The 238,880-nt window shown below is 41.5% G+C and overlaps 13 protein-coding genes and 1 long non-coding RNA gene across 30 annotated transcripts; 5 read left to right on the top strand and 9 right to left on the bottom strand.

Moving 5' to 3' along the window:
* Positions 1-2,579: 2,579 nt before the first annotated feature.
* sv2ca (synaptic vesicle glycoprotein 2Ca) lies at positions 2,580-48,632 on the bottom strand. The gene is made up of 13 exons (XM_010876476.4): positions 48,376-48,632; positions 34,695-35,470; positions 24,908-25,088; positions 21,030-21,181; positions 11,800-11,933; positions 11,213-11,302; positions 8,746-8,856; positions 8,539-8,627; positions 7,601-7,765; positions 7,227-7,360; positions 6,893-7,099; positions 6,442-6,601; positions 2,580-6,319 (listed from the first exon to the last, which is right to left on the bottom strand). Exons 2-13 carry the CDS (start codon positions 35,299-35,301, stop codon positions 6,136-6,138), a joined length of 2,214 nt encoding a protein of 737 aa, XP_010874778.1. The 5' UTR covers positions 35,302-35,470; positions 48,376-48,632; the 3' UTR covers positions 2,580-6,135.
* A 7,624-nt stretch (positions 48,633-56,256) lies between these two features.
* poc5 (POC5 centriolar protein homolog (Chlamydomonas)) lies at positions 56,257-71,370 on the top strand. 2 transcript variants are annotated; one of them, XM_010876474.5, is made up of 13 exons: positions 56,257-56,346; positions 58,449-58,529; positions 60,653-60,806; positions 62,058-62,150; positions 62,312-62,490; positions 64,019-64,195; positions 64,341-64,445; positions 64,960-65,139; positions 67,171-67,342; positions 68,188-68,318; positions 69,706-69,807; positions 70,067-70,249; positions 70,723-71,370. In XM_010876474.5, the coding sequence occupies exons 1-13, from the start codon at positions 56,284-56,286 to the stop codon at positions 70,858-70,860; spliced, it is 1,758 nt and encodes a 585-aa protein (XP_010874776.3). In that variant the 5' UTR covers positions 56,257-56,283; the 3' UTR covers positions 70,861-71,370. The 2 variants fall into 2 exon arrangements, with proteins under 2 accessions (XP_010874776.3, XP_010874777.2); XM_010876475.5 differs by lacking the exon at positions 56,257-56,346 and adding an exon at positions 57,045-57,166.
* Positions 65,029-67,108, bottom strand: LOC109616466. Its single transcript, XR_002197605.2, has 3 exons — positions 66,858-67,108; positions 65,200-65,243; positions 65,029-65,117 (listed from the first exon to the last, which is right to left on the bottom strand). It is a non-coding gene; the product is annotated as an uncharacterized LOC109616466 (long non-coding RNA).
* Positions 71,371-71,524: 154 nt separating the features above from the next.
* ankdd1b (ankyrin repeat and death domain containing 1B) lies at positions 71,525-79,370 on the bottom strand. The gene is made up of 15 exons (XM_020052204.2): positions 78,987-79,370; positions 77,162-77,262; positions 76,371-76,469; positions 76,133-76,231; positions 75,743-75,847; positions 75,199-75,303; positions 74,660-74,758; positions 74,467-74,565; positions 74,288-74,386; positions 74,074-74,172; positions 73,793-73,891; positions 73,590-73,685; positions 72,066-72,267; positions 71,695-71,826; positions 71,525-71,609 (listed from the first exon to the last, which is right to left on the bottom strand). The coding sequence occupies exons 1-15, from the start codon at positions 79,219-79,221 to the stop codon at positions 71,554-71,556; spliced, it is 1,725 nt and encodes a 574-aa protein (XP_019907763.2). The 5' UTR covers positions 79,222-79,370; the 3' UTR covers positions 71,525-71,553.
* Positions 79,371-79,717: 347 nt separating this feature from the next.
* On the bottom strand, positions 79,718-88,716 carry polk (polymerase (DNA directed) kappa). The gene is made up of 15 exons (XM_010876547.3): positions 88,630-88,716; positions 88,292-88,439; positions 87,973-88,092; positions 87,673-87,825; positions 87,162-87,293; positions 86,872-87,028; positions 86,299-86,520; positions 85,999-86,123; positions 85,689-85,855; positions 85,562-85,594; positions 85,360-85,456; positions 84,461-84,632; positions 83,156-84,262; positions 81,195-81,243; positions 79,718-80,925 (listed from the first exon to the last, which is right to left on the bottom strand). Exons 2-15 carry the CDS (start codon positions 88,418-88,420, stop codon positions 80,841-80,843), a joined length of 2,748 nt encoding a protein of 915 aa, XP_010874849.2. The 5' UTR covers positions 88,421-88,439; positions 88,630-88,716; the 3' UTR covers positions 79,718-80,840.
* Positions 88,717-88,820: 104 nt separating this feature from the next.
* On the top strand, positions 88,821-114,153 carry cert1 (ceramide transporter 1). 4 transcript variants are annotated; one of them, XM_010876468.4, is made up of 18 exons: positions 88,821-89,363; positions 89,739-89,873; positions 91,991-92,107; positions 98,436-98,543; positions 98,918-99,053; positions 99,159-99,245; positions 99,611-99,768; positions 102,921-103,013; positions 103,280-103,366; positions 104,095-104,187; positions 104,634-104,711; positions 105,796-105,891; positions 107,456-107,588; positions 107,706-107,776; positions 107,882-108,010; positions 108,643-108,772; positions 111,351-111,487; positions 112,809-114,153. In XM_010876468.4, exons 1-17 carry the CDS (start codon positions 89,271-89,273, stop codon positions 111,476-111,478), a joined length of 1,872 nt encoding a protein of 623 aa, XP_010874770.2. In that variant the 5' UTR covers positions 88,821-89,270; the 3' UTR covers positions 111,479-111,487; positions 112,809-114,153. The 4 variants fall into 4 exon arrangements, with proteins under 4 accessions (XP_010874770.2, XP_010874769.2, XP_010874771.2 ...); XM_010876467.4 differs by having other exon boundaries at positions 98,915-99,053; XM_010876469.4 differs by lacking the exon at positions 104,634-104,711 and having other exon boundaries at positions 88,822-89,363; positions 98,915-99,053.
* Positions 114,154-115,128: 975 nt separating this feature from the next.
* pip5k1bb (phosphatidylinositol-4-phosphate 5-kinase, type I, beta b) lies at positions 115,129-162,091 on the bottom strand. Of its 5 annotated transcripts, none has more exons than XM_034296323.1 (16): positions 161,937-162,091; positions 161,729-161,816; positions 143,514-143,603; positions 142,916-142,984; positions 141,888-142,018; positions 138,172-138,289; positions 134,870-135,022; positions 134,350-134,646; positions 123,423-123,625; positions 121,909-121,992; positions 121,368-121,416; positions 121,157-121,241; positions 119,134-119,289; positions 116,969-117,092; positions 115,711-115,828; positions 115,129-115,439 (listed from the first exon to the last, which is right to left on the bottom strand). In XM_034296323.1, exons 4-16 carry the CDS (start codon positions 142,982-142,984, stop codon positions 115,437-115,439), a joined length of 1,590 nt encoding a protein of 529 aa, XP_034152214.1. In that variant the 5' UTR covers positions 143,514-143,603; positions 161,729-161,816; positions 161,937-162,091; the 3' UTR covers positions 115,129-115,436. The 5 variants fall into 5 exon arrangements, with proteins under 5 accessions (XP_034152214.1, XP_019908226.1, XP_010874773.1 ...); XM_020052667.3 differs by lacking the exon at positions 161,937-162,091 and adding an exon at positions 146,105-146,229 and having other exon boundaries at positions 161,729-161,914; XM_010876471.5 differs by lacking the exon at positions 161,937-162,091 and adding an exon at positions 146,141-146,229 and having other exon boundaries at positions 161,729-161,914.
* Positions 162,092-163,912: 1,821 nt separating this feature from the next.
* Positions 163,913-173,003, top strand: unc45b (unc-45 myosin chaperone B). Of its 2 annotated transcripts, none has more exons than XM_010876466.3 (20): positions 163,913-164,032; positions 164,753-164,923; positions 165,036-165,072; positions 165,215-165,390; positions 165,531-165,620; positions 165,767-165,934; positions 166,081-166,246; positions 166,611-166,781; positions 166,966-167,137; positions 167,608-167,908; positions 168,083-168,177; positions 168,930-169,071; positions 169,395-169,535; positions 169,697-169,824; positions 169,937-170,003; positions 170,294-170,407; positions 170,631-170,746; positions 171,231-171,348; positions 171,476-171,631; positions 171,884-173,003. In XM_010876466.3, the coding sequence occupies exons 2-20, from the start codon at positions 164,753-164,755 to the stop codon at positions 172,154-172,156; spliced, it is 2,802 nt and encodes a 933-aa protein (XP_010874768.2). In that variant the 5' UTR covers positions 163,913-164,032; the 3' UTR covers positions 172,157-173,003. The 2 variants fall into 2 exon arrangements, with proteins under 2 accessions (XP_010874768.2, XP_010874767.2); XM_010876465.4 differs by lacking the exon at positions 163,913-164,032 and adding an exon at positions 164,235-164,312.
* Positions 173,004-176,918: 3,915 nt separating this feature from the next.
* kif2a (kinesin family member 2A) lies at positions 176,919-195,457 on the top strand. 2 transcript variants are annotated; one of them, XM_013136826.4, is made up of 21 exons: positions 176,919-177,101; positions 182,747-182,841; positions 183,250-183,369; positions 184,476-184,530; positions 184,685-184,801; positions 186,702-186,802; positions 187,181-187,276; positions 187,360-187,414; positions 187,580-187,742; positions 188,502-188,592; positions 188,805-188,868; positions 188,977-189,068; positions 190,314-190,456; positions 190,834-191,038; positions 191,244-191,354; positions 191,760-191,827; positions 192,289-192,402; positions 193,513-193,645; positions 193,728-193,829; positions 194,057-194,192; positions 194,295-195,457. In XM_013136826.4, exons 1-21 carry the CDS (start codon positions 177,041-177,043, stop codon positions 194,378-194,380), a joined length of 2,208 nt encoding a protein of 735 aa, XP_012992280.2. In that variant the 5' UTR covers positions 176,919-177,040; the 3' UTR covers positions 194,381-195,457. The 2 variants fall into 2 exon arrangements, with proteins under 2 accessions (XP_012992280.2, XP_012992279.2); XM_013136825.4 differs by lacking the exon at positions 192,289-192,402 and having other exon boundaries at positions 176,920-177,101.
* On the bottom strand, positions 195,432-201,059 carry dimt1l (DIM1 dimethyladenosine transferase 1-like (S. cerevisiae)). Its single transcript, NM_001303663.1, is given in 12 exon segments — positions 195,432-195,832; positions 195,924-196,030; positions 196,139-196,202; positions 197,013-197,077; positions 197,171-197,263; positions 197,451-197,574; positions 198,001-198,050; positions 198,921-199,014; positions 199,100-199,161; positions 199,252-199,338; positions 199,959-200,032; positions 200,932-201,059. Coding segments are annotated over 12 exon segments (921 nt in total). The 5' UTR covers positions 200,990-201,059; the 3' UTR covers positions 195,432-195,789.
* Positions 201,060-201,204: 145 nt separating this feature from the next.
* On the bottom strand, positions 201,205-210,864 carry cenph (centromere protein H). Of its 2 annotated transcripts, none has more exon segments than NM_001303659.1 (10): positions 201,205-201,455; positions 201,844-202,004; positions 202,337-202,388; positions 202,488-202,551; positions 202,684-202,740; positions 202,936-203,004; positions 203,095-203,140; positions 204,003-204,058; positions 204,235-204,360; positions 210,742-210,818. In NM_001303659.1, coding segments are annotated over 9 exon segments (714 nt in total). In that variant the 5' UTR covers positions 204,348-204,360; positions 210,742-210,818; the 3' UTR covers positions 201,205-201,359.
* Positions 210,865-211,101: 237 nt separating this feature from the next.
* mrps36 (mitochondrial ribosomal protein S36) lies at positions 211,102-214,664 on the top strand. 2 transcript variants are annotated; one of them, XM_010876461.5, is made up of 6 exons: positions 211,102-211,353; positions 211,539-211,684; positions 211,929-211,992; positions 212,244-212,437; positions 212,630-212,670; positions 214,472-214,664. In XM_010876461.5, exons 2-5 carry the CDS (start codon positions 211,634-211,636, stop codon positions 212,645-212,647), a joined length of 327 nt encoding a protein of 108 aa, XP_010874763.1. In that variant the 5' UTR covers positions 211,102-211,353; positions 211,539-211,633; the 3' UTR covers positions 212,648-212,670; positions 214,472-214,664. The 2 variants fall into 2 exon arrangements, with proteins under 2 accessions (XP_010874763.1, XP_010874762.1); XM_010876460.5 differs by having other exon boundaries at positions 211,539-211,738.
* Positions 214,665-216,104: 1,440 nt separating this feature from the next.
* LOC105014280 (pyridoxal phosphate phosphatase-like) lies at positions 216,105-217,397 on the bottom strand. 2 transcript variants are annotated; one of them, XM_020052408.3, is made up of 3 exons: positions 217,086-217,235; positions 216,632-216,886; positions 216,105-216,539 (listed from the first exon to the last, which is right to left on the bottom strand). In XM_020052408.3, exons 1-3 carry the CDS (start codon positions 217,123-217,125, stop codon positions 216,211-216,213), a joined length of 624 nt encoding a protein of 207 aa, XP_019907967.2. In that variant the 5' UTR covers positions 217,126-217,235; the 3' UTR covers positions 216,105-216,210. The 2 variants fall into 2 exon arrangements, with proteins under 2 accessions (XP_019907967.2, XP_010874761.3); XM_010876459.5 differs by having other exon boundaries at positions 216,632-217,397.
* A 3,382-nt stretch (positions 217,398-220,779) lies between these two features.
* mier3b (mesoderm induction early response 1, family member 3 b) lies at positions 220,780-227,825 on the bottom strand. Of its 4 annotated transcripts, none has more exons than XM_010876457.3 (13): positions 227,746-227,825; positions 226,930-226,954; positions 226,620-226,765; positions 226,204-226,338; positions 225,925-226,048; positions 224,138-224,211; positions 223,248-223,320; positions 222,965-223,113; positions 222,688-222,769; positions 222,449-222,543; positions 222,148-222,275; positions 221,518-221,666; positions 220,780-221,398 (listed from the first exon to the last, which is right to left on the bottom strand). In XM_010876457.3, exons 1-13 carry the CDS (start codon positions 227,752-227,754, stop codon positions 220,926-220,928), a joined length of 1,662 nt encoding a protein of 553 aa, XP_010874759.1. In that variant the 5' UTR covers positions 227,755-227,825; the 3' UTR covers positions 220,780-220,925. The 4 variants fall into 4 exon arrangements, with proteins under 4 accessions (XP_010874759.1, XP_010874760.1, XP_010874758.1 ...); XM_010876458.3 differs by having other exon boundaries at positions 227,763-227,785; XM_010876456.4 differs by lacking the exon at positions 227,746-227,825 and adding an exon at positions 227,434-227,724.
* Between the last annotated feature and the right edge of the window lie 11,055 nt (positions 227,826-238,880).

Below are 238,880 nucleotides of genomic sequence, written 5' to 3'. Positions count from 1 at the left end.
TGATCGCCACTGATCTGATCTGGATTCTACAAAGACTCTGCCAGAAGAGGACTGGCCACCACTCAGAGCCTGGCTCCTCTCTAGGTTTCTTCCTAGGTTAAGAGACTACCAGGAGTTTTTCCTAGCCACTGTTACTTGCTCTTTGGGGTTTTAGGATGGATATCTACATAAGCACTTTGTGACATATACTGGGGCTTCATAAAATAGATTTTAGTAAATTAATCTGAACAAACATCCTTGTCTTCTGTTCTTTATTTACAGTATGACTAGATATAATAATTTATTTTCTTGTTATTAACTAATAAGATGGCAACTTCTCCTATCTGTCAATATGTCCTAGATCAGGACTATTCAACTCTTGTTCTGGAGGACTGCACTCACCTGGTGTCTCAAGTCTGAATCAGTCTCTTATTTAGAAAGAAGATGAAAGTTAAAAGTATTTCAGCCCTCCAGGAACATGGTTGAATATTCCTCTTGTAGATTAGAGACATTCTGGCCCCACATTAAGTATATCAATTATAATATTATTGTGTTTTAGGAATAACTCTGGTCCTTAAACATTGATGTTCATCTGTGGGGTTCCATTGAAGTACCAGTGTATATACATTTCACACCCCAAAAAAACAACATTTCAAAATCTTTTCTAAACTTGATTTGGTCTAGAATTGCTAGACATATACAGTGGGGAGAACAAGTATTTGATACACTGCCAATTTTGCAGGTTTTCCCACTTACAAAGCATGTAGAGGTCTGTCATTTTTAATCATAGGTACACTTCAACTGTGAGTGACAGAATCTAAAACAAAAATCCAGAAAATCACATTGTATGATTTTTAAGTAATTCATTTGCATTTTATTGCATGACATTTGATGGGTGTGCTTGGTCAGCCGGAAAGCAAATCCTTATCTAGCCATATTTTAAATGTTAAGCCTACCTGTCAAACGGCAGGAAGGAACATGTGAAATGTACATGCTACGCTCTGCAGTCCCTTAAAATTGTGTTGCCATTGGTCACCAATATGACCATATATGATGAAAAACATGACAGAAACATTGGTCGATGTTGCTTCTGCTCCGTTTGCATAAAGCACAATCAACTCTCAAAACAAGCAGTCATTTCAAACACATCAGACCAACAAATATTACAAATCTAGTTTTGGTATTGGATCACTGGTTTCTACCAGGGACATGTAGAAATGCTTGTATTGCCTTTAAATGAGGAAATTCCCAATTGCACATATGATTTGTTAATACCATACTAGTGGACATACTGTTGCCTATAGGCTGCTACATAGTCTATGTTGACTTGGAAGAAGCCACATCTGGCTGTAGTTGTTCTGCATGATATTTTAAGGATCTTTGGTTGATGGATTTGCTAATTTAGATGTTTTATGTTCTTGTGTATTCTGTGTTGTATGTATGGTTGTACTGCTGCCTGTCTTGGCCAGGACACTGTTGGAAAAGAGATTTTTAATCTCAACGAGTATTTTCCTGGTTAAATAAAGGTAAAAATAAATAAATAAATAAATGTACGTAGACTAGCGTAATGTAGATTCATTACGCTATGACTAGCATGGTAATATGATATCAGGGGGTGTGGTATGTTGCCATTATACTATGGCTAATGTCCTTTCTTAGACACAACACATGACAAACTGTCTTGACACAGCGCTTAGCTCTAGTATATTGCCAATATACAAACCCAAGTGCCTTATTGCTTATAATAGTAGATATTGTTTAATGACGTAATAAATGCCCACAGGGCTCTGATGAAAGTTGAACATTACCTCGTTTTATATCCTGTCAACTACAGTGATACAGGTCACAGCAAGATCCCTCTCATAGACTGTGGACAACACTGGCTCCAAGGTCCTTAACGTAATGACTAAAAGATCCTCCTTCTGACCTACAAGCCATAACTCTCAGACATTGTTGTCCCCTACCAACCCACATGCTCTCTATGTTCAACCGAAGTGAACCACCCTCATCTCCAGGTCCAAGCTCCATCTTTTGAATTTTGCCTGAAAAACTGTCCCTCTTGCCATCCATGGCTGTGGAGTTTTCTGTGCCTGTCTGCGACAATATACTGTGTTGTTGATGACAGCCGGCAGAGAGCAGGAGTAGCCTCTAATACGTAGACTTACATTGTCTTGTCCTTCCTGTTCTTAAGTTCCAGGGCAATAAACAGGCCTTTGGTTCCATACATTTGTGTGTGTACGGGTGAGACGGCTATTACTCCACATCGCACTTTTCTGTTTGTTTTTTTCAAAGGCATTTCCTTTACTTTGCATGCTTAATGCCCACTAGCTACTAGAATACGGGAATTCATATGAAAATGGAGAATATGTGTATAAGAATTTGGTAGTCTTTTTTGTTGCTTTAAAACTAATACCACAAGCTCAGTTCAACTGTTTGAAAATCTGAAAATCTTCTTACAAAATGTGCTCATTCAGTTCTCACAAAAATTATTATTGTGAGAGTGCAGGGTTAAAATAAAACTCTTATTATTATTAAAGTGTGACAATGACCTGAAGTCTGCAGGCACTCAATCTGATATAATATTGTCCAAACAAATATGCTATATTCAAAGTTATGTTCTCACCCCAGAAGTTTAATGCACACATTATTAGCTAGAGAACATAAAACTTTATTTCATATTATTGACACTCTTAAGCAGCACAGTCTGCAATTTCGTCCATTCCTCTTTAATTAAAACAATATTCACAGGGCATCGTTTGGCAAATGTTCCGCTACACAGCTTCATGTTTTCCACCTCTGTACATACAGTCATCCCACTATTGACAAGAATATACACAACTTTCTGAACCCGAACCCACACCCATGTTCACTTTAACAAAATGGCCAAACAAAAACTGACAAGAGTGATACATTCACTTTTTTCTTAAAATCAAAATATTCTGTTCTTCTGGCAGAAGAATAAAGTAAGAATACAAAGTTGAGCACATAAGAAGTTTTATACCCACATGCAAGTTTGCACACAGTAGCAGAGGGCTTGAAGCTGAGAACATACTGTACAGATTTAGAACTGGGACAGATAATCACTTCAACAAAGCTGAAGACATATCAGTCAATCAAAAAGCATACAGATTTAACTCAGAAGTTCACCAACTACAGCATTGATATGTACAGTTATTTACACATATACGCACACACACACACATCCTTACAAAGAAAAACAAAAGAGACTTATTTATCCTTTAAAATATACCATAGGCAAAGCCGCCAGAAGAAATAGTTTACAACAACTGCTATCATACTGTATGTACAGCATTGCTGAGGTGGTAACTACAGTCTGTCAGTTAGCTCTTTGTTTGTCATTTGCCCGAATAGAATGCCGCTGCTGTTTTATAAATACTAAAATTCTGTTAATGTCATCGCTTAAACATTTCTGAAATCAAAGTGTCTGTTTGTAGTGCACATGAGGAATCAAACAATCAGCAAAAATAATGTATTGTATCCAAGACAGTGTAAACCACCACACACACAATAGACACACACACCACACAAACCTACATTTATAGCCATTATCGGAAGCCTTTCTTTTTCTTTAGATATGGAGGGGCAAGCGGACGGCAGTTTTAATAAAGTGGACTACTATAACCCTACAGTACTCACAGCAACGACACCCACAAGAACAGGACAGCTACATCGGCAGCACACCACATAAAATACCAGAGAACCATGTGAAATTTTAGACCTGTAATTTGTGTCTGGAGCTCATACTGCTTATAGTAACAAACACAGATATCTGCAGGATTGCTTGTAAACATCAGACGCATTTGTTAACTATGAGCAACATTTTAGAGATCGAAACATTATGCATTATACAGCACAAATGAAATTCCCTTACACACTGGTGTAGCGGAGGGCAAACGCATGTAAACCCAGTTTACCACCTTTTGTTTGGCACAACACTTTTCTCATCTTCTGCAAAAAATACATTGAAAATACAGGTAGCATTTATTTGTTGACCATGACCAGCAGTCAGATATTTTTTTTTTACTGTTGCATTACGGAGTATACAGTGAAGGTTAATAATAGTGCTGTTTATTGAATTATGTGTGCAGGCTGTTTCACAAAAACCCTATTGAAAATGTTTTTTCTAAAATGTCATCCAAATGATGACTACAGTGTTTTTTTATTACTGGAATAGTTTACTCAAAATGTAAAACTTTTAAAATATTGCTTAAAGCAGTTTCACTCCCTGTTATGCAAGCAGTAATTAATTATATTATTGCTCTAAATAACATTTTATCTCTCCCAATCCAATTTTAAGAGAATATTATCTTTTAACTTTATCCTTAGAGGCGAAGGCATTTTTTTATGGATAGGATGGATGTTTACACGTATCTGTGACTGTAACAACAATGAAATAAAACACTTGAAAATGTTTAAGGTAGTGAGAAGAAACATTAGTTCATTTCCTGATTACCTCCTGTGCCCTTCACTCTCCAGTTAACTATGAGGAGAACACTCTGGTGAAGAGGCACATTAAAAAAGGCCATTCAGTTTCTTGAAAATGAAGCAGCATGACAAAATATAAATCAATATAAATTCAGAGCAACAGCAAAGCTACAGCAAAAAGAAACATTAAATGAAAAGGCTAAACAAACAAAGCCCTTGTCTGAGAGCCTGCATACATTTGAATACAACAAATAGGACAAGTGGCAAATGAGTTGATACAAAAATCTGATTATTAAATGTTCTATTTTAAGAACAGCTGCAGATACATACCGGCAAATAACATAAATGTTAACATATTGATAGATACATTTAGTATGTACACAACCAGTTATTTAATATGGCCTTTTGATTCTTAGTAGAGTGCTGGTGCAAAGGGCTTAGACAGTGAGGGTCTACATATGAATGTAGTCATTTGCGGCAGAACACAGTGAAAAACAAATATCTTTATGTACGTGTCAGTGTAAACTAATAAGCAAACGGACAAAAAACATGTTACTGGTGTTTCAGATTGCATCTCTGAGCTCCTACCGGTTAAGACTTTCACCATGAGTCCTCTTCGTTGACAGTTCGGGGTGTGTGCGTGTATACAGCAGACATGACAAGTGAAAAATCACATGAAAAGCCCGACAAAGATTCATGGTGGTCCAGAGATGATCCTTTTTCTCTATCAGCCTGTCTGGCTGCCTGCATGGCTGCCTGCCTGGCTGTCTGTATGTCTGGCTGTCTGCCTGTCTGTGTGTGTGTCAGTCTAGGCCAGCTGTGATGCAGCTGTGAGCTCTATCCAGTCTTTCTGATCATATATTCCCCTTTCCCACCCACAGCAGGCTGTTTACACTCATTACAGCTTGTTTTTCCCACTCTGCTCCATCTGTCATGGCCTAATAACACATTCATACAGCACTAACCCTGCCCTGCAATGACTCTAGCCAAACATACCTGTAGGCTACTGCTCATACAGTACAATGTAACCCGCAGTGCAGGGATTTACACTGCAACTCACAGTGCATAGCACACAGCCAGTAATGATCTCACCAGCCACCTCATAGCAGGTAGCCATTAACACTTGTATCTCCTCACACATAAACCACTTCACTTCCATCAATTACTGAGACGACTACAGGATTCATTAAACAAAGGACCTTCAATTCCTCTAAACGTTACTATTAACATAAAAAATTGAAATATTAAGTGATGTGTTTTTTTTTTTTTACCAGGAAGTATGCTAAAAATATTTTATATTTAAAGCAAAGAAAGCAATTAGGGTTAATAGAGAGTATGACAGGATTTTTCACTTTGTTGGGTCATGGATTTCCATCAGAGACGTTTACAGGTGCAACACTCCTGGAAGGGGCATTGTAATACCCCTAAATATTACATTCACTAATAAACAGGAGTTTCCTTTTGACTCAAGGGACTTATCCATTTGGTTCTGGAGGTTGGGTTCAGTACATGAATAGATTACAGTGAAAGTATATTGTTTGACAGCGATACAGGGTGGTGGGAGGGGTTGGCCTATGCAGTTGAATCCCCTATGAGACCACTATGGGCAATAAACAAATAAAATCTCAAACATACATAGCTCGTTTCAAGAAAACCCTTTGCACCAGGTTTGGCCCAGGTGGTCCCTAGGCCTGTTGGTCCTTCTTTTGCCTACATGAGGACGTTGGCCCGGGTATCAGGCAGCCGGAGACCCACCAGACCTCCACAAACCAGCACTGATGATGCCAGGAGGATGGGAATGGCCTTGGTAATGCCAACCAGAGAACCGAAGATCAGGTTCCCCAGCACTGCTGCCAGCTTACAAAGAGCGTTACAGAACCCAAAGCCTGTCCCTCTGAGAAACACAGAGAAATAGAGAAGGGGGGGGGGGTTTAAAGGTTTGTAAGTATGTTCTTGTGGTAGTACATGGATGTTGTATGTGCACAAAGCCATGGAGAATTGTATTTTGTACAATACCTCCTATCTGTAGGGAAGGACTCTGTAGTGACCACGTCCAGTGAGTTCCAGGCTGATATACTCAGGCCATTGTAAAGGCACAGCATGAAGATCATCATCGATTCACTGGTGCCAAACCACAAGAAGAAACAACTGATCCCTGACAGAACCATGGAGCCACCTGTAGCATAAACACACATATGTTTTACAAACCTTGTGAGGACCATAAACTGAGTACTACTAAACCTCTTCACTCTCAAAGGTACCCTAACTTTGACACTTACACTAACCTTAACCCCAAAACCTAACACATAACTAATTATAGCCCTAATTTTGCAAGTGAGGACCGGCTAAATGTCCTAACTTAACCAGATTTTCCTTGTTTGGCAAAACCTGCACACACAGACGCACAGACACATTAGTCTTCATTTAAACATCCTACAGTGATGTTAATTACAAAGGGGATCCTTACCTAGCATGGACAGGCGCCCAATTTTATCCATGAGAAGTGCTGAGACAATGTTGCCAGGCAGAACAGCCAGAGTTCCCAGGAAGTTGATGAAGTAGACCCAGTAGGCACTGTAGTCATCGTCAAACGTCATCTGACAGCCCGTTTTGTTGTGGTGGAACACACAGTTGATCAACTCCGTGCCGTCTATCAGTTTTGAGTCATCAATGTCTGCCATCACAAACAAGGGACAAAGACATGGCTAAAATAGTATAGCACAGAAAATACATTACATAACATACACACTATGTATGTACAAAGATCAAGTACAAGTTTGGATCAGGCCTGTCAGTCTTACCAGTGTTGTAAAAAAATGCCTCAATGAAGGAACAGTTCCTGAAGTAGGATCCCACTGATGTCACATCATCAAAATAGCAGTTTGTGAAGGTGGAGTTAATGAAGGTGACTGATTTCAACTTCATACTAATAAATCTGGAAGAATCAGCAGAGAATATGCATGGTTAGTTACTAACGCATAAACTTCCTTTTCATTTCACATACAAATTATTGGCTATTATGAGTGTTTCCATAGTTGCCAGGGTTCATGCAGATGCGATGCATTACCATGCAAGATTAATATAAACGTGCCATTTGTTTCGAATATTTCATCCATACTGAATGTTAGTTCCACTTTCGTGAGCATGCAGTGATAATCCATATTTCTTTTTTTACCTGTCATTGATAAAGACCCCGTTTGTGTGTATCTGATTCTCTAGGGTGAAGTTAAAGGTGAAGTCCTCAATTAGTTCGTTGCTGTGGGTCTTCACCTTGGAGGCGTAGTCATCTGCCTGGAGGTGCTTAATGACATCAGGGAACCACACAGAGAGGCCATAGTACCTGTACCAGAGCACCATCACAAATACAAAAGGTTAGGTGATGCCGCTCTGGTACAGGTACTATGGCCTAAAGGGAATGGGGTGTACTAGGGAGTCCCCTCAGTGGAAGTAGTAACACTTTCGAGCTCTACATATTCTAGTCTGACTCCTTCTCTTACAGTCGTATAGCTGATGACCAAATGAGGGGTGTTGTACAAAACAATGTCATCAGTGACTGGATCACTTCTAACCAGAGGACCAAAACCAATGGCAACTTTTCCAAATGTTGCTTCACCAGGCAGGCTCTGGCCAAACCCATTGGCTTTGGACCATCCTGATGTCCAGACCAATCAGATGGGTTTGCCGTTTTGGTCACCGGGATGCCCATTCAGATCCAAACTAGCGTTCGTGGACGTGGACGTGGTGTTAGGCCGAAGGAGTTCAGGTAACCAGGTAAGACGAAACGTACTGGCACTATACACTTCTGTTAGGTGTAGAGGAGTTACTTCTACTTAGAATGCTCGAATGCCCATTGTGTCACAATGATAGTGGGCCAGTGAATGTGTATTGATTCAATAGAGCAGAGAGCTACTGCCTCTGCTTCTGTATTGGGACAGCTGACAGAAATGCCGTGTGGCTGCGAGCCAAACAATGTCCTGCATTTCCTAGAGAAAGAAATTAGCTTTTTCCGACGTGTACGTCTCTAAATAGAGAAAAATTACTTTCTATCAGGAGAGATGGAGTTTCAGGGAGGGAGAGCGATTTAGTTTATGACATCATAACAAAAAAGCTTACCCAAATGACAATGTAAACCAGACAACAGCCAGCCTGATGGTGTTATCTTTCAATGGGTAGTCGAAACACTTCATAAAGTTGACCCAGATCTGTGTGGAGAAACAAAAGACACCTCAGTAATGATTTGTGACAGTGCAGTGCAGGATATAACCTCATATATCATGGCCTTCTAGGGAGTCAGCAGAAGGAGAGGATGGGAAAACCAACCCCACGCAGCTCTGTCCGCATCCTGAAGAGGGCCTTAGAGACTGGGTTCCCTGACTCTGACTTCATCTCCACCAGCTCATCCAGATGCTTGGGGATCTTGATTCTGTTCACCTGGGACGGAATTATGGGAAATAGAGTTTTCAATAACAAAAAGCTTCTGTTTAAGGTTCTATTCTTACTATATCTTTCTTGCAGTAGGCTACTGGTGGTGGAGAAATATAAATGTAAACTGGTCTGTCCGTTGTCTTAACTAGGCAAGAAGTAAACTTTTTCTTTCACAACTGGCTAATGCATGATGATCTAGTTGGACATTATTACAGCAGGGTCATCAAGTGGGATAAGCTAATGAATATTTTGGCCAGTAGAGGACTTTATCTATCTCTGTAAACTGGGTTTATTCCAATTTTGCCCAAAGCTGGCACCACCCAAGTACGCTAATCATCAATTTGGAGCACCACACTACCCGTTTCGATGTCTGTGTTAAAATTGGTTTGACTTTAGATATCCCCATGAAGCTAGGTAAGAACCATCTGTCTTTTGAACATTGTGTATGAGACAATATTTTAACATTTCAATAAACCAAGTATACAGTGTAGAAATTCATATACAAATATAGTAGAAAACCTAAAGTCCCATTTCCACTGTCTAATTGATTGATGTCCCCTAACTTGCCCCAGAGACACGCCAGACACCCACATTAAGCTGCATAGCCACTGCATTTCATATTAATGAATATGCTAACACAGAGCCCAAATAAGTTTGTTAAACACCCCTTTAGTGCAAAATGTAAGCCCTTATGAAATTAACAGCCTAAAACTGCTACTAGAAATGTAGGCAACATTTTTTTTAGAATAGCAAAAACTGTAAAATAATGTACATTTAAGAGTTTTAAGGGAACATGTAATAGGTTAACAACTTACATCTGTTCTGCAGCATTGGAAGTATATTAATCCTTGAAAGTTGATGCAAACAATTCCTACAGATGTCCCAACTTGTTGATTTATTACAAACCCTCTGTATAAAAGCAGTGTTGGAACAGACTGTTATTAGACCTTCTTAAGCATTATTTGGAAAGTATTGTACTGCAGGAAGTAGTATTGTCTATAATAATGTTGAGAAAAAGGCAATAAACAAATTAAGACAGACAGACCATAATAACCCTTAAAAGTAAAAGTCCTTTCTTTAGAGAACTTTCTTTAGAGAAGAAAAGGCACTTGGAAAGTGGAGGAAACTCTGACAAGAACAGCTTGTGCGATAGATGGCTCACAGGACAATAACTACAAGCACAGATTAACACTGTGCTTGTAAAAGCAAGTCTCAGTTTCAACTGTGAGAAGACTTCAAACTGCAGGTTTGACACGTCGAGTAGCTGTATTGCTAAGATCACTAAATAAAACAAGGCTTGCCTGAGCCATGAAGCACCGCCAGTGGACTACTGACGACTTGAAGATCTTATGGACTGGTTAATCAAAATGAACTGACATTTTTGTTTCATCAGGCAGGGTTTTTGTATGCCTTCGAGTAGGTGAAAGGATGGTTCTTCAGTGTGTGACACCAACTGTCAAACATGGAGTAGGAGCGTGATGGTCTGGGGCTCTTTTGCTGGATCCAGAGTTGGCGTCTTACACAGAGCGAATGGCACTTAGAAACAAAACATTTTGCAGCGCGATGTTTAGGGGTTCATCCTACAGCAAGACAATGAGCCAAAACATACCTCCAGGCTATGTCAGAACTATCTTAGAAGAAAAGAACAAGACGATAGGCTTCAAATCATGGAATAGCCAGCACAGTCTCCAGAATTAAACACCATCGATCTGGTTTGGGATCAACTGGGCAGGAGGGTGAAAGCAAAGAAACCTACTAGTGCAACACTTTTGTGGGATCTTCTGGAAAAGTGTTAGGAAAAACTTTCTAAACAACATTGGATTTCCTTTGTAGAAAAAATACAAGAAGTATGTTTGGCAGTTATGTCTCTAAAATGTGGCTTCTTTGATGAGCCAAAAATGTAGATGACATTTTGTTAAACAAAATGGTTCCAGGATTGACTTTTTGTCTACAATTGTTTATTTCTTCTATGCTTTAATTTCAGGGTACATTAAGACATTGAACAGTGTGAATTTCAATAAAAACTGCAAAAATTTAGGAGTTCTAAAACCTTGACTGGTATTGTAGGTTTGCAAGTTTGCTTTACATGCATAGGAAATCTGACTCCAAATTCAAAGCTGACTCTATATTCAAAGCTGACTCTATATTCAAAGCTGACTCTATATTCAAAGCTGACTCTATATTCAAAGCACCAAATGTGGATTGACTGGAATGTGTTGGTCCTTGTCTGTTTGACACTCTGAAAACCTTATCACTTATGATCCTTAGCACAGATTTAAATGTGTCACAGTGGCAGCGGTTTAAAGCTGGTAAGCTTTTTACTATTAGGAGCAGGCACGAGCCAAGGCAGGAAAACACTCACAGTGAAGACTTTCTCTGGCTGCCCACGAGCTCGCATATTGGTGTCATGGATCTGTTTGAGGATCATCCAAGCTTCGTCGTGCTTCCCCACCTGACAGGAGGGAGAAAACCAAAGGGGATTAACCGGAGCCTTCTTCCCTGACAGCCACTTTCACACAGGAGGAGATGGGCTGAGATGAGTCACGACAATGATGACTCATTTTACTTCAAAGGGTGATTCTCCTACAGCAACAGACCCGCTGTCACACAACTAGCTTTCTTATTTGCCATCACAGACAAAAAATTGGCATGCAGTGTCTAGGTCAGGTTTCTGCTACTGAAGTTTTTGACTGACTATGTTTACCTGAAGGGGCCTTTCTTTTGAAGGGCAATATGTCTCCAACTCTCACAAACACTTAAACATCATGGAGACCTGGGACACATGCCAGTCTCAGATTTGGATTCAACACATTAGTTACCTTTATTGTTTACAATGGAACTCTGAGAAATATGACCATGTAAGCCAACACTGACAATGCCTGTGGCTGTAAGGGCCAATCCTTCTGCCTAAGACTCTGTAAAGCATTACCGCGTAGTGCTTTACTTTACCTCCAGGTAAAATCTGGGGCTCTCTGGCATGAATGTGAGAGCCACGACAGCACAGACGCATGGCAGGGCACAGACCACCACAAACACCCTCCAACTGTGGAACTGGTAGGCAGAACCCATACTGAAACTCCAGCCTGCAACCACACAAGAGAACATATACACTATCCATTAAAAACAACTGAGCATGACAACCACACACAACAAAAATCACATCTGTGTATTGAAAACATCACTGTCACATTTTCAAGAGTGGTAACCTTGATTTTTCCATTCCTAGTATTTCGTTTGTTGTTGGTCTCAATTAATGACACAGGAGCAGCTTGTTAATGTTACTTCTGCGCAACATTCTTGCCTCCATCAGTGATATGAAATCTGTTCATGTGCAAAATGTTTTATGGGGTTCATTCTGAAAGACCATAAATGTGCCAACCACAAACAAAAAAGGGAATGTTTTAAACCAACTTGCAATTATCCACCCTTTAAATTCAGAACAGCAAGATCACCAGTTATTGATTGTCATGAGGACCCACTGGGGAAACCAGTTCAATCGTATCAGATGTGTTCTTATCAGGCGGAGGACTCTAGGTCCTTTCACTCAGCGACGTTGTTTTTGAATGATTTTGCGGGAGCCTCCTACTGTGAACCCGATTAAACGCTGTTAATAAAAAAATGCCATTTGATGAAAGCTGCCTCCTGCCACCGCAATGAGATGTGTGAGAGGAGAGAGACGGGGCAGATGAATGACCCCATGGAATCCTAGGAGAGTTGTACAGAGACAGGGTAATTGAATGTGTTGGAACATAATTGAGTGTTTTTGTTCAGTTAAATCTTGTTGCACCAGATCTCATCCCACAGGCATACTGTGTCTCATTAATCATCATAGCGTCAACACTCATGCACAGACACATACATACACCCTCATATACACTTGATTTCCCCCTCTCTAAATGACACTTATCTCAGTATATTCAAAGTCATTTTCTGGAGCATTCAAGTGGATAGGAGTGTATTAATGATGTATTTGAGTTGGAAAAGGCCGCTAAATCCTTCAATTAAAACCAGACTTAATTATTGTAAGAAGGAAACAGTGCCGTAAATATTAGTCTGAACACTGAACTGCCCTTGTTTATCTCTGTAATTCCTAGGTGCTTTCCTTTGGGAACCTTTGAAAAAAGAACAACAAAGGAAAGTTCACCAAGAAAATATGTTCGCTGAGCCATTATTTTGTTAATAGAACCTAATTTCTGGGAAAACAGCGTCTCAAGGACAACAGAGTCATCCCGGTAGCCGTTAGGACTGGAACATAGGGCAAAGCGTTAGGGTGGTGTGTCCTCTGCAGTTGGAAAATGGTCACATAAAGGTACCAGGGAAGATCCTATGTCATTTGTATTTGAATAGTGTTTGTCTGAAGGTTATCCAGTTTTAAGTTGCCTTTTAGACAATTGCCAATAGCATGGCTAATGGGCTTTTGTTGCTATTTGAGCATTTTATTAGCTTATCAGAATGCCCTACCCACAAAACCAATGACATCTTCACATAGAATTAGCATTTGATTTCTATTATTTAACCTAATTTAATGAAACTTTTTTTTACAATTTGGTTTGCATCTTTTAATGACCGTAGTATAATAGGCCATACAGGTTATTACAGATTGATCTGTATTGGACTGAATAATGAAAATAAAAAAAACATTTGCTTTTCCTCTGTCAATTGCTATTAACATATAGAGATGCCTGTTACCCACTTCTAGGAAGAATTAAATCCCAAGTACTGGACTAATAACTCACCAACTATGAGAGAATCAATATATGTGTTGCACGGGCAGTTGCACTCTGATCAACTACAGTAACGGATGAAATAATTTAGGACAGGTACCGGGTAGCTCAAATGATGGCGTGGCACTTGCAATGCCAGGTTTGTGCCAGCTTTGCTTCAGGTTTGTGATTAGTCTGAAAAAATGTGTCAAATGTCACTCATAGCAACAATATAAATCTTGTAGCTGAGAACAACGGTAACAAGTTATTGTTTTTCTTTTTGGTGACAATTCCTGTTCTTCAGTGTGTGGGAGTGTACGATCAGTGTAAGTGGGTTAATGCACTGTGAGTCGACGTTCCCATTTCCTATTTAAGGAAAGAGTGGGGGAGTGTGTGGTCGTCGTGTTTGTCGTGACCTCCCACGTCTTCCCCTCTGGATTGAGCTTTTTCCTTCAGTACACAGTGTTAAGGGAACAACAGCATTATCCCTCAACAGGCGTGGGAGGTGAGTAAAAGGGTGGGAGGATGCTAAGGCAAGGAAATGACTGCTATGGATTAATCTAATGGCAGATTGAAACGAACCGCTAATCAACCACGGGAGAAGTCAAGCCAGCAATGTTCAAAGAAGGATGTAAGGCATAAAGGCTGCCACAGAGCTTGTCATACAGTGTTTTACGAGAAAGTTCAGGTACCTTTTCAAACCACTGATTAAACCATCTTGAATCAATCAGAGTATCAAAGCCAATAACACATCTTTGAACGCTGCTTTATCTACGATGGGGTGAAGTGCTTTCTACGGTGGGGTGAAGTGCTGTCAGCATTTCTTTCATTCTAGACGTCATCTTGGAGTTACCCAGACCCAGACTGAATGTGGAGAAGGAACTAATGTCTAATGGCCAGAGCTGGACGTTTCGTAGCCAGGCAATCAACTCCCTCCCCATCCACAAACAAACCAACTCTTGAACTTACAGTGCCGTGTATACATTTTACTGAATTGTACCGCACACTGGGTAACCACTGTATGGTTATTAAGCGTTAATGTGTGGATTAGAACTGCTTGAGTGTTAACATGGTGTTGTGCTGAGTCATGATAACAGTCCTGTATGTGTGTGGGAGGATGTCAAGGATGTGTGTATGTGTGTGCATGTAGGCATGTGCATTTGTGTGTTGGTGCAAATGCATAAACGCTGTGTGTGCATGTGTATTTACATGACGTGTGTGTGTGTGTGTGTGCGATTTGATTGCTGCAGTGATTGCCTTTTCTATAAGGATGTAGGTGTACTGTGAGCCCAGGAGGGTTAGTATTTTGCCCATGCCATTGGAAATCTCATTACTGGGATTATGTACATAATTGACTAAGTGTATGGATGACTGAGTCAGCAGCACTTTGAATCTCTGAGGCCTGAGAGAGACCAGAGAGAAGCAGAGAGAGAGAGGCAGATAGAAAGGGACCTGAGAGAGAAGAAAAAGTGAGACCTGAGAGGGGTTGAGAGATAGAGACGGAGAAGGAGTGTGAGACTGGAGAGTAAATAGTGAAAATGAAATAAGACAGAAGAACAGATGGAGAGGAGTGAAGGACCTGAGAGAAGAAACCACACAAAGAAACCACAGAAACCACACAAAGAGCTAGCTATCGAAAGTTATGAATGGATTCATCACTTCTCCAAGCTATTCAGCCCCAAAAGAATGACAAAAATGTATATATTTAAGTTACAAAACCAAGTAAGCTACTAAATAATATCAGAACCAGGTGTTGAATTGGGATTTGGGAAGTGGGGGAGCCCTACTTTCTACTTCCCAGTTGGCCAGTGGAAGTACAGGAGCTCAGCTCCTCCTAGGACTCATTTGGACCATATGTGCAGAAGCGCCGCTCCTACTGGCTCCCGTCTAATTGAACCCGGCAACGTTATATTCTTTAATCACATAGAACGAACTACAGGACAAAAAACAAACCCTCCAACTCAAAAAAGGCCTGTGGTGTTGATGTTATAACAAATACAATTATAACATTCACAAACCACAAATTCAATGTAGCCATTGTTAAAATGTTCAACATTATCCTCGGCCAAGCCTCTTCCCCAACCATTGGAACCAAGGCTCATCATCCAAATTCACATAAGGGGAAACAGACTCCCAAAATGTCCAGGAAGTTTGACTCACAAAATGACAGCAACCTCTGGTATCATCAGTGGTGAACTCCAACATTTTCTCAGTGAAAACAAAACCCTGAGCAAATGTCAAATTGACTTACCAAATAATTAAAAAACAAACAAAAGAAAAGCCTTCTCGTGCTTTGTTGATATCAAAAAGCTTTTGACTGAAATTGGCTAGAGGGTCTGCTATACAAATTAAAGGAAAGCCTTGTAAATTGGAGTTAAAATTGGCAATTACATCAAAATGTAGGCCCTCAAGGGGTGACAGTGATGCAGCATGAGCCCCACTCTTTTCAACATTCATATATAATTGTAACCTTACTGGACTAAGAAATCAAGTATGGTTTAATTAGCTGATCTGGTTCTTCTTTTTCAAAAGGTAAATACAGCAGCACTTAGATCTTCTGAACAGCATATATTTAAAGGCTGTGGCACACTGCAGTGATTGTAGACCTTGGCGTTCGTCGTACCTTCAATCGCTAACTTTACCTCGAGGTGTATTTTGTTGACCACCCACTGCTAGCGTCTAGCCATTAATGATTCTTCTTGCTATATCTCTAGTGGTTAAAAACAAGTTCTAAGCCAATCAAAAAACTTGGAGAAGAAACCGTTGGTAAAAGACAACGAGAGCAAGAAGAGGAGGGTTATTTCTGGCACACCATATTAAAGGTTATGATTCACTGTAAACCCAACTAACCAATAACGAGTTGTGGGGACATATATCGTCCTGATGTGAAAACTTGTTTTTATTCCAACATTGTAAACTTGAGATAATCTATTATATCTTGCTAAGCTGCACCTGTACCATAGAAACCTGAGCTAGAACACTGACCAGGCTTAAATTCAGGTGAAGACTGGAAACTTGGCAGTGTTCCAAACAAAGGTCAAGATGCCAGGACCAAAAACATAAATTATAACTATATACCACTGACCTACATTGATCAAAGAATTACACAAATTTCAGTGTAGACATCATCAAGACTGTAAACAATCTGATAGACAAGGAAAAAAAACATTAGGGTCTGGTTTCAATGATAGAATACTCTAGGTATTTAGGCTACCCCACTATGTTCTTACTATGCAGACGAGTTGGTCACAACTTAGTAACTTGGAGAATAATTATAGAAAGAATTATAGCAAAAAGATGTTTGAAAGACACAGTTCTTAAAGCCTTAAAGTTTCCAATACATTACTTGTCAGTGGGGGCCAGACCAATTCACTCAAGGCTTGTTCAAAGTAAAAGAACAGCATAAACACAGATCGATTGACCACAGTCATGAGGTAGCTGTTAAAGGATCTAGGAATGAGAGAAAGCGTGAAAGCAGGAAACAACAATAGCCCACTTTTACTCCCACATTCTCTCTTGATAATGGGAAATCAAATAATGCCTTCATGCTATTCCCTCTATCTGTCTCCATTGGGAGACAAAAGTAGATCTGAATTACATGATAAGAATGTGAACCTGTCATAACAACCCATACCATTCTGGAATAAATAAGTATGTGAATTTATCCATACAATCCATAATATTGATGATATCATATGGGAATAGAGGGGCCATTAGAACCACGTCTTCCTCCCACCAGAAGGCTAAGCAAGATGAGGATCTCTGTAAGCCATTTCAGTAAGATGGAGATATCTGGAGTCTGATTCAGAATGATGGAGATATCAGGAGTCTGATTCAGTATGATGGAGATCTGCAGACTGATTTAGTATGGAAATGTGTAGACTGATTTAGCAAGATGGAGATCTCTGCAGGCTGATTCAGTATGATGGAGATCTACAGACTGATTCAGTATGCCTGGAGATCTCTGTAGAGTGATTTGGTATGACTGCAATTTTTGCAGCCTTTTTCAGCATGATGGAGATCTTCAGACTGATTTAGTATGCCTGGAGATATCGGTAGAGTGATTTGGTATGATGGAGTTCTCTGCAGATTAATATAGGATGGGGGAGATCTGAAGACTGATTCAGCATGATGGACATGTTTGCAGGCTGATTTGGTATGATAGAGATCTTTGGGTTGATTTTGTAAGATGGAAATATCAGCAGATGGATTCAGTAGGATGGAGATCATCTGCAGGCAAATATTTGTTATCTCTTCTCACCAGTTGTGTTTCTCATTGGGTTTTAGAACAGCTTATTGAAAGAAATCAGGAGGTGCCTAAAGAGCTTGAATGAGTTAGTAGATGTACAACAATCCATCAATATTTGTTTCTATACTGGACAAAAATACCCCATTGTCTCCTCTGCGACATAGCTGTTGGCGGGTACTGCGGCAGTTTGGGAAAACGTAAAAATGATCCACACATGCGGGAGCATGCAGGCATGCTGAAAGACAGAGAAGGAACGAAAGAGAAAGGCTATAGAAGGAGAGGTTAGAGAGAGAAGAGAGTGTGTTTAACAAGGAATGAAAGCAGAGTGGTCTCCTATAATACAAAGAGATACCTGCTAATCTGACAACAGAGCATTCACAGTGAGACTCGTTCGGTTTCTCCGATTTTGTATGTAGGTGTAAGTACGTGAGTGCATATGTACATTTGTATGTATGTTGTCATTCAACTGGACGTAACTGTGTTTAACTCTGCCTAACTGTGTCTGGTATCATTGTTTTTAATGTCTCCAGTGCAGTCAGTATTAGTAGAAGCAGGCATTTCAGTGGCTAAACGCAGCCAGTGAAATGTCCTCTGTGCTGCCACTTCAGAAACCCCTTACTGACGTCACCCATGGCTCGGCTAAAACCCGACTCGGCCATAAATCATGCCTAGCTGTAGCTTTGTCCTGTTAGGTTAGAGCAAGGAGAAAAACCTAATTAAGCTTGATCAAGAAGACAGACCGAAAGGAGGAGAGGGAGAGAGGCAGGATGAGCAGAGAGAAGGGAGAGGAAGAGAGACAGGAAAGCCTGGTTTTAAACATGTTCCCATCATTTCTTTAGTGATGAGTGCAGCTTATTTCTTGTGTAGCAGCGTCGTAAATCACAGCCTTCTCCCACAGGTACACCTTCAATCTTTAAATATCCCTGTGTGTTTGTGTGTGTGTGTATGTATGTGTTTGTTCGCGCGTGTGTGTGTGTGAGTATCCACATGGTCTCCAGGGCCTATTAATCACTTAAACCGTCACTTTCTCAGTCTGCAGCCACTTCTTAAGATTACAAAACCTCACCTGAAAGCTGGGCAAACTGGCACATACTCCCATGGTCACCAAAACCTTCACCTCACTGATCAGACTGTACCAACCCGGATTTTAGTAAGATTTAAAACTGTGTACCATTTCTTATTTTATTGTCAGAATGTTATAACTGTAAAAATAGTATTGTAAACGTAGTGTGCTGTAAATGTACAGTATCTCATTAAAGTGAGTACACCCCTCACATTTTTGTTAATATTTGATTATATCTTTTCATGCGACAACAGGTACAGTGTACGTTTGCTGCCCCCTTAAAATAACACAACAGACAGTTGGCAACAAAAGTGAGTACACCCCTAAGTGAAAATGTTCAAATTGGGCCCAAAGTGTTAATATTTTGTGTGGCCACCATTATTTTCCAGCACTGCCTTAACCATGCTTGGCCAGTCCATCACCTTTACCCTCAACTTCTTTAGCAAGGCAGTGGTTGTCATAGAGGTGTGTTTGGGATCGTTATCATGTTGGAATACTGCCCTGTGGCCCAGTCTCCGAAGGGAGGGGATCATGCTCTGCTTCAGTATGTCAGTAAATGTTGGCATTCATGGTTCCCTCAATGAACTGTAGCTCCCCAGTGCAGGCAGCACTCATGCAGCCCCAGACCATGACACTCCCACCAACATGCTTGACTGTAGGCAAGACACACTTGTCTTTGTACTCCTCACCTGGTTGGCGCCACACGCATTACACCATCTGAACCAAATACGTTTATTTGGGTCTCATCAGACCATCGGACATGGTTCCAGTAATCCATGTCCTTAGTCTGCGTGGCTTCAGCAAACTATTTGCGGGCTTTCTTGTGCATCATCTTTAGAAGAGGCTTCCTTCTGGGACGACAGCCATGCAGACCAATTTGATGCAGTGTGTGGCGTATGGTCTGAGCACTGACAGGCTGACCCCCCACCCCTTCAACCTCTGCAGAAATGCTGGCAGCACTCATACATCTATTTCCCAAAGACAACCTCTGGATATGACGCTGAGCATGTGCACTCAACTTCTTTGGTTGACCATGGCGAGGCCTGTTCTGAGTGGAACCTGTCCTGTTAAACCGCTGTATGGTCTTGGCCACCGTGCTGCAGCTCAGTTTCAGAGTCTAGGTAATCTTCTTTTAGCCTAGGCCATCCATATGAAGAGCAATAATTCTTTTTTTCAGATCTTCAGAGAGTTCTTTGCCATGAGGTGCCATGTTGAACTTCCAGTGACCAGTATAAGGGAGTGTGAGAGCAATAACACCAAATTTAACACACATGCTCCCCGTTCACACCTGAGATCTTGTAACACTAACAAGTCACATGACATTGGGGAGGGAAAATGGCTAATTGGGCCAAATTTTGACATTTTCACTAAGGGGTGTATTAACTTTTGTTGCCAGCGGTTAGACATAAATGGCTGTGTTGAGTTATTTTGGGGTGACAACAAATGTACACTGTTATACAAGCTGTACACTCACTAATTTACATTGTAGCAAAGTGTCATTTCCTCAGTGTTTTCACATAAAAAGATATAATCAAATATTTGCAAAAATGTGAGAGGTGTACTCACTTTTATGAGATACTGTATAGTGTGGTACAATAGTGTTCTAATGCACTTAATGTGCTATATTTAAGCAAAAAGCATCAAACTCCTGAGATTCCTTGGTGTGATTATAAACCAGTTACCAACACAACTAAAGCAATAAAAATGTTTGTGATATCATACCCATGGTATACAGTGTCACATACCATGCCTTTCAGCCAAACAGGATTCAAACCACGCAGTTTACAATAATGTTAAAATTAACCATAATGTACTATAATATTGTACTACTCACCATAATGTGATATAATAGTGTACTACTCACCATAGTGTGGTATAATATTGTACTACTCACCATAATGTGGTATAATAGTGTACTACTCACCATAGTGTGGTAAAATAGTGTACTACTCAGCATAGTGTGGTATAATATTGTACTACTCACCATAATGTGGTATAATAGTGTACTACTCAGCATAGTGTGGTAAAATAGTGTACTACTCAGCATAGTGTGGTATAATAGTGTACTACTCACAATAGTGTGGTATAATAGTGTACTACTCACCATAGTGTGGTATAATAGTGTACAACTCACCATAGGGTGGTATAATAGTGTACTACTCACCATAGTGTGGTATTATGGCCCAGGCCATGGCTGAAGCATAGATCTCGCCAATCATCCAAAACATGCAGAGCCAGCTCAGGTGCTCCCCCCTCTTCTCTCTGGACAGAACCTCCGCAAAGTAGGAGAAGACTATGGGCACGACTCCCCCTGTCCTGAAAGAGACAGGACAGACAGGACATTGAGCTGCTTACATACTTGGTTATAAGTAGTGCAATGCGCCTGATGGTGATGACATGAGCACAATTAGTACATCAGTAATAACTGACCCATGTAAATGAATTATTACCCAAGTACACTGAATGAAGACAACAGATACAAATCCTGCAACAATGTTCCCATCACTAAGACAACTTTACCAGAAGGGTATTTTCTTGGCTTTCCTGTTTACCATTAGGCTTGAAGCCACTCTTCTGTGACATCAACACCCACTAGCTCCCAGAAGGTAGTTTGTCTGGCAAGCCTTTTCAATTATGCCCAGTCTCTCTGGGGAGAAGGACTGGAAGGCAATTAGTATATGACCTCTTTATAGGGACCGTTACACCCCACCAAGGTTTTTGGACATTCCCAATAATTTGAAGCTATAGGACATACAGACAGTTAATAAAAATACGGAGAATCCAAAATGGTGCTGTTAAGTAGCAACCGTGATCCACCATCCTGAATGTGGCACTTAAAAGAAAAATGTGTACTCTGTTGTAAAACAGAATGTGAGCTTGTAAGATTAGGTCATACAAAACAAGCATAGTACAATAGTTTCCATTGAACATTTATTTTCTTCATCATAAATCAAATAAATATTTGTTACAGAGCTTTTTACTTAAAGTTAACCAAAAACGAATGTGACATGACAATGGTCATAGAACAAATTATTGCAAAATGTCACCTATAACTGAGATTTTAGATGTTCGAGTTTAGATGTTTGAGGTAGTGTGTATACAAACTTTCCTTACCTGTCATTTTAAATGCAGGTTGAGTGTAATTAACTCTTACACTTTTTGGATTTCCTAACTCTAAACCTAGAAAAATCACTGTAGATCTAAGTTGTATATGTTAGTTGTATATGTTACTATACCAACTGGCTTAGGACGTGCAGATTGCTACCACTTTTCTATTGGTGCTGTGATCTTGTCTCCTATCATTTTGGAGAAATCACTTAATAATCCCATTATACAGGGCACACTCCATCTTTGGAAGCAAATTAAAGGTTCTTTAGACCATAGACTACTTGCTCCCAATAGCAAAAAAAAACACCTCAATCGCCCCTTCACACCTTAATATGTTTGTGCAATGGAGATACCTGGGGATTCAAAACATAGATCTACATAGAAGGATTCTTTGCCCTCTTTTTACTTGTTGCATGACACATAAAGTGGATATAAAAAGTCTACAAACCCTTGTTAAAATGCCAGGTTCTTGTGATGTAAAAGAATGAGACAAATACAAATCATGTCAAAACTTTTTCCACCTTTAATGTGACCTATAACGTGAACAATTCAATTGAAAAACAAACTGAAATCTTTCAGGAAAAAAATTAAACTCACAATAACCTGATTCCAAAACGTTAATCTTCTTCTGGTGAAGCCATGCTTTTGTGGATTTGGATGTGTGCTTTGGGTTGTTGTCATGCTGAAAGGTGAACTTCCTCTTCATTTTCATCTTTCTAACGGATGCCTGAAGGTTTTGTGCCAAAATTGCCTGGTATTTGGAACTGTTCATAATTCCCTCCACCCTGACTAAGGCCCCAGTTCCAGCTGAAGAAAAACAACCCCAAAGAATGATGCTGCCACCACCATGCTTCAATGTGGGTATGGTGTTCTTTGGGTGATGTGCAGTGTTGTTTTTGCGCCAAACTCTGTTGTCCCATATTTTCTCCACTTGATGATGACTGTCTTCACTTTGTTCTATGGTATATCTAATGTTTTGGAAATTCTTTTGTACCCTTCTCCTGACTGATATCTTTCAACAATGAGACCCCTCTGATGCTTTTTAAGCTCTCTGCGGACCATGGCTTTTGCTCTCAGATGCAACTAATAAAATGTCAGGAAAATCCTACTAGAACAGCTGAACTTTCTTTGTGATTAATCAGAGTCACTTTAAATGATGGCAGGTGTGTAATGACTTCTCTTTAACGTGAGTTTGAATATGATTGGTGGATTCTGAACACAGCCACATCCCCAGATATAAGGAGGTGTGCACACTTATGCAACCAATTTGTTGTAAGGTTTAATTTTTCATTTTTCTCCCTTGAAGATTTCAGTTTGTTTTTCAATTGAATTGTTCACATTATAGGTCACATTAAAGGTGGAAAAAGTTCTGACATGATGTACCTTTGTCTCATTCTTTTACAGTGTGTATGGCTATGGAAGTCACAATGGGGGACCTTTTCTGTTCTGTCTTTGTTTGCTTTTCGTAGAAATTCCTATACTGGCCGTCTATGTTCAAACCCAATAATAATTATTGTGTACTATGAATTTTAATGAAACAAAGTTTTTATCACTTGTATTAAGTCCCTTGTTATCACTGATATAGCATAGTTTGTGTAAATACGTACATTTGGAATGTGGTTAGGATAAGCCAGGGTGACTGACAGACAGAGGAGTCTAACATTCATGTTACATATTCATACAGTTATTCTGGATAAAGATAAGAGAGATTAAAACTGTAACAAGTTAAGTGGTTAAAATATCACTTAGTCTATCTGTTAACACACATTCATTATGAAGATCTACTGTGAAGGAGTTTTAAGGTAGTGGAACTACAGAGCCCTCTCATGACAGAATTAAAATTATTCATCACCGTTAGAGTTTCTGAGCTTTAGAGGCCATATCGACTTCTCAGAATTGAGGCATTCAGAATAACATTATCCAGCTTTTCAATAATTATTATAATGAAATACTTTGGGCGCTTTGCTAAACAAATATCCAAATTGTATTTCTATTATGCACTATATATATAATATACAAAACATCTAAATAAAATGTGATATTTTTTTTAACTTTATTTTTCTCGCTTCCTCTGTCTGTGTTTACTTTCCAAAACCGATTGAAGTGGAGGGACATATGGCTGACTCCTGTTATGGTAGGTTCTGGTTCTGTGTTTCTAGTTAGTAAATGTATTAGGTGAAAGAAGTGTCTAAACCATAGTACAGATTACAGGGTGGTCAAATAAGACAGTGCTATGCTCTTGTCCCTGCGAGGAAAAACATGAGGTGTTGATGGTGTTGTGAACCATCTGTGGGGGTGGGGGCAAAGACAGATCAATGTGTTTTAGGAGAGGATAGAGCAAGACAACAGGGGATAGTTTCATAAGACGACTATGCAAACGGTTACCCCCACCCATTCTGACAGCATTGAATGTATCTTCAGCTACCTCAGATCTTTTTTACTGGTTACTTTGTTGCTGTGATTTCTCTCTTTAAATAAACTGCTATTGTGTACTAGATATTTGCCTCTGTCTTGCCTACCACTGTTTTACTGGATGGACCTTTGAATTTCCATCACACTCCTCTAAGGTTTTTTGAGAAAGCAAGTAAATGATGTGCTTTCTAGCTGTACATCAGATATTTGGTCATTAAAACTCTACATTTTAGTAATTGCTCAATGTATTTTGGTATTATAACAGTTGGAAAATAGGCTAATGGTATCCTGAGCCACTGAAATACTATAGCAAGTTGGAGCTCGTTATGTTAATGTCTTCAGGTGTAATACATTTTCCTACAAAGTCAATAGATTTTTTAAATTTCTGGTATCATTTTTTATTCACTGTCTTATTCTCTGTTTGTTCTGGATCATTATGATAGCGCATTAACCCCTTTGTTAAGACAAATAAGTTGCATATTGACTTTGCTTACCATTGTAACCCCAATCAGTTAAACTCACCCAAAGCCTGCAATCACGCGGCAGAGCAGGAAGATGCCGTAGCCCTGGACAAAGGAGGACAGGAAGGCGAAGAAGCCGTTCACACACATACAGATGAGGAGACACTGTCTGCGGCCCACCTTGTCCGACATGCCTCCCCAGAAAAAAGCCCCAACCATCATCCCCAGGTACACAATACTGCCTGCAGAGAGGGACAAAGTGAAAGACATTTGATTTAAAAAACTTCTATTTTGACAGCACAAAGCAATTTTCCAAGCAACTGTCTTCGTACCTTAAAAAAGATACTACGACTTTGTGTAAGCAAGTGTTGTTTACTTTTGAAAAGCTATTCGCTTCAGCAGAACACAGTGGATGTTACTGGTCAAGTTAAAAAACTAAAATGTATTTAGTCCCCCTGTCCTAGTATGTAATGTCATAATCATCCCAAGTCCATCTCTACCAGACATTTGGTATGGTATGGTATGGTATCTAAAGGACATCACAGTGTCATTTAAACATCACAGTGGGTTCTAGCTGCTAAAGTGAATAGTATTATTTTGTTGCAGTCACAGAGCAACATTAAGGACTGAGTGCAAATGATTTATCTTCAATAAGAAAACATTTCACCAAATCTATCGAATGAATGGAGCCCTCTGAGTGTGTTGTTTACTAGAATAATAATAACAAATAGACAGACTACATTAACATAAATTGTACCGTAAATCTATTATGATACAATTAGTTCTGGTGCTTTGAACCAATAACGATTTCACAGGGGGTGGCCCGATCTTTTGGATTTTTTATATTTGGTCCATAGAGATATGTGTGACCCTAATCAATCTAACAAATTTATAAACGCAACACTTCTGTTTTTGACCCCATTTATCATGAGCTGAACTCAAAGGAACAGCAACTTCGCACAGCCGTTGAAGAGGAGTGGACCAACATTCCACAGGCCACAATAAACAACCTGATCAACACTATTCGAAGGAGATGTGCTGCACTGCGTGGTCAAACCAGATACTCACTGGTTTTCAGACTCAGACTCCCCCAATACAGTGAAACTGCACATTTTAGAGTTGCCTTTTATTGTGGCCAGCCTACGGCACACGTGTAATAATCATGCTGTCTAATCAGCATCTTGATATGCCACACCAGTGAGGTGGATGGATTTTCTCGGCAAAGGAGAAGTGCTAACTAACACAGATTTAGACAGATTTGTGAACAATATTTGAGAGAAAGTCTTAGATCTTTGAGTTCAGCTCATGATAAATGGGGGCAAAAACAAAAGTGTTGCGTTTATAATTTTGTTCAGTGTAATTAGGCTTAATCAAATTGAAATCAAATTGAAAAATGAAACAATAGGAAAATGTGTCAGAATGATAAGAAGTTATGAGGCACATAGTGATCCAGTGGTACTGCTGCATATGGGTTTGAATGAAGCATTAAATGCCCCAAAATATATATTTTAATAATGATTAGGAGTGATACAATATAAAGATTTATGAAGGATCCCTACTGTAAATCTGAACAGTCACACAGTAAATACAGAATGGAATAGGCCTGTATCCACTAGGGTAACACGAATCAATGGGATGAAGAATGTGGTCAGTAATATGGGGTGACTTTACAAAAGAGCCTCTGCTCCCACTTAATCTCTCCTATCTGGAGAGGAATCAATGCCCCAGACAAAACAGCATCCATTTGACCCAATGATAATCATGATCTTTCACTGCAATACCATAAGACTTTCTTCTCTGTTATCAATGCCAAAGTTCTGTTACAGTAATATACCCTGCTCCTTTCAAATCACAGCAGGACATGACTCTTTGCAAGCCATCACAGAAGCCAACCAATAATCAGCCGTTCTAGGATTAACTATTTGATGAACTGATAGAATGGATGCTTTGAAGTCTTACTTGTCAGGAGATTATTGGAGATGCATTTCACTTAAATGCGCTTCCTCAAAAGGATTAAGATGTATCCAAAAAAATCACATCTTTTACAGAAACCGGCAGATGAACTGACAGCCTTATGAGTCAAATGAATAGTTCTCTCATTACTGTAGTAGTATCATTTGTATACTGAATGTCTGTCACTATGACGATAAACAATAGATTGCAGTTAGACTTGGCTTTTGTGCTTAAGCATAATGTTATATAATTTAGCCTGAGGCGATTATGTTGGTGTACACCTCGTTTGTTTTACGACATTATTCAGGTCTCATATCCCATCTAGGCTAGATGAGCATTTTACTCAATCTGGGGTCATTCACATTCGCACTTGCCTGCAGTAGCTGATATGTGAACTACAACAACATATATATACACACATACATACAGTATCTCACAGGAGTGAGTAAACCCCTCACATTTTTGTAAATATTTTATTATATCTTTTCATGTGACAACAATGAAGAAATTAGACTTTGCTACAATGTAAAGTAGTGTGTGTACAGCTTGTATAACAGTGTAAATTTGCTATCCCCTCAAAATAACTCAACACACAGCCATTAATGTCTAAACCGCTGGCAACAAAAGTAAGTACACCCATAAGTGAAAATGTCCAAATTGGGCCCAATTAGCCATTTTCCCTCCCCTGTGTCATGTGACTTGGTCTCAGGTGTGAATGGGAAGCAGGTGTGTAAAATTTGGTGTAATCACTCTCACACTCCCTTATATTGGTCACTGGAAGTTCAACATGGCATCTCATGGCAAAGAACTCTCTGAAGATCTGAAAAAAAGAATTATTGCTCTTCATATGGATGGCCTAGGCTATAAGAAGATTACCTAGACTCTGAAACTGAGCTGCAGCACGGAGTCCAAGACCATACAGCGGTTTAACAGGACAGGTTCCACTCAGAACAGGCCTCGCAATGGTCAACCAAAGAAGTTGAGTGCACATGCTCAGTGTCATATCCAGAAGTTGTCTTTGGGAAATAGATGTATGAGTGCTGCCAGCATTACTGCAGAGGTTGAAGGGGTGGGGGGTCAGCCTGTCAGTGCTCAGACCATACGCCACACACTGCATCAAATTGGTCTGCATGGCTGTCGTCCCAGAAGGAAGCCTCTTCTAAAGATGATGCACAAGAAAGCCCGCAAATAGTTTGCTGAAGCCACGCAGACTAAGGACATGGATTACTGGAACCATGTCCGATGGTCTGATGAGACCCAAATAAACGTATTTGGTTCAGATGGTGTAATGCGTGTGGCGCCAACCAGGTGAGGAGTACAAAGACAAGTGTGTCTTGCCTACAGTCAAGCATGTTGGTGGGAGTGTCATGGTCTGGGGCTGCATGAGTGCTGCCTGCACTGGGGAGCTACAGTTCATTGAGGGAACCATGAATGCCAACATTTACTGACATACTGAAGCAGAGCATGATCCCCTCCCTTCGGAGACTGGGCCGCAGGGCAGTATTCCAACATGATAACGACCCCGTACACACCTCCAAGACGACCACTGCCTCTCTTAAGAAGCTGAGGGTAAAGGTGATGGACTGGCCAAGCATGTCTCCAGACCTAAACCGTATTGACCATTTGTGGGGCATCCTCAAACGGAAGGTGGAGGAGCGCAAGGTCTCTAACATCCACCAGCTCCGTGATGTCGTCATGGAGGAGTGGAAGAGGAATCCAGTGGCAACCTGTGAAACTCTGGTGAACTCCATGCCCAAGAGGGTTAAGGCAGTGCTGGAAAATAATGGTGGCCACACAAAATATTGACACTTTGGGCCCAATTTGGAAATTTTCACTTAGGGGTGTACTCACTTTTGTTGCCAGCGGTTTAGACACTAACGGCTGTGTGTTGTGTTATTTTGAGGGGACAGCAAATGTACACTGTTATACAAGCTGTACACTCACTACTTTACATTGTAGCAAAGTCTCATTTCTTCAGGGTTGTCACATGAAAAGATATAATCAAATATTTACAAAAATGTGAGGGGTGTACTCACTTTTGTGAGATGCTGTACAAATATATCCCTATTATCAGGTGTAGCAGCACCACATTGATCAAATGGTTGATCTCAGGGCTTGGAATAAGCGTCACACCATTCTAACATCTTGTAACTGACCTGAAGCCAACACACACAGAGTGAATATACATATAAAGGATTAGTAGGACAGCAAACTCCCAGACATCTTCTTGACAAATGGCACCACAAAAAAGGCTGTGTCAAATAATGCCCATACTTTTTATTTTATTTTAAATGTTTACATTTGGACTGAATTTAGCCTAAAAACAGGTCTCCTGTTTCCAAGTCTTTGCAGTAGTCTACAAATGAGAAAGAGAGGAGATTTTTATAGAAGTTGTTTGTGTCTGAAATGGCAACATTTCAGTCCTATATTTGGGTGTTGCCGTGAATTTGGCTATGGCTTAAGCCCTGTGACCAGGGCTATACAAGAGAGTAGATTTAATATATAGTTTAAAAACTGTACATACACAAAAGCAAAATATAATGATAAAGACAAACAAAATGTTTTGCATAAATTCTTTCCATTTGTTCAACCATGTAGCATTATTTACAAAGTGACATTGTTTAGATCCGGCAAGAGTCTTTTAGATCAAGGCCTTTGTCAGGTCAGATCAGGTCAATGCACCAAAATACTGAAGATCAGAGAAGGCCAGGCCACTTTCTGTAGAGGCAAGAGCAAACAGTGTTATCTGCATACAGGATTCTGATCAAACATAGTGGAGTGTAAAAATATTAAGAGGGCCATTTGGGACACAATGCTTCAAAAACAGTAAGATAGATAAACCAGTTGACAAATGGTGATATTGTGTAGTAGCTCCTAGAGGACGTCCAATTACCTCATTCATGTATTGATCGCTGTGTTTTTTTTCACCAGCGTCTGAGGGGGTGATCTCAGCACTGGCGCCAGGTACATGAAAATGATGGGGGCAGACATCTAGAGTATCTCCAATGGGACGTAGGTTGAAATAATCCTACGTCCCACTGGTATAACCATTTTAAAGCATTCCGTCAGCTACATGTGGTTTTGTGCTGATTTTGCTAAACCCATCCCAAAGAGTCCAATGCTATTTAGCCACACAAAAGCCCATAAAAACAGTACTAATTTTGAAACATATTAAACAGATACTAGTCTACAGACTGTAGTCCCCAATCCCCTGAATCTTCTGCTACTCCTGTAGAGCCCAAGCTACCAGCCTGGAGACATTCACCACTCTGTTCTGACCAGCCTGGAGATATTCACCACTCTGTTCTGACCAGCCTGGAGATATTCACCACTCTGTTCTGACCAGCCTGGAGATATTCACCACTCTGTTCTGACCAGCCTGGAGACATTCATCACTCTGTTCTGACCAGCCTGGAGACATTTACCACTCTGTTCTGACCAGCCTGGAGACATTCACCACTCTGTTCTGACCAGCTTGGAGACATTCATCACTCTGTTCTGACCAGCCTGGAGACATTCATCACTCTGTTCTGACCAGCCTGGAGACATTCATCACTCTGTTCTGACCAGCCTGGAGACATTCATCACTCTGTTCTGACCAGCCTGGAGACATTCACCACACTGTTCTGACCAGCCTGGAGACATTCATCACTCTGTTCTGACCAGCCTGGAGACATTTACCACTCTGTTCTGACCAGCCTGGAGACATTCACCACTCTGTTCTGACCAGCTTGGAGACATTCATCACTCTGTTCTGACCAGCCTGGAGACATTCATCACTCTGTTCTGACCAGCCTGGAGACATTCATCACTCTGTTCTGACCAGCCTGGAGACATTCATCACTCTGTTCTGACCAGCCTGGAGACATTCACCAGACTGTTCTGACCAGCCTGGAGACATTGACCACTCTGTTCTGACCAGCCTGGAGACATTCATCACTCTGTTCTGACCAGCCTGGAGACATTGACCACTCTGTTCTGACCAGCCTGGAGACATTCATCACTCTGTTCTGACCAGCCTGGAGACATTCACCACACTGTTCTGACCAGCCTGGAGACATTCATCACTCTGTTCCGACCAGCCTGGAGACATTTACCACTCTGTACTGGCCATTAACATCTAAATTAACTGGAACTCCTACACTCAGTGTCAACCACAGCAGAAGGTGTGATTTTGTGTGGCTGTGTGTTAATGTAGGATAATTTAAACATACAGGCCAACAGATGGTCAGGGCTGTTCACACGTTAGTCTCTGTCAATGGCTTCACCTTCCAAACAATATGAACAAACCCTTAGCATCCACAGCCATTTATAAGTGAACTGATCCAGTTGTTCTGTAGGTAATACACTAACCGGCCACTTAATTTGGTACAACTGCTTGCTAGTGCCAATAGCCAAACAGCGAATGTGGCTGCAACTCAACATAAATAGCATGCAGACACGGTCAAAAGGTCCAGCTGTTGTTAATTATTAGAATGGGGAAGACACTTTCACCATGATATGACTGTTGGTACCACCATCTCAGTGAATAGTGCGATACACAAAAAACATCCAGTAAATGACAAGCAGACGGAGAGGCCACAAATACTCACATTATGTCTCTTCATCACAGTGGTGTGCAGAACATCTCTGAACACACAACACTTAAAGCAGATGGAGGCAAAAGGGGGTCCTATAAAATTCGTCACCTCCGGATTCAACAGGGAGGGGCTACTGGCTGACAGTGTCTTACTATCCACTGGAGAGGGTGAGAGGCTGTGACACAGGAGTTATGATGATGAGGTTGTCACTGGCCAGGAGGTGGTCTCTTTAAAACACCATGACTGTCTGGTGGATTGTGTTTTTTTTAACAGGGTGAAACAAGCCACTAATATGCACTAATATTTGAGTTGGGACAGGCTAACTGCACAGCAAAACTATACGCCAAAGTATTCACATAGATCCCAGATAAGTCAAAACACATCTCCAAAACAGGCACATATTCAGCCAACAGTCAGACACATACCAACACATTTACCTCAGACAAACCCTGGAGGGAGATAAGACACACTGGAGCTGAGCAATGCGTCAAAACAAACACACGCGACCATCAGCAGTATCCTCAGCTCTTGATGTTTGGTAAACCAGAGAAGTGAAGCATGTAAAAAAAAAAAATGACAGAGAAAATTAGGATAGAGTGAGCGGAGAATGAGGGAGAGAAGTTGCAAAAAAGATTAAAGGAGTGAAAAGTATTTAGTAAACGAGCAAGAGCTGAAGATTGAGAAAGAGAGAGAGAGAGAAGTGCCTGGCGTAGTGCCTGGCGTAGTGGTGGTGGTGTTTTTCTGTGCTGTCAGATCCTGAGAAGCCCCCTGAGAGTGGTGTGAGCGCTCAGCTGCATCCTGGTCTCTTTTCTGATTTCACGCTTTGATGCTCTCTGCTCTTAGAGGGGCAAACTGATTGAGCGCCACACAAAACGCTTTGCCCTGTTGTATTCATTCCGATACAGAGGAGTACAGCATGCCTGTCTGGCGCTGCTCTGTCCCTGTTGTTTATCGTCTCTACCTATGCTCTAATCTCCGTACCTATCTCTTCCTCCGCTCTTCTCCATAACCCTTTCCCCTTTTCTCTCCTCCTCCCCTCCTCTGCTCTCCCCTCTACCCCCCCCTTCTCTGCTCTCCTCCACACTCTCCTTTATTCAGCTCCTTCACACTGAGCAGCATGTAATCACATTTGTACTACATCATGTCAGGCTTGATGGGATTCATGCTCCTTCTTTTACTGTAAGGAAACCAACACCTCCAAAGAAGAGATCATTGCAACTTGTAATTTTTTGGGTTGGTGGGTGCAGCAAATATTTCAGTGACATTTTTAAGACAGTCTACTTATCTCAGGACCAGGAGTGTAATCCAGATGGGACGACTCACTCAGCTCACAACCAATTTTAAGATCTCTTGCATTAAGGATAATGAACAGATAGGCGTGAAGTATTTTGATGCCATGAGTGCTGATAAGAAAGCACCCCCCCCCCCACACACGCACACATACACACACACGCGCTCTCCCACACTCACCCACACACACTCTCTGCGGTAGTAGTGAGTAGTGTAATCTCTGCAGAGGCACTGCGATCTCACTGCAGTTTAGCCATGCTCAGCTGCCCCTGGCCTGGACCACGTGATCCACACAGCCTGCCAGCTGGCTACCATAGAGAAAGACAGAGAGAGAGAGAGAGAGAGAGAGAGAGAAAGATGGGGGGGGGGGTTAAAGTGGGAAGGAGGTGATGTAAAGAGAGAATGAGGGAGACTGAAAGAGATGGAGAATGAAGGAGACTGAAAGAGATGGAGAATAAGAAAGGAAACTAAAGGATAAGAGAGTGATAAAATGAGAAAGATAAAGTGCCTGATGATAGGTGGGGTACTTTCTATGTCTGTTGTATCTGAGAAAATAAGGCTTTCCTTCCATCTGTCTCTCTCTACGCTCCCACTTTCTCTCTTTCTTGCTACCTCTCCTCCCCCTTTCCTTCTTTCCTCACCACCTCTCGATCTCTTTATCTCTCTCTTTCTTTTTCTGTTCCTTCGCTCATTTATTTCTCACTCTCAGTCTATCCCTGTCACTCCCCTCTCTCTTCTCTAATCTCACGATTCAACCCTCTCATTCTTCCCTCATACCCATGCAGCAGTTAAGATTCCTATGGGATCCTGTTAGGTCCAAACTTAATTCTGTAATTTAATCAACCTTTTAGCCATCCATCCCATACAGGCCACTTTTTTATATTGCATTATCCAGTTAAAATGGGCTCAGTTTGACAAGCCTGTGATGCAAAGCCTCAGTTTCTGGAATGTGATTAATGTTTCCCTGCAATGCAAAGCCCCCATATCTAGGAAGTGAATGCTGCCCTATGATGTGTTTTCTTGGAAACCAGTAAACCATAGTTGATTTAGCCATTGAAGCAGACCTGTATTAAATTAATACAGAAAACATTAATGATGTTATGCTAACACACCAAAAAAATGGTGGAGGGATTGGCACTTTTAAAATGTATTTAGTATATTTCAATCTTAAGGAAAAATGTTTGGTTTGAAAAGTCAGTGCTAGACAATACAACTATTTCAGGACAACTGAACTCAACTCAATAATAAAACAGAAATGTAGTTACAGAGAGTGTACATTCTTTTATGTATAATGAAGAATATTGCCATGACACCTGTAAAGGACATACTTCACTTTTTGATGGCTTTAATTAAGTATAATTATCCTCGAAAACCTCAGCTGGACTCCAACAAGGTCAAGGCAATCACTGAGTGTATCCACAACACACACAGACACACAATCACATTCAACCGGAGTCATCTTATCAGGGAGGAGACTCAGGGCTATCAGTGAGAAGAGAGAGAGAATAGAGAAAGAGAAGAGTGTGTGAAAGGAGAAAAGAGAGAAGAGAGGGAGAACAAAAGAGCAGTTTGTAGAGAAAGGAGTAGAAATGTCTGAGTATCTAGAGACAGCAGTAGTCATGTCTCAGTGTGTAGTGACAGGAATAGTCATGTCTCAGTGTGTAGTGACAGTAGTAGTATTGTCTCAGTGTGGAGAGACAGTAGTGGTCATGTCTCTGTGTGTAGAGGCAGTAGTAGTCATGTCTCAGTGTGTAGAGACAGTAGTAGTATTGTCTCAGTGTGGAGAGACAGTAGTGGTCATGTCTCTGTGTGTAGAGGCAGTAGTAGTCATGTCTCAGTGTGTAGAGACAGTAGTAGTCACTCAGTGTGTATGAATGCGGATGGCTGACTCATTCTATTTTATTACAGTATGTTTAATGTCAGGTGCAGTGATGGACTATAGCACTGAAGCCATTTGGATTATGGTGACTCCAAGAGAACACAGCACATCCAATATTACATATGCACACACCCACAAATGCTTACCTAGCCACCCAGATCTGGAGCTGGAGCCACCCAGAGCACACATGTCTGTCTCGGCGCTGGGTAGAACAAAGCCCACCACGAACACCTCCACGCCGTCCGACATCAGGGCCAGGCCCAGCACCAGGAACAGCTGCCACTGGAACCTGCCGTGGCCACACTCCTGGATGATCAGCTCATACTGCTGGGCCAGCTCCTCCTCGTCCGCCTGCCTCTCCTGCTCCAGCTCCTTACGCTCCCTCAGGCTGTCTGTGACAGGCTGCCCCAGAGCCACGTGCCCCTCCCTGGCCCGCCCGTCTCCTGCGGCCGGGATGCCCTGGTACTCCCCCTCATAGATCTCATCCTCGTCATCATGGCCCTCCGTGGCATCGCTGGCATCACTGGCCTGGTCGTTGTCGTTGTAGCCTCCGTCCTGCCTGTCGGGGTTATGGAAAAAGTCGTCCCCCTCGTCCAACTCGTTCTGGAAACGGTTGTATTTGCGCTGGGAGTACTCGTCTGTGGCACTGTCCACAACCTTGTTGACCTTTTTCAATGCATGCCGTTTGGCCTCTTTGGCGATGTCCTTGGCCCCCTTCACCAAGGAAGTTCTGTTGTCGTAGCTGTCGTCCATGTTAGCTCGGACGGAGGTTCAGGGGGATTAGAGCAGTGGGATGGCTGTAATACGCAGACAGATTTGAGGAGAGCAGAGCAGTGGCTCTGAAGAAGCAACAGGAAAACCCCCGGAGCCCGCGGTCACCACAGGAAGTTCCCCAAACTGGCTACAGTGTTCATTGGTCAAGCTGTGGGAGAAAGAAAAGGGGGAGGGGTGTGTCAGCAAGACAGGGCGAGAGAAGGGTGAAGGAAAGAAATAGGAGAGAGACAGGGAGTGAGAAGAGGAACAGATCAACAGAGTGAGACAGGGAGTGAAAAAGAGATGTGACACAGAAAAACAAGGGGAGAGAGAAAGACAGGTTCCAGTCAAGTAAGGTAAATAGAGCAGTTCGTTTCCGCAAAAAGATGTAGACAAACAGATCAGACACCAAACGCTCCGCAACATTCCCTCACTGACCTGCCTGCTCCTTGTCATGTTAATCATTTCTTGGACTGATGTGAAGTAAATGGATTTGGCCGTATTACTCTGAGTTTTTATTCACAAAGTACATTCAATTTCCAGGAGAGCTCTACCTGTTCTATATTTCATGAGTCTCCTTCAGCTTGTGGCCTTAAACAGAGACAGGAAATGTGCTGAGTCATGATCATTCTGATAGAGAGGGAGCTGCTAAACAAGGTTCTGGACCAAATCAATTTGTCTTTAAAAATGTGCTGCTATATTACAGTGGGTGTGGTGATCCACACAGAACCCTAATGTCCAGAGGAAACACTGAGTTCTCCACTGAGTTGGATTTTTAAGTCCTAGACCAGGCAAAAAATGGGTGTCCACAAAATCTTCTCTGAGTGTTTGAAGGAAATTGATTTGTTATGGTCACTGATTTCATTCACATGAATGAGGACATACACACACTGTGGGCAGGGGGAACCCTCCCAGTCAGGGTAGGCTTGGTTTGGCGGGAGACCCCAACATAACCCTGCAGTCTAACATCATTTATAGTGGATAATCACATTGTAAACCAAGACCTGTGGGACGTCTACAGTAAATCACACATTTAGCATTTCATAGATCTCCCTTCATTGTTTCATTTTACAGCATGCAATACATTGTCACCCACAGGGGGAAAAAATAACATCAGGATGTACTATAACATTCAATGGACAAAATTGAATTTGGTGGAGACTGAGAGGTGTGTAATATAATGTGAATTCGGAAATAATTCATGTAGTATTTTGGTGTGTGAAAGTGGGAGTGTCCATGCATGTGTGCAATGCATGTGTGTGTTTTTGTGTGTGATAGAGAGACTGTGTGTGTGTGTGTGTGAGAGGGTGTGTGTGACTGTGTGCACGTCTTTGAGGCCGTCCGTCCAGTGTGTCTCCAAGCCTCTCTACAGGGCCTAATGAACACTGAAGCCCTGTCAGGAGGCCACAAATCACCGCCCAGACTCCAGCTTCCATAATGCAATTTTACTGGGCGAAACGACACCGCTGATTCAAGGTGACTCTGCTAATCCCTTCTGGCTCATTGGCTGGCTTCTGCACTTAATACCAATGCTCCTTTTATATGTATTGTTCATTTTTCAGTGCAGTTGATTCCCTTATTTCCTGTCCCATATGACAAAAACACAATACTTACTGTAGTATTATAACTAGTAGTATTATTGCTATTAGAAGTATTCATATGCTAGCATAGTACTCATTGTAGTATTCTGTATTGTTACTGCAGTCTGAACAAATAGTTCAGGTTTTCTGATCTTATAACGTATAGAAAGGCCAATATCTGATCCATAATTGCATGTCGGCTTGTCACTAATGGGCAGCACAAGTTGGGATGTGAGGGATGGATGGAACACAAATGACCAGTGTGAAATGACTAGCTAGTTAGCGGCGCGTGCTAGTATATTTTAATAAGTGATCTCACTCAATCTAAAAACCGAAAATAGTTGTTTCCTTTCCTTCACAAGCTTATTTTAGGGGATGTTAATAATGTTTACATGGGTGACTGTTCTTACGTGTTCTGCCAAATTGACCCCACGGGGGCAAGTAGTGGGACTGAAGCACTGAGGTTACTTTGGTGTCCGGATCACTCAGTTAGGCTATGTCCAGCTGGCGGGTGAGGAGACGGAGGAGGTCAGATGGTGGAGAATGTTACTAGTGTGAACAAGCTGCGATATGGAGGATGGCTGCACCCTTCTTTGTTATGTTTGCAAATATGGTTTATAGCATGTGAAAATGAACGTGTTTGTCCTCAGACTCATGTACTTTTTTGTGGGGCGAGGGTAAAGGTGCCTCGTTGTATTATGGTACACTACAGAACACTGTAACCTTCTGTAGTAAGTACTATAGTATTCCAGTAAAGTGATAAAAAGCATTACTGCTTCGTCTTTCTGGTTATTATCAAAAACAGAGCTGAGCTGTAGACACTAGGAGTAGTTTACCAACTATCTTTATGGTTTTAATATGCAAACCTGTTGTTACTGCACTGCTCTTTCATTAAAGCTCATTCAGCACTTTTTGTTTTATGAATCTGACAGCAAAGCATGCACTTTAAATGCCTTTGAAATGTGAACTCAGAGTCAGGCGCTGCCAGTGGCTTGTCAAGACTCCTGACAGACTCTCAAGACATTGACACTTTTTTCCTAGTGTTGCATGCAGGTCATGAGTTGGGTGATCTCTCTCTCAAACACACACACAGCCACACTGTGTGTGCGTGTGTGTGTGTGTGTGTGTCCAGGATGTCTGTCAGAGAATCTGTGGAGCGGAGCCCAAGCCCCCTGTCAGTGGTGATGAGGATCAGTGAAGACCTGTGTGTATTCTGAGGCCCTCACAGCCCACCTCACCGGATTACCAGTGAAAAGACGGAGACAGAACCGCCCAACAGGGGCAGCCACACTAGCCCCATCCTCCATAGCACTCAAACGGCCTCCTTCAAACACCTGGCTTAACTTCCTTACTCCACTTTAAATCCTTTCTGATGCACCTTGTACCACTTCCATTCATTTACACCCTTCCATTCCACTTTTCCCTCTACCATCCTCCACAAGTGAAATAAACTGCCCCAGAAATCGGTCAGAATAACCCTAACTCATACGGATCTCTCTTTGTAAAACTGTAATAACAGACAAAGATACTTCTGCATTTAGGAAGTCAGAATCTTGTTGATTCAGGAGGGGAGATATGATAATTCCAAAATGTTATGCATGTTTAAAGAATAGGTATCTGCTTTAGATGTGCAGTACACAGAAATTCATAAAACTCACAGAATCTATTATTCATGTCCTTGGGAGATGTGAGCACATCCCTGGAAACATTTTGAGGTTGTTTTTTTTCTTACTTGCAGTGCCATTCTATAGTAATTTCTGCTAGTTTATGCCGGTTCTCCCAAAAGTATTAAAGATTTTTTGGTTTCTATAGAAATGCCACACCTCACTAAACCTTAAATGCTGGTTACAGCTTAGCAACCATTACTGTGATCTGTCTGAAAATGGCTGGGAATAGTCTCTGATCTAGGATATCCTCAGTCTGAGGATGGCTGCCTGGTCTAAGATAGTCTCAATCTGAGGATGGCTGCCTGGTCTAAGATTTCCTCAGTCTGAGGATGGCTGCCTGGTCTAAGATAGCCTCAGTCTGAAAATGGCTGCCTGGTCTAAGATAGCCTCAGTGTGAGAATGGCTGCCTGGTCTGACCTGATTAAAGATGTGATTTTAGGACATCACAATTGACAGTAATACGAAAGTTTTCACAAACTACAAAATACTGATAAACCACATCTTATTACCTATGATGTTAAGGTTTCGAGCCACACATACTGAGGGCAGTAAACACCTCATATGTTTTAATAAGATCATAATAGAAAATCAATACTGATGTAAGAGCAGTCTGAAGCAAGATTAAACCAAACAAACTCACTCAATACAAAGCAGTAATGAAAAACAATCAAGCGACCAATGTCCTTCCACGCAAACTCTGTACTGTACACTACTTGCACTTTGACCTTTTCTTTTATTTCTGTAATTAAATGTGAAGTCCAAAACTCTAATGGTTGAAATCCTAGCAATGACGCAGAAGAAATGTACTTAAACAGAAATGACTCCCTATTTTTAGTCTTAGTCATGTCTGACTTGCGAATGTCCTCCCCTTTGAAAAGACAAGAGCGGTGAACAGTTTGGCGGTTGGCTCCTCCCATCAGTATCACACAGTTCAGGTCCAATCAGTAAATGGGCCGACCTGCAAGTAATCCCATCACAACGCAGAGCGCATGACCTCATCTGCAAGACGGAGCCTGGGCACAGGACATCTTCAGTTAGGAAATTTCATCAGACACTGATGCCATTACTGAGAGTGGAGGGGGGAGGTGGCAGGAGAGGGGAGAGGGAGAAAGAGAGAGGGAGCAGGACGGTGGAATACAGAGAAAATAGATGGATGGATAGAGTATAAAAACTGTCATGAAGACAGGAGTGGAGAGAGATGGGTGAAGATGGGGACAGGGGGAGGTGTGAAAGAGATTGACAGAGAGTAAAGAAAGTGATGGAGGGACACTGGAGAGCTAAAGCCAACTAGTAATGTGGGCACTCAGATTAGCACGGGTAGAAACGTGCTTCAGCAGTGCTTTGGAACGCAGAATCAAGCTTCACCATGATATTTTCAAGCAGACAGCTTAAAGTGAAGTTTTATGGCTTCTCCTATAGAGTTAAAGTACTTCTGTAGAAGGTTGGCAATCCACTTTTATCTCTGTCAGAACCAAAAGTATTCATATTAATATTGACTTCAATCTCCTGCTCGGTGGAGGTAAGACATGGGAATTCCTCCCATGCTTATAATGAGATGTAGCTTCGCTCACCACCGTAGACAATAGAACTAATGGAGTTGAGACATCAGATGAAGGTACTAGTCAAAAGGAATGAGACCATATGCAATCCACTCAATCCACTCCACAAAGCAGCATCTACAAAAACACTACAGGCTGGAATGTTTTAGTCACTAAACAGTTAAAGTCAATGTAGTATAATAATCTGGCAGATATCACAGATGCAGCGTATAATGGCAAACTGCATTACACAATTACTATGAGGTTGAATTACAGATTCTCAGCTTTTATCTGGGTATATGTGTACATATTGGTTTCAATGTTTAATTGGATTTTTAACAGTTTTTATACACATTCTATTTCAACACACCAACATTGTTAGGACTGATCCATATACAGTAATGTCCAGCAGTTTTTTAGTTTGTGGTCACATCCTTAGAATGCACAAATTTGCCTGAAATCTGTGACCCACAGACCCCAGCATATGTTGGGTGTCTTCCCAGGTGATACTCTGCCAGGCATGTATTGCAACCATCTTCAGTTGTTGTTCATCTTGACGTAATATTGCTCATATTCAGCAAATGAAAGGCATGTTTGTTGTCCAGTCAAGAACATTCTAGTTTCTGGGTCTGAAAAACTTGCCACAGTTTCCTTGTCACCACACTGGTACACCCTGGTTAATATTGGTCTAATCTGTCCACAAAAACCTTCCTCCAGGACTCCGCAGGTACTAATTATCAAACTTTAATCTGGCCAGTCTTTTTATTTCAGGCTAACGTTGCACCTTGTAGTGCAGTACTGGTAGAGCTATACTGATCTGTGGTTTAATTTTCTTCATTATGATGAGTATTTTTCAGTTATCCATTGTGCAGATCTCCCATAGTGATTACTGAGCTTTCCTTTTTGAAAAGGAAATAATTTGTTGATTATTGTCTTCCTCAAGCTTTACTGGATTTGACACTATTTCTGTGCTTATGCTGTCACCACTAGCAGACTCCAAAACGAATCAAAAAGACAAGAATTAAGACTACACACTGACTAGGCAAATTATTTCATAGACCACAACCAGATACACCTGTCCCAATACATGAGGTGCCATAAAACAGGAGAACTGTTTATAACACCTGACATTTTGAACTTTTCACAAATATGTCCCTTCATACATATGCAGACAATTCACCTTATAGTAACTTATTTAAAAAACAAAAAAGTTGCTTACTGTCAAATAAATGCTTAATGTCCCAGTAATTAAGAAAACCAGGGTAACTGCACCCTGTTCATATTCTGGATCACCATACAGTATGTCACATTACAGTGAACAGAGCGACACTGGAGTCAAGAGGGAGGATCCACATTGTGTGTTCTGTACGTGTTGTCCCTGGGCTCCCAGTAAACACACACTGGTTCTTGTTTGGTTTGAGAGTTGGGCATATGGTCACCCAGCCGTGCCAGAGCCTGAATGCAGATAGGGAAAACACAGACAGCCCTGGCAAAAAAACATACTGCTAGCTGTTGGGTGCAGCTTTCACACCATATCCCAAGAGGGCATGGACTGAAAATAGTTTTCATACTGTATCCTTTCTGACAATTTTGTGTGCATACATACATCCCTCTTGTATATACACTCACCTAAAGGATTATTAGGAACACTATACTAATACTGTGTTTGACCCCCTTTCGCCTTCAGAACTGCCTTAATTCTACGTGGCATTGATTCAACAAGGTGCTGAAAGCATTCTTTAGATATGTTGGCCCATATTGATAGGATAGCATCTTGCAGTTGATGGAGATTTGTGGGATGCACATCCAGGGCACGAAGCTCCCGTTCCACCACATCCCAAAGATGCTTTATTGGGTTGAGATCTGGTGACTGTGGGGGCCATTTCAGTACAGTGAACTCATTGTCATGTTCAAGAAACCAATTTGAAATGATTCGAGCTTTGTGACAGGGTGCATTATCCTGCTGGAAGTAGCCATCAGAGGATGGGTACATGGTGGTCATAAAGGGATGGACTTGGTCAGAAACAATGCTCAGGTAGGCCGTGGCATTTAAACCATGCCCAATTGGCACTAAGGGGCCTAAAGTGTGCCAAGAAAACATCCCCCACACCATTATACCACCACCACCAGCCTGCAGAGTGGTAACAAGGCATGATGGATTCATGTTCTCATTCTGTTTACGCCAAATTCTGACTCTACCATCTGAATGTCTCAACAGAAATCGAAACTCATCAGACCAGGCAACATTCTTCCAGTCTTCAACTGTCCAATTTTGGTGAGCTTGTGCAAATTGTAGCCTCTTTTTCCTATTTGTAGTGGAGATGAGTGTACCCGGTGAGGTCTTCTGCTGTTGTAGCCCATCCGCCTCAAGGTTGTGTGTGTTGTGGCTTCACAAATGCTTTGCTGCATACCTCGGTTGTAACAAGTGGTTATTTCAGAATAAATCAGTCGGCCCATTCTCCTCTGACCTCTAGCATCAACAAGGCATTTTCGCCCACAGGACTGCCGCATACTGGATGTTTTTCCCTTTTCACACCATTCTTTGTAAACCCTAGAAATGGTTGTGCGTGAAAATCCCAGTAACTGAGCAGATTGTGAAATACTCAGACCGGCCCATTTGGCACCAACAACCATGCCACGCTCAAAATTGCTTAAATCACCTTTCTTTCCCATTCTGACATTCAGTTTGGAGTTCAGGAGATTGTCTTAACCAGGACCACAACCCTAAATGCATTGAAGCAACTGCCATGTGATTGGTTGATTAGATAATTGCATTAATGAGAAATTGAACAGGTGTTCCTAATAATCCTTTAGGTGAGTGTATATCTAAACCCATACATCATTTTTGTTATATTAATCATGTTCTACTAGACTTGTTCCAAAAAATGACAATATGAAAAGGGCCCTATTCAAAAATGTATAAAAATATTAATGTGAACATTTTGAGAATAGGCACAAACCCCACTTACATTACAATAGTATAGACAGTTTAACGCCAATAGTACTATATTGTACTATACTGACTATATGAAGGGTTCAGAGGCTCTTGTGAAACGTTTTTCCTCCCAATAATGATGCTGATTAAGAACTGCCAGAACAATCTGAGGTAACATTTTCTATCCATGCTCACATCTTAAACCTTTACTGTCTTACCAACAGCCTAACACCCATGGAAAGGGGAATCTTCATACCATACCGCAAATATCAAACAGAAATTGAGAAATACTTACGGTGAATATATGCAGAAAAACAAAGACCAATATGAAGGTCCCAAGAAAAACTTCAACAGAAACACAAGGAGGAGATTATGCGGTTCAAATGTTAATTGAACATGACATGCAGAGTTAAGTGTACGTGGCTGAATAACATTATTGTATGATGTAAAGTAATTACATTACTGGGCTGACTCATCCCTGATACACAAATAATATCTCTCTAAATTATCCATTTGCTTAGTGCTACTCCTTAGACAGGTTCACTTGCTGTTTAGGAAGAGGGACTTGCACTGCTGACACTCCCAGCGGGCAACATTTTGACTTTTAGATGTTTCTCCCGAAGAAAACACTATATAACAATATTCATCTTTCAAAACATCTACTATAGGAAGGCGGAGCCAATCGAATATGGTACCATAGAACAGTGGTTCTCAAACGGGAGTCCACAGGATTTACTGCAGGGGGTCCTGGGCCATATTACCAAATACTTGGAATGCATTTTGGAGAAGGTGATCCGAGGAACACATTGGGAGGGTGTGTTACAATACAATGTTATATCATTGACTGACAAAGTAAATATGTACCTAACATTGGGCAACATTGGGCCTTGGATGCTCAAAGAGATATGGTTTCTAAATCAGAACTTATTATAGATGTTTTAGACGTCAGCCAAATATACGCCAGTCAAAAATGCATTTCTGTGTACACTGAAATCAGCCCACATGTTTATCAAACATAGAGACCTATGATTGGTTCACATGCAACAAAGATATATCAAAAATGATACAAGCTCCAACAGGACCAAAATGTGTGTGTCACACCCTTCTTAATAAACTGGGTCTATTTAGAGACCTCCACTTGTATTACATTGTCTTTGGGCCTGTGTCAATGAAGTACCCCTCTTAAGGATGGCAGCTTTAAGATTGCTACAGTGTACTGCATGCTCCAGCTGGGACCAAACCGTTGGTGTTCAGATTTTGGTTAAAAAAAAATTATCCAGGATTAACTGATTAATTTTGACTGATTAATGATATGATTTGAAAAAGAAACCGTTTTCCTCTTTCATAGGTCTTTTTTCAGAATCTTAATGCCCAGCCTAGTGAATTCCATAGCCACATTTTGCTGACAATACTTCTAAAAGTTGAGCGAGGATTGAGTGAGGGGGGGGGGGGATTATTGCGTTTCCCACCAGATGTTCAGAGACAGACAACATCGCCCAGGACGCTGTTTTCAAGCCGTTCTGAAGATAACTTGAACGTTGCCAAGCAAGCCTAATTGGGTTCTCCTACAGAGCAGTGTGACGCAGACCTACGGTTGACTGGCTGTGTTCTTCGGTAGCCTTTCCATTGTTGAAGGTGAGGTGCAGTTCACGGATGACTCAGTACACAGCTCATTACTGTACCCGCAACCTTGCACTGCAGTAATGCAGAGTGCTTACAGCCTGTGGGCAACTGACAGTCATTCACCACAACCAAGAGCTCGTGACTACTGACTTTTATGGATATTTTACATTGGACAAATCGTGAAATGATGACTTTACTGAGGGACGGTCTAAAGGGATACAGTATCAATGTTAGAGTAATACGTTTTTATTTCATATTAATTGTCCTACATCCAGGGGTTAAATTGGGAAGTGGGTGGGGTCCCTACTTTGCAGGTGTATCTAAAATGTTAAACTGCTGGCCAGTGGAAGTACAGGAGCCCAGCTCCCACTGGGTCTCATTTTGACCATTATGTGCAGAAGATTGATAGTGTGAAGATTGGCTCCACACTATCAATCTGGCGTGGAAATTCTTTATATCAACACTAAGCAGTAGAAACAGCGGTAAAACGTACGATCTTCAGATCAGTTTGCTTCATGACTTCTCAGTTCTCAGTCCTTTTCATGATATTACCACTGCAGGTTGTGTGTGTGTGTCTTCACCAGTCAGATTGGCCACAACACATAAAGCTGAAGGTACACTCTCCACTTTACTCCACAAGCCTATTCATTTAGTCAGCATGACATTACCACTCCAAACCAACACAAGCATTTAACAACTCTTAAAAGGCTTTCAAATGGGAAGGATGCACATTGTTTTCAGTGGAACTCCGGTTTGCTGAATGGCTGCCCCCATCTAAGCGGCATACCCTCCCAGAAAATAGTGTACATGTAATAATGTGACCTTTCGTCCCTGACGTTGGTGTCCTCCCAACTGCAACCAAACAGCAGTGGGTGGTCTAATCATTACATGAAGAAAACGAAGAATGCACTGGGTACCATACACGTCACCGATCATGTCAAAGTCCTCTTCACAAAAATGTCTATTCAATCATTTCATATGGTGCTGCAATTCATACCTTAATAAAACACTTCTATATAACACAACCACCAATGTTTTCTTCAATACAAGCAATTTTTACAGTAGTCCCCAAATACTCATTGTCCAATCAATTCACAGTCTACAGACAAGGTCACCAATCAAATTGCACAGGTCATCATAGGTGGAGATCGACTAACGGTGACTCAATGTTGTTGCTTGCAAATCTCCCTCTCATTGATCCCTCCTCAACTCGAGATCAAAAATAAACCGGCACCGTTGAGCACGCAGGTTAACCCATAAATGTGGTCATGACATGCTCCCTGTCAACTGGCCAGGGTAAACAAATGTGTACAGCCAATTTGTTTTTTATGAATGGGTTACAATTTGTTTTAGGCTACATTAAAACGTGGGCTGATCAGTTAACCAACACTTTTTCAATACAAAATGAGGAGTTAATCAATTAATTAAATAGTTGACACAGACTGTACGTGCATTGATTAGGCCTACATTTGACCAGGACCCAACAGTGTAAGCATACAGTTTGCCCAAGATATAAGCACCTTTGCACGTTCTTCAAACAACTCAAATTGTCTCTAAAAATAAGGTGAAATACATCAAAGTACTTTTTTTTTGGTTAATATTAAAGAACCTTTGTTTTTGTTTCAGAACCAAACGGACCATTTTAAATCAGAAAAAACCCAAGAAAAGGCATTTCCAAACAGTATTGAGACCCAAGACTCAATATTTTGTTGCACAGCCTTTGGCTAAAATAACTGCAATTAAGTGCTTCCTATAGTGATGGATGAGCTTCCTGCACCTCTATATTGGTAGTTCGGCCCAGTCTTCTTATGGAAAACTACTACCACTACCAAGATTTGAAGGGTTCCTCCCAACTACTGTTCAGATCTCTCCACAGGTTTTCATTTGGATTTAGATCTGTGCTAACTGGATTTAGATCTAGGCCGCTTCAGAACAATCCGTCATTTTGTCATTCATGGATGCTTTCGTTTGTTTGCGGTGACTGTCCTTCTTGGAGTCCCGTGACCTGTGACTCAGACCCAGCTTTCTGACACCGGCTTTGGAATTCTCCTGATTTCATGATGCCATGCACACGCTCAAGGCACCCAGTGCCAGATGTAGCAGCGCAACCCTGAAACATCGCTGTTTGACTCTGGGGAAGATGTTCTTTATTTTGAAGGCTTTAGTTTTATTCTGTAGACATAATCATGGTATTCTTTCTTTTGGTATCCCAAAAAACAATAATTATGTCCCATCTGTCCACGGGAGAATTGTGTCATGTTCAGTGGCATTTTGGCAAATAAAGTCAGCTTTTCTTACTTCAAACTCTCAGTAGTGCGTTTCATACCATAAAACCCCCTTCCACTGAGTTGACAACATATTATGTGAGTTTAAACTATCATGCCTTGTGTCTGAAGGTCAACTTGAGTCTGTGTTGCAGTGCTTTCTCCACCACTTGAACAATCATTTGCTGGGCTCTTCAATTCAGTTTTAATTTTTAGTTACGTTCAGGTAGGTTGGCTACATCAACTTTCTTGAAAACATTACATTGGAAGCAGGAACGTCAAGGTCTCTGGAGATGGCCTTGTAGCCATGAGGTTGTTCATGACCAGCAATAATCGTGCGTCTGACCTGAGAGAATTATCTGTTGTCCTTCTTTTCTCCATTCTCATTGTAGTAATCACAATAAAACAAAACAAAAATGGAAAATTAAACCTTTTCTCTACTCAAACTGGTTGAATTAGTTTATGTTGTAGACACCTGCAACTCACTGTGATTTCAATTCCAAAGTAAACATGGAGAATCCTGCATCAAAGCATTTCTAGATTTTAGAAATTCACTTTAGTTTTTTTTTCCAACTCCAAACCAAAAATATGTTTTCTAGAAGAAAAACAGTTTTCTAGAACAAATTGTGCATTATTTGAATAAAGTGCAAGGGTGCCAATACCTTTGACCATGATGGTACATTAAGTCACCTCAGAATTTTATTGTCAAATCATGTTGGTCTTCTTGTGCCAATGTATAGGACACCCACATGTTAGTCTTTTTTAAATATAATGAATTGAACTAGTATACCCCCACAAGGCCAAAACTGATTACACGAGTACCAAAAAAACATAACAAATTAAGAACAGTTGGGCCTATCAAAATTAAACCTTGATAAATCATATCCTAATTTAAAGGTCCCGAGTTTTACCTGTTTAAATTACCCGAAAAGGAAAAACTACGGTTCTTATTTTTTCCACCACACCACACTTGGACCCGTATAGGGCCATCTGTTTCACATGCAATACAACGGAAAACGCTGATGAACTTCAGCCATAGGCTGATATGATTAAGCAGCCCTTTGCTATAAGTATTCATCCCTGCAGATGGAAGAGCCTAGCGCTTCCAACACTAATGTCGTTATGTTCGCTTCCCAAGGGTGATCAGTAAGTATTAAGTATAGAAATGAAAATGCACTCACTACTGTAAGTTTCTCTGGATATGAGTGCCGGGTCATCACTAATGTAATTACTAATAAAGTGGTTAACCCTGCCAACGTCCTCCTCACATGCAATCTAGAATTACACAACAGAACTTTGCAATATCAAAAAGTGTATTTTTCTACTACCTAGTTTGCACTTATAACCTATCATTAACATTCTACTGCATTCCCAGAAAGGCTATATGGAACAATATGAAGGATAAACTGTAGACTAAGCTACTTAAAAAAATACCTCAGGTTTCCTTCAAGAAATAAAAGCGCTTACCGTGGTTAAAGGACAAATGAAAAGTGGGTGTCGCGGGTTGTTGGCCATTGCACCAGGCGAATTGCTTGTGTCCTATGAATCTAAATGTCCGAATATCCCACTGTAAAACAGAGGTAGTTGCAGTCTGCCGGTTTGCTTTCTCTGCAGTACTTCAGGAAATAGACGAGAGAGAGGAGGCAGAGGGAGAAGAGATAGTGGAGGTACAGCGGAGCTAGGAGAGAGAGCAATCAATAATTGTATTTCATTGAGTGATGCGGACATTTCCGTCTAATGGAACAATCTAGTTTGGAGAGAATGACGTGAAATACTGCGACGTACCGGAGCCTATATATAGGCAATGGTACTGATAAGAAATCACTATAGCGATGTGATGATACAAGGTTTTGATTTCCAGAGCAGGACTCTTTATTCTTCGACGACTCTAAACATTTTTGTTCCCACAGATATAAAAGCTATTTTTAAAGTTTTATATAGATCAATGTAAAGGTATGTTTTTATGCTTGTCTTTGGGGCAACAACAACACAACATTTCAGATTACATGGAAAAATATGAATGACAGTAATTTAAAAGGCAATTCATTGATGATGTGAAATCGGATTATAGCCTATTTGCTGAAGAAGTGACTGTAACATAGTTATGTTACAGTCACTTTCTCATTGATGTTTTTTGTACCCAGCTTTGTTCTCCACGGCATCTTTTAAAAAATTGATGCGACAACAGCTCGTCTCGACCTGTTGCAAATAGTTATGCCAAAGTCATAGTGCTTGATTCAAAAACAAACTATCTAAGTAAAAGCGGCAGTACGCTTTTTAAATGGTTTGTCAGAAGGCCAACTGCAACAATAGTTGCCGTGCACTCTATGGATCTTGAATTTCAGAATGCTCGGTGACGCTGTTCGTGTTTCTGCAATCATTTTAGGACAGAACATTCGCCTTTGCTAACTAATTGTGTGTGCGTGTGTGTGTGTGGGTGTGTGTGTGTGTGTGTGTGTGTGTGTGTGTGTGTGTGTGTGTGTGCCTGCGTTTGTGTCTGTGTACATGCAAGCGCGGGTTCTCGATGGTTTGCGTTTCTGTCTGTGTACAAGCACGCGCGGGTTCTCGCTGGTTTAAAAGAACGGATTTTTGCTCATTTGGATTGTGGGTGATGAGCAACGTAACTCCAGCGTAATCTTTTTTCCCCCGCTGGCTCAGCGCCTGTCTACTTTAAAACGAAGTCTAACGTACTCCCCCAGTTTTCTTCAGGTCCAAAATAGCACTTCAGTAAGATACGGTTCCCAGAAGGACTGTCAATAAATAACAGGCAAATGTGACATGTGGGAAACACCACTTAACTAAATCAATCATATTGAGATCTTTAAAATGTAGACTTTCACTAATTACATTACATGTAACATTTCTTTTATATTTTTTTTATAATTTATCAAGTATAAAAAAGAACGTTCTGTCTGGCCCATTTCTAGGGTGGCTCCATTCTTTACCACAGATCAGAGTTTTATTCAGAATAATCATGAGAAACACATTTAGAAGAACATTAAAATTCATGAATCAGCATAATGGAACATTTAAATTCTGTGTTGGTGTTTAATGAGAAGCATGAGATCTGCTCTCAAACGCCAACACAGAATTTAAAATGGGATAGTGAGTTTGTCCCTTTGCAAAAGTAGATTGCGCCTTCCTGGATCAGTGGCAGTCAACCTAATGCAGGGCAATCCATGACCCAAGATTGGTATACAAATCACCAGAGGAATACTGACAATCAATAAACCAGATGTCATGTGCATCCAATGCTTTCATGTCTATAATGAACAGTGCCCATCATTACTTTGCAGAACACTGACTTCATTACTCATTTAGTAAACGTGTCACCCCGGTGAATGGCCAATCCCAGGGGTGCTGTAGAACAAAAGTGATTTCAACCAGTTTATAGTCATGAAAATAGACACTCAGTGTGATTGTTTCACCTAGCTCTTTTAAAATGTGTCCATTTATTTGTAAGTCTCTTTGGATAAGACGAAAATATACATGTAAACACTTAATTCTGACACACAACACAACACCACATAGATTCAAATATGTTAAAGGGAATGTCACACAAACTAACTGATGCTACATAAATACATAACCAAACACAGGCTTTGTCAGAGATCAGTAGCTCTTCACATAAAGTGTGAGACAGTGAGCGCTGCGTGTGTTATGTCAAATACTTAAACCCACAAGCTGTGGAGAGAGTGACGATCAGAGAATAAAGTGAGGGACTAATGCAAGCGGTAGCACTCAGCCCCACAGCACTCACACCAATAAAGACCACAGAACGATGCAACAGCACCACATATGAACACGACCCGCTGCAGAGAGATGATTTTCTGCCTTCTGTCTCTGTGGGGTTTACCTCTTGCTGCATGTGATAGACTATAACATTCGATTAAAAAGGGACTGCGTTGAAATGGCATTCCAGCAGTTTGAGAGAAATGCAAAGGTGTAAAGGGATGCACACAAGAGTTGGTGTTTTGTAGATATATTCGGTTTTCTGTTCAATGAATGGTAAGTATGCGGACACAGGCTGTATACGTAGCGTGTATTCAATATTATCACGACATACACGGAAGGGCATTCATACCCAGAAACACGCACACATGCACACATATTGCTACAGATACTTGCTCGTATACACACGCAAAACACCAACACACACACTTACAGAAGAGAGGCATCTATCTTTGTCCTCTGATGTTGATGATTCACAGGAGTGGTGACCTGAGGCTGGGGACACTCTCTGCTTTTCATTCAGAGCTGGAAGATGAAACCTCCTCAGGCCATAAGACTCCATTTACTATTGCTGGACAGCCAAAGAGCACTTAGCTTAATGTATAGTACAGAGTGACAGACACACAGACCCCCCCACCCGACACACACACACACACGCATTGATGCGCATGGCCACACACACATCCACCACCCCCACAAACCATAACTGCTGCTACCCCTCTTATTATTGCTAAACATGGCATAAATTAACATCCACCAATCACCCTTTTCCTTGATACACAGTTAAATATTCTATTGTGCGATTGACTTTATATTTGTGCTTCTTTATATTTGTTATTTTTTCTTATTGTTATAATTTTTGTTGTTATTTTTTTAATTATTGTTACACTGTTGTAAGGGACCTGCAAGGTAGCTTTTCATTGGATGGCATCCGTGTAAATACAACTAATCAAACTTTGAAACAGCACACACAAGAATTTTGATTGGACAACAGGTCAAGGCCGAAAAATGTAAAGCTTTCACCACTTTTAAGGCCTCTGCCTTGAATAAGCAAATTGTACATTGTTCTATGATGATATAATCAAATTTTTCTCATTTGTACAATTGGCTTTGTTGTTTGACATTTTTTTCTTCCCATTCTAAAAAGGAAATGGACACAATTCAGCACATAGCAATAACCAGGCTAGCTGCATAAGACAAAGATATTTGTGTGTGTGTGTTTGTCAGCAAATATACTGACAAGGAGACACACAAGGTTTGTACCAATGGAAAGGGTTTTCCTCATACTGTTTTTAAACCATATGTATCATGCACATTAATTATAATTCTCTAGAACCTTGCAGTGAAAAACTGTAGCCATCTTTCTCCTCCCTCCAATGAAGATCTCAGATGCCTGCAAATTATTGACAAGACAAGTGAATAAATACGTTGTCCAAACAGATTTTTGAAATCCATAGTTACCTAAAAAACAATTGATGAATATTACTAATGAGTGCAATTTTTTTTAATTATATATAACAAATATATATATAACAAATATATACAAATATAACAAATAATTATCTGTAGAATTATAATATTTTTATATTCCAACCATAATCTACCTACACCAAATGAAAATAACTGCAGACATGTTTGATCATGTAACACTAAATCATTCTTAAGGAACCATTAAAATGTTCTTTGGTTCCTCAATAAATGTATATGGGTTATGGGTATGGGTTTCAAATGTGAGGCATTTCAAATGAAATAACCCCTAAAGGATCCATCAGGTAACTGACTCTCCACTCTCACATATTCCCTTTCTTCTTCTCTTTGTTATTGCTTAGCAGACCGTTTTTCAGTCACCAGGGTGCTATACTTACATTATATGGTCGAATATATTAAGGCTGTATTCACAAGCACAAGACCAAGTAGCCGACCAGAGTCATTTCTGAGAAAGGGACATTGTGAAAGCAAAAGGACACTAGTGTTATTGCCGTCGTTATGTGATAGATGACCGTAACCTGATGGCTGTGCAATATCATCAACATGTAATCAAAACTAATCTGAAAACAGCAGGCAGCTAAAAGGTGCTTCCCTGATAATTATCACCATTGTCTTGTGTGAGGGGTTATTAGCTGTCGGATATGAGCAGAAAATAGGTTGACATCATTATGATTGATGACAGCATCCTGTTGTTGTCAGGAGCTGTGGCTCTCTGCTGCACAATATAATTGAAAATCGATAGTAAGCAGCAGAAGCAATTTTGTAGAAAGTTATGTTATTTTATAGTTCATAACACTAGTTTACAAGGTTTAAGTACTTGCCTTTTTTTTGCCTAAAATGTAGATATGGTAATAAGCTATCATAATAAACTGCAAATACCATGGCTCATTTAACAGTTTATATGGAGTTTTCGGACCTCCAGTATGTAAGCATCAGCTGGACGAGGTCTTTACTGACATTTTCAACCTGTCACTGGCTCAGGCTGTTGTCCCAACATGCTCCGAGACCACAACCATTGTGCCAGTGCCAACACAGTCAACTGTGTCTAGCCTGAATGACTTCGCATTCACCCCCGCGATCATGAAGTGCTTCGAAAGACTAGTTCTGGCCCACTTTAAGTCATGCCTCCCCCCAACACTGGATCCCTACCAGTCTGCCTCCGGTCAAACCGGTCTACAGAGGACGGCATCTCCACGGCTCTACACTCTGCCCTGACCCACCTGGACAAGTCACAACCCAGTTCTCATCAATGGCACTGAGGTGGAGCGTGTGTCGAGCTTCAAATTCCTGGGTGTCCACATCTCAGAGGACCTCTCCTGGGCCCTCAACACCTCAACCCTGGTCAAAAGGTGCCAGCAGCACCTGTACTTTTTGCGGTTGCCTAACCATACCCCCCCACCTCTCAGGGACCTTGTCGCACTACTCCCTTTGTACTCCTCTGACACTGCCTAGCAAAGTCTGATAATGGATTCTGTTGTACAGGTACGTGTCTACCTCAGGGACCTCATTGCTGCTATCTCTGCATCCCGGTTGCACATGCTACCTTATTCTTTCACATCTATACATTCCACTTGTAATATACTTCTATTTGCACTTCTGATTAGATGCTAACTGCATTTCGTTGTACTTGTACTTGTTCAATGAAAATAACGTTTAATATAATCTAATCTAAGAATCATTATTTGAGATGACATACAATACCCATTTTCTTGAGACTGTAGTCAGTCAGAATAGTGTATTTGTAATTTTGGTGAAAATACCCTTTTCAGAATTGTCATGCTAAAACATGGAGATGGCAGGAGAAGCCTGATGTGGAGGTCCTGGTCTGCAGTTTTGAAGTCAGTTGGACGTACTGCCAAATTCTCTGAAAGCATGTCTGATGTGGCTCATGGTAGAGAAATGAACTTTCAACCACTCTGGGGTACATTCCTTAGTTTAGTGTGCCAACTGCATGATCCCTCATAACTTGATCTGTGTAATTGTGTTGTGTGACAAAAATGCACATTTTGGTTTGGCCTTTTTCTGTCTCAATCCCAAGGTGCACCTGTGTAATCATAGTGCTGTTTAATAACCTTGATATGTCACACCTGTCAGATGGACAGATCGTCTTGACTAAGAAAACATTCTCACTAACAGGGATGGAAACAATTCTGTTTACAAATTATGAGCAAATTAAGCTTTTTGTGTATTTAGAAGAATTCGGGAACTTTTTATTTCAGGCCATGAAACATGGGACCAACACTTCAGATGTGTTTAGATTTTTGTTCAGTGTACATGCATATGTTACAAATAAAATGACTTACATTACTTTGGCCCATCATTGCCTATAGTTCAGCATTAAACACTGGTTTCATCCAAACTCATCCCCAAACTTAAAGCTTTGAGTCAGTACGCCACTCGATTGCTTAGGCAACTGACAACTCCTCTCCATGGCACTTTGTTCTGAGCAGTAGCCTTCTCCAGCTCATTCCACCCCACCCTGGGAATCTCTGTTTAAGGTATACACAAAGCTCTGTATTTTTGGGCAACATATAGAATTTAAACAATCAACATACTGCCAAAAACCTGAAGACTGTTTTATGTGTTTTTCCAACTTAATCAACTTTAGCCTTGTAAAGGATTCTTACATTTTTGTCTTGCCTACCATTGAAGGACCTAAACAGTTATACCAGAGCTAAAATCATAGGAGGTAGAAAGTCAAATGGTTTGTGTCTGTTGTCCTGGAACAGATGAAACCTCTGACAGGCTAGACGAGAAGATGTGAGCTTCCCATTTCAACAAAGGCCAGGGTCCTCTTTTTGAAATGAAGGTGGTACAGTATTTACCAAGGGGCTGGATCTCAACCATATCAAGTCATTCAAAAACTCTTTCCACTACAACAATATGTTTTCAGGGAGCTACGTGGTAAGCTTTAGGGTCTCAGACTATAGCAGCACCTGCTCTCATCCCTCTTATATTATCTCTCTTCTATGGCTGTATGGACCCAAACACTGCAATTAGGCTTAACATTGATTTGCTGAAGGGAAAATATATCAGCTATTCAATGTTTAGAAATTAGTGTTTAAATTAGCAACAGGGAATAATAGTAACCATTTGAAATGGATATTGTTTGAGTTAAACACACTCACACACTTAGTCTACATGATGATGACTTGTGTGTCTCAGTGTGACTAGAGTCCAATCCCTGAACCACATCATCTGTTAGATATACGGCATAGTCTCAGATTAGCAAGGTACATTTCTGGCTTCACGACTGTTATATCTTTAGTGACATTTTCCTTTCCGTAGTTCACTTCTGCCACACACACACACACACAGGATTATTTTCCATGCCTTATGATATCTTACTACTGCAGAAAAGCATACCAAATGAGCAGTTGCTCACTAATGCTATCATAAAGGGCAGTGAAGCTGACAATATCATCTTCAAAGAGAACTTATGAGAAACATATCCCTTTAAGCTTTATTAACATAGAGCATCTGTAAAATGGAAATGTGTAATTTGTGTGATACTACAAAATTGTGTCAATTATCACAACATATTGCACTTCCCTTTGTGCAACATCAATGATGCTCCCTGTACATCAGGAGACCGTTTCAAAACTAGCTGTTGGCTATTACATTGTAAAGATGGATGATGTTGATGATCAAATGTTATCTAGGTGGTTGCATTGCACACTGCACTGTTTTCTTGAATTAAAATGTCCTTCTCCACCAGAGTAACTTATGGTTTTGTTCCTTATCAGTGGATAAGCTTTCTTTTGGCACCCCTGTGCATTCTTTGCAGAATAGCCCAGCTTCTTTATTTTCAGAGGAAAGCATCACAATGTCTGACACTCAGTGTTTTTGCACATGTCTAATTAAAAAACATGTCTGATATTAATGTTGAAAGCATCATGTCTGACAGTGCATATCAGCCTATTCACTGCACATACAGATGGCAAGGAGGTCTAGTCCAACACAGGCATTTCTGCCATGGCCAAGAGGGACCATATGTCCCTGCTGTCTTTAGTCTGCTAGGCGTTCTCTACATATGGGGCTTAACGCTATTAAGCATGAGGTTCTTGACCTCAAAGGCGTTTCTGTCTACGCGTGCATGAGTAGTGAACCTACTGTAGATATTTGTTAGCAGTTGCCCAACTGACAGCCCCAACAATGTCAACAGGCAGGTTTTCAGGATGGTGGTATTCACCAAAGACGTATACATATTTCAGGCAGGTAAGTGTGATTTTATGTTATGTTTTACTATAATCCATGTATTAAACAAGATCATGTTTAATGTAAAGTTTAATGTTTTAGGTACAAGGTCCCAAGACTGCCATATGCTGTCAAAGAACGGACGCCCACATACTTCCCTTGTTAAAATACTTTATAAGAAACGCATCACTGACAGATCAATTTCAGCAGGCAGTACTAGCTAACGTTTCAGTACAAAACGTTACGTTAAAGTAAACAGATTTTATAGCTGATCAGCAAATACGGCTACATGTAAGTAAGGCTACATGTACAGCATGGCCACTTGGCATTAAATCAGACAGGGGATTAACGTTAGCTGGAGCAAGCTAGTCAGATAATCCGAATATTGAGTTAAATATGGAGTATCCCAGAGCTTGACCTTTTCCTTCCCAGCACGTGTGGGGGAAAACATTTTGTAGGCGCGTAGTCTTCTAAAGCTAGAATCACAACTGTTCCTGTGCCCTGCGGCGTGGCTACATTAAAATTGTCCACAGTACGTGCATTAATGAGGGAAATGGGTGCCTAGAGCCCTGATTGTCGATACAACATAATGACTCAACATCTAACCTGGTGACAGCAGTTTCGCTTTGTTTCCGTTTACTGTTACCAAAGAAACAGCCTGGCCAATCAAAAGTAGTGTAGAAAGGACACCCACCTCAGTAACCAATCTAATCGTATCTTGTTGCAAAGTTAACCCGTTTGAAACAAGCCAAGCTATTTGAAAGTAAGATCAACAAGAGAAGTTGGAAGCGCAAGACAAAGGCAGCTCCAGACATTGTTAAGCACTAGCTAGCTAAACAAGGTAATACTTTTGGAAATGTTTATAAAATAAGATACTTGTTTCAATGCTGCAACGTGTGTGAACGCACAAGGCTGTTAACGCGTTACAGTAGTTCGCTAGCTAGCTAAAGTTGTTAGCTTGCTGACCAATCTGTCATAGAAATGTAGCTACTACTACTGTATATCTTGCTACCTAACTGTATAACGGTAACTAGTTAGTTAAATTAACGCCAGCTAACTATCGACATGTAGCATAAACTGTGTTGATTAAATTGAACATACCCACCAAGTTTACAGTAGTCTGTTAAACAGCTTACGAGAGTCTGAACGTACTCCTGCATTTTCCAGGCTTTACCTTGCTCTCGTTTGAGGAAAGCACTATCGCCCCAGAGAGTCAAGTTTGTCTAATGGATGTGCATCCTTTTGCATTCACCCGTCATCATTTAAGGAAGAGAGGCTTGGCATGGCCCACATCAAAAGGCAGATTGCCAGACTATGATCTCTGGATCTACTCCAATGTACCCATTGCCAGATACAACGAAGATGCCGTTTTCATCATTATTTACACAGCCAGAACACCTGAAAAAATTACCACCTATAGGACAATGCGGTTTATTGCCCTTTAGTTCAGCACAATGTAAATCATAGTTACCTCCTCCACAGCATTATATCCAACACCACACACACCCAAGCCATGTGCTATTCATACACTTTCTGTCCCATACCATACTCTGATTTAGAAGTGGTCTAAATGGGATACCATCAATTTTAGAAACCCTTTCTATTAGAAAGCTATTAGACTTCTCAATACTTGAACTGGAATGACTGCACAAATGCACTCAATTTAAACTTCAAATACTGTCTGTTTTCATCCCTATATTTATTCACACTGCACTCTTTATTAGTATATTGTGTCCTTATTATTATTTTTAAATGTATGTTTTATTTATTTACTTAATTATGTTGTTGCACTGTTGTGCGGAAACCTGCCTGTACTATATATGATTGTTGATTGGTCCACACCTTCACTATTCTTTTCCTAGGGCAATTAAAACTCCAAAGTTGAACTGTTAGTTGATCCCATTTTTTTTTTTTTACATTCAAGTATCTGGTTGTTGAATTCACCAAAACCATCACCAAAACCAACTTTATATTGGTCGTGCTCCCCAAAAATACAATAGTTATCTTGTTGTTTTTAAGTGTATAATCTTTGTCGATGTGCAATCTGTCATCTTGAGTAGAGCAGCTTTTCACTATTGTTCCTGTTTGAACAACTACTTGCATTTTTCTTTGTCTTAATTCAGATGTCTTCGGATGAAGATCTGAGCAGTCCAGTTCTGCCAGGGGACTCAGATCAGGGCAGTTCAGTCTCCTCTGAGCTGCAGGTAAAAGCACATATTTTTAGAAAGCGTAAAGAGATATACTATTTCATGATAAAAAGTACCTAATCACGGACAATTTGTGAGGGATCATTTGGTCAGAGAAGGCATTGTACTCTAAAATGAATGAAAAGGAAATTATGTTTCTCAGTCACACTGTACCATCAATGCCAGGGAGCAGTTCAAATGGTCTCTGCATCGTGTGGTTATCATACAAGATCACCTTGCCTTATTATGCTATCCTTGTGGTAAGTCAAGACACATTTGTGAGCTCAATTGTAGTTATTGGCGGGTCAATGCATTGTCCTTCAAACGTTGGCAAGTACTTCCTGGATAAGCAAGTAGTGTAATAAAAAGCAGAACAGCTTGGCAAGATGTGCTTTAGAGGACATATCTTGAGCTTCTTGAGCCTGCTGGAAGTGGCAGCGATGAGACAAAATCTTAAAGGCAAATTAGACCTAATGATATTGGGAAGGGAGAACAAAAAAAAGGAACCAGGCAAGCCTAGTTCTGCCGGACTGCGATTAGAAGGGATGAATGTTGTTACTCCTGGCTGGATTTGGTCTGCGCTTTCCTATGCGGTAGACTGTCTTTAACCACTACACTATATGTGTGTAGAGATGTGTTGTCTGTTTACTTCTGCATTGTTAAACCAATTAAACTCCACGGATCTTGAAACTAGTTCCTTACATTAGCTAACATCCAAATAGATATAACAGGGTCGCTACACTACATTTAACACGTTAAATTAGAAAGAGATTACTGTAGATGGCTAGTGTGGAATCTGAGCATTAACAATTACAATATGAATGTATCTAACACTAGCTAATAGCTGTACAGTACCTATAATGAAAACAATGACTCCAGTCACTCCATTGTTGGTTCCACTATGCTATGTGAACTATGCTATGTAAATCGAAATCGAGAGGAATGTGTTCCTTGTCGGTGCAGTTCATCCATCGCATTAAAACCATAAACAGTTTTACTTTAGGCTTAGTATAATGTAGCCAGCAAAGTTTTAGTCTGGCTGTACAGTACCTTTAATGAAAACAATTACTTCAATCACTCCATGGCTGGTTCGTAGCCAACCATTACGCTATGTGAACTTCGCTATGCAAATCAAGAGCAATATGTTCGTCCATTGCAATATAACCGTAAACAGTTTTATTTTAGGCTTACTATAACATAGCTACTGAAACTTGTAGCCAGTGAAGTTTTAGTCTATCTGGAACAAATTTGTTTTGTACGTGGCGAGGATCGAATGCCAATTGCCTACGCGACAGTCCGCCTCTCTAACCACTACGCTATTTAACAATGGTCAGGCAGGCAGGAACTCACTCGGTAAGAGACATTTGCTCTTACACGGCCCGGCAAAAACAGGGTATTGGAAAAATATATAATAACGGGAAATTAAGCTGACAGCATCTAAAATATGTCTTCCGTCTCCAGAAATAAAAGTTAAATGACCCCCAGGGTATTTCTTAAGGAAACCACTTCAAGTCACATTTTCCCCACAACACATTCTGTGATTTCCACTCTCTTGCTCAACTAAACATGTAATCTGTCTCTACATATATTTATATATTAGGGTGACATTTTCACATAGGTACATTTTATATAGGGCTGTTTACATTGTAAGTTCAGAAATACATAGAGTAGGAATAGAAATATTTAGAGTTTTAAAATAATTAATGTTTTATGTAATGAAGGTAATTAAAACTGCTATTTTCTCCTCGATTGCAATATAATTTGTTCTGTGTTGAGTGCTTGTTTCCTTCCTGGAGCTCACAACTTGAATGCGCATCATGATGAGAGGGATTTTTCCATCCCATAGAACACATAACATGGCGATGATGTAAATACAATATATTCTATTCTATAATGGGGTTGTTTTGTTTGCAGAAGATAATTAAACAGGGACCTATAGAAGGGTTGGGGTAAATTACATTTTAATTCCAGTCAATTCAGAAGGTAAACCAAATTCCAAATGTTGCGCATGAAAGATAATTGGAATTAAAATGAGATGTATAATATACTTCCTCAATGCATTTAAATTAAATGGGCCCCAGCTTCTGATAAGCAGCAAGATTCTGAGTTCCCTATCGGTCTTGTTCTCTTGTTATGGACAGGATGAGTATGAAGAACTTCTCCGCTATGCAGTGGTCACTCCTAAGTATCAGCCACAGCCTGCTAGTCAACTGCAGCTTCTTAGCGTCTCACAATTGCCTGTGGACGGACGGAGTTCCCGCGGAAACGATGAGGCGGGGTCCCATCACTCAGCAGGTATATTGGGCCCCTGCTCACCCACACCCTCCCCGAAACCGGTTGTATTAAGCTGCTCTGACAGGCACACAGCTTGAGGCCCTCCGCATCACTCTCTTCAAATGATCAACTGTCGTAAAGGATTTGGGTTTTCTGTCTTTTAAGTAATGCTCTTGTCTCTGTCGTGTGTTTGTATTATTATTTTTTTTACCCCGGCCCCGCATGGACTCAAATGCATCAAGGCCCACTGTGTTTCTTCCCAAAGTACCACTAACATTTAAATGAAGTAGTTCAGCAGACACTCTTATCCAGAGATTATGTATATTTCCGTACTTTTTGTCAACAATAAAGTGATGTCAGGGCGTATTATTTTAAGTGTCTTATTGAAGTCTCAACGGCTTCTAATCGGGCAATTTTGCTTGACCACACCTGATTGAAATAATTCAAGTTCATAATGATGTGGAGCACACAGTCACGTGAGCCTGGTGTGCCAGATCTGCCACTGACTGCCGGCCACTTCATTAGGGACACCTGCTTGCTATCGGCAATAGCCAAACACGCTGCAACTCATCATATAAACCCACGATAAAGAGGTTTAGTAGTTGTTCAGCCAAACATTAGAATGGGGCACAATCATCCCACCTTAACCGCGAGGTGATTGTTGCTGCCAGATGTGTTGGTTCCAGTGTCTCAGAAACGGCTGACCTCCTGGGTTCTTCCTGTACCATGGTCTTCTGAGTCTACAAAGAATATTGTGATAATCAAAATAAACGTCAAGCGAGTTGCAGTTCTGTGTGCGTAAACACCTAGTTAATGAGAACGGGTGAGAATCGCCAGACTCATTCAGTCTTACAGAAAGGCCACAAATACTCAAATATCCTCACTTTACAAATGTGGTGTGCAGAACGGCATCTCTGAATGAACAGCGTGTTCTCTCTTCGCTACCACGAGCGTGCTTACGCTCAGTCCATCAGTCTTTTCTCCACACTATGGCATTCCCAATTGTTGCCGAGCTTAAACTGTCATGGAGCGGTGCACTGGGACGTAAAAGCATGCAGGATTCTGTGTGCCTGATTGGTAATGATATGCTGGCATCCTGCCCAAACTGCTCTTTAGAGTGCAAGCTTCTGCTCTCTGCAGGATTTAATTAAGATGTTGACATAAATGCATTCCTGGATGAAGAGTCAGTCTTCTTACTTAGCATTCCTACCATCACACTGACTGTCTGCCTTTCTGTCTCTCTCCCTCTCTCCGGCCCTCCCTCCCGGTCAGTTTCAGAAGCTGAAGATAGAAGCAGGAGGGTGAAGTCAGCACGGACCTCCCCTCTTACAACAGAGCCGAGGGCGCAGTCACACACATTGGAGGGTAAATACAACTCTCCAACACAGAGGGCCATATGACCTAACTTGACTTGGCTCAATAAAAATCATTCTGAAGACCATGAGATAACACAATAATAGGTTGATGTGGTTCTTCATCATGTTTGTGTGACTGAAAATGAGTCACACAAGGCTCTCATCCTCCAGGTAATGAAGGGTTGGCTGGCAGGTTGTCTGTTGTCTCACAACGATTGCAGACGCCTTCTGAGAGGTGTACACACAGCAGCCCAGACCAACTGGTGACCCCGGTGACAGAGATGTTCATCTCTGAGGAGAACATGAACAAGATGGAGAACGTCTTAGACACCTGGAGCGACAACCTCAAGGTTTGCAGCCCTTCGTCCTAATAGAACGTATTGTAGATATTCACTGCCTGCGGGTGTATTTTTAGGTTGGTGATGCACATAACCTACACCCTAAGACGTATGAGACTGTGTTCTAGGCATAGCCTACACCCTAAGACGTATGAGGCTGTGTTCTAGGCATAACCTACACCCTAAGACGTATGAGACTGTGTTCTAGGCATGACCTACACCCTAAGACGTATGAGGCTGTGTTCTAGGCATAACCTACACCCTAAGACGTATGAGGCTGTGTTCTAGGCATAACCTACACCCTAAGACGTATGAGACTGTGTTCTAGGCATGACCTACACCCTAAGACGTATGAGGCTGTGTTCTAGGCATAACCTACACCCTAAGACGTATGAGGCTGTGTTCTAGGCATAACCTACACCCTAAGACGTATGAGGCTGTGTTCTAGGCATAACCTACACCCTAAGACGTATGAGGCTGTGTTCTAGGTATAACCTACACCCTAAGACGTATGAGGCTGTGTTCTAGGCATAACCTACACCCTAAGACGTATGAGGCTGTGTTCTAGGCATAACCTACACCCTAAGACGTATGAGGCTGTGTTCTAGGCATGACCTACACCCTAAGACGTATGAGGCTGTGTTCTAGGCATAACCTACACCCTAAGACGTATGAGGCTGTGTTCTAGGTATAACCTACACCCTAAGACGTATGAGGCTGTGTTCTAGGCATAACCTACACCCTAAGACGTATGAGACTGTGTTCTATGGATTTATCGTGTAATGCCTGATAAGCCTTATCAGATGTCTCTCTTGACTAATCAGGAACTCATCTGATTTTGCTAGTCCCCCACCAATTAAATCAGAAAGGGGACTGTCTAACATGTTGGGTCTGTTCCTTCGATTACGTATCAGGGGATTTCTATTGCCCTACTGTGCTTTTTTTTTTTACATAACTTGGGTGAATGATGTGTCTTGCTATTGAGAACTGGGATTTTCTTGTAGAGACCTAAAAAGTCCATTAACATATTTGCATATAGAAAATTCCCTGACCACACCAAGCTGCTATGTAACTCAGTCAGAGCAGCAGTCTGAGCATCAAAATGCATTTTCCCATGATTGAGATGAAATGGTTATTAGGCTACTGGGGAGAATTATCACCTAAGATCGAATATGGTGATGTTTTCTGTTATATGCCATTAGGTGAATGATGTGACTTCTCTGTTGGGAGCTGACATTTTCAGTTTGCCCGTTGACCGGCACAAGACTTGTCAATACATCTTTGCATGTTTTTTTATGGAGAATTCATTTGCTGCACCAAGCCGCTGTGTTGCCCAGTGGTCAGCGCAGTTTTGTAGAACTATATTTTTCAGTGCCGAAACATCAAGGCTGCCGACTCCTATCAGTAATATTTAACAGAAAAGTGGAGGACAGCGTGTTTGGTATTGGTTGGTATTATCTGTGTTGTGTCATTGCAGAGGGAAGTTGTGTTTCCTGATTCTTGTCAGTGATTGGTCCCTGTCTCCATCGTCTCCGCCCAGGCCAACGTGTTGATGGAGCTGAGGAAATGGAAGCTGGCCTTCACGGAGCAGCACAGGCTGGAGATGAGGAAGGAGAGGGACAAGCATGCTGCCTGTATAGCTGGCCTCAATGCAGAGATGGACACCCTGAAGGAACTGCTCCACACATATGAGACCTCCAACCAGAGGAAGGATGAGGTATGGTGCATATACCTACACACACACACACACACACACTGGTAGGGCCGTTAAAGGCATGTAATAACATTGTCTTCCACAGTGTTGGCGGATCCCTAGTTGAATCGTGTGTGGTGTCCCGCTTATTGTTTTTGCTTTTCCGCAGGTGATCGTGAACCTGAGCCATGTGGTGGACAGACAGAGAGAGAGGCTGGAGCTGATGAAGAACTTCACTCACTGGAGACTGCAACACAGTGAGGCCAGAGAGAAGGTGAGAGAAGGGTACATAGAATGCAGTAGTAGGAACAGGGGGGGAGATATACATGACACTATTGCAACATTTTGACAATATCATATTTATTATACAGGATTGATTCTTTGTTTTAAGTATCATATTTTCTCTCTCTGAGAAATTAATGTTGTCTTAACATCTGTAGTCAATTGTACCTTTTAGCATTAACGGTAATCTGGCGGTGTAATGGTTTATGCAAATCTTGAAACTCTATATGATTGACACTTGCATTACCATGTCATTTCATGTTGAACATGCATATATTACCTTCACTTGAATATATTCATTATTTCATTCAATCTAGTCTTAGCGATCTGGTGCCTGATGTTCATGGGCTAAAATAATGATATTTTCAATCACGTGATAAATAATTCAGAACACAATTTTTCAGTACATATTTGACATTATACGTTTGAATCATGTGCATAGTCGTGCTGTCTCCCATGGCTCCTCCCCCTCTGACTCATGGCCCCTCCTCCTCTCCTCACTCCAGGCCCACAGTGCCCGACTGGCAGAGCAGCACTACCGTCTGCAGCTGAAGAGGAAGGTGTGGACAGGCTGGCATGCCCTGATCCAGGGGAGCTGGAAGGAGCGGGTGGAGAAGGCCTGCCGTGCCCGGGCAGAAGAGGTCTGTGTGCACCTTTCAGCTGACTACGAGGACAAGATCGCTGAGGTGAGAAGGAAGGCCTGTTGCTGATGTAGGCCCATCACACACACACAGTTAGTTACTTACCTCAGGCTTATGCAGTATCAAACAGGATCTTGGGTTCCAACACCCTGAAACATGAATTGAAATATTAGTTTTTTGTGGGGATGCACCGATTTGCATCAAACACCCAAGGTTTTAGAAAATGAGATTGGTTTTGCAGGAACCCTTAGGATCCAAACCTGGCATTAACCAAAAATAGATGCCGTTATTATCCACCATTTCACTGAAGGTTTTTACTTGTGATTATTTCCCTGATGTAAAAGACCTGATATTTTACACGTTTAATTTTTGATATTTGTTTTTGGCATTTTATGGTTATTAATTATAGAGTGGAAGAGGGAAATATGGAGCAGAGTCTGCTGAAATAGCAGTAGGCCAGAATGGAAACCAAGCAGCCAGGATTCATGTTCACCAGGCAGCAGCTTACAGCACTAAACCACCCTGGAACACAAACACTTCTAATCTCCTTACTGAACTGATGCCTTCTCCTCTTCAGTAGCTTATCGAACAAAGTATGTAAAAGTGTATGCTGGTAACTGATCCTAAGTCCAATAACTGTGCTTAGAGATCTGTTTTACCAGCAATGTTTTGTAGGCTACTGGAAGGGACATAACATGCTAGTAACACATATTCAATGTCCAGCTTCACCTTACTAAATAGTGTTGGTGGTTTTCTTTAAAAAATCTAATGCATGCAGCAATTTAAATGAACAGGGTAAAGTTATAATATCAAGTCATATCAATGACAGATCCTCCCTCTGTAAGGTTTTACACGGTCAAAAACATTCGCTTTTAAAACAGGTGAAATCCCAATATGTGCTATAATTAAATTAAAGGACATTGCTCACATAACAAACAAATGTGTCTGCTTAAACTGTTGAGTTAATAAGTAGGTGATTGGTATTTAAGTCAGGAAAAAAAAAATCCTATTCACCCCTTATCATTAGTGGTTGATAGCCTGCTCAGGTCTGGTGCCAACAGACCACAGCCAGTACATCATGATCAGAGAAGTGAATTCACAGAGCCATCTCAGAGTGCAGGTCCTGATGGAGAACTGTCAGTAACATTTTCATTTAGAGTGGGAAATTAATTTCTCATGCAACAAATCTCCTTGATTCGTTTGACTAATCAAACCAAAACAAACCATTGTAATTTTACATTAAAAGGATTTATTCATTTATTTATAATACTTATTTTAGCTGGAGACCATATATGAAATTGCACTTGAGCACAGAACAGTAACTAGTACTTTAGACAGTAACTACACTTTAGACAGTAACTACACTTTAGACAGTAACTACACTTTAGACAGTAACTACACTTTAGACAGGTTAGACAGCTGAGAAACGTAATAAACATTGTCTCATACTTTTGTTTAGCGTCAGGTTTTTAAATGTCAAATACACTTTCTGAAAATTTTCCTGTAAATCTGGCCGTGTGGAGAGGTTAATAAAGTTGCTGAGTAATTGCTGCACTAATCGCTGTCCCAGAGAGTGAGCTTGATGGATGGAGGCTGCAGTGAAAGCCCAGTGAAAGAGAATCATGCTGGGTGATATCAGAGTAAAAGCGTAATCGACAGTTTCGTGGAGAATTAGACACAGTGTAGTGGAGCATTGGCTTAACAAAATGTTGAGAGATGGATATTGCAGCCTAGTGTGAGTTAAAGATGTGAACCAAGCTTACCTTCAGTCTTCGTTCGTCAGAAACATCTAGCCCAGGGGTCCCAGCACTCAGCCTTCAATGACATCCCAGGGGCCTCACTGAAAATGTCTCGGCGTTCAGATTAGCATAAAAAGCTCTTCATCCATACTATCCATACTAAATACACAGTACTCCCTGTCTGATGCCATTTAGGTGATGATAATAAACGCGTTGTGCACTCTAAGAACGATGAGACAGCACTCCCTTTTATTCCCTTCCTCTCCTCATTTCTGTCCCCGTTTCTCCTACACTCCCACCCCTCCTCCTCCTCCTCCCTCCTCCTCTTCTTCCGCAGCATGTGGCGGCGGTGGAGGCAGCTCAGGCTGAGATCAGCAGGCTGCGTGGAGAGAGGGAGCACTACGAGGAGACCATGAAGAAGGCCTTCATGAGGGGTGTCTGTGCCCTCAACATGGAGGCCCTCAGCATGTTCCACCCTGGAGAAGGACGCACGGATCACCACATGCACGGTTAATAGTGCGCACGCACACACACTGGAAGGAGTGCCACACCTAATGAATGGAACAGATTGTTAATGTGTGTGTATGTCCCCCAGGCATATCTGATCCATTCAGTTCAACCCGTTGGCTAGTCTTTGTTAGTCTAACACACAGACACTAGGTATAGTCTGCTTCTGTTGACAGTCATAGATTAGTCAAAGTGCGGAGAGGTTATTATTTTGCTGTCTAGTGTTTTGATGGAATATTTTAATTTGCTGATCATGTGGTGCTCTGTGAAGGTTGTAACCTTCCACTAACACTGACCATGTGGTGCTCTGTGAAGGTTGTAACCTTCCACTAACACTGACCATGTGGTGCTCTGTGAAGGTTGTAACCTTCCACTAACACTGACCGTGTGGTGCTCTGTGAAGGTTGTAACCTTCCACTAACACTGACCATGTGGTGCTCTGTGAAGGTTGTAACCTTCCACTAACACTGACCATGTGGTGCTCTGTGAAGGTTGTAACCTTCCACTAACACTGACCATGTGGTGCTCTGTGAAGGTTGTAACCTTCCACTAACACTGACCATGTGGTGCTCTGTGAAGGTTGTAACCTTCCACTAACACTGAAACCTTCCACTAACAATGACCATGTGGTGCTCTGTGAAGGTTGTAACCTGAAGTAAAATATTTACTTCGTCTTTTGTTCTACAACTAACAGAACCCCTGTCTGCAAATGGCAGATTTTGATTGATGTTGGTCAGATTCAATAGAACTGGGTTTATTACATTATCAGCGTGCCCATTATCTGGCTTCATGACTTAAGCCTATGTACACTATTATATGTCTATTCTTATTGGTCTTCCTTCTGCAGATGCTCCGCCCCCTCAGGATGATCCTGACTCTGGTTCATTTGCCCACCTCCAGGCGAGGCCTGGCTCCTCTGCTCAGTTCAGCCCACTCCCCTTTGAACCTCCTCAACCACAGAGTGATGCAGAAAAGACAGTGAGATGCTGACACACACACACACACACACGGAGCATGCAGGGGATTGTTTACTCCTATAGATTGTGGTCTACAAAACCATTAAACATCAAATCATTGAATGTTTTTATTTGTTTTTTAAGCCTTACCATAGTATTTCATATACACCGGTCAGCCATTACATTTAGACCACTGACAGGTGAAGTGAATCACACTGATCATTTCCTTATCATGGCACCTGTCAGTGGGTGGGATTTATTAGGCAGCCTGTGAACATTCTGCCCTCAAAGTTAATGTGTTAGAAGCAGGAAAAATGGGCAAGTGTAAGGATCTGAGCAACTTTGACATGGGACAAATTGTGATGTTACTTTGACACATACCATTTACCTAAGCATTGTTGCACACCATGTACAACCTTTCATGGCAACAATATTCCCTGATGGCATTGGTCTCTTTCAGCAGGATAATGCGCCCTGCCACAAAGCAAAAATGGTTCAGGAATGGGTTAAAGGTGTTGACTTGGTGTTACGAACCCCATGGCCTCCAAATTCCACAGATCTTAATCCAATTGAGCATCTGTGGGATGTGCTGGACAAACAGGTCCAATCCATGGAGGCCCCACCTTGCCACTTACAGGACTTAAAGGATCTGCTGCTAACGTCTTGGTGACAGATACCACAGCACACCTTCAGAGGTCTAGTGGAGTCCATGCCTCGACGGGTCAGGGCTGTTTTGGCGGCAAAAGGGGGACCCACACAATATTAGGCAGGTTGTCATAATGTTATGGCTGATCGGTGTTGGCCTTACCTTGTTCTCATTAGCGTAGCCAGTTCAGCCAGGAAACCCGAGTGGTAATTGGTCAGCAACGCATCAGCTGATGCAGGATCGGTCTTATCACATGCCAGATTTTATACCTGTCTATATAAACCCCAGGTACTCACTCAGTCAGTGTTGAGCTTCTACTAGCATGCAGGTGCACGCCCACCCACCCCCCCTGCCTTCACCTGTTCGAGTCTGTGTTCCTTGTTGGGGGGGATCAGAACTGCGTACCTTGCTCATTGCCATGGGAATTGCATAAATAATAACAATGGTATGTTATTGTGGTAGTATCATATACACGATCATGTGATGGCGATGAGTTACCCTAAAGGAGCAGAACCTAATGCCAAGACTTGCATGTGCAGGGCTGTACATAAGTTCTCTAATAAATGGTTAAACTCATACGTAGTGTTTTCTGTCTGAAATATATATGAGAACAAGGTAAGGTGTGTGTGTGTATATATACTCACACAATCATAAGGCCGTTAGATTGACATGATTTACATTGGAAATGAGCCTTTTCCCCTGGGATGGGCTTTGTTGCTCTCTTGATCTGTGCCCACTCATTCACTCTCCCTTTCTCCATCAGGCGTGTTCCAGTGTCCCAGTCTCCAGGGCTGAAGCGTTCCCCTCCACCACAGTGGTCCACAGCACACTACCGCCAGGGGGCACTGCAAGCTCCCACAGACAGGTTTGTGGCACTGCAAGCTCCCACAGACAGGTTTGTGGCACTGCAAGCTCCCACAGACAGGTTTGTGGCACTGCAAGCTCCCACAGACAGGTTTGTGGCACTGCAAGCTCCCACAGACAGGTTTGTGGCACTGCAAGCTCCCACAGACAGGTTTGTGGCACTGTCTCTGGGACTGTATCTTTCTCAGTCTTTATCAAAAACCAAGTGGAAGCTCATGGGTGTTTATTGACTCTTTCCTTATGATCATCATGTGAATCAGGTCAGTTCACGGATGATCACGTCTGGCCAACAGAAAGCCTCCAAAACTGTGACTGCTCGCATCACTGCACGTTCTGACCTCCGCACTCCCAGCTCTGTCCGTGTTCCCAGCCACCTCCAGGTCATGGGTGTGGCTCCTCCAATGAGCTCTGTGGTCGTGGAGCGGCATCACCCAGTCACACAGGTAAAACATCATCACAAAACGTGGGTATTTTTCCAAAGTTCATTTTGGATCTGTAGAAACACACGTCGGGGGTTGGGGAATGGACCTCTGCCTTCATCAGTATTTCAAATATGTTTTATTTTGTCTCTTCAGGGAAAACATATTGAGAACGAATTCAAATTTTCACAATTCTCATGTGCCATGACAATATAACTTTAAAGCAAGAATATAACTCACAGAAAATGCAGTATCATTACAATATTTAAAACCTATGAATAAAAACACATTTAATCAACAATCAGCAGTCTTCTAAAAAAAGAAGGTTCTAGACCGTGAGCTCTGCTAGCAGCTCATTCCACTTCTGTGAGGCATAACAACTGAAAGCGGTTTTACCGAGCTCTGAGACCACCCTATGTGTATCCGTCATTAGTTTGTCATTTGTCATACTGTAATTTCTTGTTTTAAACTTGATGAGGTTTCTCTCTCTTCTCTAGCTCACGGTGGGTCAGGCCACTGCAGCCAAGTTCCCCCGCTCCTCCTCTTCTCAGCAAGCCCAAGGCCCCTCCAGCAGCAAGAGTTCCTCCAGAACAAACGCAGCGTACCACATACACTCTATCAAAGTGGTTGACTAAACACACATACGCATACAGAAAACCATATAAAATAGAAACATTTCACTCAGTGTGTGTATACCCTAATACAAAGACCCTTCTGGACTTGGCCATGCCAAGAAAACATGTACATTTGAGTATTCTTAAATATTCTAGACACGCCACACCTCTCTCACTCACACACATCACTATTACATCACTATTACAAAAGGGCTATGAAGGGCTATGAAGGAGACCTTTTGTAACAGCTCTTAGAGCTGTGCTTTGAATCCCAGGAAAAAATATTTTTCAAACACACTGAATAAGTTGGATATAACCCTACAATTGAAATCCGATGGATGTAACTCCCTTTTTATAGAGCATTTAACAATTACATTTTATCTGTAATATAGTGAAGGACTGAAGCCCTTACAAATTTGTTTGAATGTTTTTATTGTTTCTTTTTTAAATCATGACTGTTTTGTATGAAAGGACATTTTAGCATCTGTAGTCAAGTTCAAAACTATTAAAGCCATATTTTAATATCTTTGCCATCGGCTGCCCTAAAAATCTTTACTGTAAATTGATGAAACATCAATGAAACAAACTGCAATTAAATGTGATTCTAGAATAACTTTCACTAAATTGATATAAATGAAATGTGTACCACACATCATCTTATTGAATGCACCATATGACTTTGCAGGTAGGCACGTCCGTGTCACTTTCTCCCCACTATGAAAGGATGCATTTCTTTATGTCTCCTTCGTCTTTGTGAATTCGTATTTTATCTGTGAAACAACAACAAAAATAGTTCTGTTATGGCTTCAAGATCAATGTAATATTGTCCTGTGTGGTTAGGTCACCGTACTGTACCTGCTACAGTCTTTTTGTCTATGGCCAGCAGGCCCTCGTACAGCTCTTTCGCAGGACTTCTCTGGGCCAGCTCCACCCCATGGAGCCAGATTAAAAGCATTCTGTTCCCATGGTCCTGGTAGCTCTGCTGCCCTGAACACACAGCAATCCGATAAGAATCAGTTCATTTACTAACCTGGTAAAATAAGGGATACATTAATACAGTTAATGTAGTTAAAGATTTCCTTGCTTGGTATTCTGACATCACATTACTTTACAGAACCAATATATATGGAAACATCTCCATGTTGTTAAATTTTCTACCTAAAATGAATAAATGTGTTAGCTTTTGTATATTACTGTGAATGAGCCAGTGGTGTTGTGCCTGTCACCTGTCCACTGCTCCTCAATGGCTGCCACCTGCTGCTCAGTGAAGTGCCAGTGCGTCGCCAGACTCTTCCAGTCTCTGGGCTTCAGGAGACGGTAGGCCAGATGCCAGGCTGTGGCGCGGATCTGTTTGCTTTCTGAGCGGTGGTCCAATTTAAACTTCAGTGGAGACTGGCTGTGAAGGTTCTCATTAAACTCTGTGTTGGCCTGGAAGGGTAATCACATCAAGGCACATGAGAAAGGCCACAAGCTTCACACACCGAGCACAGACCAGTGTTCACATGCAGCACCATGTTTATTGAATGCCAGGCCCACTTGTTTTGACTGTCAGGTTGGGTTGGGGATGGAACAAATGCCTAATCAAATTGTCAGTTGAATTGGAAATCAAGCATTTTAGATCCATAAATAATTTTTCCACAGCCAGAGTAATGGTATTACTGGGTGTCATGTTGACTTGTTATATTAGGAAATGGATAATATATAATTCATGTAACCACTGATTTCTAGCTCCACAACAGTAAAGGGATTAGCAGATTATTGTAGCAATTCATTACTTTCGTTGATTGACAAAATGTACCGCATTTAATCATTTTAAAATACACATACAGTAACTGTTCAACATTCACAATGAATGCATAGTATATAAGAATAAACTACATCTACTTTTATTCTGGTTGTCTACCTTACATACTGTGAAATGAAAGTATTTACTGTGCGCTCAAAGTATTTGGACAGGGAAATCTTTTTGATTTTATACAGTATATTTTCTGGCTTTGTATTCAGGCATTTTGGATCTGAAACTGACTGGAATTAAAGGGTAAGCAGTCTTTGGGTATATTTTCATATCGGATGAACCACTGAGAAATTCCAGCACTTTCTATATGGTCCCCCTCATTTTGGGGTACCAAAAGTATTAATACAATTATGTCACACGTGTTTTATTAGTCAGGTGTTTTTGTTAGTGATATTCAAAGAATATTATACACTGATGATTACACCAGCAGATGTTCAAAGTATAAAATGCAAACCACTAGCTGGTCTCAAGTCTTACAGATGAGATCTGGATTAACATGTAACTCAGTGATGAAAAGTGTATAGGAAAATAAAGGAACTTTGCTTGTTGTAAGCATACCACATCTTTTGTGAAACGTTGGTGGTAGTGTTGTGGCTTGTGAATGTATGGCTGCAGCTGTAAGTCTTCATTGATGATGTGTCTAGAGAAACATCTTGTCTGCTGAGATACAACTAAATGACTCTAAATTAATTAGACCAAACTTTATCACGCTGCAGAACAATGACCTGAAACGCTGCCCTAGCTAAGGAGTTTTTCAGTGCCAAAACGGGTAAAGTTCTTGACTGGCCAATTCAATTACGTGATCTGAATCCAATTGAGCATGCTGAAGACATGAAGAATGAAGGAAAATCCCCTCAAATTACGTCCAACATTCTGCACTTTATCCCCAAAGTAATTATATAATTTCAAATTCAAAGCTTTGGCAAAAACCTTTGTAATTGACTGCATATATTACCGTCTTCCATGTGAAATATCTCTCTGCCTTGATGATCATGTCCACGATGATGACTTCGCCTGCACGGGCCGCCACAGCCAACGCCGTCTTACCCTGCTGCTCCAAACAAAGCAGAAACATGTCCAGCTGTGTGCTGACTGGAACCATGCAGTGACAAGTTGTGCCCATTAGTTACATCCTAGTACTGGGCCTCCATGTTTCACCTTGTCCTGGACAGTCAGGTCAATCCCAGCTTTCAGAAGCATCTCCACAATGTCAACTCTGGCCATCTCTGCCACTACATGAAGAACAGTCTGGGACCTCTAGGGAGACAGGAGATCATAAGTTGCACTTAACCACAGGTCTAGGGCCAGACTGCCATACCCATAACCTTAAACAACTCTGGTCCAAATGGCACCCTATTCCCTTCACAGTGCACTACACCTGACCGCTCCATGACAATGCTTGGTAATGTTGGTGTAAACTCTGTGTTTGTGTTGTGTACGTGATCAGTGATGTTGATGTTGCAGCCGGCCTCCAGCAGTGTGTGGATGACAGGGATGTGACAGTTCTTCACTGCCAGATAGAGAGGTGCCTGGTGGTGCTGTCAACAGACACACATTTGTCATTACATAGAAAGGCTTTATGTCAGGACACGTACTACAGAGTAATTGCACGGATAACAGGTGAAGTTGGCCTGACTTTGAATTCCCTCTCACCTGGTTTTGTAAGTCCATCTGCGTTGAATTCTCTATGAGGAGCCTCACCAATGACGTGTGGCCCATCTCTGAGGCAGGGTGTAGAGGATTGCTTTGGTTCTAAGAGAACAGTGCCCATTAAAAGGGGGAGGTGTTGAAAACTGTAGAACAATGAATGGCGGTGTGTTTTGCCGTGTTACCATGGTGACGATGTTCGGGTTGCAGCCTCCCTCCAGCAGAGCCTGGACACAGTCCTCATGGGCAGCTTCTGTAGCCAGGTACAGAGCTGTCTCCCCAGCCTGTTATGGATACACTCACTAATCAGCTGCTGTTCGGCCATTGAGAACATGTTGGTATTGATGTAAGTCCATAGTGTATACAGTGGAATTCTACCGTATTGACTTCATCACGAGTATCGAAATGATTCAGCAGTAGCTGGACCACATCCAAATGGCCATTGCTGGCAGCCAAATGTAGAGGTGTGTTCCCATTCTGGTATTTAGACAGAGAAAAGGTATGAGTAAGGGAGAGAATGGCAAAACAGTGGAACAGTCTCAAACACAAACACACACACACAAATTTGATGAGAGATATTTTTAAGTAGATTTAATAGAATAGTTAACATCTATTGGTCATACAATGCATTCTGGATAAGTCTAGGGGAAGGAATGAACCCTCAATTTCAGTGCTTTCATGACAAGTGGTTACTCAGAAAAAACGAGCTACGACTCAGTTCGTCCAACCTCGGTATTCCAAGTCCTAGGTTCCACAATATATGTATAAACCTGGGATAGATAAATCTTTATTTTATAAGAGATAGTTTGTAGCTTAGCAACCACGTGAGGCAGCATGACTCCGTGAATACGGCTGGTCTATTCTGCTGGACGGAGCTTTACATTCCTCATCTCTTCATTTCTTGAAGTATTTCTGACCTGGTCCTCCTCCATGGTGGCCATATTGTACACCTCCTCCATTAACATCTGCAGCATCTCCAAAGCACCATGCTCAGCTGCCAGAGTGAACGGCCTGTGTCCAGACTGGGGGAGAGGACAATTTGAGGAAAATATGGTCAGCTTATTGAACTAAGGCAGCCTAGCAGTTAAAGGGGCAATATGTACGATTTTTACTGTACTACTAACATTAATAGATGTAACAATGAGCAGTAGACATCTGCGGTTACTGTTTTATTTTTTTACAAAATAGATAATGAGTTCGTGAGATATTCCACATTAAATCTTTCTTGCCAGTCCATCTATCTATTTGTTTTGGCTTATAGTCTCCTCATACTGGACTTACACACTGGCTGTACCATCCTTCCCATCCTAAACCACCCTGGACTAGATAATAGTATTCTGGATTTGTTCAGTAAGGGAAGACGAGGAGGAGACAAGTCATGTTCTTGTTTAGAGGCAGGATTCTACACAGTGCCCCTTTAACATTTCAAACTGATGATGTAGAGTATGTCTATGTGATTACCAGGTCCTCTTTGTCCAGCTGTTTCATGATCAGGTCGTTGATAATGTATGTGACTATGTCAGTGTGGTTGTTGATGGCAGCACAGTGCATGATGTTCATTCCCAGCTGAGAAGAGAGAAGATATCTCACCCTTTCCGAACATTTCAACACACGTTGGAATCTCCCATGGCAATGGAGAAATAAGGTTGATGGTTGTTTATTGTAATTCAGAGGTAGGCAATTCAAGTCCTTTTGGGCACCAACACAGGTTTTCATCCTCTCTTAACCAGGGACTAATTAGGGATTCCAGGGTGAGTATGCTTAAGTAGCAGATTGAAACATAACCTGAAAGTGTTTTGGCCTTTGAGGACCAAATTGGCTTACTCCTGTTGTAAAACAGAGACCCCATACCGCATTTTCAACATTTGGATCAGCACCTCCCAGCACAAGCAACTTCAGGATGGGTAGACTCCCAAACCAGGCCGCCAGGTGTATGGATGTCACTCCATGCTTTGTGTAGATGTACAAAAATATGAGGGAAGAGAGAAATAGGAGTTTCATTTACTAACCTTCTCTCCAGATATCTGACTGTTGAAGAGGACAAGTTATAGATACCATCAGTAACACTGGGAATGTGGTGTCTTCCTACCTTGTCCTTCTGATTGAGATTTGCTCTGCGCTTTAGAAGGATTTGGACGGCCTCTATGTGTTTTCCAGCGACTGCGTAGTGCAGGGCAGTCCGATCATGCTGAGGTGAATGCATGAAAGAGATTATTAAAATGTGACACAGAACACAAAATATGGCTCTAATAAATAAATAACTGCAACATTCAACCACAGTCTCCTGTAGTCCAATTAACGGCCATTTGGACATAGTATTCTTGTGGATGTATTGGACATTCCATAGGGGAGATAGTATTCCTGTGGATGTTTGGGACATTCCATACGGGAGATTGTATTATTGTGGATGTATGGGACATTCCACAGGGGAGATAGTATTCCTGTGGATGTATGGGACATTCCATACGGGAGATTGTATTATTGTGGATGTATGGGACATTCCACAGGGGAGATAGTATTCCTGTGGATGTTTGGGACATTCCATACGGGAGATTGTATTATTGTGGATGTATGGGACATTCCACAGGGGAGATAGTATTCCTGTGGATGTATGGGACATTCCATAGGGAAGATAGTATTCATGTGGATGCAGGGGACATTCCACAGGGGAGATAGTATTCCTGTGGATGTATGGGACATTCCATAGGGAAGATAGTATTCATGTGGATGCAGGGGACATTCCACAGGGGAGATAGTATTTCTATGGATGTATAGGACATTCCACAGGGGAGATAGTATTCCTGTGGATGTATGGGACATTCCATAGGGTAAATAATATTATTGTGGATGTATGTGACATTCCATAGAGGACTGACTCACCAAGTTCTTTGCGTTGACATTGACTGCCCTCCCCAGAAGGTTCATAGTCTGTACATCATTTCTCTTTGCTGCTTCAATGTACTCCTTCTCAATCTCTAACACTTCAAAGACACAGCAGGGACACAAGCTGCTTCATAAGACAGTCATTTTTCAACAGAGAAAATTAGTGTGTGAAATTGGAGTAGTCTAGTATGAGGGAAGTATTAGTCAGTGTGTGTGTATGCATATTTGTGCATACGTGCTTGTGTTTGTGTGTCCTAAACAAACATAGGTGCACACTGGGTGTTCACATCTAATCATACCATGACCGATGACAGGTATAGGGTGGGACAAACACACCATGCAGCGTTTTTCCAACAACGATTCAAACACAGGATTGACCTGGCCATATTCACAAAACATCTTAAGGCTAAAAGTGCGGATTTAGGAGTAACTCTTAAAACAATGGGCATGTCAGTCCTTACATTAGGACTCCTACATTTATGGCCTAAGAATATTTCGCAAAGCGTTTTAGAGCTAAAACAAGCTCCTATATCTATGAAAAGTTATGGGTAGTCACTACTCCGTCATTTTAAGACCAAATCACAAACAATTCTGAAAGGCCTGCTGCCGGCAATTCGCCTCGAAATCAGGTTGACGTTTTAGAAACATTTAATGATACTGAGCTTTAAAAAAGGTATCGCCTGCATCGCGTGGATATTATGATCTTAGTAGAGCTCCGAGCTAGTCATTAATGCAGTCACTTCACCAACAAACAGAAACAACCCAAAAACACCGGAGGTTGTCGCAACTCCACGCTACTTGGCCACAGGGAAAATGCAGCTATGCAGCGCAGGTGAACTACGTATATCTCAGTCATCTGATAGTAGAATATTACATCAACCAATAAATGCCCTCTCCAGACCCCATATCGTGCGACAAATCATTCGGTTTTCTCATTCGCCAACTACAAATGAACAAAGCCGACTTCATGTCCATAGCTCAACCACCCGGTGTAGTTGGTGGTGCGACACAACTGCATGAATGATTGCACCATCAAAACATTAATGCGCATTTCTTTACGAGATGCATGTAGAGACCGACAATTAGCTGAAAATATCTTTACTAGTCAATATCTTTACTAGTCAGTTTTTCGTTTCATGTTTAATCAGTGACACTTAGTCTACATTTTAATTGTAATAACTTTATTTCAATATAGCAACATGAGACATCATTCTACAGTATTGCTATGATGAATTAACTGAGAGAGACCCCTCCCCTATAAGCCAATCACTATGGGCATAGTAAGTGCTTGTTCGTGAAACACGACATCATCCATAGCAACGGGGTCAATTAGACCCTTTCTTTTATCTTAAGAATTCTCCCGGTTCCTTAGTAAAAGATGGTCTTAGCAGCTTTGTGAATAGGTTTTAAGAAGAAACATTTAGCAGGGAAGTTTTAGTGTTGTTTATGAGCCCTCCTAGTGGTAAGATAATTTTTTTTGTGAATACTGCCCCAGGTTTGGGGGGGAGGGGGGGGTGTTCACATATCCTAAACAAATGGGTATTTTACTGTTTTAATTTTAATTACTTTTCAGAGTTATCTTAGATATTGTGGGTTACTGTGTATACATGAAGCTAGAAATGTCAGATTTTGTGTTTTCTTTTCAGACTGTATGGCAACAAAAGGTGAACATTTTGAAAGGAGGTGATGACTTTCTATACCTGCTGTATATTGACATTGACAAACACCTAAGGACCATCACAAAACTAAAAACAAAATCGATGAATGGCAAAATAGGGCCTTAAATCACTCTTCCATGTATATGCATTCAGTTGGTACTCACACATCTCTTTGCTATTGTAGCTGTTAATATCGTTCCTGTCTGTCTCCTCCGTCTCTTTGTTTTTTAGAAAGTCTGTGAATCCCTTAACAGCTTTTCTGTTTTTTAGTGTATTAGGGTTCAACTCCTTCAGCTGTGCCCCCATCCTCTCCATCAGAGACCTCTCCATGTCCAATATCTGGTAAGTCTCCCTGTCTGTCTGCTTCTTTCTTTTATCCTTGTCTGACCAAACAACCATGTAGCCTTATCCAACAAATGCAGTTGGATCTGGAAGTAAACCAATTCGGAACAGATACTGAGGAAGCTTTAGAGAAGTTTCCACGCTGCGACAAACAACATTCTAGTAACGTTTCCTTTGACAAAGTGCATAGCATACCCCACACCACAGTTTTCTGGCATGTAGCACGGCAGTAGAGAGGTGTATGTACATTATGGAGGGCTGGAGAGTTGACCTCTGTTTACTCTGTGAGCTCACACCCTCCAGACACACAGAATGTGCCTAACACATATTGAGTAATGCACTACCCACTCATACACTCCAAGACTGGAATGAGATGCACAATTACATCTTGTCATTTATTTATTTTCTTAGTGACTCAACTCTCCTTATGCAATTAGAGGTATTATGCATCTACGCTCAGATCAATAATAAAGCAGGTGCTCAGGCCATATGTGTGGGGATTTGTACTGCACACATGAAATAAAAATTAGGACACAAGAATAGTTTATTGCATATTTGTTCATTCAGACACATTTACAATGTAAAAATGTTTCTAGATGAATATTGCTTCATCTTAAATACACATATGAATCCATTATAATAAAACACAACTGTGTTATTAATTAAGCAACACAATAATCCTTAAAAAATATAATCACATACTGTTATTGTATTCACACTTTTTCTTCACATCATTCTGGACATTGTGTTTGAAAGGCTATTGAGGATTGACTGAATTAATTGTGCTTTACATTTAAAATGGTGCAAAATACCAGATGCAAACACAGAGTTCTCTCATTTAGCAGCAGGTAGTAGTCTCTCTAGACACCAGGGTTTCCTCTCACAAAGTTTTAATGTCGCAGTTTAACATAACAGAACGTCAGTTTGGCAGGGAAGAACTATGTCTTTGCATACACCACTATTTTATCCGCTTGAATAAAACACAAAATAACAGCTAGCAAGATGGAGGTCACATAGGTTATATTGAATAAGCCTTTCACAAGTATCTAGTTTACATTAACTACCCACTTAAACCACTACAAAGACTTGCTGGCAAACCTTTGACTTAAAACAATTAAACTGCACAATATGTATTAAAAGTAACATTATTGATATTGATTGAAGAAAGTGCATTTTCTGAGTTGCAGTACAGCTGCAGCCAGGAGACCAAACAGCGGCGTCAACTAGCTCAGTCTTTACACACTAGAGACCCCTTGTGGTAGTTTGAGCAAATGCAAGCTCAATAATGGTTGTTGGCTGGGGAATGCGCTCTCCTTCATTTCATCCTCCTTCAAGTATGTATCAGCGAATACTTTGTGGGTTAGCAAGCCGTGTGATAAGAAGCAAAACCCCTTGGTGAGAGGTGCGTCAGAGGACAGGTCTCCCAGATTCCAAACCCAGAGTTGATGGAATTAAGCAAGGACACAATCATGAATTGGACATCACAAAATGGGAATGGGAGAACTCTTGAGGAAAAGTCTAAATCCCCAGCATCCAAGTACTAGGTTGGTTGGTAGTTAGGGGTAGGGATGGTTGCTAGTGAGATCACCAGCACTTCCTTAACCTGAGAGCCAGTTTACATCATTCATCATTATCTTATGCAGGATCTTTTTTTAAGTGTTATCAACTCAGGTGTGTCACCTGAAGAACTTGTCAATGGTATTCCGGGCTGCGCCCTGGACTCTGGACTTCTTAGAGGGGTGGGGGGGAGACGAGCCTCTCCTGGAAGGGTAGGTAGAACCAAACAACATATTTTACTGTCGGCTTCTCAACCTGTCTGCACCAGACATATCTAAAACCATCTAGTTTGACCTACCACACAACTTGGTATTTCTGAAAGTCCTTAGAGAATGTGCAAAAATGTCTTTCAAGTCATTACACAATGTTAGGGTGACCCTAGGCCTAGGACCAAATGTCTGTAACCATGGAATACGTACCATAACCACCCAACCAACATTAAAATACAAAGTATGAGTATAATGTATTCTTACCTTCTACTCTTTCCCTTCTGTGGCACTGTCTGCAGGGGATGCTTTCTCTCTATGGAGGGAAAAGGGAACACCAATAAGATCTACATCCGACAAGCCATTTTGTCATTCGGATGTTCTTTTTTTGTTGCTATAAATACTGCAATCTCCTGGGCTGGATAGTTAAGGACAAACTGGGATCTTTCCATTGTTACGATTCAGTGTGTGAAGAAGTGATTTGCCAGTGGCTGAGAGAAGGGCAGGGAGGCCCCATGGGGTGAAATGAGATGTATTTAACTATTTTAAATAAGGGAATCAATACACAGACACAGCACAATGGCACATGGCACCAAGACAAACATGGCCACTGGCCCCATATTGAGCAAACAAATCCTTCCAGTTTAATCCACATAACTAACCTATAGTTGTTCATTTCTTGGGATAAAATACACGTAAAAACAGTCCGACTAAAATTAAACCCGCTAAAATTAAACGGTACATTTTAGTAAGTTTTACATGACATCTAGTGGACACTCATCTAGAATGACTTCAGGAGAAATTGGTGTTAAGTGCCTTGATCAAGGACACCATGAAAGATATTTTCCCTTGTTCCTCATGTTTAAAACCGTGACCTCTGTTACTGACCAAATCCTTTAATCACTGGGCTATAAATGAGGGAAACCAGGCAGAAAGTATGTGAATAAAAGACATTTTTAAAACGAACTGTTTCCTCCACTGCTTCCAGATAGCCGTGCTACAGACTCGGCCACCACCAAACTAAACATTAATACCACTATATCTACTGCATTATAACCAACACCCTCCAGGACGATTGGCCATCCAGGTAAATAGGAGAAAAAGGCTGTGAAAAAATATTGTTATTTATCACCTTGACACTGGAAATGATAGGAATTTAACCTTTGAGTGAAAAGTTTAATCATCATCCTGAAATAATAATTTTCTTCTAAAAACGTGTCACAGTTATGGCCACCCCTGTATTTAGTTCTTTGTGCACCCTCTCTTTGCCAAGAAAACCTCTCTGATTTGTCTCCAATTCTGTTTGATGAGATAGAAGAAGACATAAAAAGGGATTTGAGACCAATCCTCTATACATACTGTAAACTCTCCTTGGGTCTTATTTTATGCCAGAAAGTTTTCGTTTTAGTTTCAGACCATTGAACCTGGTTCCGGTGATATTTACGTATAAGTTTACATTTACATTTAAATGTATGGTTTGGTGACAGCAGAGGCTTTCTTCTGGCAACCCTTTTAGAAAAACATTTTGGCATGGAACTGACATATAATCATAGGTTGTGAAACTCCAAGTTACAATCAACATCAACTCTCCAACTGTGATCCTTTGAGATTTTCTTTTCAACTTTAACCCCCTCCACCTCAATGTGTTTTCTATTTGTTTTTGATTATAGCCCTTGCTTGATTTTTGTTCCGCGACCTTTTGTGTCATTCCCTTTCAGTGTTCTCTGGCCTTTCCCATGTCGACAGATGTTTAAGTGAATTCAGCCTCTGGGTCACCTCATATTTATACACCCACTTCTGTTGAAGACCAGTGGGTGATTTCCTGTCATGGAATGTAATGGATGACCATTTAAGAGTTTCCAAAAACTTTGAAAAAGTTAACTCTTCATTGGAATATACATCAATTAAATGTTGTTCATAACATTTTCTAGGGGTGCAAATATTGGTGACTTGCATGTACTGGAATAAAATATGTATCTATTGATGACAACCACTTAAAAAAAAAGAAAATGTACTCAGTTAAAGGTTAGATTTATATGATCAAGCTGTTTTTCTGAGCGTTTTTTTGTTGTTATTCATCTATGGTGCCAATAATTCAAGGACACTGTATTAACTAACAGAGGCAAAAACAGGACCCATTCAAACCCATGGGCATATGCAACCATGAGGCTGGCAGGGCAATTAAAAAACAGGATGCAAAAATCCATAATCAAACATGAAATAATGACCTTTCTGGGCAGCTGGTGGTGCATTGATGGTGGTGGTGTGGTCCACAGATCCTGGTCCCCGAAGCTCATGCAGGACTTCCTGGTTCAGACAAAGGTCAACATGTCTGTTGAAGAGGGTGAGGTCATTGGTGTCCTGGGTCACCTGACAAACTGGACAAGTGAGGGTGGGGCCTTCCCAGTTGTGTGACTCTGGTCTGGGTAAAGAAAATGGTTGAGGACCTTCGGGGGAGACCAGACAAGCCTGTAGACCTGTGTCACGGTGAGCTGAACCATTCAGGGGGTTAGGGTCTGGACCTCTGGGTATAGAAACGCCTCCACTGTTAAGGCAGACAGGGTTTAGGTCCAGAGCGTTCAGTGAAATATTAGCTGTACCAGTCTCATACAGCAGTCCTGTAGTGGACTCAGTGTGATCCCCTGTACTACAGTCTAATCGAAGGCCCACTGTGTCCAACATGGATCTGTTAAGTCGGTTCCTATTATTCTCAGCCTCCTGCTCCCTCTCATTCTGCACCTTCTCCTTCCTCTCATTCTCCACCTCCTCTGCCAAAATACTGGAGTCTCTCTCTAGCTCCATGTCTGGGTGGTTGTTCAACCCCATAGTAGGCCCATTGAGACACTGGTCGATGTGTTTGTTGAAGACTGCCAGTACTGTTGTGTTTACTGTCCTGAAGCACACAGGGCAGGTGAGACCGTCTGGCTCTGGGGACCAGCATGATGAAGCAGACCCTGTGGTGCTGGTTGTCTGTCCAGGAGCAGAGTGTGTCTTTGTCAGGGTGTCCCCCCCTCGGGGGTCAGTGGCAGATGAGGCTGGGCCCGGTCTGGTCTCTAGCCGGTTCCCAACCCCTCCTGGTGAGTCCTCCCTCTCAGCTTGCAGCCGCAGCCTTTCGGCGTGAACTCTCTGGAAGAAGGAGCGCTGCTGCTCCCCAGTCCTCCCCACCTCCACTCCTCCCTGACTGGGTACCGTAGTTTGATTATCTTTCACAGGCTGGTGGGAGGATATTTGGGAGAGGCTACTGGAGTCCCTCCCACCTTGCTGGAGGAATCCCACAATGCTCTTCTGTAAGGGTTTCTTATCGTCAACGCTGACAAAACTGGAAACTCGAACACCTGCAGTAACAGAATAGTTGAATTGTTTAAAATTAATTTCAAATAAGGAAATATGAATTAACAACATAAGCATGTACATGACATATCAGTAGAATGTATGTGACACACTGTATTATTGCTATATACTGTACAAACAATGGTTACATTAAACCGATGAGACAACATTCATACCAGTGAGAGAAGAGAAAGTAATATTACCCATGAGCCTCAGTCTTAGTGGCTGGGGGCTGACGTTGTCGATCTCAGTTTTCAGCAAGTCCTTAGCAACAGCAAAGAGCTCTTCTGTCGAAGCAATGGCACATGGCAATGTCCAAGCTCTGGTTTTTACCTCAAAATTGACATTTTTAAGCTTCAATGTCACCGTCTTTCCCTGGAAGAACATGGAGGAATGACACAGTGGAGTAGTGATTATGTCTGACTGGACAGAGTCAAAGGACAGAACAGACATTGATTTGATGGATTAATGACAGTAAGTGAAGAAGGTTCAAAGGCCTTTTCTTAGGAGCGTGCTGATCATCTCCAAACAGCCTGTTCAGTAAGGATGTGGCTCACACTGGTAGTCTCCATTATGGCTCTCCATTTCCTCCAGTTTCAAAAGCACATTAGGGCTCAGCCTGTGGGGGGCCAAGCCAACTCCCTTTATCGATTGGGATAAGAATAGACACTCTAGAAATTGTGTGAAATGCCGGTTACGGACATATTCATTCTGCGGGCCAACATCTCAATGTTTTACAACCAAAACGATCTTCTGAATACCATTGCAGTGAAAATCTCCGTTCTGTTCTAGAAGCCTTTTCTGCTTGCTCTCTCTGAGAAGGGGTCAGTAGTCAGGCGGTGACACAGTGTGTTGAAACTGAAACCTTGCTGTGTGTGATGTACTGTTAAGCGGTTCTACATTTTACAAATTAGCCACAACCCATTAAGCCAAACCCTGGAGAATCATTGTTTTGATTCCTATATCTTTAGTAAGAACCCAGAAGATTATTATTAGACCGTGAACGTGTTAAAGAATATATTTTAAGTACTGAGTAGAAATCCCACTGCACTCTGTTCTAGTGATGACCTGTAGGGATAGTGTACTGTAATGATTTGAGAACCTTAAGAGCCTCCTTTTGCAGGTCCAAAGCCAGGTCTTGGCACAGCTCCCTGCACAGAGAGAACTGCTCTTCTAAATTACTCATCTCTCCAAATGTCCTGTCAGAGAGAGAGGGAAATAGAGTGTGGGGAAAGTTATAGTCTTTTCCATCATTTATCTATATAGTTCACATTATATGCATGCTGGCAGAAAATAAAAACAACCTCTCTGTGCTCATGCTTTTTCTCTCTCCGTCCCTGTAAAAGAAAACAACAATAGACAGACTCTGTTACTTTGAGGGATTCAGTCTTTGTGCATTTGATCCTCCCCCAATGCCGGCCTGCTCATCACCTCTGGATGTGTGAGGAACCCAGGCCCAGAGAGATGTGGAGGAAGTGATGCCAGGACGTCTCGGAAAACAGCAGGGACAGCAGTGCCATCTCCTGGCCAAGATGGACGCACTTGGTGATACCTAGAGCTCCAAGCATATTTTCCGTCACCTTCCCAATTCCTGATACCTGGGACACCAAAAGAGCACTTCTTAATAATATTTACTTGTAAGTAATCCACCAGGAACTAGATTCCTAAATATCGTCTACAGTAACAGTCCCATAAAACAGTGGGTTTGTGGTAGGCTATGGGTGCATGTACAGCAGCCTACCTTCCTGACTGGCAGGTCCTGTATGAAGGCCATGATAGCTTGTCGTGTAGAGGGCAGTTTGTACTGGCCATTAGGTTTGTTCCTATCACTGCACACCTTGGCCAGCATCATGTTTGGGGCAATGCCTAGGAGAATGACCAATAGCAACGCATGACAAATGTGTTACATGCTTGACATGATTACATACAGAATTGGATGACATTAGACAATGATTGCACAGTAACACACAAAATATTCCCTCAGGTATATTCACAAAATGTTTTTTTCCCAGGGAACATAAACACACAGCCTTTCTCTAACCTGCGCTGGCAGTTAACAAGGTCTTCTGCTCGATGCGGAAACGCATCTCCCTCACCGCCTCCTCGGCACAGGCTCCAAACACCTCCATGTCTCCCCTAGCTCCGCACACAGAAGAGTCTTGCAGACCAGGGGAGGGGGAGGAGCTGGGGCTTTCCTCAAAGAGGAGAGGAGACAGATTCTCTACCTCTACTGAGATCTTCGAGCCCTCATCCTGCTTCTCAACTAGAGACAGAGTGAGAGAGAGCGAGTGAGAGAAAGAGAGAGACAGACAAAAATGGTAGATATATATGAGATACTGCTCATAAAACCCGAGAGTCTAGTTCTATTTATTTTGTTGCCAGGTGGCAAAAGAGAAATAGAAGAGAGAAAGAGACAGGACCACTCTAGGCAACCCACTCTCAAAGTTGTCTTAGAAATGAGAACTTTATCACAGCTGTAACCTACAACTGTAACATGGGTTTAAAAAAAATAAAGCAACAGATCAGTATAACAAATGACCGGAACACTCAGTTATTACAGAGTAATCCAGGGTACTGACACAGTGACTCCTGAGCAGGCACCCTACCACCCTACCTCCATCTGTCCCCGTGCTGTGGGAGTCAAGGCGGTGGGTACCCAGGGCATCCGGCCAGAGTCTCCTCTGATCTAGGTGCTCTGTGATGTCTAGATAGGCCTCGTCCAGACTCACGGGCAGGAAGTGAGGGTCATAGTCTGCAAAGATCTCCCGGATCTGGCAGAGAGATTGGATGATAAGTGACACGCTTTCTGTTTGGAGAGGATTTATGAGGTTTGAGTCTCACTGGCCACTGAAACACTTAGGTGAATTGTTGGAGCACTAGAGTGTGTGTGTATCAAATGCTTACTTCAGTGCTCACTGCTTTGTATTTGTCAAAGTTGTTTGGAACAATAACCAGGTTTGGGCAGAGCTTCTTCGCGATGAAGCCAGGCATGGCGGCACGGACCCCAAACTTCCTGGCGTGGTAGTTGGATGTTGACTGAGAAGTGGACAGAATATACCATTTGTAGAGAATAGATACATCCCACACCACTAAATATTGGATATTTGTTTTATAAATGACATCTTTCAGATCAAGTTGGAAGATCATCAACTACTTCATATGTGAAGGACAACAAGTGAGAAAGATCAACAAATATGAAACTCTACAGGCTTGTATAAAGTCTACAAGCTTAGATTTCATATTTTGACATCACATATAAATGCAGTCATTTGGTATTACAAATGATACACTTGTTTCCATTGGGTCTTGTTAGTAATAGTCTTGCTTGTCCAGTCTTAAAAATTTGGCTCAGGTTTTGGTAATGATACCCATTGTTAGCATATTAATAGTCTTTTGATGGCATATAAAATCTCACCAGCATGCTCATTGTGCCCACAGCCATGGGTTTGTCCTTCAGGTCAGGGCAGTCTCTCATCTCCACTGCAGCATAGAAGGCATCCATATCCACATGCACAATCACACGGCTCAGGTCACGACCTCTCTCCAAGTCAGAGGTCAACTTCTCCACCTGCAACCAGACATTTAGACGTGGTAGAGTTTCAATGAAATGAAGACACAGATATGGTGAACAAAAATAAACCAACTGCATCTCTTTGCAAGAGGTTAAATAACCATCTGTAGGTAAGCGTGTGAGTATTGCCTGTCTTCACTGTACCTGTGCTTGTGCTTTGCTCAGCTGTTGCTCAGTTATGTTTGCCTTGTGCTGCATCATCTTCTCAATGCGCTGGTTTACCTGCTGCTGTTTCTTCAGCTCATTCTCATAGAACCTGGAGCCCTGCAGGAGAGTGGGAAATTGAGAAGCTGAAGACTTTGGGTAATGGGCCTTTGAACTATGTGAGAAAAGAACACACTGTTCTTCAACCGAAGTGAGCTTGTGCCGTGTCTGTAAGGTAGCTAGTTGGAGTACTGACTCTGAGTCTAGATTATTCATTTGGTGACTGAATGTATAAGACTGAAGTTCTCAACCCTGTTACCTTGGAGGTATCCATAATGATCTTGTTTATTTTGTCCCTGTCAAGACCCTCCATTCCAGCCTTGTTGTCATTGAGGGCCATTCTGGAGAGGAACCCATCCCCAGTAGAGGATGTCTCCACAGTCTCCATTATATGTCTCAAGGAAGACCTTACATTGAATACATAAGAAAAAATTGCTTGCTTAGGTAATAATGGTAAACTCAGCTAGCTAGCTAGTAACTGTAACGATTAAATTGGCTAATTCACTCAAGTTGGTAAAAATAGAAACACTTTTTTTATTTACGAGTAAATAATATTTGGTTTGTTTACCAGACTGATTTAGGCTCTGATTACAGTACCTTATTGTCCGATACTACTTCAGTTAAGTTGTCGGTCATAAGTTTTGAATTTGCTTCCGCATTTCACGTCATTTTGGGGGAGGTGTCGTTTCCTTCATTTCCAGGGAACACCAGAGGGCGCCATTATTAATCCTAACTTGGAAAACGACGCCAGGAAAAACTACGCCCTCTAGGGGTTTTGTGCCTCCGCAACTGGCTAGCTATCTTAGTTCTGTCTAAGGCCATCTCTGGAAGGGTTGTGGAGGATATGGCGCATTTTAACAGAATTACTATTTTGTCCATTTCATTTTGACTGGATTGCTTGCCAGCAAACTAGTTTCAGCTAATTACATTGCAGAGTGTTTTTCTACCTAACGTTGATAATATACGTCGCGCTGTTTAATTGATACGTTATTTATTTAGCTAACATTAGCTAGCCAAATAGCTAGTTAGCAATGATTGCATACCAGCTATCTACTACTAGTGTAGCTTGCTGGTCTAACTAACGTAAACTCAGCAAGCCAATCTTAATATCGGTCTCTCCGGTTTTATTACAACTTTTGCATTTGTTTGTCAACATCAGCGTGGCCAATTTTTATCAATTGTGCATTTTTGAGTGTTGTAGTAAACGCTAGTCTCCTGCTACCCAAGTTGTTCCTTAAATGTCGGAGAAAAGTTCGAACTCGTCGGGTTCTGATGAAGATGTGGATCCCGAATCTGGACAGCCTGTCGAACTCGGTGGTGTCCTAAGCAAGGTTAGTCGTACTCCCATGTCTCTTTTATTCATGTCTAATGGCTGATTCTCTCAAAACTTATCTTCTGTTCTTTGGCGTTCTCCAGGTATTCACAACCCATTGTGATTGTATACTTCCCTATGCTGGACAATGGTTGCGTTGATATTTTTTTTCCTATGTGTTGGATGTTGTTGATACTGATAAATCTCGGTTTTGCCATCTATATCAACCAACGGCTTCCACAAACTGCCCCAGCTATTATTCATGTAAAGACAACTGAGCCAAGATTCCGTGTGCGACAACAACAACCACATTGAAAATATTAATTGTCATCTTCTGTAGTGATTGTACACCGTAGGTTTGTAGGCTTGACTATGCACCTTCGTGTGTTGACAGTGGACAAACTATATTCACGGATGGCAGGACCGGTGGGTAGTGTTGAAGAACAACACTTTGAGTTACTATAAGTCCGAGGATGAGCGGGAGTACGGCTGCAGGGGCTCTCTGTGTCTCAGCAAGGCTATCATCACAGTAAGTATAAGGAAAGGTTAATTTCCTCTCAGGAAGAATCATTTATAACACATTGTAATGTCACTTATCACAAGATTTACCTACCTACATTTATCATACTAGGAAAAGTGAGTGCTCAAAGGAAATACATTCTCTTCCTTCAAACTTGGAAAGCGTAATTGGATATGCTCCTGTATTGTTGTCATTATTTGGGTCCATTTTTCTTAGCCCTGGTGAGCTAAACATTAACCAGTAATTAGGCTGTTAGTTCACAGCAGAGTATCGAGAGCATTATGGGGCAAGGTCATACTGTACTGACACTACAAGGAGCACCATTTGTAAATACTCATGTTTTATTAGACAACTGAAATGCTGATTCCATCTTGTAAGGAAATCTTCGGCCACATAGCCTACTCTTAGCCTTTCTATGCAATGCTTCTGTTTCCTGCCATTTGACACTATTCTCCACAAGCAGGCCTTTGGTATGTAATATTAGCTGAAATCCAACACGGTGGTTAAACATTGTCTTTTCTCTCAGAATGAACATGGTCCCATTAAACAGATGCAAAGGTCTTTTGACTGTTGGTTACTTACTGGTACTGGTACTGCCTGCCATGTGTTAGTATAGAGCCCTGAAACTCTACTCTGGACCTCAAAGTTGTTACATTATATATTTTTCCCTACAATCCTCTAATCATTAACTAATTTAGACATAGGACATCAGGTGGGTGAAATTAAAGATCAGGTAGAACAGAAAACCAGCTGGCTTTGGACCTCGTAGGGAAAGATTTTAAGACCCCTGATATAGAGTATGGTCTCCAGCTTAGGTGGCTGAAGTTTTTGCCTGTATGGCCTTCCTGCAATATGGCATGGTGTGGAGGTCCTGTATGTCAGGGCACTCGGCCCAGGGCCTTCCAATGGGGACTGCAGTTGCCATAGCAAGTGATTATGCAGCCTGGCAAGATTCTAAACAATATGTGCAGGAAATACAACAGTCAGTGGATTTTTCTTCAGGCCATGGTTTAACCTCAATCATACGTGGTGCTAACTGGGTTGTAACTAGGTTACAATTCAGATTATTTTCAGGGGGCCTGGTTACTATTTGTAGATTTCCTGCAGCTAGTTTGTTGTTTGTAAGACTCTGTTGACTAGTAACTGCTTGCCATGGTTACGGTTTAGAATAAGCGTTAGGATTAAGCAAAGAGCCATGGGCAGTGCTGTACCATAAATACGGTCACAAGGCAATGGCATGTTCATGATGCAGCACTGCCTCACATGCCTTACTGCCATTTTTCAACATTACTAACATATTTCTATACCGTTCATATTTTAATTGTTCTGGAAATAGCCTAGAAAATAATGGCTTGCGTGATATTTGATGGACTGGTTGGTGAACATTGTTAGTTGATCACACAGTCTCATCCCAAACACTTGTTTTTAAATGTCAAACTCATAGGTCGACAAGGTTTGGGAACATCAACGATACAAACATTGTTGGCTTGTGATGACCGACATTAAGTAAAAGTACTTAATTTCTGTTTAATTTTTTTGCTGGTGATGTAACTCTATGGAGACAGGTCCCAGGGGGTGGGCATTGCCCTCCTGCAACGTTAACAAACACAGAAAGGGCTCTTTATAAGGAATACATTCAAATCCAAGGAGAAGCTCTGGAATTTCTCGTGCACATGCTTAGATTCCTGAAGCCAGTAGTTGGGTGGGGTCGGGGGGGAGGGGTGAGGGGAGGGGTCAAAAGCAGCATCCAGTTTCCTGGGCTCATTCTTGTGTTTACGCTGTGTGAAGTACAGATCTGTTGAGTCGGCCCGTGGGTGGGTGACATGAGCCATACGCTGCTAATTACAGCCATGATGTTTATTGACTTCATTCTCTATATGGAAACCATGTGTTCGAGCCACATACCTCATTCAGTGCTGATGAAATAAGGCCAAGACAACACCCCAGTCAGCAGCATTGAGTATTGTGGCCTTGAGTTGATTCTGATAGTGATTTCTATTGATACGCTATCAGCCACAAGTTCATTTTAAAGTGCACCATTCACAAAGTTTAAGTTTCTGCTGTGGTGTTTAATGCCTCCTATACGAGCCTCGTCATGTTTCCGCTCACTTTCTGTTTCCCGGCAGCCTCATGAGTTTGACGAGTGCCGTTTTGACGTCAGTGTGAATGACAGCGTGTGGTACCTACGGGCCGAGGACCCAGAACACCGGCACCAGTGGATTGACTCCATCGAACTACACAAGGTAAGGCCTTTTCCTGTTTGACACGAAACGCTGGTACTCAAGAAGTATGTCCCTTGGCATGTGGGCTTGGGCCAGGGGTCTACAGCTCTTGAGTATCTCAGGTTAGTTTTGTGACACTAGGCCGGATCTCAGTTTGAACCTGTTTTGTTCTCTGACCGCGTCCTTACTTTCTTTGGTACTTCATGTAGGTGGTAGGCTAGAACACGGGGTAGAATAGAGTAGCCTAGTGGTTAAGTTATTACAGAACCAGAGCTGTCTGTGAGGAATTGTCCCCGGTCATAGAGTGCCACCTGCATTCGGTGGGAGGGACAACATCATGGAAGATGGTTGGGGGTCACAACCATTCTGGGAATATTGTGTGTTTGGGAGGGGAGGGAATTCAACGGGTTCTCTCTCTCGCCAGTGAGTCAGCAGCTGCAGGCTATTTGCACATCAACGGCGGGTGTGTCTGACGCCCGGGTGTGCGCGTGCTGGGGTCGATCTGCCTGTCCTAACACTAGCAGGGTTAGACACCCAGACGGACGATCAGGATGTTTGTCTGGTGTTCTGTTCAGCCATGCTCTCCACTCCATCAGACACAAGTGAATGAACCAAGAATGGATTCCATGTGATCTGGTCCAGGGAGCTACCTTTGGTCTGTTCATTTAAGGAGTGTGTCTCAAGTTGGAACGTAAATTTGTGTTGGTTCTGACTGTGGTGAAGTGGCAGTAACAGCTGTGCTTCAGTTTGTGGATGGATACATGAAGATACAGATTCATTGTTCCTTCAGTGATAAGTCATGAGGGCGCTGATATAGCAAAGCATTCTCAGACAATCACCCCTCACACTGTTCCTGCTAATGGGAGTTAGCAAGAGCCAAATGTGGTTCTTGACATCACAGATGTCCAGGGGTCTACAGAACATTCTGACCGTCGTCCAGGTTACCCAACTGCCAATTGTAACCACCCTTCTGACAGACTGCCGGCCACTGATGGAATACTGCAGCCATAATTAAATATTTATTTTGCTGTCAACATAAACGCAATACTACATAATGTCAAAGTGAAAAGCATTTTTAGAAATGTCAAGTCTTCATGGGTATACTTTGGTTTTACACACCTGGATTTTGGGGCAGTTTCTCCCATTCTTCCCTGTTGACTGTGATCTTCAGGTATCCATTCCAGACTTTTGCTGGATCAGGTGTTAGACAAAGACATTGCATTCAGGCCTAATAGTTTAATTTTGATCTTATCAGACCAGAGAATAATTGTCCTCATGCTCTCAGTCCTTTAAGTGCCGTTTGGCAAACTCCAGGTAGTATTTCATACGCCTTTTACTCAGGTATGGCTTACGTCTAGACACTGAGACAACGGCCTGATTGATGTGATAGAGATGGTTGTCCTTCTGGACAGTTTCTGGAGGGAAACGGTTGTTCTTTCATTGATTTAGCTGGTTTTTTCATAACCTTGACTCAAGTCTGTCCCTGTGATTTTCTGAGTCTTTTTGGAAATGGTGGCGTATTCTATGCTCCAACAAGAACTGCATGTCTTTACATAGATAGGTATGTGTATTCTAAATCATGTGCAATCAATAAAATGTGCCACAAATGGACCAGTCAAGTTGTCCAGTCTAAGACGATCGAAGGACGCAAGATGTATCTGAGCTCAATTTGTCATACCAATGGGTCTGAATACTTCAGTACATGATGAGAGATTTCAGTTTAACATTTTTACTAAATCGGCCCACAACGTGTTTTCTCTTTGTCATTATGGGTATACGGTGTAGATTGATTGCACGTCTAGAACAGAACCAAGTGTGGTAGTTTATTTTTCAAATGATGTTGGACAATATTACGCGTTTACTCTAGTTGGCTGTACATACACCAAACCCTGTGAGTAGGTCTCCAATTTAGTTCTTGCCCTTTTTTTCCATGACTGATGAAGACTCTTCCGGATGTCGGTCTTGTCCTACTGCATCGGGCGTTTTGAGAGCAAAAGGTTGAAAACGTGCACTGACCTGGTTGAATGGCTGTTTTTGTATACGCTTATTTTCTCTCAGCACTATTAGAAATGGTTTTGTATTTTGAGTGTAAAACTGTGCTGTAGAAAAACAGGCCCTAACCAGTGTGCGTGCATATGTGCATTTGCAACTGGCATTGGGTTACTTTTCATGTGAAGTGGCTTCGTGATGGTGCTTGTGGTATGAAGCTGTTAAGTGTGGGGGACTCCGGGGCTCCTGTTAAGTGTGGGGGACTCCGGGGCTCCTGTTAAGTGTGGGGGACTCCGGGGCTCCTGTTAAGTGTGGGGGACTCCGGGGCTCCTGTTAAGTGTGGGGGACTCCGGGACACCTGTTAAGTGTGGGGGACTCCGGGGCTCCTGTTAAGTGTGGGGGACTCCGGGGCTCCTGTTAAGTGTGGGGGACTCCGGGGCTCCTGTTAAGTGTGGGGGACTTGCGTTTGCGTGCGTGTTGTAATTGGTTCTGACAACAGTTGTCTGTTGCTTCTGAGGGAGCAGTGATACTCTGGGATGTCTCTAGCAGAAAGCTTGCATGGTATCTTGGGAGGTAATGTGCAGTGATTGAGGTTTTATCTTACATCATACTTTAAAATGCTGACGTTAATCACAATGAAATTATCGCGGAAACATTCTGTTAATAATCTCAGAAAAACTGTGTGAATAGGAGAATGTAGAGAGTATAGAGTTAAAACAGCCCGCCCTCCTCTAGACCAGTGCTTAGCCCAGGGCTGACCCACATAGCCTAACAAGCAGACTGAACAGAAGGACACATTCACAGTGGGAGATGAGGACCAAACAACAGTGTATGGCAGCTGGGGAAGGTGACTAGAGAAGCTGGACTTCCGGATGGATTCAGCTGTCTTCAACCCCACCCTGCTATGAATCTGCTTCGTACACACTCTCACACCCACACCCACACACTTTCGCTTGTTAGCTCACTCACCCAGCACTCCTCTATAAATCCTACCCACACCTCTTAGTCTTGCTTCACCTACTCTGTGACACACTCTCTCACTTCACACACACACACATAGGCGCTCGCCTTTCTGCAAAGATGGATGCTGCTCAGCAGTGCCGACTGCGGACCGCAGGAAGAGAGACTCATCCGTGTGTGTGGTTTGATAGTCCATAGTCAACGTGTGGGTGTTTCTGTGAGGGGAGGCAGAGCATTTCATCGAAGCACGGCTGGTCTCTCCTTCCTCGGTCGCCGCGTTCTCCTTCTCTGCCTGCTGATTTAGGAGAAAGCAAATCTTCTTGGGACCAACTGGCTATTTCCTTTGTTCCTGCTCCTCCTTTCATTGGGTTGCTGAGGTGAGCTCAGCTTAAATAGCTGGACTAAGGAGGAATGGGAGTGCTGTGGGAATAGCTGGACTAAGGAGGAGTGGGAGTGCTGTTGAATTGGCTGGACTATGGAGGAGTGGGAACGCTGTTGAATTGGCTGGACTATGGAGGAGTGGGAACACTGTTGAATTGGCTGGACTGAGGTGGTGTGGGAACGCTGTTGCATTGGCTGGACTGAGGAGGAGTGGGAACGATGTTGCATTGGCGGGACTGAGGAGGAGTGGGAACGCTGTTGATTCGGCTGGACTGAGGAGGAGTGGGAACGCTGTTGATTCGGCTGGACTGAGGAGGAGTGGGAACGCTGTTAAATCGGCTGGACTGAGGAGGAGTGGGAACGCTGTTGAATCGGCTGGACTGAGGAGGAGTGGGAACGCTGTTGAATCGGCTGGACTGAGGAGGAGTGGGAACGCTGTTGAATCGGCTGGACTGAGGAGGAGTGGGAACGCTGTTGAATCGGCTGGACTGAGGAGGAGTGGGAACGCTGTTGAATCGGCTGGACTGAGGAGGAGTGGGAACGCTGTTGAATCGGCTGGACTGAGGAGGAGTGGGAACGCTGTTGAATCGGCTGGACTGAGGAGGAGTGGGAACGCTGTTGAATCGGCTGGACTGAGGAGGAGTGGGAACGCTGTTGATTCGGCTGGACTGAGGAGGAGTGGGAACGCTGTTGATTCGGCTGGACTGAGGAGGAGTGGGAACGCTGTTGATTCGGCTGGACTGAGGAGGAGTGGGAACGCTGTTGATTCGGCTGGACTGAGGAGGAGTGGGAACGCTGTTGATTCGGCTGGACTGAGGAGGAGTGGGAACGCTGTTGATTCGGCTGGACTGAGGAGGAGTGGGAGGTGCAGCAGGCGGGGTCATGTGGAGGCCGTCTGGCAACAAGGACTACTGCAGCAGAAGTGTCCTTTTCTGCTTTTGCTGCGGGCCTGGGCGCATGGTGGGCTTTAGCATGATGAATAGCGTGTTTCCTGCAAAACGGGGCAGCAACATTTAGTCAATATAAATTCGTAATGTTGATACAAATAGTTAGCCACAAATGTATAGTTGGGTCTAAGCGAGGCTTTGAAAGATGGAGGACACTGCAGTGCTCAGCCCCATAATCCAGTCTAAAACAAGTGTCTGCTTTTCATAGAGCTCTGTATTAGTTTGACGTCATGCCCTAAGTTTCTTTTTAAATGTCTGTTGAGTTGTGCATTAATGATACGGTCACCGTAGCAACGCTCAAACTGGTGGCCTACTTGTGCTCTAAACCTCCAGGTCTAGTCACCCTCCAGGTCTAGTCACCCTGTGCTTGAGTCCATGTCCATTGCACATGTGAATCAGTGCGACTGCTCTGATATGCAGTGGGAGGAGCTAGCACCTAACAAAGTGATTCAGGGGGCCCCGGCTAATTAAGTAGACGGTATGGTAGCAACTAAAACACAATTACTTTCTCCTAACGTAACAGCATGGTTGGGTTAGGTAGTTGTTCTTTTTTTTAACATCATGATGATAATGGCACTGTTAGTTAAATGTTGTAAAGAATAACAATTCATTTTTGATTTGGTATTTCTATTGTTTTACGTTAAATGCTCCCTCCCCCACTTTAGTGACTACGTCTGTGAGTCTTATTGGGTAATTCTCTAAAAGCGTTGCATACTGGACATGTGGATCGATTTTTCGACCATTGCAAAACGCTTCAGATGTTCACTCCTATCAAAGGATATCCTCATGATTAGAAGGTTGATGAACTTCTGCTTATGTTAAAATAAGGATGCAGGTGACCAGAAGTTTGTCCATTTGAATCCGTTTTCTGTCTTTTGTGCAGGTGTTTTCTGGAACGTGGTTGTGTGGGTTTGTACTGTGTGTCAGCCAGGCTACCTTTTGCCCCCCACGGTCTTCATTTTACTGTAGACTCCATCTGAGACATGTCTTAGACGCTCTCTATTGTCCACTCACACTGTGTGACTGTATGTCAGTATGAGCAGGTGGGGTTAGAGAGGCTGTCTGGGGTCCATAAGTCTAGTTGTTCAAGTCCAGACATACAGACAAGCTCAGATAATGTGGAAGGCTCCTGCTCTCAGATGTATTTTCAGCTTGCCCTCGACCAAGGTAATTACCCCTAATATAGATCCTGGAGATTTCTACTGTGGCTGATTGACCTTGTGCTTCTCAACATAAATAGTCTGAATTGATTCCATAAAGATAAATTGAACTTGTTTATAAATCTGCGGCCCCAATTTAAAATTAATAATTTCCCCATTAACAATCATCCAAATTATTACATATATTTCATTTTTAACATCACATATCTGTATTAAAAAAAAATGCCGTAGTGAATGGTATCATCGGAATGCCTGTGGTTAGTATGTTTGGGTTAAATCATTTTTAGTTTTCTCTCTCAACGCTACTCCTCACAGGGTTTCCAGTCAGGACAGGAGGTGGCATGTTTCATCCTGACAACTGAGGAGGGTAACTGGTCTACTGGTTAGTGACAGTTGCAAATGGGACAAACTGGAAAAACTTGCGTTGTGATACAATATGCCTTGCCTGAGCTCCTATAGGCCTGTGCATGTCTAGGACCACGGGGTTAGCCACAGTCAGGGGGTCATGACTAACTACACAGACTCGCCTTCTAAGTGGACTGCATCTAAAGTATGTGTGAATGGAACGTGCAGTGGTTTGTGCCGTTTCAAAAACCGATTGTCAAATGTCAAGATATTCCATTGATTTCTGTTTTTCATCTAGTAGGATCTGCAGCCCAGTTTGAGGAAGATAATTGTCTTTACAGACTTACAAGTTTGACAGCCGGTAATTGAGACTAGCATGAAGGGATACGTCATACCAAAATTGGACTTGTGTGATTGAACGCTCATTCAGTCGCTCATTTTGAATAATAAGTGAGGCTGCTGCGGTGTATTGATGTTTCTTGGTTTACTGCCTTCAGTTTTTCCTGAACACTATGTTCTGAACAGAGTACTTGGTGAGCCGTGTGTTAACCCCACACCTTTCCACAGGCAGAGTCAGGGTATGGTTCAGAGTCCAGCCTGAGGCGTCATGGCTCCATGCTCTCTCTCACCTCTGCTGCCAGCGGCTTCTCTGCCACCTCCACCTCATCCTTCAAGGTAAACTGGCGCCACAACTCTCTGATTTTGCTGCTTTCAGAAAGATGCATCCCTGTGTTTCTTAACCTGGTTAATGGGGACCTGAAGGTGGTTCACTGCAGTTATTTGCCCCCCTAGCACTACTTATTGTACTAGATAATTAAGTTGTCGTCAAACCTTAAATGAGTGCAGTACATCTCACCTTCAGACCAGGTTTGGGATCTAGGTTGTGCAGTTAATTCCTAAATGGAAATGTCCCTGTTATTAAGTTAATGCTGTATGACCTCCCTTAGTTTTTGGTGCGTTATTGTTTAGTAACGTTCACATTTAACCATGAACCTGTGTGTTTGTGCTTGTGTGCGTGTTTGCGTGTGTGCGTGGTGTTGAATCAGAAGGGCCACAGTCTGCGGGAGAAGCTGGCGGAGATGGAGACATTCAGAGACATCCTGTGCAGACAGGTGGACACCCTGCAGAAGTACTTTGACGGCTGTGCAGACGGAGTCTCTAAGGACGAGTTCCAGAGGGACAGAGGTAAAGATATTAAATCAGCTGTTTCTACTATGGTGTGGATGCCAGAGCTCCCAAGGGCCTCACCAGGAACTACATCAATGATGGAGGCTTTAATTTTGTTTCCAGTGGTTGAGGAAGATGAAGATGACTTTCCCACCAGCACTCGGCCCGATGGGGACTGCCTTCACAACAACAATGGCAGCAAAGAGAAGTGTGAGTAGTTCTGTGTAATAACTACTTCACTACTACTAGTGTCTAATACGCCTAGTAGCTAGTAACGGAGTCTGCTACTTGTAGTAGTATCCCTGCTTTTGAACTTTAGGGAGGTGCTTGACCCCTAAAGCAAAATGTCTCCAGGTGGCTCTACTGTGGATCACCCTGTGCGCCTTCCAAAGTTTTGTTGTGTTGAAATATAACCAGTAACATGTTTTTTTCTGTTTCTTTGGACTTCATTTAATCTCTAGACAGCACAATTTAATGCAGAGGTGGTGTTTTTCTACATCTAACCGATTTTCTATATCGCCCTCTTTCATTTCTCTTTCTCCTTTCTCTCTACCTTTTACCTGTTTCCCTCTCAGTATTTCCTCCGGCCAGTCCTAAGGGCATGAATGGGATTGACTTTAAGGGCGAGGCCATCACGTTTAAGGCCACTACAGCAGGCATCCTGTCCACCCTCTCCCATTGTATTGAGCTCATGGTGAAGAGGGAAGATAGCTGGCAGAAAAGGCTGGACAAGGTATTTCACAGCCAATCACAAGTCTTCTTTAGCCAATGTCACTGGAGCTTTGGAAGCTACCAAAAGTGTCATTCCACTACTCAACTCCCGCCCAGGTTTTGGCATTGGCCTTTGTCGTGTTGCTCTTCCTGTCTGTTGTGTGTATTGTGTCACGGTGGTATCCAGTGCCTTTTAAGTGTGTTACTAGAGGTGACTGGATGATCTAATCCCTTTTCTTGCTCCGCCTTGATTGGCTTAGTTTCATTATGCTTCACTGGAAAGCGTCCACCTCAGGCAGGCAGGCTGTTGTGCAATAATAGTAAACCATTTTAAAGCATTCAAGTCTTCAGGGATTATCATGGCTCATTCTTTTAGGCCCCCTGTTCATTCTCTTAGGCCCTATTACTTTGGTAGATTGACATTTTGTTCTCTAAGCATTTTGGAATGAAGGCCACTCAAATTAAAATGACGTGTCTTTTTTGGGGGAGGGGAACTTGTGTTCATAAATGGTGCATACAAGATACATTGTAACAGAGCACTAAAAACAGTTCTAACCATTCTTTGTAACAACATGTTTCTTGAAGGTAAGGGTTAGGTTTAGGGTTAAGATTTCTGGTCCCCATGAGGATGGCTGTACAAACTTGTGTGTGTGTGTACACAAATTAAATAAATGCTTCAATAGTTAGTGTTGCAGGTGTCATTCAGGATTTGAATTTAAGATTTATAATGTTAATTTAGTATGTGTCAAAGGCTATTTGTTCTTAACATGTACTTTTTTGGTTAAAACGTGTTAAAATACTTGTTTTTATCTTCACTGCTCTGAAATTAGTTTGAAGTAACTGTCAGTCTCTTGATATTCACCTAGCGATACTCATGTCATTTACTCCCTGCCTGGTATCACAGACAAATGACAAAGCTCCACATCCTCACCCTGCTTAGCTGTTGAAAAACCTGTTCTTTCCTTTCAAGACTAGTTGCCTAGCCCAAAGAAGGCAGGAATAGGCTGCCGTTAGTTTAGTCTGATTGACACTAGCACAACTGGCTGGGCGTGTCTTGGAAGTCCACGGTAGATTACTGTGTATGGATCAGAAAGTGTCACAGGATGGGAAAGTAACACAGTAGTAGTAACAACATTAGTAGGATGACTGCTCAGACGTCCTGGTACCATCTGTCTTTCTGGAGGCCATCGCTTAACTGTGGGGCAGACCCACTGAAACACAACAACCAGGGATGGATCCCATTACAGACATGCACTCCCTTATTTACAGTAGGTATAGGTTCAGATCTATGCTATGGCTAATTTATAGTAGGTATAGGTTCAGATCTATGCTATGGCTAATTTATAGTAGGTATAGGTTCAGATCTATGCTATGGCTAATGTATAGTAGGTATAGGTTCAGATCTATGCTATGGCTAATTTATAGTAGGTATAGGTTCAGATCTATGCTATGGCTAATTTATAGTAGGTATAGGTTCAGATCTATGCTATGGCTAATGTATAGTAGGTATAGGTTCAGATCTATGCTATGGCTAATTTATAGTAGGTATAGGTTCAGATCTATGCTATGGCTAATTTATAGTAGGTATAGGTTCAGATCTATGCTATGGCTAATTTATAGTAGGTATAGGTTCAGATCTATGCTATGGCTAATTTATAGTAGGTATAGGTTCAGATCTATGCTATGGCTAATTTATAGTAGGTATAGGTTCAGATCTATGCTATGGCTAATGTATAGTAGGTATAGGTTCAGCTCTATGCTATGGCTAATGTATAGTAGGTATAGGTTCAGATCTATGCTAGGGCAGCTTTCAACAAGCTCAACCTTTATTTTCTTGTATTTGGCCATGTCTTTAGATCATTGCAATAGCCCCTGATTGGCGAATGTGTTTGATTATAGGGTTTCTTTACTAGTTTGATTGCAATGTGTATAGACAATGGAATTGGTTGGTCAAAAGATGTGCTGTGTTCTCTATGTACTTGGTCTTGTAAATTGGACTGGCGCTATGGTGGTGAGATGTAGCTGCGTCTTTCAGTAGTTCAGTCAGGTTGGATTGTGTAGCAGTTTATTTTTAATCCTGTGTATCAGTTACTCTGCTTGTTGTAGTAAGTACAGAGTGCCTGTTGTCTAAACTGTTATTTGAAGTTTTTAATTTTTAAAGCAGTGCTTTGCTTTCACTCCACCCTGCCAGTGAGTTAGGCCAAGCCCTCAGACCAGTTGGCCAGGTTCAGTGCACCTTACTGAGGCATTGCAAGTCATGCTAGTGTCTGGGGTTACCAGAGAAAAGACATCTTAGTTAGTCTTGACTCTGTTTATTTGCTTCTGGTGGAATATGACACTGGAGGTTGGCTAGGTGACACTTGCAGCGCTGTACTGTTTGTCTCATATTGTTCTTAGCATACGGAGATGTCTAGTGAAAGGACATAGACGATTTGTTGACAGGACATCACAATGCAGACTGCCAACACTGAATCAATGAAAACATCTACCATTTCCCTGCTCCCTTTTTCTTGTTGGACGTGGGTCAATTAAGGCTGGGTTTCCCAATCATTGGTCGGACAGGTTGCTACTGGGTTTCTGGGGCTTGACAAACACGTTTCTTTTACTAATGAGCAGAATGGTAATAAGTTGACATGGCTCAGTCCAGTCTCTGTACTAGTAGTGGATATATATATATATATATATATATATATATATATATATATATATATATATATATATATGTGTGTGTATATATAAAAAACAGGTTTCTTAAATTTTTATGCTATTTGAGATTATCATTGCATACTGAACTAGTTTACAAATGTAATAATTGAGTGTGAGTACATGGCCCTGGTAAACTCTCCGACCCACACTGACTGCTTGGGATTCATTGGTTGTGATGTCATACTTTCCATGGTTATTTAGAATGTTAATTCAAATGATTCTACCTGATGTGGCCAATGAGTTGATTTCAACAGTTCACACAACACATTAATGGGAACACGTTTTGCTTTGCTCCTATGATACTCCTATGATACTCCTATGATACTCCTATGATACTCCTATGATCAGGGACACACACATTGGTGATTCTAAATCACACACAACAACTCGCCAGATATTGTCCCCGGAGTGGATTTTCAGGGTTATGTGCCAGCCTGATAACTCGCTCCATGTGCTTTCTTTATCCAGGAGCTGGAGAAGAGGCGGAGGGTGGAGGATGCTTATAAGTCTGCCTTGAGTGAACTGAAAAAGAAATCTCAGTACGGAGGCCCTGACTACGAGGTGAATACGTTCACAGCACTCTGACCCTTTGATCTTCAGGAAAGATCCAGATTTATACCCTTTTCACTGTAGATTCTTTACCATTAGAGGACATTGCAGCTCATGGCTATGCCACTGTAATGGATGTTGTGGGTCTGTAACAGTCACATTGTAATGCATTGATTCCTGTGGTATTCTGTACAGTTGGTTACTAGATGCTACATCCTGACCTGGAAGCAGGACTGTGTTAATGTGTTGTTCTTTGGTGTGGGGGTTGTCTTTTCCAGGAGGGTCCTAATAGTCTAATCAATGAGGATGAGTTCTTTGATGCAGTAGAAGCCGCTTTGGACCGACAGGACAAGATAGAGGAGCAGGTATGTTAAAGACTGTAGAACCAACGTTGGACATCCCGGTATTAGACACTGATGACTGGAACGGGACTGTAGAACCAACGTTGGACATCCCGGTATTAGACACTGATGACTGGAACGGGACTGTAGAACCAACGTTGGACATCCCGGTATTAGACAGTGATGACTGGAACGGGACCGTAGAACCAACGTTGGACATCCCGGTATTAGACAGTGATGACTGGAACGGGACTGTAGAACCAACGTTGGACATCCCGGTATTAGACAGTGATGACTGGAACGGGACCGTAGAACCAACGTTGGACATCCCGGTATTAGACAGTGATGACTGGAACGGGACCGTAGAACCAATGTTGGACATCCCGGTATTAGACAGTGATGACTGGAACGGGACCGTAGAACCAACGTTGGACATCCCGGTATTAGACAGTGATGACTGGAACGGGACCGTAGAACCAACGTTGGACATCCCGGTATTAGACAGTGATGACTGGAACGGGACCGTAGAACCAACGTTGGACATCCCGGTATTAGACAGTGATGACTGGAACGGGACCGTAGAACCAACGTTGGACATCCCGGTATTAGACAGTGATGACTGGAACGGGACCGTAGAACCAACGTTGGACATCCCGGTATTAGACAGTGATGACTGGAACGGGACCGTAGAACCAACGTTGGACATCCCGGTATTAGACAGTGATGACTGGTGTGCTTGTCTTTCTCTGTAGTGTCAGTCAGAGAAGGTGAGGACACCCAGACTGACCACGGTCCCCCTTGGCGACGCGTACTCCACCATTGGAACACACCGCTTTGCCAAACAGGTACGTACACACACACACACACACACACACACACGGTTTAACTGAATGAGTGTCACTGACACAAACATGCAACGTATCATAACTGCCAAAGGAGTTCAGCTGGTTTCTCATCCTTCCTGTCACTGTGAAGACATTGTGACAAGCCTGCCAAAACCCTGCATTCCTATGCTATCCCAGCTGTAGGCTTCATGAAGAAACTCCTCTGATTATGTGCCTGGATGATGCTTTGATTATTTCTCACTTGTGGCTGCTCCTTTCAGTTTCATCAGTGTGTGTTAGTGTGAGGTAGATTTATGGGGCTGTTATGACCCCATGTGCAGTGAAGGGTATCATCCCGCTGTTTCGTGTGAGGTGTCATCCCTGGTTGTTTTTTCTTCCCTGTCCCTCCATCCTTTGTCTCTCCTGCCACTCTGTGCCACTCCATCCTCTCTGTCTCTGCTGTGTAGCCCCATAGCCACTCTTCCTCCCTTTCCTCTGTTCAACTAGTCAGTGCCTCAGATGATGTTCACAGATTCAGCCTGCAGGTATGTGTTTACCACCAGTAGATCGCCCCCTGCCTGATGGGAATGTACATTGCTGGCTGTGAGTGCCTGCATGTGAAGAACTAGGAACACAACTGCTTAGTTTCAGCACTGACTTCAACCCGTTGTCTCTTTCCATGTCTTTCTGGAACACATGCCTCCAAGACCTCTAACCTTGTCCAGGGCTTCCCTACATTTTGTATTTTTTGTATTCCTTTCAAGTTTAATGCAATTGGTAATGTTTTATAAATAAATAATTGAAATCATGACAGGTTGTGTTGGAAACAGGACATGCCTTAAATTACATCATTGTGCACCAAGTCAGTTTTTCACGTGCATTTTAAAATCTGCCATCAGTTGGATTTAAACCTAACTAGCGAGCCACATAGTACACTATGTGACGTCGATTGAATTGTCCAACACGATGCATGTAGCTATAGGAAGAACATGTTCTCCAGTAAGTAACATGTCATTCCAACCCATTCTTCTGTTTGGTCAGTGCTGATCTCAGCAGATGCTGCAAAGCATGGATTGTTTTCTGTTAAACCTTCTTCCCTCCTCCTTCCATCCCTGTTTCTCTGCATGACCAGGCATGGACCCAGCAATGTGATTCGCACATCTAAGTGTGTTTCCTTCCAAGTCAAAACAGCAGCTGCAGAATACTTAAACTGTTTTATTTTTTTAACCACTTACGCTGCACTTTAGTACACTAAATACTATTAAAATAGTATTTAAATACTATTAAGTGGTTTAAAATTGACCTGCTTTTTACATGATTGGAAATAGCATTTTAGTACACTGAAAGGATACTCCTAACTGTTGGCATGCTAATGTAGGAGATATGTAGGTCCATTTTAACCCTCTGAAGTATTCTTATTGCTATTTAAATAGTAATTAAATACTATTTTAATACTATTTAGTGTACTAAAGTACAACATAATACACTAAGTAGACTGCTGTTTCGCCTTGTGTCTTAGTGTCTCCTCCCTCAGGTACTGTCTGTGTTTCTTTAAACAGCATGTAGTTCAGACAGACGGCCTCGCTACAGTCATGTCTGACGCCTGCCTGATTCATGTCTGTGTTTTAGGTGGAGGAGATGGTCCAGAATCACATGACCTACTCCCTGCAGGACATGGGTGGCGATGCCAACTGGCAACTGGTGGTGGAGGAGGGTGAGATGAAGGTGAGATGGGCCTTGCCAACATGAGATCAACAAGGAGTTGTTTTGTCTTGCGTCCTTTTAAAAAAAATTCCATTCCCAGCTTGGAGCAGAGACTCCTCTATTGGCCACTATTTAATTGGATATTTACCATTTAATTTAATTTATATTGAGGTTGGTTCATTTCCCATTCATTGTGGGCTCTGTCTGTCAAGTTGCCTAAGGGTGCATTTGTCCATGTGTCTGGTTAATTATAGTTAGCTTATAGTGTTTTATGAGTAACTTACCACTTACTGCCCAGATAAAAAGCGTCAAACACTGATACAGTACATGTGATGTTGAATTCAAATGGGAAGGGAAAAGTCCAAGGGAGGATACTTATGCAATCCACTGTAAATGGTGTGGAGCTGACTGAATGAAATGGATCTCCTATAACCACAGTTGTATCACAGTGTAACAAGTTAAGCAAAACGCATCATTTCTATTTTACTAGGACATCAAAGTCAGTCTGGTAAAGCCAGTGTCTCGTCCGTGTGTCTTATCATATCCCATGACTCACATTCATTTGGCGTCCTCATTTCCATACTGGTAGGTGTGGTTTCTGATGCTTGTATGCAAGTAACTAATGAAAAGTTCCTTTCCGCAGGAATATGTTGTGTAGAGGAAGCCTTAGTCTAATAGTGTATATTTTCATAAGTTCTGAATGGGCAGTTCCCCTTTTTGCTCCGTAGGTAAGAACTTAGGAAGGTTAAAGACAATGGGCATAAGATGGGTCCAGTATAACTACTGTAAGTGTGTATGGGTACAACAGGGGTCCAGTATAACTACTGTAAGTGTGTATGGGTACAACAGGGGTCCAGTATAACTACTGTAAGTGTGTATGGGTACAACAGGGGTCCAGTATAACTACTGTAAGTGTGTATGGGTACAACAGGGGTCCAGTATAACTACTGTAAGTGTGTATGGGTACAACAGGGGTCCAGTATAACTACTGTAAGTGTGTATGGGTACAACAGGGGTCCAGTATAACTACTGTAAGTGTGTATGGGTACAACAGGGGTCCAGTATAACTACTGTAAGTGTGTATGGGTACAACAGGGGTCCAGTATAACTACTGTAAGTGTGTATGGGTACAACAGGGGTCCAGTATAACTACTGTAAGTGTGTATGGGTACAACAGGGGTCCAGTATAACTACTGTAAGTGTGTATGGGTACAACAGGGGTCCAGTATAACTACTGTAAGTGTGTATGGGTACAACAGGGGTCCAGTATAACTACTGTAAGTGTGTATGGGTACAACAGGGGTCCAGTATAACTACTGTAAGTGTGTATGGGTACAACAGGGGTCCAGTGTAACTACTGTAAGTGTGTATGGGTTCAACAGGGGTCCAGTGTAACTACTGTAAGTGTGTATGGGTACAACAGGGGTCCAGTATAACTACTGTAAGTGTGTATGGGTACAACAGGGGTCCAGTATAACTACTGTAAGTGTGTATGGGTTCAACAGGGGTCCAGTATAACTACTGTAAGTGTGAATGGGTACAACAGGGGTCCACTATAACTACTGTAAATGTGTTGCTTTCTCAGGTATACCGGAGAGAGGTGGAAGAGAATGGCATCGTTCTAGACCCTCTGAAAGCCACACATGCAGTGAAGGGTGTGACTGGACATGAGTTGTGCCACTACTTCTGGGACACGGACGTACGCAACGACTGGGAGAGTGAGTATCTTCATCCCATCCTCATCCCCGGCTGTCTTCTTAGATGAGTTTCATTTCATTTTGTTGAATTGAGCTTCTGTTGATTTTTCGTTGTCCTCACTTGTGTTTTACTTCCAGCCACCATTGAAAACTTTAACGTGGTGGAAACCCTCTCAGAAAGTGCTGTTATAGTCTACCAGACACACAAGGTAAAACATCTGGAGGACCTCAGGCTCATCATAGTCTGTTCTCATATAGACTGGGATGTCTTGGGCCACGTCATAATTGACTGACAGCCAGTGGTTTTGTTTCAGAGAGTATGGCCTGCCTCTCAGAGGGATGTCCTCTACCTATCGGCTATCAGGAAAATCCTGGCGACCAATGAGAACGACCCAGACACATGGCTGGTCTGCAACTTCTCTGTGGATCACGAGAAAGCCCAGGTTGGTTTCACAGACACGATGAAGGGATCTTGTCGTAACTGCATGTAGGTCTTAGACACATGAGACACAAATACAGGTTGAAAATGGTAAGTGCCTAAATGGGAGCTTAGTGGGTGTGATGTACTCTGCTATACATGAAGGCTTTGGTCCTGCGCTTCACAGAGCTGTATGTGTTCTGTCCCACAGCCATGTAGGATTGAACAGCTAGTTGTAATCTCTTTTGGATCATTTCCTTTATGGTACATCAGTCCTGTCACTGCAACAATGTAGGCTATGGAGTCATTGTCATTCTTAAACCAGTAGCAAATGATCACACCATTGCAGCACATCCTATAAGGTTGTTTATTTAGTTTTTTCATTATTAAAGAGCAAAAATTATTTTGGAAAAATAATAGAATTAAATGTGTACCCTATGTAACACAAAGGATACAGGGCAACAAAAAGAGGAAATCCTTCACTGTCCCAATAATTAGGACGGTTATTGGTTTGATGCCTATCGTGGAAATAAGTGACTGCTGTTGACTTTGAAGTGTTACTAGGCTTGCCTATATTGCACAATGGACATCAGGGTTCAATGAAAATAGATTTTGTGTCTAAGGCTTCTGTAACGTTCCCTCCTTTTCTTCCTATAGCCCTCCAACCGTTGTGTCCGTGCCAAAATCAACGTGGCTATGATATGCCAGACGCTGGTGAGCCCTCCAGAGGGAGACAAAGAAATCAGCCGGGACAATGTCCTCTGTAAGATCACCTACGTGGCCAATGGTAAATCAACCAGCTCAATAGCTTCTGCATGAACCCTCATGGTTGTCATGTAAGCCAAGTTTCCAACGTTGCTTGACCTTGTTTAAATGGGAACAAACTTAGCCACCCAGCTTTATGGTAGAAGCTGAAAGTTACATGTTGAGTTATGGTGTTGAATAATGACTATTGCACCATGTTGACAATCGTTTTGTATGTGTTGACTGTGTTGGCTGTCGTGTTGTATGTGCGTTTGTGTTGACTGTGTTGGCTGTCGTTTTGTATGTGCGTGTGTATTGACTGTGTTGGCTGTCGAGTTGTACGTGCGTGTGTATTGACTGTGTTGGCTGTCGTGTTGTACGTGCGTGTGTGTTGACTGTGTTGGCTGTCGTGTTGTACGTGCGTGTGTGTTGACTGTGTTGGCTGTCGTGTTGTACGTGCGTGTGTGTTGACTGTGTTGGCTGTCGTGTTGAACGTGCGTGTGTGTTGACTGTGTTGGCTGTCGTGTTGTACGTGCGTGTGTGTTGACTGTGTTGGCTGTCGTGTTGTATGTGCGTTTGTGTTGACTGTGTTGGCTGTCGTTTTGTATGTGCGTGTGTATTGACTGTGTTGGCTGTCGAGTTGTACGTGCGTGTGTATTGACTGTGTTGGCTGTCGTGTTGTACGTGCGTGTGTGTTGACTGTGTTGGCTGTCGTGTTGTACGTGCGTGTGTGTTGACTGTGTTGGCTGTCGTGTTGTACGTGCGTGTGTGTTGACTGTGTTGGCTGTCGTGTTGAACGTGCGTGTGTGTTGACTGTGTTGGCTGTCGTGTTGTACGTGCGTGTGTGTTGACTGTGTTGGCTGTCGTGTTGTATGTGCGTGTGTGTTGACTGTGTTGGCTGTCGTGTTGTATGTGCGTTTGTGTTGACTGTGTTGGCTGTCGTTTTGTACGTGCGTGTGTATTGACTGTGTTGGCTGTCGAGTTGTACGTGCGTGTGTATTGACTGTGTTGGCTGTCGTGTTGTACGTGCGTGTGTGTTGACTGTGTTGGCTGTCGTGTTGTACGTGCGTGTGTGTTGACTGTGTTGGCTGTCGTGTTGTACGTGCGTGTGTGTTGACTGTGTTGGCTGTCGTGTTGAACGTGCGTGTGTGTTGACTGTGTTGGCTGTCGTGTTGTACGTGCGTGTGTGTTGACTGTGTTGGCTGTCGTGTTGTATGTGCGTGTGTGTTGACTGTGTTGGCTGTCGTGTTGTATGTGCGTGTGTGTTGACTGTGTTGGCTGTCGTGTTGTATGTGCGTGTGTGTTGACTGTGTTGGCTGTCGTGTTGAACGTGCGTGTGTGTTGACTGTGTTGGCTGTCGTGTTGTACGTGCGTGTGTGTTGACTGTGTTGGCTGTCGTGTTGTACGTGCGTGTGTGTTGACTGTGTTGGCTGTCGTGTTGTACGTGCGTGTGTGTTGACTGTGTTGGCTGTCGTGTTGTATGTGCGTGTGTGTTGACTGTGTTGGCTGTCGTGTTGTATGTGCGTGTGTGTTGACTGTGTTGGCTGTCGTGTTGTATGTGCGTGTGTGTTGACTGTGTTGGCTGTCGTGTTGTACGTGGGTGTGTGTTGACTGTGTTGGCTGTCGTTTTGTACGTGGGTGTGTGTTGACTGTGTTGGCTGTCGTTTTGTACGTGCGTGTGTGTTGACTGTGTTGGCTGTCGTGTTGTACGTGCGTGTGTGTTGACTGTGTTGGCTGTCGTGTTGTACGTGCGTTTGTGTTGACTGTGTTGGCTGTCGTGTTGTACGTGCGTTTGTGTTGACTGTGTTGGCTGTCGTGTTGTACGTGCGTTTGTGTTGACTGTGTTGGCTGTCGTGTTGTACGTGCGTGTGTATTGACTGTGTTGGCTGTCGTGTTGAACGTGCGTGTGTGTTGACTGTGTTGGCTGTCGTGTTGTACGTGCGTGTGTGTTGACTGTGTTGGCTGTCGTGTTGTACGTGCGTGTGTGTTGACTGTGTTGGCTGTCGAGTTGTACGTGCGTGCGTGTTGACTGTGTTGGCTGTCGTGTTAGTACGTGCGTGCGTGTTGACTGTGTTGGCTGTCGTGTTAGTACGTGCGTGCGTGTTGACTGTGTTGGCTGTCGTGTTGTACGTGCGTGTGTGTTGACTGTGTTGGCTGTCGTGTTGTACGTGCGTGTGTGTTGACTGTGTTGGCTGTCGTGTTGTACGTGCGTGTGTGTTGACTGTGTTGGCTGTCGTGTTGTACGTGCGTGTGTGTTGACTGTGTTGGCTGTCGTGTTGTATGTGCGTGTGTGTTGACTGTGTTGGCTGTCGTGTTGTATGTGCGTGTGTGTTGACTGTGTTGGCTGTCGTGTTGTATGTGCGTGTGTGTTGACTGTGTTGGCTGTCGTGTTGTATGTGCGTGTGTGTTGACTGTGTTGGCTGTCGTGTTGTATGTGCGTGTGTGTTGACTGTGTTGGCTGTCGTGTTGTATGTGCGTGTGTGTTGACTGTGTTGGCTGTCGTGTTGTATGTGGGTGTGTGTTGACTGTGTTGGCTGTCGTGTTGTATGTGGGTGTGTGTTGACTGTGTTGGCTGTCGTGTTGTATGTGCGTGTGTGTTGACTGTGTTGATTTTTCTCTAGTGAACCCTGGAGGCTGGGCTCCTGCCTCGGTTCTCAGAGCTGTGGCGAAGAGAGAGTATCCAAAGTTCCTCAAACGCTTTACAAGCTATGTCCAGGAGAAGACCAGCGGAAAACCCATCCTCTTTTAACTCTTAGAGGTAATACACCTAGCCACTGTAACACGGCTAACATTCTCATCAACCTATTAGACCTCACAGGTAACAATCTCATCAGCCTATTAGACCTCACGGGTAACAATCTCATCAACCTATTGGACCTCACGGGTAACAATCTCATCAGCCTATTAGACCTCACGGGTAACAATCTCATCAACCTATTGGACCTCACGGCTAACAATCTCATCAACCTATTAGACCTCACAGGGAACTAATTGAAGATTCATTCTGGGATTTTTAGCCACTGGTCGTAAAAGTGGTGTTGCGGAGCGAAGAGAGTCCCCAGAAAGTGTGCTGTTTCATGCATGTGCCGATTTGTTCCCTGTGTCATCAAAACCACCTGTTTTAAACTTGGAATTTCATGACTGACTTATAATACGGATTGTACTTATAGATTCTACATATTACACATTCAGACCAAAATGGTAGGTTTAAAAAGTCCAAGACTGAATCTTTGATTAGCTTAACTTGTGCAACTACCAATTTCCCATGGTTTTGCGCTGCGACCAAACGCTTCTTGTAGTTGTTTCAGTCTCTCACATCACTTAGCTTGGTATATATTGTGTTATCAGCATCCCTGACCTGGCTCAATTTGCATGTACAAGATTCAAAGGAGTGTATGTGTTTTCAGTTAAGTCTAGTGGAAGCATGAGCACAGGCCAGCGTTATACATCCCTGAAGTGCCATAAAGGAAAAGTGGTACAGCTGAACTGAAAATCTAGTTGTCTGTAGCCAGAGGTCATGCAGCACTATAACATATTCATGTTTATATAATTACATGTTAAAAACTAAAGGATGGTTTTATAATGTTGGCCATTAACTACCACAACAACATGCAGATGATTAGGATGTTATTTCTGTCAGATTCATGCTAGCCCACTTGATGAGGAGCCTAGTTGTACAGAGAACAACTAGTGTTGTAATTATTAGAGGAATATCAGGGACAGGATGTTGTGTAGCACATGCAGTGACTATATAGGAAGAAATGGAACTGGTGTCCAGGGCGCGGAGCAAACAGAAGGCTTAAGGCACTATGTGTAACGATGCTTGGTGTGGTAATGTTACAACAATACCCTGAAGACAAGCCAATGGACTGAAACCATACTGATTATTTCCCTTGTTTCTGCACCTATTGCAGCCCTGAATAGTTTGCATCTCTACATAGACATCCAACATTTACACATTTGAATATGGTTCCACTCAAAAACAGAATCCAACAGTCTTGTGGTTATTAAGGTGGAATGGAAACGCAGTCATTGTCCACCATGTTTGAGTTTTGTGTTTTTACTTCCTCTTCTCACAGGTGTTGGGAGGCAAAAATACCTTTTTGTCCTGAAGAGACATGGCTACATTTCCCAAGGGGCTACAAACTACATTACCCATGATACCACCATCCAGAATGTTCCAGATGAAATGTGTTGACTGGTTTATTCAATTTGTAGTTACCTGAGCCCCAGAAATGAAGGTCGTCCAGCTGTCCATGGATATGGATTTGTATATACGTTTAAAAATGTCTATGGCGATTTTTGAATCGACAGAACCAACTCTGCTTTTTGTAAATTGTTTTGTACATTTCCAATTATTACATTATTTTTGACTATACTTGTTTGTTAGCTTTAACAGTCATCATCAAAGCTTCTTTTCATGCTGCTAATTTTGCTAGGAAAAAGAAAGAAGCATACAGTGGCGTAGTGAGAATGGCTACCTTCCTCTGGTCTAGTCCCTCTAGTGACGACCGGGATGATGGTCTGAGGGGGGGGGGGGGGAGCTTTGTACACTCCCTTAGGCTAAAATCTCTAGATTTGTAGATCAATATAGCTGTAAAGAAGCACTATGGATGTATTGTACAGAGACAGAATTAATTTACCAGTGTATGTAATGTGAATTGATTGTTAATGGCTTGAAAGAAAAAACTAATGGGATTGGTGAACTGGAAGAGAAAACTTGTCTCTATTTTTCTAAGTAATCTTTATGATGACAACGAAGAATTGACAGTATGGATGGCTGAGATTGTTGAATGTGACCCATAAACACTGGTATCAAATGTTTGTCTCTACTGTTTGTCCCCACCTCATCTTATGTCCAATTAACATACAAGCTATATTGCTAGTTTACAGTTTAGCACAGCTTTGGATGTTCAAATGGAACCCCTTTGTGGCTTAAAAGGCTTATAGGATAGAGGGGTTGTTTGGATCACATGACCTTTCACATACCAACACATCTCCCCGTCTTTGAACTTTTCGTAATGCCTTGGAGCCAAGGACCCACCTACTGAGCCCTGAGAGGCTTCATTCTACTACAGTATCACAGGACCAGTGGTGCAGTTAGAATCTCACTACACTGGTTGTCCACATGTCACAAGGTTTTGTTACCTCAATTTTATTTGTTTGTTTTTTGATTTCGTTTAAACTTGTGATTTTTCAATGAACATGTCGCTAAGGCTGAGGTTAGAATCCACTTTTCAGCCTAAAGGGATCATAGTTCACAGAATCCAATCTGAAGAATGCATTTAGCAATTTTTAATTGTCTTTAAGGAATGGACACGCTTTGTATATTTAAGTTATACGTCTAAAGTGTTATCATTTGCACTAAATGTAATGCAATTGGGCAATGTTCTGTAAATTAAAATTGTTACACTACAGAAATGAGATGACTTTGTACTGTGTCATGACAGTAGCTATAACCACAGCCTGTGTGGTTGTTTCCCTCTGGATCCTCCTTTCAGACAGCTGTCTTAAACACCCCTTCTAAGTGAAACATGGCAATTGTTTTTATTTCAGCAGTTTTTTTTATTTTAGGAGTCTCTTCTATATATATATATATATAAATACACATTGTCTTTACATTCAGTGATTAAAATATTTATCTTCAGCAAACAGTATATTTATTGAGATTCATGTAATAAATGATGGTCTCAACTGACTGGTGTAATCATGGAATTCAGAATTATTTGAGACAGTTTGATATGGTCTTCTGGGTGAGGTGTCATCTGCCATTGTCCTTTTATTGTGCATCTATCCAGGTCCTTAGCAATGACATAAGTGTGCATAATGTAAAAATGTGCATATCACTACTTCAAAACTGTCTAGGTTTGGCAACCCACCTAAGCCTGACGTTTGAGAGAGTTATTACATACAGTAATCAAAACATCCAAAGTGCCGTTTTGACAGGAGTGTGTGTTGTCGTCATCCTTCTGCTCTGCTTCGTCCATGCCGGAGATGGAGGAGCAACATCCCAGTCTCCTCCCTGTTCTACGGCAGCCCTAAACTCGCTGCCTTCAAACTGCTCCTGGAGTCCTATCTGAATGAGTAGCAAGGCTTTGACTGGCTGGATACCTTCAACATACCAGCCAGTGAGTCTTCAAAGCTTGGCTGTGGCGTGCTTTTGAATGAATCTGTTCCACACATGAATTCAGGCTCATACATGTTGACCTGGTGTTTTCCGTGGCATCATCACACTACCGCAGTGGCCAAGATGCTGTTGTCACTGGAAACGTCCATCATCCAACCAGGTACTACGAAGCAAGTGCAATGACTTTAAATCACTTTCTTCTGGTCAGCAGGAAAGCAATAAACATTCAAAGACATTTTGATTTTCTATTTTCTAAATAATTGGCCTTTTTCTTTTTTTACAAAAAACTACTTGTCTGACATGCTCTAGGAAGTGGCTAGGTATGATATTGATCATGAATGATGGAAGGTCATGTAATTCCAATGGATGTCCATCACTGTGATTCTATTGGCGTCTTTGTTTAGTCCCTCAACCTATCAGGTGTGAGCATCTCAGTCCTTTGTGTTTTGGCAACAGGTGGCAGAGTCGATCTAGCAGCGCTGGGGGTGGAGTCAAAGTAGCCCTGACCAATGGAGTGTGGTGATTGCCAGACGAGTGACAAAAGATGATGGAGGAAATGGTGTTCTGTGAGCAGCCCCTTTCACTAAAAACAAAGAGGAAGTTCAGTGTAAGTACAGCATAGATGCAGTTTAATGTACACACTTGACTGATCTGCTCCTACTGCAGGGATGTGTGTGTTTATTCTTAAAGAGCTAAAATCTCATGCATCCAAACCCTTTGATCCTGAACAAATGAGCAGCTATAGAACCGGGCATTGAAAAAGCCTCTAAAATAGCACCATATTCCTCAATCCGTTTTCCAGCACTTCTCAAATGAAATGCACCATGTGGAGTACAGGGTGAGTCAGTACTCACTAAGTAGACGTCCAGTACTGAGCCGTCGTCTCGGTCCATGTCCATGGTGCTCTGCTCTGAGGTCATGCATATAGCGCTGTCCTCCAGGGTGAATGTGGAGCTAGAGGCCATGTCATCTCTAAAGGAACACAAGAGAAACACTGAGACCTTAATGGCCCCCCAATAAACTACTTGCAGTGCCATTCTTTTGACCATAGCGCACTATTTCGGTCCAGGGCCCACAGGGACATATGGTCGAAACCAAGCTATAGCAGACAACTGTCCTTGCCAACGGAAGCTTGAGTGCCAACCTGTGTGTGGGTGGCCTGGAGGACGTGTCTGGAGGACAGCCAGTTGTGGTTTTGTTAAGTCAGTGAATCAAAACAATGCAAGATGCCTAAGGTGGGTCACAACGTCTCCCAACACAACAAAGTTAGGAAACTACTGACATAACAGAACATACAGATGGTGTAGCTGAATGCACTGCAAATCAAACAATTGGAACATCAAAAAGGCGCCACCTGAACCCCCTCGGGGGCTGCAAAGGAAAGTCTCGCTGGGTATTGCTGTCTTCTGTCTGGCTGTTGAGGTCTCTCTAAGGGAAGCTGACATCTAAGAACTCACAAACAGGATATTCATTTGTCTAGGGCAGGGGATGCTGAGACAGTCTGTTCCATGAACAGCAGATGGCACTGGGCACTAGCACAAATCTGAAACATTAATTTCCTTGACGCAAGTCAACAGACACATGACTTGCTTGAATTCAGGAATGTGTTTACCATTTTATGGCATGTTATTGCCTTACACCTCTTAAAACAATGACACACACACACACGCACACACGCACACTCACCTCAGAGCACATGCCCATCACTGACAGATGAATAGGGTTCTGTTATGTACATGTACGAAAGAAGACACCCTGACAGCAAATTACAAACTCTGTTCTTAACAATGCCCCTTAATCTGACCTTCTCAAAGCCTCAAGTTAATTATTCATGAAACACACTGACAGAACAATTGAGGGCTACAGACACGTGCCTGGGAAGGGGTGCAATCAGGCTGCAAAATGAAGGCTCGGAGTCAGGACCTAATCTGGAGGGTTTGTTGGTTCAGTTATTGATTCGATTGTTTGTTTACTCACCTGTCCCAGGTCAAAATCACTGTGGCCAGTATTTACAAAATAGTGTAAATATAACTGACTGGGAAAAAAAGGCCATGTAGAAGTAGAGGAGCAGTCCACAGGTAGAAGGAAGGGGGGACAGAAGTAGAGGGGTACCTGTCTTCTGACTGGCTCTCCAGGTTGGCACAGATGGAAGAGGAGGAGACAGTCCCCATGGAGGAGCCCTCACAGAAGGACGGGGTAGCCGGCACTAGGTCAGGACGCTGGTACGAGCCAAACACTGGGGATAGGACAGACACAAAGCCATTACCTCCGTGAGAGACCAGGGATTCAATTGGCAGGGGCATCTATGGTCCAGATGAGGGCCGGGTTGATCAGATCTAATAAACAGATATTATGAGGCATTATTTTGCTCCCCTCTCCATTATCATGTAGTAAGAGTCAAATGTGGATAAAGTGTAGGCCAAATCACAATGACAATAGACAGGATGCATGGTTTAAAATTTCAAACAGATTGTTGTGTTGCAAATTCATTAAGAGGAGCTGAATATATAGAAAAGCTCTAGCAGGAAAACTGTGAAAACCAAATGCCACTGTGGCCTATAACACCATTACCTAACACTGCACAAATGCAACACAAATTTGACAAAAGAGCGAGACAACCCTTTTTTCAAATCCTAATTTAGCCACTCAAAGTTACACAAATTCATGATTTGTAAAATATACACAAACCAATGGCCTTATTTATGATGCCTTCATTGATTTAATCAATTATCTTAATTTGTCGTACAGAAATGTTTTGAGAAAATAAAAACAAATAGCATGCAGACATGACATGGCTAGTGCTTTTGCTGTACTATTCATTTGAAAACGCGATCTAGGTCGTACTTGATGTCAGAGCCCCGGGACAGAACATACTTGTTTTATTTAGTTTACCGTAATTAGATGAGATAATCCAGTATAATAAAATCATTATGCAATTGTCCCTGCATGAACCATCTCTCCCCAAAATAGGTTTTGCTAACCAAATCAAAAAGGTACAATTGGAATTAGTAGAAAACCGTCCAATGTGAATATGTTGATGGAATGTAGTGATGGTTGGACACAGGCCCCATAGAAAACCATCAGGTGCACCACTCTTTTCAGAAATGGATCGCTCCTACAGACAGTGAGTCACTTTGCTTGCTAAATAAAGCAGCCAGACAGGCGCTGAGGCGTCCAGTTATCGTTCTATTAAATGTTACATTGCCCAAAACAAGTGACCTAGGCGACATTCAGCGTGGTATGATCGTCAGCGCCAGGCGCGACAGTCCCAGAATCAAAGAAAACGTTGTCCTCCTGGGGTTTTGACACAGGAGTTTCTCGGTTTACAGAGAATTGTGTGACAAACAACACATTCAGACAGTTTTAAGTCCAGTGGGCAAAAAACAGCATTGTATCAGGATTGAATTCCCGTCTCAAGCCTTGAGCACTATGTCTCCCCTTTACCCGATTCCCTCTAATTCCTAATGTCAATAAAAGCCTTAAAAGAACAATAACAGTTTGTCAGGAGACTCTAAACTGTATAGTTTTACCTAATAAACTGGCCTCTGACTGTAATGTCAAGTACTACAGAGTTTTATAGTTAAAAAAAGGTAAAAGAGGATTTCCTATCAACTAAAAACATGATGTTGCAACCAAGAGCTCTTTATGTCCCTTATTCACAAATTCACACCCTCATCTCTTCCACTAACATTGGCTAATAGTGGTGTTACCCCAGAGGAAGGTCATAGAGTCATGAGGCGGAGTGGCTACTGCTGACAGGAGCTTCATTTTAAGCCAGTCAGCCATATAGAGTCAGGACCTAATAACATCTCCCTCTGAGAAAAATGGACAGGGGGTTTCTATCTCACACACACACACACACACACACACACAAGAATGTACAATGTAAACCTAAAAACCTTAAACCAAAAAAAAATAAAAACAAAGGCCAAAAAAGCTGCCAAATATCCTCACTTCACACATATTCTTGCCCTCACAACAAAGTAAAACCACAGACACACACACAGAGACACAGTGAGATATCGGCAGAAGAGTTACAAGCGCTAGCTGTTAATAGCACGATTGACTTTTGTTCGGGTGAGGCAACATTTCACTGAGGACTGTTTTATGGTGCTTCTGAAAAAACAATTTATGGGGACCAAGTGGTTCTAAAATGTCCATCAATCCAAAAACAAAGAACATGACCAATCTGGGATGTAAAAGTTATTGCTCTGCTTTTGACTCCAGCTCCAACAGGAAATACAAGGAGGATTGATGATAGTGTGTTGGTGGTCTACCTTGTCCGTCTAGACTGGCCAGACTGCGTGCTCCTCCTAGTCGGTCCCTCCTCTCCTCCTCGTTCTCCTCCTTCTGAGGAGACAGGATCTCCTGGGAGGATGACTTCAGAGCAGGGATTGATGTACGTGTCCTTTTAGAGGGGGAGAACCGAATTGCTATGATTTTGGGTAAGGGTGAGAGTGGGTGGTTGGTTAGGGGAGAGAAAGAAGGAAAAATGGAGGGAACAAATTATCCTGATTGCAACCCATTATCGTTCATATTCAAGCTTGGAGCGTCTGCCCCAAATTAGATGACAATTATCAAACTGTTAATGCATAATGATCATTACATAAGTGTCCCCCAGACATTCACATTGTGACTCTGAAACAGGGCATGAAATCCCCCCCCCCCATTATATTCCAGCTGGAGTGAAGCGAAGGAAACCATGTTAATAGTATCAGTATTCTGGACCCCTGAATGGCATAGTGGTGAAGTCAGTTAGCAGTGTAATTGAGAGACCAGGGTTTCAACAACCGGGGAGAAATAATAATATCAACGTTCTACACTGTTACATTACACTGCTAATATCAGCGTTCTACACTGTTACATTACACTGCAAATATCAGCGTTCTACACTGTTACATTACACTGCTAATATCAGCGTTCTACACTGTTACATTACACTGCTAATATCAGCATTCTACACTGTTACATTACATTGCTAATATCAGCGTTCTACACTGTTACATTTCATTGCTAATATCAGCATTCTACACTGTTACATTACACTGCTATATCAGCGTTCTACACTGTTACATTACACTGCTAATATCAGCATTCTACACTGTACCCATTACACTGCTAATATCAGCATTCTACACTGTACCCATTACACTGCTAATATCAGCATTCTACACTGTACCCATTACACTGCTAATATCAGCATTCTACACTGTACCCATTACACTACTAATATCAGCGTTCTACACTGTTACATTACATTGCTAATATCAGCATTCTACACTGTTACATTACACTGCTATATCAGCGTTCTACACTGTTACATTACACTGCTAATATCAGCATTCTACACTGTACCCATTAGACTGCTAATATCAGCATTCTACACTGTACCCATTACACTGCTAATATCAGCGTTCTACACTGTTACATTACATTGCTAATATCAGCGTTCTACACTGTTACATTACATTGCTAATATCAGCGTTCTACACTGTACCCGTTACACTGCTAATATCAGCGTTCTATAATGTTACATTACATTGCTAAGTCTCCACTTGCCATGAAACATTCAACGAGTCAGAATCTTCAGCCCATGGGATCAACCTGGACATGATGATCAGATACTAGTGAGTATAATATGTTTGTATGCTTACAGGAGACAGGGGGGTAGGAGAATATCAGCACTTTAAAACTTGATTTTAGATGGTTCCTGAAGCTGATAGTGGTCTATTGCCACCCAAAACTGTAATCCTTAATAGCCACCACCACTTAAATATCTAATATCACATTTGATCAAATTTAAGTGGTAAGAACACATGTTGGAGGAAGGTATGAACGGAGCTTTGTCACTGGATCAGTTAACCTGTTCTATAGATATTACACTGGTAAAACAATCACTTGTATACTGTCACACAACACAGCTGTACTTTGGTCTCCAACAAAGCCATTTAACCATAATTACTAAAGTGTTCAGTTCTGTTTTGTTCAATAGCCAGTACTAGGTTAACAACAGTTATGCTATAAACATGTTTTATTAGATCAAGACCTAATCGTAGCATAATGACCTCCAGTGCCTAATCATAGGCATGGCAAAATCACCTGACATAGCAGTTAACAAATACTTAGGAAAATACAATTTAAAACCGTTCACAGCTGACCAAATTGACAGTGTTATTGTAGGCTTTAAATAATAGTTAGTCCCATGGTCAGCAAAATGTTGGCACGCCAGTCGAAAGTCCAATCATAACTTACAGGTGGCCCTGTCACAGAGGACCAAGGAAGAGGAGATAGCTGACTTACTCAGAGTCTTCCGGAATACCGAGGTGCTCATGAACTTGAGGAATCGGTTGGCGTAGAAACCAGGCCGGTGTACAGAGACCGAGTCCTGCGGGCAGAATGGAAGACAATGGAAGCTTTCTTGGAGGGGGATATTTTTGATTAATAAGAATGTAACCTATCAATGGGGCTTATTCAGTAGGACACGTATCAGATTTCCAGCATATCAACTTACACCGTCATAGACCAGGGCTTTCCACGAGTGTTCCAACTTCTTAATGAATCTGAAGGTAAAAAACGAAATGCCTTGTTACAAATGTAGTTTGTTATACAACAATAAAACAACAGTCCTCTACCCCAAAACCTGAGATTCTTTCTCTTGGCACACAAAACGGAACAGGAATCGCAGCAATACAGACTTTAATATTAGGGCAGCCTTGGGAATGGGATTGAGAAGTTAATAGGGAAAAGTCGGAAGCTATCCATTACAGGGTGTTAATTATGTAAACACCCAGCCAAGATATTGACAGACAGTTGACAGACTGAAGTCAGCTTTCAGATGCTGAGAAAGACACATGGGAACAAAAGACAAATATTCCCTCTCTGAAGCCAGAGGCTTGTCACATTGAAGAGTCTCCCTCTCTCTTCTCTTTCACTCTCCCTGCTTCTTCTTCCTCTACTTACTCCACTCCTGCAATGTGACTAGTTTGAATTCCAGAATTTTATGGTGTGCATGTAATAGTAAATACATGTATGCCAGTGATGTTGTCTTATACCTGTAGGACTGCAGGATGTCAATGATGCCGAGAAAAATTAGCAGCTTCTCTTCTTTATGGGATTTGGCAGGAATTCCACCCATCCTGAAATAAAGCATATCCAGCAGGTCCAGTCTCAGAATCTAGTCAGTCAGGAATATCTGGGTTTTGACAGTGTGAATGCTTTAGAAAGTTTTCCATGTATTTCACAGTTTGAGTGAGTGACTGAAATCAACCTATTATACCCATTTCTAGTCTTGCGAGGCCACACCTCCAATCTCATCTGGCCTCCTTGGACAATCTAGTGACAAGCTAGGCCTGGTTTAAGAGGCTAACCCATTTCAGACATGCAGTAATGAGAAAAAGTAAGTACACCCCCTGGAAAGTTATTTAGTTTGTTTTTACATATTTGGACATATAAATGTTTAAGATACATTTTACATTTATTAGGAGGCAACCCAATTTAAGAAATCACACAATGTAACAATGAAACCTAAATGCAATAAAAAATGATAAAAAAGAATAATAATTTTGTGGAAGAGGTTAATACACGCCTACCTTTATCATCACATAAAATGGCTTAAATTAGAATCAGGTGCACCGAAACAGGTGCAAATGATTTCAAAATCATTAGAGTAACTTGGGAAAATCCAGCCTTCCATGTATAGATTAGACACCTGGTCTGGTCTTCCCCTTGTGGGTGTGTGGTAAGACAAGCCAAGAAGGCCCTCAGAAGATCAATAATGCTCATGACTCTAGGAGGAGTTACAAATCCGTTTTCAAGCAATTCGAAGTACATCCATTGTACTGTCCAATGAATCATCTACAAATGCAGACCATTTCCAATCTACACAGGACAAATCCTTGTACCAAATTCAGCCCAAGAACCGACTGGAAGATGCTCGTAGAAGTCTCGGAGAACCCCCGGGGTAACCCCAAGGGATCTACAAGCTTATCTTAACACAGTCAATGTTGAAGTGCATGAGTCAACTATTAGCAAGAAACTGCACACACCTGTACCGCTTGGGAGGTCATGAAGGAAGAAGCCTCCAAAAATGTATATCAGGACATGAGTGACATTTGCCAGACAACATCTACTACTGGGCACTGGGGTGATGAGGAAAAGGTGGAGTTTGGCTGCAACGCCAGACACCATGCATTGGAGAAATAAAACAATGCCTTTGAACAGAAAAACCTCATACAAAACCGTAAAGCACGGAGGCCGTTGCATTGCGGTCATGTCAACCACAACAGAATGGCTCAAAAAGAAGAAATAGAGGGCTGTGGAATTTCAGAGTTAAAGCCGAGATCTCAGTGATATCAAAAGGCTGTGGGGGGACTTGAGCTTTCTTGCATGCACAATTCGCTTCTTGTACATGACCCAGTTGAAGCAGTACTTCAAAGAAGAGGGGGAAAGCCTTCCTCCCAGTTGATTTATGAGACGGATAAACAGTTACTAGAAAACAGCTAAAAACTCCAGAAAAGATGTTGAGTCACCATTCATTACAGTGTATGTGTGCTTATCTTTCACTCACGTGTCGTCTGTGGTGTGGGCCTCAGCGGCCTTTCCATCGCCCTGAATAGACTCCATGGCGGTGGAATAGAGGACCCTCTGGGCCACTGGCCGTTTCCCGTCCCCCCCTGCCTGGCCCGGCTCACACCCCTCCTTGGGACTCTGGTCCAGGACATGCACCGCCAGGAGAAGACTGTAGTCCATGATCTTAAAGCTCTCCAACACCTACGGCGCACAATGACACCACATGGTTAGGCGTTATTGTCCGAAACATCATCCCATTAACCGATTAGATGAATGCAATTGGAAATGCATTTAGAGCCATCTTGGACGTTCTTGGCCAGTATCAGACACAGGTGTGTTTGTTTAAAACAAAACGATATATGATTTTTTATCATCTCGTATTTTTACACGTCAACAATTATTAACATATGGAACGCTATACTATTACATTAAACTGCTATGTTGGCCAGAGGCTTTAGTTACACAGAGAAGAATAGTGCCGGGGCTTGAGCTATAGAAACAAAACTGTTGTTCCACTATTGAGTCGCGTGTTCCAAAACAAACTGTTTGAGGACCTTTCCGCCTGTCTTTTCTCTATTTCAGGACCTTTCTGCCTGTGTTTTCTCTGTTTCAGGACCTTTCCGCCTGTATTTTCTCTGTTTCAGTGTCAAGAAACCATCGGAAAAGGGAGCCCCGTTGGCCGTCCCTCAGACAGGCAGTCAGATAGAATGCCTCTATGTACCACCACAGGTTTGTTTCAGTTTGGCTGACAGTGACTTTGCATAACAAATATGTGTGTGTGTGTGTGTGTGTGTCTGTGTGTGTGTGTGTGTGTGTGTGTGTGTGTATGTGGATACATACATGGAGACTTGTACATGATATGGAAATTCAACCTTTTTATGGTGCTTTAAGCCATAACAGGATAAGTTTGATAGCAATGAGATCTATATAATGAGATTTATAGCACATCTATAGACTGTTAAAGCAATAAACAGAAGGTTGTGGGAAGTTGGTCATAATATAAGACATCCTGATCTACCCACAGACCCACAGACCCCCAAATCACCACAACCTAAGGCACAAGTGGCATGACAGGGTATTTGGCACACCAAGGACTAGAATACAATATAAAATAAATTACTATTAAAAATATACATTTTATTATAATTGCTAAGTAGGTCAAATGTATTATTTTGAATTATTTTTAGTGTGTTTGTTTAATTTCTAATTATTTTCACCATTTGTAAAAACTGAAGAACAAGATTGAAATTGTGTTGGTTTTCATTGCAAGACTGTAGTTCCCATTACATTTCAATCTTGATTGGCTAATGAGCTTGATGTTGCAGCAATTGATTCCGCTCAACTTGCCTCTTCCTTCCCTGTTAAATTTGAAACTGCTGTAAACTGCACTCGTAGCTGGCAAGACTTCTTTCATTATTTTATAAAGATCAACACCAAATTGGCATCAGCACAGAAAAATAATGTCAGCTAATCTATTGCTACTTGAACAAATCAATATAGATTTGTTTTACTAAAGGCCCGGTCTGTTTTACTTCTCTGTTGAGAAACTGTTTGTCAGACCTCAAGTTTACAGCATGATGTTAAAACAAGACATGACAAAAACATCACGGATGACGCAAACATGGCTGATGAAATCATGAGGGCTGTGACTAGGTATAAGAAAGCAAAGGAGTGTGTTCAAGGATCTACACGAAGTAAAACAATATAGTTAGAAAGGGGCGCAATAAAGTTGCACAGCTCATTGCCTAACATGGAAAACCATTTACAGGAATATAATGGAGGCTTTCCTTATTAGTGTGGAGGCTGGACGGATTGTCTATGATACAATCATCTCAAACAAAATGTAGCATTAAAAAAGCACCTGTGTTCAGTGTGTCTATCAGTTGTTCCAAGAGCTCAATAAATTCAAAAAGAACTAGACACAAAAACAATGGTTAAAATAAAGTAGCCTGCAAAAGGAAAATATACACATGCCTTTCAAAATGATATGCTTGATTCAACATCTCTGTGGATGCCTCATGGGTGTTCCCTTATTTGATGGTAGGTAGGCCAAAATCTATTAGGGAGGATCTACATTGCAATATGTTGATAGCTTCTGTCTGGTTTAAACAGGCAGTTAGACATTCACACATGAAAATCATAACTGGTGCGCAGATCAGAACCGATACGATAAACAGTAAATTGGCCCTCGCCATGAAAAAGTTTTTTTTCTTGGCATGATGCCGAGAATGGTCTTCGTGGTCATCATGAAAACCCTAGATTCCTCTCTCAGTTAGGATTAATAAACAGGGTCTATTCCTTATTTAATGCACTTGTTAATATGTTCCCATCATTATTCCTTATATGGAACAGAATGAGGAAAATGTGCATACCAAAACCAGATAATGCCTTTTGAGATGTAATCAAAGAAATATATGTCCAGATGTCTGCTAATACAGACTGTAACATACAGTGGGGAGAACAAGTATTTGATAAACTGACGATTTTGCAGGTTTTCCCACTTACAAAGCATGTAGAATTAGGTACTCTTCAACTGTGAGTGACGGAATCTCAAACAAAAATCCAGAAAATCACATTGTATGATTTTTAAGTAATTAATTAGCATTTTATTGCATGACATAAGTATTTGATACATCAGAAAAGCAGAACTCAATATGTGGTACAGAAACCTTTGTATGCAATTACAGAGATCATACGTTTCCTGTAGTTCTTGACCAGGTTTGAACACACTGCAGCAGGGATTTTGGCCCACTCCTCCATACAGACCTGTCGCTGGGCAATACGGACTTTCAGCTCCCTCCAAAGATTTTCTATTGGGTTCAGGTCTGAAGATTGGCTAGGCCACTCCAGGACCTTGATATGCTTCTTACAAGTTGTCCTGGCTGTGTGTTTCGGGTCGTTGTCTTCAATCTTCAATGCTCTTACTGAGGGAAGGAGGTTGTTGGCCAAGATCTTGCGATACATGGCCCCATCCATCCTCCCCTCAATACGGTGCAGTCGTCCTGTCCCCTTTGCAGAAAAGCATCCACAAAGAATGATGTTTCCACCTCCATGCTTCACGGTTGGGATGGTGTTCTTGGGGTTGTATCATCCTTCTTCCTCCAAACACGGCGAGTGGAGTTTGGACCAAAAACCTCTATTTTTGTCTCATCAGACCACATGACCTTCACCCATTTCTCCTCTGGATCATCCAGATGGTCATTGGAAAACTTCAGACGGGCCTGGACATGTGCTGGCTTGAGCAGGGGGACCTTGCGTGCGCTGCAGAATTTTAATCCATGACGGCATAATGTGTTACTAATGGTTTTCTTTGAGACTGTGGTCCCATAGCTCTTCAGGTCATTGACCAGGTCCTGCCGTATAGTTCCAGGCTGATCCCTCACCTTCCTCATGATCATTGATGAGGTGAGATCTTGCATAGGCTTGGGTATCGAGTATCGTTTATTGATTGGACCCGGGACTAGCTTTGCGATTTTCCCGGTATCGTTCAAAAGTTTAAATTTCGATTCCTAGTTTCGATTCACAGTCCGCCGACCGGAAGAAGAAACCGCTGAACACCAACGAAGAAGTGTCCACTTTTCTAAACAGAACTTCGTAACCTCTGACTGTTTCATCTTAAAGTCGTTGGTTCCAACGTGAATAACAATATCTCCTCACTCTCTATACTTGCCAGTTTTAGACTTCGCTAGCACCAGCCCCAGATTTGCGGCTACGTCGGTGGCTCTGCCCCCCGATAAACAGTGTACGATCGCCGGCTGATTCTTTAGACTCATACTGCGGGTAATGGAATTGCCGATGACTAAAGTTTTTAGTTTTTCAAGGCCACCGGTAGAACATGCCTGCCGATCATTCCCCTCCGAACGATAATTCTCCTCCGTGTTGTAGCTACAATAATTACAATGATAAGGCATTTTAATGATACTTAGCGTCGGGTGTTCAGGAGTGAGCAGCTCTGTTAATTATGTCCATAAAGAGTCCCGGTGTAGTAAAGTTGGGTAAGAGGTCAACAGAGGAAAAATATGGTGTTGGTAAACTATTAAAGTGTAATTCAAATCTCGCTTTCTCCTATTTATGCGTTTAAGGTTCTTCTACACCCAGCGAACCTGTTTTATCCACAGCAGGAGATACTATCTGTCCAGAACGCTCACGCATCCTGCCTGAGAAGGCAGATATGATCATTTTCCTAAACAAGAACTGTTTCTGATTTTATACTGTACCTGCTGCTAATCTGGACTGGGTTTTACAAGTTGTTTCTTATTGTTTATTTGCTATTCTGCACCAGGTTAGCCCCTCAGTGAGAGCATGGTAACATGTTTAAGTTCCTGCAGCATCATACACTCATGTGTATGTGTTTTCATGAGGTTTTCAAAAATAAAGCTCACTTGAGGAAAGTGTAACCTGTGAAAATATATTCATAATTTATAATATTTATATTCAAGTTCATATATTTGATATTTATATTGTAGTTGAAAACAGCCCTGTGAGAAATTCATAGTAAAGTTCATAGAATTAAAATGTATGGAAAAGGTCAGACTATTTTCTTCAGAAAGACCGTTGGTTAGCTAGCTCATTTAAAATATCTTAAACTTTTTTGACCCTGCCTCTTAAAAGAATCGGAATCGAGAATCGTTAGGAACCGGAATCGAAAAACAAGGAATCAGAATCGGAATCGTTCAAATTCAAACGATACCCAACCCTAATCTTGCATGGAGACCCAGACCGAGGGAGATTGACCGTCATCTTGAACCTCTAATTTTCTAATAATTGCGCCAACAGTTGTTGCCTTCTCACCAAGCTGCTTGCCTATTGTCCTGTAGCCCATCCCAGCCTTGTGCAGGTCTACAATTTTATCCATGATGTCCTTAAACAACTCTCTGGTCTTGGCCATTGTGGAGAGGTTGGAGTCTGTTTGACTGAGTGTGTGGACAGGTGTCTTTTACTCAGGTAACGAGTTCAAACAGGTGCAGTTAATACATGTAATGAGTGGAGAACAGGAGGGCTTCTTAAAGAAAAACTAACAGGTCTGTGAGAGCCGGAATTCTTACTGGTTGGTAGGTGATCAAATACTCATGTCATGCAATAAAATGCTTTGTAAATAGGAAAACCAGCAACATTGGCAGTGTATCAAATACTTGTTCTCCCCACTGTAACACTTTTACTAGGGTTAAACAGTAGTTCATAGGTCAGCAAAGATGGTCTGACCATCCGACTGGTGCACAGTATCTATGGATCTTTGATAGCTAGACACACACACACAGCCATTCACATGAACAAACACACAAACATGCACACTCAAAATAAAACACTTGCAGGCTTGTTTGAGTGTTGCTTTTTCCATGTCTCTGATTTGCATCCATTCCTCCTGACTCCCCCATCCTATTGAACCATTTTGAATAGCCCCACACACCAATCTACCCACATCAGGCCATGTGACTCCCAGCTGGCCTGACCTCCACTCCTCGCCAGACAAACCCTCACTACACAAATATATCTGCAGCCTGCCATTATAACGTAGGCTTCTATATTAACAGGTTGGCTTCAATAGTAGCCGGTTGGCTTCTATGTTATCAGGTGGGTTCAAGTGATAATGTTCAAAGGAGAATTCCATCTTTATTTAAATCACAATAGACAAATGTGCACTGAATAGCACAGGCGACGTGAGCCAACATTAACTAACAACCGTGACAACATAACCCTGTCCAGTTCAATATTCGGTTTATATTTGACTTTAAACAGCTTTCCGACTTAAGAACCTCTGTAGAAGTGGATGGAAAAGTATTATCGGGGATTATCTATCTTAACAACTCTGGAATCACCTTTTACATTATTCCCCCTTCCTTGAACAATTTATTTGGCCTAATCCAGCACATCCTTTGGATCAGCCTCTGGAGTGCCTCCAGTCCACCTTTGAAAGACCACAGAACAGCATGACAACTTTCAGTGTCACTGAGACTTATTGAGGAGCGCAAATACATGCTCCTTAGACCGCAGTTAAAACACGGTACCAGACATGTCTTCTCATATAAATCACTCACTTAGCTTTTAGGTGGCAGTGTTCTGAGATTTATGTTTTTTAAGGTTAAATGTGTATAGTAGCCAGATCGAACCCTAGCCAAGTATTCCACTGGGAATGGAGTATGATTGTGGATCTGCCCTGGCTTATTGGATTTGTGAGAGAGGGTATTGTTTCCCTTTCATGTTCCAGTGGAATTACAGAATCACATGACATGACGGGAGAGGAGTTTTTTTTTTTGTCTGACAACAGAACTACCTCGAGTTCCATAACAATTACCCTCCACATTCCTCCTCATATCAAAAACAGATATATTTTAATATATGTGCAGTGTAAAAGAATTGGGTAAAAATTGGGTCCAATTTAGCTAGTATGGGGAGAGCAGGGCAGGTGCCAGGCTCTAGGGTTCCATTCCCACAGGGGAACTGTACGAAACATTTTGAAAATATATTCACTCAACTCTAAGCCGTTCCAGCATCTGCTAAATGACTTAAATATCAATGTTTCCGTTTGGTTCCAGTGATCCAAATCCATTCTCAAAGGTGCGACACCCATTCAAACATGTTTACAAATGCATGAAACATGACTTATTTCACATTTTATTGTGTTTCCTATCCTAAAAAGATACTAACAATATGCTTGGCATTGATTTTCCTTCCACGGGTCTGCCTCCTTCACAAACAGACCTCATCACTCATAACGAACACCCCTTTACAAAACATGTGTAGCCTTTCTAAAAACAGTCATGTGAGTTAACATTTTCATCATCTCAAAAAACTGAGTCCAGCCATGCAGTGACAATGACACCACATTGTTCTAGATTACAAGTCTAAACAGCCGCCCTTGAACAGGCGTTTTTAATTTCTCAGTCTCTCTCTCGCTCTCTTTTTAGTTATAGTGCTCGAGATGCTTTATTATTGATGTTCTCTTTTCATTGGCCATATGGAGGGATCTGCTGTGAGATGCAGAGAGCAGGAAGAGTGAGAAGAACCTCAGTGACCCACATACAGCAGCAGATATTTACTGGTCTCCCTCTCTCATTTCACCCCTCTCGGCCATGCTTCCTCTCATGGCTAAAACTTGTCACAGTCCTAAACTGTTGCCCCCCGGCAACCCCATCATACACACCCCCCCCCCCCCCCAATCCATGTCTCTCACATCCCTGTCAACCCCCTCCAGCCCTGTTTCCCCTCTCCTGTTGTTTGGTGCAGCACCAGGCTCTGGGGCGAGGGGTTTACTGCTTACTCATTAAAACGGACAGAGATTCTGCTTAGAAGGCACTTTGCTTCCAGCTCAGGAGTGGGAGTCAGGAAGCCGTGACAATAAAAAATGAACTACAGAGTCCAGAGTCACTTTTAGTACAAACACTGCTCAACCACACACACACACACACACCTTCACTTGAAGAAAACAGGTGTTTACAAAACACATAGTGTCAGAGTTAAAACAAAATGACAGATGACATTTCACCATGTTTTTGGAGACAAAAAGCAAAGCCAGCTGATCTGAGAAATGGATTCCCACAGCCCCACAGACCTGCTATGCATGTACAACCCTGTCTGTTCCTCTCTAGTCTCACCTAACGCACACGTGCACATAGACACAATTCTGAATTGAATTGCCAATTGCTTTTCAAGTTTTGCAAATTGAAAAAGACTTATCAATTATACACATTCAATAATAATGGGCTGGGAAACTGATGTGGAGCAATTTACTATCTATGAGAACACAAATGCAACCGTATTAAAAGCAATTGAATGAGATAAGATCTATAATTAATCAACATTGACACTAGTTCATTCAATGTTCATTCAGTTTCACAATTAAAACATGTTTAAACACTTTAGTTCAAAGAATGAACACCTCCTTACTTCAAAATGTATAACTAATCTAACTCATATGTAAAGGTTCTGAAATTATTATATTATATTATAAGTTATTCAAAGCACCAGATGAGTTTTGGGATAGTTGCCATATCACTAAAACAAAAGTAAGAAATTGACTGTAAATTAAAGAAATACTCTCTAAACAACTCATCATTTTATAATATGGCCACATGCAACCTTATCTTTACATCCAATAAACAATTTGTATTACCTTAGTGGGTTCTCATGCTAGGTTCGTTCTATTCTCCCTCAGGACCGAATTGCATATACAGCTCCAGAAAAAATTAAGAGACCAAATTAAGAGGAACAGAATGGTTAAAATTAAGAGACCACTGCAAATTGAACGCTTCTGTTCCTCACTCAAAACTTTCCTTTTCAACTTATTTGGAAAGGAAAGAAAAAGGTGCAGAGGGCTCTTAATCATATTCACTGTTTTTCATATGTGCAAGCTACTGTACATTACATCGGAGTGTTTCCTTAATGCCAAAGAATGTTCTCAAAGGCTGTTTTATATGACCACGTTACTGCCTGAAATCAGAATCTCACCTACAGTAACCAAGGAAATGCAAGATGCAACTAGCCTGTTGCACACGTGAGGGTCTGCTTGGACTGAAACATCAACACTCCTCTCCACATCCACGACTGGAGGGAACGTTGGATGTATAAAAGCCCTGGAAGCTACATGATCAAGGCCATGTTTGGCTAGAACAGCCCGGGAGGAACAGAGGGAGGAGAGCGGACACGCTCGTGTCCACCCTCCATCATCCTGTCTGAGCCCTGCGCAGCAAACTGGATGAACTATATTCTAGCGTACAATACCGATGGGGGTAAGTATGTCCCTCGTGAGAATGCCAACTGTCTGTAGTAACTGTCCTGCCCCCTGGAAACGTCAAACACACAGCAGCAGTGGCAATGGAGGATGTTCACTGCTTTCATGTACTCCGCAGAGACTTCGACAGTAGCAGACTGAGGTTTCTCCCAGTACATCACAAGTGTGTTACAAGCACCACCAAATGACAGAAGACTATTGATCTCTGTTATGGCAGTGTAGAAAATACATACAAGGCATACAGTGCTAAATCACAAAGGAACACAACAAAAATGAAGAGAAATTAACCTAAGCCCTTTGGTAATGATAATACACTTTTGTTACTTGCAAATCTTTAAAGCTGGTATCTTTAGTTCCTTCGAAAATACTTGTTTTCATTGTCTATTCATTGAGGGTAATTACATTTCTAGTTAATTTCTGGGGTTTTTTACCTTTAGTTTACTGGTTAAGTTGACTGAGAAAACATTTGACTCTTATCCCCTCTCTACTGTTGTGAGCTCCTTGAACTGGATGGTAGAGAAGTCAACATTGAGGGCCTTCAATAAAAAATAAAATAAAAAAAAACAGACAGGAGGACACTTGAGCGGAGGAATCAGTCAGCTACAGCAGCAGCCAAAGTCATCAAGGTGTGACTTGACAATCTGTGTCATCAGAAACACAGGACAACCTGTTAACCTACAGACCTAGATATTAGTATTGTCCCAGCAGTCTTAGATAAAAGCATGAAGTTGACAATCACATCCTAGGCTGTAACGTTGGCAAGGTTTCAAAGGTTGGAGGCCTGGAACAGGAAATGTGAATTTCTTCCTGTTCCTGGTCTCAGTGGCTCTGTCTTTACTTCCTGGTGTCCACATCCTGGTTGGAGACGGAATGAAGTACCTGGGGCACGACCAGGCTCTCTCAATCAGGCACAAAACAGGCAGGGACCACTGGGTCAGTCCTGCTCGAAGGGACACAGAGCTAAGATCAGTTAACCCTGCCCAACCCTGTTTGTTGGAAATCCTAGAAGGCAAGGGCTATGTATACATTGTGTTACATAAGAACTATCCTGTATAATAGCTGAATAAGGCTTTTAACAATTGTACATTTTTATTCTGAGTTTAGTCCATTGACTGTATTGTGTCTTAGATAACCAACTGTCCATTTGCAAACAGGTAGAGTAACTGATGTCATCAGACAGAAACTTCACAGTGCCATAGATCTACAGGCTTGTTATGGGCATCTTTGTTCTAACTACATTTTCCGAGTGGCAAAGTAGTTCCTTGCTCCTACTCAAAGCAGAGGGGTGGCATTCTGATGAACCATAGCTCTGATCTTCTTACTAGTTGGGGCAAGTTAAACTGGGTTAGGGAAATAGATGGGCATGCAGGTTCAGAATTGACTACTGACTTTAGACTGATGCTCTTACTTTCTCTCTCACGCAGCTTGGAACAATTCTTAATCACATCCAGTGTTTGGAGAGGTGGCTGTCACTGAACTGAAACAGAGCATGGAGCTTCCAGCCAACCCACAGTGGAAATACACAGTACCAGTGCCAAAGCTGCAGAAAGAGCCTTTCTCAAAACACCCTGTCACTCAAAACACCCAGTCCAGTCCTACAAACACACACACAAAACACCCTGTCCAGTCCCCCCCACACACACACACACACAAAACACCCTGTCCAGTCCTACAAAAACACACAAGGTTCTGGGCTTGTATACATTGTGGGAATGAGTGGAAGCGTGGAAGACGTGTCTGTGGGGGTACTACAGTGTGAGTCCAGAGGGAGATGCATGGGAGGGGGAGTCTGATTCCCCAGACAGAGTCAGTTCCAGGACATTACTGGGTTCCGTGCCAAACCAAGTACCATCTGTGCCCTTCTCTACTTCATCATGTGGCATCTGACCCCATTTTAGTCTAGAGTGGGCATGGGAATGAAAAGATAAGACCAGATTAAAAAAGGCTAATACAGGAACCATAACTGTCATTTAAACCCTAATCTGCTGACAATACTAAGATTCTGTAGAGTTTGCATTTCTTTGTTACTGCTTCCGTCATCGGTCTGCAAAAATATTTTGTCAAACTGCGACAACTTTGCAAGTTTGAACGTCTTTTGTTGGACCCCCCCCCCCCGTGCTACGTCGACCTTGTCAACTTGAGAACGGCGGCGTACGCCCGGAAACACAGGCACGTAGCCGTCACAGGCCACACCTACCCGACAGTCTCTCTGCAGGGTCTTCATCAGGGCGTTGTAGGTGTCAGCGTCAAAGTAGAGCCCTTCGTGCATATCCTGGAAGTCCAGGTCCTTGTAGACGGGACAGGCCTTCTCCCTCTCCTTCCGGGAGGCACGTCTCTTGTAGGTGGAGCCCTTCAGGTCGTACTTGTAGTGCATTGTGACGGAGCGCGGCAGGACATTGTTCATCACCACCAGCCGGATGTTGACGCCACCAGACTGGATGCAGTACAGGCCGTAGAACTTTGGCAGCAGGGTGCGCGGGTTCTGGTTTAGATTCTGGGTGTGGATGGACGGCACAGACAAGGGGATTTCAACCAGTGGACCATTATGGTTCTGTGTTGAGATGAGGGTAATTTGTAGCCAATAACCCATAATCTTAAACATCATTATCCATCCCCACTGGTAACCTCCACGGCCCCCCTATGAGGTGCATTGTGTCCGAACAGAAGAACAGTAGTGCGCTACCATAGGGAAAGGAGAGGTTAGCTGGTTTACTCACCATGTAGTAACCTGGAAGAAGTTTCTGGAGAAACTCAGCTTCTTTGTGCTGGACGGTTTTGATGATGAACTCGTCATCACTGGTCAAGTAGAATAGAGAGCCGCTGGCCCCAGGGTTGGACAGCTCGATCAGAGGCTCATTGCAAATGGAGTACTGAGGAGAAAAACCACGACAAGAACACAAATGTCTGAGGATCAAAACCACATCCAGTTAACTCCTTTGTTAATTAAACAATCTGTCTAATCCCAGGAAACATCCCCAGGAAAATTATATGAGATCCTGATTTACAGTGAACTCCAACAGTATTTGGTAATTGACTAATTTTCTTTTGGGCTCTGCAATACAGCACTTCATGTTTGAAAGGACACCATGACTATGAGGTTAAAGGGCAGACCGACAGTGTTAATTGTAAAGTATTTCCATCCATATTGGATGAACCATTTAGAAACAACAGTGCATTTTGTGGAGTGCAACAACAGGGTACAACAAAAGATGCAGACCATTAGTTAGCCTCAAGAACAGAACGACAAAGTTACAGTTTGCTAACATGAACCTTAATTAACCTGTATTTCTGGAACAAAAAGTAATTTTGGGGCCGATGAGCCAAAGATGAACCTGTAGCAGACGGACGGAAAGAGGAAAGTATGGAGAAATAAAGGAGCTGCCCATGATCCAATGTGTCCCACCTTATCTGGGAAACATGGCGGAGGTGGTGTTACGGCTTGGACATCTACCTGGAGCTGGTTCACTAGTCTTCACAGACTCCAGCAGGCTCCAGCAGGATGAATTCTCAAGTGGACAGAACATCTTGTCTACTGAGATCCAACCAAACACCTTTAAACCTATTGGACAGCTCTTCATTACACACAAGGAATAGGACCTCAAACACACTGATCTAGCTCCCAAGGACCAAAAAGTGGAAAGTTCTGGACTGGCAAAGATAATGAATGTATCCGAAGGATAAGCGTCTGAGTACAAAAGATGACAACTTTGTTGTAAATAATGTTGATCTATCAGAATACTTTTGGTATTCTAGAATAGAAGTACAATTTATATAGTTTATATAGTTGTTCAGGATACACAAAAACTTTGCTGGCTACCACCTTCAGTAGCTACATGAAGCCTAAAATGAAACTGTTTACTGTTATATTGCGACTATTTCTGGTGGATTTTCAAATTATGTTTTAGGATTTCCTCAGGATAGACAAACACTTGCTTTAAGTTCTAAATGGTTCATCCATTATGGATGAAAATACCAATAAATTATAGCGGACAGTCAACATTTTAATCACATAGTGATTTTATCATTTTCATACTAAGTTACTGGAATGTAGGCAAAAACATAATCATTTTAGAGTTCACTGTATAAAGCACAATTTCTACAATTGACAAACAACAAACACACCACCAGGCCATTGTTTACTAAGGTCAAATATGGGGTTGGTCTGGAAACACAGTGTTCATTCATTCACAGAGATGTGTGTGTTTGTCTGTGTGTGTGTGTGTGCGTATGCTATAGTGTATCATTAACACACACAGACAGACAGACCTAGCATGCACGCACCACACACACGTCACAAACTGTTGTGCTGGAAGTGGCACTAGACAGGTGGTCAGTGAGTGTAACATCAGCATTGTACTTAGTGATTGTCAATTCTACCACCCACACGTTCATCTTTGTTACTGCCACAAATATGATCTCAGATCATACAACAAGCATCAGGGCCATGGGGAGTATCCATCAGTGAGTGTTTCTCAGTTGTACCTTCAAACAAAGCCCATGTAATGTACAAACAATAACATTTACAGTTTAGTTACATGAGAGGTGCCTCTGGCAATCCAGCCCAGTTAGACAACCACCCCAAGAAGATATTTTCTGTAATCCTCTACTAGAACAGAAAAGCTATATTGCAACATAGAAGCCCCTCTGTGTGGAAATGAATGTAACTGTGTAAGTCAGTGAGGAATGGGAGGGGTGGTGGCTGTTTTAGGATATAGTCAGAATAGCAGAAACAGTACTGTATGTCCTAACAGACAGTGAAAGAGAGAGATACAAAAGAGAGAGAGAGATAAAGGGAGAGAGATTAAGGGACAGAGAGAGATAGGAGGAATGAGGTCCATCACAGACTCACTGACTGATGGCTGTCTACAGTCACACTAAGCCCACAGCACGACCACATCCGCAACGTATCTGCATTTGCATTCAGGAGCCCTGGGGGTAGGCAGCGTTGTGTGTGTGTGTGTGTGTGTGTACTGTGCGTGTGTTTTATTTTAATTCAGCTGGGTGTCTGAATGGATGCATAATCAACACATAAGGACGGGGCATTCAAAAGAGCTGTGGTCAGGGAGCACAGTCGTGGAGGGGAACAACGTCAATCAAATACATGACAGCGAACGACAAAATTTAAATCATTTAAAATTACAGGCAATATGTGACTGAAGGACAACAAAAAGATAATAGCTGGATACACCTGCTCACATACATATCGTGCCTACATACTGGACGATCGCACATAGCAGGGCTGCATAGTGAAAGCGTGTGGTACAGTTGTAGCGGCGTCAGGGTCATGACAGATTAGTTGACTGGTAATGACTTTGTGTTAAAGGACCCCTCTCTCTCTCTCTCTGACAGTGGGTTCCACTGAGTCGGTTCCACCGTCAACAGGTTAACTCCTAATGCACAAAGTGCAGGAAGCCTGATCACACCCACCCTCCCTTTGGGAAATCCCAGCCTGATTTATGTCAATGCACAGGGTGTGTCCTGTGTGCCCCAGGGAGAACCACCTGGCCCAGGGCTGCAAAAAGGGACCCAGCTCGGCTGCCAATCACTGACAAGGCATGCCTGCTCTCAATCAGGCCTTGTCAAGGGGGTGGATATAAGGGACCCAGAAAAGCTGCTCCGGGCATTAGAAGATGAGAGTGTGACGCTGTACATGATGATGCCACCTAACCACATTATATAGCGGTTACGTGTTCCGCTTCCTCCAGGCAGTTCTCTTATTAAAAGGCCTTCCAGGCCAGTAACACTGGTACTGTGTTAGGTCCCCATTGATTCCAATGAGTTCACGGCCAAGTGTGGACAAGCCCTGTACTTGTTATGGACTTAGTGTGACGTGTGGACCTGACGTAGCGTGGAGTGTGGACCTGACGTAGCGTGGAGTGTGGACCTGACGTAGCGTGGAGTGTGGACCTGACGTAGCGTGGAGTGTGGACCTGACGTAGCGTGACGTGTGGACCTGACGTAGCGTGGAGTGTGGACCTGACGTAGCGTGGAGTGTGGACCTGATGTAGTGTGGACCTACCAGATAGTCATCTGGTTTGATTCCGAAGAGCTCCCGGAAGTAGCGGAATGCCAACGGGGCGTAGGTTTTGAAGCGGAAGTCTGGGTAGTGGTGCGCTGGTGTCAGGTTACTCCCCTCGCTGAGACAGAAAGACACAAAACCCTTAGTAAATACATTCCTACAAATACAGACACAAGTATGTCCTTTTTTTTTGGCTAATTATCCTCAGCTGATTGGTTTACTTTTGTGTGTTCAGACTTATAACCCATGTCCAACAAGATTAACCAGTATTTTAGAAAACTGAGAACATGCCTCGGATTTCCCTCAACGACACCCGTATCACACATAACATTCAACATAGGGGACCAGCATTATCACACCCTGCTTCAACAGAAAGAGACTGACAATGGGAGAATGAACAACCCCTGTTTGTTTTTCTTTCTTTTTCTATTATTAGCTAAACAGCCGTGGGTCATTTAGAGAATGACCCTGTTTCTGCGCGGCCCCGTTTCTGCACATCCCCATTTCAGCATGAGCCCGTTTCAGCGCGGCCCCGTTTCTGCATGACACTATAGCTGTGCCAGATGGAATAGTACACAGGGGTCTACTAGCTGATTAGCTCCAGATTATCCTATATATCTTCAGGAGATTAATATCATCCCAACGGGGTCCCTTAAATCTAAATGTATTTAATTTGGGTTAACTAGGCTTTGTATTAAAGGGCATCACATTTTCCTTCTGGCATTTTTATTCTTAATTCAGCCAGGGAATTGTTTTTTAAACCCACCCCAGCCCACTTAGAGAGCATCAAACCTAGCCCACCCAGAGAGCCTCAAAACTAGCCCACCCAGAGAGCCTAAAACCTAGCCCACCCAGAGAGCCTCGAATCTAGCCCACCCAGAGAGCATCGAACCTAGCCCACCCAGAGAGCATCGAACCCAGCCCACCCAGAGAGCATCGAACCTAGCCCACCCAGAGAGCATCGAACCCAGCCCACCCAGAGAGCATCGAACCTAGCCCACCCAGAGAGCATCGAACCTAGCCCACCCAGAGAGCATCGAACCTAGCCCACTTAGACAGCATTAAACCTAGCCCACTTAGACAGCATCAACAGCAAACTGCAATCAAAACCAGGTTTTAGGACTCTGAGCTGCACCCCAGTGCTTTCACTAGGCAACAGAATGACTGGTTCTATGGAACACATTGTGATCATCAGCCTCCCCTTAAATTAAATCATACTGCCTTTTTAGTACATGTGTGGGTAGCAAGGAGAATGACCTCGATATGAACAGAGCATGTGCTGCCTGCTCAGACTGAAAGGTTAAGCCTAATATTAGAATCAAAAGCACACCAGCACACACAACCAATATAGTGTCCTCACAGAATTGATTTGATTATTTTATTTATTCTGGGAAATAACATTCAGAACTGACTGCACTTGATAGTATTGATAGAAAAAAAAAGAACAACATCACACCTGTAAGAAACCTGAAATCTGAGATCTATAAGCATCGAAAGCCAGCCTGACTGTATGAGTGAACAGAAGCCCTGAAATGACCGAAGAGCAGGAAGACCATCTCAATATGCAGTGTGCAACTCACCCCTCTGTATCTCAGGGGAAAGAGGGCGGCGAGAGAGGAAGCCACGTCATGATTTAATATCCTTCATCAGCTAACTGCGTTTGTTTTATCTTCATGGAGAGTCTTTTGTCTATAGTGTGAAAACCCCTTTGACTCTCTGGTGCCTGTTGTCAGTCAAAAAAGACTTGTATTTCCCTTGCTGTGCATATTTGGCTAAAAATATTCATTTCAACATTGTGGGACGGCTTTAGCCCCTGTGTACAGTCTGGGGAGTCGTGAAAAACAAAAACCTGTTTTAAATATTAAATGCATATGTTTATATGAGCATAATTAATAAGTATATTACTCATTAAGCCATGACACTAGTTTTGAGGCAGCGGTGGACATATAGGCACATACAAGACATTTCCGGGACCTTCTATTTTCTTAACAGTTGCAAATTAACAACCAGTGGCCAGAAATCTCAGAATGCATGTTCAAGTATAGTCATAAATGTATTCTTCAGCATACTAAATGTGAGACTGACAGAGTATTTGCATAATCCAGTATGTCCTGTTTCTATTGAAGGACAGACTTTGCATGTCCTGCTGTGCCATTTGAAAAGCCTCTTCTAGTCCAAGTCTCTGTAGGGCTTGGAAAGGAAACAGGCTGGCATGATAATTAAGAAATGTAAATATAAAGCAAACTTGCTTCAAAAACACAATCAATTAAAGAGTTTAACGTCCTCCGGTGTTTTTCATGTTGAAATAGTTTCTATTTAAACCTAGTATAACTGTTATGCACGCTTCCTACGTTACAACAACAAATAAGTTAGAGCAGACAAGGAACATGGTTTCATCCCCTCAACAGAAAGGCACAATATGAACAGAGTTTAGTTTCGCTGTGCAGCAAGCCGCTCCCCAGCACATCAGCAATAAGAAAACCACAGTGGGGGATTCTGCAAACTCCAACCCTTAGAATTCACTTGCAGATTCTCTAGAAATGTAGGGAAAAAAATGTGTGAGATGTCCAACTGAGACACTGTTAATACCGAATGATTGGGTTTGTTTGCATTAATGATGTCATCTCTTGCACACTGTTTGTGTATGAGTGTGTGTGAGTGTGTGTGAGTTGTATGTTGGGTGTATTCATGGGTGTTTCCTTGGCTGTGTAATGGGTTTCTTTAAGCTGCTGATGTAAGAAAGATCATTTGATGGTGCAGTCACAGCAGTGTGCATAAGCCCCTAGGGTCTTAGGTAACAGCCACCCCACCAAGACTTCCACTAGCTGTTTCAAACTCATTAAATCATAAATGCTTCTTTTCATTCTTCGCAATATGAACCCTGAGTCCATCTCTCCGTGCGCGTCATTCTTTAAGAGAACGCCTCCTATTGTTACATGGAGAGACCCAGACGTGAGCTCAACCTCTGTTCCCTCTTTGTTCACACTCAGGGTTCACTGCTGAAAGTGAATGTACTACTTCAGCACCCACATAGGAGCTATGCCACGGACCTAAATCATGATTCATCTACTCGAGATGTAAAGCATGTCTGAGTGAAGGCATATGTAGATACGATATAGAATATATTACAACACATTGCTACTCAGTATTTAACAACGGCGTGTGTGGTCCCGTACGCCTCAGTACGTAGAACATGACCCCTGTAATGCCATGGTGGTGGGTTCATTTGCCATGGAGGACCAAAAAGCGTAGGGAGATACACAATCAATACTTACTAGAAGTTATTTGGTATAAATGTCTGCTAAATGACTCAAAGGAGAATGTCGAGTCTGTACTATACCACGTGCTGGTTGTTTTGTGGTGTTCCCTCACATCTCCCGGATATAAAAGCAAGGGACGAGGCACCGCTTACATAGTATTGTGTTTGGCTGTCTGTATTTTGTGTCTTTTGTTGTGTAAATGAGTGTGAAATTATGCGTTAGAAGAAGAAAAAAGGGTAAAAGAGTCGGTGCAGAAATGATGCTATTAATGACAGTATTCACCATTGGCTTGGTTGACATTATTAATGACAGTATTCACCATTGGCTTGGTTGACATTATTAATGACAGTATTCACCAATTGACATTAATGACTGATCTGCACAAAAAGTCACTACTATACTATATACTGCTATAGTATTCTACAGTATAGCTTTAGTAATGTCTATGCTTCTCACCTTGGCAGGAATACACTCTCCACCACATAGAAGTCCTGCATGAGAACATCTCTGTCAGGTTTGGAAGTCAGGTTGCCCACAGTGTAGCCGATGCCCAGTTGGATGGCCCCTTTCAGGGCTGATGACGTGGTCTGAGAGGGAAAAACAACCCAAACACCAATCAACACAAAACACAGCTCCATAAAACCAATCAAAATCAACACAACATATACATGAACCATATCAATAAAATACATCGTGCTTGAATAAGTATGTAAAGCATGAACTCCAAAAAGCAAGAAGGTAACAAATTCTCTAGAACACAATGCTACTAATTTCAAAGAGATACCTATTTTAGAGAAATGTACAGTGCTGTAAGCAATTGTTTTATTTTATAATTTCAACTCATAGATTACACTGAATAAAGAAATCCAATGATCCCTAAACCCTGTTCTAGACATTCATAAATTTGTACAGTCCAGACGTTGAAGTGTTACCTGAAAATAGCATGGTACATATTAGTTCTGTGGTTGCTATGGCGCTGTGAGGCAGTCTAGGCAGAGAGTTGTGTAAACATTGTACATATTTTATCATATTTGTGTTTTCTTTTGCACTGTTGATTTATGCTTTGATCTCTACATCCTGTGGTCTTCACCTTCAGAGGTTTTTATATTTTAGCTTGATGGCTAGCAACCTAAATGCAGTGCCATGACAAAAACCTGATGGGAAGACAGAAGAGAAAGGACTGTGATGACTTGTAGAATTGTATCTTCTTACTGACTGACAAGCTGGCTGCCTTCTAAGTCACCTATGCTTTAACTTTAAAAAATATTATCCAGTACTTTTTTTTTTATCTATCTATTACATGTAAATTGAAAGGGAGCTGATGCAGAATCGTAAATCACTCTTTCCTGGATGCTTAGATTTTTTTAACTGAACTACCAATGTTTCAAACTGACTCAACTTTGAGCACTGTGAGCATGAGCAATCATGCAACTTCTAAAAGGTTGGGACATCATGCGGTAGCTAAGAAGAAGCAGGACATTTACCTTCTTGTAGGTTTTCTCTCCGCTTGGGTTCCGAGACCCTCCCACTCCGTTTTCTGTGGTGGTTGACATCTGTTGAGAGGACAGGCAAAAATACGGAGCTCACTACTCATAAGAATATCAACTGTTACTAGTTACAACCACTGTTACTCAGGTTACATGGTTAAAGTCCATCTACATTCACAGACTGAGAAAAAATCTTGGATTATTGGATAATATGCACACAACTGTTTGTTCAAAGGCCAAATTTTAAATCACAGAGGGTTTCCCGTTTCACTTTGACTGGATGGTAACTTTGATGGATAACCTACATTAGACATTCAGTCTGGCTGGTAGTGAAGACCCAACACAGTATACCTTCTCTACCTTAAAGACCCTAGTAATGCATTATTAGTGTTCTAATTCTAAGATACTGCCGACATCAGTGCCAGTGTAAAACAGGCATAGTAAGCACACCTTTCAAAGTGGAATCAGGTGGAGTCAGCCATTGTTAGTGAAAAGCACTAAAAGGGAAATGGATATAATGAAATGTCGTCAGGCCACCTTGCCTAGTTAAAAGCTCTAAAAGGGAAATGGATATAATGAAATGTCGTCAGCCCACCTTGCCTAATGAAAAGCTCCGCCAGTGGAACAGAGATCACGTCCACATCTCCAGGTCACCAGGCCCTGCAGGCTCCAATCTACAGAGACCCTGTGGAAGAAGTGGGAGAACACAGAAGATTCCATTACACTTATCCTTAGAGTGAAATAACAGTAGGAGAATGCCCTCTGCTTCAGTTATCAACATTAGGCTGCTCCTCGTTGATGTTTGTATAGAAACTTGAGAAAATGTCCACCAGCAAACTTTTTAATTAACTGGGAAATTACCACAGATACGCCTAAGAGTTTTCATTATTGGAGCAATTTTTGCGGATGGTGCCTGAAGACATTAAGTGCATATTTTCTGTTCATTTCTTCTAGTTATCAAAGGCAATTTAATCTATGTCAAAAAGTGATGAAAAATCCTGCAGCAAATTCCCTCCTCTCAGAAGGCTAGACAAGGATTTCTATGCATTTATTAGTGAGTCTGCATAATGTGTGTGTGTGATCCAGGTCCATGAGAACATGTGGGGACCCCACAAAATGAGTAAAACCTGATAACATCGGGCCCCAGTAGGGAAAATGGGATTTCATGTTTAGGGGTTAGATTCCGGAAGAAAATAAATATATATGTTGGATCAGATTAACTTCTAGGCTTAGGCATTATGGGATTTGGGGTTAGGCATTCAGGCTAGGTTAAGTTTAACCAAAAAGTGGTAGGTTATTGGGGTTAGGGAATATGGATTTCAGGTCCCCTCAAGGATAGAGACATGTCAGTGTATGCATGGGTAAGGAAGTGATGGTTCCCCTGCTGTCAGACCACCCTCCACACACAGCCACGACAAGACAGCTGCCCCTCCTTAAAAACTCCACTGTGGGGGGCTGGGGAGCAGAGGGGATGGCAGAGGTGTGGGTTCAGCCAGGCGTGCTGCAGTAACTGTGCTGGGTAAATTACTCCTCGTAGAGCAGAGACAGACTGCAGACCTTCACAGGCTACTAGGTGAAGAGTAATGGAGCCTTAGCCCCAGGCAGGTATCACTGAAATACAGCAGAACCAAGCTTGATCTTAATTCTTCACGCACACCATCTGTGTGTATGTGTCTGCAGTTCGTCTCTGCTGTGTGTGTGTGTCTGTGGCTGTATGAGATTTTGTCAGAAATATTTTGAGTGTAAAATGAGTCTGTGTTGTGTTGAAGAACAAACCAACATATATTTGATTTATTTCTTCTAACTACCTGCACTTTGTTACAACACTATTCATAGCTGATAATCTAACATTTTAAATCTCCTTTTAAAACGTTTATTTGTATAATGTACTTACAATTTCAGATGTATACTTTTTTTTATTTTCCACTTGTTTTGGCAATGTTTTGGACATGTTTCAGTGTTACTGCTACTCACACAGCCCAGTCATCATTCCACCTGCCATCACGGTATTACATAAGCCCTGCCTGGGTTCTCCCTGCAGCCTGTCAGCGAGTGTCCTTATCAGCTCCTCGTCCAATCATATCTTACCCAATTAGGATGCATTCAATTAGCATTCCTTGTGTGTTGTTCTTGAGCAACTGCACGTGCATAAACCCAGATGTATCCACATTTAATTTTCGTGTTGGAACTAGGCTCTTTCACGTGTTAAGTATGTGTGAGGAGGTTCATCCACATAAGACAACGACATACTGGAAATACATACTGGATATTAATTGGAGGTGGGAAAAGCAGTTGCTATGATGCGTGCATGCACAGTTTAACCAAGCATCATAACAATACACTGAACAAAAGAAACAGTGACATCATCGATGACAAAGCCCAAACTCAGCTTTATAGATGCAATTTTATGTCCACTTGCAATTTAAAGACAACAAAGACGCTTCTTTGACAAACAATTTTCCCTTCACAAATCACTGACCATATCACAAAACAGCAGAGTATGTACTATCATTTGTTTCACCACAATGCTGGATGCAAAACAAAAACTAAAGCAAAGAGGCAGGCAGTAGTGCCATTTTCCCATCGGTGGCTGACAAAAAGGTTGTCTGTCTGTACCCAAAGAGCAGAAAAACCAACCCTAGCTGACATTAAGAAAAGAATGTAGCAGAGTGACAGACTCTGTCTTTATCTGCAGACTGAAGCCTTATCTGTATATCAGCTCTCCAGTTAACAACAACAGCAGGAACTCAGGGTGATGTCCAGGCTGTAGGAGAGGTTAGAAGAGACTTTCTATCTCGGTGGGATTTCTATTAGCATTTACTCTTGTCCTTCCATACTTAGTTATAGTAAGAAAGCAGCATTATGTCATTACACAATCTTGTGTCATAACATGTAAATTAATATGATATGTTACCTCTGTTATTATAAAATTAATTGAAATACCAATGGCAAATATAATGTAGGCCTATATTAAATCAAGCCGCATTTCAGAGATTGACATTAACAGGGAATGTTATCTGGAGAAAGGCTCATCAGAAGTAATAACCCCTGTACAAGCTCGTACTGACACCTACCCATGATACCTTGCTCTAAGCATTTACTGTCACCAGATCCATACTGGACCCAATGTTGGTTTCACAAGCTTTGACAACCAAGTACCGTCCACCTCCATCCACTATACCTCACCCCTATGCTCCCTATCCGTTTTTGGGCCATTCTGACCTGTGGCCTGCCCAGCCAGCCAGCGCTCCCTCCATCAGACTTCCAGAACAATCCACGAGAGGCCCACAGCTGCAGAGCTGTTGTTCCATCTAAACAAAGAGAGATGGATGGATGACCCTCAAATAGAACACTCATCAACCTTTGGCGCTACAGCATCTGTTGAAGCTCACTGACACATTCTGCTTAGCCATTTGTGCCGAGGGGGTGGGGTGGTAGATTTTGAGAAATGTGAGAATCACAAGAATTGCAATATATTAGGCATCTCCAACTAAATATGGTGATATCATTTTGTGTAGTTCCTGACATGTAGTTCCAGACAGATAGGATTATACTACATGGTTCTCAATTGATGTAAATCATTTGATCTATGAAGTCAGAGCAGAAAGCTACAAAAAAAAGTTCTCAAGGACACTGCAATGCAGTTAAAGACACTTGATAAGATCATTGCCAGAACGTCAGGGAAATACTGCGGACTGAAGAAATGGGTTGTTCCTGAGGCGAAGCACTGCCACTCTTCCTGATAGAGTAGCAGGGGACCAGAATGCACTGCTGTGGTTTGGATTAAAATCAAACAGGTAAAAGGAGCTGGATCAATAATGAAGTACACGCTCAGTACTTTACTGTTAGTCTACAAGGCCCCAAGGCCGTATAACAACAATCAATCACTATCAAATAGAACAGCACTGCTATATCCTTTGTCAATGTGTGTTTGTGTGTGTGTGTGTGTGTGTGTGTGGTGTTTGTATCATTCTCATTCTGCATAAAGAGGTGCTTATTCTCTGTGTAATAAGGCATGATGACTCCCTAACAAATGTATTAAAATCTCCATTTCACATAAGTCAGCCTGGGAATTGAAATGACACATGCGACCGCGTTCAGCGTAAGCGCACACACGTTGGCAGTAACCTTGAGGACCGATATTGCAACAAAAAAAAAATGTTGGCAAGCTTTACACAACTGAGCAGCTTTCAAACACAGGGTCACATGCTAAACTAACCGAGATACGTTTGGATACGGCGGCCAAGTCTCATGCACTGTGTCGTGTAAATGTACGTGCATGACTGAGTGCACAATTGAGTGTGCGGACACACGTTTATTTTCCCAACCCGTCAACTCTCCCTCTCTCCTCCTCTAGGCTGAAACTTCAACTCCCTGATAGCAAACAGAGAGCTGAGAACAGATCAAACACTAGGGCTGCATCCCAAACAGCATGTGACCTTAAAAGGCTCCGGTCAAATACATGTGACCGATTTCAAGCATACCACTGGGATGCAAACCAGTTACTTGTGTTGTGCTGGCTCCTAACTTCATTAGCCCAGGTGCCAGGCTCGGACTGCAGGAACTTTTTGCATCGTCCAGCCAAACAGTTAGTTCAGGAGCTCAGAAGTCCCCACCTAAGTTTAGTTACAGTACAGTTAATGTTTGAATTAACCAATCTAACCTGACTGTTATGTGAAATTAATATCATCATGGCCTACAAATTTCATGAAGGGATAATATGTAGGCATGAGTTACATGTGTAAGTCATTTAAAATTTTATATTTTAATTATACTATATACAGTACAGGGGTCTACTGTAAGAGACAAACATTTTACATTCTAGTCATTTAGCAGACGTTCTTATCCACAGTGACTTACAATAAATGCACTCCACTTAAGGTGTCTTGGAAAGCCAACATCTGACAATCATAAGTGCACTTTCCTTAATCGAAAGTTGTTAGTTGGCAAAGTCTTAAACCATATGATTGTGTTATTGAACAAATGTGTTGGTGAATCATCTCACACACACACACACACACACACACAATGGGGTAAGAGGAAATAATTATTGGAAAATAATAAATTTCAATAATACCATGTTACTGTTATATTGGATTCTCCTAATAGAGCTGCTTATTTAACTAAAATGTTTGATGAGGAAGCAGAGAGATTCATTCACGCATTATAATCTAATGGGTTTAATGCTAAAACCTGAACTGTTCTCAATCTTTTGCTCTGGGCTTCTTCCCCAAAGTTCAATGGTTTGAAGTAGTCAAAATGTTGCATTATAATGATGCAAAATCATTGTAAACACGAACAAATGTAGTCTCTCAGTCTCACTCTGTTACGGTGAAATTAAATATACAAATTCTGTGCCAATATTTCAGTTTGATAATAATTGTTATACAATTCATGATAATATACCTGAATCATATTTGCCTGTTAAGTAAAATCTGGAAATGACTCTACTGCCATTCATTCCAATTAGACTGCCTTGGATATCTCCCTAATCACAATGACAGCCATTTTCACACCCTTGGAACTTTCAGGGTTGATAACTCCTAATGTAATAGTATTTCAATGCCCCTTGGCTGGCTCTGTTCCTCCTCAGTCCCCAGACACTATTGGATTACTGCAGCAGATTGAAGACATCATGGCTAATCAACAGTGTGTCAAGCAAGGCAGAGGGCAGATGATTTCGGCCATGGTCTTCAGAATACACAACCCAATCTGGGACTGGACCAGTGAGTGGGCTACAAGAAGAGGCTGTTTAGCTCTTGAAATGGAGTTTGAATATTTAGCTAGACACCATTAAACAGTTTACTTCCACCACAAATAGCATTTATGAAATGTATGGCTTTTACCACTGGCTGTTTTAACAGCTTATTAGTCATTAATAGGCCAGCTAGTATCTACTTACTACTTGGAATAGTCATAAGAATTTAGCAATTGCTAGCGAGACTGAAGGTGAATTATACACTGCCATCTACCCACAACCTACATTGCATCAGTGTTGAAAGTGGAGCATTGAACAATGACCAGCTAAAGTTACAGCCAGTTCTGTAACTGCTCCAGATTCTGCTACAGACAGAGACAGCACAGGGATCCTCTGGGATACTACCACTCCTATGAGAGAGGAACAGAGCAGCCATTTAACAGTATAGAACAGTCCACTGCACCTGGAAACCGGGTCCAATCATGTAAATCTGAAGGGGATAGTTCTCTCCATATACCCCCTTTATCTACTTCCTAAAAGATAAATTAATGCTAGTGAATCTTTACTTTACACTGGACAGTAAAAATATTTTTATCCACAAGCATTGTCTTATATCAGATCATTCTATATACAGTTGTGGCCAAAAGTATTGTCACCCTAGCATTTCATTCAAATCATGCATAATTTCTTCTACAAAACTGTTGAATTCAAAAGGTGTTTGCAATCCACAGACTATATGTATTTATTTGGTTTGCAGTTGAACAAATCTAAAAATAAAATCAGTAAAACAAACCAAAATTCTAAAATGGTCAAGGCGAGGTTCTAGAAGAAGCACCTCCTAGGAGACATTAGAGAATAACTCGATTCCAACAAGGAGATTTAACTTTACTTTGGAATTAAACTCACCAATTGTGAGTGCCTGAAATATAAACATAATTTATTCAACCAGTTTGGGTAGAGAAAATACTGCAATCTACATGGTTAAAATAAAGAAACACAGAATTGTCTGAGGATGTCAGACACAAGATTGTAGCCAAGCATGGCCAACCTCAAGGCTATAGGTTCCAAACCAGAGACCTTGATGTTCCTGTTTCCACTGTATGTAATGTTATGAAGTCAAGGACTTTAAGGGCCATGCCACAGTAGTCAACCTCTTTGGATAAAGTGGATGGAAGATCACAGGAATGGATTGCTCGAAGGGTGGAGGAAGCATTTCAATCAACTGCTACAGAGTCAAGCTGACCTTTGTACACAAGGAACGATAGCTTCAACTCGGACCATCTATCCAACTTAGTGAAATGGAGCTGTGTAGTTGGATACCCATTGCTGAGAGAGAGATTTAGGAAATCCTTACTGCAACTGGCCAAAACACCTGTGTGCTATCAGGATAATACAATGGCATTTTGGAGTGCAATGTCGACCCCAGTGTCAGAAAGCTGGGTCTCTGTCATCGGTCTTCCAAAAGAACAATGACCACAAACACATTTCAAAGAGGGCAATGGAAGGAATGGACAAAAACTGACTGGTTCTGAAGCGGAAATGAGTTCAGCTCAAAATTCTATTGAAAATGTGTGTAGAAATCTGAAAACAGCAATTGGTAGGCTCCCTTCAAATCTGGGAGAATTGGAGCAGTTTGCACAAGATGTGTGGGCCAAACCCACTCGTCTTTCAGTTAATTTGGCCAAAGGCTGTGCCAGAAAATATTGAGTGTAGGTTTTCAATAATTTTCTCAATGCCATTTCTGTTTATTTTCTGATTTAAACGGGTACATTTAGTTCTGAATCAAAAACAATAGTTCTGTACTAACAGGGAAATGAAGATATGTGGAGACCAAATGCTTTAGTCAACTTCAACTTATTATTAGAGGCAATGTGAGTTATTAGAAGAAAGTCCAAGGTTGACAAAACTTTTGGCCACAACTGTAGATAATAGATGAAATAGGCAAAAAGTACTTTGGTCACATTCTATTATTTCTTCCAAGAGAATAAAAAAAAACACAATACATTCACAGACAAACAGACTCTATATAGTTTGCAGGCTCCTGACCTCTAAGAGTCACTACAAGGCAAGACAACTTTGTTCAACACCAAAGCCACCCCTCTGCTTAGCCAACTAAATCCATCCTGAGCTAAATTAAATGTAAAAGGCAAGTCACCAGCCATCTGCAGATCTGGGGTGGGGGGAATCTTAAGCATAAAAGAACCAAAAAAACAACTTAGCTTTAAAATGACATGTGGTGGCATTTATAGGAATCAGAAACATAAAACTGTAAATAGATGGTTTGTTATCACGATCATTAAATAGATTGTGATAGAGACATAAGGTTTGGACCATTGGTTTTCACAGAGGACCTACCAATGTAACAACAGCATTACGGTATGACCTACCAATGTAACAACAGCATTACGGTATGACCTACCAATGTAACAACAGCATTACGGTATGACCTACCAATGTAACAACAGCAAGCTACAGACTTCTTGTCTGTGTTATCAGGCTATTTATCGATTACTAAAACTAGGTATTTAGGTATTGTTCGACAATGGACACAGAAGCAACACAGTAAAATGTTAAGGTTAATTTCTTAGGGGGTAGTTCCGGAATGGGCTAAAGGGCTTCACTGACAAAATCCTGTCGGCGCAGAAGTCTCTAAGTCTCAGTATCTTGAAAGTCTCTTTAAATACAGACACTCCTGCTTAACTAAACAGAACGTTGCAAGGCTAACAGGATACGCGATACAGAACAACGTTAGCACATTTAAACAACGATTCAACTAGTAATATGTGAATATTTATAAATACATTTGAACTCATGAAATCAACTGTTCAATAATCTCTGCTACAAAGATTTAATGGAGTGGTAGGGGGTACAGTGTTGTCCTTTGTAGGCAGATGGTCTAGAATATATAATTAAACATTAACTCGTCAGGATGCCGTAATATCACCTTTTACAACATCCATACAGGGCCAGAGTGCGTAAGGGCCAAGAGACACGGAGAGAAAATACACATATTATTTTAATCCACTAATAAACAGTTAGTGGATTAGAGAAAAAAATATTAGAGACAGGGAAACAAAGAAAGGAAGTTTGTGAAAGCAGAAAACAAGCAGAAAAAGGAGAAAGAAGAACAATGAAGGTCTAGGATGAGAAGAAAAAAAGAAAGAAAGAGGAAGGAAGAGACTGATAACATGAATGATGGGAAGGGTTAGAGAGAGAGACACCCAAGTTGCCATGACAGATGGGTAAGCAGTTGAGCACATACAACATTTAACAATGAATACCTCTCCGTTCCGATTCATAGTTTCTGTTTAGGACTGTTATTTTACCAGGTTAGTATGCTGAGAACACATTCCTATTTAAAATAACACTTAAAAATCCACTTGTCAGCTCAGGGATTAGAACCAGCATCGAGTCAGTGTTGCCAAATAGGGACATTTCCCCCGCAACTGGGCTATTTATAATGACAGTGTGCGGGCAAAAAAAATTGCGTTTTTGTGGAGTCCGCGGGCGATTGGGTAGTATACTGTCATTGATATCTGGAAACCCTGTATTCAGTCATGCTCTGGACTAACACTCGAGCACTACACTACCCTGCTACCAAGGTAAGCATTGATCCAATACAGGCTGAATTTTGTCAGATACTGGCTATAAATACAGGATCCAGTATAGGTGACAGCGGGTCTATCTAATGAGCCAATGCCACGAAACAGATTGTCATGGAAGTTGTTGGTGACAGGCAGAATGGACATCTCTGGGCTCTGCCTTGTGAAGTCAGCAACAACCACAATAATATCTGTAGTCTAGATTTACTTTACACTTGAAAACAGCCACTGGTAAACCTTTGCATCTTCAGTTGATGAGCCAGATAGGCTCCTGACATTGTAGCACCACCTTGATCACGTTGTGATTGGACGTCAAAACAAGCTAAATGTGCCAATTCACATGGAATTGTATGATTTTAACCAATGAGAAAACCCTTGTATAACTAGGGATGTGACAAGTTTTTCACTGCAGTGACTTACGTTTAACACATATCGACTCTCCCCCTCTACATTGATATAGCATTTCCACAAATGCTTTATTTTACTTTGGAGTGTATATGAAGTTTATCTAAACATATTTTAATTTGAAGTTGATATAATTGTTAAAGTTCCACTTTAAATCTTAAATATTCAGAAAGTTGCTAATAAAAAGTTATGATCAAAATTATAATGGCAGAAATTAATCAGTATTTGGTGCCAGCAGATACTCAAAGTTCAGGACTTGGTATCATCAATAGAAAATTAGGGAAAATTGGGGCTTGGCCATCTTTTTGTAAGAAGTGGTCAAGACTTGGTTCCTGTAGGTGATGTTGTATGTGATATCAGCATGTGTGTTGGTGTGGGGTCTGTCCACTTCTTCATTGTTAAAACATGGCTTGTTTGCTTGGTTTACAGTATGTAGCTACTGATACTTATAGCCAGCTTTTCCTACGCTAATCTTTCTTGCCCCTGACCAGATATGACACCGTCTTCGGGGTGGCAGTCAGCGTCTCCAACCACTATGCAATTTAACAGTGGTTAGTCAGCCAATCAGAGACACTTGCTCTTCTTCGCCGGCTCCAGTTGGTGCATCCCTACTAACTATTAACTACTGGCTCATGAAATGATATTCCTTATGAAATGAAATACCTTCATCCTTTGAAACTTGTATGACTGTAATGTTTCCATTATATTTTAGGATATTTTTTCCATTTTTGTTTCTCTTATTTTTAACTGGCTACGGCAATGTCAAAAAAGGTTTCTCCCGCCAAGAAACCCTTTATATTAAAACTGAGAAAACTCTGTAGAGAAATCTGAATGTGTGTTTGTTATTCATGGAGTCTCTCTTTCCCTTTCCCTCTCTCTCTTCCTCCCTCCCCATGTCCACGCATCTCCCCCTGTCCCTCCATCTCTCCCTCGGCACTGTGCAGCCAAACAGAGCCAAGTGGAGTGATGAGAGGAGCAGGTCACCCTCTGTGCCCACAGTCACGTGACTCCAACAGGAAGGGGAGGAGAAAGAGATAGGGACAGCAAGTGTAGCAGCAACAGGAGAACGACAGAGGCACAAAGACTGAAACAGTGGGCAAAAGAACAGGTGATGGACACAGAAAACCACTCTTACCAAAGTAATGGAGAGAAACTAATTTAAAAGGGCAAAGCTAGATTTCGGCCATTGAGACTATTGGTTTTGACATTTGTTTCTAGAAAGCGTGTGACTTATTTGACATTTGTTTCACATAAACCTGAAGTTTGTCTGCACAGTGGTTCCTATGACAGTACTCCACTGTTTCATGTTGTTCTAGTAGGCTAGGAAAGGAATGTCCAACCAGCCTCACTGACATCTTTTGATGAGTCAACATAGGCGTTTACTGGAATGAAATGTCAATACATTGAAATATAAAGCAGCTTCGGAATTCCCTGCATTCAAACTAGATTTCTCCTGGTCTTTTCTGGTCAGGATGTTGTTCTCTTCAGCCAACCATGTCCACAAATTTGCCTACATTCCAAAGCGTAACATTCCACCCACTGTCAACAAAAAGACACCACACAGAGAGAATGAAGCCAAGCCTTGGCACGGAGTTCCAGGTCCTCTCTAAACCATATGAGTTCCCCTCATATTACCCAACAGTTCCTGCGCAGCACCTCATCATATAATAACTTTGTTTGCCTATGGAGCTGTTGAGCTATCATTAATATGTTTGGAACTACTGCATGTGGCTGTTTAATCTGGTGAGAATAAACCAGGGGAGAGAGAGAGACACTCTTTTCAATATTCATATCAATGAATTGGCAGTGGCGGTGGAAAATTTTTTTTTTTAATTTATTTTAAATAATAATAATTACATGTGAAAATATCCAGATTCCAGGACCAATGGTCCAAATCTACCAAGACACCACTGCCCTAGAACAAACCAAGTACTAAACCAACATCTCCCTTCACAACAATGCAACTGGTAACTTCAATAAGGATATGAATGACCTGAAAGATAAGGCCAGATGGGTCTAATACACAACCAAACAAAACATGTACCAAACAAAAGATCTTACCAATCAGGATCCGGAAAAGAAAAGTATCCAGTTACTGGACCCAGTGCTCACAATCGTTGTAAAGTTTGGAGTCCACCTACTGTACCGACCAAGAATTCACAAAATGGGACAAACACTGAATTCCAACTTTGCATGCAGAATGTTTGCAAAAGTATCCTCAGTTTATAACGCAAAAGCCCAAAATAACGCATTGCTGAATTAGGATTACACCCACTAATTATCTAAATTAAATTGTACCTACAACTAAACGAAATATTGATCATCAAACGTTCTGCAACAAAGCCCTCATCTAGAGAGAGATTAACCTGGAGAAAATCCTACTGAGCCAGCTGGCCTGTGTTCACAAACAGACACAGCAGAGCATGAGAACAGAAACAGAGTTAGTCCCAACTAAATCATGAGACAATGAAAAAGGACACATTTCTGACACACTGGAAAGATTTAACCAAAACAACTGAAGCAAATTGGACTAACTCTGTTTAGGGCTACCGAGGCAGAATATCCACCCAATGTGACTGACCCAAAATGCAGAAACACCTCGACTATGGATGGACTTAGTGAGCATGAGAATGAAGAGAATCTGCCTTAGGCAGACCTGGCTCTCAAAAGAAGACATGCTATGAGCACATAGCCCACAAAGCTGCAACCTCTTAACCTCCTGACAAATATTTGGCCACATTAGTGACATTTCCCCCAGTCCCACGAAGAAAACATTCTATTTAAACTTTTGTTTGACAGTTTTTGCTGAAAGAGCAGTGGGCCGGATTCGAACCCCTGCGGCAGCATACATCTGTGCTGGAGGCAGTGGCTTACACCAACCAAGGCAACCAGCAGAAACTATTTGTGAGCCGTTGCCGTGGTAAAAGGGCAAATAGTGGAGCAAAATAAACAAAATTAACATAACGAAAAGTATCTTGAAGATGCAGACTGGGACTTAAAAGCCAATTAAATCCATTTGAATTGAACTGAGATAGAAAGAGGGTGAGAGTGAGAAAAATACCTAAAAGGGAGTGGGATGCAGCACAGAAAGTCCATTGTAACACACTCTCTCTTTAGCTGCTAGCTTCACTCTTACCAAATGCACTCTAAAAACTCTAATGCTCTTTCTCTGTTTCCCTCGCTCTTCGTCAGTCTTTGTTTTAGTTACCATATTTGGCAGCCAATCAGAATCCCAAGAGACATATAATGACAACAGCACAAACCAATCTCTCGGCAGGTAATCAAACACTTAGCCAATCTCAATACAGGCAGCTAATAGTTTAATAGCCAATGCCTATGTAGCTCTGGTGGTCTCAGGGAATATCTACCTGTGCCTAGGAAGGGCAATTAGCTATTTGGAGGCAATTAGGAAAAAAATGATAAAAAGGTAATTTCTTTACCTAGATTCAGCAAATGTTATGGCAATTCCTAAAGTATGGAACTCTAATTTGCATGCAAAATCAAACATTTGAAGGGGTGTATATAACAGAGTAAAGAACATCCTGTAAGTTCACTCCAGAGTTAACTTGAAATGTTGCTGATGGGGCTCTACATAGGAACCTTTTGTATAGCTCAAATAGTCAAAAAGTTGTCAATGAATGTAGTCACGTGTGTTGATGCAGAGAATTGTGTATTTGTGCCAGGTGTGGGGCCAGGAGAACTGTCAGTGGAACTGTTACCAACAGCATGTTTACACTGGTTTCATTAGTATCAAAAGGGCTGTACATTTTCACCTGTCATTGTGTCATTGCCTCATGCATTTAAATTAGTATTTTTAGTCTTCACCCTTCAACTCAAAACTATCTCAGGAGTAAGCACTCATGCAATGTTAAATACACACACTATGTTAATTAACTTCTGTCTTTGCACAGTATAACAGTATATGTAGTCATTGTGAAATGTAGTCATTCAGCCATCTTAGTGGAGAGCCTGTAGCTCTCTGGCAACCTTCCGAGAGCTCCAGTCATCTAAAAGTGGTAAGAAAGATCCACTCATACTATGTGACCCTTCTGAATATAAGTAACAATTATCCCACTTTAGCAAAAACTATCATGGCCCTGATATTGGATATTTCTCAGAGTAATATATACAAATTTGTGTTAAATTAGTGCAAACGAGAACTATAGTGCTACATTATGTAAACTAATTCAAAACATGACAGTAATACATGTTAAAAGGTAAAATAATTCAAAACATGACAGTAATACATGTTAAAAGGTAAAAGACCTCACTGGGAACCTGCAGGATTCATTACATACCAACAAACAGCTGCAATACTTAAAACAACATGTTTACTTTCCTTGGTTTGTCAGTCAGGGACAGATTAAGAAATCCTAGACCCCAAGGGCTTTGTTTATTTATTTATTTACATCATGGGCCCCCTACAGGCTTGGGCTCAAGAGCTTAATCCGTCCCTGTTGTCAGTAATGTATGTTCCATCTCCCTCTGCCTTTCACTACTTTCAAACTAACTTTATTGAAATGTTGGGACCAAAGCAATCCACAAGGAGCATATGTACAAAGGGCATGGTGTGGTGTTCTGAGAACAGCTTTGTAAAGTGTTGTTCAGAGTAACTCAACAATTAAGCTGGTCTCTCAAGCCCAAAGGCCATCTCAATTATCTCCATTTTAAAACGCCAAGTCAAACCCAAAACAAAATTTGAATTAATTCAAATTCTAAGTAGGGTAAGTACTGTGAAATATGCCACTTAGCAAAATGTGACATTTCATCTTTTAATTGAAATCTTGCACGTGTCCCATTTACACACAACACCCTACATAATGCAGATTTCCTGTGTACTGAATTATACTTTAGAGTCATTATAATGACTGAAGGGATGTGAGAACATAAGCATATAAATATAGCAGAGGTGTAAACCCACCACACTGACAACAGAGCTCAAAGGAAAAGAAACTTCCTATTGAAGAACGGTCACACATAAAACACAAACAATTAGGAGTAAAGTGACTGCCTGTATTATGAAAACAAAATGTTTCTGGCTCTTTCTGAGGACATCTGAAGCCAATGTTCCACCTCTTCACCCCCCACATAAGAACAAGGCTCACTCTGTCAGCTTGTAAGAGAGAAACGCAGTGGTTTATCTAGACAAGGAAAGAAATTATGAGACCTTTCGTACTCCTTGGTTATGTAACCGTGTCTGAAATGAGAGTCACATGAAGGCTATTATGGCTCTATCTATTAACCCTCCAGTGCATTTCTATCAAGTCCACCCACCACCACTTTCACTGTTCAACATATGTGATACAATGTAGAAAAGAGAAAAACTAATATGGGTCTGAGTGAACCAGTACATGCCACTCCAGGCCCTATTCAGCTGGGAAATGTGACAATCTCTTGGGCAGGAATGGGTTTGCTCTGGCATGACTTGTATCAGAAAGAAGACAGGGACGGTGCCAGGCACAACACGGCTGTTGCTCTGGTGATATTTTGTCAATGGGGAAAAGATTTGCATGATTTGCCATTCAAACCCACAGTGGCACGCTAACCTAACCCTGAGCTGGCCACTCCCCCTCACAGTCAAATCAGTAAGAAACAGGAAGCTAACCAGGTACATATGAAACCATTTTACTCCATGGGACCACTTCCCTTTTCCACTGTAGGCTTGCATGATGGACCCAATATACAAAATGATGCTAACCCTTGGACACATCCAACTGGTTTTAGGGATCTATGATTGGAGGAGACTGATTTGGTTTGGTATACTGGTGACAACATGTTTTGGCTGTGCTTTGCCAAATTGTAAGCTAATGGACAGAGCTTGTTCAACAAACCGGATGAGTTCCAAGACATCCAACTCAGGGGAAACTTCACCTGTTAATGTTTATTTGAACCTAGTTTCATGTGGTGGAGGTGGTAAGATGGATAAAGCCCATGTGGTTAGTAGTTTTGTCTGTGACCTGAGGACTTCTGTTAACAACAAGGTTTCAGCTCAGTGCAAACACAGCTAGTCACACATGCTTTCTAGAGGTACAGATTCCAGATAGTTCTGTAATAAATATAAACCATAGATAAAACCCACTTCTTCACACTGTGCCCACAACAAAGATGCCAACATGGTCTTGAACTTATTCCTTGAGGGCTGACTGACATGGCTTGCACAGAACTCCAGTATCCCAGTATCCCAACTGCAGCATGACCACATTATCTGTGGCCAATAAATGGGGCAGGCCATCCGCCCTCTGTTCCGCTAGTATTAGAATGCCTTCATCATGACTTATTCCAAAGAGGAAAAACCTCCTAGTTGATTTCAAGTGTCTGCAAAAAGTATGATCAAATGCAAAAAGTATGATGTACAAATAAGGTATGGTTAATGTATTTGATTCTCTCATCTCATTCCAAAGGTTTAGATGTTTAATTGACATACTTTTATAACCAGATGTTTTTGTTTGTTACAAAATATACATGTTTAAATTGGACATAAGTCACACACAATAGTACTCCTCTGAGACTGTCCATGTGAAAGCTGGTCTGGTCCAGCACCAGATCTGCTCATGAGGCAATTCTCTGAATTGACAAGACTCTAATACTATACTCTGTATCATACTGGCCATCTCTCTCCATCACTCAGTATTCCAACAGAGGTATTTCACACATACATTCCAGTGTTTATCTATGTCCCAGTCACTTAGTACTGTAATGAGGCAGGCTGATGGGATGGTCTGCCAGCTAGCAGCTCTCAGGACTGGGGGGAATGTAGCACACTACTGCAAAGAGCACTGGTAATGTGCTGGACTGTGAGCCTACTTTATTCTTGGCAAATGTAGCATAGTGCTTTATAATAGGAGTCAGGCTATGTCGGGTTAATGTATTATAGGTGTTGTTACTGACCATGTGACATTACCAAGAATACATGAGACAATTATCACAGCACTGGCAGACCATGCTTGGGCAACTCCTTTGGCCAGAAAATAAATCACACTTATGGCATTGCAAGCGCCATACGTGTACTCTACCAGCTGGGCTACATGGTAGTATTCTACCAGCTGGGCTACATGGTAGTACTCTACCAGCTGGGCTACATGGTAGTACTCTACCAGCTGGGCTACATGGTAGTACTCTACCAGCTGGGCTACATGGTAGTACTCTACCAGCTGGGCTACATGGTAGTACTCTACCAGCTGGGCTACATGGTAGTACTCTACCAGCTGGGCTAAATGGTAGTACTCTACCAGCTGGGCTACATGGTAGTACTCTACCAGCTGGGCTACATGGTAGTACTCTACCAGCTGGGCTACATGGTAGTACTCTACCAGCTGGGCTACATGGTAGTACTCTACCAGCTGGGCTACATGGTAGTACTCTACCAGCTGCTGTAAATGGTAAATAAAACTTAACTAATATGATGGTGAAGAAAATCTCTTCGGTGTCCAGATCGAATTTGTAGCACTTTGGAGACATGGTATGTCCGACGAAATCCATACATAAACCCTGATGGATTCTAGGTTCAACAATACATTTTATTCAATTCATTCTGAAATGACCCAATCCCAAAACTGGCATATCAAATAAAACATTATTTTCCATATAACATCAAAACAAAATGGCTATTGAACATTTCTACTATTACTATCATAGCTGTTTCTGACAGTTATTTTAGATGAACCAATAACAAGGTACATTTTGGAAGTATAGCTACATGACAATTCTGTCTGAAAAACAAGGAGCCCTGGGGGCTGAAGCACTGCCACCCAGGTCTAACATGATGGGCCCTGGCGATGGGACAGTTTTATTATCCTATCTAGGGTATGGGAACCAGGTTTCCCTAAATGCTAAGTCTGGGGAAGTCCATAATATAAAACAAGCTAAATAGGTGTAGAAACACACTGTAAATAAGGAACAATGTGCAAATAATCCAACCAATCAAATAGCTTTCTGGTGCTCAAATTTTGTATAATATGTGCAGGAATGTGGAAGGATGTCTAAAAAATTGCAGACTAAAATCTCACAAAAAACAGTTGAAGGTGATTCATTTCTGACATAACATACTTTTCTGATGAACCGAAAGGAGTGTACTGTAACCTCATGCATGTAGCCTATGAAAGGTTTTCTAATTAACCAAAAGGAGTGTACTGTAGCCTATGAAAGGTTTTCTGTAGGTTAGATGTCAGTTTCAGCACAGAGTATATAAAACGAATCACATCATCAATCTATAAATCTTCAGCGGAGGTGTTTCTGTTTCACTGTCTTAGTGAGCTACGATGGTAAAACAAGGACAATTATGCGAGATGAGGACAAGATGAAGCTTAAACTGGGTTGTGGTTAAGGTTAGGGTTAGAGTAAATGGCAGGGTTAAGGAATACATTGAATGGTACTAAATTACCAGCCATCACTTTGTTAGTAAAACCAATACGTAACTTTGCCCCTGGAAACGAGAATAGTGTGTCTCATAGTTACGATGCCAAGTGTAAAGCTCTGCAGTCCGTTTCACAAAGAGCAAGGTCCCCCGAATATGTTGAGACATTTATAACATCGGTTTCACCAGCAGCTTAAAATTGAAAGGCTTTTGGCTACATTTCCAGAAATCCACAACAAAGACTATTTCTCTGATCATCAATATTCAGTAAAAGCGTAAACAGCACAGTGATTAAGGATTGACCGACTTCCTGTCGAAATATCTAAAGTTTACACCAATTAACCATTACACCAATTAACTTCACCCCGCAATTATATAATTTTACTATTTTCTAAATAAACAGTCTTACTCAGGGCAGCAAAGATGGGTTGAAATACTCAAATAGTCAAGCCCTGAAAATGCAGAATAATTAATCCCTTTCCGTGACCACTAATACTAAGAAATGTTGATGACACCAGAAAACGTGCTTGCCAATAGCCGACAAAACAAGTGGTGCACCCCGGCATACTGTACCTTGAATGGAGCTGCAGTCTGGCAAGGTTAATGCCCACCGTTAGTGTGATCTTGCCTGTTTTATTCGGCTATATTAGTCTGAGGCTTTAGCCAAGCAATTTATATGAAACGTGTCATTTTAGCTATTATAGCATACCACATCGATACATCAAATGGCTTTAATAGCATTGAAATCTTACCAGTTCGTTCTCGTTAGGAAAGCGAACTCTGGCCCAAGTGATCAAAGTTGATCTCTTTTCGTGAGCTTTCTGGGAGTATTCCAGTTTCCTGTAATTACGAGAGCGAGCGACCGTGAGTGCGACTCCTTTGCTGTAATCTATGGTGTATCAATACTGAGAGTAGTAGTTCTCATTCTCCGCCTCTCGGGCTTTCAGTGCACCAACCTACCCTGCCGTGATGCAGACCTAATAAAATCATCACCTTGAATCAGCAATACATCTACAGCCATCTACAGGGCAGTGATTGTAGGTAGGCTACAGAAGATTTAACCACAGATTTTTTTCAACCAAGATCCACAACATTGCAAGACTTCCGGGAACGTCTGCGAAGTAGACTTAACCAACATCACAGACCAGTATGATATAATTGCAGGGCAGTTTCTTGATGTGGGCGTCCCTTGGTGTCAGTCCAATAGATAGGCTACCTGGAATGGTCAATTTTCGCATTGTTCAAGAGACTTCTAGAAACACTTCCAATATATTATAATTGCAAAACGGGGTTTGGATTTATTAAATATTTAAAAAATGTAAAATTTACTTTGGCTATATATATATATAATTTTCAGGGACCAGTTTTGGCTTGACAGCGCCACAACTAGTGGCCAGAAAAAGTAGGATCACGTTTAAGCAGCTAATAGGCTACTGTTGCTAATACAACCATGTCAAAAGTGACAAAAGTGACATTTCCTCTTTACGCGCAGATCTGCATGTCACAACGCACACCCGATTACGTATTCCTGCGCTAGAGCTGGCCATACAAATGTCACCATGACGTTGTATTAAACATCGGCTACGTTATGTTACCATTATATTATACATTTATGGGTTTTTTGAGTATACGACACACTGACGCGGACATGAATGCGCACGCATCAAGATGACAGAAATACCAGAGATGATGGTTAACTGTTCTTAACTATGGAAAAACAGGTCATAGCATCGGTCCCCATTTCTACATGGAGTACATTTACCTCATCAATATTACTTAATAAAAACACGTTTTGGGGTTCGATATTTACCTGTGTGAACTGTCGTAAAAAATAAATAGCAATCTTTGCAAAATAGCCATCTTTGCAAAACCTACTTAGGTTGCAAGACTAGTAACGCTTGGGGTTTAGGTATGCAATTGATTTGAGATGATGACAAACATTTGGTTAAGCATAACATTCATACAAGCCTTATGTAGTGCAGGCTGATATGGTACGTTTTATTCTGGTGAATAACGTCCCCTAGTGGCTATTAACATATTTCACATTGGGAATGTCTGTCAGCAAAGCTGTATGCAATTCAGCGTCAGAAGAGAGCTGGCATCTCTTTTCCTTGAATTCTTTCTTTATAAACAAACCTGTCCAATACAACGGACCCAATAAAACCCACAGCAAACATGAGGCCCAGTTGACAAAGAAAATCCCTAGAAACCTTCTGAAGAACTAAACTTAGACAGTTGCCTCTGACAGTTGATTGATGACAGCTGTGTGTTGTTTGTTTTTAGATTTTGATAATGTTGAATGAATGACAGAAGAGCATACACAGTTTAACTATTTTACCCCTTCAATATATTCTGCTTAGAACAACTTGAAATACATAAGTCAGGAGACTACATCCACAAGTAGACCCTGAAAGTTGTAGAAACCTTGCAGCTGCCTCATGTCACACACACACACACACACACACACACGTACATACACACTATCAAGAGGTTTCTCTTTCTAGAAGCTGCCAGGTCTTTCTGTGTTCCTACAGCTGTCAATGGCTGCCAGAGCCCCACAACATACACCCACTCCAGCCAACCTTCAAGCATTTGCTAGTGTGTTCTCAGCTGTCAACAAACTTCTTCCAAAAATAGACCAAATCAGGACCAGACCATGTTTCAAGGGAAAAGCCCCTGTTAAAACTTAGAAATAAGTATCAGAAATTGAAACTATCAAGCAGTTACTTAACAGATTCTGAATCAGTTTGATTTCATAAAAGCAATTAGGCAGTGTAACAAACCCAATTCAAAGTGTAAAAACTCTATATACAGTTCTCTCCAGTGTCTGTTCTTTGTCAAGTAGACCCCCATCCCTTTTTTGATTGGAACCCCCCTGGTTCATGCCCACTTCATTGAGATTCAGTATAAATACACATTCTGAAGGGGTGGGGAAATATCATTTAAATAAGTTGAAATAAAAACTATCTAATAGTGAGGCTCAAAGGGAGTTTCTCAAGTGTGGGAAGAAAAAAGAACAGGAGAAAGGAGAAAACAAGAAATACACAATCCTAAAGGTACTGTGTGGCGCAGAAGGAAATGTGTTGGGTGTACATGGTCTTGAGGGACATACGTGCCTGCCAAAGGGCTGTAGAATAGGAACAGAGGCATGGTGATTGTCTATCAGGGTAGGTTGAGTGCCTGTCTATTAGAATGTTATATCAGTAGCATGCCCCCATTGGGGTGCAAAATTATGCCCAAATAAGGCATGAGGGGAGGCCATTTAAAGTTAGAGATACCATGTGCTAGGCCATTTGTTAAAGGGGACTCAGGTCAGGAGACATTATAGTAAGAATGGTAAGAATTGTTTGTTTTTCATAAATATTATATATTTTTGTAGTATTTTAGTCATTTTGAGGAAACTGTGGTTGTATTTATCATGTTGATTTGTATGTTGAGTTCTGCTTGAAATGTTAAATGTGACTACATTTTCTGTTCACAAAAAACAGTAACCTTCTTAAAATGATGTTTTAGCTGGCATTCGTCTTGAGTTAAGTGTGCCTTCATTTGCAATTTGTTGTTAAGTTGAAAGCTTCTACCTAGAACAAATTGGGATATAGTAGGTATATATTTTTTCAGATTAAGTAAAGGCTGCAAATATATTTTTAGGTATATCAGATACATGTTCAATGGAGAAACGTGTGTTGTTTTTCATGTCTACTGTGTGCATCAGTCATTCGGTGGCTGTACTGTTTAAGCATTACCAACATTTGGATCATTTCAATTATAACCACCAGATGGGAGAGATGGCAGATCCAATCCAGTTCAAAGATGAGGGGAACAAGTATTTTCAGGCTGGTGATATGGACAAGGCCATTGAGTTTTATACTAAAGCCATCAAGAGTTGCAAGGACAAAAAGGTGCTTGCCATCATCTACAGGAACAGGTCAGCCTGTTTCCTAAAAAAGGTAAATACCTCACTTAAACCCCAGTCCTTCATCAAGCAAAAACAATAGTTGTAATTATTGTGTAATTAGCCAATCCTCTAAAGTTTTGAAATGCTCTTTGTTTATTTCTCAGGAAAGCTACGCCAATGCAGCCTCTGATGCCACCAAAGGTACAATACATCCAGTCCAGTGATTATGCGGCCATCAGCAAGAACAAAAAACTTTTTGCCATACTTGCTGCTCACTAGGACAAATAGACAAATAATAGATTATGTTTATACATCAGTGATATTCTTCTCTGCTCCCCATAAGCCATTGATGTGGATGCAGCAGATGTCAAAGCTCTGTTCAGACGCTGCCAGGCCCTGGAGAAGCTGGGCAAGCTGGACATGGCTTTCAAAGATGTCCAGAGGTGTTCCACCATTGAGCCCAAAAACAAGACTTTCCTGGAAACTCTCAGGAGGCTGGGTGCTGAGATCCAAGCCAAGGTCTGACACCATTTTTACAATCCATAAGTATAACATTGAATAACTATGGGATTACATTATTTTATTGTGGGTTTATTTATTATCTTTTATTAACAAGAAAAAAACAATATATATATATATATTGTCATCCATATCTACAGCTGAAGACATCTTTCTCCACGGACTCCCGTGTTCAGAACATGTTTGACATTTTGCTTGATGAGGAGTCAGACAAGGAAAAGAAGGAAAAGGTTCGTTACCGTACTAGAAACTAGCTGCTTGGATTCAGTTAATTGTAATAAACATAATTCTGTGGTGTTCAGTATATTTAAGCTGATATCAAATGCATTGGATGTGACTTGTTTGCCAATATGAACGGTAGTTTCGTCCTGTGTAGGCTGCCAACAACCTGGTGGTTCTGGCCAGAGAAGATGCTGGCGCAGAGAGAATCTTCCAGAACAACGGAGTGGCTCTGCTATTGGATCTGCTTGGGACTGGAAAAGTAGAGATGGTCCTGGCCGCTATTCGCACCTTTGCTGGAATGTGCACTGGACACAAAGCTCGGGTGAGGGCCAGGGAACGACGGAACAGGCGCATTAGAAGATCTCTGTGAAGGGATCTTGATCCAGAAATGTATCATTTTCAGACTTCTTTGAAGCCAAAATCCCCCTTTTGCACACTCAGTTGACCAATATCTTCATCACTAACCAGGCCATGGCCATTATCCACATGGTGGGGATTGACAAGCTGTGCAGCATCATGGCCGTCGACAATGAGGAAATTGCCCTGGCAACATCCGACCTGTTCCAGTGCGTCAATGACTCCCTCACAGGAGGAGACAGGAGGATTTATGGCAAGGAGGAAGCCATGGTTTTGGGTGAGAAATCCATATACTTTCTGCATTTGTATCCTGTTGTCGTCAAAGGGCTTGACTTGTTTGCAAATAGGAATCGCCTCTATCATCTAGAACAGTGGTTCCCAACCAGGGGTACGAGGACCCCTGGGGGTACTTGGCCTCTCCACAGGGGGTACTTGAAAACACTCATGACACCATAGACTTACTAGTGAAATTAACATGAGGGGGTACTTCAGGGGTACTGAAAGCAGTGCAAAAACATTTTGGGGGTACAGTAACTGAAAAAGGTTGGGAGACATTGATCTAGAAAACAGATTTTGTCCTTCTAAGGATGTTTGTTTTGAAAACGCTTAATGAAACATTAACCTTCTCTGATTCCCTGTAGATGCTGGCAAGGACTTGAAGAGCATCCTGATGGCCCTGTTGGATATGCTCATCAACAAGAAGGTTTCTGGATATGGTAGAGATCAGGCACTTAATCTTCTGTCCAGGAACGTGCCTCGCAAGAACAAAAAGGACACTGACCACTCCAAGACCCTCTTCACTATTGACCACGGTAAGTGGGTTAGCTTTGACCATAATCTGTGATACTAAATAAGCCTTTGATTAAGTTCCTTTATGTAAGTTGTAGGCAAAAAAACATATTCTGGATTGTACTGAAGACTAAATTGTAGTAAAAGTATACTTAAGTCAGGAGCATTGATATATATATTTTACTGGTTAATCTGTCTTCCCAACAGGTCTGAAGAAGATCCTGAAGGTGTGTGGCCAGATCCCTGAACTCCCAGACCAGCTGCCCATGACGGAAAACACGCAGCTCATCGCCAGCGTGCTGCTCAACAAGCTCTGGGATGACCTTCGCTGTGACCCTGAAAGAGACAACTACAGGGAGGTCTGCGACGAGTACATCAAGTGAGTAAAACATTAGTAACATAGAAGTAACATGTTAGTAGCACATCTGACAAGAAAAACCTCATAGACAGCCTGGGGGCGACGCACACGTACATGCCTGCAGCATGTAACAGCACTTGGAGATAGGGGGTAGAATTATTACTAATGAATTACTAATGAAGATAGGGGGTAGAATTATTACTAAATAATTACTAATGAAGATAGGGGGTAGAATTATTACTAATGAATTACTAATGAAGATAGGGGGTAGAATTATTACTAATGAATTACTAATGAAGATAGGGGGTAGAATTATTACTAAATAATTACTAATGAAGATGGGGGTAGAATTATTACTAATGAATTACTAATGAAGATAGGGGGTAGAATTATTACTAATGAATTACTAATGAAGATAGGGGGTAGAAGTATTAAATCGACTGGAAAATATATCTCCCTGTTAACCTTGCTCCACACGATCCTGCCCACAGAGGAAAGTTTGACCCTAACGACATGGACAAAAACATCCACGCCATCAACGCTCTGTCTGGCCTGCTGCAGGGGCCCTTCGAGGTGGGGAACCAACTTGTGGGGCGCCAGGGCATCATGGAGATGATGGTGGCGCTCTGCGGCTCAGAGCGTGAGGTGGACCAGATGGTTGCTGTGGAAGCGCTGATCCACTCCTCGACAAAGTTGAGCCGCGCCTCTTTCATTATCACTAATGGTGTTTCGCTGCTCAAAGACGTCTACAAGAAAACCAAGAATGAGAAGATTAAGATCCGCTCGTTAGTGGTGAGTGAGCATTCCATTCTGTGGAACATGCTTTCTTCAGGGTATTAATTGATCTTTGTGTTTAGAAGCCTTGCAAGGTCTCTTGAGTTTGATCTATGCGTACGTTTCCTTGCAAGTTCATGAACTCACTGTTTTGCGTCTCTACGTGTCTTGTTGGGTATGTGTTTTCCCCAGGGTCTTTGCAAGCTGGGTTCTGCAGGTGGAGATGATTACAGTATGAGGCAGTTTGCTGAGGGTTCCACTGAAAAACTGGCCAAGCAGTGCAGGAAGTAAACATTTTTTTTGGCTGTCAGCTCTGAGGATATGTCGTTATGTCATGTGGTCTGAATGTTGACTTAAGTAATATGTTCAATCACAGACTTATCAAAAAATTTGAATATCAGAAGTAATAGAATGTTTACAAATATTTATGGGAAATGGTGATGTTGAAAATGCATATACAAATATTTTACTGTCATGATTTGGCATGGGTTAGAAGGACACAGGCACAGAGGATTCAAATAGGTAATAGGTAATTTGATAAACTCACAAAGTAATTGTAAAAGAATAAAATCTAACAGACACAAACGGCAAAAACAGGCAACAGTAATAGCAAACAATAGTGACCAACCAGAAACAGTGGGGCAGGAGGAACATAAAGAGGGACACAACGAGGGAGCAAACAAGGCACAGGCGGAAACAATAAGGACAAGGACAGGTTGTGTGTAAGAACAAAAAATCCCAAACATAACAGGCTACATTCACAAACCAAAACCAAACAGCACCTCAGAATTACATTCTCTGTCACACTGAGAAAATCAAATATAGAGTCAAATAGAGAACATATGCACACTGTCCAGATTTGCAGATTATGTATTATTTATATGTCAGCCAGGCATCAACATGTTATATCTTGCTAAAATACAAACACTCCAAATGACATGATTCCCATTTATGTTGGTCTGTGGTGTGCTTGCATGTTGGGATCTCAAGATAAAGGACCATTTCCAGTTGGCCTAATAACCCTCTTCATGTGTGTCAGGTGGTTGTGTAACACTGCCATGGACACAAGGACAAGGAAGTGGGCTATAGAAGGCCTGGCCTACTTGACACAAGATGCTGATGTAAAAGATGAATTTGTTGAAGATGAGCCTGCCTTAAAAGCCATGTTTGACCTTGCCAAGGTAGGTATTGACAGAGCAGAGGAGAGTCAAAACGTACACAGTCCATGACCTGAGTGCAGTGACATTTAAAAGACTATCTGGAGAGAGTGAGCTGCCAGTTAGGCTGCTGTTGACATCAATATCTCAGTAGACTTTAACCAATGATGATTGAACAAGGGATCAAACCCCCTAAAATGCTCACCAGGCTCTGCTCTCCAGCATAATGTGTTTGACTGTATGTGTGCATATCAAAATAATTCTGTTAAATAAAAATATACAAATATTTCATTTGATATATTTCCCAGAGAAGAGGTCACCCTTAAATGATTTTCCCTGTGATACAGTCTAAAGACAAGACCATCCTGTATGCAGTGGCCTGTACCCTGGTCAACTGCACTAACTGCTATGAGAAGAAAGATTTTTTGCCTGAGCTGGTTCAGTTGGCCAAGTTCTCCAAGCAGCACGTCCCGGAGCAGCACCCAAAAGTAAGACAAGAGAAAGATACACCCCTCCCTCCCATGTCAGGACAAAACTGTACACTAAATCAATTAAGAATAAATAAATGTGAAAGTTATATTTTTATGTGAGGTCATTGATATATTGACTGAGGGAGCTGCTGACAATACACACTTTTCCATGCCCTTAGGACAAGAAGGATTTCATTCAGAAGAGAGTGAAAAAACTGTTAAAGGGAGGGATCATCTCAGCTCTGTCGGTCATGGTAAAAGCAGACAACACCCTTCTGACTGACCAGACTAAAGAGATGCTGTCAAGGTGAGTAGCCTTGGATCACAAACATTGTTATCCAGAGCCAACAAACAATTAATACATTCAATACTGCTAAATACATTACATTCCAACAATGGGTGTTTCCTTCAATTTGCAGGGTGTTTCTTGCCTTGGCAGATGATATCAAAGACCGTGGCACGATTTGTGCCCAAGGGGGGGGTAAAGTGAGTGACAGACATCTCATCAGATACCTGACTATATTATCACTGTTTCAACCCATAACCAAACGTACATGTAATGCACAAAATGTACCTCACCAGTTTCTGACTGTATTTACTTAGAATGTGATTGAGAAACAAAACCCTGAGGCGTCACAGTGGTCTGAGCTTGGTCCAGTCATGCGGTGTCTGCCTAACAATAGACTACACAGTGTGCCATAAACGTCACAGTAAGCATTAAACCAGGTGTGTGGGTCTGTGTCTGAACCTTGTATATCTTGCGGTGCTCCTTCCAGGCTTTGATCCCGTTGGCTCTAGAGGGGACAGCGATAGGTAAGGTAAGAGCCGCCCATGCCCTGGCCAAGATCGCATCTTCCTGCAACCCAGAGATAGCTTTCCCAGGAGAGAGGGTAAGAACCTGCCAGATCACTTCCTGTTACATGGGAGCTGGTATGGGAAAGGGAAGGGACTCATTAATATTTTTAACTAAATGGATCGCATTCTTCTATCTCTTCCTCTGTCCCTCAAATTCTTCCTTCTCATGTTGCTCTTTCCCTTTATGCTTCCAACTCCCCATCTTTGTCTGGTCCTCCGCGCTCCCATCCTGCCTTGGCATCGCTCTCTCTCTGACAGATCTATGAAGTGGTCCGTCCTCTGGTTAGTTTGTTGCAGCCTGAGAGAGAAGGGGTAGAGAACTATGAGGCACTACTGAGCCTTACCAACCTGGCTGGTCTTAATGATAAACTGAGGTGAGGCCTCTTTGTTCACCAACCTCAACACAATATTTTTTAACCCAAAACAACCACTGAGACTACAGATGAATACATTAACCCATTTTACTGTGAACATAATCGAGAAATATAAGAGAATTAGAGTCTTTAACAACCATGACACTGTTTCCCAATCCTGGTCCTCCGGACCCAAAGGGGTGCACGTTTGTTTTTGACCAGGCACTCACACACCTGATTCAAATTAAAGACCTGATGATACGTTGATTAAGTCACTCAAGTGTGTAAGTGGTTGGGCAACATTTTAAACAGGTGTGTGAGTGCTTGGGCAAAAACAAAAATGTGCACCCATTTGGGTCCCGAGGACCAGGATTGGGAAACATTGCACTAGAGGACTTCGATTTCAGATATTTCCAGAGTACATGCCCTTTTTTCACTGTTTTTAGTGTTTTGAGGTGTGCTCTGTGGTATATTAATCATTTCCTCCTATTATTGACCTCCCCAGAGTAAAGATCCTTAAAGAGAAGGCTCTCCCTGAGATTGAGCAGTATATGTTTGAAGACCACGACCACATCAGACTGGCAGCCACAGAGTGCATGTGCAACTTGGTGACGTGCAAAGAGGTGAGAGGAAACCCATTCACCTGAGAGAACAGGGGCATCACATGCATGCATGTTGCATTTTCAGGTACGCAGCGTGTCCCTTAGTGTCACTGATGAAATTATGGGGTGCACGTTTGGGGGGCCCCAGGTGCAGGATCGCTACATGGAGGATGGGAATGACAGACTGAAGCTACTGGTGCTGCTGTGCTCTGAGGAAGATGAAAAGCTCCAGAGAGCTGCAGCTGGAGCCCTAGCCATGCTCACCGCAGCCAATAAGAAGCTGTGCACCAAGATGACCCTGGTGGTACGTTGGTTTTTAGGTTGTATTCACACTAGATTCACCTGGGTGACCTAGTGACCCATGTAAATAATTGCCCAATCAATCACAAAATTGAATATTATGCATGACGTAATTCATACACATTGCTAACATCGCCACAACACATTACATTTAACATTACATCATTGTGTATTGCGGGGCCTCATCTATTTCGTCACTTGTCAGATGTAAAGTTATTTTAAACAGTTGACTGACTTTTCTTGATTCCCTCTGCAGACTTTGCAGTGGATGGAGATCCTTCAGAGGCTAATTCTTCATGACCAGCCCCAGATCCAGCACAGAGGGTTGGTGATTGTGTACAACATGCTGAACTCGGATGACAATGAGCTGGCCAAGAAGCTGATCGAGAGTGAGATCCTGGAGATCCTGTCAGTGATTGGCAAAGGAATGAACAATCCCAAGAGGCAAATTGTGATCGATGTGGCACGCACCTGCCTGACCAAGGCCATGGACCTCGGCCTCATCAAGCCATTCACAACCCCTTCTTAAAGTAGTATTTCCAAACCTTTTTACAGTACCACGGACTGGTATGTAATGGTTGTCCTTGAAGTTATTTGTCGATTGTGGCAATGAGACGAAGTACAACAAAAAAAACAATCAACCAGAAACAACTCACACATATACAGAAACAAGAACATGTATGACATTTACTTTTCGGTGTTTCCACTTGCAAATGCCCATAACCCTCTCTGGCTGCAGTGTCCCGGAAGTCGGCCAACACCGGTTACAGGACATTGGACTAACAAATTGAGCCCTTTAATGACAAACTGAAACTTACAGAAATTACAGAAAGCCAAACTTACTTATGGAAAAATCTGATACAACTCCCAGACTAAAGGTTGAGATAGTGTGTAAAGGGTCTAAGTTTGTGGACAAAGACCCAAGGACAGGAAACTGATGATCCACTTGAAAAGCTGAAGGGTCTGCTCTCCTGAATTTTGGGACAGTACAAATTAATTTCTATGACAGTTTTGCTTTTTTAATTATTTTCTAAGTTATACAGAATGTTTTTGTGTGGATGAGAGGTTTGTCTTTAATTATATTTGTATTTTTCATCTGTTAAGGATAAATATTAGATTTTTTGCAAATACTTTTGATTCTTGAATATTGCCTACCTGGATTTAAGTGGTCTTGTCTATTCTATGGTCTGTTGGTTGTGTTCGTGATCGGTTACTGTAACCTACAGAGGACATTGGTTAGGAGTGTACCTAGTTTATAACAACATAGTCACTAATAGGCAAAGCGTGTGTTTTTAATTGGTTGGACTTTAAGATTATGCATAACACAGGAAGAATAATAGGAAGGATACAAAACAATAAAAAAGATTTTCAATTCACAGCACATGAAAGGTCATGGCTTGATAGAGACCACTAGTAGACTATAGTCAATTCCTAAAGTATTTGGACAGTGATACCATATTAGTTGTGTTGTATACCAGTATGTTTGGAAAGACACAATGAGACAGTGTGGTTGAAGTGCACACTGTCAGGTTCATTATCACGTGTTTTTGGCACGAGGACCACCAAAGTGTCAATGAATGTCATGAGGCACATAAATAAGAATAAATCGATCAGCTCCATAGCTGACACAGGCTTGTCAAAAACCGATTTCTGGTTTATTAACAAGAAAAACCTCAGCAATAGCAGATAACCTAGTAGACCAAGGAATATCTCTAAACTTGACTAGCAAAGAATGCTCACAATAAAGAAGAAGAAAAGCTAAGCAACTACCCAAGCAATTAGAAAAACTCTCCAGGAGGAAGGCATGGATGTGTCAGCCCCTACAATATGCTGAAGACTTCACCAGTCAAACTACATAAGGAAATGCACACAGTAGTTATGTTCAAAAAGAGGATGGCCTGCAGACTTCTGGATGAAGATCTTCTGGACAGATGGGCTAACTATTCATATGTGCCAGTGATGGCAAAATGAAAGACTGGAAAGAAAAGACTCTGGCAAACCAACTCCTTTGTGAAATAAGGTGGAGGGGGTATTAAGTTTTAGACACATATGGTTCTCTCTGGAGCTAGCTCACTGTCTTGACTGTTGACAGCAGGATTAATTCTGTACTGGACAAAACATCTTGTCTGCTCAGATACAACCAAAACTCTAAAGTCATTGGATGATGAGTTGTCATGCAGCAGAAAAATTGGTCCAAACACTCTGCCAAAGCTACAGAGGAGTTTTTAAGGGCCAAAAATGTGAAGGTTTCGAAAGTTAGAAAGTTAATCACCCGATCTGAATTCAGATGAGCATGACTCTCAAATGCTGAATACAAAACTGAAGGCTAAAGACCCCAAAATAAGCAGGAACTGAAGTTGAATGCAACAGGCCAGGAAGAGAACGAAACGATACCTAATGTTTGATGTCATCTCCATAGGTTGCAGACTTCAGGCAACTATAGTATGCAGGGGCGCCGTATAGGGGGGGAAAGTTAGGACAATTCCAAAGGCCCATGACTTACAGGGGTCCCAAAAAATAGGTAACAGCTGCGCAGAGGGCACCCAATTAGATTTTTTGTCATGGGGCCCAAAATTCCTGGCGGTGCTCCTGATTGTATGCAAAGGACTTTTATTCTGAAATGTTGTGTCCATTAAGTATTTTTTAGTGTTGCTGACAAGATACGGTGTCTCAGCAAATCCTAGGCAAGTCCAGGCAGGTCAGGCAGGTCCCTGCATAGCTTCATGCAGGCAACATTAGGGATTCAGCAGCAACAACAACCCTTCCGGTTTTCTCATTTTTCCTTCAAACAAAAAGACTGCAAGAAAACTCTACTCGTATGATATGAAATCTTTTCAGCACTGCATACTACATATTGTGAAAATATACAGTAACAGTAAATAGTTTATAGAAACGTATTCATTCATGGGTTTTTCATAATTTTTAGTGTTTGCCACGTTGTTCTGACATTCTACATGAGATGACCTGACCTCCACCATCACCCAACCTCAACCCAGTTGAGATGGTTTGGGATGAGTTGGACTGCAGAGTGAAGGATAAGTATCCAACAAGTGCTCAGCGTATGTGGGAACTCCTTTAAGACTGTAGGAAATGCATTCCAGGTGACTACCTCATAAGGCTGGCTGAGAGAATGCCAAGAGTGTGCAAAGCTGTCATCAAGGCAACGACTACTTTGAAGAATGTATTTTGATTTGTTTAACACTTTTTTGGTTACTGTATGATTCCATATGTGTTATTTCATAGTTTTGATGTCTTCACTATTCTACATTGGGGAAAATATAAATTATATATTTATAAATGTATAATACTTCATGCAAGATAACAACTTTTATAAGGTGGAACACATGGAGAGATTTCTACAGCTTGGGTATCTTATATAGATTTTTTTATTAATTAAAAATATAAAATCATTATTTTAATGATATCATTCTTGTTAATTTGCTGTTGCTCATTACTTTTAGAGGGGACTGTATCATACATCCAGTAACATTTGCATTGTGGGTGGAGTAAAAAGCCAGCAACACTTGCTATTACACCGTGCCCCTTGCTTTAACACCATATTTTTACTCTACACAATCTTCTGAGTATTTGATAGAACGCATTCATGGCAACATGTAGAATACTTTCTGCAGTGTGAGGCATATGTACAACCTCATTTCAAAAAAAGTTGGGACACTGCGTAAAATGCAAATAAAAACAGATTGCAATGATGTGCAAATAATTTAATCCCTATATTTAATTGAAAATAGTACAAAGACAATATATCAAATGTTGAAACTGAGAGATTGCATTGTTTTTTTAAAAACATAATCCCATTTTGAATTTGATGACAGCAACCAAAAATTTGGGACAGGGGGATGCTTATAACTCTGTTTAATCTCCACTTCGTTAAACAATACTCTGCGTTTGGGAACTGAGGAGACCAGTTGCTGTAGTAATGAAAATGAAATGTTTTCCCATTCTTGCTTGATTTAGGATTTCAGCTGCTCAACAGTTCAGGGTCCAAGAAAACTCCCAATTATGTAGTGCCCCAATATTTTACACTATATATTCAGATTATTCTGAATATTCCCTGCAGTACTTTAAGTGCATCTAGAAACAGTTGTGTTCTTTGAGGCAATGTATTCCATGAACAGGGATTTGCATTGTCTAGATTTAGTTGACTTGATCTTTTAAAATCCAACTTTTATCCAAATGTAACTTTAATTTGAACACATGAATAATTGTTATTTTTTAGATTGTTGTTTTTCAAAAATCATAAACACAGTTGATGACACTTCTAACATTACGTTGGTGACATTTATATTGAAATGTTACAAAATTCCGTGACCCGGAAATAACTTTTTAATGTTGCTCACGGGACGTAGGTTCCTCCCTCGAAGAGTAGCGTCATGCTTGCAACATGAGATTCCGTAGCTACAATAAAGACTTCCGGTTTTCGGATTCTGCCTTTATAATAAAGTTTATTGGTAAAACGCGATTTTAATAATATAAAATCAATCTATTTGCCCCTTTAATTAGTGCAAATTGTAAAAATGTATTGTATACATTCACTGCAGTGTATAGAACAGTCTTTTCTGTACGGGGCAATATGTATTTCATATCCATTGAGTTACATTGTGGCAAATGGTATGAGCGTGCCAGCAACAATTGCAAATACACAGTGCCCCTTGATTTCTTTGCATGTAATTACTCTAGCCACTCTCCTGAACATTTCCTACAATAAATTTACTGCGGCATATAGAACAGTTTTTTTTTCATAGAGCAATAAATATTTCATATCCATTAAGGTACTTTGTGGCCAATGAGGTGTGCGGAGTAAAACACCAGCAACAATTGCAAATACACAGTGCCCCTTGATTTTTTGCATATAATCACTCTACAGTCTCTCCTGAACATTTCTTCCAATACATTCACTGCAGCGTATTGACCAGTTTTTTCTGTATGGGTCAATATGTATTTCATATCCATTGAGTTACATTGTGGAAAAAGAGTGTGTGGAAAATATTGTGTTGCTAGATGTAGCACACCATTCCCCATGATTAGACAGTTTTGTCTAACTCAACAAACTCTCCTGAACATTTCCTACATTGCTTTCTCTGTGGAGGATTCAATCGTTTTTTTAGCTATGAGGCAATGTGTATTACATATTCAGTCATTGGCATTGTCTGAATATTGCCCTTAGAACGTGTTTTAATACCCACTTTTTATTGAAATTACTCTTAAATATGAATTGTCTCTATTATTGTGAAAATTTCCAAATGTTCGTGACCCGGAAGTGTTTCTTTAATGTTGCTCACAAGACGCTGATTGCATCTTCCGCTCTTGGTCAAATAGAAGTCTGTATAAGTAGATTTATTTCAAACACAAAGACTATCCACATCTTTCCGAATAACCTCTTTACTAATGAAGAATGGCGGGTAGTTTTGGGAAGATCATCGTTGGTGTGTATGTTGAAATAAAAAGAAGCGATGGTAAGTTACGTTCTGATAGTAATGTATCAGGTCTCGATTGATTTTTCCCTCACAGCGAGTTGTTTGAGAAGCTTTGTGTTGCTGCACAGCAACGGTTGACGCCGAGACACAGCTGCAAAGTTGGGTGGAGTAGCTAGCTAGCTAGCTAGCGGCTGTCCTCGCTACCTACCTAGTTCACTAGCGAGTCACTGACGTGAACTTAGCTGATAGCTACGAGTGCATAAACTAGCCAGAAAGAATGTTTATGTGCACTGGATGTTTAGGTAGATAACTTGGACATTGTATTTGAACATAACGCCGGTAATGCCACCGACTGTACTACGTTGCGACAACCTTAAGCCATTACAGTGACAGTCAGAATTTAGACGCGTACGTTAATGTTCTGTACATTTACAGTATTGTGACTAGTTAGTTTGTTAGCGTTACCTGAAAACATAAGTGACTGGCTAGCTTGATTCAACGTCCACTGTAACTTTAACTTCAAAGGACAATCTGGTTTTACAGCATCAGTTTTTTGACTTATATGTTAACTATTATAATGTATTATTAATCAATTTAAAAAATATATATTTTATAATGAATTTCCTAATGACGTAGTGAGCTTAGATAACTGAACCTCTTTGTAAACAAAGCGCAATACATTTAACCACACATTCCAATATTCTCGACAATACATGGTTTAGACTGTGCACCTTGCAAGCAGCCTGGATGTGGCTATATGATACTAAATAATAGATGTTGTCCTGAAGTTATCTATTATTTTCTGAAGTGATCGATTTTGTCAGCTGATTAAACTGTTCGCTAGCTGCCTGACATAGTGGTGTGTTGGTGAATACTAGTCAAAGGATTTTGACATGTTATTTCGAGGACTTGGAGACTCACTACTATTTTTATTCAGGCGAACTTAATCTGGTAGCATGCAGTCACACTGCACCCAAAATGCTTGACAGTAGTTTGTTGATGGGGGTATGTGTCTGCATTATCATGGAAAGTCAGAGGAAGTATTCTATGTATTCTATGTGTTGTCTGAGTGCCAGCTTCATTCTATCAGGTCTTTGTGTCAGCTGTTCTTGTGTAGATATACTGTCCAGGCAGCCAAAAGAATAAACAAAGAACTCATCACACTTAAGCTACCTGCTACAACAGAAACCTACAAGGAACACAGTGTTTTCTCTTTCATTATTTCAATTCACAAGATAGAATGAATTCACCTGTCAGACACTGACAATCACATTTTGGTGATTCATTGTGTGCAATGCAACCCAAATAGCATTGGAAACTTGTATTCATTTCAGGGAGAGGGACCCCTCTATAGCTGATGGCAGGAGTAGTGATCATTGCCCTCTCTGTGGGGGGTAGGTTGCGGCTGGCAAAGCCCGATTCAACCTATTAACCACCACTCCATCTGTTGCAGCTTCCTCGAATATGCCAGGAGAACCTTCCTTTCTCTGTCACTGGGCCTGCACTGATGGGCTCTGACATAAGTATTTAGGGTTAGAGGTATTTGCTAACAAAATACTGTATGCCATGATAGACTATCAAAAGGACTGAGAGGAAAAATACTGGTAAATATGTGGTGTTTCATTAGGTGAGGTTTTAAGCCTCTTACTGAGTAATAATCTATTACCTTTTTAAATCAAGCAATTCTGTTATAGTTTTCATCTTTAATGACATTGTCATTTCCTTCCCAGTCTGGAGTTTTAACTGTGCTTGGTGTATCTGGCTCCAGCATTCATTCTAAGTCCATCTGGACACCAATGCCCAGTTGAAAAAGAGATAATGTTTAGCATGGATTATCCACTGTATTGTACCCATTACTGCATTGATCCCCATTCAGCCTTTCAAAGTAGATGGAGTCATTTTTCACCAACTGACAGCTTATCAGTCAGTTTAGGAAGGATTATCTAAATCTTGTCCATTGATGTCCTGGGGACACAGACTCTGGCTATCTTTCTTTTGGGAGTGAATCTGATGCGTTCAGGGCTTTGTTCCTCCTTCTCTGTGGAACCCCCCCCCCCCCCCCCAACATATGGGTAGCGTCAACACACCCTGTTACCCAGCCTGGTTGCAGCAGTAAAGTGGGCCATGGGAAACAATGCGGCCTGATGCATCTCTACTGTAGATGTGCTTTGAGGCGGTTGAGCGACAGCAGCGTTATTCTCTCCTTCAATAGGTTACTGTAGTGGGATCACAAACATCCAATGAAATAATGGATGTGGTAATGAGTCCATACTCTTTGCTGTAACAGGTTAGACTGGCCTCTGCATCGGGCTGTGATGTAAACTGTCAGAGTTGCTGTTGTGCCCTTAGTTTGAGGCTTCCCCAATGTTAGTGGTCGGAACTTAATTTTAAATCACAAAGGTTTCCATAAGTATGGTTTGGAAGCAGGTCCTACTAATCCTATGCCTGTGGACAAAATCTGATGGCAGAAGCCTATGATGCTTTTCCCTTAACCTATAGCACGTTATGCAAACTTGATCAAAGCTATATAAAAAGGCAATAAATAAATGGAGAGAAATTCACTTTAGTAGACTTGAGTAAAAAATACTTTCATGCCTGTGCACATTGCTGTGAGAAGTGGGATGCATTGTTAGGGTCTGCTGTTCTTTGTACAAATTGCCAGATATTTAACAAAATATAGCTGTTGTACAATTTTCTTTAGCAATGAATCACTAATCTCACATATGCTCACAGCAAAGAAACAGTGACTTAGAGTTTGACAGGTGTTGCCCAGCTAATGGAACATAGTTGACCTGAGTCATGTCAAGCGGTCAGCCTGGGCCATGGAGAGAGTTCAGTCTTAATTAGCATGTTGTAGGCGACCGTGCCATAAAGCACAAAGGAACATTTTGTATTTTCCTTCTATCATATTTTCCTTTGCGAGCTACAGTATCTAGTGCTCCGCTGAATATGTTGTCCATATTGCAGTGACCATAGTGCATTGTGGGTAATTCCAAAGATATTCAAAAATCTATTATTACCTTTTTTTCTAAGAACTCAGGCTACCTTAACTAGCCTTTAATCGGTGGTTGATAGAGATGTATTTTTAAAGATCGCGGACAAAAAGCATTGCCACACAAAGCTGGCTGACCCCGCAAGCCTGTATTAAATTCTGCATGGATTTAAGCCTGCGGGATCAGGTGGCTTTGCAAGGCTACAAAAAGCATATTGTCCCCCTTAATTTGATACTGATGAATGCTGTCTGCCCTATGGCTCTGCTGAGACAGACACATAGAGCCATTCAGCTAAGAGAAGTAAGCACAGCTTCTTTGCAATGATTTTTTTCTATTCATCAAACCAAATGGTTTAAAAAAAAAAAAAAAAAAAGAGCCTTCCAGTATTGTGTAAGAGGCTGTTAATAGAGAGGCTCATGCTTAAAAAGAGAGACGTCCATCCCTAATCAGATTCTTTCTGAGTGTGCCAGTGACTCTCAGCATCACACCTGTATAGGGACATGTACTTTGCCACAAACAGGTTAATCACAACATAGAAAGTTTAAAACAGTATCACAGCACCTGTCCTTGTCCAAACGTCCTTATTTCTCTGTACTGTAAGAACATGTATATATGAATTATCTGTTTATATTTGTTGTTTTTTTTTATATCCTGTAGATATATTTCTAATGTATTTCTATGTAATATAATCAAAAACAGGTTGTCTGTAACAGTTGAGCAGTCTTTTGTTTTTGTTTAATGTGGAGCCTAGGAAGAATAGATGCTGTGTGTACAATATGTAATTGATATCCTAATAAGCTAACTCCAGGTTTCCTGTTTGTTATCTTGGTCACCAACCCTGCTCTCTTCTGTCTGTCACCAGAGTAGAGTAGGCACAGGGCAAATTTACTGTTTTAATAAAGCAAGCAGATTAATTTGACTTCCTGCAGTTCTGTGTTGTCAGTTGGTGACCTTTGGACAGTACTTCAGCACTAACATTTAGGGCATTGCACTGCGTGTGAACATGGCACCATCAGCTGTCAGGTAACATAGAGTTGAACATGAAGTATTTTACAGGATGTGTTGTATAAGATTATCGAGTTCCATAAACCATTCTCTATAGACTGAGGAATACACTTCCTGCTAACATTGTGTCGGTCTCTTTGCAGGAATAGGTCTTTATGGGTAAAGCTGATTGGGTGTTTTGGTGGGTTTGAACAAGGAAGTTAATTGAAGACCAGGACATTCTCTGTTATAACCTATTTCATTGAAGCAAGTCTATCTAGCCTCAGTGCAGCCAGTGGTTCCTTTTTGGATTATGTTCTCTCTTTACTCAGTGCCGTGGTTCCTTTTCTCTGGATGTTCTCCCTCCAGTCAGTCGGTGCTTTCTGTTAAGATGTTGTCCCTTCACTGTGCAGTCATTGGTTCCTGTTCTTAAGACGTGGTAATCTCATCCTCCCCCTGAACATGCTGGGCTCTCTCAGCTCTCATCCCTGTTCTTAAGTAGTGCTGTCTGCTGCCACGTGTGCCCACAGTCTTGGCTGCTGTTGCCAGGCGCCGGGTTGCTCCACAACCAACTTGATTATCCAACATTAGTTTTGAATGGCTCCTGCGTGGTACTGGTCAAGCTATACCATATGCACATCTTCAAAAGCTGTCAGAATCACACTTTGTCTCTTTGCATTTTGTCTGAAAAAAGAGTTAATGATGGATACCAAGACAATCAAAACAACATTCCATGGCATTCAGGCTATTCCAATTGAATCCATTTTAGTTCTTCAGGTCAACAAATTCGTGCATAGGCCACCACAGACCTGTTGGTGGGTGTATCAAGTTGAACCTTGTTCCCTGTGCCCAGGAGTGTTATTCTATTGCTGTAATGTGCCCCAGAAAGGTCAGGAAAAAATATGATGCACAAATCCTGCTATGGACTCATGACACAGGCCTCAAACTGCATGTTCCACCTTTGACTAGATTTTTCCCTCAACAAAGCTGATGTTGTAGGATATATTACATGACAGAAAATATTTTCCAGTGGCTCTCACAGAGCATGTATATGAGGTTGACGACTTCTCAGTCATAATCTGCTCAGGCTTTTCTTTGTTCTTAAATACACTTTCAGTGCTGTGTGCTGCTGTAGAATCTTTGAGCAGGCAGAACCCGGCAGAAAACTTAACTTAAATGCATCAAGAACTCATGGCTCTAAATAATGAATGAATACCAACCAGAAATGTATTTCTTCCCATGCAACGGTTTCCAGGCTATGTCAGTGTGTCGGGCCTAGGCCCTCATGTAGGGTTTGTCAGTGTGTCGGGCCTAGGCCCTCATGTAGGGTTTGTCAGTGTGTTGGGACTAGGCCCTCATGTAGGGTTTGTCAGTGTGTCGGGCCTAGGCCCTCATGTAGGGTTTGTCAGTGTGTTGGGACTAGGCCCTCATGTAGGGTTTGTCAGTGTGTCGGGCCTAGGCCCTCATGTAGGGTTTGTCAGTGTGTCGGGCCTAGGCCCTCATGTAGGGTTTGTCAGTGTGTCGGGCCTAGGCCCTCATGTAGGGTTTGTCAGTGTGTCGGGCCTAGGCCCTCAAGGTGGGTACGTCGGTGTGTTACAGTTAGGACTGTACTGGTTCTGCTGCTCTACCTTTCAGACACTGTCCCCTCCCACTTCATTGTGCTGTGGATGTTAGATAATGACCTAGCACACATGCTTTCTGTGACAGGACGAATACACCAAGCAATGGTGACGTCGCTGAATGAAGACAACGAGAGTGTCACCGTGGAGTGGATAGAAAATGGAGACACCAAAGGGAAAGAGGTATCTATCCTAGCGCCCAGCCGACGTCTCCTCAGCTGTGTTGGGCTCTGTGAATAATGCATAGGAAGACATTCTACAGCCTTGGATATTACACAATCCTTGTGCATGTTCTACCAGTCACCACTCTGCCCTGAGTATACATGAGTTAAGAGAGCCTTACAGCACTAATATTTCCCAAGCTTTGTTGTTAAATACAGCTGTCCTACTGTTCTCTTTGCTCCTCTGATCTCCACACACTGTTGCGACAAGCTAAACGTTTCTTGACAGGGATTTTTGGTCCTCACCAGGATAGTACAACCTACACACACAAACACATTCATACACACAAAGGGAATAGAGAAGGCCAAGTGTTCAAGTGCATCAACATGGTCTATTTGCTGTTGAAGTAACATGCTCTTCCATGTCCAGATTGACTTGGAGAGTATATTTGCACTAAACCCAGACGTTGCCCCAGAAGAGAACTTTCCCAGTCCAGGGACCCCACCCCCACCCACGCCTGTCTCTGTCAAGGTCAACAAGATCCCCAAGGTGAGCCGTCTTCTATTTGGTCTCATGTTATGGGCTGTTAGTATAACCAGCACAAGGCGAGATCTGTTTATGCAGGGTGTCCTTGAAGTCCAGCCTCTACAGTTCTGCGGGTGAAGTCTTCTGTGGACTGTTCTCCTACTCTCTGTAGCAGGTTCCTCGTCTGTCTGACATTAAAAAATGTTATTCTAGTCTTTATGGGACTATTTTTGTTACTGCTTGTTGACTACTCTTATGAGTTCATGCCCGTTCCACTGTTCAAGGACATTACACATTTTTGCAATTATTATACATTTTAAGTTTTATTGTGTCAAATTCCCATTCACAGCAAGTCTTGACAGTAGCCTATAGAAATGTAGCCTATTGTCTACAGCCTACTATTGGATTTTTAGGTGGTTTTTGATAGTTGATTATTTAATTTGCCTGAACTTTTATCAATTCTAGTAAAGAAGAAATATGTAAAATCTGGTTTGTTTAGACTTTCTATTCCACTAGTCCGTGTTTCATTCTATTCCACTAGTCCGTGTTTCATTCTATTCCACTAGTCTGTGTTTCATTCTATTCCACTAGTCTGTGTTTCATTCTATTCTACTAGTCCGTGTTTCATTCTATTCCACCAGTCTGTGTTTCATTCTATTCCACCAGTCCGTGTTTCATTCTATTCCACCAGTCCGTGTTTCATTCTATTCCACCAGTCCGTGTTTCATTCTATTCCACCAGTCCGTGTTTCATTCTATTCCACCAGTCCGTGTTTCATTCTATTCCACCAGTCCGTGTTTCATTCTATTCCACCAGTCCGTGTTTCATTCTATTCCACCAGTCCGTGTTTCATTCTATTCCACCAGTCCGTGTTTCATTCTATTCCACCAGTCCGTGTTTCATTCTATTCCACCAGTCCGTGTTTCATTCTATTCCACCAGTCCGTGTTTCATTGGTGGTGTGCTTCCAGACTCTGGAGGTTTTTAATAGGGATGTGGTCACAGTCAGTAATTGCTGTCAGTCAATATCCAGGCCCATTCCAGGCAATATGTATGTTGTAATCTTCACGTACTTCCCATTTTTTGTCAATGACTCCGTATTCATTCATTTGTATTCTGCACCTTTTGCAGAACCGACGAACAATAGCACCCCCTAAGAACGACAATCCGTCCAGAGATAACAGAGGTGGGTCTGCCTATTTCCGACTATTGCCAGTTGAATGTTCTATTAAATTGTTCTTGCCAAGATCGTGTCATTTTAAATCATTTCATACTGGCCGTCTTAACTTGCTGTGTTTTTGATGAGTGTGCTGTACTCATCTCTGACCACTGATCCACAGTGGTGTCGACCCGGGCCAGACCAGCTCCACCCCAGCAGCCGGAGCCAGCCCCCCCTCCACCCCCCCAGCAGCCGGCTCCACCCACCCAGGCTCAGACTGCCCAGCAGTTAGCCAACGGTAGGAACCACCCACATCCACGTAGGACTTTAGTCGTATCTGAACGTTTTGTGCTGTTCCTCGTCATCAACAAACCCTGGCAGTATGTTTTCTGCTGTAAGTTGTCATGTGCGTTTCACCAACTCACTGGGTGCCCTTGATTCTCTGTTCTGTCGACCACGGGTGTAGAGACGTCAATGCATCTGCTAACCCGAAGGGAGTATGGACAGATTTGTATGTATCAACTCCCCCAATCCCAATATTTTAGCTTGGAGTCCTGCCACTTTCCTCTTTAGAAGGGCTAGTTTGTGATCATTATTCACCTAAATGGCTTTTGCTATAATCCAAACTGTTATAGGAAAGTATAAATGCAGTCTGGTCGGGAGACCATCCTTCTGTGTCAAGATGAGCAAAACAGTTTGTAGTGCTGCTGAGCTGTCAGCCGGTGTGTACTGTCTGTTTCCCTTCTACATTCTGCTGAGACACACACACACACACACACACACACACACACACACACACACACAGTCTGGGTTTCCGTTATGAACAGTTGGCTGATAAAAAAATTAAATAAATACACGGTAAAAGTGGACAAATTGTCAGAGAGAAATGTAACGGTCTCCAGCACAGTCTTCATTAGCATGCATTACTTACTCAATTCTCCTTAAATGGTTTGATGAGTTCATCCAGAGGAAAACACCTTCCCAGATCACAGTGGAAGTTGAAATGACTGAGGAGGCGGAGCAGCTAGTTAGACTGAGGAGGCGGAGCAGCTAGTTAGACTGAGGAGGCGGAGCAGCTAGTTAGACTGAGGAGGCGGAGCAGCTAGTTAGACTGAGGAGGCGGAGCAGCTAGTTAGACTGAGGAGGCGGAGCAGCTAGTTAGACTGAGGAGGCGGAGCAGCTACAACACAGTAGTTGGGGGAAAGAATTGGTCCACTTAATTTTATTACATCTACACAGAAGGATTTTACTCTGTTAAGAAGGATGGACCTAATCTAAATGTGATTTGTCATTCTGAGCCATGGATGGATGCTCTAGTTACACTCCCAAAGCATACAGATTACTGTGTACATTTCTCAAAGGTCTGCTCAATTAAATGCCATCAGTTAACTCGGGTGCTCAATTTTTCAAACAGAAACCCATTTTTCAAACAGCAATTGCTCACAAACTAACACTCTTTGTGACTCACTAGACTTGGCATTGTAGTTATCCCTTAGTAGATCTTAAAAGTATTGTTCATTCCCTTCCACTGTAAGGAGCTATATCATGGTAGTCCCCACCTCCCTCTGCAATAGAATCCGAGACCGTGCCCTGTCCCTCACTTTTGCTTCGTCCTGCCGGTCAGACTGCCAAGCCTGGCTCTGGTCTGGCTCCAGATTACCGCTATGGTTAATCCTGCTGTGTGATTTGAATGACGGGCCAGCAGGTTTCCAGAGGGGCTATATACTTGAGGGAGTGTTGCCATGGTGCTCTGTCACATATCTCAGGGTCTGATGGAATCAGACAGGGCTACTGATGCTCGCGTCATGCTGTCCTCCTAATTTGTATGTGTTTGAATATTCCGAATTGTTTTCCTGAATGGAACTGATCGATGGGATTACTACTGCGCATTTCTGCGAGTGATCTCTGTGTGTGTGTGAAACACTATTGTGCTATAGGATTAATGTAACTGGAGGGTCCTGGACATGGCTGATTTCTCCAGGCAGTGTTGAACTGATGGTGGATCAGTGATGTGCCATGTGGTAGTACTGCTGGTGGAATGAAAACCCTAGGGTTAGACATAAACCCTGCAGAGTGGATGAGAGCTGCAGGCAGTGTGTGCCAGCTGCTGTGGGGGGGCGGGGGGTTGGGCTCAAAGACAGCATTTGATTGTCTTTCTTGTTCCTTTGTTTCCGGGGTTTTCCGTTCCACTGAGGCAGCAAGGAGGAAGTCCAACTGTGTGAAGGAAGTGGAGAAACTGCAGGAAAAGAGGGAGAGGCGACGTATACAGCAACAGGAGCTGAGAGAGAGGAAAGCACAGGTACAGGTCCCCTCAGCCTTCCAGTCGCTGCCTCTCTCGCATACCTGGCTTCAGCCATACTTGTGTCATTAACTGTATAACGAATGTTCCTCTGTTAAAAATGATACCGGTAATTTGAGATTTGTACATTTTAATGTTGAACAGAAGCGGAAGCAATACAATCTTAATTAGGTAAAATGTTCACTGAGAACTTGGGGGTAAAAAAATTCAACTTTGTTGTGATAGCCTAAGACCAGGAATGTTGTCAAACATAGGTGTGAATATTGAAGTGCTCTAATACTTAGGTTATGGGGAATAATTGACTTGCATGTTGGTTCTTGTGACAGTCATTTCAGGAACATATTGAAATGGTAAATGATCCTTTTGTTCCAATCTCAGGAGGTGGACACCACTGTCCCTAACTATGAGATCCTGTATATGATCAGAGACTTCCGTGCCAGTCTTGACTACCGGCCGCTGTCCACCGCAGACCTGGTGAGTCCAGACACCCTGCTCTGTCTGCCCGGTACAGGATATCCCACAACATCCTCACCAGTTTCTGTGTTTCGTTTTGTCAGATTGAAGAGCATAGAATATGTGTTTGTGTGAGGAAACGACCACTAAACAAGAAAGGTAAGGAGGACTACATTCTCATCCACCTCAGCCTTCAGTCATGGATGACTTTTCCTGCTTTTAGCATTTAGAAGTTCAGTGCCGTTTTCAGTTATTTCCTCATTACCTGCGATGAGGGAGGATATTCTCAGGATTGGTCTGTTAACATTTCTGTCTGTGTGTTAGAGTTGAGTATAAGGGACCTGGATGTGATCACCATCCCCAGCAAGGATGTGGTAATGGTCCATGAACCCAAACAGAAGGTAGATTTGACACGCTACCTGGAGAACCAGACCTTCCGCTTTGACTACGCCTTTGATGACAGCACCACTAATGAAATGGTTTACAGGTCAGACAGCAGACGTTTACAGTAACGGGCGTGTTGACTTGTGGTGCATGTATGTCTTCGTCATGAATTTAATCCAGGTGGGATGTTTGCATTGGATGTGTGTGTGTGTGTGTGTGTTGCTAGTGAGCGTGATCTATTAATGCTGCTGATATTGCAGTACTTTCCACCTCTTACAACACACACACTAGGGCGGTCAAAATGTTCCTGGATCTGTACTTTAAAAATCGTCTTTAATAACATCATTGTTTTAAATACTACATTAAAATGTTTGTGTTGTGCCCATCATGTCCTGTAGAGGGCAACGTTACTCAATGCAATGGAAATACCTGTAAACAACGGTTAACACTTGGTGTTAGTTTTAACATTGTGGCGCCTCTTAGACAAATGATCGGTAGACCTGTTGTGTTTAAAATATACCATATATGGTTCTGCGGTTCTATGGCTCATAAACCAAATAAGGAAAATGACAACCGTGTAAACAAATGTAATTGTGTACAAATAATCTGGACTGGCCTAAAGCTTTACTAAGTTCACATACAATTTGTTGTTTGGCGGAAATACAAGCGTATGAACTTGTAGAGTGCCCAGTACAGATTGTTGTGAGTGATTACATGGTAGGGGGATTTAGGACAGGTGTTCACAAAATGTCAGAGAACTAATTATTAATGTTCTAATTTTGCGTTCAAATGGCCATATATAAAATGAATTTGACAATCCTTAACACACACACTCAAACATCTTAATTGTTTTCCCCTACAGGTTTACTGCCAGGCCCCTGGTGGAGACTATTTTTGAAAGGGGCATGGCCACATGCTTTGCCTATGGACAGACTGGTAGTGGCAAAACACATGTGAGACACACACTATTACAATACTTAAGGGGGTCCTAATTTACTGATCCTAGTCTGCTTATTAATGCCTGTCATTTCAACAGACATTTGAAGTCAGTCATCAATATCAAAGTTCAGCACTGTTGTATTTCCATTTCGTAAATGGGTAGACAGTGTTAAACATTTATTTTTTTCACGGCACCAGCAGAACTGTAAATATTGCTGTTTTTCAGACAATGGGTGGAGATTTTTCTGGAAAGAGCCAAGACTGTTCTAAAGGAATCTATGCATTAGCTGGTAAGTGACCTTTAGTTAATGATCAGTGTTGTTCTTGATGAGCTGGGGTACTGCTTCAGATCATGTTACAACTCTCTCTTTGTCTCTTGCCCCTTTGTCCTCATGCAGCACGGGATGTATTTGTCATGCTGAAGAAACCCTGTTACAAAAAATTAGATCTTCAGGTGTACTCAACCTTCTTCGAAATCTACAGTGGAAAGGCAAGTGATCAATAACTCTTGGTTGTGCATCAACTTGTCAGATGTTTATTATGGACTTTAAAGGGAAGGTTTGTCTACTGTTCCCAACTAGGTTGATCGTGTGTGTGGTTGGGTTTTGGTCCTGTTGGTGTTTCACCAGAATGTGTTGTGTTCCTGTATATGTTGGGTTGTGTTCCTGTACGTGTTTGACCTGACAATATTTTGGATTGTGGTCCTGTAGGTGTTTGATCTGCTGAACGGTGTTGTGTTGCGGCCCTGTAGGTGTTTGACCTGCTGAACGGTGTTGCGTTGCGGTCCTGTAGGTGTTTGACCTGCTGAACAGTGTTGGGTTGTGGTCCTGTAGGTGTTTGACCTGCTCAACAGAGTTGCGTTGCGGTCCTGTAGGTGTTTGACCTGCTGAACGGTGTTGGGTTGTGGTCCTGTAGGTGTTTGACCTGCTGAACGGTGTTGGGTTGCGGCCCTGTAGGTGTTTGACCTGCTCAACAGAGTTGCGTTGCGGTCCTGTAGGTGTTTGACCTGCTGAACGGTGTTGGGTTGTGGTCCTGTAGGTGTTTGACCTGCTGAACGGTGTTGGGTTGTGGTCCTGTAGGTGTTTGACCTGCTGAACGGTGTTGCGTTGCGGTCCTGTAGGTGTTTGACCTCCTGAACAGTGTTGGGTTGCGGTCCTGTAGGTGTTTGACCTCCTGAACGGTGTTGGGTTGCGGTCCTGTAGGTGTTTGACCTGCTGAACGGTGTTGCGTTGCGGTCCTGTAGGTGTTTGACCTGCTGAACGGTGTTGCGTTGCGGTCCTGTAGGTGTTTGACCTGCTGAACGGTGTTGGGTTGTGGTCCTGTAGGTGTTTGACCTGCTGAACGGTGTTGGGTTGTGGTCCTGTAGGTGTTTGACCTGCTGAACGGTGTTGGGTTGTGGTCCTGTAGGTGTTTGACCTCCTGAACGGTGTTGGGTTGCGGTCCTGTAGGTGTTTGACCTCCTGAACGGTGTTGGGTTGCGGTCCTGTAGGTGTTTGACCTGCAGAACGGTGTTGCGTTGCGGTCCTGTAGGTGTTTGACCTGCTGAACGGTGTTGGGTTGTGGTCCTGTAGGTGTTTGACCTGCAGAACGGTGTTGCGTTGCGGTCCTGTAGGTGTTTGACCTCCTGAACGGTGTTGGGTTGCGGTCCTGTAGGTGTTTGACCTGCAGAACGGTGTTGCGTTGCGGTCCTGTAGGTGTTTGACCTCCTGAACGGTGTTGGGTTGTGGTCCTGTAGGTGTTTGACCTGCTGAACGGTAAGGCCAAGCTGCGGGTGCTGGAGGACGGGAAGCAGCAGGTCCAGGTGGTGGGGCTGCAGGAGAGAGATGTCAGATGCACAGAGGACGTCCTCAAACTAATAGAAGTGGGAAACAGCTGCAGGTAAGGCAACCGGGCACAAAGGATTTGTAGCAAGTAGCAATATCCCAGAGTTGACCCAGTAATGAACATTGATCTTTTACTGGTAGATTGTGATATGCAAAGAGTAAACAGCATAGTGGATACATTTCAAGAGCATTGATTTGCAAAGCAGAAAACCTGTCCGCTGTTTTGATTAGGGGGCCACACCAGTGGAACCTGTACCCATGCACAGATAATGTGTGACTGTATGAGAGCGGAGTCCTGCATCTTGCCTATCTCAGTATCTGTGTTAATGCTTGTGGTAACATTTGGCTGAGTCTGCCTTTAACATGTCATTGTGCTTTTCATTTAAGTTCTTCACTCTTCTCTCCTGATCTGTCTCTGCATCAATCCCTCAGAACGTCAGGTCAGACCTCGGCCAATGCCCACTCGTCTCGTAGCCACGCGGTTTTCCAGATCATTCTGCGGAGGAAGGGGAAGATGCACGGCAAGTTCTCTCTGATCGACCTGGCGGGGAACGAGAGGGGGGCCGACACATCCAGTGCTGACCGCCAGACACGCCTGGAGGGAGCAGAGATCAACAAGAGCCTGCTGGCATTGAAGGTCAGGGAGGGGGTGGCTGCAGAACTTGTGGACATAGACAGTGAAAGTTCTACATTTATTTTGATCAGATGAAAGGGTATGAACTCTGAGCCTAATGCAGGATTGGGCTGAGTGAATCTGTTATTGTGTGCTATCTGAAATGCCAATGTATGTAGGGTCGGCTATTAATGCCTGGACTCATCATGTCTGTCCTTGATTCTACCAGGAGTGTATAAGGGCGCTGGGGAGGAACAAACCACACACTCCGTTCAGGGCCAGCAAGCTTACCCAGGTCCTCCGAGACTCCTTCATAGGGGAGAACTCCCGCACTTGCATGGTGAGTCTAAAAAGAAAAGGTTCTTGGAGCTCCTTTATGGTTCTTCACATTAGAATTGTAGGGGAACCCCTTTAAGTTATTCTAAGAGCCCTTTAAAAAGTTTATTCCAAACAGTTTTAATGGTTCTTCAAAGAACAATTCAGGAAGCATTTTGGATTACATTTTTGACTGTCTAGGTTGTTCATATGGGTCTTTTGAGTAACAAGTATGTTTTTCACAATGCCCTTCAAAATATTTCCCTGAAGACAATTCTGGACGTTTCAAAGTAAAGGGTTGTCCAGTAACCTTGCCTATGTTTCAGGTCTCTAGCCACTGACACTTATGTTCCTGCAAAATACAGGCCACACCGCTTGGACTATGTTCTGGCCTTACCTCTGAGTGTTTCCTTACCTCTGTCCCATCCAGATAGCCACCATCTCCCCTGGCATGACGTCCTGTGAGAACACCCTCAACACGCTACGCTATGCTAACAGGTGGGCACACTTGAGTACTACAGTAGAGACTGTCACTTAAATCTGGGATCAGCAGAGAACTGTCTGATGGAGGGAAAAGTCTTACAAAAAGGCACTTCTTCCTTTACCAGCATCTCTTCCTTCTGGTTTCTGTAGTAACTGATCACCAATGCAGTGTGGTAATGATTGTGAGAAAAGGATTGTCTATACAGCTGTTTTGTAGTTAAAAATCGATAAATAATGCTTCTTTGCCTTGAAACGCAGATTTCATGTTGTAAAGAACATGCGGTCTTGGATCATGGAGAACAGTTTAATTCCTTTTAATGGCCTGTAACATTTCTATCCAATGTGAAAGGATGAAGGAGTCACAGGCTGCTGCAGGGCCAGGGAATGTACCTCTCTCTACAGTTGTTATTCCTGACCTTCTCATCTCCCTCTTCTTTCCTGCTCTCCTCCTTTGGTCCTGGCGCTGTTGTGTGCAGAGTAAAGGAGTTTGGGATCAGTCCCTCAGACATCCCTTTCTCCCAGGGGGGTGGAAGTCGCTCAGAGCTCTCCCCTACCTATGAGTACCAGGACTTTTCTACCTCTCCCAGCAGGTCAAGCTCTTTCCCATTGGATGTTCACACAAACCTTTTCTGTTTTTCACTCACTCACCCACCCGCATTTCTTGTATTTGGATTGTCTTTGGCGTCCATTAGCTGGATACACACACCACCTTTGTTCCATTGTCAACTTTTGTTGATGGCTTGTTCAGATGGTCTTTTAAATGTCCTTCATTTCTTCCATCTGCATGACATGTTCTTTCCTCCATTTATTTCAGCTTTGGCAAGTGCTTATTGTTTCATCTTTTGCTCTGCCGAGTCTTTAACTGTGGACACTTGAGTTGCTCATTCCCTCCAGTGGACAGTGGGTGTGTGGGTCTGTGTGTGCATTTGATTAGATGTGTTTTGGCTCCACATCATTAGTTATTAGACACCATAAACCGTCAGGCCTGCCAGTTACCACCTCATATATTTATACCAGGATGCCATGACTAAAAGTATACAACTGCCAACGCGTTTGTCCCCCACCAGCCACTGTGACCAACCACCCAGTCAGTCAGTGGGTCTCACACAAGGTCAATAAGCTCAGGTCCCTAATCAGCTCAGTCACACTTCATTAGGCCAGACGGTGGCCGTGTAAACAGGTCTGGTAAACAGGTCTGTTTATATGGGCTATCTACACTGTCCCCAGTCCTTGTTGTGCGGATGAAGTACCAGCATGTTTGTGCTATCATGCCATCTCCATGTCTCTCGTTGTGCCTCCGTGGCTTATAATATAGCTTCTGCAGTTTGTCCTATAGTATTACCAGGAAGGGTGGGGAACAAGTAAACTTGCAGGCCACATTTTAGGAACTTATTATGCCTTTATTGAAAATGTAAAGCAATAATATAGTATAGTAGCAATAATGAAAGTAAAATGACCTCCATGATGGAACCCTTGTCTGTGAAGTGTCACTGGGGTTGTGATTTTGTTGGTTATTCATGCCAAAATATTCAGTCAGAACTCACGTTAATACTTAATATACAGAGTCGCCGTCATATCCATGTGGATAATGCATTTCCATCTGCTAAATCCTAAATGTGGACTCTAGAGAACCCCATCATGTAGTGCTTTGGGTGGAGCTGCAGTGTGCTTGCTGAACGGAGGTGTTGATTGACCCACAGAGTGAAGGAGCTGACAGTGGATACTAACCAGGTGATGGAGGGGGTCCGACCCAACATTCAAGTGGATGATGACTGGGATCACCTGGGAAGCTCCCCCCAGAGAGACGACCTCAAACTGCTCTGTGAGCAGAACGTAAGCAACAGTCTGTCCTACCGCTGATGTGTTGGACCTGGTGATGCTATGTATTAGACTGATGTGTCCCTGTCTCCTCCAGGAGGAAGAGGTCTCCCCGCAGCTCTTCACCTTCCACGAGGCAGTGTCTCAGATGGTGGAGATGGAGGAACAGGTGCTGGAGGACCACAGAGCTGTCTTCCAGGTCTGACTGCATTAAGAAAAACTTTATTTCTTAACCCTTTCGCATCTGGTTAGAATGATCACCTTTCAGTTAATCTGCAAGTTTGATATGATTAAGTGTGGAACCAAATGATCTGAATCATCAAGTTCTACATGTCAAAGACATTCTGGCTTAGTGGGAACCAAGTAATTGTTTAAATAGTGTATGTCAGTGTGAACATGACTGTTCTAAGTGCATGTTGTGAACAGGAGTCTATCCGGTGGCTGGAGGATGAGAAAGTTCTTCTGGAGATGACCGAGGAGGTGGACTATGATGTGGATTCATATGCCACTCAACTGGAGCAGATCCTGGATCAGAAGATCGACATCCTCACTGAGCTCAGGGGTATGCAGCTGGATATGTTCAAATGACCATGGTGTCAAGTCACGGGGGAAGATCTAAAATATCTTAAACTACTAACATCTTCCACTGTGCTCCTCTATTCAGATAAAGTGAAGTCGTTCCGCTCATCACTCCAGGAAGAGGAACAGGCCAGTAAGCAGATCAATCCCAAGAGGCAGCGTGCCCTGTAAGCCAGGGAGGGGCTGGTGTGGGCTGTGTGTAACGGGGGTCATACAGGAACATGGCCACTAGATACTTGGCACAGCTGTCTCTCACTCACAGACCTGAGGAGTGCGAGACAGCTGAGGACCAAGAGGACTTGTCCGTTTTCCAGTCAGTTCCCAGGACTGGTTGTATCTTCCTACACTCCATGATCAAATGCTGGTCTTACTGTTATCAGACGTAACAGGAAGGGAATGCGTACTTGGATTCCTTTTTTAATGTTCTGATTTTATTTTCCAATTTACTGTCCCTGTTCCATTTTATTTATTTAATTTTGTACCGGTTTGTGATACCTCAAATGCTGGTTTTGCATTAGGGTTTTATGACAAGTGTTTTGGAATGTGGTAGGCCTGAAGGACATGTATACATTTCCACAGTGTTTGGCCTCTCCTCCCTGCGTGGTGGGGTCTCTGCTCTGCTGGCCGTGTAGTTTTCAGCTATACACTTTGTAGAGCCAGTCCCTTTCTTTCCTCTGAAAGAACCTGCATGTGTGCAGGTTCTTTCCTTCAAAGACAAGTCCTTGTCCACTGTCAATCAGTTTTGTGCCATGTTTTGTGACAAACCCAGTCAGTGTCATGTTATCCTTTTCGTACTGTAAAAAGTTGTTTTACATTTTGTAAAACAAATGTATAGGAACTACTGCTGGCCTACTGCTGTTTGTACCAGGCTGAAGTAATGAAGAATGAATAGATTTCACCCTTGAATCCACTTACGGTCTGACATTTAACTGTAGTTGTGGAATTAGAACATCTCAGTCTTCCCTGAGAACAAGTGATCAACAGATCTGATTCAGGATATAGGGTTGAGTATTAATGATGTCCAGTCTTCTCGGACAGTAAAACATGAATATACTGTTAAAAACAATAGGCTTTATATTTCTGGCTGTTGTAAGCAGCGTGATGTTCTGTATTCTTTGAGCCCAGAGATATTGTCAGGAAGGGAAACTAGGGACTCTGGTCCTGTCACTCCACACTCCATGGGATTAAAATAACTACTGTAAATAAAGACACACACGTGTTAAATCAAACATCTGCCAAATATATTTTTCAATCCAAGCAAACAACAGCTACAGTTGATGCTTTGTGATGACCAAGTCTACCATGTAATGCTTAGAAACCTCACAACAGGGGGTTTTATTTCCCGTTTTATGTATAAGCATTACATGAACAACGCAGGTCACCCTCACCGATCACCAGCACTCGCTTTCATTGAAAAGTCCCAGTGAAGACGCTGCTGTGTGGAGTTCCACTCCATCAATCACATGACGTCTAGATGTTTAGCCACGGTTGTTTCAATGGCATTGTCCACGTCCTGTTCATTACAGAGCACTGTTGTAAATGTGTTCCTGCTGCGGCCCTCAGCAGCACAGTCTGACTGGTTAGGAAAAGTGGATCCCAGCAGAGTTGAATGCATGTAGGAGTCTGTTGACAAGGCAGGTGGTGAAGGTTATTATTAACTTTACAATAAGAGGCACGTTGCGTATGGAAGTAAGAACACTCCAGCTCTACTTACACCATGAAGTCGTCTATGTCCATGCTCCGGGCTCGCTTCTCGCTGAACTCTGCCTCCTGCAGAACACTCTCAATCTTCTTGGTGATGCTGAAGTCTGAAGGGATTTCCTGTACCCGAGACATGAACCTATATTACGCGTCATGGTGAACCAATGTGACTTGAGTGTGATGATAACAGCAGAGACGCCAGTGTGGTCGTGATGTGTGTATGATTACCACGTTGTGCACCGAACAGTGAATCCTGTAATTCTTCTCCAACAGCTGCTCTACTGCAGTAGACCTGGAAAGAGTAATCGTCTTAAGGCAAGAGCTTGTCAAAGCAATTTTATGAGACAATAGAGTGAATTGCAGAAGTATTCACACTCCTTGGACATTTTCCTGCTTTAAAGGTGTGATTGAAATGGATGTAATTGCACAAAATATAACCTCAAATTGATAATACAATTGAATGTTTATAAATGAACACAATGACATGGGAGAAAACTGAGGATGGATCAAGCACATTGTAGCGACTACAACAATGATCTGAAATACATTTAAATATTCTAAACCATGCATCCCATATGCAACAAGAAATCTAATGTTATACTGCTAAATATATAGATATATATTTTTAAACATCAAATAGATTTACTTTTTCGGCCTGAATGTAAAGCCTTACATTTGTGACAAATACAAAACAACTGACTTTTTTTTAGCAGGGTGGTGCCTGCATGATTTTATGAATATGTGTAACATTGACAAATTCTGTGGAGTTATTCAGATGAAAAGTAATGGGATACAGAAGTAGAAGAAAACCTATTTCAAAGATCAACACCACAAGACCAAATCTACACTTCAGTGATGTATTCATGAACACATTTAATAAAAAGATTGTGATCATTACAAAACAAATTACAGTCTCCATATATTGTATCTATATCTCCATTCTGAATTCTTCCACTGAAATTCCAAATTATTTAGTTGGGATTGTTGTGGAGATTGATTGATTTGATTTGTCAACAGTCACATTTCAACAAAATGGGAGAAATTCCATGGGGGTGAATACTTACACCTACAATACACTGAATATCCTTTGGTTTGTACTCACTTGAAACCGGCATTCAGGGTTTTGTTTTTCCTTACAAATGCAATTCTGACGAGACCATCCCATTCCTGTTGTAGGAAAGAGTACATACACCTGATTACAGCTAGATTTCAATTTCCCATGTATGTGAGAGTGATTCATTTCCTATACATTCACCTTACCTGGAAATTAACAGGAGGTGGTGGGTTCTTAGGCTCTATTCTGACAACACTCGATTCTACTTTAGGAGGAGGACGGAAATTATTCTTCCCCACCTGAGCAAGAAAGAAATTGGATTAATGCAACCATAGTAACACTGATTAAAAACTACAGCAGTCTGCACAATGAAGGGACGTCAGTTTCTCTGGCTAAGTCGAAGGTTGTGTCACAAGTGGTGTCCGAATCCTTGAAAACTACTTTGACCTTGGTTCAGTTGTAAGGCAATCAGAAGATCCCACAAACCTTCATGAGGTGGTCCACTCGAGCTAGCAGTTGAGTGTTGATGGATAGCCTACAGTACAGCTTGTCTCCAGGCTTGGCAACCAGACGCATTGCAAATTCTCTCTGGAACATCAGCACTGCACATCTGGAAGGACGCAGGTTAATAGGCATTTTTAACCTGAGTGAATTTTTTTGCTGTTTCTTAATAAGAACTTGCAAGTATGATATATTTTGTCAATTTATATGGTAATGCATAGAGAAGCCAGCATTTAATAAGGAAATAGATTCAATGTGTAAAACGTATGGGGAAAACCTCCGTTCAGTGTGACCTTGCATCTCCTGGAACAAGCATTTCATTACTCTGTGATTATGACAATTACATTGATCTAACCACAACCCAACTTGGTCACATTCCTAACATGTTCCAACATGTTTGACATAAGTCTATGGTACCACTGTCTATTTGAAGACCAGACTGATCCAAGTTTATTGATGGATAGAAAAATAAGTCAAAGACAGGATCAGTGGAGTGTTGAAACTATGAATGCAGCCAGTTGTTCTCATCTTTTACCTGAAGAAAGGCCTGTGCAGAAGTAACTTGAAGACGAAGGGAGATGAAATCTGCAAATGCAAGAAAAAGAGGTCAGAAGGTAATTAACTGTTTCTTTTATTCCCCTGTGGCAGTATTCACAAAACATTTCATCTTACCACTAGGAGGCCTTAAATGTTCCTAGGGTGTAGTTGACCCCGTTGCTATGGATGATGTTGTGTTCCACGAACAAGCTGACTGACTATGCCCACAGTGATTGGCTGATAGTGGGTCTCTGTCAGTGAATTCATCATAGCAATAATGTAGAAGAATGTGTCATGTTGCCATATTGAAATAAAGTTATTACAATTATAATGTAGGCCAAGTGTTGCTGATTAAGCATGAAACCAAGAGCGATATACTGGATAGTCAAGATATGTTAAGCTAATTGTCTGTCTCCTATATGTCTGGCAGCTCGTGAAGAAATGCATGTTAATCTTTTGATGGTGCAATAATTTGTCCAATTGTGTGTCCCATCTATAGCTGGTTTTACCGCTAAAATGCTTTGTGAAATGCCCTTAGACCAAAAATTGAGGAGTCCTAAAGACTGACACGCCCATTTTATTTAAGAGTTACTCCTAAATCAGCAAGTTCCAGAGCTACTTTTAGCCTTAAGATGTTTTAGATGTTTTGTGAATACGACCCCTGATCCTCAATTACAGCCTTGTCTCATAGCAGCAGGTACAGGAGAAGATCGAGACGTCTCATCAAGCCATCCTGCTTTTTCCCCACATTGCTAGACCAGGAATGTCTTACCGGTACCAATGTTAAATCGTGCCACACGATTTAACTACAGTGCTGAAACAATTACAGCGCCCCCTGCAGGACCTTTGGGCACTGTTGTTATGCTGTCCTGTAGCTCTTTTAGTAAAAACAAGTAAACACCAAGTTGGGAGTTTTACCTGATAGGGTAAATTGGCAACACAGACGTCAAAGAAAGGCAGCTCTGTTTTCAGTACATCCCCCACCAGGATCTGTAGTTTGGCTTGCATGGGTCTATAAAACAGATTCCTCACATCACTATGACATACATGTAATATTCTTTAGAGAATTTCACTAGCTAACAAACAGCATCACTCACGTGCATTGCACTCTTTTCTGGAGCTCAGCCACCAGCCTACCATCCAACTCACAGGCCACTACCTTCAAACAAAGGGAAGATTAAAGGAACAATAGGTACTAGAAGCCTCAAATAAAGCCTTACAACAATAACTCACAGTAAGTGTTTCTCACCTTCTTGGCTTTCTCGAGCAGTTTGACAGTCATATTTCCTGTACCAGGTCCCACCTCCAACACCACATCTGTCGGCCTGAGGGCAGCCTGCCAACATGGATACACTGACATCAGTACATGTAAGTCAGTGAGCAATTCTACTGATATTGTCACACTGACCAGAGGCTAGAGCTGCTTGACAATGTCAGTCACATGACCATCTATCTGAAAAGTTCCACATATCCAAACAATCATTGGTTTAGAGGACCAAAAACCAATCTGGTCAATTGAAACAATGTACTCCCGTCCATTAACAATTTGCTAAATTGAAAATGTGATGGTGATTCTAATGTCCGAGATGGGGTGAGGTACATTATAGACAAGGTGAGATCCCTTTCTGAGAACATTGTTTTTTGGATTGGCAATTTCAATGGCATGATCTAACACTAGCCTTCATGAACTAAAGCTTGTCATGTTTTTATTTGTATTATCTTTGTCCACCACTGACTTTTGACATTCATTTAGTATAATGTACTTACTACTACTGAGATGTGTCGTTGTTTAACCTAGCTTCTTCAAATGTATGCACTAATTGTGAATGACTAAAATGTAATGCATCATGAAACTGGAGTGCACTTTAATGCATTTATATGTATTCTAACAAAAGTTCTAGAAGCAAGGTAGCTTTGATACTAGACCCATGTGAATTGCAGAAACAAAGCGTTTACCTTTTCAATAATCCCATTGACAACCAGGGGGTTCTTCAAGATGTGTTGACCAAGGCCAGTGTTGAACATAACCCCTTGAATAAAGACAGACATTACATGGACATGCTGTCAACTCAGTAGTAAGTCATTTGGCATTATTCTGTAACAACTAATCAATAAACGACTTAAGATGGAACGACCCAGGGCTTAGGCAGATGCTCACACTAACCCACCTCTGTTAACTAAACTGATGCACTACACTGGACCCAATACTCAGCAAATCTCCCAGTGCATACACTGGAACTGTAAAATATGTACATTAACTGTAAGTTACTTTTTAACACATACTTATACATCACATTACCTTGAATTCTTGGCACCTATTGTGTGTATAGATAGAAAGCCTAAACTCTTGAAATATAGACAAGCTGGTTGAAGACACGTTTATCCAGACTGTAAATACCGCCCTAAGTACTTCCACAAATGAACGCAACTTAGTTCTTTATTTTAACAATTTTATATCGAAAGAATATATTTATCTTAAGCTCATATTATGTTGTGGTATGTGTAGATACGTGGATTTAAATTCTAACTTAAATGCATGAAACTGAGGCACTGACAACACATTCGAAAATGTTTAAGCGGGTGGCACTTCGTCAGCTTCTTATAGATTGTATACTGCATGTTCCTATTTGTTGTCGACCATTAGCAGCACATTATACCAAGGAGAATTAAGTACAGTATGTTTGAAAAGTATGCGTGGTTTAGACAGGATATTAATGGTGGGTTCATCTTGTGTCTACTGGTGGTGTCCAAACACAGCCTACCTTACTCAACTACTTAGCTAGTATTTTGATGTACACGGTCCTCAAAAATAAATGAGAATGTAACGTTAGCTCGGCATCTTTCCTAGAGCCACAGCTGACTGACAAGTAAACAACAGCTACCTGGCAGGCTCTCGCATGACCGTTAGGTAGAAACAATGGAAACAAACCTTGGTTTTTGACCTCTTGGTGCTGTCTGGTCTTTTTTTCAGCTCTAACTTTAGGCATTTTTATTAATTTTTTCAAAGTCAACACTACAACGAAATACTACGCCTCGCACAATATAGGTAACACGTGCAAATATCCTGAATCAAGACGTCTACAGGAAACGCGTTTTTACTTCTGCTGTAGTTATAATGGTCGAAACTGTGGCCGATTAGTGCGTACTGCCATCTACTGGCAGAACTGCGCTTGTCATTCTTCTAAATACCACATTTCAAACTGGTGAACAAGTTTTATTTATATAAAATGTAAATCATAACAAAGAAATATACATCGTTTCATAAACAATGTCTAACCACAGATTCACTGTTTAACTGTACATATACCTAGAAACAATAATGTTGCAATTCCCCCCCCCCCCCTCCATGTGGCATTTTCAGTCATCAGAGATGGTAATGTCCTCCAGCGTCATGGCAATCTCTCTCAGTTTGGGGTCTTCTCTCCAGTTCACTTTACTTGCAATGATGATCCCCTGGAGAGAAAAAACCCCAACATATCCTACATAATTAGTTGAGGCATTATTACCAAACAGGTAATATGCTGTCACCCTCTTGGCAGTGGCACTAAAGCAAACATCACAATCTCTCTGTGGAGTAAGTTAATTGATTGCACTGCAGTTCCAAAGTTGTGGTTGTGATTTGTATTTATCTTGGCATTTGTGTTGGGGTATTGGTGTTATGTCCTTGCATTCCCCTAGGCTTATCAGTTGGGGTGTGTAACAGTAGACTTCTCAACTGCAACAATCCAGTGCTTTTAGATTTGCAAGAAGTGATAAACAAGTGCACACATATAAGGGAGAAGTAGATATTGGGACACCTGAAGTATAAAATAAGCATATTCTGAAATAAAGGTACATTTACCCGCAGGACATTCTGTTCGATGGCAACCATCTTCTGGTACTTCTCCAGGTAAGACTGGGCTTTCTGCAGGACATTTCTGTACTCTTCTGCTACAGGGTGTTCTCCCTTCGTCTTCAGCTCTTCCATTTCCTTCATTTTTTCATGTGTGAGACGCTTCAGATCTGTAAAAGTGAGGATAGAAGAAAAACCCATAAACATAAAATAATTAAATTTTTAAGGGACTTTCTTTTTAAAGTCACTTCTCTACTTGCAATAAAAGGCAGTATGGTAAAACCTACTAAAAGTGTATTCAAATAGTTGAATAAAAGTGAAATTGAGGCCCCAGAAGCAAATTAAATGTGTACAAAAAAGACATAATTCTTACACCATCACAGTGGTTATATACACAAATGTGAGCAATTATTGTTTGAAAAACAGGTTCAAACTAATTCTCACATTCGCATAAAGCCTCTAAGGTCAACAGCTTCTATGATCAAGTGTGGTGATGACATACCTAGCCTCTGTTTTTGTAGGGCAGTGATTTGGTCCTGAAGCTCAAATGATTCCTGTGGGGGAAAAAAGCAAACAAGAAAGAGCAATCCACAAACCCACAACAACTTGTAACAATACTGCTCAGAAAAATAACTGACAGTTGATGCACCCACCTGCTGAAGTGTCTTTATTTTTAAACAAAGGTCTAGGCTATGATTGGTTAGTTTCCTCATTGCTCTGAAACAAAGAAAAAGACAAGTCAAACACTACATAAAGGAGAGGGTGTTAATGTATTCTAACAATAGCAAGTTTGAGTTACTGCATATTTTGGACACAGGATTGTTAAATGGTGCTTCTGATGGAACTTACTCAGCCTCTGGATCCCTCTGTTTCAACTTCTCAGAGATGACATGCCACACCTGCATCCTGGCAAATCAAACACAATGCACTCCCCATCAAAAGCATGAAAGTATGTCTTCATTTGAAAATGGATTGAGTCAGTGTTTTTGAATAAAATATCAAAACAGAACAACATTTCTATGTACCATTTGTAGGTAATTCAGTCAAATTAGAGACTTTGTCAGGGGTTTGAATACTTCAGCATGGCACTATAGTGTATACCTGTGTAAGGCCAATGTCTTGTTAAAATGGGTTATTTTTGCTTCCTCCAATGTATTAACATAATCTGGCCTGTGGACAAAGTGAAATAAACTTGTTTTAAAATGTGAGTTGAGAAATTGTATAAAACATGATATTGCATTGCCAACTAAAGATACTCACAGGTCTTTCTCAGCATCAGACGCACTGCAAGATCTTTTGCTTTCTCCTATTAAAGAACATTCGAAATTTGATTTTTGTATATTCAGTCACCCTCAAAAGTATTCACCCACATTTTATGTTTCAACATTCTTTTTTGTTTTGTATCTGTAAATGATATACAACAGTTTGTAGATTTAACTTTTCCCTTTGACATTAAACAAACTAATTAAATCCCCTTTAACGTTGCAACAATTAGTACACAATTTGGGGGGTCAATACTTTAGAGGCAGTGTAGCTACATGTACAGTCACCTACCAAATGATTGAAACCCTAGATAAAGACTAGCAAAAAAAGAATTTTAAAATAATCCACATGGTAATGAATATATCATGGCGCCTTTTGGTTTTCACTGGTCCAGGCCAAAAACCAGGTTACCGTTAGGTGTATAAATTGATTTTCCAGAAGACAATGACCCCAAGCACAAGTCCAAATCCAAATCCAAAAATAAATAGCTAATTGACAATAATAACATAAATCTCAGTCTCTGTACTTTTAAAAACCTGCATTTTTAATTGAAAAGGGCAGTTGATTAACACAGACTGAAGGATCTCACAGATCTAGAAAAATTAGGTCTAACATCCCTTCCTGTGTTCTCTAGTTTTAGATATTTTTTGAAAAAGGCTCAGTACTGTTCTTGCAATGGGGAAAGTGCACAAAGTACTGAAAACAATGTTTGCACAATGTTTTAGGTATAATGAGAAGTGTAATTTTGCTTGACACTCTTGAATTATAATATATTCCTAAAAATTCCTAGAGAATAACAACTTCCATTGTGTTTATTTGGACAGACTTTATTTTCATAAAGGGTAATTTGAGGTGACTGAACATACTGTTGCATTCCCAATGCAATTTTGAAAATTCTAATTTACCTGATTGTAGTTTCACAGTCATCTCAAAACATTGATTTGACATCTGTTCTTTTATTCTGAAACCAGAAAACAACCAAGTAGGAGTCATTTCAACCCTAGATAACACTATGAAATAGCTATTAGTGTCATACTGAATAATACATTTTCATCTGAGAGTATTGCAGAATTGTATCATCACTTGCTTAGCTGTAAAATATGAAATGTCATCCACTGATAAGCATTGATGAAAAACCTTAGTATCTCTATAGCTGGGCTTTCCTTCTCTCCATTGCCAACTGTTGGAGTCTGAAATCCATGAAATGCCAGTGTCTCCAGACTTGAAGCAAGGTCCTCTAGTCTATCCATGTTAAAAGCCTGTCTGGAAAATAAAGCGGTTTCAATGTGTTTACCACCCACAACACAAAAACAACATAGAAAATAATTACCAACTCAAGGACATTTAACCAGGATTTTCTAGAACCTGATCTACAGGTGCTTTTCAAAAAAATGGAATATTGTGGAGAAGTTCATTTTCCCCCATAATTTAAATTAAGTGAAACCTTCATATATTCTAGAATCAACACAGTGAAACATTTCAAGCCTTTGTTTCAATCTTGATGATTACGGCTTACAGGATTTTTGATTTCCATGAACTGTATCAAAACAAAAATATATATAAATAATACTGGCCAATCAAGCACAGTAATACCATGGGCAGCAAACCAGTTACCATTTGTTTTGGCACTGTGGGCAGGTGCCAAGTACAGATGGAAAAAGAAATCTCCATAAAGCTTTTCAGCAGACGGAAGCATGAATTGCTCTAAAATCCCCTAGTAGATGGCTGCATTGACTCTGGACTTGATAAAACAGTGGACCAACACCAGCAGATGACACGGCACCCCAAATAATCAATGATTGTGGAAGCGTCACACTGGATGTCAAGCAACTTGGATTCTGTGCCTCTCCACTCTTCCTCTAGACTCTGGGACCTTGAATTACAAATTAAATGCAAAATGTACTTTCATCTGAAGAGAGGACTTTGGACCACTCAACAACGGTCCAGTTCTTTTTCCCCTTGGCCCAGGTAAGACACTTCTGACATCTGGTTCTGACATCCATTTCCTGGACATGTCTGTGCGTGGTGGCTCTTGATGCACTGACTCCAGCCTCAGTCCACTCCTTGTGAAGCTCCCCAAAGTTCTTGAATCAGCTTTGCTTGACAATTCTCGCAAGGCTGCAGTCATCCCTGTTGCTTGTGCACCTTTTCCTAACCACACTTTTCCCTTCCAGTAAATTTTCCATGAATATGCTTTGACACAGCACTCTGCGAAAAGCCCTTTCAGCAATGACCTTCTCGTGGAGGGGGTCAATGAGTGTCTTCTGGACAACTGTCTAGGCAGCAGCCTTCCACAAGATTGTAGTTGTGTGTACTAAAGACTCAGAGTTAATTACCTGATTAGAGCTCTTCTCAGGTCGACATTTCTGTACTGTACACTTTTTGTTCTAATATTTTGAGATACTGAATTTTCAATTTCCACAAGCTGTAAGCCATAATAATCAAGATTGAAACAAAAAAAAAGGCTTGAAATGTTTCAATCTGCAATGAATCTAGAATATATGAAGATGTCACTTTATTTGAATTACAGAAAGAAAAATTACTTTCCCACAATATTCAAGTTTTTTTTTAGATGCACCTGTATATGCAATTTCTGGTGATGTCTGCATTCACTCTTCCACTCAAGTCAGTAAAACCAGAATGGACCACTAAAATACCTCAGTAACAGTATAAGTAAACATTTCAGAGATTAATTGGACAAATGATTGGTCCCTCTTGGTTTCCTTCAGTTTTATTAAAAGGTTCCAAGTATTTGTTCTGCAAAATGAACATGAATGCTATACTGATTCTGCAATATTATACAGTCTGCAAAATAAATACACATTAGAGACAGCTCTAAAAGTGTTATGTCAAAATATGTTTGTTTCCAAATCTGGAGTTTTGCTGAGAAACTCTCAATATTTGCATTTACACTGAACAAATAGTACAGTCCCATGTTTCATAACCTGACAAAATAAAATCCATGTGCACAAAAAGCTTAATTCTCTCAAATGTTGTTCATAAATTGGTTAACATCCCTGTTAGTCAGTACTTCTTTGCCAAGATAATATGGCTGGCAAGGCATATCAGGATGATTGAACAGTTTGATCATTACAAAGTTGCACAATCATGCAGCTCGCATGGTGACTAATGGAATGTCCATCTAAGGCCGTTTTGAGAAAATGTTATGTTAGTTTCTCTACCGTATGCCATCGCAATTGTCATTAAGATAATTTTGCAATACGTTCAACCAGCCTCACAACTGCAATACATGTAACCACGCCAACAGAGACATCTGATGACAATGTGGATTTGCACAGTTGATTAATTTCTGCACAGAACTGTGGAAAAGGAAATGTAATTAACTTTAATTAACAGGTCTTTGTTTTTGGGTCACAATCTATGACTGGGATCTTGCTGTGTCTTGGGAATACTACGTTAGTAATAACAGGTCAGGGGCTAGGTCACAGGGCTTTGTACATTTGTTGTTTGTTCTACAACGGTAAAGCCCAAGGGATCTGGGAACAGGAAAGGGGGGCCCTGGGATGACTCTCTTTTTCACCCATGGCAATGACTTTAATTCAGCAAGCAGCATGTTGCATATGAGACCAACGGCTGCTTCCTGCATATGCTGTATTGATAAAAGTCGGGAATACTCAAATTGAACTTCTCTAAGAAACGCCAAACTGTAAGAAACCGTATCACGGGAGCTCTGAGCTTGTCAGGTCAAAACCCAGATGAGCACCGCATGCTGAACGTTGAACATGGACGGCCACTGGAGGAGTGAGCTCTCCACAGATGACTCCTGGTTTTACCTGTACCAAGTAGATGGCAAACTGCATGTACATGCATGACATTGTACATGTGAGCAGTTTGCTCATGCTTTGAACAGTGCCCCGATAGTGGGTGTGATACAAATGGGCAGGCAGATGCCACAGTCAATGAACAGAAATGTTATCATTGGCAATTTGAACGCCCAGGAGATACTGCAACAAAATCCTGAAGCGCTTATGATAACGCATAGCTCCATGTCACAAAGATCTGTACACAACTTGTGGAAACTGAAAATATCCCAGTTCTTCATTGGCCCTTATATCCTTCGGACATCACTCAGTGAGCATGTCTGGGATGCTTCGGATTGATGTGTAGGACGACCATAGCATGTTCCAGTCCCCACAGGAAACAAAAAAGTAACAAATGTGTTTTTTTAGTTTTAACCCTTTGATGCACAAGCTATGCAAACCCCTTCTAATGCACAACATGGGTCAAAAATGACCCGTATTCATTCCCTGTTATTTCATGCATGGCTGAGTGTTTCTTTGCTATATCTTTTGAAATAAATTTATTTAATCATAATATTCCAAGAACTCAATAAATCTTGTTTTTGATTAGCACAAATCATTATTTAATTCTTTCCCCTTTCTTACTTTATGAAATAGGTTTTGTATTACTACATTAACTTTACACAAATGACCCAAGTATGCAAGTGTGATTATAAGCATAGACATACTATAATAATTTTTGGTAAAAGAAAAATGTTAACAGTGATTTGGACCAAACAATATGTAAAATATTCATAGTAAATATGTAAAATAGTCACATAACACACCTCACTGATAATCGATTTTAGGAAGAATCCCCCCACCCTCTCTCCGGCCCTTATTAATGATCAAGCTATCGAAGTGGTGAAGCAATACAAATACCTCGGTATTATAATAGACGACAAACTCACCTTCGAGCCTCAGGTTGACGCTGTCTGTAAAAAAGCACACCAGCGTATGTTTTTTTATCGTAAACTTCGCAATTTTAATGTCGATAAGACCTTTATGAGTTTTATTGTTGTTTTATTGAAACTATTCTTTCCTTTGCCTTTGTGAGCTGGTTTGGGTCCCTCACTCTTAAAAACAAAAACAGGCTGCAATACATTACTAAAGTGTGTGGAAAAATTTCCCTGAACTCTCTGACTGACTTAAAATCTCTATACGAGACAAGGACCCTGAAGAAGGCCCAGTCAGTCCTGGCTGATATAAGCCACCCTCTGAACAGCTGCTTCATGTTGTTGCCGTCTGGCCGCAGATTCTGTCTGCCTAAATGCAGGACAAACAGACACAAAAACTCTTTTGTTCCTGCTGCTATAGGTTTTGTTAATAATTCATTGTGAGATGCGGACCTTTGTGTAGTATGTATTTACTTGTGTTCTCCTTCGATAGTGTCTGTTGTATGTATGGCTTATGTGTCGTTTATGTTGCACTTTATTTTGCTGCAAAACGAATTGCCCCTCGGGGATAATAAAGACTCCTTGAACCTTGACAACACTCACATTGAACTGTAGTGCAACTGGGTACAGCACAAATTGCCATCTCAGTGCTAACATTCCTCACAAATGACAACGATAGGTTTGTGTTCCTTGCACACAGGCCTGGTGCACTGGGAACACCAGCTGCTGGCTTTTCTGTCTTTGGCAGCTGGGCAGCTCTTGCACCTCTTCCTCGTCACTTATCCCTCCAACCTGATGTCCTGCTATGGCTGGGTGCTGGCTGTGTTTTGTTGCCTCTGTGTTTTGTTGCTTATCATTGCCTCTGTAATATGCTTTTGGAGGTGTGGTGTGCTCTTCATGCACCTCTTCATAAGTGGCATGAAAAGCTCTTTGCCCAGCTCCTTAATGAACAGCCACCACGCATTGGTCATACCATGTAATCAGGGAGTTGTGCATGGAAGGTGTAGGCATTGGTCACACCACCCATGAAATCAGGGTGTTGTGCAGGGAAGGTGTAGGCATTGGTCACACCACCCATGAAATCAGGGTGTTGTGCAGGGAAGGTGTAGGCATTGGTCACACCACCCATGAAATCAAGGTGTTGTGCAGGGAAGGTGTAGGCATTGGTCACACCACCCATGAAATCAGGGTGTTGTGCAGGGAAGGTGTAGGCATTGGTCACACCACCCATGAAATCAGGGTGTTGTGCAGGGAAGGTGTAGGCATTGGTCACACCACCCATGAAATCAGGGTGTTGTGCAGGGAAGGTGTAGGCATTGGTCACACCACCCATGAAATCAGGGTGTTGTGCAGGGAAGGTGTAGGCATTGGTCACACCACCCATGAAATCAGGGTGTTGTGCAGGGAAGGTGTAGGCATTGGTCACACCACCCATGAAATCAGGGTGTTGTGCAGGGAAGGTGTAGGCATTGGTCACACCACCCATGAAATCAGGGTGTTGTGCAGGGAAGGTGTAGGCATTGGTCACACCACCCATGTAATCAGGGTGTTGTGCAGGGAAGGTGTAGGCATTGAGGGGGGCAACATCCAGCACATTGTACCAGAGCACCATGGGCCACCTCTGTGTGCTCCACTTACATGATGTAGAAGTGCGAACCATCTGATCCACTCCTTTGGTCATCATGCACGGTGCTCAGGAGGACAACAGTCCTTCCCTACTTCGGCACATAGCTCACCATGGTCATGTTGCCATTTAATCCAAATTCTGAGCAATTCTAAAACTATTCTACAGCAATTAAATGACATTTGGGTGGCTTCATGACAGGCGGTATGACCGGCTTGTTCTGACGAAGAGTCCCTACAATGGTCAGGTTATTCTTAAGGATGTTCTAATCAAGAGGGACAGTGGTGGAGAAGTTGTCCATTGTGACGTAGCAACCTATGATATGATGTATGAATTGTTGTCCATAGTAAATATTCCTAATTGCAAACATTTACAAATATCAAAAGTTCCTATCAAATTCCGTAGTGAATACATATGACCAACAGCTGCAGTAATTTCTTACCCATATGGGTAAAGGGTATGTAGAAATCATGTATGTAGAATACATTTAATGAATAACTAGAATATGTAATATTTATAGATTTATTTCAAAGATATAGCAAGAAACACTAAATTGTGCATAAAATACCAGGGAATGAATATGGGTCATTTTTTACCCATGTTGTGCATTAGAAGGGTAGTGATACAAAAAATATGTATTCAAAAAGGAAAAATGAAAACTATTTGTTCTGATCAAAAACAAGTTAATTGAGGAACACCTGGAATACTGAATGAAGAAATGTATTGCAAAGATATAGAAAAAAAACAACAACTGTGCAGCAAAGGGTTAATGAACAAACAAAGTAACGCAAAAAAAAAAAAAAAAGAGTCGTTTGCTCATTATTTGGTTGTCCAAAGTAAACGAACAAATTAATGAACGAACGATACCTGGACCATGTTTCCTATTGGAGCGCAAATAAACAGTCGCTGACCGGAGTCCTGTGAGCGTCAATACTACCAGTGATGTGTAGTACAACCAGATGCCAGCCTTTCGAAACAGGGTGTCACTAAAAAGGACTCATGGCACTCGAGCGAAGAGAGTAGTTCAAAGAGGTAATCGTTTGCAAACTCAACGTATACTATCTTACGTATTCCCGTTTTAAACCAGCAATAAAAGCGTTTGATTTGCGGAGATTAATCACTTTAGTGACTAACGTACTTTGACATGCAACTAGAGCTGTCTCGTAGTATACTGTATTGCCAATTGAGAGAATGGTAGGCGTTTGCAGTTAGTAGCGAAGACAGCAGAGCCCAATTAACCGGATAATTAGAAGAATGTCGGATTCTGACATGAACTTCATATAAACTATTTCAAATTTACTGAAACTGAGTCGAAAAGACTTACCTTTGCTTTGTTCTGTACTGAACACAGAAAAGGTGGACTAATACTCTATCTTCAGCTGTTACCGAAACAGTTTCTCTAACCGAACACAGAAGTCGAATCCTATTGGACAAATAATTGAAGCTACATTTAAGAATCTTTTCATTGGTTAAACTTCATGTCACTTTAAAACGAATCTTTGCTGTTGGCTCCTGGTGCAATCTAAAATTACCGCCAGGAAGTTGGCGTTAATCAGGTGACCAGAAAAATCTACAGAAATCCCTCCTACTAATCCAGCACGTTCGCTCCTATCCGCTGTACCCATGGATTTTATTCCAGGCGGATGGAATAATTAGGTAGGTTAGGTTTTTGCCTTTGCTATCCGTGTTTGTCATTGACATTTAGTTCACCGTTGTCTGTAGTGCTTATTTTAACATCTAAAATCAGGTTCATTCTCAATGAGCTCTGAATACCTGAAATTGGTTAATGGAATTTGGAAAATGGGTTATTTTCCCTATGCTATTCTAGAAGCTAATAAAAGTCATAGTTTCGTAGTACTACCTGAGACACTGACCTAAACGTTTACTTTTTCCTGAACAATAGAGAACATTTTCCTCAGACTGCTTTTAAATAAAGGTAAGGGATTCTGTTACTGGCAATTGACTAACATTTTAAAGACATTGGAAATAATCTGCTAAGGGGCATGGAGGGTGTATACATGTCCCATTAGGTTTTGATAAGCACATTCGCATCCGTGCAGTAGGATGCCCAGGTCACATACTGTTATTCAATGAAGGTTGTCAATTTATGTTTTTGTACAGTGGACTTGGTTCTTTTCGCGTGACAACAGCTACCTCTTCTGGCACATTTAAAGCAACTGTCGATTATTTACACCCGGAAGAAGACTAGTGAGGTCATGGGGGGCAAAGTCAGTAGCAAAATGGCGGCTGTTGGACGAGTGGTACAGGTACGCTTGAAAAACCGGGCAATGTATCGCTTTGCAACAACACTTGTAACACAAGTGAGTACATTACAACGTTGAGTTGAACGATTTACAACGTCCGAAACCAACAACAGCTGTTGTCGTTTTGTTTTTGTTAATGCCCTTGCTGGTCTGCATGAAATTCAGAAGCGATCTGAACTTGAGCCTAGAGTTGGATATCTAAATCGAAATGATCATTCATTTCCGTTTTCATTTTGTTTATTCTCAGGCTGTGAAACCTCATGCTCCACTTATCAAGTTTCCCAGCAGAGAGGGGATCCCCAGACCGAATGGTGAGTAGTAGGTCCTGTTTAACTTGCTTGGTAAGAGTATGGCACTAGTACTGTGTCAGGTTGACAGAAGCATGTATCATTACACAGTTTGGTGTTAAACTATGAGTTTTGGACGCAAGCATGAGAAACAAACATCCTTTGTCAGAACCATCAAGTCACACCACATTGACCGTAGTAAGAAATGCCACCACCATTAAGAAGTCCTTGATTAATACTTGCAATTTTAATACTAACAATTTTCTCTGTTTCAGTCCAAGAGGCTCTTAAAACATTAGCAGTCAGCTTTCCTAGTTCACCTCCAGCTGTAACATCACAACTCTTATCAAGATCCCCTGGACCTCTCACTCAACTCCCTGGAACCCCAGACAGTGCGGCCACATTGAAGAAACTCCCCCAAAGATATTGCAGAAGGCCACTGGAAGCTGATGAAATGGAATATATTCAGGTGAATGTCACTTTGTTAAAAACAAATGGTTTAGAGGGGAAGGCTACACTCGTGGTTTGGGTCTATACTGTAATCGGCTCTCTGTTTTGGATTCTGCCCATTACGTTAAAGGCCTTCCAAGTACACACAATTGTTTCAATACAGTAAAGATCAAGTTAACTGCCAACTTTGCTTGTTTCTTCTCCTATCCAGCGTGGTGGACCAGAGTGATGCTGATTGAATGCAACCAAATGGTTGGTGGAAAACCGTTTTCTGTCTAACTTTGTTCCTCCACAAGAGAGGATCTGCTGCCACATCTCATTTGACAAGTCGGAAGTTTACATACACTTAGGTTGAAGTCATTATCTCATTTTTATTCAACCACTCCACAGGTTTCATGTCTACCAACTGTAGTTTTGGCAAGTCATTTAGGATAATTGTTTACAAACAGATTAATTCACTTACAATTCCAGTGGGTTAGAAGTTTATACACTAAGTTGACTGTGCTGTTAAACAGCTTGGAAAATTCTAGAAATTGTCATAGCTTTAGAAGCTTCTGATATGCTAATTGACATAATTTGAGTCAATTGGAGGTGTACTTGTGGATGTATTTTAAGTCCTAACTTCAAACTGAGTGCCTCTTTGCTTGACATAATGAGAAAATCAGTCAGCCAAGACCTCAGGAAAATAAATGTAGACCTCCACAAGTCTGGTTCGTCCTTGGGAGTAATTTCCAAATGCCTGAAGGTACCACGTTCATCTGTACAAACAATAATACACAAGTATAAACACCACACAGCCTTCATATGGCTCAGGAAGGAGATGTGTTCTGTCTCCTAGAGATGTACATAGTCTGGTGCGAAAAGAGCAAATAAATCCCAGAACAACAGCAAATGATGTTGTGATGATGCTGGAGGAAACCGGTACAAAAAACTAAATCCACAGGGGGAAAAAAGTCCTATATTGACATAACCTGAAAGGGCGCTCAGCAAGGAAGATGCCGCTGTTCCAAAACTGCCGTAAAAAAAAAAAGCCAGATTACGATTAGCAACTGCATATGGGGACCAAATTGTAACTGTTTGGCCATAATGAGTATCGTTATGTTTGGAGGGAAAGGGGTGGGCTTGCAAGCCGGAGAACTCGATGCCACCCCTGTGCTTCAGGGTTGGGATTGTCATGTTGTGGAGGTGCTTTGCTGCAGGAGGGACTGGTACACATCACAAAATAGATGGTATCATGAGGAAGGAAACTTATGTGGATGTATTGAAACAACAGCTTGGTCACAAATGGTTCTTCCAAATGGACAATGACCCCAAGCAAACTGCCAACGTTGTGGCAAAATGACTTAAGGACAACAAAGTCAAGGTATTGGAGTGGCCATTAAAAAGCCCTGACCTCAATACAACAGAATATTGCACCAATTCTGTCAGGAGGAATGGGACAAAATTCACCTAACTTATTGAGTGTATGTAAACATCTGACCCATTGGGAATGTGATTAAAGAAATAAAAGCTTTAATCAATCATTCTCACTATAATTTCTTACATTTCACATTCTTACAATAAAGTGGTGATTTTAACTGACTTAAAACTGAATTTTGTACTAGCATTAAATGTCAGGAATTGTGAACAACTGAGTTTAAATGTACTTGGCTAAAGTGTATGTAAACTTCTGACTTCAACTGTATCATTCATGTTGAAAATGTGTGTGTGTGTGTAGAGAGAGAGAGAGAGAGAGAGAGAGAGAGAGAGGAGTTATTTTTAATGTGTTCTCTTTGCTTGATTGTGAAACATTAATTGTATTTTTGTGTGCTCTTTTGGTAGAAATGCAATTATAGAAAATATGTTTAGGAATCAAATCAGATAATACAATTGTATTATTTCTTTGGCACCCACTTTGTGCTCACTACACTATTTGCTGAGGTTAATTTTGGCATCTGCTGTACATCAGTTACCAATTTGCCATTTAGTTTTACTATCATTATGCCACATTGTTGTTCATTTTCATTTTTGTGACAAATGTTACTCTTTTGATTTGTTTCCTTGGAACATCCAGACAAGGTTCAGACTGAATTGCACCCAAAGATGGAAGAAAATCAAGGGATCATATTTCCAGGCCCCTTCAGTACAATAATGGATTAGTATGGGGAAGAACTGTACTGCAAGTCTTTTGGCCACTGAGAAAGTAGGATACACAATGGACTTTGATATGCTGGATCTGAAAGATTACAATATTGACTATGATATTGGCTGTGTTGTATTGTTGTCCTGTATTTTTTTGTTAGTTTGTTCCCAGCTAGGTGTTGGCTTTTGCCTACTGTACTGTTATTGTCAAGCTAAGTTGCCAAAGGAGCAAAAACCAAAGCTAGCCTGGGTGCCAGTCTATGCATGACATTAAGATAAGTATACATTATCTTATAGATGTTAATACAGATGGAACGGGAGATTGACAGACGGATCGGTGCAGCTTCTGCAGTAATGCAGTCGATGTATCGGTCTGTCGTGGTGAAGAAAGAGCTGAGCCGCAAGGTGAAGCTCTCGATTTACCATTCAATCTACGTTCCTACTCTCACCTATGGTAATGAGCTTTGGGTCATGACCGAAAGGACAAGATCCCGGATACAGGCGGCCGAAATGAGCTTTCTCCGCAGGGTGGCCGGGCGATCCCTTAGAGATAGGGTGAGAAGCTCGGTCACCCGGGAGGAGCTCAGAGTAGAGCCGCTGCTCCTCCACATCGAGAGGGGTCAGCTGAGGTGGCTTGGGCATCTGTTTCGGATGCCTCCGGAACGCCTTCCTGGGAAGGTGTTCCGGTCCCGTCCCACCGGGAAGAGACCCCGGGGAAGACCTAGGACACGCTGGAGGGACTATGTCTCCCGGCTGGCCTGGGAACGCCTCGGTGTCCCCCCGGAAGAGCTGGAGGAAGTGTCTGGGGAGAGGGAAGTCTGGGCATCCCTGCTTAGACTGCTGCCCCCGCGACCCAGCCCCGGATAAGCGGAAGATGATGATGATGATGTTAATACATTTACTTGGTTTTATGTCCATTAACTGAACCATTTTGAGGAACACTAGTTAGTTAGAGGATGGTTTGGAGGTACAGGTGATGCAAGGCATCATATTCTTAACTGATGACATTTCAAACAACAACAAAGGGAACCAAGTCTGTTGAAGTCTTGTCGTTCAGCAAAGAAGTTGAAAAGTGATAAATCCGCTGACAATTGTATTGACACCAGTATCATTAATATTGCCAGTTTGACCATAAAACATACATCTCCAGGAACTGTTCCAGAAGTGTTTCCAGTGCTTCTGAAATAATTGCCCAGCCTTGACAGGATCTTAAATATCAATATGCTGCAACAGTAGATCAGGAAATAGATTCTGATACTTCTAAAACCCTAAAGAAAACATGGGAAAGAACATAGCTTGTTTATACCACTATACGCACAAACATTTCTTTTTTAAATGTTGACATCAAGAGCATGTTGGCAAATAATTGGAATATGGAATGAACATTTCACTCATGATCCTGCAGTTATTTTACCTAAACATATAACCTGTGTTACTTTGAACAGTATTTGGCATTCTATAGTTATTATTTTGTAATTTTTTTAACCAGGCTTGTTTTGAGAATGTCTAGCCATGGCAGAAACTTAACGGGGTCTAGAGCTTGAACATCAGTAAGTGCATTAGAGTAAAGTAACTTCTAACTGCCTTGTTTATTACGTTTTGCACACTTTCACAACAAAGGAGTACCACAGCATAGCTGAATTGAAAAGAAACAACATCTGAAAGACAAAGTCAGTCTTCCTCAAATGCAGGTAAGAAGTCAGCAATAGTATCCACAACATAGTCTGGCACACAGCTGTGGTTTATGGAGTGATCACTCTCTTTGTATTCCTGAGCAGTCTTCATCTGAGAGACTCCTGTGAGTGTGAGCATTGTATCCAGGCCACAGTGGGTCCCGAACAGCATGTCTGTCTCCAGGCGGTCGCCCACCATCAAGCACTGGGCTGGGTCCACTCTGAACTGGCTGGAAATGCACTGAAACATGAAAGGGCTGGGCTTGCCAATCACTGTGGCCTTCCGGCCTGAGGCCACCTCCAGGGCTGCTGTCAAACAACCCGAACCTGACAGGAAGATTGGGAGACATGGACGTTGAGAATGGAGTGAATATTTTCTCAAAGCCAAACGTTAGTGCACAGCATCAGGTCTACCATACCTGGTAGTATCCTATCATTCTGCAGTGGGTGCCAGGGGTCTGCATCAGTGGCCAAAAACAGGCAATCTGGATCCCGAAGATAGCAGGAGGCCTTCGCTAATTTGAGGAAGGTAAACTTGTCATCATGTCCAACAAGGACCGCTTTGACATCTGAAGCCAACCCGCAGTTAAATATTGTGGCATCAGGCGTGTCATCTTCGTCACCAACGAAAGGAATGCCAGCTTTGTGCAGTTCACTACGCACTCCATCTCCACCTATGACAAACACCTTGCCTTGAACCTTAGCCACATCTCGCAGGTAAAGCGCCAGACAGTACGAGGAGCTGAATATATGATCTTGCATAACATCAGTAAATCCCAGACGGTAGAATTTCTTGACGTAATTCTCCCGCAGCTTGGTACAATTGTTTGTAACGAAAAATACGTTTTTGCCCTGTTTTAATAAAGTACTCACCACCTTCGGCGCACCAGTTATTGCTTTCTCTCCATGCCATATCACACCATCGCAATCAAAAAGAAACACATCTTTTGCTTTGAGTAGATTTCTTATTTGAGAGCCTCCAATCTTACGACATCCCTTGAAGCCGGCCATTCTGAATGATCAATCGGAAATCGTTCACCCTTTCGTGGTGAATATTGTCATTTTGGCCATGTCTTTGTGTGGTCAAGTGAAATGCCACCTAATCGATATGTCATGTTAACCAAACATTGGAGTCTTGTGAGCAACACTTCCGGGTCACGAACATTTTGATTAAAAAAGTAGCTAACGTATTAACGTGTAGAAACGTGTTAAACTGAAATTATTGGTTAAGACTTTAGTTCATGGTTTTAAAGCAACATTTCCATCAAAACACTCTCCTATTTCCTAAAATACATTCACGGCGGCGTGTAGAATAGTTTTTGTGGTATGTAGTAATTTGTATCCCATACAATATACACTATGCAAAGCACATAAAACATGAATTTCTTATCAAAAAATCATGTTAAACCACAGATATTTATTTTGAAGGCAATATCCAAAAACCGTAAATCGTTATTCTGGCTGCCGAATCTCTAATGTTCAAAATTACGCCAATTTAAGGGAGTGATTTAGCCAATTGGCAGTTCGTTACATACGATTACATTGCCCAGCGAAACGATTGAGACCACACCCGGGTACCTACCTGCCAATTGAAAAAACCATCGCCTTAAATAAAACGTGTTCAATATTGTAAACATTAGGATTTCTGTTGTAGGCCTAACTCATATCACCAACAATAAAGGTTTAGGCCTAGACTAGGATACTGTTTTGCATGTGAACATTTTGAAGAAATTGCTAATATTTACCAGCCTTCCACAAAAAATCTGATTATCAGTACAAATGGCAGGGATACAGAGTTGTGAACGGCAACCAATTTTGAATAGATCCACAACAAAATCAAAATTTCACACGCAACATCAACAGTGTAAGCACAAAACGAAAAAAGCAGATTTGAGTCTTAAGACCTATTCCAGAGTTTTATTTCTGGATCTGTACACCAGGTATTAAAGAACAAAAAATACAAAATGTTTAAACAAAAGAAAAAAATTCAGTGTCTATGTACAAATCTTATAAACAAAGATTTCCTCTTAAACATTTCAGATAATAAATGTGTTGATTGTCTATATTTCTTATGGATATTATTCATAAAAGTTATTTTCTTTACTGTTATAACTTTTTCCATTGAAACTTCAAAACAATACAAAATATAAAAGAAATTAGTGCTTTTTTACACACCGATCTCAAAAGATTTCAATAAAATTTGATATTAGGTTAAGGTTGTAAAATCTAAATATCTACCAGTCAATGGCCTTTACATTCAGACAGTATTTCTGAGTCTTTGTACAAACCATGGGGTGAAATAAATATCATTGTACAGCTAAAGCTTTAGAGAGCCTAGAAACAGCCACTGCATCTCCACTTGATGATGGTGATCAAAAATAATCTGGTACCCCTAGGCACTAAATGTATCAAATAATAGGTATATGGTTGTAGTTCCTCTGCCATTTTGGTTTATCTATCCAATCATTCCAGATCAATGCAAGTACCTAAGGGATAAGGACAAGGGCTTGATTCTGGACAAGACCCATCTCAACATACTGACTTCAGAAGCCAATCCCTTTATCACCAACACAAATACATCAATCTATACAGAAAATTATACATGAAGAGAAACAAAATGGTATTTGTACATATGTAAGCAGACTTTCAAAATTGAATATTGTATGAATACGTCTTAGGTAAAGCCTTTTTAGTGGTACATTTCAGAACTTTCCCACAGCTAGCAATCACTGTCTAGCCGTTTCCCCACCGCCAGGGTGAAAAATCCCCCCTCCCAAAAAATTTTGATTTTAAACACCAAAAGGCAAATCAGTAAAACCCAAGAATATGTAATGGCTGTAGATATCTACAGATTATTGCCTTCTGACAATTAATAAAATAAAAACTTCACTTCACAATTTTAAGAGGTAAATTAAGACATTTTAAGGCTAATTAGTTAATTACTTACATATAACTGTCCACATTTGGGGAAACAATGCATGGTGAACAAACAGCTGATTCCAATGTTTGCCACAGAAACAGAATGATTAGATAACACCAAACTAGGTACAAACAATGATCATATGCAAGAAACCTGTTTGTACATATTGGTGAGTGAATTATTAGATGGTACATTTTTATGTAAAAATCTATGGACATTTGTGGCTGACATTCAGAATTATACACCCCTGAAAACAAATCATTACCCATATCACAATGCATAGATAAATTAAGTAAACACTATACTGCATCAATTAAACAATTACACTTCCCTTAATTTCACAGTTAGTTCAGTCAAGAGAAGTAGTAGGAGTTGAATCTCTGTTAGACTGCAACTGGACATGAAATTCAGGACCGGATGATACAAGGCAGATGTCCTCCACAGTTTGTACTGTGTAAGTTACTGAGAAGAGATGAAAGTGGCTTTGAATAAAGAAATAATACTGCTAACAGGCTATGCAGGCCTTTTGAGTTGTTTCAATATACATTTATACTTTTTAGGAAGCTCAAAAAGCTTCATGATACACATGCAACAGCAAAACTAGCACAAAAAGTAAAAAAACTTGGGCCAAATAGATTATATGAAGTGATACCTGTTGTGCTAAGAGTACAGGGCAAAAACTATGTATAGTATTGTAACTGGACACATTACATCTCAATGCAACACAATTAAAGCATTTAAAAACACTATTCTGTCAAATATTGCCAAGATAACAGATTTGTAAGGGCAGATTTGTATGGGCAAATTCAATATAATATAATGTACAGATAAGGGTGTTAGACCCAACCTTATTCTCTACATTGACCTATTGGCCCCAACAATTCAAATGGTGGATTTAAAAGGGTTTAAAAGCTGTCACAGCTTGTACAATGAGGAACGTTTGAATATATTGTCAAAATAAAAAGTTACACTTCTCTGATTTGGCCACTTTGAAATATAAAACTGACAAAAGCTTCCGCAGATGGAAATAAAAGAGGGAACAAAAACAAAACGACAGCAACTGAAGTGCTCCATGTTATAACCAACAAGTATTGTTGCATTAAATACAAAACCCTTGGCTCTTAGACAAAACAAAACATCTGCCCAAGTCAGGTTTCTGTTGTAACTGTAAACAGATGATCAAATGTACCACTTGAACAATGAACAAACTAAAAACGAACTACAGAGGAAACCACAACAAAGCTGTTTTGTCAGCTGTATGAGTGGCGGGACGACATAGCTTTGATGTAATCTGTAGATGTGTATGTGGGGACATGAGGAACAAACAACAGTCTATCCCCAGCCTCCGGGCCAGGCTGGTCCACAACTGTACATGGCACTGACATTACACTTCTCAGGACCACAGAAAAGAAATGGCTATATAAACTCTTGAGAAATCAAGACTTAGTTTTATATGATAAAGACATCACTGATGTCATATTTCACGAATAACATCAAAATGAAATAAATGTTTATACATATACACACACATACATACACATATATATATATATATATATATACATACATATATATATGTATATATACACACACACACATACATACATATATACACACATACATACATATATATGTATATATACACACACACACACACACACACACATACATACATACATACATATATACACACATACATATATAATATTATTCAACAAAAATTGAATTCTCCAGTGAGTCTGTACACATGGGATGGTGGTTTTAAAGATAGGACTCAGGGGGCGGGTTGAGGTTCACTCCGACTGGAGCGGCGTACTGTGCTGAGTGTGATTCCGCGTATGTGCTCCCATGAACCCATTGGGCTCAGCACTGCCCGCCAAGCTCCCGAAGTCTGTGACGGACACCGCCATCTTGGTGCTAGTGATGCGGTGGTGCGCTGTGCTCCGCCGCCCCTCAAAGTCCACCCCGAGGTTTCCCACGGAAACGTCGTTGATGAAGGAGTCGGGCAGGGCCAACTTGAGCCTCTTTGTGGGCCGGTCGCAGTCCTTTCCCCCGCACACCCCTCCCAGCGGGCCCAGTTCTGAGTGGTAGAATCCAGCATCCAGGATGTTGAGACAGCCAGGTTCTGCTCCGTTGGAGGGGAAGCCCAGGGGCTCGCTGTGGGACAGGGATCCCCGGGGGAGGCTCTCCAGAGGTGGAAAACCGTACGAGTCCAGGCAGCCGACCTCCGCTGGGCTGCACACCGTGGCTACACTGTTACTGAGGGCTGAGGAAAGGGAACACACACAAACTACTGACTCACGAATCCCTGCACACGCCCATTAGCGATGGTTGCCCTGGAGAGAGAGCGCTGTGTTTGTAGTGTCTGTGACCCAATGAACTCACCTGTAAGGTCGCTGGCAGTGATGGAGTTGAGCAGGCTGAGCTGCTGCTCTGCCGTGGGCTCCATCCTCACCCCTCCGCCCGAGCACACCGAGGAGTAGCTGTCCACCGCCAGGCCCTCTGCCTCATCCACTAGACGGTCCATCAGGTCTCTGTGGGCAGGGGGAACCGTTTAACACACAACACCGGCACGCTGTAGCCACCGCCACCCCCAGACAGTGTCTGTCTGACTTGAGGGAAACCGAACACAAGAGAAATAGCAACCAAGTTGACTCACACTAGCCTGGTAAATGAAAGTACGGGCTGTTATTCATCATCTCTTCTCGTTACATAGTAGCCGTCCTGACTACATATTGACTGCATAGCCACTATACAAAAAAGAAAACCTGCTACAGCAGCAGTAAAATGTAGACCAGTAGTCTGCAGATTTCTTACCCTGCTCCCGAAACGCTAATTTCCTGTAAGTTTCACCCTGCTCCCAAAAAGTTAATTGTTTTAGCAAGAAAAAAAAATTGTAATTCAAACATTAAAGGACATTTTCCATTGGTCATCTCCCTATTTGTTACACTCTGGCAATTCGATTTTGCAATGTAATCACAGCAGTTACTACTGTTGTCTTGAATGATTACTTACGTTACGCCAGGATAGCTGCTGTATTTCTTTTTGCCAAAGCGATTCTGCTGAACAAAGAAATCAAAACGCTCCGACTTCTTCCACATGTAGTAAAAGGCAACACATTCAGCTACTGTCCGTGTCTTCACCTGATGAAGGGCAAAACACACATCAAGAAGAGTTTTCCAACACAGGATGTTAGAGCCACACGTTTCCAAAAGGGTGAATAACGTGACCAGTATCCTTCAGAAGTAGTCAACATTGATTTTATATAAATTTGATTTAACTTTCACCAACTTAAACCAGTCAGAGAGAGTCCCACCTTGTGTTTCTGTATGAGGTGAAAGTTCTTATCGTATATCTGTAGTGCATGTTCAAAGTTTCTGCATTCATCTTCAGACCACGGCGGTGATTCCTCTGTAAAAACAGTCACAACAAGACATTTACCCTATCAAAATGGAGTGACATAGTGAAAGAATCTACCTATCGTTTAAAATGGTAAAATTAGATTAGATTCAACTTTATTGTCATTGAACAGTACAACGAAATGCCCTAACTCACCCTTGGAGTATTTCACGTTACTGCAATACCTGTCCAGTGCTTTGTGCGTATTGTAGTTGCATTTCAAAAGCTCATACAGAGCCTACAGGTAAAAAAAAAAAAAAAAAAAGAGGTTAAATTACATTGACAGCATATTGACAAATATCATGTCACTTATTTAACTCAGAGAGAGCAGCTGAAGCATATCTACTATTATGACTTACAAGTCTTAAGAGTAGTATTCCAATATTGTCAGTAAGAAAGACAAAGACTGACCATCACATGTAGGAACACTGACCTGCTCATTGTCTCTCACATGAGCTCCTGCCATGTCACTTCCTGCCTTCTCGTTGGTTACCTGTGACAACACCTCACAAAGAAAGTCCCTGACCTTGCTCTCAGACAACACATCCGGGCTCCATAGCAACTGGTCATCATCTTCGTATACTGCACGGAAATTTCAGATGAGCACAAATGCTAGACAATGAGCCATTTGCAAGGGAAAGTACAGCTAAATGTATGACAAGAGCAATTCTGACAATGGGTTTAAGGGCTAACCTCTCGAGAAAGCCTACACTCACCCTTCTCATCATTGCCATAGTGACAGAGGTGGATAGGAACCTCTGCTTGGTGCTGCAACCCCACCATTATTTCCTGTGAAAAGCAAACAAACAAAATGTACCCTAAGAACACAACAATAAAGTCTAAATGCATGTCTAGGATAAGTTGACGCCATCACTTAGCTGACCTTGAAAAGGAGGACATTTGTTTTACAGGGTTCCAAACGAACCTTTTCCACTGGTGCTACCTACCTTTCCAACTGATGGCACCAGCAAATTATTTGGTTATAGGGTTTGTCGAGGACAATACCCCATTGACTTGTCCAACCATTAGGGTTTTACAAATGTCATTGTTTAACCATGAAAAACATTACTCCAGTCTTTGACTTAAATAATTTTTGTTTTCAATTTTAAGCCTATCAATTTAAGACTGCCCTTAAGTCGGAAAATCCACTTTTAAGACGGACAGCTTTTTTATGTAGAGCTCTTATCTCCGCAGTCACATAGAAATCCTGTTCTGGGGCAGATACTCTGGCTGTCATTATATAGTGTCCCAAACTAAGTAGTTAAGGGCGAGAAATAAGCTCCACATTCACAAAAAGCTATGACTTATATCTAACTTTTAACCCATATTTTTCCAGAAACTGCATTTTTAGCAATGATCACAGGCTTATTAGAAGACCTCTCTCCCTTTCATTCACACAGTAGGGACATATGTTGTGAGTGGCGCTCACATCACGCTACAAGGTGAGTGACGTTCATCCGGTTCATTTCCCGTCAAATGTCAAAATGTAATTTAAAATGTAAAAATAAATCACAATAATAAAAAAAGCTAATTAGCAACCCAAAACAAATGTGACCAAGCAAAATATATGTCACTATATCGTTGCACGCTAGAACACTGATCTTACCTTCCTGGAGTCTTCTGGGCTGGGCCCATCCTCCTCACACTCCGATTCCTTATCACCGTCGTAGATAGTGTTAGCTGACCATACAAAGACAGAAAAGGCACATCCTATTTGAACGCTTGCTATGTCAATGGGATCCAGTATTTACTAACTCATCTGACATGGCCGTTTCCAGAAAAGTTGAGATGCTGTGTAAAGTGTAAAAATGCAGAATGCAATGATGTGCAAATAATTTAAACCCTATATTCAATAGAAAATAGTATAAAGACAATATAGGAAATGTTGAAACTGAGAAATGTTATTGTTCCTTGAAAGATATATGCCCACTTTGAATTTGATGCCAATAACATGTTTCAAAATAGTGGGACAGGGGCAACAAAAAAAGAAAACGGGATAAGTTGTGTAATGCTAAAAAGGTTCATTGGCAACAGGTCAGTAACATGATTGGATATAAAAAGCGCATTCCAGAGAAGATGATTCTTTTAGAAGTAAAGCTTGGGAGGGGTTCACCACTCCGAAAGACAGCACTTGCAAAAAATTTCACAATTTAAGAATGTTTCTCAACGTAAAATTGCCAAGAGTTTGGGGATCATGTCATCTACAGTACATAATATAATTAAAAGATTCAGAGAATCCAAAGAAATCTCCGTACGCAAGGGACAAGGCCGAAATCCAATAATGGATGGCCGTGATCTTTGGGCCCTCAGGCAGCACTGCATTAAAAACAGACAATTCTGTAGTGGACATCACTGCATGCGCTCAGGAACACTCCTGAAAACCATTGTCTGTGAACACAATACGTCACTGCATCCACAAATTAAAGATAAAACTTCTACCATGCTAAGAAGAAACCATATATAAACAAGGCTCGAGCTCAATTTAAGAGGGACTAAGGCAAAGTGGAAAATTGTCCTGCAGTCTGACAAATAAAATGTTTTAATTCCTTTTGGGAATCATGGATGCCGCGTCCTCCAGGCTAAAGAGGAGAGGGGCCATCCGGCTTGTTATCAGGGCACAGTTCAAAAGCCAGCATCCGTGACGATATGGGGGTGCATTAGAGCACATGGCATGGGTGACTTGCCCCTAAGAAGGCTGAACAATATATACAGGTTTTGGAGCGGATGCTGCCATCCAGATGATGGCTTTTTTTCAGGGAAAGCCATGCTTATTTCAGCAAGACGTTGCCAAACCACATTCTGCACGTATTACAACAGCATGGCTGCATAGTAAAAGAGTCTGGGTGCTAAACAGGCCTGCCTGCAGTCCAGACCTGTCACCCTTTGAAAATATTTGGCGCATTATGAAACAAAAAATATTGTTAAAAGAAGTGATACCCGTCCCAACTTTTTTGGAACGTGTGGCTGGCATCTAATTCAAAATGGGCATGTATTTTTCCAAAAACAATAACATTTCCCAGTTTCAATATCTGATATGTTGTCTTTGTACTATTTTCAATTAAATATAGGGATAAATGATTTGCACACTGAATTTTACGCATCACACATTTTTGGGAAATGGGGTGGTATTAAGGGTGGTATTTTATAGTGGATACATGCTCACAAATCACATAAGGGTACGATTTTATTTATAATGAAACCTGCAGTATTTTAGACACTGATAGTTTTCAGTGGTTGCATACTGTCAAAATATTACAGGGGGTGAAGAAATTCCCAATATTAAGCATTATATGATTCTGCCTTATTTCATTTCTGATCTCTCAATGTCTTCAATGACCATATATTGCTGAGCTGCTAATAAAGTTGTAATTGAGTTGAAATGAATTGCCTTACATCTGAGTGTTCTGGGGAAGAAGTCAGTGGCCTCATGGGATGTGACTGAAGGGGTAAGGTCATCAGCGGAGGACTGGGTCTCTTCCTCATAGTCCCCAGATAGCAGGTCTTTGGCTATCTCCTCCTGGGAACATAATCCTCGGAAGTGTTATCAAATGTTACCTCTATCGTAAAAGCTTTTTGTGTTTACTTCATATGTCATTATCACACTTTGGAAAATACATCTTCAAATGTTTCCATTTAGCAAAATCTGAAGTATTTAAACATAAAGTTGGTAACCTTGTCCAATGTCATGTCTGGCAGCTCATCTGTCAGCTCCCCAGAGGAGCTGTCCATGCTGGAGCCTGCAGCTGTACTGACAGATGCCTCATAGCGGTAAATGGCCAGCAGTTCCTCCAAAGGCATGTTCCTCTCCTATTACAATAGACACATCCTATTAAATCTCCATGAACAAAACAATGACAACATGTCTGGTGATTAGACTATTACTTGACACAGGACTAGTCTACATAATGAATCCAAACATAGTCACGTAAATTACACTTTCCTTCTATCCTATAACATTTCATTTACTGAAATAGGAAATGTGGCCATTTAAGAATTGTCATAAAACAAAATCATAATTTTTTTTTTAAACTTAATGTGTCTGTCCAGAAGAAAATAAACTAGTCATTAATTCTTGTTATCCAAACAACCTTCTCTAGATCTGCAATTTCTGAGTTGAAGTTTTTCTCGCCCTCCAATGATTCTTCTTCATCCAAAGTCCTCTCGTCGTCATATTCGTGGACTAGCATCTCTGCTGTTGGTTCAAAGTCAAGATCTTCTGACGACAAAGAGTCAACTGCGGAATGACAGAACTATTTTTCATCAAATTTGAATGGTACCGTTTAGGGACAAACCTTGAAAATACTCTCTGTAAATGGCTTGAAAATGCATACTTTTTATTGAATACATAATGTAATTATGTATTTAACATTGAAATTGGATTAAAAAATAAATTCATACCTGGGCTCGAACTCCCGAAGGAAGCCTATTTAGAGGAATAAAAAGAGCGCAAGTAAAAACTTGAATAGACTAATTAAGTACAGTTTCTGTTAATGGTGCTTTATTAAACATTATTAAACATTTCGTTAAAACACATTTACATTTTTGCAGAAGACTCCTAATATATACTGATGAAATACGCTGTTTCTTCGCTAACGACCACATTAAAAAGCAGTTTAATGTAGTGGTATGTCATCTTTGACAGCAATATTATATCAAATTTGAATGTGCAATGCAAAATAACAATTATAACTGTCCAGTTATTTCACTAACTTGCATGTGCATTGTCAGTGGTCAGAAATTAGCGAGAAAGCTATTCTTACTAATAAGCCTAAGCTGGAAAAAAACATAAACAATCGTATTGTTTAGCTACAGTATCCTTAACATCGCTCAGAACTATTAACAAAGCATCGTTCATAAGCGATTAAAAATGTATTTATTTTTACAGAAAAAACTAAAAACTACCAATGCAAGTAATAGAAAATCAAATGTCAGTTTTAGATTTTCTTCCCCCATCAAATTGACGTTTCAGTCTACAGTCAGTATTAGCACAGCAGCTGAGACCGAACGCGCAAAGGCCTTGTCGTAAAGGATCAGTCTACACATTCAAATATATTTTAAAGGCATATTCGCGGCTTTAATGACACAAAAACACATTCAAGGAACAATAGAAACGTAATGCATGCAATCGATTACATTTCAATAAAAAAAGAATAGACACACATTAAAAAAACATCGATTTAAATTCAGATGCTTCTACCCTGTTTTCCCTCTTACCTCCGCCATATTGGTACCTTTTAGGCTCGTTTCAGTCCCGTAGTTCCCGGATCAACTATCTGAACCAATCAGAGATCCAGGTAACAGTAGTCGTGACGTCTTTCAAACTAAAGGCTTGTAGGCTACCTGACAAAAACTCTATCAAGAAATGTTACTCTGAACATTGATACATTTTTATAGTTTACATAAACATGCATGTAATTTCTTTATCCAATCAGACTTAATTTTGTAAAAAGGCTAGTCATAATGATGAATTCTATTTTTGTTTTTATTGCGCACAATTAAACTTAGACAGTTTCAATTCATCTTAGCAGACAACTTACAACCTTAGAAATCAAAGACACATTGCAGATTTCTTTACTTTCGTTTGCATGGAGAGGGGGATGGTAGGGTATGTTGTGCCAAAGTGCTGGTTAGCTACTTTTATTTGTCCAATTTGAGTCCCAGAAATGAAATGCATGGCGTCACATACCTCTTCTCTTGTTTCACTTTAAAATTAAGAGATTTGGACAGAAACCTACGTGTGACTTCACTAGCCAGTTGTCCAGACAAGCCAACACGCTCATGGTATGGAGATGCTTTTCATCAGCAGGGACAGCACTTCTTGTGAAAATTGAAGGAAGAATGGGTGGAGAAAAATACAGGGAAATATTGCAATATAACCTGCTTCCGTGTACTAAGGTTGTGAGGAAATCTACCTTTAGCCAGGAAATTGATTTCAAGCCTAAGCGACGCTTGAGTCACTGAATAACAAAAAGGGGAAAGACAGTGGCCCATTAAAATCCTGTCCTCACTTCCATCTACAATTTTATGCACTATTTGGAAATTCCAATCCACAAGTCACCTAACCCATCTGAACAATCTGGATTAAAAGTGTCAAAAAGAATTGGCCAAAATAACTCTGATAGATCCCAAGAGATTAACACGCCAGGTATGGCTGATAAAAAAATAGAAAAGGCGGGAAACATTTTGCCTGCTGGCCAAATATCCAGAAGAAAAAAAAAATCTAATCTTTAACCTTCCAAAACTTCAAAACTTTTAGCAAAGTATGCCTAAGGCACTTTCCCCCAAACTGGCAAAAACTGCCGATTCCGTTTTACAGTGTGCACGCAGACAGGGGAGCAGCTCGAAGGAGTTGGGCCGTTTTGATGTTCTAACATCAGTAATTCTCCGCTGATATGCCTACAACCCAGTGCAACTGAAACGAAGTGAGCGCTGTGAAAATGAAGCACTCATCGTCTCCCGTTTTCACGCGTTTCAGCACCAGCATGGTTTAATGTCAGCGTGCAACATTTGAATGATTGGTGGCCCTGGTTTTGAGGCAGTTGTTGGGTTGATTTTCAACTGGGCAAAATTACAGTCTCCTCGAAATGAATTGGTTTACTAAGATTAGCTGGTTTTTGTTATAAGAACATCGTTTTCTATTTTATTTCATCGTTTGAACATTTTGGAAAACATTTGAAAACAATTACATACAGTGGCGTTTTTATATATACATTTTTGGTGGGGCACAAACCATTTCAAAATATAGGATACATACCAGTAAAGCTACAAAACTCCCTCTTGCTACTGATGTGTTTATTTAACACATCAACAGAGTGGCTCCACAAAACACTTGCTTCTACCAACACAGAGCAGCTTGCTTTTACCAGGTGTTGTAGTAAACATGCTGGAGAGAGAGAGACCTTCTTATGTAATTGCTCTCCTTCTCTCTCACACTCACATTTACAAACCTAAATTAGGAATGCAACCAAGCTCAGAACAAATGTGCCTATAGGGCCATATGCGAACAGCAATGAGCTCAACACCACTGAAGGCCACAACGAAGGAGAAAGACAACTTTTTTGTGATACAGATCCATTCTATGACAACAACCTTAATAGATAAGCATGGACACACTGACACCCGTCACCATCTATATCAATCGATCCAGCACAAAAGTATGACCAATGCACGGACCAGCACCGCAAAGCAGGATGATAAAATATGCTTTCACACACAAAGGCTGGGGGCTCACTTGAAGAGAAAGGTGGCATGGCGGTTCTTCCTCTGGGAAAACCTTTCGATGAGTTTGGGAATGAAGTCATGTAGCTGCTGAATCAGCTGGCTTTCGATGGACAACATGGCCAATGCGTTGAGTCGCGTCTGTCCCATGGTATTGTGAGTCTGTCCCATGGTACTCCTTCATCACCGGCGCTGTGTTGTTTACTCGTCGGCCTGGCTCGTCTGTTCCAATCTCCTCCCTGTACACTTCATACATACAGTCTAACAGTTCATTTGGTACAGTGCTAGATGTCCCTTTGAAGATGGGCTGAGCGTCACAGTGCCTACGTAGTCTCGGAAATGCATCTGAATATTCCAGGATTCAGGGAGTCCGCCAACTCGTTGTGCCCCCGCAGTGCGGTTTCACATTTTCCACACAGTTTAATACATGTTATGATCCGACTGAGAACGTACCTGTTTTCCTCCACCTGTTTGTTATGCTGCTCATTGGAGCACCTGTATGCACTGTCAACTTGGGCTGCGACATTTACCCTTCCAAGTAAGCCCAATTTCACAGCATTGTCCAGATGACTCCCGCTGCTTTAATGTTTTGCAATCCTCTCAGAAAGATGTTTCAAATCTTTGTAACCCAGTCCTCGACCAAGTACCATCTCCACCAAATAGCAGACATGGAAAACAGAAGAGTGCCTTCTTTTGTATGCTAACCATTAGCCACTTTTTCTTCAAAATCCACTCCACGTTAAACCCACAGTTACTTTTACCAGCAGTTTGAGTGATGACAATATCCCGTGACTGATGGGCACCAAGTCGCTTTACTTCAAGTTTCTCCTCCAAATTAAGGGTTTCAAACCGGTGCTCAAGTATGAAATCCACTTTATTCATTTTCTCAAGTTATCTGGTGTTTGTGAAGCCAACAAGAAAGCTAAGACAATTTACCCTCTTCGCTCTTTTTACCGACTAATGTTGACACGTGACAGACAGACAGCCAATCAGGTCTGAAATACGAAATGATGCTGTAGTGGGGCTACTGGCTGTCAGCCCCACTTGGCATAACATTTGTGTGATCTACATTGATCACAGTACGTGTATTAATATTTTCACACGTACAATGTACATTGCATTGTGAGAGAGGGGCTAGCCCCATATTAGCCTATGGCTTACTACTGCGAGCTCAAATCGTCAGAACGCAAGTCTGAAGCTGCAAGGCAGGGGCCAATGAACATGTAATAAAATCCTTACACAAATGATATGCACTTTATGAAGATGCTATATTCATAGATAATAAATTATAGGAAGTAATCTTCGAGAAATAAATATAACATAATTTTGTTGCAGTTCTTTCTGTTGACAACCTGCCCCTAATGACCAGTCGCCCCTGATTACATATAATGAACATAATTAGTTCATAGTGCTGTAAGGCTATGCATCCACAACATACCTGAAATCTCTGGGAAAATAAAATGCTGCAGGTCACCTTGTCCAGTGACAAAGTTTCTTATGCAAGAAACATACAAATATCTTACAAATATTTCTCAGCATGAAACTTATGTCACATCATATTAATAGATTTTGAGTGTTTCTAAAATCAGAATCTAACAGAGCAATATCTGAATGTATCACTTGTGATTTAACGAAGGGCACTATAATACTGATTGATTGTTGTCATTATGAGTGACACTCTAGCCTGTTGTGTGTTGCCTCTGTAATGTAATGTTGTGAAAATTTGTAAGCAGCATTTACGTTTTACAGTTCATCCCTGTTATTCCCATTGTAGGTCTCACTGTGCCATTGGCTTTGTGTTATGTACAGTGTATTTAAGTTCATAGCCTTTAATTTCTTCCTACAGAACCACAATCATGTTCAGCAGAGGCGTCGCTAGAATCACAATACATTCAGGGCTTAGCCTACCAGGACAGAAAGTACAGGGTTTTGAATGTACATGCAGAAAATGTCCATGTACACGCTAGCGACGTACACGACATTGGCATAATGCGTGATCAGAATTTAAGATGAATATATCAGCGGCTGTTTCTTTATTATTCTTTTTTTTTGTCAATTTGAGATCCAGAGCTATTCATAAAAGATCCAGGTCTATTCATAAAACATCCAGGGCAATAGACCCTGACGCCCAGGCTATATAACCCCTGAACGCCACTGATGTTCAGTACCATTCTAACTTTGCATGTCAATTTAACCTGTCTGTATGTCAATGTAGCCGCCTGTTTGTGTGTGTGTGCATGTGTGTGCGTGTGTGTTTGATAACTCCTAGCCACTTTCCCTTCTAACCAAGGGCGAGGGCAGAGTCACAGATTAGCAGACATGTATAGGAGACATGCTCTATTTCACAGGTTAAAATGTAAAAATGGTTCTAGCCAAGTTCAAGTTCCAAAGGTTTATTTGTCATTTGCAATAAGAAGTTACGGCAATGAAATGCTTGGTTTTCCTACTCCAGTGCAATTAAAAGTTAAAAAGTAACAGTAATTATAATTACAAAAAATTAGATAACACAATCAATCAGTAATAACACTATACAAAAACACACATCAATAAAAATAACTATACAACTATGCAACCGTAGTGCAATGTAGATGAATACATAACATAAATATAAAACATTTTGTATAGATTATGCCATTGAGCACTTCGACCATTTTGAAGTAGTCAACTGTATGTGACGTCCAATTAGTTAATCATTAAGCCAGGACCATATTGCTCATCCAACCAGGTCGTGAAGAGGGATCATCAATGACTGATAACTGGGCAGAAGAACATTGACTATTTCATATTAGAGATTACCTCATTAATGCTTTTCATGCTCTCACAGAAACCATGACTACAGAGATGCAGGCATACAGTAGTGATGATGGTGGCTGTTCAACTAACCCCACTCTCCCCTACCTTAGCCCAGCCATTCATATAGGACCAAATTACACTACCAGTAGGTGGCACACCTGAGCTATAAAAGGACTGTAAATGGTGTGTGTGTGAGAGAGTGTGTGTGTGTGTATGTGTGTGTGAGTGCGTGCGTGCATGCGTGCATGCGTGCGTGCGCATGCGTGCACATATGGAGCACCTGTGTTTGTGTAGTTGAGTGTGCCAGCATTTGTGGAAATACTTTATCTTAGTATAAGAGGAAAACACTCTGACTTGAGTTATTCCACATGTATCATCAGTTCGCTGAAGGTCAGCTTTTACAACATCACAGCTGTAACAAATTGTGTTAAGTGACGTTAGCCCCCAGACTGAATGGGAAAAAGCTTTCCCTTTGACTAAAGTTTGTAAACATTGTTTAGGGGAAACTCTTTAGATACAGAGTCACCCCAGCCCAACACTGTTTACCACTAAGACTCATTTATAAGTATAGAGTTCCATGGAGTTTGTCGCGGTGACTAAACACTGCAGTGTCTTGAAAGCAGAAGGCCCCAAAAGGCAACAGCGTGGCCCTATCAGTGAGCGTGGGTTGGGTGGCGTGGGTTTAGATTACAGGATTTCACATACAGATAATAACATTGAATTACTCACACAGCAGCTGGGTTCAGGAAGACACACATCCAGTTTTAATTGGTTAGTGACAGGATTTAGTTTGTTATTAAAGGACAGAGATGAGCAACTTCCTGAAAACAGGGAATGGTAATGTGAAATGCATAGACATATCACTATATATCAGAGATGTTCTTCTCTCTGTACATTTATTTTTATCATCATCATCCTAACCAATATTGCTCAATTCCACGTTTGCTAATAAACCCCTATAAAATGTGCAGTAAGAAATGTGCCTTTGGATTTTGCACTTTATGTTTTATATTATCGACAGTGGATTATATCTAGATAGTATACTAAAGTGCACAAGTTTATATATTTTTTGTGTACATTCCTGCTTGTGCTAATGCATACAGAATCAGAGTACAGAAACCAGGGTAGTTGGAAGAGTTTATGATATGTAATCCTTTTCATTTTTAAGAGTACGTACAATTTATGCAATAGTGAAACAGCACAGGTTCAGTTGTACTCAAAGCACAGCTTCCCTCACTGTCACACCATGTAGAAGAACATGGTTAAGTGAAGTGTCACAAATATCATTAGAGATCATTATTCTTCTCATCCTGTTCCTCATCCACCTCCATTCATTCTTTCATGCTGATTTTGTCACCCATTGTTCCATAACACAGGTGAGCTTACCTGTGACCCTTTGTATTCCTGACAACACCCTGATTGCCTGTTGACTAGTTATGCTCATTAGTGTTTACACCTTGACAACAGCCCGTTGTCAAGAGGAATAGTGCTTATGGGGCTACAAAGTATTTTCCCTCTGGAAATGCGCTGAGTGGTTTTGTGTATATTGTTTAAGTATGTTAGCGATTTTGAAATGTTTTAAAACTTCTGCTTATGAGATAATCAAGCCACTAGGTGGCAATGGAGAATCAATGGTGTTACTTGATCTGTAATCCAATATACCAGTGAAAACACATAATATCATGTCAGAAGTCCTTACAACTGTCAACTACAGCAATACTGCAATTCCATCACATCTCAATGAATATCTCAACTATTATGATATGGTGTGTTGATATAATATTGAGAGCTGACTTGTGAGTTAAAACAAACCTATTTTTATTTACATTATGGCTACATTATCTGTGTAAACCCTTATTTCAGCGATAAACAACAAGGAATAACAAACACAGTGCAGGTTGCTTAGTTAACCAAATGATATCCAAATCTGTTCATAGGTTTACATGGCAATAAACCTATGAGCGTAAATGTCTTTTTATCAAAAACATGGAATTGGAATAACTTTTTTGTCTGTTTAGACAGAATTTAAATACATGAAAATTCTATTGTGTGCCACTGGCTGCTGTGTGGCCAGGAGTTCATTTGAAAGATGCATATTGGTTTGACTTCATTTCCAACGATTGCTTTGACTTTTTTCACTCTTGTGACTCCCGCAGGCAGATTCGGCACCTTCAAAAGCAAACTAAGGTCATTAGTCAAGTTGGCCTGTCCTCCACAGGAGATCTGACTGACTTAGTTGGTTGGATCCACAGTGTGTAAAAATCTAAATGGCATACCGTGGATGCCTAACAGAAAGATATGCTGCAATCTTCAACTCTTTTGAGCCCCTTCGCGAAGCGAGAAAGAGTCATAGATACAAAATCATGAAACGGAGCAGTGAATTTCTTTTGTTTTGAATCGTTCTAATAAAATATATAAGGCATTTACTGTATGTTGGGGACAGCAACGTCAGTTTACATCTAGTGTTCTGTAGAATGTCACAGAGTTCTGTCATCAAGACACACTGTATTAAAAATCTGCAACATTGAAAAAAACTGTCAAGAAGATTTTTGTCACCTCTGATCACCCACACTGCACACATCACCCCTGATTCAGCGGCGTGATGACTCTGCTCTGTTACATTGGCAGATACAGCTCAGACTTCTGGACACGTTTGAGCATTGATCATAAGTGCGCGTAGAAGATGTTCAATTTTGTACAGCTCCGGAAACAATTAAGAGATCACCGCACCTTTTATTTTCCTTTCCAAAAGTTGAGAAGGAAAGTTTTGAGTGAGAAACAGAAGCGTTCAATTTGCAGTGGTCTCTTAATTTTAACCCTTCTGTTCCTCACTCAAAACCTTCCTTTTCGACTTTTTTTGGAAAGGAAAGAAAAAGTTTTTCCGGAGCTGTATGTTTAGCCTTGATATCCAGAAACAATACAGGTCTCCAAAGGCATGCCATAGTAGGTAGTTGTCATATTAGTGTACCCAAAGACGGAAGCATGCTCCTAGATTCAGCTGTTGGCCAATTTGCTGTTGGGGGGGATGGTTGGGGGGTGTAATTATATAAATATGGTTATTTTAATATCACTCAGAACAGCCTGTTGCCAAGCACTGCCCTATGGTTAGCCGACAGTTGAACAAACGTTAAAAATAAGTATTTCAAATTATTTGGTTCCCTAGGTTCTTCAGCCATGTTACCTGGAATGTTTGTGTCGCCCAAAACCTAGTTCAGATATTTAACACTACATAGGATGAGACAAGACAAGATGAAATGTTAGAACGTTAGAATGTTGTGCTGTACAATATCTGACTAAAGACAGGTCATTCAGATCAAGAAGATGACCGTTTCTATGGGAACCGTGTTTCTTTACACTGACATCATGAAACTTTGAAGTTGCCACTTGAAGCAATGTGTTGTGCCAAACAAGTGTCATGAAATCACTCACCAGGAACAGGTCACACTGTGACTTGTCAGATAATTATCAACAAGATGCACTAGCTGTGTAAAGCAAAATGTATGTAGCTCTCTGCTTAAAAACGGGAGTGTGTGGGTTTGTTGCATTAAATACTTTGCTACAGATTTGATAATGAAACTGGTGCAAAGTTTTTTGCACCACGTATAACGCATCTGAACTGGGCTTAAAGGTGACCGAAGTATTGTTCGATCTGTGGACTCCTACGTTTGTTTCAGGATATCATAATTAAATGAGTGGGAAAAAACGAACAACTTCATCTCATACGAGATTGAGACAACGACTGCAGAGACGTTGCTGTCAAACATACATAATGACGAGGTGCCTGGTGAGGCCAGATGTGTTAGCTTGGAGTGACAAAATAGAAAACATTTCAAATAAAGCAGAATTGGTCATCCTTTGAAAAATCATTTTAGGGAAAAAAATTCTGCCCATTCTGTGATGATATGTTTACTTGCCTTTTATGATACTTTGTATCAACAAATGGCAAATGCATTAAATAGCGGTATCCATGTTAAGGTATATTTTGACAGAGTCTTAGTGCATTTTGCAAACACAATCTGTCATTTTGGACCTAGTTTTGAAATAGTTAATTCTGCTCGGACGTGTTTGACAAAAACCATATTCACTGTATAGTTAATATAAATATCCATGAAGTGCACTCTTCACATTTCTAATTTTCAAAACGCCTACCTGTACATTAAGATATATTCCAGGATTTTAGCAAATGGTTGCAGTGGCACTGACAAACCAAAACGAGACCCTGAAAATGGTGTACTATGTCATGTATGCATTGCTATGTGCCCAATGTGATTGAAACCATTCACTTTCAAACTTAATTTCATGGCTAACAGAGGTATGATAGTGACCTTTTAAATTATGCACATATAAACAGCAAATTACACATCCTGCCCACACTAGGAGATTCCTTAAAGTTTGTTCTGCTGTTCGTACTTTAAGTAAAAAGCACTTATAAAATACAAACACTGACTTTTCCTTCAACAGAATCTGAGCATGCTCAGATTGCCTATGCTTGTTTTGTAGAAATGGTTTTGCTTGTCACTTTGTCCCTTTAACAGTGTATTCCAACAAATGTCTACCCACCTACTGCAGCCATCCACCTATCAGACTGTGTGTTCATCAATCCTCCCATTCACTCCTGCCTACTTGTCTGTATGGCTGTCTTCTTCTCTCCCTTCGGGCCAACGGTACCAACCCACATGGCACTGACAGCCCACTCTGCTGTTACTCACTCTATAGATGAAGGAGCTCTTCTTACGTTGTCAGTTATGTTTCCTGGATGGGAACTCCTTTGGTGTTCTGAGTACTGCATGCATGTGGCCAGGTGACAGTGGTACGCAGGGATGGATTGGCTGTCTGCAAAAACTGACAGATGCCAGATGAGCTGGAATTTACTTTGTTTGTGATATTTTTTGTGTGTGTATGTGTGTGTGTGTGTGTGTGTGGGGGGGGGGGGGGTACAACACTAGCCTGTGTGGTACAACACTAGTGGGCTGTTGTGACTGTAATGCCAGAGCCCAGTTTGGTTTCCAGCCCACCACTTGCGGAAGTACTGCAAATAAAATAGAAGCAAGAGTTTAAATTAGGAAAAGTGCATCATGTTGCTGTTTAAACATACCCCTCCACAGTTCAAACACACTGCTAGATACCACACTGACTGGATGCAAATTCAGACCTTGATGTAACACTAATGTATGAATACATCTCAGAAACAACATTCCTTTATGTGAAAATCTACCCTTGTTCCCTTGGATTTTCTCCTGAAAATGCATGAAGACAATGCAAACATTACTAACATTAACTGAATTCCATTCTGACATCATTAAAAACAGTTGATGTTACCAATTATGACTGCTTCACTTCTGATTGTATAACAAAATTTGTCTTGCATAACCCCCTGATCTTACAAGCTTACATTAAAACTACAGTCTGTGCTCAAGGATGGACAAAAACAAAAGTGAATGTTCCAAATATATTTTCAATGCATTTTTCTACAAAAGGTGGGTAAACTGTGCAAAATAAAAAACAATGTATTTATTTGTGGTAATAAAATAATTTGGGATTTATCCTGTTTATCTTCGATAGTGGACCCAGCCTGAGTTGGAGATAAAGAGGAACACCCATCCCATGTTGTCAGCTGTCTGCCCTACCTGTTCTTATTACATCTGATATAATCCCTCCACCTGTTTATCAGTCATTGCCCCTCCCAGCTACAGACCTCCATCAGGAGAGCTAGTGGGTTGTTTGGAATTGGAGAAGGAAATCCTGGAGGAGTAAGCTTACCTCTGGAAACATAATTCCATGGTATTAATCCCTCATTAACAACCTGCTGTGGCACATAAAGCCTTGCCGGATTCAGTGTTTTATACGAGTGGTCAACCTTTAGTTATATTAAATCAGTTTCTATCAAATAATACTTTGCAGCTGTAGCTAGAAAAAATACCTCAAAATTCTCCTCAGTCTGAGGGCAAGTGAAGTGTACAGGTCAGCCATGACCAAAATATCCAGCCACCTGAACATTTTCTTAACACTTGCATTTTCGTAACAGCATGGCCCTCCAAAACTAACCATCTGTCCCATAGAAAATAAGACTATTCACCAAATCAAGCCAACTTCAATGTAAATAAATCCACAAACGATCAAATCGAGGATCTAAACTCAACACTGCGAAATACTTAAGAACCCCCCCCCCCCCCCCCCCACTAAAAACAAAAGAAATACGCGAAACAACAAGAACCTTTTCGGTATTGTAGACAGTACACTACAATACGAAAAAGCACTCACATCTGCTCGATCAGCTTGTTTCTTCAACCTGATTGAGGTGAACAAAAACAATCCAACATTTCTCTTTGATACAGTTG

Source organism: Esox lucius, chromosome 13, assembly GCF_011004845.1.
Source record: "Esox lucius isolate fEsoLuc1 chromosome 13, fEsoLuc1.pri, whole genome shotgun sequence".
NCBI classification, from domain to species: Eukaryota; Metazoa; Chordata; class Actinopteri; order Esociformes; family Esocidae; genus Esox; species Esox lucius.
Note: the sequence above shows the minus strand (reverse complement) of the source record. Positions and strands in the feature narration are given on the sequence as shown.

Coding starts and splice junctions, on each gene's coding strand:
- sv2ca (XM_010876476.4), bottom strand. CDS start 35,301: ATGGACGACAGCTACGACAACAGAACTTCCTTGGTGAAGGGGGCCAAG. Junction 7,361..7,600: donor GGGGTCTTTATCAATGACAG/GTAAAAAAAGAA, acceptor TGATTCTTCCAG/ATTTATTAGTATGAAGTTGA. Junction 6,320..6,441: donor TCCTTCCCTACAGATAGGAG/GTATTGTACAAA, acceptor TGTGTTTCTCAG/AGGGACAGGCTTTGGGTTCT.
- poc5 (XM_010876474.5), top strand. CDS start 56,284: ATGTCAACAGGCAGGTTTTCAGGATGGTGGTATTCACCAAAGACGTAT. Junction 60,807..62,057: donor GGGGTCCCATCACTCAGCAG/GTATATTGGGCC, acceptor CCTCCCGGTCAG/TTTCAGAAGCTGAAGATAGA. Junction 69,808..70,066: donor CTGCAAGCTCCCACAGACAG/GTTTGTGGCACT, acceptor CATGTGAATCAG/GTCAGTTCACGGATGATCAC.
- ankdd1b (XM_020052204.2), bottom strand. CDS start 79,221: ATGGTTGTTTGGTCAGACAAGGATAAAAGAAAGAAGCAGACAGACAGG. Junction 77,263..78,986: donor CTACAATAGCAAAGAGATGT/GTGAGTACCAAC, acceptor GTGTCTTTGAAG/TGTTAGAGATTGAGAAGGAG. Junction 71,610..71,694: donor AGACAAAAAGACTGTAGCAG/GTACAGTACGGT, acceptor GTTGTTTCACAG/ATAAAATACGAATTCACAAA.
- polk (XM_010876547.3), bottom strand. CDS start 88,420: ATGGAGACTGTGGAGACATCCTCTACTGGGGATGGGTTCCTCTCCAGA. Junction 87,029..87,161: donor ACAAAGCAGTGAGCACTGAA/GTAAGCATTTGA, acceptor TCTCTCTGCCAG/ATCCGGGAGATCTTTGCAGA. Junction 80,926..81,194: donor CAGAAGGGAAAGAGTAGAAG/GTAAGAATACAT, acceptor CTACCCTTCCAG/GAGAGGCTCGTCTCCCCCCC.
- cert1 (XM_010876467.4), top strand. CDS start 89,271: ATGTCGGAGAAAAGTTCGAACTCGTCGGGTTCTGATGAAGATGTGGAT. Junction 103,367..104,094: donor AGGACAAGATAGAGGAGCAG/GTATGTTAAAGA, acceptor CTTTCTCTGTAG/TGTCAGTCAGAGAAGGTGAG. Junction 108,773..111,350: donor GATCACCTACGTGGCCAATG/GTAAATCAACCA, acceptor ATTTTTCTCTAG/TGAACCCTGGAGGCTGGGCT.
- pip5k1bb (XM_034296323.1), bottom strand. CDS start 142,984: ATGTCAACCACCACAGAAAACGGAGTGGGAGGGTCTCGGAACCCAAGC. Junction 135,023..138,171: donor TCAAACCAGATGACTATCTG/GTAGGTCCACAC, acceptor TTTTCTCCTCAG/TACTCCATTTGCAATGAGCC. Junction 123,626..134,349: donor CCCTGCAGAGAGACTGTCGG/GTAGGTGTGGCC, acceptor TGTGCGCCGTAG/GTGTTGGAGAGCTTTAAGAT.
- unc45b (XM_010876465.4), top strand. Junction 165,391..165,530: donor GTGCTGAGATCCAAGCCAAG/GTCTGACACCAT, acceptor CCATATCTACAG/CTGAAGACATCTTTCTCCAC. Junction 170,747..171,230: donor GGTCTTAATGATAAACTGAG/GTGAGGCCTCTT, acceptor TGACCTCCCCAG/AGTAAAGATCCTTAAAGAGA.
- kif2a (XM_013136826.4), top strand. CDS start 177,041: ATGGCGGGTAGTTTTGGGAAGATCATCGTTGGTGTGTATGTTGAAATA. Junction 187,277..187,359: donor CGCTGTCCACCGCAGACCTG/GTGAGTCCAGAC, acceptor TCGTTTTGTCAG/ATTGAAGAGCATAGAATATG. Junction 187,743..188,501: donor ACTAATGAAATGGTTTACAG/GTCAGACAGCAG, acceptor TTTCCCCTACAG/GTTTACTGCCAGGCCCCTGG.
- cenph (XM_020052131.3), bottom strand. CDS start 204,347: ATGGATAGACTAGAGGACCTTGCTTCAAGTCTGGAGACACTGGCATTT. Junction 204,059..204,234: donor CCAGCTATAGAGATACTAAG/GTTTTTCATCAA, acceptor TTCTGGTTTCAG/AATAAAAGAACAGATGTCAA. Junction 201,456..201,843: donor TCGAACAGAATGTCCTGCGG/GTAAATGTACCT, acceptor TTTTCTCTCCAG/GGGATCATCATTGCAAGTAA.
- mrps36 (XM_010876460.5), top strand. CDS start 211,634: ATGGGGGGCAAAGTCAGTAGCAAAATGGCGGCTGTTGGACGAGTGGTA. Junction 211,739..211,928: donor CAACAACACTTGTAACACAA/GTGAGTACATTA, acceptor GTTTATTCTCAG/GCTGTGAAACCTCATGCTCC. Junction 211,993..212,243: donor GGGGATCCCCAGACCGAATG/GTGAGTAGTAGG, acceptor TCTCTGTTTCAG/TCCAAGAGGCTCTTAAAACA.
- LOC105014280 (XM_010876459.5), bottom strand. CDS start 217,223: ATGGCCGGCTTCAAGGGATGTCGTAAGATTGGAGGCTCTCAAATAAGA. Junction 216,540..216,631: donor GAATGATAGGATACTACCAG/GTATGGTAGACC, acceptor TCTTCCTGTCAG/GTTCGGGTTGTTTGACAGCA.
- mier3b (XM_010876456.4), bottom strand. CDS start 227,484: ATGGGGGAAGAAAATCTAAAACTGACATTTGATTTTCTATTACTTGCA. Junction 224,212..225,924: donor CTTCCCCAGAACACTCAGAT/GTAAGGCAATTC, acceptor TTGTATGGTCAG/CTAACACTATCTACGACGGT. Junction 221,399..221,517: donor CACTGCCAGCGACCTTACAG/GTGAGTTCATTG, acceptor CCCTTTCCTCAG/CCCTCAGTAACAGTGTAGCC.